General features: G+C 42.4%; 3 protein-coding genes across 3 annotated transcripts; 2 read left to right on the plus strand and 1 right to left on the minus strand.

Moving 5' to 3' along the window:
- Positions 1–19303: 19303 nt before the first annotated feature.
- lgi2a (leucine-rich repeat LGI family, member 2a) lies at positions 19304–66447 on the plus strand. The gene is given in 9 exon segments (XM_055638146.1): positions 19304–19717; positions 20578–20649; positions 30312–30387; positions 30437–30440; positions 30481–30544; positions 30705–30776; positions 47264–47433; positions 58278–58442; positions 64434–66447. Coding segments are annotated over 9 exon segments (1623 nt in total). The 5' UTR covers positions 19304–19535; the 3' UTR covers positions 65252–66447.
- A 26029-nt stretch (positions 66448–92476) lies between these two features.
- On the plus strand, positions 92477–220505 carry LOC129698838 (coiled-coil domain-containing protein 149-like). The gene is made up of 12 exons (XM_055638158.1): positions 92477–93761; positions 139088–139249; positions 154631–154669; positions 155848–155955; positions 167181–167297; positions 170367–170539; positions 179192–179264; positions 180505–180589; positions 190677–190821; positions 201104–201180; positions 211632–211733; positions 216562–220505. The coding sequence occupies exons 1-12, from the start codon at positions 93714–93716 to the stop codon at positions 217113–217115; spliced, it is 1683 nt and encodes a 560-aa protein (XP_055494133.1). The 5' UTR covers positions 92477–93713; the 3' UTR covers positions 217116–220505.
- Positions 220506–276873: 56368 nt separating this feature from the next.
- Positions 276874–279077, minus strand: LOC129698845 (extracellular superoxide dismutase [Cu-Zn]-like). Its single transcript, XM_055638171.1, has one exon. It carries the CDS (start codon positions 278855–278857, stop codon positions 278117–278119), a length of 741 nt encoding a protein of 246 aa, XP_055494146.1. The 5' UTR covers positions 278858–279077; the 3' UTR covers positions 276874–278116.
- Positions 279078–288358: the final 9281 nt, after the last annotated feature.

The raw sequence follows: 288358 nt of genomic DNA on the forward strand, positions 1-288358 counted from the left end.
TGGGATGTCAGGACAGTCTTATGAAGAAAGACTGGATAGACTTGGTTTATACTCTCTAGAATTTAGGAGATTGAGAGGGGATCTTATAGAAACTTATAAAATTCTTAAGGGGTTGGACAGGCAAGATGCAGGAAGATTGCTCCCGATGTTGGGGAAGTCCAGGACACGGGGTCACAGCTTAAGGATAAGGGGGAAATCCTTTAAAACCGAGATGAGAATTACTTTTTTCACACAGAGAGTGGTGAATCTCTGGAATTCTCTGCCACAGAGGGTAGTCGAGGCCAGTTCATTGGCTATATTTAAGAGGGAGTTAGATGTGGCCCTTGTGGCTAAGGGGATCAGAGGGTATGGAGAGAAGGCAGGTACAGGATACCGAGTTGGATGATCAGCCATGATCATATTGAATGGCGGTGCAGGCTCGAAGGGCCGAATGGCCTACTCCTGCACCTAATTTCTATGTTTCTATGTTTCTATTAATTAAATTGGTTGGTCAGGCTGTTAAACAGCTTCTAGCACAACAGTCCACTTTTGCAATTTTTTGTGGGGGACCAAATTTGGCATTGGTGCTAAATGCAGCCAGGTTTAGGGAATGGAATGGCACACTTTATTGTTTCATGTGACAAGGCACAGTGAAATTCTTTGCTTGCATACCCAAGGTATGCAAATAATTGCCACATAAACGGCACTACCAAAGTTAAAGTATCCCGCTCCGGCTTCTCTTTTGTCCCCCCTTCCCCCTCCACCCCCCCCCCCTTTCCCCCTCCCTCCTACAATGCTGTGTCCTCCATCTCTCTTCCCCCCCCCACCCTCTCATTGACCACCACACCGCGGGTCGACCCATAAGGCTCCACCGACCCGCGAGGCTCCACCTTGGCCGCCGAGGGTCCATTGCCGCCAAGGCTCCACCGACTCATGAGGCCCCACCGACCCACGAGGCTCCACTGACCCAGGCAGGGCATCAAGCAAATGGGTGGAATACAATTTCCAAGCAATTGTTTTAAAATTTTAAATGCTAGATAGGTATCTCTTATTTATTTAACATATGTAATATATAGCTGAAATAACTTTTCATATTGGATCTGATGTTGTGTAGCAAAGAACTGACAGTGTTAGCAATTATTTTCTATTATTTAATGAATAATTGGAATTAATTACTTGGTTTCATTAATTTATGAATAGAATTTTTTAAATAGCAAGATGTTATTAACTAGTTGATTTAAAAACAATGCGGCTTGAAATTGTGTTAAAAAAGCTCTTACATAATAAATATGATCCGTAGACTTATTTCTAACAAGATTTTCTCATTCAGTCTAAAATATGTTTATCCATTATTTGCCCCTTTTCATTCTACCAGTAGGACAAGATTTGTAGACTACTTAATTACAAACGCTATCTAAACTCTATAAGAAATCTGTTCAGTAAACCAATTTTAATATCAATTAATTCATATCATGCAAAGATGAGGTTCTTTGATTAAGGAATTCATGTGTTTTCCATGTTCAATGATGGAAAAAGCATTATTTCCTAGACAGATTGGCTGTCTCAACTTAGGCCAATCTTATGTTTCAACGGTACTCCAGATTCAATGAATTATTGTTACAGTTTAGTCAGTGCAGCAATTTATACACTGCAAAACCCTACAAATATCGAATAGTTGAATGTCAGTTTATTATTCTTGATATTGGTTGAGGCAGTATTGTTAGTTGCTCCTTTTCAATATTGCTGTAGAGTCAGTATTTGTTACATCCAGATATAATTATAAACCATGGAACATAAAACAGTATAGCACAGCAACATGCCCTATGCCCCACAATGTTGGTGCCAAACATAGTAGCATCACAGAGTCATACTACGGTACCCGGACATGGCGTCGAAGGACGTGATGCCGAAGCGAAGAAATAGAAGCCAATAACTGAAATGGAAACGATGCCGAAAAGCCAACTAACCGAACGGACGCAATGCCGAAAAGCCACATAACCGAAAGGGCGAGATGCCTAAAAGCCAACTAACCGAACGGAAATGAACCGAAAAGCCAACTCACCGAAAGGGCGGATCGCCAAAAAGCTAAATAACCGAAAGGGCAGGACGTCTAAAAGCCAACTCATCGAGCAGACGCATAGCCGAAAAGCCAAATAATGGACATGATGTCGCCGGGGGGGGCGGGACTTGTCAGCGATTGGTCCAGACCCCTGCAACCATTACATCACTGGCTGGGAGAGACGGGAGGGTGGGGGTCATTGTTAATTTACCTTCACTGCTTTTGGACTCTCCTGAATATAAAATAAACTCCCATGTGATTGGAACTTTCGGTTGATTTAACAAAATAATAATCCAAATTGGTTCCATAGATATTTACACCAACTGTAACAATTATATTTTGACCACCACAATACAGTTACTTACCCTACCGTGCATCTCAAAGGCCAGTGATCCTTTTGGGCGTGAAGCAAGAAACTAGCCAAAAAAAAAGGACTTTTTCAAAAAGAATATCTTAGCTCCCTTAGCCGGTTCAGTGAGATGAGTAAGTATGAATCGCCATGAGTTAGTATCAGCGTGCACGCCCGAAAGACGGGAAGTGTCCGCGCTGCCCTGCCTCGGGTCAGAATTCTTCCAACTTCTCATGGATCCCCAGCTGAGGCGGAGTGTGGCCGTACAGCACTGATCCCGGGAAGAGAGTGCGGGATGAGCTCCCTCAGCCGCTTCCACCTTGGTGCTCAGGTTCAGAGTGCCCAGTGTCACCCTCCAGCCCCGGGCGGTGTTGTCTGGGAAGGTACTGCAGATGCTGGTTCACACTGACAAATAGACACAAAATGCTGGAGTAACTCAGCGGGACAGACATCATCTTTGGATAGAAGGAATGGGTGACGTTTCAGGTCGAGACTCTTCAGAGTGAACTGAACTCTCGTCGGTCAATGAGTTTTGAGGCATTTGTTTGAACTTGAGCAGATAGGACATGTCTGTAAACTTCAGAATTCATCATGCTACTATCATCAGCAGTTGTATCATCAATGAAGATAAGTGAGCCAGTACCTTCAGCAGCCATACATGCCCACGCCATACCACCCCCGCCACTGCGTTTCACAGATGAGATGATATGCTTTTGATCTTGGGCAATTCCTTCTCTCCTCCATACTTTGCTCTTGCCATCATTCTGATATGTTAATCTTCATCTCATCTGTCCACAAGACCTTCATCCAGAACTGTGGCTCCACTTTTAAGTACTTCTTGGCAAACTGTAACCTGGGAATCCTATTTTTGTGGCTAACCAGTGGTTTGCATCTTGCAGTGTAGTCTCTGTATTTCTGTTCAGGAAGTCTTCTGTGGACAGTGGTCATTGACAAATCCACACCTGACTCCTGAAGAATGTTTCTGATCAGATGATTTTTCTTTATTATAGAGAGAATTCTTCTGTCATCAGCTGTGGAGGTCTTCCTTGGCCTGCCAGTCCCTTTGCGATTAGTAAGCTCACCAGTGCTCTCTTTCTTCTTAATGACATTACAAACAGTTGATTTTGGTAAGCCTAAGGTTTGGCTGATTTCTCTAACAGTTTTATTCTTGTTTCTCAGTCTCATAATGGCTTTTTTAACTTTCATTGGCACAACTTTGGTCCTCATGTTGATAAACAGCAATAAAAGTTTCCAAAGGTGATGGAAAGACTGGAGGAAAGATTTCTACTTCTTCTTCTATATAGTATTTTTTGGCAGTTGGCAAACAACCTTTTTGGTGCATTACCGCCACCAACTGGCATGGAGCGTGGATCAAACAACACCATTACATATGGAGGAAAGACTAGATGCTGAGAGCTCTCTTATACCTGCATTAAGGAGGCAATTAAACACACCTGAGCAATTACAAACACCTGTGTAACCATGTGTCCCAAACATTATGGTGTCCTGAAATGGGGGGGACTATGTATAAACACAGCTGTAATTTCTACATGGTGAAACGAAAATGTATAAAAATGGCCGTAATTAAAATCTGACAATGTGCACTTTAACCACATGTGATTTTTTAAAATTACAAATCTCAAATTGTGGAGTACAGAGGCAAATAAATAAATGATGGGTCTTTGTCCCAAACATTGTGGAGGGCACTGTAGTCTCTGGATATTAAAGCAAAGTGAGATGATGCCTTGTGTATATAATTTCTCCATGGAGGTTTCTGGAGGGCTAATCTCCACTGATCTCCACCGCAGCTTTATAAAACAATGTTTAAACCATACCAGCAGGACTGGTCACACACTATTGGAAGGATGCAGTTACACTGGAGAGGCTGCAAAGGAAACTCACCAGGATTTTGCTGGATTGGAGCATTTCAGTTGTGAGGGGAGACTGGATAGTTTGGATATGACTTCGATCTGTTTTACATGGAGCTGAAGGGGTGACCTGAAGTATATAGGATTGAAATGAGGATAGGGTAGATAGTAATACTTATTTTCCTACAAAGGGTTATATAGAGTGATAGAGCACCAAACCGGTACTTTAGTCCAACATGACCATGCTGACTGACACCTATTTATATTAATGTCATAGGCATACACCATGGAAACAGACCTTTCATCCCAACTAACCCATGCTGAGCAAAATGTGTGGGCCTGAGTTATAAGGAGAGGTTGAGCAGGCTAGGACATTATTCCTTGGAGTGCTTGAGGATGAGGGGTGATCTTATAAAGGTGTATAAGACCATGAGGGGAATAAAAAGGGTATTTGCAGAATGTTTTACTCAGAGTAGGGGCATCAAGAAGTAAAGTTCATGTTTCAGAGCCCCCACACACCCACAATTCGGACTGTTTAAACTGCTTAACTCTGGGAGGAGGGTAGGCCATTCGGCCCTTCAAGAAGTAAAGTTCATGTTTAAGGCGAGGGGAAAGGGTGGTGAATCGGTGGGAATTCATTGCCACAGAAGGCTGTGGAGGCCAAGTGAATTTATATTTTTAAGGCAGAGGTGGACAACTTCTTGATTAGTGTGGGTGTCAGGGGTTATGTGGAAAAGGCAAGAGAATTGGGTTTGGAGGTAAAGATAGAGCTCTTAGTTAGATGGAGCTCTTAAAGTTAGCGGAGTCAGGGGATATGGGGAGAAGGCAGGAGTGGGGTACTGATTGTGGATGATCAGCCATGATCACCTTGAACCGAATGGGCTACTCCTTCACCCATTGTCTATTGTCTATTGTCTATTAGCAGCCACGATTGAATGGCGGAGTAGACTTGGTGGGCCAAATGGCCTAATTCTGTTCCTATCACTTATGAACATGAATCCCAAGGGATGACTTTTTCCACACAAGGAGTGATGGGTATATGCAATGAGTTGCCAGAGTTGGTAGCTGAGGTAGGTTCTATAACAACATTTAAAAATACATTTTGACAGGCATATCGATAGACACCTCACATTTTTCTGCATTAAACTCAATTAACCATACCTCAGCCCACTGCCCAACTAATCAAGATCCTGCTGTTATTTCTGATAATCATCTTAGACTATCTACAAAACTACCCACTTTTGTGGCATTTGCAAACTGTCTAAACATGCCTTGTATATTCTCATCCGAACTGTTGATATAAAGCACAAACCGCAATGATACACCACTAGTCACTGGCTTCCAGTCCAAAAGTACATCTCTCCACCATCACCCTTTGCTTTCTTCCACGAAGCTAATTTTCTATACAGTCGGAAAACTCATCCTGAATTCAATGTGATCTAACCTACTTCCGGAGCAGCCTACTATTCGGAACCTTATCAAATCCACATGTTATACTCCTATCCCCTCCATCTTTCCTATCCATGTATCTGTACCTGCCTCGACCACTTCCTCTGGCAATTCAATCTATATAAGGGCTGCAGGTATGGTGTGCAGCGGTAGAGTTGCTGCCTTGCAGCACCAGAGACCTGGGTTCAATCATGATTCTGTCTGTACAGAGTTTGCACGTTCCCCCTGTAACCGAGTGGATTTTCTCCAGTGTCCTGAATCCTCTTGCATTCCAAAGACATGCAGGTTTCTAGGTTACTGGGCCTCTGCAAAATTGTCCCTAGTGTGTAGTGGTTGGGTGAACGATGATTGGCGTAGACTCAGTAGGCCGAATGGCCTGTTTTCACGCAATGTCTTTAACCTAAACTAAATTACACTGCCATCGTCTTGTGTGGAAAAACTTGTCATTTGCCACTCAGATCGCCTTTACAATTTCCCCTTCTCACATTAAACCTACAGGTATGCCCTCATGTTTTAGATTCCATCTATGCCCCTCGTAATTATCTAAACATCCATAGGGCCATCCCTGAACCCCCTATGCTCCGGTGCGAATAATCCCAGCCTTCCTAGTCTCCCTCTGTAAACTGCAGCCCCCCATGCCAGGCAACAGTCTGGTGAAGGTTACACAAAAAAGCTGGAGAAACTCAGCGGGTGCAGCAGCATCTATGGAGCGAAGGAAATAGGCAACGTTTCGGGCCGAAACCCTTCTTCAGACTGATCGGGGGTGGGGGTGGGTGGGGACAAGAAAGGGAAAAGGAGGAGTTGCCAGAAGGCTGGGGGATGGGAGGAGACAGCAGGGGGGCTGAGGAAGGGGAGGAGACAGCAAGGACTAACAAAATTGGGAGAATTCGATGTTCATGCCCCCGGGGTGCAGACTCCCCAAACGGAATATGAGGTGCTGTTCCTCCAATTTCCGGTGCTGCTCGCTGTGGCCATGGAGGAGACCCAGGACAGAGAGGTCGGAGGCGGAGTGGGAGGGGGAGTTGAAGTGCTGAGCCACCGGGAGGTCAGCTTGGTTATTGCGGACCGAGCGGAGGTGTTCGGCGAAACGATCGCCCAACCTCCGCTTGGTCTCACCGATATAGATCTGCTGACATCTAGAGCAGCGGACGCAATAGATGAGGTTGGAAGAGATGCAGGTAAACCTCTGTCGCACCTGGAACGATTGCTTGGGTCCTTGAACGGAGTCGAGGGGGGAGGTAAAGGGACAAGTGTTGCATCTCTTGCGGTTGCAAGGGAAAGTGCCCGGGGAGGGGGTGGACCGAGAGGGAAGGGAAGAATTGACAAGGGAGTTATGGAGGGAGCGGTCTTTGCGGAAGGCAGATATGGGGGGAGATGGGAAGATGTGGCGAGTAGTGGGGTCACGTTGGAGGTGGCGAAACTGACGGAGGATTACTTTTTGTATGTGACGGCTGGTGGGGTGAAAGGTGAGGACTAGGGGGACTCGGCCCTTGTTGCGAGTGCGGGGATGGGGAGAGAGAGCAGTGTTGCGGGGTATGGAAAAGACCCTGGTGCGAGCCTCATTTATGGTGGAGGAGGGGAACCCCCGTTCCCTGAATAGTGAGGACATTTCAGATGTCCTGGTGTGGAACGCCTCATCCGTGGAGCAGATGCGGCGTAGACGGAGGAATTGGGAGTAGGGGATGGAGTCCTTACAGGAAGCAGGGTGGGAAGAAGTGTAGTCCAGATAGCTATGGGAGTCAGTGGGTTTATAGTGTATGTCGGTTAGAAGTATATCACCTGCAATGGAGATAGTGAGGTCAAGGAATGGTAGGGAAGTGTCGGAAATGGTCCAGGTGTATTTGAGTGCCGGATGGAAGTTAGTGGTGAAGTGGATGAAGTCAGTCAGTTGTGTGCGGGTGCAGGAGGTGGCACCAAAGCAGTCGTCGATGTAGCGGAGGTAGAGGTCGGGGATGGGGCCCTGGTATGTATTGAACAAGGATTGCTCGACGTAACCTACAAATAGGCAGGCATAGCTGGGGCCCATGCGTGTGCCCATAGCTACGCCTTGTATTTGGAGGAAGTATTTGAGTGCCGGATCCGCAATAACCAAGCTGACCTCCCGGTGGCTCAGCACTTCAACTCCCCCTCCCACTCCGCCTCCGACCTCTCTGTCCTGGGTCTCCTCCATGGCCACAGCGAGCAGCACCGGAAATTGGAGGAACAGCACCTCATATTCCGTTTGGGGAGTCTGCACCCCGGGGGCATGAACATCGAATTCTCCCAATTTTGTTAGTCCTTGCTGTCTCCTCCCCTTCCTCAGCCCCCCTGCTGTCTCCTCCCATCCCCCAGCCTTCTGGCTACTCCTCCTTTTCCCTTTCTTGTCCCCACCCACCCCCGCCCCCGATCAGTCTGAAGAAGGGTTTCGGCCCGAAACGTTGCCTATTTCCTTCGCTCCATAGATGCTGCTGCACCCGCTGAGTTTCTCCAGCTTTTTTGTGTAACCTTCGATTCTCCAGCATCTGCAGTTCCCTCTTAAACAGTCTGGTGAATCTCTTCTGCATTGGATAAGGGAGAGCCAGTGGATGTGGCGGGTGTCTGGACTTTCAGAAAGCCTTTGACAAGATTCCACACAATAGATTAATGTGCAAAATTAGAGCACATGGTATTGGGGGTAATATATTGACATGGATAGAGAACTGGTTGGCAGACAGGATGGAAAGAGTAGGAATTAACGGGTCCTATTCAGAGTGGCAGGCAGTGACTAGTGGGGTGCTACAAGGCTCAGTGCTGGGTCCCAGTTATTTACAATATATATTAACGATTTAGACGTTAAATGTGACATCTCCAATTTTGCGAATGACACAAAGCTGGGTGGCAGTGTGAGCTGCGGAGGATGCTATGAGGCTGCACGATGACTTGGATAGGTTGGGTGAGTGGGCAGATGCATGGCAGATGCAGTATAATGTGGATAAATGTGAGGTTATCCACTTTGGTGGCAAGAACAAGAAGGCAGATTATTATTGAATGGTGTCAGATTAGGAAAAGGGGAGGTGCAACGAGACCTGGGTGTCCTTGTACATCAGTCATTAAAAGTAGCATGCAGGTACAGCAGGCAGTGAAGAAAGCAAATGGTATGTTGGCCTTCACAGCGAGAGGATTTGAGTATAGGAGCAAGGAAGTCCTACTGCATTTGTACAGGGCCCTGGTGAGACCACACTTGGATTAATGTGTGCAGTTTTGGTAATTTGAGGAAGGACATTCTTGCTATTGAGGGAGTGCAGTGTAGGTTCACCAGGTTAATTCCCAGGATGGTGGGACTGACATATGATGAAAGAATGGGTCAACTGGGTTTGTATTCACTGGAGTTTAGAAGGATGAGAGGGATCTTATAAAAACATATAAAATTCTTAAGGGATTGGACAGGCTAGATGCAGGAAAAATGTTCCCAATGTTTGGGGGAGTTCAGAAGTAAGGGGCACAGTTTAAGAATAAGGGGCAGGCCATTTAGGACTGAGAGGAGGAAAATCTTTTTTGCCCAGAGAGTTGTGAATCTGTGGAATTCCCTGCCACAAAAAGGCAGTGGAGGCCAATTCACTGGATATGAACATTGACTTCTCTAACTTCAGATAGCCCTTGCTTTCTCTCTCCATCCCCTCCCCCTTTCCAGTTCTCCCACCAGAATTACTCTCTCTGACTACATTCTATCTCTGTCCCGCCCACTCCCCTGACATCAGTCTGAAGAAGGGTCTCAATCTGAAACGTCACCCATTCCTTCTCTCCAATGATGCTGCCTGTCCTGCTGAGTTACTCCAGCATTTTATGTCTAGCCAGAAGAACTCCCTTGCTTCCAGCTCAACCCTCTATCCACTGTGAGTAAGCTAGTTCTGAATCCAAACAACCAAGCTGCCATGGATCCCATGCATCTTATTGCATTCGTACATTCTGCTGCAACAATTTTCCCTTAATTTTGTATACTTCCCTTGTCATTTGTAATTTCAGTATTTTTGACTCTTTAGACTTTTTGTAATTGAAAAGCCTAGTTCATAATCATGTGGTTCTCTTTTATGCATATTGTTGACTTGACATACGTAGCTAACTCGTTTTAATTGGAAATGAGTGACCAATTCCGTGCGTCATCATGAGAAAAATGAAGGTTAATTGATGCCTTATATTTTAGTCCTGTGGGCTAATTCACCTTCCTCAAGAGACAGTATAAGTTAAATAAATTAGGCATAAACCATTATTTTACAAATTCTTCATGGCCTATTGAAGTAAAAATAACCAATGGATTAAATGGTGCTAAAATGTGGAGGGTGATTTCAATAGCAGACAGCCTCAAGATTCCAATTTTGATATCGAGGAGATGAATATTGAATAGCTTATCGTACTGAGTTTGTGTTTGATTTGGAGTTTAGTTTATTGTCACGTGTACCGAGGTACGTGAAAAGCTTTTGTTGCGTGCTATCCAGTCATCTGAAGGGCAATAGATGATTACAATTGAATCATCCACAATGTACAGATAAATAATAAAGGGAATTTCGTGAATAATTTGGGCGGCACGGTGGCACAGCGATACAGTTATGGCCTTACAGCAAATGCAGTTCTGGAAACCTGGGTACTATCCCGACTAAGGGTGCTGTCTGTACGGAATTTGAACATTCTCCCCGTGACCTGCGTGGGTTTATCTGAGATCTTCGGTTTCCTTCCACACTCCAAAGATGTACTAGTTTGTAGGTTAATTGGTTTGGTAAATGGAAAAATTGTCCCTAGTCGATGAAGGATAGTGTTAATTTGTGGGGATCGCTGGTCAGCGCGGTGCCAATGGGCTGAAGGGACTGTTTCCACGCTGTGTCTCTAAACTAAACTAAACTAAACTAAACATTTAGTGTAAGATAAAGCCAGTAATATCCGATCAAAGACAGTCCAAGTGTCTCCAATGGGGTAGATAGTAGTTCAGGACTGCTCTATACTTGTTGGTAGGATGTTAAGGGAGGGGTAGGACTGGCAGCTCGATGTTCTGGGGTACAGGAGCTTCAGGAGAGAGGGGTGAAGGAAAAACAGGAGGATTGTTGCATTGATTGTTAAGGAGGATGTGTTCAGAGGTGACATTATGGACAGTTCGTCTAGTGAGGCTATGGTTGGAGCTGATGAACAAGAAAGTGATGATCACCTTGTTGGGGGTATACTACAAACCACTAAATAGTTAACGGTAATTAGAAGAACAAATGTGTCGGTAGATTGCAAACAGCTACAGGTCAAATAATGTTGGAGTAGGGGATTTTAACTTTCCCAATATAGACTGAGAAAACCATAGCGTGAAGGGTTCAGATGTGGTGCAATTCTTCAAAAGTGTTCAGGAGAGATTTCTCAAGCAGTATGTGGAGGCCCCCACACGTGAGAGGGTAATGCTGGATCTAGTATTGGGAAATTGGGAAGGGCAAGTTAATGAAGTGTGTGTGGAGGAGCCTTTTTGGACCAGTGACCACAGTTCGATTAGGTTTAAGATAGTTATGGTAGGGACGGCGAGGGTCCACGTGTTAAAATGATCAACTGGGGTAAGGCCAACTTTGAGGCAATGAGAGAAAGTCTTGTTCAAGTTGACTGGAGCAGGTTATTAGAGGGGAAAGGAACATGGGCTAAGTGGGATGTTTTTAAAAGTTTGCTGACGAAAGCTCAGCATATGTACGTCCCCGTTAGAGTGAAGGGCAAAGCAGGCAAATGTAAGCAAACTTGGCTGACGAGGGAAATTGAAACATTAGTCAAAAATAAGAAGGATGCATGGAACAGGTATAGGGAGCTGGGATCAAGTGCATCCCTGGAGGAGTTTCGGGAACTAAGGAGTAAACTTAAAAAGGAAATCAGAAGGGCAAAAAGGGGCCAGGAGATAGCTCTGGTGGGTAGCATTAAGGACAATCCCAAAAGATTTTATGAATACATAAGGGGGAAAAATGTAACTGGAGAGAGAGTGGGACCAAAGGACAAAGCGGGCACTGTGTGGAGCCACAGGAGATGGGCAAGGTCCTAAATGAGTATTTCTCCTCTGTATTTACCGAGGAGAGTGTCAGTAGGATGGAGAAAATTGGAGCAGATACTGGAAGTGTCTTGAGAGCAGTCAGGGTTACTGTCGAAGAAGTACTGAAGGTACTGTTGTGTTTGAAGGTGGACAAATCTCCAGGGCCTGATCTGATATATCCGAGGGCATTGCGGGGAAACTAGAGAAGCAATTGCGAGAGCCCTGGTTGAAATATATGAGTCGTCCTTAAACACAGGAGAGGTTCCGGAAGTCTGGAGGGTGGCAAATGTTGTGCCTCTTTTCAAGAAGGGCCACAGGGAAAATGCTGGGAACTATAGGCAGGTGAGCTTAACATCTGTAGTTGGTAAGTCACAGGAGAGTATTCTGAGGGTTAAGACATACAGGCATTTGGATGGGCAAGGGCTGATTAGGGATAGTCAGCATGGTTTTGTACATGGGAGGTTGTGCCTCCCAAATCTGACAGATTTTTTGAAGACGTGACCAAAAAGGTGTATGTTATGTACATGGGCAGTGATGTTATGTACATGGACTTCAATAAGGCGTTCGACAAGGTTACGCATGGTAGGCTGCTCTGGAAGGTTAGATTGCATGGAATCCAAGGAGAGATAGTTGAATGGATAGCAAATTGCCTCCATGGAAGGAAGCAGAGGGCAATGGTGGAAGGTTGCTTCTCAGACTGGATGCCTGTGACAAGTAACTCAGGGTTTGGTGCTGGACCCATTACTTTGTCATCTACATCAATAATTTGAATGAGAACATGCAGGGCAATATTAGCAAGTTTGTTGATGATACAAAAGTGAATGGTTTTGCAGATAGTGAAGATGGTTGTGAACGATTGCAGCAGGATCTGGATCGATTGGCCAGGTGGATGGAGGAATGGTTGATGGAATTTAATACAGAGAAGTTTGAGGTGTTGCATTTTGGGACATCAAACAAGGGCAAGACCTACACAGTAAATGGTAGGCCTCTGGGCATTGTTGTAGAACAGAGAGATGTATAAGTACAGGTGCATGGTTCCTTGAAGGTTGAGTCGCAGTTGGATAAGGTAGTCAAAAAGGCTTTTGGCACTTTGGCCTTCATCAGCCAGAGTATTGAGTATAGACTTTGGGAGGTCATGTTGCAGTTGTATAAGGATATTATGTTCAATTCTGGGCATCATGTTACGGGAAAGATATTGTCAGGCTTGAAAGGGTTCAGAAAAGATTTACGAGGATATTACCAGGACTAGAGAGTGTGAGCTGTGGGGAGAGGTTGAGTAGGCTGGGTCTCTATTCCATGGAGCGCAGGAGGATGAGGGGAGATATTATAGAGGTATACAAACTCATGAGAGGAATATATCGGGTAGACGCACAGAGTCTTTTGCCCAGAGTAGGGTAATCGAGGACCAGAGGACATAGGTTCAGAGATCCCCATTGTGACACGAGTCACGGCAACCCTCCCCCAACTGCGCAGGCACGGCCGGCAAGTGGGAGCACGACTGAGAAGTTTTTAAAGTTTAAAATGGCAATAACTTGTAAAATATAAGATCAATGTGAACGCATCTCACTCTCCCTCTTCAGTCCCCTATTCCCCTCCTCCATTATCCTCCATCTCCCCACCTTCCACCAACCCTCCTCTCCTTCCTCCCCTCACCACCTCCCACCTCTCCTGCCCTCCCTCCCCCCCACCTCTTCCCCCTCACCTCCCCATTACTCCATCATCCCTCTTCCTGCCTCTATCTTCCTCCATGCCCCCCATCCCCCAGAACCCTCCCTCTTCTTTCCCCCCTCCTCCTCCCCTCCCCACTCCCTCCCTCCCTCTTCACCCTCCCTCTTCTTTCCCGTCTCCTCCTCCCCTCCCCACTCCCTCCCCTCTCCCTCCCTTGCTCTCCTTTCCCCTATTCTCAGTCACTCCCTCCCTCCCTCCATAACAACCCTCCCCTCCCTACCCCCCCTCCTCTCCCTCTACCTCCCTTCATTTAAATCAATGTCATTGAAAATCGCAATTCTTTTTAAATGAAATTCGGGATCCCATTGTGACATCATTGTGACGTTGAATGCAGCTGATGGGCAGGGCAAGTGGAAAAGTGTTCTTTTGTAAAGTTTAAAATGTCAATAACTTGTAAAATACAACATCAATCTGAACAAATTTCCCTCAGTGACATCACTTTACTCAACAAGACTCACCAGAAAGGCCAAAAAAATCATAGCAGATCACTTTCACCCGGCACATTACCTCTTTAATCTCCTCCCATCAGGAAGGAGATATAGAAGCATTAAAAGTAAAACATCTCGCTTCAGAGACAGCACCTACCTCCAAGCCATCAGATATTTGAATTTGCACTAATCACTTTGCACTTTCTTTTGCACTTGCACTTACGCTTAATATGACGCTGCTGGGTACTGTCCTTCCTGTATATATTGTCCTTCGTACGGTATTGTCTGTATTATTTATTGTGGTGTATGTGGTGGTTATATTCTACTGTATTGTATCGGCCTGAGAGCGAACCAAGACACATTCCTATCAACTTGTTGACATGGCAATAAATTTCTTGAATCTTGAATCATGAATCTTGAAAATTGCTGCTGCACATCACAAGACATCGGTGAGTAAGATGGGCCAAAAAATTGTAGCGCTATCATGTACCATTTTTGTGCAGTTTCGGAAACAAATATAGGTACAAATATACCGTATTTCCCGGCAATGAAGATGCACCTGCGTCGAAGAAGCACCCCCATTTTGAATCGCAAAATTTTGAAAAATAAAAAACAGTATACTCCGGTGCGGTAATTCAAAAATACAGCGTTCGGAATAAAATAACATTTAATTGTGCATGGAACAAAGATTACAAAAATGGAAAGCATTCTAATCGTCAAATCTGAAAAATTCACTACTGTCATCAGAATCTACAAAGCATTATACCGGTAATTCATCAGGGTCATCACTGCTGTTTGACAATTTACAGTCAAACAACTTAAACAGAATTTACACAGCTTCTACCAAGACCAGGTGTTTGAAGTGTTTGCAATGGTGTAAAATCCCCATGCGAATGCATGTCGCTTCTGATTGCATTGCCATTTTGTACTGAAACGCTTCCTATAGGCCAGGCCAAGGACAAACTCAGGAACCGCAATTGATCCGTGACGAACCGGCCCACGGGATGATTTCCCCGATGTCAGAGTATAAAATGCAGGTAAAATGAGTTTGAAGCTTCGTCTCCAAGTCGCAGGTTTTTTTGGGCCTGATATTAGGGTAAAAAATGAGGGGAAAACAGCAGTTTGAGAGAATTAAGTTAGTTGTTCTTCGCACTCCCTCCCCCTCCTGTTCAAGTCGCAGAGTAGTTTTTTTGGGAGAGAGAGAGGAGAGAGGGTAGAGAAAGAGAGCGACTTCATTGCTGGGAAAGAGGGAGTAGGGGAGGGGAAGGGAAGGGAGAGGGAGAGGGAGAGTTTAGGGAGATAGAGGGGAGGGTAATAGGAGAGAGGGAGAGGGAGAGAGGGAGAGGGAGAGGGAGAGGGAGAGGGAGAGGGAGGGGGAGAGGGAGAGGGAGAGGGAGAGGGAGAGGGAGAGGGAGAGGGAGAGAGGAGAGAGAGGAGAGAGAGAGAGAGAGGAGAGAGTTAGTTAGTTCTCCCTCATCCCACTTCTTCCCACCCTGCTTCCTGAATTAAGATTATAAAATTAATTAAGTTGAAACTGTTCCAATTCATCCGTCTATGCCGCATCTCAGATTCAGATTCAATTTTAATTGTCATTGTCAGTGTACAGTACAGAGACAACGAAATGCAAGGATGCTCCACGGATGAGACGTTCCACACCAGGACATCTGAAATGTCCTCTTTATTCAGGGAACGGGGGTTCCCCTCCTCCACCATGGATGAGGCTCGCACCAGGGTCTCTTCCATACCCTGCAACACTGCTCTCTCTCCCCATCCCCCCACTCGCAACAAGGGCAGAGTCCCCCTAGTCCTCACCTTTCACCCCACCAGCCGTCACATACAAAAAGTAATCCTCCGTCAGTTTCGCCACCTCCAACGTGACCCCACTACTCGCCACATCTTCCCATCTCCCCCCATATCTGCCTTCCGCAAAAAGACCGCTCCCTCCATAACTCCCTTGTCAATTCTTCCCTTCCCTCTCGTACCACCCCCTCCCCGGGCACTTTCCCTTGCAACCGCAAGAGATGCAACACTTGTCCCTTTACCTCCCCCCTCGACTCCGTTCAAGGACCCAAGCAGTCGTTCCAGGTGCGACAGAGGTTTACCTGCATCTCCTCCAACCTCATCTATTGCATCCGCTGCTCTAGACGTCAGCAGATCTATATCGGTGAGACCAAGCGGAGGTTGGGCGATCGTTTCGCCGAACACCTCCGCTTAGTCCGCAATAACCAAGCTGACCCCCCGGTGGCTCAGCACTTCAACTCCCCCTCCCACTCCGTCTCCGACCTCTCTGTCCTGGGTCTCCTCCATGGCCACAGCGAGCAGCACCGGAAATTGGAGGAACAGCACCTCATATTCCGCTTGGGGAGTCTGCATCCTGGGGGCATGAACATCGAATTCTCCCAATTTTGTTAGTCCTTGCTATCTCCTCCCCTTCCTCAGTCCCCCTGCTGTCTCCTCCCATCCCCCAGCCTTCGGGCTCCTCCTCCTTTTTCCTTTCTTGTCCCCACCCCCGATCAGTCTGAAGAAGGGTTTCGGCCCGAAACGTTGCCTATTTCCTTCGCTCCATAGATGCTGCTGCACCCGCTGAGTTTCTCCAGCTTTTTTGTGTACCTCCAATTAATATTATCTTTATTTAGTTGACTGATGTTCATTCTTACCCATTACATTTGGATACACAGATTTGATGCATAGTGCAAGATCAGCACCAACATAAACACACGTCAGGTCATTTTATTCAATCAACAATCAGTGTGCAATACATTTTTCCACTAGTTTTTTGTTATTTGCAGCAGTTTTGCATTCATTGTGCATCATTAAACTGAAGCCGAGCTACACTTGAACTGAAGCTACTATTTTAGTGATACCTTTTTTTACTTTAGTCCATGGATATGCATAGCACTGTGGCTGAAAACTAATTTAAAATTCTTATGATTTGTAACATTTATTTTCAGAGTGTTTGAAATAATGCAATATTGTGCAAGCTGTTGTAGTTGTGTTGTTTTTCAAGTGGATACATATTTGCAAAATAATGTAAATTATTAAATGAATGTTCAAATTTACTGAAGAGCAAACAAATATTAGAGCTGAAAAAATCTTGAAAATCAAATATCTCCGATAAATCTTTGGTAATAAATTAACATCTTGATTACTTTATCTGCTGAAGAACAAATGAAATAGGAGCATGGCCCTTCGAGTCTGCATCATCATTCATTAAGATCACGGCTGATCTGATACTGCAGCACCATTTCGCAGCAACCTTTAATTCCCATAGTGTCCAAAAATCTATCATTCAGTCAGCCAGCATGGAAACAGATTCTTCAGCCCATGGATTCACGCTGATTGCCATTGTCACTCATTGAGAATAATACTACACTATTCCCATTTTAATCTCCCCACATAGGCATCCACTCCCTTCATATTCTGCCGCCGCACACCTGCACATGAGGGGCAAGTCACCATAGCCATTAATTGGGGGGGGAAGAGAGAATCATGTGGTTGCAGGGAGGACATGCAAACACAAACACACAGCTGTCAGATCGGTGGAGCTGTGAGGTAGTAGTTCTGCCAGTGGTGTTATTGTGCCGCTATTGATCTATGGTTTAAATAAGCACAGGCTCTCAGTCTCCACAGTCCTCGGGGAATGGAAAATTTTAAAGGTTGTAGGAAAGAACTGCTGGTTTAAATCGAAGGTAGACACAAAATGCTGGAGTAATTCAGCAGAGCAGGCAGCATCTTTGGAGAGAAGGAATGGGTGACGTTTCGGGTCGAGACCCTTCTTCAGACTGATGTCAGTGGAGTGGGCGGGACAGAGATAGAATGTAGTCAGAGATAGTAAGACTGGTGGGAGAACTGGGAAGGGGGAAGGTATGGAGAGAGAAAGCAAGGGCTATCTGAAGTTAGAAAAGTCAATGTTCATACTGCTGGGGTGTAAGCTACCAAAGCAAAATATAAGGTGCTGTTCCGCCAATTTGCACTGGGTCTCACTCTGAAAATGGAGGAATGGGAGGGGGAGTTGAAGTGCTGAGCCACTGGGAGATCAGGTAGGTTAAGATGGACTGAGCGGAGATGTTCAGCGAAATGTTCGCCGAGTCTACGCTTGGTCCCGTCGATGTATTGAAGTTGACACCTGGAACAGCGGATAAGTAGATGAGGTTGGAGGAGGTGTATCCACTGTTCCAGGTGTCAACTCCCCCTCCCATTCCCAATCTGACTTTTCCGTCCTGGGTCTCCTCCATTGTCAGAGTGAGGCCCAGCGCAAATTGGAGAAACAGCGCCTCACATTTCACTTGGGTAGCTTACACCCCAGTGGTGTGAACATTGACTTCTCTAACTTCAGATGGCACTTGCTTTCCCTCTCTCTACATCCCCTCCCCCTTCCCAGTTCTCCCACCAGTCTTCAGAGATAAAATGTAGTTGGAGAAAGTAATGTCCCTGCCAACTTAGGAAACCTGAACGGAAACCTCTGGAGACTGCGCCCCACCCAAGGTTTCCGCGCAGTTCCCGGAGGTTGCAGGTGGTTGCCGGAGGTTGCAGGTAGTGGAAGCAGGTAGAGAGACTGAAAAAAAAAACCCTCCGGGAACCGCACGGAAACCTTGGGTGGGGCGCAAAGTCTCCAGATGTTTCGTTCAGGTTTCCAAAGTGGGACAGGGGCATTACTTTCTCCGACTACATTCTATCTCTGACCCGCCCCTTTCCCCTCCTCAGACATCAGTTTGAAGAAAGGTCTCGAAACGTAACCCATTCCTTCTCTCCAGAGATGCTGCCTGACCCGCTGAGTTACTCCAGCATTTTGTGTCTACTTTCGATTTAAACCAGCATCTGCAGTTCTTTTCTGCAAGCTTTGGAATTCTCCATCCCCAGAGGACAGTGGAGACTCAGAGATTGTGTTTATTTAAACTATAGATCAATAGCGGCACTATAACACAGCAGTGCCTGCACTCACTTGCAGGAGAATATCACATCACCGCATGCGTTAAAGATTCACCATCTCGTCGGCTAAATGGAGCCAATTTATCATTTTCTCGTCGATTAGGGATTTCCGATTCAATTTGGTGCAACTGCCAATCACTGTTATCATGTTGAAGTGGGGTCGGGGGAGGAGGTGGTCACCTCAAATTTGCTAAAAGGAACCTGTTTTAACAGAGCGAGGAAAAACAAATTCAGATTCCCGAATGCTCACCCTCTAAGTTAATTTTGAAATTTGAGGATTTTTCTGTGTTGCAAATTCCTCATTTGACGAGGATATAACTATTATTTTAATATATATTTTCTGAAATTAAAATAAACCTGACGGGCACCCCAGTCACATCTCCTTTTCATAGTTACAAGGTCCAGATAAGTTTTTAAACATGTAGTTATAAATTAATGATGTAGTAATAAACCCTGGAGTACAACGGGTCACAAAATCAATACACAGTCAGTCAGTCACTCCCCCAGGGCATGAGGTAAAGCAGCGGGCAAGGGCAACGAGACCCGTCCTGTCACAAGTGGATATTTTTAAACTCTCGGGAGCCCGCACATTCAATAAATAATTCATTGGACCCTGGGCTGCAATTACTGGCTGATGTCAGCGCTTTCGCCCAAACAGCGCACGGTGCAGAAAGAGGAAGGCGCACGGCGGTGTATGGTGAGATCTTCCTTTTTAAATGGCCGAGTGTGAGATCGCGTCAAAGGCCAAAAAATGTGTACTCTGGACAGGAGCGTTGTCTTGCTTTCCATGGTAATTGGGATTAGCTTGTTATCCGGTAAAGTGATCGGAAAAGCACCGAAATGTCCTTCTCGATGCAGCTGCACCAAAGATACAATCATGTGCATCGGAACTTCATCTGTCCCAAGGATTACTGCCAGCGATGTAACGTCCCTGTAAGTAACCAGAACCGACCACTCTATATACTTTGTTTATTATTACTGGGAAAGAAATGACAGTCCTTATTATCTCAGCTGTCGGACAATCCTGTTTCAAACGAAACCCGAATGCAGACATGGGAAATAAAGTTTAAATTGAAAGGCAGGCGACAGAGATTGTTTATATTATTGTGTAACTATATTCTACTGCAGTGTGTAACATGGAAACAATACTGGTGCATTCAAGACGCTACAGAGAAGAATGCTGAGCGGATCATTTCAGTTCCACAGTACCTTGCAGTCAGCGTACAGCATCGACCAGCAGTGCAGAATAATCCACCACGGCGTTTTGCGCTTTAAAGGGGTTTTATTTTTTCGCAACGCGATAACGTTATGAAATTAGGCAGCAGAACGTTTTCTCTTAATTTTCGCTCTTCTAAACCACCCCCCCCCCCCCAAAAAAACCCAGCAGCACAAGGCGCGGGGGGAACTGCTGCCGCCTCCCCCCCCCCCTCTATTTGTTTAATTGGCATCTAATTTTTAAAAAAATATTGTTTTATTTCAATTAACACATTTGTGGTTTTAAGCCAGAAAATAGAACATTCATATTTATTCCAAGATTACAAAATATTAAAATTACAAATTAAGTTGGGATGTATTGAGAGAGCGTAAATATTTTAGCAAGAGATAGTTGAGCACAACTGGGTGAAGTATACGAGGGCTTTCGCTGAACAAAAGTAGTCGTATTGTTCGCGGCTTTGAATAAAATAAAGCACATGGTGTATAAAATGAATACTGAAGAGAATCGATGTCAACTTTGCGGTCAAATCGCGGGCGATCTACATTACCAACGGTTTGTTTTAAACTTCTATCTGTAGGAGTTTGGTGAATGGAAGTTACCGCGAAATAACGGAAGGGATGTTTTCAAGCTTACCGTTTTTGCAACTTCTGTGAGTATGTGTGTGTTTCTCGTTGGACTGGATGGATAAACGCCGACACACTCTCCTTGGGCAAACCAACACGAACCTCTGGCAAAATTGTTAAACCGACTAACATAATGTGCCGAATTATCAAAACAATGTGCAACTCCTAAAAGCTGTGAATATGAGATACGCATTAGTCACAAAATATGTATAAAATGCCGTTTCAAAAAATTAGAATTGACTTTAGTCAGAATATCATTATCGCGATGAACAGATTTGAGATCCATTCCAGGGCGGTTATCATTTTGTAGTTATGTAGAAACAAAGAACAGCAATGAAAAACACAAAGTGCCGGAGTAACAGCGGGTCGGGCAGCATCCCAGGAGAACATGGATAAGTGACGCTTCGAGTCGGAATCCGCTGAGTTACTCCAGCGTTTTGTGTCACAGTTACTGCTGCACCCGCTGAGTTTCTCCAGCATTTTTGTGTACCTTATACAAAGATGGCTTAGTGAAATGAAGGATGGCGGGAACCCACAGATAAATGCGTTCGAATGAAATCCCACTGACGAATCACGATTCAATAAATATTTTAATAGTTAATATTATTCGTACTCGGAAACGTCCCAAGAATTCTTAAACCATTCTTGGCTGAATGGATCATTGACCTCGCTACCGCTGTAAGATCCATAGGATTTGGATGCATTGAGGTAATTCCCATTATCTTTGAGGTCGGAGGCCGCTGCCAACCAGTTGTCCAAAGCTTTAGTGGATACAGGGCATCAGCCATCTGAATGCAGAAGTGATAACGGTGTCCATCAAGGAAAATTCCTTTTATGCATACATATTTGGCTAATAAAATGTATTCAATTCAATTCAATTCAACTTGCCACAGCAAATCTTAATTGATAATTTATAAACTAAAACGCAAAATGTATACATTTATCATTGATAATAATGTATTGAGGATGAAGAGATGGTTGCTCATAACATCAGAGCTCATCCATGAAAGAGAACAAAGTTAAAATAATGCAATTAGCAGAAGATACTAAAGATGACCATCTTCTTTGTCTAAGTACATTGAAGAAGATGGCTCTGAATTCAGGACTAAACATGTAGAGGAAAAAGTACGCTATTGAACTAGGGAAGAAAATAAAGAAATGGAGAGTTAAATCCAGCAAATTAACCTTTCATCTCCACAATATGCTTGTTGATAGGTTGTAGCCATTAGCGAACCTCAATAATCCAATTTTGACACTATTAACACAACAATATACACAATTGCTTGTACACAATTTGTATATTAGTATTAACATTACACCCCCCCACCCCACTACCCATGATTAAATGTTAGTTTTAAAAGGAACTAGACTAAGTGGGTCTCACACGGGTGGACTGGACCCCCTATGCATCCCATTCCCCAATGCAATATTCCACCATGGTGTGGGAGAGGGGGTGGGTGGGTGGTGTGAGGGAGAGGGGTGGTGTGGGGGTGGTGGGGGGGGGGGGGGGGGGTGGTGGGGGGGGGGGGTGTGGGGGGGGGGTAGGGTGGGGGGGGGAAGGGGGACGAAAGGGAAGGGTAAAGGAGGGGTGTGAATGTGTGGGGGTAGGGGGGTATGTCGGTTGGAGGGAGAGGGGGGGGGAAGGGGTGTGTGTGTGGGGGGGGGGGGTGAGTGGTGCGTGGGAGGAGGGACTCCACTCAGTGGCCATTTGCCGCAGCACCACACAGAACCTCCCAGCTCCACACATCGGCTTCCTCGACTCCACACAGTGGCTTCCCCAACTCCACTCTTGCAGTCTCAATCTGCACGGCTTGTGGACTCAGCCCCGCCACCGGGGACTTATTCTCCAGTGGGTGTTACCTTCATGGTGACTGACAGGCGAGAAGACAATCTGACAGGCGAAAAGACCAATCTGCTGATCTCATGATTTGTTAAACCTTCTTAACTTTTGTAATCTTCCACCAATTGGAACAAAACTTGGAACAGAGGAGAACAATGAGTAAGGTGGCGAAAATATCCTAGCGATATAGGGTACGGTTTTTGCGCAAATTAAAAAAAAAAGCAAACCGGAAGAGGACAAGGTGAGAGTTTTAGTAATAGTGTAGATAGAAGATAGAAGATATATATAGAGAAGATAGATAGATAGAAGATTATAAGTAGGACATGTGCAGGGAGCATTGGCTGTAAAAATATTGAATTTTCCCACGGTTGCATTATTTTCATTTTAATTAAGTCATTGCTCAGCATAATTTTGAAGTGCAGATATGCAGCAATACATATTTCATCAGTAGGGATGTACAAGAAGACTGAGATCAATAACGAGGAATATTAAGAGACATTTATTATATTCATCCTAATATCCCAGATGTTTTGTGATTCAACAGTCTCATCCTGTGACTGCACCATTGATCAGGGTGAACAATTAAATGAGAACATAGGTTCATATGATTGGTACAGGTTATTAAAACCCATTAATATATTCCATTGATCAACTTAAAGCGTGGCTCATCTATACCTTGGCTCCATATACCTCCCTTTGCTCTATATCCTATGATACTCATATCCAGCAAAATCATCTATAAATCTTAAACATAGAATATCGGTGCAGGAGGCCTGCACCACCATTCATTGTGATCATGGCTGATCATCCACAATCAGTAACCTGTGCCTGCCTTTTCCCCATATCCCCTGATTCCGCTAGCCCCTAGAACTCTATCTAACTCTCTGTTAAATTCATCCAGTGAATTGGCCTCTGCTGCCTTCTGTGGCAGAGAATTCCACAATTTCACCTGTCTCTGGGTGAAAACGTTTTTTCTCATCTCAGTTTAAAATGACCTCCCCTTTATTCTTAGACTGTGGCCCCTGGTTCTGGACTCCCCCATCATTGGAAACATGTTTCCTGTATCTAGCTTGTCCAGTCCTTTTATCTATAGAATTAAAAGTCTCATCTTCACCACTTCCTGTTTGCACTGGGCTTTGATTTTAGAAACATCGCTACCACATATGGCTGTGATTTTTTGGCCATCTTACTCCACTGCTGGATTCCTCCTCCGCTGCCCAGGCCCCGAGGATTTTTCCCATCAATGAAAAATAAAAGACTTATTAGTGTTTAAAAAATCTTGAGATTCCCTCTCCTGTCAATCACTGCCATGAAGGCCACACCCCTTCTGGTGGGAGGGGGAGGGACTATAAACCCGAGAAGTGTGGGCCTGGCTCAATCTGTCTGCAAGATGGCAAGGGAGAGGTCACGACTCTCTGTCTGTGCTGGGAAACTGCAGAACACTGCGAGTATGCAATGTACTTGAATAAATGATTTGTTAGCCCTTAATGAAAATGAAATGAGTTGTTTGGCCTGCCTTGTGCTTGAAAATGCAATGGCAATGGAAATGAAGTTAAAATGCAATCAGCTGTTTGTCTTGAGCCTGCCATGTGCTTGAAAGTGCAATGGCAATGGAAATGAAGTGAAAATGCAGTCAGCTCTTTGGCTTGAGCCTGCCCTGTGCTTGAATCTGCAATGACAGTGGGAGTGAAATGAAAATGCAATGAGCTATTTGGCCTGCCCTGTGCTTGAAAATCTGCAATGCAATTGGAAATGAAATGAAATGAGTTGTTTGGCCTGCCTGAAACCACAAATTTCAGCCCACAAAGCCCCTATTAGCTGAGAAACCAATCCCTTTTGCCCAAAATGCCCATATTAGCCCGGGAGGAGCATTTGGGCCCAAAAGGTCCATGCCCGGCCAGGAAAAGTCCACAAAAAGTGCCTTTCACTGAGATTTCACTCAGAAGAACCCCTTTGGCCCATCAGAAAGTATTTCCCCTGCAAGTATTAAACCTCATTCCAGTATTTTATCCCTCCCTTCATTTGCTCCCTGTGAGATCCAGGCCATGACAGACTTTCCTCCTTCATTGCTGTGAGCTGCAAAAAAAGAGAAATATGTCTAAAATTGATTCTCCACCCTCTTTCCCTTCTCTTTCACAGAGTCTCTCACCTGTTTTGGGCAGCATTTCTGCCAGTTTCTGAGCTGCCAGCCCACCAGGCATGAGTGACTGAGCTGCCTGCCCACCAGGCCTGAGTGACTGAGCTGCCAGCCCAAGAATCCATTTGTCCCACAATGACCATACTAACCCTCTGGAAACAAGTCCCTTCGACCCACAACACCCATACTAGCGCTCCAGAAACCCCCCCCCACTGGCCAGCAATATTGGAATTGGTGGAGAGGTGAAATATTGCATTGGGGGACCAGCCCTCCCGTGTGAAACTGGGACCCAACGGGTCCCACTTAGTCTAGTAAATTTATACGTTTCTATAAGAAAAAGCTAAGTAGTTTAAATCTAAGCTTCAAACATCTTAGCGTGGTGGAATGCAAAACCATGTTTATAGAACTCATTGTCATAATGTAATCCTTGAGCCATGCTAATGGTGAATTTACATTGCGATGGTATGTTGTTCCCTGACTTCTCACCAAAAATTTTCTTTTCCCACCCCCCCAACCATTGTTTCTGGTTGGGAATGTAACACAATTATAAATACATGTATCCTCTGAACTAATAGATCCCGTGCAAATGATTAAAAAAAATCCATTCAATACAACGGTTGAAATAAGTCACTCACGTTGCAGTCTTTTTATTACTTTTTGTGTCTTTGTACGTGTTTTTAACAATGCAAGTCATAACTGATTTACCCGTCAAAAACCCATGCTGACCGTCTTGAGCTAAATGTGAGCCAAGAATTTGTCAATGACTATATATCTTGAATGCAACAATAAATTGCTGCACTTGGAATAGCAACAACAAATTTAAGTATATCATAGTGACTTCCCTTCCTTCTTAATAGATGTTGCCAATTGTATTAAATTGTAAATACATGTTCTCTGTTTCCTCTCTTTACTGTAATACTTGGTTCGGTTTCCTCCCAAACTCCAAAGAGTACAGGTTTGTAGGTTAATTGGTTTCAGTAACATTTGAAATGTTGGCAAGTGTGTAGGATAGTGCTGGTGTAGGAGTGATTGCAGGTCGACAGGAACTCGGTGGGCCGGGGGTCCTGTTTCCACGCTGTATCTCTAAACTCCAAAAGACCAAAGTCTACTTAATGTTTCTTCTATTTACTTCTTCTATCTACTTCTATGTTTCTAATGAGAATTTGTTATAAAATTAATGTTGAGTGTATTTGACTGAAATACACCACAATATCAGATATGTAATTCATATTTGCCTAATGCTTTTATATTACTGCCAAAAATTAAAACACTGCCATTTCCAATATCAAACATCTGCTTCCATCTTTCTCCGATCAGGTAAACCAAAGTCTGATGTATTCCATGCCAGCAACTTGCATCATCCTCTGAAGTTCACTTACTATTGCATTTCATATTAAATATCATGTGACTACTTTCAGGCGAGACCAAGCGCAGGCTTGGCGATCGTTTTGCCGAACACCTCCGCTCAGTCCACATTAACCTATCTGATCTCCCAGTTGCTCAGCAATTTAACTCCCTCGCCCATTCCCAATCTGACCTTTCTGACCTGGGCCTCCTCCATTGACAGAGTGAGGCCCAGTGCAAATTGGTGGAACAGCACCTCATACATGTATTTCGCTTGGGTAGCATACACCCCAGCGGTATGAACATTGACTTCTCTAACTTCAAATAGCCATTGCTTTGCCTCTCTCTCCATCCCATCCCCCTTCCCAGTTCTCCCACCAGTCTGACCATCTCCAGCTACATTCTATCTCTGTTCCGCCCACTCCCCTGACATCAGTCTGAAGAAGGGTCTCGACCCGGAACATCACCCATTCTCTCCAGAGATGCTGCCTGTCCCACTGAGTTACTCCAGCATTTTGTGTCCACTGTCAGAGGAGTTACTGATTTAGAGAGAGTTTTGTGCTATATGTCTCTGGAGTTATGTACTGCTGTCAGAAGGCCCAGAGTTATTCCATATATATTCTTCAAAGTTAAGGGCAACTTCTATTCCATTAATCCACTTTTGATTCATAAAAACAGGCCTCATTATTGAAGCATTAAATTGTTTCACCATCAGAATGATAAGGGCAGTAAAACATTTTGATTTTACTTCTAATGATAGAACACAATACCTGGTAGGAACAGTGTTCAAGAAGGAACTGCAGATGCTGGAAGATCGAAGGTACACAAAAATGCTGGAGAAACTCAGCGGGTGCAGCAGCATCTATGGAGCGAAGGAGTTCCATCAGTCTGAAGAAGGGTTTCGGCCCGAAACGTCGCCTATTTCCTTCGCTCCATAGATGCTGCTGCACCCGCTGAGTTTCTCCAGCATTGTTGTGTACCTGGTAGGAACATCTTTTTTTAAAGAAAAGTTTTTTTAAGGCAGAGATAGATAGATTCTTGATTAGTACAGGTGTCGGAGGTTATGAGGAGAAGGCAGGAGAATGTGGTTTGGAGGGAGATTTAGATCAGCCATGATTGAATGGTGGAGGAGACTTGATGGACCGAATGGCCTAATTCCACTCCCATCACATGACCTTATTTTCTGTTCATAGAAGAATAGAAACATAGAAAGTAGGTGCAGGAGTAGGAGTAGGCCATTCGGCCCTTCGAGCCAGCACCTCCATTCGATATGATCATGGCTGATCATCCAACTCCGTATCCTGTACCTGCCTTCTCTCCATACCCCCTGATCCCTTTAGCCACAAGAGCCACATCTAACTCTCTCTTAAATATAGCCAATGAACTGGCCTCAATTACCTTCTGTGGCAGAGAATTCCAGAAATTCACCACTCTCTGTGTGAAAAATGTTTTCCTCATCTCGGTACTTGGTTCAGTGTTAACTTCAATTGCAAAAATAGTGTCACTTATTTAAATTCTTTTTTTTTTTTTTGCAGGGAACCAAATGCAATTGATGCTATCCTAATCTTATAGCACTAAAAATGCAGAACTGTCAGAGGGGTAGTTTTCATCATTATTTACTGATGGATATTGTAGCAATGATCTTTTTACAGAGTACTAGAACATGAATTATATATCTATATCAATTAAAAAAAACACAGAACTATATATCTTTCAATGCTCAACTAAATGTTTATCGCCACCTCAACAAATACCATTTCATTTTTTTTTGCAGTTTCCAGAAATGACTTCAGGCACCAGCACACACAATGGAGTCGGGTTTTGGCTGTAATTCTTAAATGCAATCAATATTAGTAAAAGCTCAGAGTTCACCAATCTTTGCTGCTGGCAGAACAGTGTTTCAATCTTTCTGAAATGCTTTGTGTGTTCTGTCAAATTCAAGTATGCTATTGGCACAGTGTATTATTGTAGCATGTTGCTGATCCACATCAAACATCAAATGGGACATGATGGATTTTTAATTCAAACTTCTATCTTTATTAGAGAATAAAACAGAATAAATAGGAGTAAAATAAAAGTATCACTTACAGTATAAACAATATACAAATCATAAAAATGAAAATGCAACAAAGAATTTTGGAAAACAAACAATTGACATAAAGTGTGAGTTTCTAAATTTATGTGAATTGTTAAGTAATTTTTTATAAGAATTAGGAACAACAGTAGGCCACATGCCCCTCAACACTGTGTAGGAAGGAACTGCAGATGCTGGTTTATACTGAAGATAGACACAAAGTGCTGGAGTAACTCAGAGGGTCAGGCAGTATCTCTGGAGAAAAAAGACGGGTGATGTTTCAGGTCTGAAGAAGGGTTGCAGCCTGAAACATCACCCATCCTATTTCTCCAGAGGTGTTGCTTGACCCGCTGAGTTACTCCAGCACTTTGTGCCCCACAACACTGTTCTGGCATTAATGATCTGATCATTAGGCTCTACACCGCCCAGTCACCACCTTCCTTGATTTTGGCACAAATCTACCTATCTCAGCCTTATGTAAGTGTAGGGGTTCCTGCATTCATATTTCTTTGAGGTGGATTCACAACCCGTTAATGCAACCAACAGTAAACCCTTTTCACATAAATGCCATAGCTCTTCATCATTGGACTTCAATTGGATTTTATGTTGGTGACTTTCTTCAAGCTATTCCCAAAATGATTTGCTTTGCATTAATCATAGTCCCATGTAATATTAAAACTTTCTGAACCCAAATCATCTTTCTTCTGTTGGAAGGTACACAAAATTGCTGGAGAAACTCAGCGGGTGCAGCAGCATCTATGGAGCGAAGGAAATAGGCGAAGTTTCGGGCCGAAACCCTTCTTCAGACTGATAGGGGATGGGGGAGAACGAAGGAAAAGGGGAGGAGGAGGAGCCCGAGGGCGGGCGGATGGGAGGGTGGGAGGAGACAGCTAGAGGGTTAAGGAAGGGGAGGAGACAGCAAGGGCTAGCAAAAATGGGAGAATTCAATGTTAATGCCATCCGGACGCAAGGTCCCTCATAATTGGGGAGCGTCTGTAGTTCAATTATAACATGCATTTCAGGACGTACACAACGTCATGTGTGTGTGTGTGTGTGTGTGTGTGTGTGTGTGTGTGTGTGTGTGTGTGTGTGTGTGTGTGTGTGTGTGTGTGTGTGTGTGTGTGTGTGTGTGTGTGTGTGTGTGTGTGTGTGTGTGTGTGTGTGTGTGTGTGTGTGTGTGTGTGTGTGTGTGTGTTGCCTGTGTGTGTGTGTGTGTCTTCCTTTGAAACGATGCAAAAAAGCGCAGATCTTTACAAATTTCGGTAGTGAATTAACATGAGTGCAGAAATCCACTCCTTGGTCAATTATTTTCCCACATTTTTAACAAAATTGTTCACAAAACTCAATTTTTAAAATATAAACGCCGCTCACCAGCTGCTGACGTCACAATGCCCACATGCCCATCAATCCAGGCCCACCTGCGTCCTGGCCCCGCCCCCCCACGGCTGTGGATTAAAGGTGCAGAAAAATCGATAAAGTTCTGCAGAACAAAGATTCTACAGCTGCATTCCGCTATAGCTTTGTTTAACAGATCTCAGGGCAGCGTCTCCTCATGCACTGAACTTCTCCTCATAAGTTCTGCTGAACTTTCTCCTCACAGCTGGCGCAGCTCACAAAGCCCCACCCGCCTGCGCGCCCCTTCCATGCCCTGCGCGCTCATTCCAGCTGTGGGTTTCATAGAGTCAGAAGCCAGTGCTTCTTTACTGTGAACACTCGCTCCTGGGCAAACACGCCTTGCGTTAGCAGCTTTAAAGGGCTGTTGTCAGCTGGCAGTTATCAACGGCTGCGGGCGTCATGAGGCCGAGTTACGTCAACACCCTCCTGCCCTCACTCCTCCCCTCCACCTCCCCCCTACTCCCTTCCCTCCCCCGCATCCCCTCCCCACCCTCCCTTCTCCCCCATTCCCCCTTCCCTTACCCCCTCTCAGCCCTCCTCTCTCCCTTTCTCCCTCTCTCTCCTCCCATCTTTCTCACCCCTCCTCCCCCACCCTCACCCACCCTCCCTCTCCTCCTCCCCTCCACCCACTCTCCCTCTGTCTCTTGCCCTTCTGTCTCTGCCCCTTTCTCTCTGTCTCCCCATACTCTCTCTGCTCTCACTCTCTCCCCCCCCCCCCCCCCCCCCCCCCCCCCCTCTAGACACACGTGCGAGTTGGGGGCTATGCGTAAGTGGATAGGGCGTTATATAAATTAAATCTGTCAGCTTTTCTTGTTTGGATGCTGTTGCATTGAAAATTATTCATAATACAAATGTAACAGCATAATTTCCATAATAGCACTGCTGGTTTTTATTTCAGGCTGCTGAATTCAGATTCAGTTACATCAATAAACAGTGATGCCTTTGCTGAGCTGCCACATCTTGAGTATTTGTAAGTTCCTCTCGTTTTGCATTTTCTATTCTCTTCATCAATTTACAAATGAGATTGGTCAACCATTTGAACTAACTAAATGTCTTCATGTCTCCAGATTCATTGAAAATTGAGTCGATATCAAGGCATGCTTTTCGAGGACTCAAAAATTTGATCCATCTGTGAGTCTTAGTGTTGTTGTCCTTGTCAAGTTATTGTCAAATCACCACAGTTCTTGAATTCTTATGTCTATAGAAACACGTCACACATAAAATCTAGTCATTTCTCAGAAGGTATTTAAACTAATGAAGTAATGCTTTAAAATGAATTATTTCTTTTCAGTTCTTTGGCCAACAATGGAATCAGATCCTTACCAAGGGATGTCTTCATTGACTTGGATTCCTTGATTGAACTGTAAGCTTCTCACACTTTTTTTAGCAATACTTTAATTATTCAGTATAATGAACTGGAACATGTTTCATATGCTATTCCACAAAAGTGTACAACATTTAGTTATAAATTAATCATTTATTTCCAAATGTTATACAACAAACTTACAGAAAATCAATTTGTATACTTTGCAAGAATACATTTGGGCACAGAAAAAATGTGCTTAGATCACTGTACTGATATGAATGTGCTTCTTATGATCTTTGCTTACACGTATGCCTTGCAAAATAGTTGTATCAAATATTATAACATAAAGATTGATCTTTTAATTCTCTTTACTTAGATCTAAATCAGAACAACAAATTTGTAAAAAAGACAAACCAGTAGAGTGCTGGGATATTTGCTGCTGAAACATGCATTTACAGCTTTATGATTTCATAACACGATAAAGTAACTGTACTTCGCTAGACTGCATTTGCAAGAAACATAAAACAAAATTTCAATGTCAAAGACTTAAGTAAGGTTTCTTTATCAATTGTTTTTGTTGAAAAAGAAGGGAAGAAATGGCACAGTTGTGCTTTTCCAAAAATAGTGTCAAGGACAGGGTGAAATGTTGACTACATTTGTGAAAATGAATGATGTGTTATATTAACTGCAGTATGTTCTCATTGATGTCTGTTGCTGACAAAAGTTTAATAGGAAAAACTGGTGTGTACATCAGAGGTTAATGACATTAGTAAAGTCCAAACATTATAACTTTAGTTATTTCTATTTATACCACCTATCACTCGAACTGGAGGCACACCTTAGTTTCTTCTGCATTGATTTATACCTCACAAATTAATTTGACAGCCTAAAGATCACAAATGGTATCAGAGATCACACGTATAGGTGATGTAAACCTACTTGGGCTTAGTAAGTTAAACTCGGATAGTCAGGTAATGAAGTAGACATTAATTTGTCATAAACCTTTCCAGTATTCACCACAAATAATGTTCAATATTATGTATCCATTTGCCAAGTTCACATCCCTCTTCTCAAACATGATTCCATTTAAATAGATTCCACAGTGTCCCTATTTGATACAGACTATCTAAACTTAATTGATTAAATGCTATACAGAGTTAGAATATGCAGCTGATATTTAAAAATAAATCTCAGACTTGACCACATACAGAAATGATTAATAGAAATCATTCTTTCATTTGAGGTTGCATTTCATATTTTTGGAAATAAATAATGTGGAATCAAATCTGATAAATTCAGAAGAGGAAAAGAGTTTATTTAGTTCTAAACGTAAAAGAGTTCCTTAAATACAAATTTGATGCATTTGATCCGGTAGAAAAGTGAAAGGGCAAATTTCTTCTATGTTTGAGCTCCTCCAATTCAGGGGATCTTCTGCTGGGCTACACTTCAGCCTATACCTTACCGTCACCAGCACCTTCCACCCCAGAAACCCATATTCTCAGCCTCTCAATTACTTTCAAGAATTAGTGCGTGTGAGATCACCATTGGAGTAATCCGTCATGTGTGTAATGTTCCACTTTTCACGTTTGTGATTAGTATTTCCTCACATTGAATGAGTCATTAGTGCTGGATTTACAGCTTACATATCAATTGCTGGGTTCATTGGCACACACTGTTGTTGATGTGGAAGTCATTTAGCGATTAGGAGCATCCAATGAACTGAAGAATGCCTCAACTTCCTAGGATATGTCCTACTTGACTGTTAACCTTGCAGAAACCACAATTTGTTCCGATTTTCCAAACATCTAAGATGGCGCCTACCTGCGGCATGTTGCCAGCGGCACAACTTCAAATCGAATGGAGGGGAATCCCCGACTTCGCGGTGGCACGCAGGTACAGTAAGTACTGTACCTGTAAACACCGGGGAGGCCTTCATGGAGTCCGGAATCGAGCCCGTTGGGCAGGGTCTCCCAGCAACAACGGAGCTAGAGGCCGACTAAGGGAATTCATGATCTCAGGGGAATCCCTGACCTCGCGGAGACTCCCAAGTACTGTACCTTTAAACACCGAGGAGGGCTTCATGGAGTATGGAAACGTGGCCGTCGGGCAGAACTACAAGTAGGACTGAAGTGGAGGGGACTTCGGCCCCCTCTCCCTACTATCCTACTGGCCAATGTACAGTCACTAGAAAACAAAGTGGAGGACTTAAGGGCAAGGCTGCTTTACCAAAGGGAGCTGAGGGAATGCTCTGTGTACTGTTTCACAGAGACATGGTTCACCCCCAGCTCCCCAGACTCAGCGGTCCAGCCTGAAGGGTTCTCCATCCACACGCAGGCATCTGGGAAAGGGAGAGGAGGAGGCGTCTGCCTCATGGTCAACTCTGCGTGGTGCTCAGACGTGGCAACCCTTTCCAACTCCTGCTCTCCACACCTCGAACATCTGGCGGTGAAGTGCCGTTCCTTCTACCTACCGAGGGAATTCTCCTCCATCATCCTGACCGCGGTCTACATCACACCTCAGGCAGACGTCCGTCTGGCACTGGAGGAGCTGCACGCCTTGGTCAACAAACATCAGACAGTTTACCCAGAGGCATTTACCACCGTAGCCGGGGACTTCAACAAAGCCAACCTTAAAAAATCGCTCCCTAACTTCCACCAACATGTCTCCTGCAGCACTAGAGGACCAAACACCCTCGACTATTGCTACACCACCATCAAGGATGCCTATCACTCTATCCCTCGCCCTCACTTTGGTAAATCCGACCATACTGCTTCTTCCTGCCTACAGGCAGCAATTGAAGAGCGCACCCCCAGATGTGAGGACTGTACAGAGCTGGTCGGGGGAGTTGGGGGGGGGCAGAGGAACTGCTCCAAGACTGATTGGAGTCTGTAGACTGGGCAATGTTCAGGGACTTACAATACACAATACAATACCGTTTATTGTCATTTGAACCTCAAATGAAGTTCAAACGAAATTTGGTTTCTGCAGCCATACAACAAAAAGAAAAGAACCAAGACACACACCGACACAATTTACACAGACATCCATCACAGTGAATCTCCTCCTCAAAATGATGGAAGGTAAATTCTTGTCTCTCCTCTGCTCTCCATTCTTCTCCCGATGTCAAAGCCCCCGGCGGGCGATGGTAAGTCCCGCGGCCATCAAGGTCGCGCCGGGCAATGCAAGGCCGCGCTCCGGGTCTTGATGTTGGAACCTGTGGCGAGCGTTAGCAAAGTCCCGCGGCCATTAAATCCGCGCCGGGCGATGTAAGGCCCCACTCCAGGTCATTTTCAACCCCACAATTCGGGCGGGAGAAGTTGCCGTTGCGGGAACTCCGAAAAGCGGTCTCCCCACCAGGGACCCGCGAGCTCCCAATGTTACCGTCCACAGGGCCTGCGGCTGGAGCCTCCGAAGCTCTGAAGTCGGGCCGCAGCCGCGCACCACCGCAGCTCTCCGCGCTCTGAAGCCGGCCAGCTCCACGATCGTAGGTCCGCAGGCTCCGCGACTGGAGTCCCAGATCGTTCCGGTTGGAGGCCGCTCCACGGTGCTAGGCCCCAATGACAATGGAGACCCGACAGGGAAAAAGTTGGGTCCCCTGTACAGGGAAGAGATTTAAAAGTTTCCACCACCCCCCACGCATACACAGTTAAAAACAATTTTTTTTTAATTACATTTTTTTTTAAAAAACCCACTACAAACTACACTCAACAGGACAAAAAAAATTAAAAAAGGCAGACGGACGGCAGAGGCCGCTGCAACGTCCATCGCGCCACCCACATATGCAACGGACCTGAATGAATACGCTACAGTCACAACAGACTTCATAAAGAAAGATGTGGAGGACTGCATCCTAACAAAAACCTTCCGAGTGTTTCCTAACCAGAAGACTTGGATGAACCATGAGATCCGCATTCTTCTGAAGACCAGATCCCGGACATTCAGGTCTGGAGATACAGAGGTCTACAAGAAGTCCAGATACGACCTTGGTAAGGCCATCAAAAAGGCCAAAAGTGATCTGCTCCAAGCTGGAGGATGAGGCGGATGTTCGGCAACTGTGGCAGGGCTTGAATGCAATCACCTCCTACAAAGCGAAATCATGAGGCTGCTCAAATGTCAGCGAAGCATCACGCCCTGACGAGCTCAATGCGTTTTACGCACACGTTGATAGGGAGAACACTGATGTGCTTTCCCGAGCCCCCATTCGCCGTGATGGTATTTCGGTCAGTCACAGAGGCCGACGTCAGAAGATCCTTCAGAGGGGTGAACCATCGGAAAGCACCTGGACTTGATGATATACCCGGGTGCGGCCAACTGGCTGGAGTTTTTACGGACATTTTCAACCTCTCAATTCTGAGGTGTAAAGTTCCCACCTGCTTTAAAAGGGCATCAATAATACCAGTGCCCAAGAAGAGTAAGGTGACGTGCCTCAATGACTATCGACCAGTGGCACAAACGTCTGTGGTGATGAAGTACTTTGAGAAGTTGATCATGGCGCAAATCAACTCACACCTCAACAAAAACCTGGACCCACTGCAGTTCGCTTACCGCCACAACAGATCTACGGTGGATGCGACCTCACTGGCTCTCCACTCCGCACTGGACTACTTGGACAACAAAAACTCATATTTCAGGCTGTTATTCATTGACTACCGCTCAGCATTTAATACCATCATCCCGTCCAAGCCGGTTACCAAGCTCTCAGAACTGGGTCTCTGTGCATCCCTCTGCAATTGGATCCTCGATTTCCTCATCCACAGACCACAGTCTGTCCGTATTGGTGGAAATGTGTCATCCTTGATAACAATCAGCACGGGAGCATGCTCAGCCCCCTGCTGTAGTCACTCTATACTCATGACTGCGTAGGCGGACATAGTGCGAACTCCATCATCAAGTTCACCGACGACACCACTGTTGTGGGACGAATCACTGAGGGTGATGAGCCAGAGTATAGAAGTGAGATCAACCGATTGACCAAAAGGTGCCAGCACAATAACCTGGCCCTCAACACCAGCAAAATCAAGGATCTGATTGTGGACTTTGGAAGGAGTAGGATGGGAACCCACAATCCCATTTATATCAACGGGTTGATGGTGGAAAGTGTCAAGAACTTCAAATTCCTGGGCTTGTATATTTCCGAAGATCTCTCCAGGTCCCAGCACACTGATGCAATCATAAAGAAAGCACATCAGCGCCTCCACTTCCTGAGAAGATTACGGAGAGTCGGTCTGTCAAGGAGGACTCTCTCGAATGTCTACAGGTGCACAGTAGAGAGCATGCTGACCGGTTGCATCGTGGCTTGGTTCGGCAACCTGAGCGTCCAGGAGCGGAAAAGGCTGCAAAAATGTTGTAAACACTGCCCAGTCCATCATCGGCACTGACCTCCCTACCATCGAGGGGATCTATCGCAGTCGCTGCCACAAAAAGTCTGCCAGCATCACCAAGGACCCACACCATCCTGGCCACACACTCATCTCTCCGCTGCCATCAGGTAGAAGGTACAGGAGCCTGAAATCTGCAACATCCAGGTTCAGGAACAGGTTCTTCCCCACAGCCATCAGGCTATTAAACACAACTTCAAACAAACTCTGAACTATAACAGCTTATTGCATTTTATCTGTTTATTTATGTGTGTATATATATATTCCATAGTATATGGACACACTGATCTGATCTGTATCTATGCCTACAATATTCTGTTGTGCTGCAGCAAGCAAGAATTTCATTGCCCTATCAGGGACACATGACAATAAACTCTCTTGACTTGACTTGACTTGACTTGAGTTTTAAGAAAGGGTGGCATAGTGGCGCAGCGGTAGAGTTGTTGCCTAACAACGCCAGAGAACCGGGTTCGATCCTGATTATGGGTACTGTCTGTACGTCCTCCCCGTGATCTGCATGGGTTTTCTCCGGGATCTCTGGTTTCCTCCCATTCTCCAAAGACATACAGGTTTATAGGTTAATAGGCTTTGGTAAAATTGTAAATTGTGCCTAGTGCATGTGTGGGATAGTGTTGGTGTGCCGGGATCGCTGTGGTTGCAATTTACCTAGTGCATGTGTAGGGTAGTGTTGGTGTGCCGGGATCGCTGTGGTTGCAATTTACCTAGTGCATGTGTAGGGTAGTGTTGGTGTGCCGGGATCGCTGTGGTTGCAATTTACCTAGTGCATGTGTAGGGTAGTGTTGGTGTGCCGGGATCGCTGTGGTTGCAATTTACCTAGTGCATGTGTGGGGTAGTGTTGGTGTGCCGGGATCGCTGTGGTTGCAATTTACCTAGTGCATGTGTAGGGTAGTGTTGGTGTGCCGGGATCGCTGTGGTTGCAATTTACCTAGTGCATGTGTAGGGTAGTGTTGGTGTGCCGGGATCGCTGTGGTTGCAATTTACCTAGTGCATGTGTAGGGTAGTGTTGGTGTGCGGGGATCACTGTGGTTGCAGTTTACCTAGTGCATGTGTAGGGTAGTGTTGGTGTGCCGGGAGTGTTGGTGTGCCGGGATCGCTGTGGTTGCAATTTACCTAGTGCATGTGTAGGGTAGTGTTGGTGTGCGGGGATCGCTGTGGTTGCAATTTACCTAGTGCATGTGTGGGATAGTGTGGGTGTGCCGGGATCGCTGTGGTTGCAATGGGCCACAGGCGCTGCATTTTAAAAACTAAAACAAAAAAACCCTAAATTGTGGTATCTGTAATATTATCAATTATAATAGATCACATAGTTAAGGCAGGTTGTTAACCATATAAGCACCTTTTAGTTGAGCCTTCAACTCTCAAGCTCAAATGGAATAGTTGAATCCATTGCAACTATAAATCAAGGAGTCAGAAGGTTTAATTGTCTCGTGCACCAGAACAGAACAATAACATTCTTACTTGCTGCAACTTTACTGACCTATTTACACAATAAAACAAGAAATAAATATAGAATAATCAAATAGACAATAAATTATCAGTAATACGTCTGGTATCCTAAAAAGCATCCATACTATTTAAACCTGTTGTCATTCCTCAGCTGGCTGGATGGGGATGAAAATGACAACATTGTTGTGGCAGCAGGGTGGTTCATTCACTCTATAACACATCTTGTAAAGCGTTCAACAAGGTTCTGCATGGTAGGCTGCTCTGGAAAGTTAGATCGCAGGGGATCCAGGGAGAGATAGCCGAATGGATAGCAAATTGGCTCCATGGAAAGAAGCAGAGGGTGATGGTGGAAGATTCCTTCTCAGATTGGAGGCCTGTGACGAGTGGTATGCCTCAGTGTTTGGTGATGGGCCCGTTACTGTTTGTCATCTACATCAATGATTTGAATGAGAACATACAGGGCAAAATTAGCAAGTTTGTTGATACAAAAGTTAGTGGTTTTGCAGATAGTGAGGATGGTTATGAACGATTGCAGCAGGATCTAGATCGATTGGCCAGGTGGGCGGAGGAATGATTGATGGAATTTAATACAAAGAAGTGTGAGGTGTTGCATTTTGGGATGTCGAACAAGGGCAGGACCTACACATTAAATGGTAGGCCTCTGGATAGTGTTGTAGAGCAGAGGAATCTAGGAGTACATGTGGATGGTTCCTTGAAGGTCGAGTCGCAGGTAGATAAGGTGGTCAAAAAGGCTTTTGGCACTTTGGTTTTCATCAGTCATGAGTATAGAAGTTGGGAGGTCATGTTGCAGTTGTATAAGACGTTGGTGAGACCCCTGTGTGGACAGGACGTCGAAGGACGAGAAGCCGAAGCCAAGAAGCCGAAGCCAAGATGCCGAACGTACATCACGCCGAAAAGCCAAGATATCGAACTGACACAACGTCTAAAGGATACGAAGTCAAACAGACATGACACCGAAAGGATACGAAGCCGAACGGACAAGATGCCGAACAGAAATGACGTCGAAAAGCCATGACATCGAACAGACAATACGTCTCCGGGGACGGGATTGGTCCAACATCTTGTCAGTCATCGACAAAGGTCAGCGATTGGTCCAGACCCCCGCGTCCATCACATCACTGGCCGGGGGGAGATGGGAGGGTGGGGGTGGAGCTTGAGCTTGCGTTTGTAAAATGGTGGCAGTGACTCCAAGCTGCTGCAATTGCCACAGAGGTAGTGGTGTGGTGGACGTGGGAGTCTGGACCAATCACTGACCTTTGTCGATGACTGACAAGGTGTCAAACCAATCCCGTTCCCAGAAACGTACAAGGTACAACAATTTAAAAACGTGACAAGGAACAACAATTCTTGCAGCAAATATAGATTATTTAAAGTGTTTCATACCTATTTATCATTTCGGCTTCATGTCCGTTCGACGTCATTTCCTATCGGTGTCGTGTCCATTCGCCGTCCTGTCCATTCGCGGTCATGTCCATTCACCGTCTTGGCTTTTTGACGTGATGTCCGTTCGGCATCTTGGTGTGGGCGAATTGGGCCAAAGGGCCTGTTTCCACACTGTATCACTCTATGACTCTTTGACACTAGTTGGTAGATTACACATGGAATTTTACAGTCCTAGGAAGCCTGAACATACAACAACTTTAATAACAGTAAAAAGAAGACTTGTTATCCATAATAATGCAATAGATTACTACAAGCCCACCCAGTGATTCACCCAGGATACTAAATTTAACGAAAATCAAATTAAATAGAATTCAGAACTGGTAGCTATTATCAGAATAAAATCACCTCATTTTGTTGAATGGTATAATTCAAGGGGCTGTACATACAGTTCCGTTTCATCAAATATTTTTTCTGTTCACCTTAACACCACCAATAGTTAAACTAATGGAACATATACTGTATTCAGTTGTTAATGAATACCAGTTTGCATTTCTATAAGTAGCTTTCCTGTTTTTAAAAATTATTTGAAACCGTTCTGAGAGAATTTGCATAAAGTCATATTTTATGGGCCAGGAGCTGGAAGATAGGATTAGGCTGGAGTAGCATGAAAAGATGGCTAAATGGCCTCATTCAGTGTTATAATTTTCTGCAGTGCAATAATTCTGAATCCACATTTGGGTTCCACATGGGGCGTTCTGGCGGTCAGGATTGAACCAGGGACTCTGGGGCTTTGAGACAGCAACTCTACAAGCTGCGCCACACCTTGTAACAGGACAGATTATGGGATTGCAAATATTGTGTTTCTCCAATAGACATGACTGGATCGTGTTTTATCGAGTTGGAGCATACGTACGGCAGCTTTCCCTTCACAGGAAACTTTTGACCTCTATTTCAACTGATAGGGTAACGATTTGAGCAACTTATAATCAAATAGGAGGCATTGCGAACAAATAGGAAGGCACATCTCTCCCGGGAACTGGACCATTTACAGTCTCACACTTCCAGCCTTCCTGAAGAGAGTTGTTTCAAGGGAGGTTGTAACCTTTACTTCAAAGTAGAGCCCAAGATGTGTATTTTATTGCACCTCTCCATTGGATTTTGGTAGATTTTTTTGTAATGTTCTCTCTTGTCAGAAGCATATAACATTAAGTGCAAAAGGGAATAGCTTTAAAGTGAGGGAGGCGACATTTAAAGGAGATGTGCAGGGCCAATTTCTTTACACAGAGGCTGGTAGGTGCTTGGAATGCGCTGCTAGGGTGACGGTGGAGGCAGTTTTGATAGAGGCATTTAAAAGGCTTAGTCGATCAGGCATATGGATATTCAGGGAATGAGGAGACATCGATCACATGCAGGCAGAGGAGATTAGTTTAATTTGGCACCATGTTCGGCACAGATAAAGTGCGCTGAAGGACCTGTTCCTTCAATTGTTCTAGTAGGAATCTGGTCATTGGATTGTGCTGTTGTTTTAAAGTTTCCATATTGAGAGTTCACATTGCCACCCACGCTTCATGCCTCGAGGAGATGGGCGAGGTGCTGGTTTGTTTCTGGATCATTTGGATGGGGCGGAAAATATTGAAGTTGTCAGCGGGGCCAAATCTTTGATACAAGACCCATGAAAGAAGAGCATGTGAAATATTTTGTTTCTATCACAATATCAAGCCATAAGTTAATCACTCCAAAGGATGTTTATCTGCTGTGAGCTGACAAAGCTTCTCTTGCACTAGTGGAAGTAATTGTATCCTCCGCTCTATTGCCGCAGTTTGTCTCCTTGAGCTGTTTTTCTGAACCTTGAAGAGTTCTTGGCTGTTAGAACAGATCACCTGATAGATATCTGAAAATGATCCAACATAAAGCTGGGAGGTGGACTCACTTTTTTATGCCTTAATCAATGAACTACAAAGAAGCAAAGTTTTAATTTGTCTGATAAGGAGCTGGGTGTTTCCACCTGGGTGGGTTGTAGAATGTACTGAAAGGTGAGGAGTTGAGGATTACGGGGAATTGACACAGAGGGCAATTTGAGATCTGGGTCCATGAGGATTGTCACATTTGCCAATCCTCCAGACATTTGAGACTCCACACTCCTCCCCTGAGCTTTTAGGAGTCACACCTGCATCTAATCTGCTCCCCTAATCTATCACTTGGTATAAATACCTAAGATCATCCAATTGGGTGCCGACTAATCAGTTCTGCATTCTAGGTCTATCTTTCGGTTCCATTCGGGTTCAGATTTGGGGTTTTCTTCAGTACCTTTCGGTGAGCCTGCATTCGAGTCCTTTCCATTTCTGAGCCTTCTGACAAAGACATTGAATGGAAGGGAAGGTGCTCCTATTTTCTGGTATTCTTGGAGTAGGCTCCTGGCACCTGCTTCACCTGGTGGGGTCGATAGTGGGGAGACGGGACCTGTGTGACAGACTTGGCTACACCCACAACTCTCTGCAATTCTGCAACTCTCTTGGACAGAGCTGTTCCCAAATAAGCTGTGATGTAACCCAACAGTATGCTTTCTACAGTGCATTTGTAGATGTTTGTAAGAGTCGTTGGAGATATGCCAAATTTCCTCAGCAGACATAGAGGTGTTGGCGTGCCTTCTTGGTTGTGACCAAAAGCATTACATTTACTTTAGCACTTCAAAAAGCTAAGTGAGTTTTAAGTAAGGAAGCCATGATTAGCCGGAATATGGATCTGATATAGTGTTGGCATGATTGTTCACATTCGGCATTTATTTTGTCTGCTCACTTGATTTTCATTGCATGTGAACTGATAAGCAATTACATTAAACACGCCGTGGTCTGTGACATGGATGCCAAGTACATTTACTTTTTTTTCTTTCGAAATGACATGTAGGCAGTTTCACACTTGGTTATAAATTATGAATAGTCTGTGAAATTTCCCATTTAAATTGTTCAGCAAATGCTCAATCTGAACAATGAACAAGATTGTGAAAAGACTTGGGATTTCTATTCTTTCACTTTTTTTCACAAACGACCAATTTATTACAAAGATGTGAGGTATTAAAAACAGGCATACACTTACTGGGTTCTCTAACTTTATTCAGTGCAGTAAGTTCCAAATGGGATTCTATGTAAAAGGGAGATTATTTTGCATGGAAAAAATAATGGTCCACATTTTGTGTGATATTGATGGCAAACCTTTCAGCAGGGTTATAATTGGCAGCAGCCTTGAGATTTCCATGCAGATCCCAAAGCTGCTGTCAACAATTCAAAACTGGTCAGCAGTTACCTTCAATTCTTAGAGCTCAGCAAGAGAGTGAAATGCTGCAACCTGCATGGGGGTTTCAATGCTGCAGCAAGTCAGAGGAGGTGCAGAGAGCAGCCATGTGGATTGGAATAAAGGAGAATTGTGAGAGAACCAGGTGAGTATTTGTTAATTTTGAAAGTGTGTTTTAAAGTGTTCAATTGTGTTTTTAAATATATTGAAGTATGTTCAACTAAAATTTAAAAATAATTTTAATAGCTTTCGATTACTTTTATGTCTGAAACTTTTGACAATATTAGTTCCATTCAATTCTGGGGGAATTACTTAACTTGCTGCAAGAACATTTCCTCCATTTTGTGCTGGGTTCAGGTCATTCCACTTGATTTTTATTTGGTGCTAAGCCTCGCAATGGGGATATTACTAACTTCTCCTCCAAGATCGCAGGGGTGAGTGCTTTAATCATGTATTAGTATCATTGCCAGATGTACCAACCTTCCTCTCATCACAAATCCATTCTATTACTTTCAAAGGAATCTACCATAGTGATAGATTTTCTATTCCAATGTATGCATAATAGTGTATAGCAAGGGAATTATATGGACTTTGGGTTTATCCCAAGAGTATTTTCTTATTTTAACAGTGAAACTAATTTTCAAAAGGTCGCACCACTATTTCATTTTTACGATATTCAATTTAATTTTCATTTGAAAGTTGTGATTAAACTTAATACAAGGCATGTGTTGTTGGGATGGCATTGTGCTGAAAATGGAACTTGAGGACATTGTCAAATAGATAGATGGATAGATGAATAGATGGATAGATGAATAGATACTTACTTTATTAATTACTTTATTAATCCCCTCAGGGAAATTCAGATGTCCAGTAGCCAACACAGTCAGAACATAAAGCAGACAATACATAAAATACGGACAATACATAAAAGCAATAAATACTTACAAAGAACCCAATAAATAACAATTAAAAGTGCAAAGCATCCCCAATGGCTGCAGCGGTGAAGGATCTCCTGAACCGCTCTGTTCTACAGCTCAGGGAGAGGAGCCGGTTGTTGTTCCGTGTGCTCCTCTGATTCTCCAGAGTTTCATGGAGGGGGTGCCCGGAGTTGTCGAGGATGACCTGTACCTTGCTCCTCGTACACCTCTCAAGCACAGCCACCACAGAGTCCACTCTCCCCCCCAGCACTGAGCTAGCTCATTTCACCAGCTTGTCCAGCTTCTTGCTGTTTTTATCAGTGATGTTGTTACCACAGCAGACAACAGCGTAGAAGATGACACTTGCAACAACAGTATGGTAAAACAAGTACAGCATTTCATTGCACACATTGAACGATCTGAGCCTTCTGAGGAAAAAGAGATTGCTCTGTCCTTTTTTGTAGAGGACATCGGTGTTGACAGACCAGTCCAGTTTGTTATCAAGGTGCACTCCCAGATATTTATATGTCTGCACCACCTCAATGTCCACCCCTGCAGTGTTAACTGGCTGAAGGGGGAGCTTGGACCTGTCAAAGTTAACAACCATCTCTTTTGTCTTGATTGAATTCAGGATGAGAGTTCTCTTTACTCCAGACACAGAAAGCACTGGTCAAGTCCCTGTATTCCTCCTCATGTCCGTTCCTTACACATGCCACAATCGCTGTGCCATCAGAATATTTCTGAATGTGGCATGTGTCAGACTTGTATTTAAAGTCTGCAGTATACAGGGTGAAGAGGAACAGGGCCAAACCCGTTCTCTGTGGGGCTCCAACATTGCACACCACTGTCCCGGAAACACAGTCCCCCAACTTAACAAAATGTGGTTGTCCCGTCAGGTAGGTGTGTATCCAGGAGGTAAAGGTGGAGTCCACCCCCATCTTCTCAAGCTTGTCTTTCAAAATCAGGGGTTGGATGGTGTTGAGCGCACTTGAAAAGTCGAAGAACGTAATCCTCACGTAGCCACCTGGTTCGTCCAAAAAGGAGTAAGTTCGGTGCAGCATGTAGAGGACTGTGTCATCCACATCAATGTTCTCCTGGTACGCAAACTGTAGTGGGTCGAGTGCGTGCTGGACTTGTGGTCTCAGGAGATGAATGAGTAGCCGCTCCATTGTCTTCATGATATGAGAAGTGAGGGCCACCGGTCTGTAGTCGTTGATCTCGGTCGGCCGACCTGCTTTGGGAACCCGGCACAAGACATAATGATTTCCACAGACTGGGTACCCTCCCTGAATGGAGACTCCGGTTGAAAATGGTCTGGAGAGGCTCCGCCAGCTGAGCCGCGAGGTCTTTCAGTAGCCTGGGACATAGACCATCAGGGCCAGCTGCTTTACCAGGACGCAGCCTCCTCAGCTCAGCTCTCACCTCGTCCGCTGTGAAGAACAGTTGGGGGGATGCTGGCATAGGAGGTGCTGCAGCTGTGGTGTTAGGGGGGGGGTGGGGGGGGGCTGCCTCGTGGAGGTGATGGTGGGGGAGAGGCTGCACCTGCACCTGCACCTGCAGAGGTGGGAGGGGACACCAGATCAAACCTGTTATAAAACGGGTTAAACTCATTGGCCTTGTCCATGTCTCCTGACGGCTGGCTTCTCTTCTCCTTGAAGCCAGTGATGGTCTTCATTCCTCTCCACACATCTTTGATGCTGTTGTACTGCAGTTTCCTCTCCAGCTGCCTTTTATAGTCCCCTTTTGCCTGCTTCAAGCTCCTTTTCAGGTTATGCTGCACCCTCTTGATCTTTTAACCGGTCACCAACCTTGATAGCCCCTTTTGCTTGTTTAGGGGGCTCTTGATGTTGCTTGTAATCCAAAGTTTGTGGTTGGGAAAGCAACAAACAGTTCTTACTGGCACAACAACATCCCTGCAGAAGTTGATGTAGTCCGTTGTGCATCCAGCCATCCTGTCGATGTCCATACTGCTGTTGAATTCCTGTGGCTCCATCAGTACATCCCAGTCTGTGCATTGAAAGCGGGCCCTCAGAGATTCACTGGCGTCTGGTGTCCACTTTCTAAAAGACCGGGTGGTTGTAGGCTGTCTCAGTACACAAGGTTTGTAAGAAGGCCTTAGGTAAACCAGGTTGTGATCTGATTTGCCAAGCGGTGGAAAGGCTAAAACACTGTCGGCTTCCTTGACATTGACATAGCACAAGTCCAGAGTCTTATTGTGCCTGGTGGGACAGTCAACATACTGAGAGAAGCCTGACAAGTGGGGCTGATGTTCATATGATTGAGGACACCTGATAGGGCAATGGGTATGTCCGGGTGTCGGGTCTGTAATTTGTGACGATCCTGATTTAGCAATGATTAAGATTAATACCTGGGGAATCTTTGCACCTTGTACACTGCTATTGATGTCAGTTCCATCCTGGGAGCATCCTATCTTGAAATAATTCTGCACTTAATTTTTAACAAATGTTGCTGCAAAAGTCTGTATTTTGAGATGTTGGGTGGTGTAAAATTCATGAAAACACAATTGATGGTTTAACATCTCACTTTAACATCTCAGATATATTCCTATTATTATTATTCACTTTTTAATTTTAGGAATCAAAAATGTGAAAGAATTCCAAGGAGCAAATTAAAAAAAAGTATTATTAAATCTCTGGTCTAGCAAGGCTAAGATCTTTCAGCTAAATGGTGGCCCTACGTTTTTTTTTGCAGGGTTGACAGACATCACATTTTATTATTCATTTTGAAGGGATGATAGGGATGAAGTTGTTGGAAAGGGTAACTTCAATTGCCCAAGACCTTGCTTCATCCAGGATTTGCTGCAGGCAAAGCGCAGAAAGATTTGGATAGGAGAACATAGCTTTAACGTGAGAGGGATAGAGTTTAAAGGGAATGTGTGGGAGTCTGGAACACGCTGCCAGGGGTGCTGGTGGAGGTAGATATGATAGTGGTATTTGAGGTTTTTACTATGTAAATGAAAAAGGAATACTGTATAATCATCCTATGGAACTGTCAATGATGCATTCTGCACCAGCCAATCGTTGTGATTAGTTCAATGGGTAGATTATCGAGAAGGGATTTTTCCTGATTTCTTTGGATAAATTGTACAGAATCTATCTTAAGGTTGTGGTATCACATGATACAATGGGCTATGGGATGTCGATTATGGGCACCTGAATCCTTGTTTGCCTCAATGCTGTAAAGACTAGGGGTGCATACAGTTTAGTTTAGTTGAGAGATACAGTGCGGCAAGTTATTGCTGAGAATTCCCAGCTGAGTGCCAGCCACGGTGTTGCAATCTCTAATGAGGTGGGTATATGGAACCAGCTGCCAGAGGAGGTAGTTGAGGCTGGGACTATCCCATTGTTTAAGAAACCATTAGACAGGCACATGGATATGAAGTTTTGCAGGGATATGGACTAAGCACAGGCAAGTGGGACTAGTGTAGCTGGGACATTATTAGCTGATGTGGGTGAGTTGGGCCAAAGGGCCTGTTTCCACACTGTATGACTATCTTGTGGAGCTGAAAATCCTTGGGCCTACCAGCACACTCCCAATCCAACACAACAGAAATATGGGGAAAGACCCAGAATGTATTCATGATGGTAACCTCATAACTCTGATGGAATTGCATAGCATGTTGCAATGCCTTCACTGACCTAGTGTTTGCAGTGGTCTTAGAATTTGACTTTGGACTTTATGAGCGCCACTCACTTCCCTCCACTCTGTAAAAATGTTGACTGTTTTGGACTGTCTGCCCCATCATGATATGGGGACTTCTAAAGAAACAGAGCCAGGAAAAGTGTCAAGACTCCTCTACCTTTCAAACAGATCGTGGCTGATTCACTATCCGGCCAGATTTCTATTTGATCCCTTTAACTCTTGATTCGCTTGGTGCCCTATGTTCTGTTACATGGGTCTTGAATGTGTGAGATTTTAGTAAATACATTTCTCCTCATTTCTGTGCTAACTGGCAAACCACATCCAAAGCAAGCCCCTGTGCCCTAAGATGAAGGTGTCTCCACAGACAATGAAATGCAGTGACTTTATGCTGCAAGTATTTATTCAGTATTTTCTTTTAACTGGCCAGGGATTTGCGTGGAAACATGTTCCAATGTGACTGCAAAACAAAATGGATGATGTCTTGGTTGAGGATCATAAATGCCACTGTGACTGATGTCTTCTGCGCAGGCCCATCAGATCATGCAGGAAAGAGGCTAACTGACTTGGCAACCTCTGCCTTTGACTGCATGTCAACAGGTATGTTAGTTTAGATATTGTATTGTATTGTAATTGTCTTATAATGTACAGTTGTCGGTTATATCGGTAATAGATCATAGGAAATCTTTATATGTTTAAGAACCATACACAGCCTCTAACACGCAATTCATAAAAAGCACTGTTCTATTCTTAATTATCCACTGATCATCTCTCAGCGTGTCAGCCTATTTAGCATGTAAGCACAAATTAAATAATCAATGTAGAGAATAAGAAAGTGGATTATTGTATGGATGTGTTTTTTATTAACTGATGCTAACTATTGGACATAAGGACTGCTGGTCAATTGCTTTTGGGGTAAAATGTACCTTTACAGTGGCTTGCAAAAGTATTCATACCCCTTGAACTTTTCCACATTTTGTCACGTTACAACCACAAACGTAAATGTATTTTATTGGGATTTTATGTGATAGACCAACACAAAGTGGCGCATAATTGTGAAGTGGAAGGAAAATGATACATGTTTTTCAAATTTTTTTACAGATAAAAAAACTGAAAAGTGTGGCGTGCAAAAGTATTCAGCCCCCTTTACTCTGATACCCCTAAATAAAATCCAGTGCAACCAATTGCCTTCAGAAATCACCTAATTAGTAAATTGAGTCCACTTGTGTGTAATCTAATCTCAGTATAACTACAGCTGTTCTGTGAAGGTCTCAGAGGTTTGTTAGAGAACATTAGTGAACAAACAGCATCATGAAGCCCAAGGAACACACCAGACAGGTCAGGTGTGGAGAAGTTTAAAGTAGGGTTAGGTTATAAAAAAATATCCCAAGCTTTGAACATCTCACGGAGCACTGTTCAATGACATCATCTGAAAATGGAAAGAGTATTGCACAACTGCAAACCTACCAAAACTTGGCCGTCCACCTAAACTGACAGGCCGGGCAAGGAGAGCATTGATCAGAGAAGCAGGCAAGAGGCCCATGGTAACTCTGGAGGAGCTCAGGTGGGAGAATCTGTCCACAGGACAACTATTAGTCGTGTACTCCACAAATCAGGCCTTTATGGAAGAGTGACAAGAAGAAAGCCATTGTTGGAAAAAAAAGCCATACGAAGTCCCGTTTGCAGTTTGCCACAAGCCATGTGGGGGACACAGCAAACATGTGGAGGAAGGTGCTCTGGTCAGATGAGACCAAAATTGAGGTTTTTGGCCTAAATGCAAAACGCTATGTGTGGCGGAAAACTAACACTGCACATCACCCTGAACACACCATCCCCACTGTGAAACATGGTGGTGGCAGCATCATGCTGTGGGGATGCTTTTCTTCAGCAGGGACAGGGAAGCTGGTCAGAGTTGATGGGAAGATGGATGGAGCCAAATACAGGGCAATCTTGGAAGAAAACCTGTTAGAGTCTGCAAAAGACTTGAGACTGGGGCGGAGGTTCACCTTCCAGCAGGGCAACGACCCTAAACATACAGCCAGAGCTACAATGGAATGGTTTAGATCAAGGCATATTCATGTGTTAGAATGGCCCAGTCAAAGTCCAGACCTAAATCCAATTGAGAATCTCTGGCAAGACTTGAAAATTGCTGTTCACAGACGCTCTCCATCCAATCTGACTGAGCTTGTGCTATTTTGCAAAGAAGAATGGGCAAAAGTTTCAGTCTCTAGATGTGCAAAGCTGGTAGAGACATACCCCAAAAGACTTGCAATTGTACTTACAGCGAAAGGTGGTTCTACAAAGTATTGACTCGGGGGGGCTGAATACTTTTGCACGCCGCACTTTTCAGTTTTTTATTTGTAAAAAAATTTGAAAACCATGTATCATTTTCCTTCCACTTAACAATTATGCACCACTTTGTGTTGGTCTATCACATAAAATCCCAATAAAATACATTTACGTTTGTGGTTGTAACATGACAAAATGTGGAAAAGTTCAAGGGGTATGAATACTTTTGCAAGCCCCTGTTGCTTCAATCTCTCATTGAACTGGATCTGCAATTGGTATTTGGCAAATGGACCCAGTATTTATTGATTAAGAAAAGCTTAAAAGAGCCCAAATTTCCACTACTGCTCACTATCTAGTAACCCCTACTTGGAAATACATGTTATTAACTCTTTTCCAAAGCCACTAGTGGACATCATGATGCGGTTGTACAAGTCGCTGATGATATCACATTTTGAGTACTGTGTGCAGGCTTGTTTGCTCAACTATAGGAGGGATGTTAAGTTGGAAAGGTGCAGAAGATATTTACACACAAAATTACATGGGCTGCTAACTTGAATTCTAGGTAGAGGTTGGATAGGCTAGAACTTCTCTTTTTGGTGTGGAGGAGGCTAAGCAGTGACCTTATTGAGGTGTACAAGATCATGAGGGGCATGAATAAAATGAATGCTCAGTGTTTTTACCAGGGTGGATGTCTCTCGACGGCATAGGTTTAAGGTGAGAGGGCAGATATTTAGAATGGAGCTCGGGACCTTTTTCACTCATAAGATAGTCAGTATCTGAAATTAACTGCCAGAGGAAGCTATAAAAGCAGATACAATTATGACATTAAAAAGACATTTGGACAGATCTATGGAAACGAAGGGCTTAGAGAGCCAAGGGCAAAATCTGGCAAATGGCACCAGCCCCAATAAGCCAGCTTGGTTGGCATGGACAATATGGGCAGAAGGGCCTGTTGTTGAGCAGTACAGCTTTAAGACTCTATGACCCTAAAGCCAACCTACAGCATAACTAAAATATCTGTACAAAAAGGACCAAAATTCCAAATGAAAACAGTCCCAGTGATTGTAAGAAATTAATTGATGAGAAAGAAACAGACTTTAGACTTTAAGGGCGGCAGAGGGACCCAGTGGTAGAGTTGCTACCTTACAGTCCCACGAGACCCAGGTTCGATTCTGAGTGTGGGTGCTGTATGTACGGAGTATGTACGTTCTCCCTGCTACTGCGTGCGTTTTCTCTGGTTTCCTTCCGCACGCCAGATGTACAGGTTTGTGGGTTAAAGGGCTTCTGTAAATTGCCCTGAGTGTGTGGGATAATGCCAGTGTATGGGGTGGTCACTGGTTAGTGCGAACTAAAGTCTAAATGGAAAGGCTGGAAATTCTATTCGTTAACTTCTGAAAGAGAAAGGCATCTTGCCCTCAATATTAATTTGGAGACGGCTTCCAACTCAAGAGGTATTTTATGGACATTGAGAGCAAGGCTGTTGTTCTGGCACCACGCAATCGTATGATCGATCTGCCTCCCCCCCCCCCCCCCCCCCCCCCCCCCCCACTGACTCGTCATCACCTGTAATTCGTCCAACAACGCTCGTATTGTTGCCAAATTTAATGATGGAGTTGGAACTGTGTCCAGCTACATATTCATGGGGATCGCTAAATCAAGAAATGTATCGACATCTGTTTTGAATACACTCAACGACCGAGTTTCCACTGCCCTCCAAAAATTCACCACCGACTGCTGGAAGAAATTTCTCCTCAGCTCAGTCCGCGGCGTTCTACCCTTTATTTTGAACGTTATCCCGCTTGGAGCCCTTAAGGCAGTTTGTCGTTGTCTACAACCTCGCTCTGGCAGCTCCTGCAACGGTGCTGGTGCCAAACTGTAATGGCCCTGCTGTTCTTTTGGATCGATCAGCGACGTGGAGAGGGGTGACGTGCTGCATGAGCAACAGCCTGTCCTACATATCACATTGCCCAAGCCTGCATCCGGCCACAAAACTAGGATGCATTACCCATGGTCAGTCATGACCGAAGGGGGCCTACTACTATCCCAGCTTCTAAGCGAGGAGAATAAAAACCCTCCATGAATCCAGTGTGTACAGCCCTATAAGAGTGTTTTGGGATTCAATGCAAACTCCTTTTCTCATTGTTCTGGATTCTAAACTCATCCTTCTAAACTCTAGAGAATAAAGATGGAGTTGATGCAATCTCTCTTGCTCAGGCAAACCCACCATCTCTGGAGCTGGTTTTGTGAACCTTTGCTACATTTCCCTTTGGCAAGTACATTCCATTTCAGATAAGAAGTCCGAAACTGGAGCCGGTGCTCCAGGTGTTGTCTTGCAAAGTCTCACATCTTTATTCCTTACTCAAATCTCAAATGAAGCGGAGTAGACTTGTTGGGCCGAATGGCCTAATTCGACTCACTCCTTATAAAGGCATGTTCATTTCACACAGCTTGCTGTTATTACATATTAGATTTCTTTGAATTATGATGCCTCGTTAAGCAGCACCATTTCCCAATTGGCCACCATTTAACACAAACTCTGCACTTCTGCCTGAAGCCCCAAAGTTGGTGACCTTATATGTTTCTGAATTGCACTCCATTTACAATGATCTCAGCCATTCATTTAGTTTGTCCATTTCCCTCTTTGCACTATGCCAGATTTGTATCATCAGCTAATTTAGAAATATAACGTTTCATCCCCTCAACAAATAATTGATAGAGATTGTGAATAGGTGGAGGCCAAGTACCCATCCCTGCAGCACCCCCCTGGTTATGTCCTGTCACAATGAAAAGGAAGATAGACACAAGAAGGTGGAGTAACTCAGCGGGTCAGATAGCATCTCTAGAGAAAAGGAATAGGCAACATTTCAGGTCAAGACCCTTTTTTCAGACAGAGTCAGGTGAAAGGGAAATGAGAGATATAGATGGTGATATAGAGATATAAAACAAATGAATGAAAGATATGCAAAAAAAGTAACAATGATAAAGGAAACAGGCCATTTTTAGCTGTGGGCTAGGTGAGAACAGTTACAATGCAACTCGCCAGGACGGCATTGAAACTAGTATAACGACTTGGGGGGTTGGACGGATAGAGAGTGGATGCAGGGGTTACTTGAAGTTAGAGAAATCAATATTCATACCGCTGGGTTATAAGTTGGCAAGCAAAATATAAGTTGCTTTTCCTCCAGTTTGCGTTTGGCCTCACTCTGACAATGGAGGAGACCCTGGAAGGAAAGGTCAGTGTGGGAAGAGGAATTAAAGTGTTTAACAACCAGGAGATCAGGTAGGCCCAGGCAGACAGAGCGAATGTGTTCAGCGAAACAATCGCCCAGTCTGTTTATTCTCACTCTGATCTCTGTCTATTAATCAGTTCTTAATCTTTGCCAGTACATTATCTCCACTTCTATATGCTCTAACTTTGTTGATCGGTCTCCTGTGTGGAATTTAATCAAAGTTTCAACACCACATTCATTAGATTTTCCATACCAATTCAAACAATCACATTCGGAAAGAATACCAATACATTAGCCACACATAACTTCTCTTTCATGAATCAACGTTGATTCTGTGACCACTCTTATTCTTTTTGAGGTATTCTGCTATGACATCCCTCAATTTAGATTCTACCATTTTCCTAATGACTTGTATGTCTCCTCCTTCCTTAAATAGATAGGCTCTATATGCTAACCTCCAATCTATAAGAACCAACCCAGAGTCTGCAGAATTTTGAAATATGATAACCAATCCATCTTTTAACTCTAGCTATCTATCAAAAATGGGATATTGATCACTGTCGGAGATTTGATCATCCTCACCATCCCCTTGCTGTTTATTTTTAACTTAATACTAATATTCTTCAGTTCCTTGCTTCCCTAGGTTTTATGACAGGCTTTTCTGTCTTCTTCGATGTAGACAGACATAAATAATTTGTTCAATTTCTTTGGCCTTTCCTTTTCCTCCAGTCTACATTCTCCCAATAATGGATTCACATTAAGCCCTCACTAGTCGCCCCCTTTGCACATAGCAATGGAATCTTTTACAGCCTTTTTAATTAAGTTCCACCCAGGAGGTTGATCAACAAAGTTAGAGGGCATAGAACTGGAGATAACACGCTGGCATAGATTGAGACCACGTTAAAAGACAGAGAGCAAAGTGTGCGAATAAACGTGCCCTTTTCAAGCTGGCATGACAATACCAGTGACATGGGGATGCGTACTTGGACTCCATCATTCACAATCTACATCAATTATTTGTTTTATTCTATCTGCTCTTGGTCAGTGTGATAGCTGGAATAACTTAGAGGGACAGCCAGCATCTCTGGATGGAAGAAATGGGTGACGTTTTGGGTCAAGACCCTTCTTGAGGCTCGGTGCTGGGACCCCAGCTATTTACAATATATATTAATGATTTAGACGAGGGAATTGAATGCAACATCTCCCAAGTTTGCGGATAACACGAAGCTGGGGGGCAGTGTTAGCTGTGAGGAGGATGCTAGGAGACTGCAAGGTGACTTGAATAGGTTGGGTGAGTGGGCAAATGCATGGCAGATGCAGTATAATGTGGATAAATGTGAGGTTATCCACGTTGGTGGCAAAAACAGGAAAGTAGACTTTTATCTGAATGGTGGCCGATTAGGAAAAGGGGAGATGCAACAAGACCTGGGTGTCATGGTACACCAGTCATTGAAAGTAGGCATGCAGGTGCAGCAGGCAGTGAAGAAATCGAATGGTATGTTAGCATTCATAGCTAAAGGATTTGAGTATAGGAGCAGGGAGGTTCTACTGCAGTTGTACAGGGTCTTGGTGAGACCACACCTGGAGTATTGCGTACAGTTTTGGTCTCCTAATCTGAGGAAAGACATTCTTGCCATAGAGGGAGTACAGTGAAAGTTCACCAAACTGTTCCTGGGATGGCAGGACTTTCATATGAAGAAAGACTAGATAGACTCGACTTGTACTCGCTAGAATTTAGAAGATTGAGGGGGGATCTTATAGAAACTTACAAAATTCTTAAGGGGTTGGACAGGCTAGATGCAGGAAGATTGTTCCCGATGTTGGGGAAGTCCAGAACAAGGGGTCACAGTTTAAGGATAAGGGGGAAATCTTTTAGGACCGAGATGAGAAAAATATTTTTCACACAGAGAATGGTGAATCTCTGGAATTCTCTGCCACAGAAGGTAGTTGACGCCATCTCATTGGCTATATTTAAGAGGGAGTTAGATGTGGCCCTTGTGGCTAAGGGGATCATGTGGTATGGAGAGAAGGCAGGTACAGGATACTGAGTTGGATGATCAGCCATGATCATATTGAATGTCGGTGCAGGCTCGAAGGGCCGAATGGCCTACTCCTGCACCTATTTTCTATGTTTTTATGTTTCTGTTCCTTCAGTATCGATCTTCAGTGTAAATCAGCATCTGCAGTTCCTTTCTACTCTCTGTATTTTGGTTTGGCTTTTTCTAAAATGCTCTTTAACCTCAGAACCAATGTAATTTACCACTGCAAATTGCCAATAACCAGCCTTAGAAGCCTTGTCCTTTGATTTAATACTATCTCGCTCGTGTAAGCCATGGAAGGATCACCTTGCTTGTTGCGTTTTCGTACCTTGTAAAATAATATAACCATAACCATATAACCATATAACAATTACAGCACGGAAACAGGCCATCTCGACCCTTCTAGTCCGTGCCGAACACATAATTTCCCCTAGTCCCATGTACCTGCGCTCAGACCATAACCCTCCATTCCCTTCCCATCCATATAACTATCCAATTTATTTTTAAATGATAAAAACGAACCTGCCTCCACCACCTTCACTGGAAGCTCATTCCACACAGCTACCACTCTCTGAGTAAAGAAGTTCCCCCTCATGTTACCCCTAAACTTCAGTCCCTTAATTCTCATGTCATGTCCCCTTGTTTGAATCTTCCCTACTCTCAGTGGGAAAAGCTTTTCCACGTCAACTCTGTCTATCCCTCTCATCATTTAAAAAACCTCTATCAAGTCCCCCCTTAACCTTCTGCGCTCCAAAGAATAAAGCCCTAACTTATTCAACCTTTCTCTGTAACTTAGTTGCTGAAACCCAGGCAACATTCTAGTAAATCTCCTCTGTACTCTCTCTATTTTGTTGACATCCTTCCTATAATCAGGCGACCAAAATTGTACACCATACTCCAGAATTGGCCTCACCAATGCCTTGTACAATTTTAACATTACATCCCAACTTCTATACTCAATGCTCTGATTTATAAAGGCCAGCACACCAAAAGCTTTCTTTACCACCCTATCTACATGAGATTCCACTTTCAGGGAACTGTGCACAGTTATTCCCAGATCCCTCTGTTCACCTACATTCTTCAATTCCCTACCATTTGTGTATTATTGTGTATTATTTCTTGACACGCTGATCATTCTCACTGACTTATCTTAATTACACAATCAACTGCCGGCAATTTCCCCCTTCTTTCAAAGGTCTTTTGTTGTCACATGTACCAATTAAGGTACAGTGATCAGCGATTTACCACACAGCCATACAAAAAAAAGCACCAAGACACAACTGCATAAGTGAACATAACCATCCACCACAGTGGATTCCCCACATTCCTCACCTTGATGGAAGGCAAAAATGTCCAACCTTCTTCCTCTTTATTCTCCCGCGGTCGGGGCCGTAGAACCATCCGTCGGGGCGATCAAAGTTCTCGCGTCGGGCCGATCGAAACTCCCGCGGCTTTGAGTTCCCAAAGTCGGTCTCTGGCCAGAGGCTACGGGCTACGTGATGTTAAAGTCCGCAAGCACCCACGGTTGGAGCTCCGAGGTCGATCCCTGGCAAAGGGATCGCGAGCTCCGTGATGGTAAGTCCCGTCGACTCTCCGAGGTGGAGCTCTCGAAATCGGTCTCCAGCAAAGCTTGCCAACTCCTGATGTTAGGCCGCAGTAAGATACGATACGGAAAAACATCGCATCTCCATCGAGGTAACAGATTAGAAAAAGTTTCCCCAACCCCCACCCCCCACATGAAACTAAAGCTAAAGAACCCTAAAAACATACATTTAACACATACTATTAAAACACAAAGAAGGAAAGGACAGACAGACTGTTGGTGAGGCAGCCATTGCTGAACATCATTGTAAACCCCTTGTTGGCGTCATTGGCGTCTCCCTACCCTCGGTACAAGAACTGTTCCAGAGCCGCTGTCTGAAAAAAGCTCGGAGAATTGCTAAGGACAAACTGCACCCCCTCCACATACACCTGGATCTCCTACCTTCAGGCAAGAGATATCGAAGCATCAAAGCCCGGACTACAAGACTGCTAAACAGCTTCCTACCACAGGCTGTGAGGCTGCTAAACAGTCACTCTGTACTCACAGTCACTTGATTCTGCGGCTGGCACGGATACTTTAATAACTGGCACTGGCCACTTTAATAACTGGCACTGGCCACTCAAATCAGCTGCCCCGGACATTTTTATGATTGGTTTATTGTATTTTAACGTTGTGTTTTACCTGCTTTTAACTATTTATACTGTTCCATCAGGGACGGGATTGTTTTTAGTGTTATTATGTGTGAAATGTTTTAAATTTCATGTGCGATGCTCCGCTATTCCCTGGGAAACGTCTTTTCATTTTGCACTGTACAACTGTTGCTTGCAAGATGACAATAAAGGTTGATTGATTGATTGACTTGAAAGACGACAAGTACTGGACACCCATACCTGGGACCCTGGAGCATTCCTTCAATATTCTAGTGAGTTACTTTTGAGCACTCCTTTTGTGTCTGTCACAGTGCTCCTGCATGAGGTTTCTCATGGTTATTCTAAGATAGATTTAAGGATGATATTGGTCTTCCTAGAAGCAGCACACCAAAATGTCAGTCTACCAAAATGAAAAGGACTGAAATGTGGGGCCTTTACAGTATAAATGCTCCTAGCGAAACTGGTACGTATCCTCATGCAGTTCAGCTGCATGTGAGAGAATGAATATCCTTTCTGGTTTATAAAAGATTCTGACTGCAGAATAGTTGCAATTGATGGCACTCTGTATGAGTTTGAGTACTTTCCCCTTCTTGGAATGATCATCGTGGGGAAATTTACCTGACTCTCAGTTCTGACAAACTATCCATCTGTCCTACGCACTTATTTTAATGGGCAGCTGGGCCTTTGATATGTATTGGTTAGCAAACTGCAAGCAGGCAAAGAAGAAATGATTGATGGCAGTGAGTAACCTTTAGACACTTTACATGCGCCCAATAGGTCCTCAATCTGGAGATGTTCCCCCACCGTCCGCCGTGACTCCCTTAGTGTATGGAGCTCTGCGGGATAATCAATAAATGGGGAAATTAAGAAAATATTAAGATTTATTAAGTAGTATGAAGTGAACTGCAAAATATTTTCAATGTGGTTCATTGTTTTTAACATCAGTGTGGATACTGTAAATTAGTTTAGTTTAGAGATACAGCGCAGAAATAGGCCCTTCGGCCCACCGAGTCTGTGCCGACCAGTGATCCCTGCACACTAGCATTAGCCTACAGACCAGGGACAATTTACAATCTTAACCGAAGCCAATTAACCTACAAACATGTTTGTCGTTGTAGCGTGGGAGGAAACCGGAGCACCTGGAGAAAATGAGAATCCCGGGTCTCTAGCTTTGTAAGGCAGCAACTCTACTGCTGTGCCACAGTGCCATCCCTGTAAATGCTCCTTTCATGTCACTCCCAGCAAGATATATTACAAAATGCAAATTTCATATTTCGTTCAGCAATGTTTGGCTTTAATATTGAAAGAATCTTCTGTGTAATTCTAACTGTGTAAGAGATAATAAATAAAGGGCATATATTATTGCTGCACTTCACTATAAGGCTGAGTAAAGCTATCAATATCAGACACCCGTAACGTCCCCCATTCCTTCTTTCCAGAGATGCTGCCTGCCCCACTGAGTTACTCCAGCTTTTTGTGTCTATCTTTGGTTTAAACCAGTATCTACAGTTCCTTCCTACACAGAATGTTCCAACCTGCTCTTTAAAATCGCTCTGACATTGTTTTATAGTGTTTGCTCTGAAATGCACCATAGATTCTTTGTTTTACCAAAAATGTTGTCCACAGTTGGCTAAAGGTTAGGCAACTGGTTGAATTACCTTTGTTATCTGAAATACAATGTTTTTATTTGCAGAGTTTGTATTGCACCAGATTTTACCATACGAGTCTGTATCTGTGAACACATTCTCTTTTAAGGATGATGTTTACGTAGCAATTGCACAACCAAATGTGGGAAACTGCAGCGTGCTCGAATGGGACCATATCGAGATGAATTTTCGAAGTTTTTACAATATTACTGGTATGTACAAATCTAACTAACATTTGCTGTTTTTTTAAAATGAATTTCTCATTTTCCTAACATTCCTCTGATAGTTGACCATGCAAACTGCGAATGTCAGGCAAGGGCGGAAACCATGATTCATCAGCTCAGAATTGATTCGCACTGAGCTGGCTTAAGAATCAATGGCTGATAAGTTTGAATGCTGTTGTCCCAGGTGGGAAGGGCAAATTCTCTAGCGCTGATTTCCAGTCACTCCAGTTAGAAAGTCTACATTCATAAGACTTCACAAGGAGAAAAAAATTTGCCCTTCATGGAGAGGTGTCTCATAATTGCTGTATAGAGCTACTGAGGGGGAATGGTCACTTAGGTGAAAGAAAGAGGTCCAATGCACAGTAGCCTACAGCAAATTTCTGCCATGCGCAAAGGCTGGGCAAAAAATAATATCAAAGGTATTTCCTTTCTATCTGCTTAGATACTCGTTCAGGATCATAAATTTGTGCGTGTTTATAAAAATAAAAATCAGTGATATGACAGTGCTCATTGGTGCAACAAATCTATTGATGGTTGGCTGCCTATTGTACTGGTCAAGGATGTGATTCGAACTCTGATACACTTGACTTTATCATGATTTATCACCATTACGTTATTTCTCTGGTTTTACTGTCATAACATGAAGTGGGAACGTTTAAGAATAGCTCAATTTAGTTTTTCCAGATGCTTAAATTTTGATATGTAAAGCAGTTAAACAATTAGACTAGTTTTAATAATTAAGCACATATGAAAAGGATGAGACACAACTCCATATTAGCGGTGACATCCCCACAGAAGGAATAGAGTTCAGCTTGAGTTGAAATTTGCAATAATTTCATTTGATATTTTCATTGGGCTGCATGATTAATATTTTATCTGTGTATCAACTTTAACACAGGATGACTGCAGAATAGACCAGGTACTGTGGTGGTATGTTGTATACTGCATGTACACCATGAAGATCAAGAGTGCTTTCCACTGGTCAACCCAGTCACCAAGCTAATGTCCCCAACAATCAGCCCACCACTCATGTCATCTGGTGTCCCCTATACCCTCTCAAGTCTGGTGCAATGCCGCCCTACCATCTCCAAATCCCTCGTGCCACCTTACAATCTCCTTCCTTCTTCCACTAATTGATTTATCCACAACATGTATGCCCTCTGCTCTCCCATTTTCTCAACCCACTTCCATTCATGTTCTTTGCTCCTGACTCCTGATCTTTCCCTCACTTTTCTCTCGCCCTTGGGCGCAGACCAAACTTCCCAATGGTCATCTAGTTTCGCAATCGATGTGTTGACTGAAAAGAAACAGATTCGAAAAATGCTAAAATAAAAAGTCCTGCCATAAAATTGGACAGGGCCTTGAGGTAATTTGTGCAGTTCTGGCCATTGCTACACTGTTATTTATTTTGTCTCTACTCTGAAATTAGATGAGATTTCAGATAAACAAAATCTTAAATAGAAAGAGAAGTTCCATTTGGCAAACCAAAAGCTGTCTGATTATGTTGGTTATTAAATTAAAAGAATTCTGCATCTCAATAGCAAGAAATTGATAGAAATCATTGAACGCGATCAGTGAGGTTTCTACATGAACAACTTCACCAAATGAATAAAACTAATTTCCACAGAAGGGAATGCCAAAGGACTGATTAGTAGAAACCTTAGTTTTGCCATAATCAAGTCCGAGGTAACAGGAAGCCAGCAGGATGATTTTGTGATTCAATGTGTCAATGCCCTCAGATGCGAGGATTGCCAATGACTCCTGTGGTCTCTGATGACTTCCTCCATTGTCAATGTAATTAATGTTGTCCTACCACATGAGTGTGCACGGAAGACAATTATACAGTATTTGTGCATGTGGTATTTGCATATCCTTCCTGTGAATCAACACATCTGTGCCATGTGGGAAGAGACAAGAGGATGTGGGGAAACCCAGGCATTAACAAGAAGGGTATGCAAATACCACGCATTCAGACCTGCAAATCGGGGTCGGATTTGGTCACCAAAGCTGTGCGGCAGCAGCTCCACCAGGTGCAGTGCTGTGCACCACTATAATGCGATCTCCCTGCAGAGGGGAAACTAATTGCCTCATCTATTTAGGGCAGCAAAGTGGTAGAGTTGCTGCATTACAGTGCCAGAGACCCGGGTTCCAATTACTTTGGGTACTGTCTGTACGGAGTTTGTACATTCTCCCTGTGACAGCATGGTTTTTCTCCGGGTGCTCTGGTCTCCTCACACATTCTAAAGACTTGCAGGTTTGCAGGTTAATTGGCTTCTGTAAATGAATGTGTAGGATAGAACTAGTTTGCGGCTGTTCAATGGGTCGGTGCGGACCAGGTGTGCCAAAGGGCCGGTTTCCACGCTGTATCTCAAAAAAACTATTGTATGGGAGCTGGAAATCTGAAATAAAAGCCAAACATGCTGAAAGATGAACTCTGCAATTTTGTTTGCAACAGCAGAGTCAATGCTTCCAGTCAATGACCATTCATCAAAGCCTTCTTGTATTAGGAAGTCTCCTGCACCTTTCTTTTCCCTACTTTAGCACCTTATTGTAACAGTGGCACAATGTATTCTGTCTGAAATACTTCACATCATTTCAAAAATATGAGTTTCACGGACATAGTAGGAATGCTACTGCTGCAATGGTGCACATATAACATTAATGACAAGGTATTTTCCCAACAAATGCACAAAACCACCCTGCCTCCACAAATCACCAGGTATAAACAGTGGCTCAATATTGATATACATTGATCCACCTTTTAGCTTTGCTTCAGATAACATTGGAAAACGTTTGGGCATAAACTGCAATAATATCCATTGGTGCAGCTGAGTGAATTGTACAAAAGAGATATTGCACAGTTAGAGGAGAGGCCATGCCTTCAAATACAAGAGCTTAGATGAAGCAAAACAATTGGACATTAAAAGACAAAACAATGCAATCAACATTTGTAAGTTTTACTGTAAAATATATCATAGCTTTGATGCTTAGTATTTATGTAAATCATACCAGAATATGAGACGCTCCACATTCTAGCAATAAACCCATGCTTTAGTAAAGAACCCAGAAATAGTGTGCACCACTAATAGTGAGAAATAAGGAGAATGGCTTTCACATTGAATATACCTTCCATAGCTTAATTATTTGAGTAACAAGCACTATTTAATGTCCAGAAATATGCGGTTGTAATTATCCAAAACTGTAAACACCCACCAGCATGACTGTCTAAAACTGACAACTCTCTTCCTGCAAAGGGATAGTTTCTTCTGTCTTTGCCAATGCCATCAATAAGGAATCAATGCCGAATGTGAACATCAAACCTTTCTGTAGTTAAATGTGTCATCGGCTATATCTGCGTTTTTGTCAATTATGTCAAACAGTCCTTATTGCAAACATGGCATCATTCCCCAACTCTTTCTCCACTACATCGATGACTGCATCGGAGCTGCCTCCTGCATCAGTGCAGAACTCATTGATTTCATTAACTTTAACACTAACCTCCACCCTGCCCTCAAATTCACATGGACTATCTCTGATACCTCCTTCTCCTTTCTTGATATCTGTCTCCATCACCGGGCAGAGGCTATCAAGTGATGCCTGCTGCAAACCTAACAACTCCCAGTTATTTGGACTACACTTCCTCCCACCCTACTTCTTGCAAAGATGCTATGCCCTATTCTCAATTTCTCCATCCTCACCACGTCTGCTCCGAAGACAAGGCTTTCCTTTCTAGGGCATCCAAGATGTCTTAGAACATGGAACATAGAATGGTATAGCATGGGACCACAATGTTTGTGCAGACCATGATGCCAAGTTAAACTGATCTCATCTGCATGTACATAACCCATATCCCCCTATTCCCTGCACTTCCATGTGCCTATCTAAAAACTTCTTAACGCCATTATCGTATCTGCCTCCATCACCACTTCTTGTATTGTGTTCCAGGCTCCCACTACTCTCTGTGTAAAATTCTTGCCGCACACTCCTTCATTAAACTTTCTCTCCCTCACCTTATAGCTATACCCTCTAATGTTGGACATTTCCAATCATTCGTGGATCTAGTACATCTTAATCATCTGGATCAGCCGAACATAAGCCTTACTAAAATCATTGTGTACACATCCATTGCCCTACGTTCATCAAGGCACAATCTACCACTTACAAAGCCATGCTGGCTACCCTTAATTATCCCATTCTCTTCCAAATGAGAGTAAATCCTATCTCAAAGAATTATCTTCTCATTGGCCTATTGTTCCCTGGATTCTCTCTACTTCCCTTCTTAAACAAAGGAACAACATCGACCACTCCCTGGTCCTTCAGGACCTTGCCTGTGGCTAGAGAAGAAATAAAGATCCTCATCAAGGCTTCCTTTGTAACCCTCAATAACCTGGGATAGACCTCATCAAGTTCCTGGGACTTAATCACCTTATTCCTCTTCAAAAACCTCAGTCTTACCTCATTCTCGATCTCAAAATGCCCTAGCTTATTTATAATCTCCTCACTTCTCCTTGGTGAATACATATGCAAAGTACTCATTTAGTACCTTACCTACATCTTCTGGCTCCTACTGCAGATTCCCTCCTTTATCCTTGAGAGGTCCAAACCCCTCCCTTGCCACCCTCTTATTTTTAACATGCGTTTTCTTTAGTAAAAGTGGTCTCCCCCTGTTCTCATAGATGGTTGGACCTGTGTCACCTCTGTGTCCTGCAGTTCTGCTCTTGCTCCCCCTTCCCGCAGACAGAACAAGGATAGAATTCCCCAGGTCTTCACGTTTTACCCCACTTGCCTCCGCATCCAACACATTCTCTTCCCACATTTCTGTCACCTCCAACGTGATCCCACCTCGAGTCACATCATCACATCCCCACCCCTTTCAGCCTTCTGCAAGGACCGCTCCCTCCATAATTCCTTGGTTCTATAGTTCAATGTCAGATGTGTAAAGCGCAATTACATGTGTTTCAAGTCGCCAGATTTGGCACACTTTCCAAAATCCGTTCCGTGTGCTAGGTCTTACGGAGCGGTGCCTGATCCAGGCAAGTCCCTGGATCGTTCAGCGTACAAACGTTCCTGACCTGGAGTGGTCTCCCGCAGCAAACCTTCAGGGTGCGGGAGGTAAGACCCCAGTTCACTTGCCTGCTGCCCTTGCTCCTCTTGACCATTGTTGCCGGCTCCCTCGCCCTCTTCCTCTGTACCCAGTCTTCAGGGGATGAGCAGGGGCCGGGATCTGCTGCTTCCCCTCTACAGGCCACAACCCACTGGGTCTTTCTGCATCTTGCCACATGGGCCACCGGGTCTTTCAGGTGGTTCCCAGTTTGCGGCGGGTGAACCATCCCTACTGTCAGGAATGACCGTGACTTACCGGGATCCTCCTGGTTCATTTATCCTGCTCTACCTAAACCATCCCTCCCCAGGTACTTTCCCATGCAACCGCATGAGATGTAACATCTGTCCCTACACCTCCTCCCTTGCCTTCATCCAAGGACCCTAGCAGTCCTTCGAGGTGTGACTGAGGTTCACGTGCACCTCCTCTAATCCACTCTACTGTATCCGATGTTCTCAATGTGTCCTCTGTGTAGACTTTGTAATCAACTGAATAAAAAGTTAACCATTATTTTTGCTTTATGTTCCTTTGGTTTGGAAAATGTTTCATCTCATTAGCTGTTCGGCCTGTTTGTTGACATCCTTGTTTCTGGGTGTTTAGTGGCTGGCTGGAAGGCAAGTTTGGAAAGAGATAATTGCCATACTCCTGTTAAAAACTTTTGTGGCTGGCTTTCTTTAGGAATAATTGGTGAGCCTTGGCTCTCCACAACACCCAGACAAATACATTACAGTTTTAAATCTGATTCCCGATGTTTGAAGGTTGGTCGAGTCGTTTGATTCCAGGAGCATTCATCATAGTTGAGGTGTTCTGATTTGTGAGTTCCCTGCTTTACCTCGCTGCATATTATATGAAATAACAACAGTATGCTCTATTTGCAGGTCAGTCCATAATTGGATGTACGGCAATAACAATTGAAGAACAGGTCTTTGTTGTGATTGCACAACTCTTCGGTGATTCTGCCATTTACAAATATGATGCGAACTGGACCAAATTTGTAAAATTTCAAGGGATTGATGCTTCTAAAATTTCAAAGCCGAATGACATTGAGGCATTCCAGATTGACAACGAGTGGTTCTTCATTATAGTAGATAGTTCCAAAGCTGGGTTATCAACAATATATAAGTGGAATGGCAAAGCTTTCTATTCCTACCAGACTCTGCACAAATGGTTTAGAGATACAGACTCCGAGTTTGTTAGTGTAGATGGGAAATCTTGTTTAATACTAACAAGTCGGTCACAAAGCCCAGTGATCTTCGAATGGAACAGGAATACAAAGCAGTTTGTGCAGCAAAGTGCTATGCAAGCTATGGAGGATGTTATTGCTGTGAAAAGTTTTAGAATTAAAGACGACCTATTCATTTGTCTGACAAGGTTTATTGGTGACTCTTTAATAATGAAGTGGGATACAAAGCAGTTTGTTGAAGTGCAGGATCTTCCCTCACGGGGCTCGATGCTTCTCCAGCCATTTTCATTCAAGGACCGACACTATTTGGTTGTAGGAAGTGACTACACTTTCTCTCAGATTTACCTGTGGGACAGTCAAAAGAAAGGCTATGCAAAATTTGAAGAAATCTACGTCCAGGCGCCCCGATCTTTTACTCCAGTATCTACAGATCGAATGGATTTTTTATTTGCTGCAAGTTTCAAAGGAAGTACTCAAATCTTTAAGCATGCAATTATTGATTTGAGCCTTTAACTTGATGAAAACAAAATGCTAAATCAAAATCCGGATCAGTTAGCTTGCAAACGGATCCTTGGTGTCTTGGAAGCTGGAACAAACTGCTTCAAAGTATTTAACTACAATCGGACGAAAAATAGCCCTATAAAATCATAGTGGGCAGGGAGTCTTTCTTTCTGTCTTTAAAAGGTGAAGGCCTTGACTTTTAACAACAATGCAACGGTATTATTTCTCTGTCCTCGTGTAAATTGCCATATTCAAAATCAAGAAACTACTCTAACAAAATCATTTTTATAAACTGTCTTCATTTACTGAGGCACAGTAGTAAGAAAATAAGTATTTATGAAATGTGTTCTAGTTCATTATTAATATATATTATGCTATACATAATAAAATCCTGACTTGTAATGTTCATTAAGCAATAAATAAAGATGCCCAAGTTTTATTTAATCATATAATATGCAACAGAATTAATGCTGTGCCTTCATTAATAATGCGTATATATTGGTACCATTTTCACGGACATAACTTCAATAGTTATGTTTTGTGGCTACCTATATTCGTAACTTGCACTGCTGAAATGAATGTGTGATACATTATACTTATACTGCAGAGCAGTAGAATGGTAGCTTTAATGGTAGAATTAATAGCTTGGGAGAGATCTTGCTCAGCCAGGCATTGTTTTAGGGAAAATATGTTTTAGCATTAGACATCTGTTGTTGCTCCAAGAATGTAGCAAAGGAGTTTAGTGTTGTTGTCAGGAACTTCCTATGTACCAACAAATGGAATATATATAACCGTGGCCATTGCAAGTGATGCATTATAGAAAGCTCTAAAAATAATAATAATAACATTGCTGACTGTTAGTGTCATCTTGAGCAAGGCATGCAATTTCACCAGTCGTTGAATTGGTAATCTTGATAATCAGTTCACCACTTTAGTCATCATTTTTAGAGAAATTACAGATCATTTCCCCAGATATTCATTTGCACTGCTCTATAACAAAACAATTTTATGCAGTTGTAGCTGGAATAGAGCAATTTTGCATACATTTTGACACATTCTTTGCCTTAGTCTTGAAAATCAACTCCTGATTTCATTTTGAGTGAGTGGGATTTTCATCTTTTGTATTTATTTCTGGCAAAAACTCTTAATGAAATACATGTCATCTGTGGTGAGATTTCCAAACTCACTGCTTTGGGGGGGAAAAAGACAGTACTTATTAACTTTGGGAATGATGTTATTTACTCCATTTCTCCTCATAGCTTACTCTTAAAGAATCACTCAAAGAGCCACGACTCAAACTGCATTCTTCACCTTCTGACATCTGTAATTTTCTGTGACCTCCATGCAGTTTCACTCAGGCAATTGCCTTGACTACTTTGCCCATTATGGTCATGATCATTCTCATTACTGGAGCATCAGAACCATCACAGGCTGCTGCTCTTGATCTCTGTCACATCTCACAGTTTGCTGCTCACTACTGCGATGGAATCATCAACCAAACTTTATCCTCAAGGAAGAGAGACTCCACCTAGTTTCACTCCAGCCCACAAGAGCAGGCAGAATAGGCACTGCCATTGCCCTGCACTGCAGGATTTCCAAGAGTGCAAGCATTCACAGACCACGGCTCGTCCTTCCAGAGATCTCCTTGTCAAACTCCTGCACAAGAGTTTGGCTGCAGCCCTGGAAGGTCAGCTTAGTGCCCTTGCACGAGTAATAGGCCCCCTTCAGACACTGCGCTTAGCTAATTTAACCAGGTCCCTCTGATGCTTTCACGTAATTCCAGCATATATTTTTTCAGTAGCACATTTCCTTTAACTGCAAGAATTATGGCATTTCCCTATAAGATCTAGCGTCAATGATCGCACCTGCTGGACTGGATTCAGACAGCTGTGAGAACTTGCAAGTCAAGAATCCAGTCAAAAGTGTTTGATTGTCATATGCCTCCAATGGAACAATTAACTTTGTACTTGCAGTCCTGTAAACACAATACAAATAGAGAACAAGTAATAAACAAAACCCCCCATAAATTCATGACCTTGATATGAGAATAGGAAACAACATGCTGAAAGTTACAATTCCAATGCCGCATGATAAAGGGAAAATGATGTACATAATGAAACCTCACAATTCAGGTTTTTGCATTTTATTTGACGCATTACAAATAGAGTGAGCCACAATGCTGTTTTAATGCCATCAAAAGGTAATAATCAAACCAAGGCCAGTTCATTCTGCAGAAGAACTGCGGTATGCTGAAAATAATCATGCTATCAGAGCATAGAATTTGTTTGACGTAACTGAAACTGCATTAAAGAAAATAAAGAGACATTTTTTATATAGATAGGAAGAGAACGAGAGCAAGAAGAAATTATTCAAAAAGAACTACTAAAAATAAAAATCCCTGTTGGGCAAGAAAATAAATGGGTTCTGCAAACAACTCATGTCAATGGCCAATCTACACATTTATAGTATCTTAATGTTTATGAATGCGGGTTTGCATTAACATGCATCTGCTATCTGTCATTTAAATATATTAAACCAGGAGTTAATAGCTCTGTTATTGCTGTGTGTGCTGTAACAAAAATGTACATATCAAGCTTCCAACATTCTCAGCTTCCAATAGCTCCAAGTACAAACAGCATGACACAAACATATGTTGGATTTTAGATTGGAAGTGAGACTGTCAGTGACATCTCGTACTTTGGGAATTACACCTTACACTTTATTTTATGAGCAATATAAAAATGTTGACCATGCTAACTGATACATAAGATAACTATTGTATATTCATGCATATCATTCTTTTTTTTATTGCAGTCTTAGCTAGGAGTGAACTAACAATTGATCAATAGTTAAAGGTACTGTTGACCTTGTCATTAAATGGCACTGACATAGAAATATAGACATAGAAAATAGGTGCTGGAGTAGGCCATTCGGCCCTTCGAGCCAGCACCGCCATTCAATATGATCATGGCTGATCATCCAAAATCAGTACCCCTTTCCGGCTTTTTCCCCATATCCTTTGATTCCCTTGGCCCTAAGAGCTAAATCTATCTCTCTCTTGAAAACATCCAGTGAATTGGTCTCCACTGCCTTCTGTGGCAGAGAATTCCACTGTGGCTGAGAATTCCCTATCCCTCAAGTTGCCAGCAGATATCTTTGACCAATTCAAAGAGTTACCTTATGCACCAGCAGAAAGGCTTGATGAAAGTGCATGCTTGATACTGTATATATGACACTTTTAAAGGTATCTGACAAGGCACCTTGTGAATGATTCTGGAAAACTCAAAATTTTAGAATTAATAAACAGTATCCTCCACATGCCCACTGCCTTTTTAAATAGACTACAACAGGTCATAAGGGCATAATTTCACATTTTGCCTGCGAAGCAAAAGTTAGAGATGTTATAAACAGTGATGATGATATGGTCATTTATGAAATGAGCAGGAACCAGTCAGATGAAATTGGCTCAGAAGAAGGAAGTGATGTAATTGTTGACTGGAGGTTTGTGACTGGATGATTGTTAAAGTGAGTTTCTTCATGTCTCAGTTCTTGCTATTGGATGTTGGATGTTATTCCAACATTATTTCGATTTTAAAATAAAAAGATGTTGCACAGTAGAAAGTGAAAATGGTCCAGTGAATTTATTAATTGTGAAGTTCAATTTCAAGGGGGGGGGGGTGAATTGAAGTGAAGAACCAGGGCCTTGGAGAGTGGGATTGCAGCATGGGAGCAAGACTGGTGGCTGGGAAGGGATCTTGGAAACAGGCCTTGTGGATGAGAAGGGAGCTTGGAAACAGGCCTGGTGGATAGGAAGGGAGCGCGGGAACAGCACTGGCAAGTGGGGAAGGGTGCACAGGAACTGGGGCCCCAGTTTTAATGGAAAATGTACAAAATTTGGTAACACAAGTACGAATCTGGTTTTTCCAGATGATTTAGTTAAGTTGTTAATGATTCTATTGCTGAAAGGATATGTGTTAATTCATTACAACTATTTGATGTATGTCATTTTGACCTTCCACCATTAAATGACTTTTACATAATGAAACGTGTATAGCATAATCTAAATCACCTGATCTTACAGAATGTTTATCTAACAACTGCTCACAGATCGGGTAAGTGCAAAAGTAATTCTGTTAAGTTCAATAAGCAAAACACATCAACAATAGTTGATCATAACAACCTCATAACAATTGCTGTGGGATAGAAATAGAAATTTGCTGATTGAAACATTCCATTCAAATAGTCTGAGCATTTCGATGTCCAAGTATTTTAATCTCGAATCAAATGCTGAGATAAAAATGTGCCCTAGGTATGCAAATAAAATTAAATGAAACCATTTTTCCACGTTGCCAATCATGAGTAGAATCTTGTGATCAGGCTTGAATGAGGCTGGATTTATTGTGCAACTCAGAACAGGGACTATTCAGGATTGAACCTGTTGGAAGTGTCTCAGGATAGCTTATTCTTATTGTATGGATTGTAAACATTGGGACTCTATGGGAGGACCTGATGGATTCAGCTCCAGGTTCACACACGGCGGTATCTATCAGAATCTTACTGCAGCTCTATCATTTTTACAAATTCCCCATGAAAGATGCTGGATGCTCCACAGTGGGCGGTAGAGATCACATACAAACTTCTGAATAGCATTGGAACAAAGGGGCATTACAGTTTAAAATAATTAATCTGTCTCACGAGTAAATGTGCTGCACAAATGTCACCTAGTCCAAACCCATTACATTGTTTACTTTCTATTAATCTTTAATAGCCCTACTTAACAAACAATTTTATATTTAATTAACCGCTTTCGTACCAGGTTGTATGAATAAAACTATTCTCCCCATTTGCCCTCTTTGTGTTATCATAATTTTGTACTAATTCGTTATAATTTCACATAATAGTGGAAAGGATTAATCACTATTTTCTTCATCATAATATTCAAACATTAATTAGGTAATCCATTTACCTTTCAGATAATTCATTTTACATCCTGTAATAAAGCTGTTCAAAATACCACAACAACTACTGAAAGTTAGCACAATACTTATGCGATCTTTTCTATTAGATATAAAACCAAGTCAAGTCACTTTTATTTCTATAGCACATTTAAAAAACACTTTGGTCTCGTTGACCAAAGTGCTTTACATTGGTGGGGGTACTAACATTATACAACAGTGGTTCATTGATTAAGTACATACATAAATACATACATATAGCCCTCCCTCAGAGGACGTCAAGAAAGGCTTGAGAGTAAAGATGAGTTTTAAGTCTCGACTTAAAAGAGTCGATGGAGGGGGCAGATCTGATGGGAAGAGGGAAGCTGTTCCACAGTCTAGGAGCTGCAACCGAAAAGGCACGGTCGCCCCTGAGCTTATGCCTAACCCCAAGTCGGCCGATCTGAGGAACCTGGAGGTGATGTGGTGGGTAAGCAGACTTTTGATGTAGGTGGGGACAAGCCCGTTAAGGGCTTTGTAAACATAAAGAAGGATCTTGAAATTTATTCTGAACCGCACAGGGAGCCAGTGGAGAGAGGCCAGAATCGGGGTGATGTGGTCCATTTTTCGGGTGCCCGTCAGGAGACTCGCTGCGGCATTTTGGACCAGTTGCAGGCGGGACAGGGAAGATTGGCTGATGCCAGTGTAAAGGGAGTTGCAGTAATCTTGGCGGGAGGAGATAAATGTATGGATGATCTTTTCGAGGTCGTCAAACTGGAGGAATTGTTTTATTTTTGCTATCGTCCGAAGCTGGAAGAAGCTAGCTTTTCAATGCTGAGTCAAATATCACGCCGAGTTTTTTGACGTGAGGTTTTAGTAGTGGGGTAAGGCTTCCAAGGCTGCCTGCTATCATTTTGATTGAGTCCGAGTGGCCGAGAAGGATGACCTCAGACTTACTATCGTTTAGTTGGAGGAAGTTCTGGGCCATCCAACACTTTATATCCTCGAGGCAGTGGATAAGGTTAAGTAGATTTGATTGGTTGTTGGGCTTCAGGGGGAGATAGAGTTGTATATCGTCTGCATAGCAATGGAAGGAAATGCCGTGCCTTTGAATGACTTGGCCTAAGGGGAGCATATACAGGGAGATGAGAATGGGGCCAAGGATGGAACCTTGTGGAACCCCACAGCAGCGACTAGCTGGGGAGGAGAAAGAGTTGCTTCTGTTAGTAGAGAAACTCCTACCTTTGAGGTAGGAGATGAACGAGCTCAGGGCAGTGCCATCAATACCAACCCCGTACCGGAGACGGTCAATTAGGATGGTGTGGTTGACAGTGTCAAATGCTGCACTGAGGTCGTGAAGGAGCAGGATTGTGCAGTCGCCGGAGTCAACGGTGAGCAGTAGGTCATTATGTACCTTCAACAAGACAGACTGTGCTGTGGTGGGCCCTGAAACCTGATTGGAAAGTTTCCAAGATAGTATTTTGGTGAAGGTAAGGCATGTTGACTTAAAATTACGTTTTCAGGGACTTTTGAAATAGATCTGTAGTTGCTAGGCAAGGCGGGGTTGAGGTTAGTTTTTTCAGGAGGAGCTGGACTACCGCATGCTTGAAGCAGGTAGGAACAGTGCCAGTGGCCAGAGAACTGTTGAAGAAGGCAAGGATGCTGGGACCGGCTATTGTAATGACATCCTTCAGAAGGGCAGAGGGGACAACGTCGAGGGAGCAGGAAGTAGGTTTCATGGTGGTGACCAGTTTTACAAGGGAGGGTAGAGTAAGGGGTTGGAAACAGTCTAATTTTGAAGAACAGACCAATGAGACATCCAGGTCGCGGATGGGAGGTGAAATATTCGATCTAATGTTCTTAACTTTGCTGGTGAAAAATGTAGTAAATTCCTCACACTTAGCAGGGGACCCAGTTAAGCTGGTGCTGGGGGCAGGACATATCATAGAGGTGATGGTACTAAAAAGGACATTGGAGTTATGAGCATTTTTGGAAATAAGGGCAGAAAAGGATTTTGTTCTTGCAGATTTTACTGCTTCCTGGTATTTATGAAGATTGTTTCTCAGAAGTTCAAAGGAAATTTGAAGGTTATCAGATTTGTACGTTCTGATTTTCTGCACTCTCTTCTTAGGGCTCTGGTGGTGTCATTGAGCCACGGTTTGCCTTTAGGCTTAGGCTTTTTAGGATGGAAAAGCAAGTAGTATTGAATAGAGAAATTAGGTCATCGTTGCTGAGATGGAGGGGAGACGCCTCAATAGTGCAGATGTCGGGGGCGGCTATGAGAGCCTCAGAGAACTTACTGACAGTTGAAGAGTTTGTGTAGTGGGAGTAGCGAGCAGGGAGATCAGATTTTGAGGGAGAAAAAGCAGAAATGCATCGAATATAACTGCGTCAAAGTGCAACCAGGCTGCAAGTCATCCAAGTTAGCTTTAACCCGTGCTTTCTCTCACTATATCATTGCTCTGACGGACATACTGGGTGAGTAGAGAGACACACACTGCTATCCTTCTGGTCTACAGACCTTGCTGTTGGGGGGTAAAAATAACGTTAATGTTCAATTTACCTAATCTTTTTGTTAGAAGTTTACCAACGTTTTGATGAGAGATAAATTAAGGGAATAAAACAATCTTACTGGACACAAAAAGCTGGAGTAACTCAGCCAAGCCGGCAGCATCTCTGGAGAGAAGGGTCGAAACGTTTTTTCAGTCTGAAGAAGGGACTCGACCAGAAACGTCACCCATTCCTTCTCTCCAGAAATGCTGCATGTCCCGCTGAGTTACTCCAGCATTTTGTGTCTATCTTCGGTGTAAACCAGCATCTGCAGTTCCTCCCGACACAAAACAGCCTTTGCCTTTCAATGATTGATGCCAGACCTTGAACAAATGCAGTTCAAATGGACTTTTGAATGCAATTTTGGAAGGATTGTTTCTTGAAACAAACTGCTCTAAAAGTTTGAAGGAAGGAATTGCAGATACTAGTTTAAACCAAAGATAGACACAAAATGATGGACTAACTCAGCTGGTCAGGCAGCATCTCTTTAGAAAAGAAATAGGTGATGTTTCTGGTCAAGATCGTTCTTCAGGCTGGGTCTTTTTATAGTGAAAAAAAAACTTTATGACATAATTTTTATCATGTGATGATTTTTCCACATGTCGGTAGTCGTTGTTGGCTCAAGGGTAACTCGGGAGAGGAACTTGGTAACTCAGGAGAGGAACTTGGTACATCTCGCAGAAATGAGAAGTAAATGGCAAACTTAGACATACATGTGGGAACTCGTTTAAACTCGTGAACATAAACTTGGAATCTCGTACAAAACCACGAGTTTGATTTTTTCTTTCACTCGGGTTCACTAGTGGGTGGAATCGCACCGTGAGACAGGGCCATCAGATTGAAGGACTCAACCAGGTTCATAAATTCACTCACAAGAGGCTTTGTGGGACAGTAGACATGAATGTTAAAGTCACCAAGAACCAGGTCCCAGTCAAATTTGGGCAACAAGCTAGCGATAAGATCAGCAAATTGTGAGATAAAGTCCTTTTGCATTTTTGGTGGGCGATACACAACAATTAAAAGTGGACAGATTAGACCAACTATGATTTGCAGTTGTTCAAAACTGGAGAAATGATCAGTATTCAGGAGGCGGCAGTTGAAATTCTTCTTAAACACAATGGCTAGACCCCCACCACGACCGGAGGGCCTAGGCGAGCTGAAAAAGTTACAGGTGTCAGAACAGAGCTCCACGAGTGGAGCAAGCTCCCCAGGATTAAGCTAGGTTTCTGTGATAAGTAGGAAGTTCAATCCACGTGCGGTGAAGAAGTCATTGAGGATGAAAGCCGCTTTTTGTTCAGCACGGATTTCCCATTGATCAGGGCCACTTTGGGCTCGCCGCCGAGGAACCGCAGGTAGAGTTCCATCCTCACAGTGCTGGGCGATAAGCTGTGAAACCAATGTTTTCAATTTACCATTTCCGCCTCCTGGCTTGGCTCGTAACCATAATTTTTACCGAAGATTGTCCGGGGGCTCTGTCAGAGATGGACCTCGCTCGGCTCTGTCTGGCGCTTTGTTTCAGTCCGGGGCTCGGGTGAAGACTTCAACGGCCGAGGCTTTGATATCCAAGTGTGTTTGCCGTTCGTAAGCCAGCTTTGACTACAGGCCATATGAACAGGAGAGATTACCTTGTTTGTGGATTTGTCCAGACGGGAGACGACGGGCAGCCAGACAAAACGGCAGCCATCTTGGTTTTTGGAGGTTGGAAATAGAAACCAATGTTTCAATTTACCATTTTATGGCCTTAACCATAATTTTTAAAGATTTGGTCAGATGGTGCTTTCTTGTTTGTTGGAGCGGGAAGATATTCCCCAAGAAATTTATTTAGGTCCAAGAAGAACCTTCCTTAGTGTAAAAATGTCCCTATTACCATTGATTTTTAATAGCAAAATATCAAAGATGTGTAATATCAGACTTCAAAGCATAAGGCTTTAGTGATCTAAAATAATCAACCCAAGGCCTGGTGGAACTTGCTGAAAACGTTTCAGAGGTGCAAATATTTGTTGTTGAGTTTTTTAGATCTTTAGATTAAAAGATGAATATTTGAGTTCTAAAATTACGACTAAACATTAAACTTTCATCTGACTCGCTTTTCTAATTAGGATTCAATGTTAACATTTGATTGGTCAATGTTGTTAGATATTGTACATAAAAATGAAATTTAGGAAATATTTTGCTCCATTATTGTGATAAAGAGTAAATTGTTACACTTAATTTGCACATGTGAAGTGCTTTGAGAGGCAGGTTATGGTATACATTTAATCTCAGCCTACCAAGCAATCGTAATCCATTGCAGTTTGCCTCCCGCCATAACTGATGCCATATCCCTGACCCTACACTTATCCCTGAAACTTAGCAAATGAGATCAGGACGTAGCCAAAAGCCAACATCAATTGAATAGCATTATGCATTAAGGAATCATCAGTAAGGAAGGTTGTTTCTTGGACTGGAGGTCTGTGACAAGTGGTGTGCCTCAGGGTTTGGTGCCGGACCCGTTACTGTTTGTCGTCTACATCAATGATTTGGATTAGAACACACAAGGCAAGATTAGCAAGTTTGCTCATGATACAAAAGTCAGTGGTTTTACAGATAGTGAAGACGGTTGTGAAAGATTGCAGTAGGATCTGGATCGATTGGCCAGGTGGGCGGTGGAATGGCTGATGGAATTTAATAGAGAAGAGAGAGGTGTTGCATTTTGGGATGTTGAACAAGGGCAGGATCTACACGGTAAACAGCAGGCCTCTGGGTAGTGTTGTAGAGCAGAGGGATCTAGGAGTACAGGTGCATGGTTCCGTGAAGGTCGAGTCGCAGGTAGATAAGGTGGATAAGGCGGTCAAAAAGGCTTTTGGCACTTTGGCCTTCATCAGTCAGAGTATTGAGTATAGAAGTTGGAAGGTCATGTTGCAGTTGTATAAGACGTTGGTGAGACCGCATTTAGATTATTGTGTTCAGTTCTGGGCACCATGTTATAGGAAAGTTATTGTCAAGCTTGACAGTTTACTGTCAATGTGTCACTGTTTGACACTGTCATAGGCGTTTGTTACATATGCTGTCACAACGCACCGTAGTCTCTAAACAACCCTTCAGTAATTTTCCTTACCCTCCATTTCAGAATAATAGTTTTTTAAGCCAATAACTCGACACTAGCACTGGCAATAAATAAATAAATAAAAGCACAGTTTTCCAGCCCCTTATCTCATTGGCCACGCTCGCCTGCAAATCGGTGTCAATCTGGTGGACCATCTTCCTCTAGTCGTGTGGGTGGGGGATTGGGAGGGACCTCATGAGTGGAACAGCTAAGGGGCTCTCTTCATCTAAATCAGGCCCTGCCCATAGCCTACTGTCTCCGCCTCTTCCTTTCTTCCTCCCGCCCCCCCCCCCACCCCTACATCAGTCTAAAGAAGGATCTCGACCCAAAGCGTTACCTATTTCTTCGCTCCATAAATGCTGCTTCACCCGCTGAGTATCTCCAGCATTTTTGTCTACCTCCGATTTCTCCAGCATCTGCAGTTCTTTTTTAAACAACTGAACTCATTAAAGGTTTCTTTACCTTCATTGGCAATCTCCACCCTGCTCCCACTTTCACTTGGCCATCTCTGGCACTTCCCTCTCCTTTTTTGACATCTCCATTGTCATTTCAGGAGTCAGGTTACCAACTAATATCCATTACATTTCGATGGCTTGAGTACACTTCCTGTAAAGGCTCCATTTTATTCCAATCTCCCTGCATCTGTTCAGATTGCCTGACTGCTTTGTGTTCAGTTCGTAAGTGTGGCCAGGAGCTTCCTGTCGCCTGTCACTTCAATTCTCCATCTTGCTCCCACTCCGGCCTCTCTGAGCTCTGACACTGTTCCAACGGCCCAACTTCATCGTGCAGAACTTCTGATCTTTTGGCTCTCAGAACCACACAGTAATTTCCATTGTTGATCAGGTATAAATATTCTGTGCAATACCTCACCTCATCTTCCAATTATAGCCAAGCTGCTTTCTGCAAGTAGGGGAAATGGTATGAGCTGACTTAATTTTATCCCTGGTAGCAATTTTTTCCCAGCCATCTTCAAAAAGTAGGATTTGATTATTAATGAAGTATTTAATGAGTGTGGCTATCACGACTGTGTGTGGCTAAAATGCGAATTATAGATAAGTAAAAATTTGCAATTAAGATGTTCATGCACTGGGAAAAAGATTTTTGAGGACGTCTGATGCAATGATCGCTAGGAAGAATATTTTGAGTGGTGTAGCTGTGATTAGAACATTACTCAGTTGAAAGGTCTTCAAACTAAAACATTAACTCTATTTCTCTTTCCACAGATGCTGGCTAACTGAATATTTCCAAATATTTTCTTGTTGTTACTGCACATTTTAAAAAGTTCCTTATTTTAGGAATTATAGTTAAATCTTTACTGCGGTCGCATAGTTTAGGATTTGTTCCCGGCATTGCTCACCACCATTGCCTCTCCCCATCTCCTTCTGAACCCTCTAGGGGTTGTGCTCGACAGGACAAAAGCGATGCTCCTCCTCCTCTCCCTGTCCTCAGTAAGGCCTCAGCTGCAGCACTGGGGTTTTTTGGTTTCGATTCACTTTTTTAGTCTTCTTCTCAAGATCTTATACAATTTTATACATTCAATGTACCTCCTGTGAGTGTTTCTGGCTGTAATCTAGCTTCCCAATGCTACACTCCCAGATTAAATAACAGGTTACATTCATGAATACAAGAAAGACTTGCATTGTATAATAATTATTTTAGCCAGCAGCCTCTGTGATTTGGCATGCTGGCTGCCCTCTCCCCACTCATGCACAACACTGTCCCATATCCCAACCTTCCCTTACCCCACTCTGGGCTCCATATTTCATGTAAAAATGTTCCATACCTTGACTTTAACTGGTCAGCCTTATGGGTAACAAGAAGATTATTATTTAATCATAGACTGTTTCCACATATTTGGAGAGATTTCCACAGACACAAGTCAGGGAGATCTTCTCTATAATTTCTAATTGCATTGCCAAAGTAACACATTCATTGCCATTGTAGTCTTGCACATATTAGATGACTGGTTAAGCCATCTGCCAAAAACAGAAAAAAAAAGAAATGTCAGATGACATACAATTATCAATCATTTATTGCATCTTTCAACAAATGTAATGTTGATGAGGAGAATGATGAGGAGAATTATTTTTAGTCAGAGGGTGGTGAATCTGTGGAATTCTTTGCCACAGAAGGCTGTGGAGGTCGTCAGTGGATATTTTTAAGCAGAGATAGACAAATTCTTCATTAGTACGGGTGTCATGGGTTATGGGAGAAGGCAGGGGAATGGGGTTAGGAGGGAGAGATAGATCAGCCATGATTGAAAGGCGGAGTAGACTTGATGGGCCAAATGGCCTAATTCTACTCCTATTACTTGTGACATGAAGTAGAAGCAAAAATAGGCCAAATAACTTCTTGAGCCTGTTCTACAAGTTAATAAGGTCATCCCTGATCTGAACTTAACGTTTTACTTCTCTCTTTGTTCCTCAACCTTTGACTCGCTTGTGGTCCAAATATGTCTGTCTCAGTGTCAACCTATATTCAGTGATTCAATGTCCTCATCTTCACAACCTCTAAAAGAAAGACTGTCTTCCTTAGGAGATAGATGGTCCTTAAGTTATTTTACAGTTTAATTATTCACAACAATAAGTGGGACAGAATTAAAAACAGGTTGAGCAGAATCTGTGGAAAGAAAAACAAAGTTATTGTTTGAGAAAAATAATCCTTCCTCTAAGTAAAAATGTGAGAATATTATGTGTTTTAAATTGCAGAGAAGTGGTGGTGTGGAGAGAGGAAGGGGGATGTCTGCAACCAGGTGGCGACTCAGGCTGACCTGGTTACACAAATTCATTGCAGCCATTGTTGGCCAGTGTTTTAAGGCAGGGTGGAGCACATAACTCACGGCAAAAGTCAACTAAGCAAAAAGCAAGGTTAATGTTTGGGAAGGTGCACATACTTTTTCATGTCACAAGTTCACAAGTTATAGGAGTAGAATTAGGCCATTTGGTCTGTTGAGTTTACTCCGCTGTTCAATCATGGCGGTCATGGTGGCGCAGTGGTAGAGTTGCTGCCTTACAGCGAATGCAGCACCAGAGACCCAGTTCGATCCCAACTATGGGTGCTGTCTGTATGAAGTTTGTACGTTCGCCCCGTGCCTGCGTGGGTTTTCTCCGAGATCTTCGGTTTACTCACACCCTCCAAAGACGTACAGGTTTGTAGGTTAATTGGCTTGGTAAATGTAAAAGTTGTCCCTAGTGGGTGTAGAATAGTGTTAATGTACGGGGATCGCTGGTCGGCAAGGAGACTGAATGCTGAAGAGATGAAGTCTGCAATTTATCTCTAAACTAAACTAAAATCTCTGCCTCCTAATCCCGTTTTCCTGCCTTCTCCCCATAACCCTTGACACCCGTTCTAATCAAGAATTTGTCTTTCTCTGCTTTAAAACTATCCACTGACTTGGCCTCCACAGCCCTCTGTGCAATGGATTGCACAGATTAACTACCCTCTGACTAAAGAAGTTCCTTCTCAACTCTTTCTAAAAGAACGCCCTTTAATTCTGAGGCTATGACCTCTGGTCCTAGTCTCTTCCACCAGTGCAAACATCATTTCCACATCCACTCTATCTATGCCTTTCATTATTCTGTAAGTTTCAATGAGGTCCCCCTTCAACCTTCTAAACTCCAGCATGTAGAGGCCCAGTGCTGTCAAACGTTCATCATATGCTAACCCACTCATCCCTGGAATCATTCTTGTAAACCTCCTCTGGATCCTCTCCAGAGCCAGCACATCATTCCTGAGATATGGGGCCCACATTTGCTCACAGGCCTTTTCCATGTCCTTCCATGTTCTTCTCTTTTCAATACCAACCGATCAAATTTGCTGCTTTGAAAATATTGCAGTCTAAGAGACAAGTGAAGGCGGCACAGTGGTGCAGCAGTAGTGTTGCTGCCTTACAGCGCCTGAGACCCAGGTTCGATCCTGACTTTGGCTGCTGTCTGCATGCAGTTTGTACATTCCCCCTGGGACTGCGTAGGTTTTCTCTGGGTGCTCTGGTTTCCTCCCACACTCCAAAGACGTGCGAAACTGTAGGTTAATTGGATTCTGTAAATTGCCCCTAGTATTTAGGGAGTGGATGTAAAAGTGGGGTAACGTAGACCTAGTATAAACGGGTGATCGATGGACGCTGTGGACACGATGGGCTGAAGGGCCTGTTTCCATGCTCTATCTATAAAGGAAAGTCCGATGGTCCTCAGAGAATGGGTATGTGTAGCACTATTAATGGGCCAGCTGCAAGATTGTTACCTTTGGCCCATCAAGCAAACTTTCACCATCACCCTTCACCCTCTGCTGGAGATCATCCATTCACTTGCTACCCAATTGTAATCAACTTTGCCCACATCCCCCACATCACTAAACCGCCTCCTAATTACTTATAGCAAATCTTCAGCTGTAATCTGGAGCTCGTTCCTCAAATAAAATCAGCTTTTGGTCTGGTTGAAACCAGAATGTTTCAGAAAATGAATCTTGTCATAAAATTTTGCAGCAGCTCTAGGAAAACTATCCCCTTTACAATTCTCCCCAACATCCTTCCTGCAGCATCCTGTTACGATAAATACTATTAATTTTGGAATTATTCTGCAAATGAGGGTTGGCCTTTGATAGGGGTGTCTAAAATAAGAGAGGTTGCGTTTATCTGGAGAGGCAACTTTTACATAATCTTCCAGAGGGGGCTGTAAAGAATAGGCAACATGGCATTCCTCACTAAACCCGCAGTGGTTGGAGGTTGGCAACTAAATTGTGGAGTCACATTCCCTCCCACATGTTTGCAGGAACTAAAGGTTTAAATAGATGAGGGAAAGTGAAAATAGTTACACAATCATTTACAACCTGCTTTGTAATCAATATTCTGTTGTTTTTTCTTCGGTTCTCAGTGCTGTCTTTCTTTGTCCGTTGGGATTTTGTGAGATATTCAAGAGATGTTAAAAGTTAATTTATAGCCAATTTCAACATTGACAGGAATGTAGCAGAGACCAAGAAACAATTATGAAGTAGAAGGAAGGCCAGAAAGAGAGCCAAAGCCAATAGAAAGTGTTGTGTCAGGTGACACATTCACCATTGCATCTGAAAGACAAAACTCCAGAACTAAGCTGACCAGAAATCAGAGTGAGTCACAAGAAAACTGAATTGTAAGAATACAGAGCATATTGAAGTGTAATTGTCCTTAAATTCTGCTTTAAGGGCTTATACATGTAGTATTTGTTTTATTGTTAAACTTCTTCCAAGCCATGAGGACAGGGTAATTTACTGTAATGGCCAAGTGACTTCACCTATTGATTCACATTATCCTGCGGTCCCCACAGGCAGTGGGAGAAATAGCTGAAAACCAAATACTAAAATGGCAAAATAGCTTTTCTCTATACTGGCCAGTGAGCAACTCCTCCATAGTCATCTACGAAAATCAACAATGGATGACATGATTGATTACAATGGGTGTGAGATTTTCTCAGCTTGATGGAGGAAGAGCGGCATGGTGATGCAGCAGTAGAGTTGCTGCCTTACAGTGCCAGAGACCCGGGTTCAATCCTGACTACAGGTGCTGTCTGTACAGAGTTTGTACGTTCTCCCCATGACGTACATGGGCTTTCTCTGAGATCTTGGGTTTCCTCCCACACTCCAAAGACGTACAGGTTTGTAGATTAATTGGCTTGGTATAATTGTAAACTGTCCCTGGTGTTTGTAGGATAATGCTAGTGTACTGGGATTGCTGGTTGGCGTGGACTAGGTGGGCTGAAGGGCCTGTTTCCACGCTGTATCTCTAAACTAAACTAATAGCGAGTGTAAATTCCAGATTAAGGGGAGAACAAAATTTTGATTGACCTGGTGGTTTGTGAGTTAGGAAGGGGTACAAAGACATAAATGTTCGTTTGTGCAGGTACATCAGGCAAAAAGCTGATGAACTTAGGTGTTAGTCCAACTTTTGACATCCTACTGTGACTGAAATTTCTGAATGGAGTGTTGCATGAAACCAGTGCCATGTTTACAGGAAATGCATATTGCACTAAAATGCAAATGGATGAAATGCATAAATGCATTATTGTATATTGCTCTTGATTCTCTCTAGAGGTTGTGCCTGTTTATTGGTGGCTGCATGCTCAATACTACAGCATTCGTAGATGATTTATCGTAATTGAATAAATCAAATTGCAAACTTTTATTGTAGAATACTGAGGAAGTGTTAGTGATATTTTCTCACTCCAGTTCTACAATTAGGTGCATATTTCAAAAAAAAAAACATAAATCAGTGGCCGCTTTAATAATAAGAATGTATTTAACCATGTTGTGTTATTGTATCTCATTTTTATAAAGCTTAGAATACATGGAATAATTAAAGGTTGCAGCTATGGAGCATGTAGATTCCATAGAAACATTGGAAATAGGAGCTGGAGTAGGTTAGAGCCATAGATTTGTAGAACAAGGGTTCCCAACCTGAGATAAATTTATCCCCAGGGGGTAAATTTCACCTACCCAGGTGGTAAATTTGTTGATTTTGGATTTGTACATTTTTTCTCATTGACTGACTATGTTTGGTTCTGGTATGCCGGTATCTGTTCATCATTAGTTGTTCATTAGTGAAATAACATTGTTATGTGCTATTAAAGTTACCAGGGGTAAACGGGACGAAAAAGGTTGCAAACCCATGTCATAGAGTAATACAGTATGGAAACAGGCACTTTGGCCCAAATTGCTCACACCGGCCATCATGTCCCAGCTACACTGTTCCAACCTGCCTGTTCTTGGTCCATATACCTCCAAACCTGTCCTATCCATGTACCTATCTAACTATTTCTTAAACGTTGGGATAGTCCCAGCCTCAACTGCCTCTTCTGGCAGCTTGTTTCATTCACCCACCACACTTTTTGTGAAAAAGTTACCACTCAGATTTCTATTAAATCTTTTCCCCTTCATCTTGACCTACAAGTCAAGTCAAGTAAGTTTATAGTCATGTGTCCCAGATAGGACAATGAAATTCAAAATGGAAACCTTTGTTACTGCCAAACAATTGATTTCCAAAGGCTACTTCATGGCTTGCATCGATTTAAAAGGTGCTTACTATTCGGTGCCTATACGGAAGGATCACAGACGTTATTTAAAATTTAACTGGATGGGACAGTGTGGCAGTATAGAGCACTACCTAATGGATTAACATCCGCCCCCAGACTATTTACCAAACTTTTGAAACCAGCCCTAGCGTTTTTTCGGAAACAAAAACATATGGTCATGGCTTACCTAGATGACATATTAATTGTGGGGAAAACTTTGGAATTAGCCAAAATAGCTATATCAGCCACCAAACAATTGTTTGAGAAACTGGGGTTTATCATCCATCCAGTTAAAGCTAAGCTAACGCCTTCCACCACTATGGATTACTTGGGGTTCACTATTGACTCAATTCCCATGTCGGTGACTTTACATAAGGACAAGGCAACAGACTTAACTGAGGCCTGCAACAACCTCATTGACATTAGTGAACCATCTATTCGACTGGTAGCAAGGGTAATTGGCAAAATTGGGGCTACTTTTCCAGCCACACCGTTTGGACCTTTGCATTACCAAAATTTACAAAGGGCAAAGTACAAGCACTAAAAATCAATACTGGTCATTTCGATAGGCCAATGAAGCTACCAATGAAAGCAATTATGGAATTACAATGGTGGAGGGAAAACATTCAGCGCTATCATTGTCAGCAACCCTTCAGTGGTGCTATAAACTTATGCCAGTGCTCATGGTTGGGGTGCTAATAATTCCATCTCTAGTTGTGGAGGTAGATGGGATGTACAAGAGGCATCATTACTTCAGACACATGGCATAAACTACTTGGAAATGTTAGGTGCGTTCTATGGTCTAAAATCATACCGTTCAGAAATGCATCACCTGCATGTTAGACTACAGATTGATAACACCACCGTGGTGGCACATATTAACTATATGGGTGGAATCAAATCAATATCATGTGATAATCTGGCTAACACAATTTGGCAATGGTGTATTCAGAAAAATATTTGGATATCAGCTAGTTACCTACCAGGTAACCTCAATTCAGTGGCAGACACCAGGTCATGAAAATTCAATGACAACATCGAATGGATGTTGGACCGCAAAGTGTTTGCTGATATTGTAGCACGATATGGAACACCAGATATCGATCTATTTGCATCTCGGCTTAATCACCAGTTGCCAAACTATGTTTCTTTGGAACCAGACCCTGGGGCAGCAGCGATGGATGCTTTCTCGCTGCATTGGGGAAATTGTTTTTCTATGCACTCCCTCCTTTCTGCCTCATCAGTCGGGTATTACGCAAAATACAACACGACTCAGCGTCTGGTATTTTGGTAGTGCCCGATTGGCCTACTCAACCATGGTTCCCCGTGATTCTCAATATGGTTTTAGAACCATGCATCTCCGTTCCGAAACGACCAGATTTGTTGGTTCATCCCGTAATGGGGGAACGCCATCCATGCCATAATAGGACAAATTTGTTGATTTGTAGAATCTAAAGAAACCACTTCTGGACCTGGGGCTGACGGACCGAACAATGAACATAATCACAGCGGCTCACAGGCAGTCCACCAAAAAACAATATCTGGTCTGGAATTCCTCACTTACTGTACGGCGGACATTACTTCTGTTCTGGAATTCCTGGCTAGCCTCCACTATGATGAGGGGCTCAGTTATAGTGCCATAAACTGCGCCAGAAGTGCCCTTTCAGCGTATCTGTGGCAAGGATCAGAGCGTCATTCTGTCGGGACTCACCCCCTGGTAACTAAACTTATGAGGGGAATTTTTAATATTAATCCCCCTAGGACAAGGTATTCCCAAATATGCGATGTGAGTGTAGTCCTTGCGCTACTGAGGAATTGGTCACCAGCAACAGCTCCATCCCTGCAAACACTAACACATAAAATAGTCATGCTGATGGCATTGGTCTCAGCACAAAGAGTTCAGTCATTACATAAATTAAGGCTGGATAGTATGACCACTTCAACGAGTAAAATAACTTTTTACATCCACGAATTAGTTAAACAGAACAGATAGGGATCGTCAGGCCTCAAAATAGAATTCAGAGCTTACCCAATAGATGATCGTCAATGCATTATGAGGCATTTATTATTATACATAGAGAACACTAAACAGCTCAGAGGCAATGAGATGGCATTACTGATCAGCCACAAACAGCCCCATAATAGGGTATCTGTACAAACAATTTCCAGATGGCTGAAACAGGTTTTAACGGCTGCTGGGGTGGATACTAACATATTCAAATCTCATTCCACCAGGGCTGCAGCTACATCGGCAGCTATGGAATTGGACGTACCTATGGACCAAATCCTGGGGACAGCAGGATGGTCAAAAGAGAAAACTTTTCAACTATATTACAATAAACCAGTGGTTAAACCTGTGACATTTGCAGAATCCATTTTAAGTTGTGTATCATGATTTACCCCATAAGATAGGGGCTATAATTTTGTTTGTTAATAAATCCATCATGGTTTTCGCAATGTCTGATTCATGTTTGAATACGTTAACACAATTCCTCCCTTAGTCAATTAAGGCAGACGTGAGGCATGGACTCGTTCCACGGCATGAAATCACAGAGCTTTAAAATCTTCACGTAGTCACTCACGTGACTCCGAAGTAAAATAGTAAGATTAAACGAGAACTTACCAGTTTGAAGTTTGATCTTTATTTTATGAGGAGTAACGTTGAGGGATTACATGCCCTCCGCTCCCACCCTCGATCATAAAGTTCAACTGGTATCCTATTTCTCTAATCTTACTATGATCAGTTCATTTACTGTTATCTATGATTTCACACCACTGCTTTGAAGATTTTGCATGCATCCTGGCGGGTTCTTCACGTAATCCCTCAACGTTACTCCTCATATAATAAAGATCAAACTTCAAACTGGTAAGTTCTCGTTTAATCTTACTATTTACATGCATACAGTCATAGTGTTTTTCCTGTGGGAGGAGTGTCCGGGAAGGGAGGAGAGGGGGGGTTGATTGGCAGTCACCGAGGTACATTGTTGAGTAGTGTGACAGCCGCAGGGAAGAAGCTGTTCCTGGACCTGCTGGTCCGGCAACGGAGAGACCTGTAGCGCCTTCCGGATGGTAGGAGGGTGACAGTCCATGGTTGGGGTGAGAGCAGTCCTTGGCGATGCTGAGCGCCCTTCGCAGACAACGTTTGCTTTGGACAGACTCAATGGAAGGGAGCGAGGAACCAGTGATGCGTTGGGCAATTTTCACCACCCTCTGCAATGCCTTCCGGTCGGAGACAGAGCAGTTGCCATACCATACTGTGATGCAGTTGGTAAGGATGCTCTCGATGGTGCAGCGGTAGAAGTTCACCAGGATCTGAGGAGACAGATGAACCTTCTTCAGTCTCCTCAGGAAGAAGAGACGCTGGTGAGCCTTCTTTACCAGAGTTGAGGTATTGTGGGTCCAAGAGAGGTTATCGGAGATGTTGACCCCCAGGAACCTGAAGCTGGAAACACGTTCCACCTCCGTCCCGTTGATGTGGATGGGGGTGTGCGTGCCGCCCCTAGTCTTCCTGAAGTCTACAATCAGCACCTTGGTCTTCTTGGAGTTAAGGGCCAGGTTGTTGTCAGCGCACAATGTTGCTAGGAGCTGGACCTCCTCCCTATAGTCCGACTCATCGTTGTTGCTGATGAGGCCAATCACCATTGTATCACCTGCATACTTGATGATGGTGTTAGTACCATGTACAGGTGTGCAGTCATAGGTGAAGAGGGAGTAGAGGAGGGGGCTCAGCACACAGCCCTGTGGAACGCCCAGCACACAGCCCTGTGGCCCTGTTTAGGATGAGGGTTGAAGAGGTGTGCTTGTCTAACCAAACAGACTGGGGTCTGTTGGTTAGAAAGTCCAGTATCCAGTTGCAGAGGGAGGGGTCGATGCCCAGGTTACCGAGTTTGGTGATCAGTTTAGAGGGTATAATGGTGTTGAATGCTGAGCTGTAATCGATGAACAGCATTCTTACGTAAGTGTCTTTGTTGTCGAGGTGGGAGAGGGCGGAGTGAAGTGCCGTTGAGATGGCACCCTCCGTACCCCTGTTCTTGCGGTAGGCAAGCTGATAAGGATCCAATGTGGGGGGTAGGCAGCTTTTGAGGTGTGCCAGTACCAGCCTCTCGAAGCACTTTGTGATGATGGGAGTAAGTGCAACTGGGCGGAAGTCGTTGAGGCTTGCCGCAGTGGAGTGTTTTGGTGGTGGTTTTAAGGCAAGTGGGGACAACTGCTTGGGCAAGTGACAGGTTGAAGATGTCAGGCAGAAAGAATTAGGGGGCATCCGGAAATACACGGGTATAACACTAAGGACACAGTGAATAAAATTTCTCTATACGCAGATGACGTATTAATTTACATTACAAAACCAGAAATTAGTATCCCAAACTTATAAACCAATTCGGTGCACTTTCAGGATACAGAATAAATTGGAATAAAAGTGAAATTATGCCAATAAGGGAAAATAACAAACAGATAATACAACAATTTCCATTTAAAGTAGTAAATGAAAATTTTAAATATCTAGGTATTTATGTAACTAAGATATATACATCATTATTTAAAGCAAATTTCCCCCCATTATTGAATAAATTACATAAGAATATCCAATACTGGAAAACACTACCTATTTCAATGGTTGGCAAAATTAATGCCATAAAAATGATTTTTTTACCGCAAATATTATACCTTTTTCAGACGATTCCGATATACCTGGCAAAAAACTTCTTTAAAAAATTGGACTCTATTGTTAATGATTTTATCTGGGATTATAAGAATCATAGGATAAACAAAAGACACCTGTGTAAATCAAAAAGTAATGGAGGCTTGGTTTTACCTAACTTTTTGTTTTATTTCTGGGCAGTTAATATTAAAAATATGAATTTCTGGTTGGAAGAAATAGACCAGCAACCAGACTGGTTAAAAATGGAAAAGGAAGATTGTATACCTTTTGATATTGGTTCGATATTATTTGCTACGTCTAAATTAAACAAAAAAATTTATAGGGAAAACCCTATAATATTTAGTGCTATAAGAATTTGGAAACAATTAAAAAAGACATTAAAATTAGATAACTTATCACTTTTTCTTCCAATTGTGAATAATCCGTTGTTTAAGCCTTCATGTTTAGACGGGGGTTTTACACAATGGAAGAATTATGGAATTAAAAATATGGGACAACTTTACAAGGAAGGCACCTTTCTGACATTTCAGGAGTTGCAACAGACTTATGGACTTCGAGGAAATGATTATTTCAGATATCTTCAACTTAGAGATTATGTAAAATCGAATTCTCAAAATTTTCGAATTAGAAACTCAGAAATTCTTGATGAATGTTGGAACAAACATCCTAATACAGAAAAATTAATATCTTATATATATAATATCTTATTAGACAGTGACATTCCTTCGACGGACTTACACAGACAATCATGGGAAAAATAATTAAATCAAGTAATAACGAAAGACACTTGGGAAGAAAGTTTACAACACATACATCAGTGTTCACTAAACGCCAGACATTCTCTAATACAATTTAAAGTAATACATAGGTTACATTACTCAAAAACAAAATTACATAAAATTTTTCAACATATCTCACCTATATGTGATAAATGTCAACATTTAGAAGCTACGTTATCGCATATGTTTGCAAACTGTACAAAAATTAAAAAATTCTGGGTAAATATTTTTAGTATAATATCCAAAGTAACCAACACACAATTGGAACCAAATCCAAAATTAATAATACTCGGATTATTAGAATTAAATCAAACATTTAGAATAACACAAAGAAACTTTATTGATTATAGTTTAATAACAGGAAAAAAATTAATCCTAAAATTTTGGAAAGGCCCTACGGCCCCCACAATCAAAATGTGGATTATAGAAATGACGGAGACCTTAAACGTGGAAAGAATCAGATTTTCCCTGTTGGACAAACAGGAATTATTCGTTGGAACATGGTCTCCTTTTATTGATTACTTAAAGGGTCAGAATAGTTCAGCACAGGAACCTGACTAGCACTCGGACTAAAGATTGGATGAAATGCTACACTCTGAAATGTACGAACATATCTCGAACGATGTTTTTTAGTTTTAACAAATTTTTCCATTCTTCTTTAACTACCTCTTTCCCCCCTTTTTTTTTTTTTTTTTTTTATTTTGTTTTGTTTTTATTTTTTCTTTTCTTTCTTTTCTTCCTCTACTTCATCTATCTCTTTAGTTCTATCTAGTTTTAAAAAAATGAAGAAAAAGGTAAAAAGTATTGGAGACAATGTAATAATAACTGACAATATTATCAATTTAAAAATGTAAGACATTAACGATGTAATAGATTATGTACCTATCTCCAATAAAAAATATTTTAAGAAAAAAAAAAAAAAAAAAAAAAAAAAAAAAAAAAAAAAAAAAAAAAAAGAAGATGTCAGTCCAGACGTCTGTCAGCTGCGCAGCACAGGCCCTGAGGACGCACCCGGGGATGCCATCAGGGCCAGCAGCCTTACGTGCATTAGTCCTACTCAGTGCCACATACGCGTCATAGGGGGTGAGTGTGAGGGGTTGGTGATCAGCAGGGAGCACAGCCTTGATGGCTGTCTACAAGCTTGGCACTCCTGTATTTGGGTAATTTCTACCATTCTTCTCTGCAGATCTCTCAAGCTCTGTCAGGTTGGATGGGGAGCATTGATGCACAGCTATATTCAGGTCCCTCCAGAGATGTTCGATCGGGTTCAAGTCCGGGTTCTGGCTGGGCCACTCAACGACATTCACAGACTTGTCATGAAGCCACTCCTGCGTTGTCTTGGCTGTGTGCTTAGGGTCGTGGTCCTGTTGGAAGGTGAACCTCCACCCCAGTCTAAGGTTCAGAACACTCTGGAGAAGGTTTTCATCAAGGACCTCGCTGTACTCTGCTCTGTTGACCTTTCCCTCGATCCTGACTCGTCTCCCAGTTCTTGTCGCTGAAAAACATCCCCACAGCATGATGCTGCCACCACCATGCTTCACCGTAGGTATGGTATTGGCCAGATGATGAGCGGTGCCTGGTTTCCTCCAGATGTGACGCTTGGCATTCAGGCCAAATAGTTTAATCTTGGTTTCATCATACCAAAGAATCTTGTTTCTCATGCCTTTTGGCAAACTCCGAGCTATGGTGTCATATGCCTTTTACTGAGGAGTGGCTTCTGTCTGGCCACTCTACCATAAAGGTTTGAATGGTGGAGTGCTGCAGATATAGTTGTCCTTCTGGAAGGTTCTCCCATCTCCACTGAGGAACTCTGGAGCTCTATCAGAGTGACCATCAGGTTCTTGGTCACCTCCCTGATCAAGGCCCTTCTTCCCCGAATGCTCAGTTTGGTCAGGCGGCCAGCTCTATGAAGAGTCCTGGTGGTTCCAAAGTTCTTCCATTTAAGAATGACGGAGGCCACTGTGCTCTTCGGGACCTGCAATGCTGCAGAAATTGTTTTATACTCTTCCCCAGATCTGTGTCTCGACACAATCCTCTTTCAGAGGTCTATGGACAATTCCCTTGTCTTCATGGCTTGGTTTTTGCTCTGACGTGCACTGTCAACTGTGGGACCTTATATAGGCAGGTGTGTGCCTTTCCAAATCATGTGAAATCAATTTAATTTACCACTGGTGGAGTCCAATCAAGTTGTAGAAACATCTCAAGGATAATCAATGGAAACAGGATGAACCTAAGCTAAATTTTGAGTGTCATAGCAAACGGTCTGGATACTTATGTAAATGTGATAGTTCAGTATTTCTTTTAATTACTTTGCAAAAATTTCTAAACACCTGTTTTCGTTTTTCATTCTGGGGTATTATGTGTAGATTGACAATAAAAAAAATGATTTTAAAATAAGGCTGTAACGTAACAATGTGAAAAAAGTGAAGTGGTCTCAATAATTTCTGAATGCATCGTATTGTTTTTCCGCTGGCTGGTTAGCACGCAACATTGACTTGGCCACTCAAGAATTGACCATTTTTTAGCTTTGAAAAACTCCTTTGTTGCTTTAGCAGTATGTTTGGGATCATTGTCTTGCTGTAGAATGAACCGCCGAACAATGAGTTTTGAAGGTTACACAGAAAAGCTGGAGAAACTCAGCGGGTGCAGCAGCATCTATGGAGCGAAGGAAATAGGCAACGTTTCGGGCCGAAACCCTTCTTCCTTCGCTCCATAGATGCTGCTGCACCCGCTGAGTTTCTCCAGCTTTTCTGTGTAACCTTCGATTCTCCAGCATCTGCAGTTCCCTCTTAAACAATGAGTTTTGAAGCATTTGTTTGAAATTGAGCAGATGGGATGTGTCGATACACTTCAGAATTCATCATGCTACGACCATCAGCAGTTGTATCATCAATGACGATAAGTGAGCCAGTACCTTCAGCAGCCATACATGTCCAGGCCATAACACCCCCACCACCGTGTTTCACAGATGAGGTGGTATGCTTTGGATCTTGGGCTGTTCCTTCTCTCCTCCATACTTTGCTCCTGCCATCACTCTGATATGTTAATCTTTGTCTCATCTATTCACGAGTACTTTTTCCAGAACTGTGGTTGCTCCTTTAATTACCTCTTGGCAAACTGCAACCTGGCCATCCTAATTTTACGGCTAATCAGTGGTTTGCATCTTGCAGTGTAGCCTCTGTATTTCTGTTCATGAAGTCTTCTGCGGACAGTGGTCATTGACAAATCCACAACTGACTCCTAAAGAGTGTTTCAGATCTGTCGGACAGGTGTATGGAGGTTTTTCTTTATTATAGAGAGAATTCTTCTGTATTCAACTGTGGAGGTCTTCCTTGGCCTGCCAGTCCCTTTGCGATTAGTAAGCTCACCAGAATTTTGATTATGGTAAGCCTAAGGTTTGGCTGATGTCTCTGTTTTATTCTTGGTTCTCAGTCTCATAATGGCTTCTTAGACTTTAATTGGCACAATTTTGATTGTTGATAAGCAGCAATAAAATATGTATAAACACTGCTGTAATTTCTACATGGTGAAACCAAAATGTATAAAAATGGCCTTTATTAAAATCTGACAATGTACACCTTAACGGCATGTGATTTTTTTCCTATTACAAATCTCAAATTGTGGAAATAAATAAATGATGAGTCTTTGTCCCAAACATTATGGAGGTCACTGTGATTGGCCTACCCCTTATCCTGCTCCCTATTTTAAGATTATTTTTCTAAAGAAAACCCTCTCTTGACATCTTCCCGTCAATGCCACTCACATAACATTTCCTCTTACTCATCCAATCTCCAATGATTCCCTAATCTGTTTTAGAAGTACATTCCTTCAGCCCAGGCATCAATGCGATGAATATCTGTCTCTTTAAAAAAAGACTCAATATGTTGGAGTAACTTCTTCAGACTGCCTCTTTGAGTTCAATCAGGGTGAATGGGTTAAACAGAATTGATGTGGCATCTTTAGACTTTAGAGATACAACGCAGAAACAGGCCCTTCGGCGCACCAAATCCGTGCTGACCAGCGAACACCATGTACACTAGCACTATCCTACACACTAGGGAAAATTTACAATTTTTTTGTCGAAGCCAATTAACCTACAAACCTATACATCTTTGGAGTGTGGAAAGAAACCGTAGCACCCAGAGAAAACCCACGCAGGTCATGCGGAGAACATACAAACTCCATACAGACAGCACCCATAGCTGAGAACAACCCGGGTCTTTGGCACTGTAAGACATCAACTCTACTGCAGCGCCACCGTGCCACCCAAAACATACTACGGGAAGTATGTTTCTAAAACGTACTTTGGGATGTATTCATCACCAGCTATGCTGCCATTTTATTGTCCCCTTAACTAATGAGGAGGTTAAGAATCAGTCACGGCGGTGGCTCTGCAGTAGCATAAGGGCCAAGCTGAGTATAGATGGCCGGTCTCCTACGATGGGGAGGGATATACATAGAGACCTTGGGTCTCTGTTCTGTATATCTCTATGCATATCCCTCCCCATCGTAGTTGTCCTACTAATTGCACTGTTGTCCTGCTTAGTTTCACTGTTCGTATCCCCTCGTTAACACTTTTTCCACAGCCAACAATGGACCATTGTGGTCTCCACCTTTCTTGATCATTGGTGCATTTGTTCTTTTAATATCTTTCATTCATTGGTTCTTTGTACCTTTTCATACCTGTAGTTTCCCTCTCCCCTTAAGTCTGAAGAAGAGTATAGACGTCAAACGTCACCTATTCATTTTCTCCAGAGATGCTGCTGTCTGACCCGCTGTGTTACTTCAGCATTTTGTGTCTATCTTCAGTGTAAATCAGCATCTGCAGTTCCATCCTAACACGATCACTCTTATGTTCCTCATTACTTTTAATCATATTAGTTATGAACTCAAGAAAATAAACTCTTATTAGATCTGGACAAACACAATTTTCACTTCATAAAACCACGTTGACTCTGCCCAAGTATATTTAGATTTTCTAATTACCCAGTGAACGACCTCTTTGATGACAATTTCCAGCGTTTTGCCAATATCAACATTTGCAACATACCAGGCACCAAAAACTGGATTCACATACAACCACCAAAATCCACACTTTCACGGATGGAAGGCAGAAAAGATGCAATTTTGGAATTAACTCTTTATTTCCCATCACTGCTCCTCTCCCTCCACATCAGGGTTCTGCAATGTGAATAAACAGAATGGGTAGCAGAGCAGTGATGTTACAGGTATTGGTTATCTCACCACCTTGCAATCCGACTCCCATTACCCCGGCCCGACCTGGAAGTGAGGTGGCGCTGCTGCTGGCAGGAAGCGCCTGCCCAGAGCCGACTGATCTTTGTCGTCACGCATATTTACTCTCTTCGGTAGCTTCTACCGACTGCGTTCATTAAAACCCCTCACATATATTGCTATAAATTGATAATAAGATGACCTCCAAGAGGAGCGAAGGCGAATGGCAGGGGCTAGTGAATGAGGTGAGCCTGCATTACATGAATCGAGGCTGGGGTCCGGAAGGGAAGTGTGTGTCATTCAGCCATCTGGTAGGAATGATCTTGGAGAAATAATGGAATGACAAGGATAGCTCGAGTATTTCCTCGGCCGAAAGACTGCTGTTTTTTTTTTAAATTGTATTTGTTGCTTTGGTTTCAATGCACGGGATCCGGGTTTAAAGGCACGGTAGCTGGCGGGCAGGGGCTCTCTCCCTGCCGCTGTCAGTCTGCAGCGGGAGCAGGCAGGCAGGCAGGCATCAGGGTTACAGCCTGAATGCGGGGCCGGTGTGTGACCATCCCTTCCTGTGGGATAACCTCACAGTCTGGGATCACCCCCATTGTTTGGCACAATTCCAGAGTTGGGAGCCAGTGTGTGGAGGTGCACCAGAGTGTGGGTTCACCCCCACATTGGGGCCAGTGTTTAGGACAATCCTCAGACATGATCCAGTGTGCGGAGTGACTCCACAGTGTGTGACTAGTGTGTACAACTGCGCGTGATTCTGTGTGCAACCATTTCGCAGTGACTGGCCATGTATGTGTAGAACAGGGAGCTAATGGAACTATCTCAGTATTGGGCAGTGCATGGAATGACCCCAGAAGGCAGGTGCAGTACATAAGAGTTCCAGTGTAGGGCAGTACATGTGGATCTATTCATCAGAAGGCTAGATAATGAATTACCCCAACATTTAGAACATATGAAATAGGAGCATGAGTAGGCCATTCACCCTTTATCCTGCTACATCTTCAATTAGTTCATGACTGATCTTCAAACTCAACACTATTTTCCTTCACATCTTTATATATAGCTTGATTCATCAAATACAGTCCATGAAAATGAATCATAGAACAGTACAGCACAGGAACAAGCCTTTCGGCCCACAATATTTACACCATACATAGTACTAAGTTAAACTATTCTCCTTTGCCTCCACATTATCCATATTATTTCATTCCTTGCATATCCCCGTGCCTGCCCAAAAAAGTCTCTTAAATGTCACTATTATATCTGCCTCCACCACCAACCCTGGCATTACGTTTCAGGCACCCACCACTCTCTGTGTTAAAAAAAAAACCTTCCCCGCACATTTCCTTTAAACTTTGACCCTTGCACCTTAAAGCTATGCCCTTTAGCATTTCCACCCTGGGAAAAGGGTTCTGACTGTCTACACCTATCTATGCATCTCAATTTTATAAACTTCTAATTATGTCTCCCCTCTGATGCTCCGGAGAAAACATCCAATGTTTGTCCAACCTCCCCTTACAGCTAATACCTTCTAATCAGGAAGTATTCTGATAAGCCTCTTCTGCATCCCCTCCAAAGTCTCCATGTTCTTCTTGTAATGGGGGCAACCAGAACTGCACACAACAGTCCAAATATCACATGACCAAAGTCCTATAAAGCAGCAACATTTCAACCCTGGTCAATTCGTCCCTTCCCACCCGAACCACCCCCTCTCCGGGCACTTTCCCTTGTAACCGCAACAAATGCTACATTTGTCACTGTACCTCCCTCCTTGACTCCATTCAAGGACCCAAGCAGTCTTTCCAGGTGCGGCAGAAGTTCACCAGCACCTCCTCCAACCTCAACTATTGCATCCACTGCTCTAGATGTCAGCTGCTCTACATCGGTGAAACCAAGCATAGACTTGGCTATCGCTTAGCCAAACACCTCAACTCGGTTTGCAATAACCAACCTGAACTCCCGGTGGCTCACCACTTCAACTCCCCCTCCCATTCCAAATCCGACCTTTCTGTCCTGGGCCTCCTCAATGGCTAGAGTGAGGACCACCGTAAATTGGAGGAGCAGAACCTCATATTTTCCTTGGGCAGTTTACATCCCAGCAGTATGAACATTGACTTCTCTAATTTCAGGTAGTCCCTACTTTCTCCTTCCCTTCTCAGCTCTCCCTCAGTCCACTGGCTCCACCTCTTACTTTCTTCTTTCCACCCCCCCCACCCTCACATCAGTCTGAAGAAGGGTTTCAACCCAAAACGTGCCTATTTCCTTTGCTCCAGAGATGCTGCCTCACCCGCTGAGTTTCTCCAGCATTTTTAGCTACCTTCGATTTTTCAACATCTGCAGTTCCTTCTTAAACAACATGTCTTCCTGGCTCTAATACTCAATGGCCTGACCTATGAACCTCTGTGTTGAATAAAATTAATGATTGCGACGCCACAGACTCCAGGGTAAAGAATTCCAAAGATTAACCAGCCTCTCAATTAGCAAATTGATCCTCTTGGTTTAAAATGATTTATTATTTATTTTGAGTAACCCCTAGTTTCGGACGAATCAGCCAAGGCAAACAACCTCCCTCCCAAACAATTCTGTAGAGTCTGCTGAGGGTTCTGCATGTCTCTGAGGTCAGATCTCATTTCTTAGCTATAAAGAAGCCTTGTCTACTTCATGCGTAGGCAAGAACTGCAGGTGTTGGTTTAAATCGAAGGTAGACACAAAACTGGAGTAACTCAGCAGTACAGGCAGCGTCTCTGGAGAGGGAAGGGTGACGTTTCGGGTTGAGACGTCTCTGAAGAAGGGTCTCGACCCGAAACGTCACCCATTTCTTCTCTCCAGAGATACTGCCTGTCCCGCTGAGTTACTCCAGCATTTTGTATCTACCTTGCCTACTTCACATGATTATATCAATAATGTAATCAACTAGTTTTTAAATACCAACCTCAACTACCTCCTCTGGCAACTCATTCTACACCCACCACCCTCTGGTTTCAGGGCTGTGCTTGAAACTGCCCGATAATGCCGGTAGTTTATGGAAATATTATATGGTCTAGACAAGGGGGGGAGTACAGAGCAGTGCACGGAATCATCCTGGATGTTAGGGCAGTGCACGGAACTGTCCCCTGGTGTTGAGCAGTCCGGGGCACGTTGGAAGTATTTGTAATTATCTTGGTAATATGTGTGGAGCTAAGCACCAGTGCGAGGCCGTCGCTGCCTGGAGCTACCTCTGGGCGCAGTGCCAGTGCCTTGCGGAACAGTGCCAGAGCATCTCCGGGCGGCCGGAGGCTGGGGATCCGGCTCCGCATCTCCACGTCAGCCTTAGTGGCTCAGCCGGGCCGGGCCGGGACTGGAGTGGAGCGGGTCCCCAGCCAGTCAGGCGGCTGGGCTCAGCGCTGTGTCACGTCGCATTGCATGGAGACCCGTCGCCGGCCACACGTTCACAGCTTGAACGTGAAATCAAAACTGGGTACTTTTTTAATTCCAACCAAAATAACCAATGGGTTATTTTGCCAACGCCTGCCCTTCACAATCTCCGAAAGTCTAGCAGTTTCCTTTGGTACTGGATTGTCGGGAAGCACAATAAAATGGCTTTTAAAAGTTGCATGTTGGAAATACTCCGCAGGCCGTTCAGCCCATTGCATCCATTCCAGCTCCCAGCAGAGCAATCCCATCAGCGTTTCCCCTTTCCCTTAATTCCAAGTCCTCCTGCTTATGTGCTGCCTTTCTATTGCCTTTATTTTTTGTTTTGCCACTTACTTACCCTAAAAGGTTATTCCCAATGCCGAGACACAAAATGCTGAAGTAACTAAGTGGGACAGGCACCACCTCTGGAGAGAATGAATGGGTGACGTTTCGGGTCGAGATCCCTTCTTCAAAAGGGTTCCGCAACGTCACCCATTCCTTCTCTCCAGAGATGCTGCCCGTCACGCTGAGTTATTCCAGTATTTTGTGTCTCTCCTCGGTTTAAACCAGTATCTGCAGTTCCTTCCTACACATATATAAGGACTAGTAGCCACTGGCATGGTTTTGGTGTATGGGAGAAAATGGGAACACCCAGCAGAAACCTACCAAGCTACAGAGAGAAACCCAAGTTCAGGGTTGAACCTGGGTCTGCGGGGAATGAAGCAACATAACCAACCATCTGGCCACCGTGCAGCCCCAGCTGTGGATCATTGCTCCCCAAAGACCTGCAGAACATCACTGGTGTGTAAAACGTAATGTTTCAGATCAACATCCCTTTATCATGCCTGCTCTGATGAAGGACATGAGTCTAAACAGTGAGGCGGCATTGTCCTGATCTTCAGCCAGTATGTCCTGGAGAAACGTTGGCTAACTGCTGTACGCGGGCCATCCTATTGCTTTCAGCTGCTCCTGTGCATTGCAAAGCAGTAGTCCTGAAATGCAGGAGGTTACAACATGCTGGAATAACTCAGCTGGTCAGACAGCATCTCTCAAGAACATGGATAGGTGATGTTTCAAGTCGGACCCTATGAGAAGGGTCACCTATCCATGTTCACAAGAAATGCTGCCTGACCGGCTGTGTTACTCCAGCACTTTTTGTAAGCCGGCATCTGCTGGGATCCATCTCTGAACCCAAGGGGTGGGAGGGCAGAGTTCAAACAGGCAGAGGGGAGGGGTTGGGTGTATTCAGCAGCTAGCTTTCTTGTGTTAGGAATGGGTGATGAATATTGCACAGCCCCTTCAGTAGTGATTTTTTGATTTTATGAATAAATTGAGTTACATCGTAATTAATTTCTATAATTTAAAAGTGTTATAGGCAAAATTACTCTTTTCCTCTTTGTTTAAATCCTTTCGGACAGTTTTTGAATGCCTCTGCCCACAGGAGCGAGCTGGTAAAAGCCTTCACAATTCCCTCATGGTTGGCCACCTGGGTCTGCTTGCAGGATAACTATGGCAGCCTGGCCTCCAGCTCAGAACTTCCTGCAAACATTACGTGTAACTCCCCACAGGAACCGTGTTGGGTCAAGCACGAACAGCGGGTTGAATCGAGGAAGATCCGGCCCATTAGCTCTCTTTTACTGACCACAGGCATTGCCTGATCTGTCTCTCCAGTGCTTTGTGTTTTGTTTCTGATCACCAGATTCTAAGCATTTTTACAATCAATTTTTTTGGACAACAGCTTCAGTGGAAACACTTGCACCAATTACCAATCTCTAGTTTATTATTGTCACGTGTACCAAGGTGCAGTGACAAGCTTTTGTTTGCGTGTAAACTAGTCAGGGAAAAGACTAAAGATAGTCACAAATGTCAGAGTGGGACAGGAAGCATTTCTGCATAGAAGAAATAGGTGACGTTTCGGGTCGAGACCCTTCTTCAGACAGAGAGTCAGGTGTAAAATGCCCAAGCAAAATATACTATACGTGAATACAATCAAGTCGTTCACAGTGCACAGATAAAGGAAAAAGGGTAGAACATTTAGTGGGGGGAAAAAGCTTTGAGAAGATGAAAATTAGCTGGCTTCTTGATCTGCTATAGTTCTTCTGATGCACGTACTCTCACAGTGCACTGATATGAATGATTAACTGCAGTGATCATGAAGGAACTGCAATATATTCCCAAGTTAGAATGGTGCGCATCTATAAGTGAATCTGCAGGTGTTGGTATGGGCGTGAGTCTATTGCCACTCCTTATGGTGGTGCAGTTGGCGGAATGGGTGACTCCATGTCACGTACTGCAGACATGATGATTTTGTGGAGGGAATGAATGTTGCAGTGATGAATGGGGGCAATCTGACGGGTTACATTGTCATGGATGGTGTCAAGCTTCTTGACAGTTTTGGAGCTATGCTAATTAAGGCAAATGGAGAGCATTCCATCATACTCTTCACTTGGACCTTCGAAGGTCTTTCAGGTCTCAGGAAATGAATAACTCGCTGTAGGACCCCCCCCCAGCCGTTGACCCACTCTTGCAGCCAAATTATTTATGTGGTTAGTCCAGTTGAATGTTTGTTCATTGGTGATCTTCCGAATAATTCGATAATAATGGGGTATTTGGCACAGTAAATGCCATCAACAGTCGAGGGCTGATGGATTAAATTTCCCTTGTTGGAGATGATCACTGCCTGACACTTGTTTTGCACACACGTTACTTGCCTGAATGCTGTCCAGGCCTTGCTGAATACGGACAAAAATTAAATAATTTTCTGAAGAGTTGCTAATTAACTTGAATATTATGCAAACATTGGCGAATATAAACATTTCTGAATGCAAGATGGAAGGAAGGTGATTGATGAAGCAGCTGCAATGGAGGGACAGGAACACTGTACTGAAAAACTCATTCAGGCCATTCCAAGGGCTGGAATGACTTACCTTAAGCAAACATCATCCTGAAGGACTACTCCAATCATTATAATGCTTTCCTCTATATGCTGAATGACCTCGGTAGTATCAGGAGTCCTTGGTGTCTCAGTCTTCCAAATGCTGCCAATATCAAAGGCAGTCTCCTCTGCATTTTGGCTCTATGATCCAATGTTCTGAGCTAAGTGGCCCTGCAAAAACCAACTGGGCATTAGACAGCAGGTTATTGGAGAGTCCGTGCCGTTTGATAGCATCATATTTCATTAGTTTGCTGATGATTAGGAGAAGAGTAATTTGGGATTGTACTTCTGGGATTTGTAGTTAGGACATAATGGGATTGTTTTAGGTATATACCAATGTTATAACTACTTGAGCTAATAAAGGAGAGATATTGGAGAACTCAGGGGTCAGGCCGCATCTGTGGAGGGAAAGTATATTTCAGGTCGAGACCCTGCATTTGGACTGAAAGAGTATAATGGAAGTAGCCAGTATAAAGAGATGGGGGAGAGGAGTGGCAGAAGCCAGCATGCAATATGGTGGCTTGGGTGGATTGGGTGAGGAGGCCTTGCTACCATAGGAGGTGTAACTTTGGAGGGAATTTGCAGTGGAGCAATAAAATGGAGATGCAAGGAACTACAGAGGCTAGAAACTTGATTGAAACACAATGTGAGAGAGTAACTCAGTGGGTCAAGCAGCATCTTTGGAAGGAATGGACAGGCAACATTTTGGGTCGGAACCCTACAGTCCAGCTTAAGACTTTTTCAGACTTCAGTTTGGGCCCAACCAAGATTTAAAATATCTCCACTCCATCGCTCCTCACAACAGTCCTCCCTCTGTACACACCATTCTGCTCTCTTCAGTACGCACCCGTACCTTCTCGATTCACTGAGTCACTCCTGTAGCTCTTGGCCCCACTCTCCCATATGTCAAAACATTGCTAGCTTGGCATCTTATTTTTAGCTATGGTTGGCACTGTTCCTGGCATATTCTTCTGATCTCCACAATGTTGATTTGCGGGAATGGGTTAATGGGAGAGTGAGGGCTCTGCCAGGTTTTGTGATGACAGATTGTGGTGAACACATTTTGGCTTCTTCTGAGAGTCCCTGAGCCACTAGATCTTTTGCTGATTACACATTGCTGAAAAAGATACAGCCATTTATAAATGATTTTGTTGCATGAACCTACAGTTTTAGAATCTGGTGTCTTAATAATCACGTTTCATTCATAATCAACATTGTCAAGAGTGTTTCATTGTCATAGGTACCAAAAACAAAACTATTAAATTTGTACTTGCAGCAATATAGCAGGTTCGTAAACATAGTACTCATAGATACCATAGTAAACAAAAAGTTCAATAAATTAAAATCTCCAATATTAGGCATTTGGTGTGCTTTCTTGGCCATTGCTTCGATATGGCTGATCCAGGACAAATTGCTGATGATATTTAATCCTAGGAACTCTACTTCAGCGCCGTCTGTGTATGTGTGTCGCTTCGTTTCCTGAAGTTGTTCACAATTTCCTTTGTCTTGCTGACATAGAGGGAAAGGTTGTTGTCTTGATACCAAGTTACAATGTTCTTAATCCCCTTCCTGTACTCAGTCTCGTCGTTGTTTGATATCCAGCCCACTACAGTGGTATTCGTTGTTTGCAAATTTGTAAATTGATTTGGATTTGCATTTGGCTGCACAGTCATCGGTGTTTAAGGAGTGAAAAAGGGGGCTGAGATCGGATTCTTGCGGGCCACCAGTGTTGAGGATTATCATAGAAGATGATTTGTCAACTATCCACACTGATTGTGGTCTGTTGGTCAGGAAGTCATGGATCCAGTTGCAAAGGTCAGTGCTGAGTCCAAGTTTCACAAGTTTAGAGATGAGCTTGGATGGAATAATGGTATTGAAAGCAGAGCTGTAATCTATGACTAGAGTCTGATGTAGATGTCTCTTTTATCCAGGTATTCCAGAGATGAGTGCAGGGCCAGAGAGATGGCATCAGGCGTGCACTGTAGTCGAACTGCAGCGGGTCAAGGTTGCTTGGTAGACTAGATTTAATGCCATAACCATAACCAGCCTAGCAAGGCACTTAATGATGGTGGAGGCCAAGGCCACTGGACGGTAGTAATTAGGCAGGAGATCTTGCTTTTCTTCAGCACTGGTATGATAGTGGTCTTCTTGAAACATTGGGTACCTCAAAACGGAGCAAGGAGAGGCTAAAGATGTCCGTGAACTCTCCCGCTAGTTGGTCTGCTCAGTTCCTGAGGACACGGCCAGGGACTCCGTCCGGACAAGTTGCTCTCTGTAGGTTCTTCTTCAGGAAGGCCGATCTAACCTCTGCTTCAGTGACCCTGGGAAGAGGCACACTTGAGTCTGATGGGGTGGATGTCATCGCCCCATTGGCCTTCTGCTCAAAGCAAGCATAGAATGAATTAAGTAACATGGTCAGGACCCACACAGTGAATGGTAGAGCACTGGGGAGTGTTGTAGTGCAGAGGGACCCAGGAGTGCAGGTACATAGTTCCTTGAAGGTGGCATCACAGATAGATAGGGTGATCAAAAAAAAGGCTTTTGGCACATTGGCCATGATCAGACAGAGTATAGAAGTTGGTAGATCATGTTGCACCTATATAAAATGTTGGTGAAGCTGGGTTTAGAGTATTGTATTCAGTTCTGGGCACCATGTTACAGGAAAGATGTTCTCAAGTTGGAAAGAGTGCTGAGAAGATTTACGAGGATGTTGCCAGGACTCGAGGATCTGAGCCAAAAGATCAGGAGGCTGGGACTCTATTCCTTGAAGTGCAGGAGGATGAGAGGTGATATAAAAGAGGTGTAAAAAAAAAAAGAGAGGAATAGATCGAGTAGGCACACATGGTCTGTTGTTCAAAGTAGGGAAATCGAGAAGCAGAGGACATAGGTTTAAGGTGAAGGGGGGAAGATTTAATAGGAATCTAAGGGGTAACTTTTTCACACAAGGGGTGGTGAGTATATGGAAGGAACTGCCAGAGGAGGTAGTTGATGCAGGGACTATTGCAACATTTAAGAAACAAGTACATGGATAGGACAGGTACATGGATAAGACTGATTTGCAGGAATATGTGCCAAACACAGGCAGGTGGTAAATGGGATATTTTGATCAGTGTGGACAAGTTGGACTGAAGGGCCTGTTTCCATTCTGTATGTCTCTATGACGCTAACTTTATCAGATAGAGCCGCATTATCACCAGTGATGCTGTCTTGCCGTTTTGCAGCCAGTTATAGTGTACAGACCTTGCCAGGGTTTACTGGTCTTCGAATGATTATACTGGATCTCAAGATTGTCCCGATATTGTCTCTTGGCATTTTTGATGGCTTTGTGAAGATCATAGTGAGCTTTCTTGTACCTCTTTGACTTGTAGGCAGCAGACCTGGCCTTCAGCTGGGAATGTACTTCACGGTTCATCAATAGTTTCCTGTTGGGGAACACTCAGATTGTCTTCTTTTGACACGCACTCCTTTACACACTTGCTGATGAAGTCAGTCACGGCAATGGCGTGCTCTTTTAAGTTGGCCACAGTATCCCCGAATATGGAGCAATTCACTGACTAAAAGCAGTCACATAGGATGTCATCTTTGTCCACAGAGCACCATAGAACAGCTTTCTGTACCAGACCATCCTGCTTCAGATTTTATTTGTAGTCAGGAAGTACAATCACAGCTAGATGATCAGATTTCCTGAAATGTGGCTAAAGAATGGAGCGGTAGGCTTTTTTTTATGGACCGAGGGTGTTCTGGCCCCTGGTGGGATAAGAAACATGCTGAGAGTACTTTGGTAGTACACCCCTGCTGTTGGCTTGATTGAAGTCTCCAACTACAATGACCTGGGTGTTTTGTCTCAAGTGCTATTGATAACAGAGTACAGTTCATTCAGAGCAAGCATGACATCCATATGGGGCGGGATGTAGATTGTTATCCGGATAGCTGAGGTGAATTCCCTCAGCAAGTAGTAGGGATGGCACATCACAGTCAGATATTCCAGGTCCGAGGAGCGTGTGCTTGCCAGGACAGCCACGTTTGAGCATCACGAGGCATTGATTAGAAAACGGACCTCACAGCCTCTAACCTTTACACTTTATACACGTTAAGAAGTGTGTTCAATTGATAAAGAAGTCTGGAACTGCCCCCAGTATGAATAAAACATTCTGCATAGATGTTTTAGATGTTCAACAATTTATAATTTCTTGATATAGTTTTAAGAACATCTTCTTCCCCATGACATGGTGGGAGAGTCGAGGACTAGAGGTCATAGCCTCAGAATTAAAGGACTTTCTATTGGGAAGATGAAGAGACATTTATTTAGTCAGATGGTGGTGAATCTGTGGAATTCTTTGCCACAGAAGGCTGTGGAGGCAAAGTCAGTGGATATATTTAAGGCAGACATAGATAGATTCTTGATTACATAGAAATAGAGAAAATAGTTGCAGGAGTAGGCCATTCGGCCCTTCGAGCCAGCACCGCCATTCAATATGATCATAGCTGATCATCCAAAATCAGTACCCCGTTTCTGCTTTCTCCCCATATCCCTTGATTCCGTTCGCCCTAAGAGCTAAATCTAACTCTCTCCTGAAAACATCCAGTGAATTAGCCGCCACTGCCTTCTGTGGCAGAGAATTCCACAGATACACAACTCTTTGGGTGAAAAGGTTTTTCCTCGTCTCAATCCTAAATGGCTTACCCCTTATTCTTAAACTGAGTGTGGTTCTGGACTCCCCCAACATCGGGAAATTTTTTCCTGCATCTAGCCTGTCCAATCCCTTAAGAATGTATATGTTTCTATAAGATATCCTGTCATCCTTCTAAATTCCAGTGACGATAAGACCAGTCGATCCATTATTTCATCATATGTCAGTCCCGCCATCCCGGGAATTAACCTGGTGAACCTGATTAGTACTAATGTCAGAGGTTATGGGGAGAAGTCATGAGAATGGGATTAGGAGAGAGATATAGATCAGCCATGATTGAATGGTGGAGTAGACTTGATAGGCCGGATGATGGGCCTAAATCTACTATTGTCACTTGGGATCTTATGATCCCCTCTGTCACATCTCCTTCCTGGAAGTGCTGCAACATACTCTCACTCTTAACTTCACCTCCTTTGGTTTATTGTACTTCAGGTTTTTTTTGCACAACTTCAGATTGCACAACAACCTTTGCACCATGCTGCTGATTTTCATTGTTTGCATTTATTGTTGCATCTATCATTGGTGTATTCTGTTTACTCCATGAGCTTCATGTAAACAAGATATTTGATTTACCCTTCTGCACATGACAATAAACTCATTTGAATCTGAATCAGAGATTAACACAACTGAGATGTACATATTCCTTTTAAAATATGTTTTGTGTTAATCAATGAATTGGGTAAATAAGTATATTTCAAAAGATCCAAGTCTGGTTTAATGCTATTTTTAAATTGGTGTTATACTTTGGCAATTTAAGATACATGATTTATTTTCTCCTTCTGAGTCATTCCTCAAGCATTGAACAAGGGTGTGGTGAGATATGTAATTTCATTGTGTTGTTTGTTATGATCGCATATGGCATTTTTCCAATCGTTTCCTATTTCGTTGTGGTAGGTTATTGAAATTGTAGGAATGATTCTGTCCATGATGTACTTCATCATGTGGTGTTCATTTGAGATATCTAATTGCTGTTGGTCGCCCTGGCCTGCAGCTCCAAATGAGTATGTTCACCTAGAGTTATCCTTTTAGATTTTAAATTACATGAGGTAGGTTATGGAACATAAGAACATAGAAACAGGGCTCTCGCTTAACTTTTTATCCCTGTTGCCAGACAGGCAACCTAGGCAGCTTTTTAAGTTGCCAAATGACAGTTTAGGTGATCATTTAAGACGGCTTGCATGACACGTGCGATAATGTGCTGGGACGAAGTGCGTAGTAACCAGTCAGAATTATGGTCAATGAAGCATTCACATATTATTTTTGCATCAAATAAAGTCACAAACAAAACATATTCAACAATCAAGACATGATATATACCACAATGACATGCAGCAAAATTACAATACAGTATCTCATCTCCTTTTACACGTTGCAATGAATGCAATTTCTATTATTTCTTTCCACTTCCAAACAAAACTGGATTATTCAGCGTATGATCAACCTCAGTGAGACCAAGTGCAGGCTTGGCAATCGCTTTGCACAGCAACTACACTTAGTACGCAATAACATAGAACATAGAAAATAGGTGCAGGAGTAGGCCATTCGGCCCTTCGAGCCTGCAGCGCCATTCAATATGATCATGGCTGATCATCCAACTCCCTATCCTGTACCTGCCTTCTCTCCATACCCCCTGATTCCTTTAGCCACAAGGGCCACATCTAACTCCCTCTTAAATATAGCCAATGAACTGGCCTCAACTACCTTCTGTGGCAGAGAATTCCACAGATTCACCACTCTCTGTGTGAAAAATGTTTTTCTCATCTCGGTCCTAAAAGAATTCCCCCTTATCCTTAAACTGTGACCCCTTGTTCTGGACTTCCCCAACATCGGGAACAATCTTCCTGCATCTAGCCTGTCCAACCCCTTAAAAATTTTGTAAGTTTCTATAAGATCCCCTCAATCTTCTAAATTCTAGCGAGTACAAGCCGAGTCTATCCAGTCTTTCTTCATATGAAAGTCCTGCCATCCCAGGTATCAGTCTGGTGAACCTTCTCTGAACTCCCTCTATGGCAAGAATGTCTTTCCTCTGATTGGAGTCAAGGGGGGAGGTAAAGGGACAAGTGTAGCATTTCTTGCGGTTCCTCCAAACTCATCTATTGCATCCGCTGCTCTAGGTGTCAGCTGCTCTACATCGGTGAGACCAAGCATTGTCTTGGTGATCGCTTTGCCCAATACCTCCGCTCGGCTCGCAATAACCAACCTGATCTCCCAGTGGCTCAGCACTTCAACTCCACCTCCCATTCCGAATCCGACTTTTCTGTCCTGGGCCTCCTCCATGGCCAAAGTGAGGCCCACCGTAAATTGGAGGAGCAGCACCTCATATTTTGCTTGGGCAGTTTACACCCCAGCGGTATGAAAATTGACCTCCAATTTCAGGTAGTCCCTGCTTTCTCCTCCGCTTCCCAGCTCTCCCTCAGCCCACTGTCTCCGCCTCTTCCTTTCTTCTTCCCACCCCCTGCACCCTCACATCAGTTTGAAGAAGGGTCTGGACCCAAAACGTATTTCCTTCGCTCCATAGATGCTGCCTCACCGTTGAGTTTCTCTGGCATTTTTGTCTCCCCATTCACACAAGTTCTGTTATCCCACTTTCCTCACCCACTCCCTACACATTAGGGGCAATTTTACAGAGACAATTAACCTACAAAGCCAATGATTTTGGGATTTGGGAGGAAACCCACACGCTTGCATAGAGAATGTGCAATTCAACACAGACTGCCCGAGGACAGGATCGAACACAGATCCCTGGTGTGTGAGGCAGCAAGTCCACCAGCTGTGCCTCTATATTTTATTTTCCAACACACAAAAAAAAAGAAACTATCCATTTTCAGTCTTAAATCTCTTAAGTGGCTTCCAGTGGCGCCATGCTGGACTAGTAATTGCAACTTTTAGCTCCGCTGCTGTAAAATCGCTATTTTTCGCGTTAAAATCGGGTCTGGAGGTCGGGACCAATTCAAAAACTCACCGGAGCCCCGGGATGTTGCGCTGATGACGTCATCAGTAAGCGCTGCGATTTAAAATGGAGGATAAAGGATTTTAAATGAAAAAAACGTCTTCAGCTCTCAGAGAACAATCTCAAAACTGCTGAAAACAAAGAAACTGAAGAACAGACCTCTGAAGTGGATTCTGGAATGGATGCAAGGGCCAAGACTGAGATGGCTACTAAGGAGAAAAATGAAATGGGGGAGATAAAGAACTCGGTAAGAGAACTGAGAAAGGATATTGAGGCTGGAAACTCAAAAATGATTGAAAATATTAATGTTAAATTGATGGAAAATATGTCGAACATTAACGCTGGTAATCAAAAAGTTATTGACTGCATTGGCATTATACAAAAACGAATTGAGGATGTGCATGAAGAGCTAATGGGGAGAATTAATAAAGGGGAAGAAGAAACTAAGAAGAAGTTTGAGGCTGTGCATGTAATTGTTTCTTCACATGTAACTGAAATGAAAAACATGGAAACAATTGTTGATCAAATGGCTGAAGATATGCAGAACTAGACAGCCTCAAGAGTCAATAAATGTCTTGATCTTGAAGCTCGTTCACGACGCCAAAATGTACGAATACTGGGAGTAACAGAAGGGGCAGAGGGGAACAACGCCCGTGAGTTCACTGCCAACTTAATCAAACATTTACTCAATTTACCTGTGGAACCGGAAATTGAAGTGGCACATCGAATACCTAGATTTAAGCCAAGATCACAAGCAGATCCAGCCCACCCACAACAGATCATAGTCAAATTTCAGGACATTTCAGCACTTGAAGAGCTGATGAAAAAAATCAAATACGGAGTGAAGATGACCTTTGGAAACGACTCTATCAAACTCCTCCGGGATTATCCCTATGAGATCGTGCAAAAGAGAAGAAAGTTCTCACAGACAAGACAGATTCTCCATGGAGTTAAAGATGTCAGATGTGGCGTTTTTTATCCGGCCAGGATGCGCATTACTTTCAAGGGAAAAGAGAAAACTTTCACTAATTCGGACGCATCTTATAAATATGCCCAAAGAGATTGTGCCAAAAACAGAAGATTAATCACGGCAGCGGGACGATATGGACAGTTTCTTTCCTTTTATTACTTCACAGAGAACACCTGAAGATAAGGGAAGAAACACCATTCTCTAAAAGTTTAAAATGGAAGAGCATTTCCACGTGCGCTGGTCTAGACACCTTATCTCCTTTGGACGCTTTGGAATTCAACTCAAGGACATTCTTTGTTCAAAATGAAGGAAAGACTGATAAGCAACGCAGAGATGAACAGCAGAGCCGAATGTGGAAAACACCACAAGGACAAATGGCGGTTTAAGATCTTAAAACAGCTTTACAAAATATAGAGAATTAATAATAATTAACAATACTAATATAGAAATATAAATGGAAACTAACCTGAACTATATAATGGGCAAAATGTAATAATCTGCTAATAAGACTGACTAGCTCGTATATAGAGATAACAAATTTTAGAATTAAAGTAGATAATACTGAAAGGTTAAGTGTTATGTAGTTCGTGTGGAGAAGGGAGGAGACTCAGGCACCTGGCATAATTCCAGGAGCCTGTTTCTGGTTAACCCTTACAGCTAACAGCTTACTATTATCAAAGGTATAACTAATTATAAATAATTAGTAGATGAAAGTGTTAGATAAATAAATTTCACAGTAGCTGAACACAGATCTGATAAGTCTGAATTAAGTATATATATATATATATATAGTGTAATTGGGTGAAATATAATTGATTTTGAAATGGCACCGCCTTCCTAGGTTTAGAGTAATAAAAGGAGCGGAGCTAATTGTACAACATCAACTTCGGAAGTCGAATAGATGTCGAATCCCACAGACGCGTGGGACACGCACTACAGTGTCGAATACTTCAGACACTGTAATTTTACTTGTTCAATTTTTTTTTTTATCACAATATGTCACTATTATGTGTTTTTTTTTCAAGGAAAATCGCAAAAGGGATCTACCAAGGAAGTTAATAATATAAACGCCCCCCAAATATCCAGTCCTGAGGTATGGATGCACCGTAATAAATAAGGGTATTAAAATCAGAGAAAATGCAAGCTGATAAACAAAAGAAAATGGGAGGAATCACACTGTATAGCTGGAATATAAGGGGTATTAATGAACCAATTAAAAGGGGCAAAATACTAGCTCAGTTGAAATCATATAACACGGACATTATTTTTCTACAAGAAACGCACCTTAAACATCAAGATCAGATGAGATTGAGGGCGAATTGGATAGGCCAAACATTTCACTCCTCATATACTTCGAAATCCAGAGGCACCGCAATTATTATTCGCAAAGGAATACCATTCAAATCAAAGAACATTATATCAGATAAGGAAGGGAGATATCTTTTAGTTACAGGAGAGATCCATGCTACGCCAATCACTTTGGTAAACATTTATGCGCCCAATTTTGATAATCCTCAATTTTTTAATAAAATCCTGAATACAATCGCAGAATTTAACTACCAAAATGTTATAATTGGAGGAGACTTCAACTGTGTTTTAGATCCGTACTTAGATAAATCAATGCAAAAACAAAGAGGTAATATGAAATCTAAAACTAGTGAACTCTTAAATACATATATAAAAAATACAAATATAGCAGACGTCTGGAGGATCGCGAATCCGACTGGAAGGGAATACTCGTTTTATTCAATGGTACACAAAACATACTCACGTATAGACTACTTCCTAGTGGATACAAAACTAATCCCTTATACTATGAACCCTAAATATCACACCAATACGATTTCAGATCACTCCCCGCTAACTTTCGTTTTAAAATTAGAAGGAATGTCTACGAACAAATCGTTCTGGAGGTTTAACTCGCAAATTCTGAAAGACCCACAAGGGAGTATATATCTAAAAAAAACAGATGGACCTATTTTTTGAGACAAACGATACACCAGATATATCGCCCACTTTATTATGGGAATCCTTCAAAGCATTTATTAGAGGAGTCATTATCTCGTATCAAGCTTTTCAAAACAAAAAGAATAAGAATGAACAAAGACAATTAGAAGAACAAATCAGACAACTAGATATAGATAATGCTAAAGACCCAACTATGGATAAACATAATAAAATTTTAATATTGAAATTTAAGCTAAATAAATTATTATCAGAGAAGATTATAAGATTATTCCAAATTACAAAACAAGAACATTTCAAATTTGGGGATAAACCCCATAAGCTTTGCCACGCCAACTGAAAAAAAACGGGAAAAAGATCATGCAATTTTAAAGATTAAATCAGATAGAGGGGAATTATTAACACTACCTAATGATATCAATAAAAGATTTGCTCAATTTTACAAGAATTTATACACATCGAAAACACTAATAGACAATAATAAAGTTTCAGAATTTTTGGACAATTGTAACCTTCCAAAACTAGAATTGAAGGAACAAGAGGAACTGGGAGCACAAATTACATCTAAGGAAATAGAAGACACAATAAACACACTTAAGAATGGAAAAACACCAGGACCAGACGGATTCAGTAATGAATTTTATAAATGTTTTTATGACATAGTTACACCACGTCTACAGAAAATGTATACACACGCTTTTAAAGAACAAATCTTACCTGAAACACTAGCAGAATCAACGATCACATTAATACTTAAAAAAGATAAAGATATAGAAGAACCCGGCTCATATAGAGCTATTGCTTTGTTAAATACGGATCAAAAAATATTAGCGAAAACACTAGCTAGAAGACTAAGTCAATATGTTAGTAAATTAATAAATGAGGATCAAACGGGATTTATACCTAAGAGACATTCATTTAATAGACGTCTGCTTAACATAATGCACTCTCACAAACCTCAAGAACAAGAGTTATCTATCATTTCATTGGACGCAGAAAAAGCGTTTGATCAAGTAGAATGGGATTATATGATTAAAGTATTGCAAAAATTTCAAATGGGAGAGAACTTCATCGCATGGATAAAATTATTATATAACAAACCCACGGCTAGAATATTAACTAATAATATACTATCTACGAAATTCCAATTAACAAGGGGCAATAGACAAGGATGTTCATTATCACCGCTGTTATTTGCTCTGGTAATTGAACCTTTAGCTGAAAAAATTAGAACACACCCGGATATTTACGGTTATAATACAAAATATTCAAATAACAAAATATCCTTATACGCAGACGATGTATTACTGTATATCACAAAACCCCAAATCAGTATACCAAACATATTAAATCTAATTGAGGACTTTGGATCTTTCTCAGGATACAGAATAAACTGGAACAAAAGTGAAATTATGTCGATAAAACCGAAAGACTCAACACATCTCTTGAAATTCCCCTTTAAAATAGCCACAGAAAAATTTAAATATTTAGGAATTGAAATCACTAGAAATTATCACGCTATGTTTAATGCCAATTATAGCCCCTTACTTAAGAAACTAAATAATCTAATCAAATTCTGGGAAACGCTCCCGATGTCTTTAATAGGTCGAATAAATGCTATAAAAATGATCTTTTTACCACAAATCCTATATTTATTTCAATCAATTCCAATATATCTTCCAAAAAAGTTTTTCAAAAAACTACTCAGACATTACAAATTTTATATGGGATTACAAATCCCACAGAATACAAAGAGCACACCTTAGTAAACCAAAAGAGATGGGTGGTCTAGCGCTCCCTAACTTTATGTACTATAATTGGGCAGTAAATATTAAAAATATGATTCACCTGCTGGACAACTCTGCCCTGCAGGTGAACTGGATTGTAATGGAGAGAGAGGACTGCTCTCCGTGTAATACAGGAGCGACTCTCCTCTCACCAATGAATCTGAATAACAAAAATTATAATAAAAATCCAATGATACATAGCACAATTAGAACTTGGAAACAAATAAAACAGAATCTAAAATTAAGAAATCTATCTCTTTTAATGCCAATAGTCAATAACCTGTCATTTAAACCTTCAATTATAGATAAATCATTTACACAATGGGAAAGAATGGGAATCAAAACGCTCGGAGACTTGTATGAATTAGGAAAATTATTATCATTTCAACAATTACAACTGAAATATAATTTGAAAAATAATCAATATTTTAAATATCTTCAAATCCGTGACTATCTGAAAAAATACACAAAAGACTCATAACATGCCCCCAGACTTATTGGATGAAGCCATGAAGACAAAGGCTGAATCAGCAAATCTAATATCATACTTATACAACATTATTTTAAATATAGAAATACCTACAACCGATGGTATTAGAAGAGACTGGGAACAAGAACTAGCTATAAAAATTTCAAAAGAGCTGGGATAAACACTTACTATATGTGCATAAATGCTCGATCAACGTACGACATACTCTAATTCAATATATAACATTACATAGACTATATTATTCAAAAACTAAAATAAATAAACTTTTCCCCAATGTCTCACCCATTTGTGATAAATGTCAGTCACAAGAAGCTACCATAGCGCACTCTTTTGTTTTCTGTATAAAAATTCAAAAATTCTGGAACTAAATATTTGAAATCTTCACAAAATTATTTAAAATAAAACTTGTACCAAAAGCAGAATGGATCATTTTTGGAATATCGGAAGGTAACCCCGAATTAAATGTGTTTCAAAAGAACTTACTTAATTACGGGCTAATAATGGGAAAAAAGCTTATACTCAAATTTTGGAAAAATGCTCCAATACCAACAATAAAAATGTGGATTTCAAACATGTTCGAAACACTACACTTGGAAGAGATGAGACTCCTCCTAGCAGGCAAAGCAGACCACTTCCAAAAGACGTGGTCTGCATTTACGGAACTATTACAAGCATAAGGTGCAATAGTAATTTAAAATATAAATGGTACCAGGATCTGGTAACGGGGGGTATAAAATAATTTTTTTTTAAAAAAAACACGGTTGGTATATCCTTTTTTGCAGAGTTTTGTGTTATAATAGAGCGATTGTTTTTCCTTTTTTTTCTTTTTTCTTTCTAGGGTCTTATTTCCTTTCTTTACTTCCTTCTCTAACTTCTTCCCTAAGGGACTTTCTTCTCCCAACACTTTCCTGCACCTTCACGATTCTTGCTCACTTTCCTTACTTCTTTTATTTCTACCTTTTTTAAAGCTCGAAAAACGAAGTGGTACAACAAAATGTAATAAGATATATGTGATGTGTATTACTGTAATTTACTGTACTTCTAATAAAATAATAAAATAAAAAAAAATAAAAAATCTAAATAGATAAATAAATGTCTAAGTGATGCTATGTCCCTTTACAGGTACTGTTTGTTTTAATTCAGTTCAAGACTATGGGGCAGTACATTGGCCATAAAGTTGCTGCCTAAAGTTGATAGAGACCCGGAATTGATCCTGAATATGGGTGCTGTCTGTATGGTGTTTGCTCCTTTTCCCTTTGATCGCATGGGTTTTCTCCGTGTGCTCTTGTTTCCTTCCACATTCCAAAGGTGTGCAGGAACCTTTTTCAGACAACCCAAAACTGAATATTTTCCTTTTGTCCAGAGATTCTGTCTGACCTGTTGAGTCACTCCAGCTACTTGTGTCTATCTTCAGTTTAAACCAGCATCTGCAGTTCTTTCCTACACACACAATACTATATGATAGAACTTTATTAATCCCAGGAGGGAAATTGTGTGTGTGTGTGTGTGTGTGTGTGTGTGTGTGTGTGTGTGTGTGTGTGTGTGTGTGTGTGTAGTTATATATTCATATATAAATATACACTGTTTTGTTTTCAGATTCAGATTCAATTTTCAATTTTAATTGTCATTGTCAGTGTACAGTACAGAGACAACGAAATGCATTTCTTCTCCCAACTTTCTTCTCCCAACACTTTCTCGTCTATAACATTGTTTACAGAGTACTATGGTTACACATTCTGTTGTGCTGCTGCAAGTAAGGATTGCAATGAGTCATGAGAGAATAAAACACTCTTGACTCTTGACTTACGTCGCTAATGTGTGGGATAGAACTAGTGTACGGATGATCAGTGGTCGGCCTGGTCTCGGTGGGCCGAAGGGCCTGTTTCCACGTTGCCTCTTTAAATTAAACTAAAACACTAAAACCAGAGGAAATCTAAAGAAGGGTCTCTACCCGAAACATCACCCAATTTCTTCTATCCAGAGATGTTGACTGCTCCATGGAGTTCCGCCGCACAATTAAAGCATGGAATGGTCTTCACCCTATCATAGTTACCCAACCAGACGCAACTAAATTTAAGGTAGCTCTTTTTTTCCCCCAAGAACCCTTTTTTGTTTAAGTCCAAGTCAAGAGTCAAGAGAGTTTTATTGTCATGTGTCTCAGATAGGACAATGAAATTCTTGCTTGCTGCAGCACAACAGAATATTGTAAACACAATACAGAACAGGAGATAAAAGTTCACTGTGTCTATATACCATAGACCATAAATAAACAGATAAAACGTAATAAGCTGTTATTTTTCAGAGTTTGGTGGTGGTGTTTAAATTCTATTTAAATTCCATTTCAAATATTTTTGGAGGACCAGGAAACCAAGAAGCAAGAGTTACTCCAGTTCGAACGAGTGATTCTGCATTGGTTTTCAGCGGTTGCGGCGAGTGGACAGCAATGGCGGCCAAATTTCCCACCATGCAAAGGGAGGGAGAAAATGGCCGACACCAACCAGTTGCAGTGGCAGTGGGCATGTGCAGGGCGGCACATGCGCACAACCACCGCCGATGATGTGCTGGCCAAAGATCCTCGCCATAGGATCTTTGGTGCAGGCTGTGGTTGTGCGCATGTGTAAGGCGGCAGGTCGTGAGAGAGAGTCTGCTCAGATGTCCCGGGTGCTTGCCAAGCCGGGCAAAATGGCATGGCTTTTAGGTTGCCCGGTGGGACTGTGGGTTGCCATTGGCAACTGGGCAACCGCTAATTTCGAGCACTGAGTACAACAGAGCAACAGGCCTTCAGCCCACCATATCGGTGAAGAAAATGATGTCAAGCTGATGCTAAACACAATGCTAAACAAATCTCATCTGCTTGCACTGGATCTAAGTGCCTCATAATCAGCGCTGTGTATCTCCCCCTTTGCTCTGGCTATTGCCCTTGAGTTTCAACTGATCGTATCTATGAATGGTTTTACTGATCTGTTTGGGTAGCATGCAAACGGAAGCTTTACACTGCACCTCGATACATGTGACAACAATAACCTGAACCTATACCTTTACCTAATATCCATGTTTCTATCTAAAAACCTTTTAAACATGAGGCCCCCACCACTCTCTGTATATAAAAAAAATCTTGCACATCTCCTTTCAACTTTACAGATGATGATGGGACACATCTACTAGCCTTGGAGGGCATCTACCACACACGGTGCCTTAGGAAGGCCGTGAGCATCCACAAAGACTCCTCACACCCTTGTTATAGTCTGTTCGAACTCCTACCTTCCGGCAGACGTTACAAGGCCTTTTACGCCCGCACCTCCAGACTCAGGAACAGCTTCATCCCCAGAGCTATCGCTGCTCTGAACCGGCCCTGCTGAGTGCCCCTCCTCCACCCCCATGAACTGTATTCACACACATCGACCCGGCACAGACATATTTGCACTTTAGACTGTTTTACTGTTCTTTTCTTTTAAAATAAATCATGTTTCTCGGGGTATCTAAATTTTATTAGTAGTTTAAGTTATGACTATCGGATGGAAGCTGCATACCAAATTTCATTGCATCTATGTGCAATGACAATAAAATATATTATTATTATTATTATTATTATTATCAAGGGTTTGGAGGAAGTATAAACAGTCCAGTATGTTGTCTAGGTACATATGTAGATGAGATTTTAAAGTATTTTTTTAAACAGAAGCACGTCCATGGAAGCATTATTTATGTATTTGCTCAATAATAACCTGATATATATTTTGCAAGGTTCTATTTAAAAATACTGTATATTTAGAGTAGTTTACTGAGATAGAATTCACAAGCATACAAAACTCTATGATCTCTCGGAAAAATGTTTTTAAATGTAAATTTATTCTTGAAGGCTGAAGTGTTTTACTGTGGTTGCTGGGCTGTGAAATGTCATGAAATTGTGTTATCACGACTTTGGTCGCAAGGTTGCAGAGTTTGTCAGTAACCTTTTGCAAATTTGTTGTCAAAAAATGGCCAGATTATTATAGAGTGTCAACAACATTACAAATGGCAGTGAAGCTGAGTGCTGACACATGCCAGAAACAGTATTTCAATGTCAAACACTATTTGTCAGTGACAAAGCTGTACAACGTTCCAATGGTACCCAGCATCATATCAATCTAGGAATGAAAAAAGGCTGCTGAATTTGTAATTTTGTGGCTTCCTGTAAAAAGAGCTGTTGTGATTGTGCGTTAATCCAAGAACATCAATGATTAAAAAGGCAGGTGTTGAACTAAGCTAAGAGTTTCAATTATCAAAGTGTCCGTGACATGTTTGTACACCCTGATCTCCTCCAACAAGACCATCTATCTATAACTAAAGCTCTGAACTTGTTATCTTCTGGTTTACGCAGTCATTCTATTTGTGCAAAAAATGGTACGTGAAAGCTCCATGATTTTTCGCCAGCTTGCTCACCGTTCTCTTGAGTTGCGATTGCACAAGTTTCGTTCCGATCGGTGTTCTAATGTAAAAGTTAGCCAGATCGATCTCCTCTCCTGCCGTTCAGCGCCGCATGGATTAGTCTTTTCTCCTGTCAAACCACGGGACAGTCCGCCCCTTCCTGCGCCATTGCGTCTTTACTGGAGCTGAGGGAGGCACTGGATGGCCGGCGGACGTCTCCAACCAGCCACAATTTTCGGAGGGAGATTGGGTTGGAGACCCGACCCGAAGCAGCCCAGCGTCGGAGACCCAGCCCAGCCCGTAGTTGAAGATGTCGCCGGTGTCGGCAAACGGAAAGCTGATCCCAGCGGAGGAGAAGGTCCAGCAACCAGCGCCCGCTTTGGGTCCCCATCGCAACGTCAGCTCCAGCCACTTCCCCTCTGGTCCCCCTCGCTGGCTCCTGCCCCCCCCCCTCCTCCGTGATACCACCCTCTCCCCCCAACCCCCATCTTTTCTCCGACCTCTCTCCCCCTCCCCCCACAACCCACGCTGCCCACACACCCCCCCCCCCCCCCCCCCCCCCCATGCCCACACACACACCGCCTGCCCATACCCCCCCCGGCCACCCACAGCCCACCTTCCCCACACACCCCCCCAACCTACCCTCCCCCCCCCCCCCCCCCCACACTCCCCTCCCCCATGGAGAATGTCCTGCAGGTTGGGACGGGACTGATTCAGGCGGGGACTGGTGGGGTGGAGCGTCCTGCAGTGTGGGAGGAGGGCGGCTTCGGGGGGGGGGGGGCATCCTACAGCGGTGGTCCATGGCAGCGCTCCACCCCCCCTCCCCCACAGGCCCCCCGATAGCTCCCGCCTGAAGCCATCCACCTCCCCCGGCTGCAAAACGCAACAAGAGACGCAATGCATACACACATCCACTCCCATCCTACACACCCCTGCCACACCCTCCCCCTCTTCCCCCCACAACATGCTCTCCTCCCCTCCTATGCCACCCTGTCTACACACACACCCACTCCCCTCCTCCACTCCCATCCCACACCGGAAGAGGAGGGGGAGGGAGTGCTGGGGTATGAGGGGAAATGAGCCGCACCTGCGCAGTTAGGGGCTATGGGTGAGTGGTGGAATATTGAGTTGGGGGATGGGTTGCATTGGGGGACCAGTTCTCCTGTGTGACTAGAACCTAACAGGTCCCACTTAATCTAGTACATCATAGAATCATAGCACATAAGAACCATTGTATTAGCACCAAATCTACAGGAGAGCAACTCATAGTTCCACTCCTCTTCTCCATAGCTTCACAAATTTGTCTTCACCAGGTTTTTATCCAACTCCCTCGAAATCCACACCGGTATCTGCCTCCACCACATCGCCAGGAGGTGCATGTAATCCCATGCTGCCTTTTTTCCCCTCACATCTTTCTTAATACTCTTGCCCTTTATTTATTACCTGTGATCTCTAATCCTCATTCCTTCCATCAACAGAAACAACCTCCCCAACAGGGCACGGTTACCCCACACACAAAACCTCAAGGTATTTAACTACGCCACATGAATTAAAACTAGCAAAACTAATTAAGAATGAAAGACATTAGGGAAAAAAAGAATGGAGGAATCACATTTTGTAGTTGGAACATTAGGGGTGCGATCGAACCAATTAAAAGGGGTAAGATTATGGCTCAATTAAAATCTTTAAAGGTGGATATTGCGTTTTTACAAGAAACGCATGTGACATTACAAACACAGATGAGACTAAAAGCAAACTGGATAGGCCAAACTTATTATTCGTCATTTACTTCTAAAGCTAGAGGCACGGCTATTATTATTCAGAAAGGTATACCATTTATATCAAAGAACACTATATCTGATAAAGAAGGAAGGTACACTATAGTGGCAGGAGAAATCTATTCTACACCACTGACTCTGATAAATATTTATGCGCCAAATTTTGATAACCCCCAATTTTTTAAGAAAATCACGGATATAATAGATGAGTATAATTACCAAAATGTAATATTAGGGGGGGATTTTAATTATGTTATAGATACATATTTAGACAAATCAATAAATTTTTAAACATATATATAAAAAACACTAATATAACAGGCGTATGGAGAATAGTCAACCCTACGGGAAGGGAATATTCATTTTACTCAGCGGTACATAAAACTTATTCAAAAATTGATTATTTCTTCGTGGACATAAAATTAATTCCTTATACGATTAACCCTAAATATCACAATAGTATTATTTCTGATCACTCACCATTGATCTTTACTTTAAAACTAGAGGGAACGCCAGGTATAAAATCATTTTGGAGATTTAATAAACAGTTAATTAATAATCCACAAGGTTATGAGTATTTAAAACAACAAATTAAATTCTTTTTTGTTACAAATGAGACACCAGGCATTTCACCATCTTTATTATGGGAAACTTTTAAGGCATTTATACGTGGAGTTATAATCTCATATGAAAGTTACCAAAATAAAAAGAACTCCATAGAACAAGAGACCTTAGAAAAGGAAATTAAAATATTAGAATTAGATAACGCCAAAGACCCAACTATAGATAAACATAATAAGATCACATTATTGAAATTTAAACTTAATCCAATATTATCGGCACAAGTAATAAGATTATTTCAGATCACAAAACTGGCACATTTTGAATTTGGTGATAAACCACATAAACTTCTGGCTAGACAATTGAAGAAACAGGAAAAGGAAAAGACGATTACTAAAATCAAATCAGAGAATGGGGAACTATAATGTTACCCCAGGATATTAATAAAAGGTTTGCCCAATTTTATCAAAACTTATATACGTCTAAAATTAAAATAGAAGCCAATAAAATTGCAGATTTTTTAGATAATTGTAATCTGCCAAAATTTGATATTTTGGAACCAAGAGGAATTAGGAGCACAGATCACAAGGGAAGAAATGTGAAACAATAAAAGAGCTGAAAAATGGGGAAACGCCAGGACCAGGTGGTTTTAATAATGAATTCTATAAAGGTTTTCAGGAGTTAATGGTACCACGGTTACTTAAATTATATGTGTATGCCTTTACCGAAAATAAATTACCAAAAACATTAGCCGAATCCACAATTACGTTAATACCTAAAAAAGATAAGGACTTAGAAGAACCGGGCTCATATAGAGCCATATCACTCCTAAATACAGATCAGAAAATTTTAGCAAGAACTTTAGCAAGAAGATTGAGTAAATGTATTCATAAATTGACAAATCCGGTCCAAACGGGGTTTATACCTAAAAGCCAATCATCTAACAATTTGAGACGCATTTTTAATATAATGTATTCGTACAAAACGGAAAAGGAAGACTTATCAGTTATATCTCTGGATGCAGAGAAAGCATTTGATCAGGTAGAGTGGCAGTATTTATACAAAGTACTCCAAAAATTTAATATGGGAGGGAATTTTAACAGATGGGTTAAATGGCTATATGATAAACCAATGGCAAGAATACTAACTAATAATATATTATCTTCAAAATTTCAATTATCGAGGGGCAATAGGCAGGGCTGTGTTTTATCACCCCTGCTATTTGCACTTATGATAGAGCTGAAAGGATAAGAAGGCATCCGGATATTCAGGGATATAATACTAAGGATACTAGTAATAAAATATCACTATATGCAGATTATATACTTTTATATATTACTCCCAAACGAACATCCCGAATCTATTAAATCTAATAGAGGAATTTGGCTCTTTCTCCGGTTATAGAATAAATTGGAATAAAAGTGAAAGTATGTCATTAAAACCCCAGAAAGCGAATCACCTATTAAAATTTCCATTTAAAATTGCAACGGAAAAATTTAAGTATCTGGGTATTCAAGTTACCAGAATATATAAATCATTATTTAACGTTAATTTTATACCATTATTAAATAAATTTGATTCCCTGATTAAATTTTGGAGAACGCTCCCACTATCACTAATCGGCAGAATAAACGCTATACCACAAATAATATATTTATTCCAATCTATACCGATATATATACCAAAACACTTAAAAAAAAAAATTAGACTCGAATATTTTTAATTTTATTTGGGATTATAAAGCACATAGAATTAAAAGAAATCACTTGTGCAAACCCAAAGAAGTGGGGGGGGGGGTTAGCACTACCTAATTTTCTATACTATTATTGGGCAGTACATATTAAGAATATAATTTATTGGTTGGACAGTTCTGCTCAACAGTTGGAATGGATAAGAATGGAGAAAGAGGATTGCGCCCCCTACGATCTAGGAGCGATCATCTTTTCTCCAATAAAGCTGAATAATATGTTATATAAGAAGAATCCAATTATACAAAATACAATACGAATCTGGAAACAAATAAAATTAACTTTAAATTAAGAAACTTATCAGTGCTAACACCAATAGTGAATAACCCAGTATTTACACCATCTTGGATGGATAAAACATATAAACCATGGGGAAGAGTGGGAATTAAAAAGGTAGGTGATTTGTATGAATTGGGAAATTTATTTTCATTTCAACAACTAAAATCAAAATTTAAATTGAATAACAATCAATATTTTAAATACCTACAGGTATGTGACTTTATGAAGAAATATATACCAAGATTCCAAAGTATAATTTTAGACCCACTGGAAGAAGTAATGAATATCAATGCGGAGTCAACAAAATTAATATCATACTTGTATAACAGTATTTTAAATATAGAATTACCATCAACAGAGGCAATTAGAGAAGACTGGGAAAAATAATTAATGATATAAATCTCAAAAGAAACATGGGAAAAATATTTGATACATATACATAAATGTATACATAATTATATTATTCTAAAACTAGGTTGAATAAATTTCATCCAAATATTTCTCCCATTTGTGATAAATGTCTTTCTCAAAATGCCAATATTACGCACTCATTCGTCTCTTGTACAAAACTTTATAAATTTTGGTGTGACATATTTGATATATTCTATTTTAGACAAAAATGGAACCTAATACTGAAATGATTATATTTGGAGTAAGTAGAGATGGGAACAAATTAAATACACACTAAAAACACTCCATGCAATTATGGGTTAATAACAGCAAAAAAACATACTTAAATTTTGGAAAAATGCTAATATACCAACATTTAAAATGTGGATTAGTAATATGCTGGACACAGCACATTTGGAAGAAATGAGACTCCTTCTAATAGACAAACAGGACAAATTCTTAAGTTGGTCCCCATTTATTGATTTCTTGGATCCATGTGGTGACATAGTATCACGAAAACTGAAAGTTTCAGGTATGGGTGAAAGATGATTTAGAATATTAAAAAATCATCTCCTTGTGGCGACTGAATAATCTCCCTCCTGCTTTCCTTCTTCACTTCTTTTTTTTTCCACTTTTTCTTTATCTGTTTTTCACTCACGCTCACTAGTCTATTCTTCACTTTTCACAACCTCTTTTTCTTCTCTCTTTTAAAAAAAATGGAATTTGTACAGAGAATGTAATATGTTAACATAATTTTTGTACAAATGCATTGTACTCACTTCTAATAAATAAAATTAAAAAAAAAAACAGAAACAGCCTCCCAGTATCAGTCCTATCCAGACCTCTCATCATTTTATATATTTTCTGTCAAGAAATTGGTCTCACCTTCTCTAATCTATCCTTGTAACTGTAGACCTTTATTTTAGGAACTATTCTCATAGATCTTTTCTGAACCGTCTCTCACGCATTCACAAACTTCTTACAATGGCACAATCAGAATTGAACACAATGCTTCAGTTGAGAGCAGAGTAATATTTTATTGTGGTGCAGCATAACGTCCATGCTTTCCTTACTCTGTTTATAGTGGCCAGTATTGCCTTTGCCCTTTCAACAGGTTTCTCAACTTGCCCAATCACTCTGAATGACTTGTTCATCCTTATCACCAGATCTTGTTTCTGCACTTCTTGAGAATAGTATCCTTCATTCGATATTGTCACTCCACTCTTCCTACCAAAATGTATCATCTCCTATATCTCTGCAATAAACATTATCTGACCATTCTACCTACTTGCTTTATCCTGCTGGAGTTTATCACTATCTTCTCCATAGTTCATAATATTGCCTAGTTGTATGTCGTCTACAAATTTAGAAATTGTGGTTTTCACTGTCATATCTAGGTCATTAATCAAAATTAAAGGAATGGCCTCAACATTAATTACATTTGACCACCATTATTCATCTTTCTCCAGTCTGAAAAACAACCATTCACCATCGCCTTGTATTGCCTCTTACCTGAGCAACGTTGTATCCATCTTATCTCTCTGTTGCTTTTAAGCCACATGCTTCAGATTTGCTGCTCAGCCTGTTATGTGGTACTTTATCAAAAGTACACTGACCGCACCACTTCATTAACCTGGTCAACTCAATCTGTTACCTTATCAAAAAGTTACATGAAGTTGGTTGAGTACGATTTGCCCTTAATAAATTCCATGCTGGCTTGACTTAATTAATTAATTTCCTCTTAATTAATTCCTCCAGGTGACTATAAATCCTGAATTGGGTTTCTAAAGTGTTCCCATTACTGATGTTAAACTAACTGGCCTATAGTTGCTGGACTTATCCTTAAGGGCCTGTCCCACTATACGAGTTTACCCAAGAGCTCTCCCGAGTTTAAAAAAAAATCAAACTCGTGGTAAGTACATAGAATGTACGCAGTGGGTATGTCGGAGCTCGGGACGTCTCTTAGCAGCTCGTAATGCTAACGGCAGGTACTCGGGAAACGTGTAAGCTTGTGACGTTTTTTTCAATATGTTGAAAAATGTCCACGAGAGCCCCGAGTACCTACGGGAGGCTATTACCGTAATTGTCCGAGTTCGAATCGGGGGAAACTCGGGAAAACTCTTGAATTACCTCGTACAGTGGGACAGGCCCTTTACTTCCCCTTTTGAATAAGGAAGTTATGGTTGCTACTATCTGGCACCATTCCCAAAGTTAAAGAGCCTTGAAATATTATGGTCAGTGCCCCTGCAGTTCCAATCAACACATCCCTCTTCTCCATGCAAGAAGACATTTTATTATTTATTTACCCATACAATTCTTGGAACTCTCGTTTATTTTGGCAGCTAATCTTTTCTCAAATCCTCTATTTGTCTCCCTTATTTTAGTTTTAACTTTGACGTGGATTCTCGTTGATACTTATAGTCGAACACTTGTCACAAGCAAACATTTTTTTCTTAACCTTCCTCGGTTTCTCTTTGGTCATCCAGAGAGCTTTTTTTGTTTCTTTCTTTTGCAACATGGAATTGTGCTCAATGTATTTGAACTATCTCTTTAGCCCAACTGTCATGCAACAGTTTTGCCTGCTGTCCTTTGGTCACAATATGCCTGGACCAGATCCATTCTTATCCCATTGAAGCTGACCTCCCTCTAATTAGTATTAATTATACTTGAATTGATTTTGTATCAGAAAAGTCCATGAGCAGAGGTAGGTTTAATGTTATGCTTATTGCATTACAGTTACAGTTTTAACGCGTTAGGAAAACACTTAAATTTGAGAGACAAGAAATTGCAGACATTGAAATCATGAACAAAACACAAAGTGCTGATGGAACTTAATGGGTCAGGCTGCATCTGTGTAGGGACTGAACGAGTGATATTTTGGGCTGTAGCCTTCAGTCTGAAGAAAGGTTCCTGCCTGAAATGTTGTCTATTCATTCCCTCCGCAATTACTGTCTGACCCGTTGTGTTCCTCCAGCACTTCATGTTTTGCACAATGAAGCTCAAGTGTTTCCCATGGTGCAAGGGAATATGGGAGGAAGATGTATAATCAGGCCGCTAGATATAAATTGAATGTCAGTGGAGGCCTGGGTGTATTCACTAATAATTAATTGGATTCTTTGAGGGACAGGATTAATACCAAATGGAGGGACATATTTCCGGTGTGAAAAATGATTTAAAACGTGCTTGGACATGAATGGTTTTATTGAGTTTTGCAGAGCCACACATGGATACAACTGACAATAGGCAAAGGGAGCATTAATGTATCATTATATATTAATTTGCAGCAACTCCTTATTGGGTCATTGTTCTTAGTTTTCATTTATCCTCCAATAACATGTGCATGTGTTCAGTTACTCTGGTGCCATACATGTATCCAGGCATGTAGCTCAATTTAAAAACCTTTTGGTTTTTTTTCAAGCTTAGGCTTCTTGTACTTTATGTGTAAATGCTTTTGTCTAAATAATGTCTAGGGCAGCACGGGTGCTGTCTGTTTGTACGTTCTCCCCGTGAATGCGTGGGTATTCTCCGAGATCTTTGGTCTCCTCCCACACTCCAAAGACGTACAGGTTAATTGGCTTGGTATAAATGTAAGTTGTCCCTAGTGTGTGTAAGGTGTGGGGACCGCTGGTCGGCGCGGACTCAGTGGGCCGAACGGCGTGTTTCCACGCTATATCTCTAAAACTAAACTAAAACTAAAACTAAATGCCTAAAGACATTAGTACACCCTAAAAGGTGGTAGCATTTTTTTGGCATGCAAGCTACCCAGAAGTGTATTCCATTTTAAAGACCATCTTGTCCACGCAGGGTCCTACAACTGGAGATTTTGATGCGGGTTTCCCTACAACAGTGATGTTATCACATATATCACTGACTCGGAAGTCATGTTGGTCTTGCAAGGTTGCCTCACATTAGGAGTTCCTTGTCAAATTTCTCGATTTATTTGTTTTGAACTGGATTTGATCGGAGATACGATTACTTTAGGTAATTTGGGAAAAAAGTGCAGTATTTTAAGATACAATTTCTAGGTAATATTTACCGACACTGCTGTAGTAAATGTCGATGGGTTATTGAGTGATCATTGAAGAGGTAAGATGGGTTTGCCATTTTCTGAAGATCAAAAGTATCAGCACATTTTACTACCCAGAGGTATTTAAATTTTGTTTATCCTTATTATTTGCTGCATGAATTATAGTGCAACATTGAAAAAGTCCAAACATACAGTGCCTTCCATAACGTTTGGGACAAAGACCCATCATTTATTTATTTGCCTCTGTACGCCACAATTTGAGATTTGTAATAGAAAAAAATCACATAGAAACATAGATGTAGAAAATAGGTGCAGGAGTAGGCCATACGGTCCTTCGAGCCTGCACCTCCATTCAATATGATCATGGCTGATCATCCAACTCAGTATCCTGTACCTGCCTTCTCTCCATACCCCCTGATCCCTTTAGCCGCAAGGTTCACATCTAACTCCATCTTAAATATAGCCAATGAACTGGCCTCAACTACCTTCTGTGGCAGAGAATTTACCACTCTCTGCGTAAAAAATGATTTTCTCATCTCGGTCCTAAAAGACCACAAGTCGAGCACGCACTCGACCCACTATAGTTTGCATACCAGGAGAACATTGGTGTGGATGACGCAGTCCTCTACATGCTGTACCGGATCTACTCCTTTTTGGACAAACCGGTGGCTATGTGAGGATTACGTTCTTCGACTTCTCAAGTGCGTTCAACACCATCCAACCCCTGATTCTGTATAACAAGCTTAAGAAGATGGGGGTGGATTCCACATTTATCTCCTGGATATACGACTACCTGACGGGTCGACCACAGTTTGTCAAGCTGGGGGCAGTGTCTCTGGCACAGTGGTGTGCAATGTTGGTGCCCCACAGGGAACGGTTCTGGCCCCGTTCCTCTTCACCCTGTATACAGCAGACTTTAACTATAAGTCTGACACATGCCACGTACAGAAATATTCAGATGATACAGCAATTGTGGCATGTGTAAGGAACAAGCAGGAGGACGAATACAGGAACTTGACCAGTTCCTTTTGTGCCTGGAGTGAAGAGAACTGTCTCATCCTGAACACAACTAAGACTAAAGAGATGGTGGTTAACTTTGGCAGGTCCAAGCTCCCTCTTCAGCCGGTCAACGCTGCTGGGGCTGACATTGAGGTGGTGCGGACATATAAATACCTTGGAGTGCACCTTGATAACAAACTGGACTGGTCTGTCAACTCTGACTCCCTCTACAAAAAAGGCCAGAGCAGACTCTTTATCCTCAGAAGGCTCAAATCCATCAATGTGTGTAATGATATGCTGCACATGTTTTACAACACTGTGGTTGCAAGTGTTATTTTCTACGCTGTTGTCTGCTGGGGCAACAACATTAGTGAAAAAAACAACAAGAAGCTGGTCAAACTGGTTAAACGAGCTAGCTCAGTGCTGGAGGGGAGAGTAGACTCTGGGATGGATGTGCTTGAGAGGCGTATGAGGCACAAGGTGCAGGTCATCCTGAAAAACCCCGGGCATCCCCTCCATGTAATTCTGGAGAGTCAAAAGAGCACTCGGAACAACAACCGGCTCCTCTCCCTGCCCTGTAGAACGGAGCGGTTCAGGAGATCCTTCACCCCTGCAGCCATTAGATTTTATAATTCGGACCGCTAGGCTGTAGGGGGATGCATTTTTGCAATTTTTAATTTTTAATTGTTAATTATTGGTCTTTTTAAGTATTTATTGCTCTCAGGTAGTGTCCACAGTGTATTCTATGTATTTTCTGTCTGCGTTCATTTTGAATCTGTGGGTTTGTTGGTTGGGGGCTTCTGGACATCTGAATTTCCCTGAGGGGATCAATAAAGTATTTATTATTATTATTATTATTATTATTATTATTATTATTATTATTAAAAGACGCCCTTATCCTTAAACTATGACCCCTTGTTCTGGACTTCCCCAACATTGGGAATAATCTTCCTGCATCTAGCCTGTCCAACCCCCTAAGAATTTTGTAAGTTTCTATAAGATCCCCTCTCAATCTTCTAAATTCTAGCGAGCACAAGCTGCGTCTATCCAGTCTTTCTTCATATGAAAGTCCTGCCATCCCAGGGATCAGTCTGGTGAACCTTCTCTGTACTCCCTCTATGGCAAGATGATACGTGGTTAAAGTGTACAGATTTTATTAAAGGCTATTTTTATACATTTTGGTTTCACCATGTAGAAAGTACAGCTGTGTTTATGCATAGTCCCCCAATTTCAGGGCACCATAATGTTTTGGACAAATGGCTTCACAGGCATGTTTAATTGCCTCCTTAATGCAGGTACAAGAGAGCCTCTCAGCACCTTGTCTTTCTTCCAGTCTTTCCATCACCTTTGGAAACTTTTATTGCTGTTTATAAACATGAGGACCAAAGTTGTGCCAATGAAAGTCAAAGAAGCCATTATGAGTGAGGACCAAGAATAAAACTGTTAGAGACATCAGCCAAATCTTCGGCTTACCAAAATCAACAGTTTGGGACAATGAGCTTACTAATTGCAAAGGGACTGGCAGGCCAAGGAAGACCTCCACAGCTGATGACAGAAGAATTCTCTCTATAATAAAGAAAAGCCCCAACACCTGTCCGACAGATCAGAAACACTCTTCAGGAGTCAGGTGTGGAATTGTCAATGACCACTGTCTGCAGAAGACGTCATGAACAGAAATACAGAGGCTACATTGCAAGATGCAAAACACTGGTTAGCTGCAAAAATAGGATGGCCAGGTTACAGTCTGCCTAGAAGTACTTAAAAGAGCAACCACAGTTCAGGAAAAGGTCTTGACAAATGAGACAAAGTTTAACTTATTTAAGAGTGATGGCACGAGCAAAGTATGGAGGAGAGAAGGAACTGCCCAAGATCCAAAGCATACCACCTCATCTGTGAAACGCGGTGGTGGGGGTGTTATGGCCTGGGCATGTATGGCTGCTAAAGGTACTGGCTCACCTATCTTCATTGATGATACAACTGCAGATGGTAGTAGCATAATGAATTCTGAAGTGTATAGACACATCCTATCTGCTCAAGTTCAAACAAATGCCTCAAAACATTGGCCGGCGGTTCATTCTGCAGCAAGACAATGATCCCAAATCAAAATGTATAAAAATAGCCTTTAATAAAATCTGACAAAGTGCACTTTAACCACGTGTGATTTTTTTTTTCTATTATAAATCTCAAATTGTGGAGTACAGAGGCAAATAAATAAATGATGGGTCTTTGTCCCAAACATTATGGAGGGCACTGTATGTTCCATATTTATTAACAGAAATACTTCTCCAGCTATTTTTTGGTAAATGCTGCTAGAATATGTGTTTTGGGAAGATAAATATCTCCAAGTATACAAAATGTTCTGTTGCAGAAATGTTGTTAAAAACATTTTAAGCCTGATAGTTGTAGGTCTATCATTTTGCAGTATCGATATTTACTGTGTAATCTCTCAAATACGTAATTATTTTGAAAAAATTCTATCCATCGAGTTTTTCAAGTTTATTGCATTTAGATGTGATGGAGCATCTTGTTTCTATGATAAACTGGGGTTGTTTGAACAAATGCTTTCTGTAATCTATGAGTCTGAAGGTCTGTGGGCTCAGCATTTGCGCTGGGTGCCCCATTTACTTTCTTTGTCAATCTCCCTCCGGTGTGCAGTTAACAAGTGCACAGATCTATATACATGACTGCTAAATGTATATAGATCTAAATGTTTGGACCTCTTCTCCTTCCCGCATTTTGGCATTTACCCTAATCTGTCGTTTTCTAGTCCAAAATAGCTAGTTGTCATTGGCATAATCTACTGATAATCCTTTGTGATGTTGTACTTGCCTCGACACTGCCTACATTGCCTCACACAGTTATGCCATTTCCAGAGCAGTTTATGAATATGGTGAATAATTGCAAACACATTACAAGGTCTTGCATTACCCTGTCCAGTAATTTAATCATCTCCAAAATCCAATCTTCATATGTGTGACCTACTCTTTTACAGATTCATTCTGACGGGTCTATGATAAGGTGAATATTTTCATGGTAGGTCACTTTGGATTTAGTTATGGATTCCAGTTATTTCCTAGGAACTGATGATTAGCTGATTAGCTAGCACTGCAAACGTGCAGTTTTCCAATCTAAAGTAATGGGCTTTGAATCAAGAGAAATTTGGAAGATTATAATTATCTATAACTTTCTCATACTTCCTCTAAAACCATGTGAGGAATTCATCTTCTCCAGGGGATGTCATTCTAGTTATTTTATCTTGATAAAATTTGCAAATCTTTACGTGATTCATACTATTTTTATTTGCTATTTCATTGTTATCCTTAGTGAATTTCTTTACATAATCCTTTTTTGTATCTTTTGCCATTTGTTTTTTACCTCTCTTTGTATCTCCCTTTACCGTGGAAGACAATTAAATTCCATGCATAGCAGAACCATTGAATTGTACAGCATAGGAATGGTCAGCCCACCTCGTCTATGCCGACCATGAAGTCAGTCCATGATCATCCCATTTGCTTGCACTATATCCGTATTCCTCAATGCCTTTCCTATCTCAATACTTGTCTAAATACTTTTTAAATGTTATAGTTGTATCTTCCGTTCTGGCAGCTCATTCCACATATTCACCATCATCTGTGAAAAATGTGCCCCTTGGATCTCCTTTAAATTTTTCCCCTCTAATCTTAAACCAGTGCCCTCTAGTTCTGGACTCCCCTTCCCTGGGAAAAACGATTCTGTCCATCTCGCATAATTTTATAAACCTCTACAAGGTCACCCCTCACCCTCAAATCTTTCTTTATATTGAATGCCCTCCATTCCAGGCAACATCCTGCTAAATCTCTTGGCTGGCATCATGTAGCAATATCTTTGCAACTTTCCATTACTTTCCTCTTTCTGTACTTAAAAAGCTTCCTCCAACATGCAACAATATTATTCTCCTCAACATCTCTGTGTTATGGGTTATTCAGAAGCTATAGAATTATGGAGATAGGAAGCATTAAGACAAACAAGAACCAGTCTTCAATATACAAAACCTGTTGTAATTGCAAACAGCAAGGAGTTGGAACTTACAAGGACAACTTTGTAAACAAAACAATACTGTCTAAAGAGCCCAGATTGCCGGCTCACAACAGGAAACTGCTCAATTTGTAAAATGACATGTGTATGAGACATTATCATGTGCATCCGCCAAATGTAATAACAATGGCATATGTTAACCTGCACCCTCAGTTAAGTTAAGGGCCTGTCCCACCAGCATGCGCCTGCATGCGGCAAGCACGACCTAACGTGGTCGCTTGAGCCGTACGGCTTCGCGGGGCCGGTCCCACTTCGATCGCCGGAGCCGTATGGAGTTGTGCGGAGCTGGTCCCGACATCGCGCGGGGCTCCGAAAAACTGACTGTCCAAAAATTCCACGCGGCAACGGCCTGCCGGCCCGCAGCCGCATTGAGGCCGTACGCAGCATCTTGACGGCGTACGCCTTCGCTCGAACTTCACGTCAACTCGTACGGGATCACTCGACCTCTGCGCGGCCCCCGCTTCCGGTTTGGTCGCGCTCGCCGCATGCAGTCGCATGCTGGTGTGACAGGCCCTGTACAGGGAGCACTCGACCTCCACGCGGCCCCCGCTTCCGGTTTGGTCGTGCTTGCCGCATGCAGTCGCATGCTCGTGGGACAGGCCCTTTATTCTGTGTAAGAAGGAACTGCAGATGCTGGTTTATACCAAAGATAGACATAAAATGCTGGAGTAACTCAGCAGGTTAGGCAGCATCTCTGGAGAAAAGGAATTGGTGACAGCTCCTAGACCAGATTTATTTTGTCACTTGGCACATCAAACATGGTGGTAGGCATCTTTGCTCTATCAATAATTGGGAAATTTGTGTCCCCAGAGATTCAGCTCTCACAACACTTTTCTGTGTTCTCGGTGCTCAAAAGCTTTTAGTTCAGTGAATTACTTTGTTCCAGCAAAGGTGCTTGGATACATGGAGATATCTCTCAGTTATTCGCGCGCTACCACAGTCAGAATATAACAATGGAATCATTGGTCAAACGTAAAATATTGAAATAAACAGCGTCATTGTGGCTATTGAAATTGACTCGAATCACCTGCTATTATCTTTGATCTTAAGCGTATAAAAATGTGGTGTACTTTGAGTTTGAGAGATGCTGCTGAGTGGGCCTCCATGAAAGTGTCTGGTTGTCGTGATGAATGAAGAATTTCCACGTCTACTAGTTGCTCCAGTCTCTCAAGTAACTTAGTCAAAGTCACAAATTCACTATTATTTGAAATCCTTCCTGTAGTGTGGCAACCAGAACTGTTAAAAATACTCCAAGTGCAATCTAACCAATGTTTTCCGCAATTGCAACATGATGTCCCAAGTCTTTTACTCAATGCTCAGTCTTTGAAGGCAACTATACCAAATGTCTTCTTCACTACCCCATCTGCCTGTGTCATCATGTCAGTGAGTAATAGACTTACACCCCGAGGTCCCTGTGTACATAACACATCACTGCCATTTATTGTATATGTTCTTCCAAAATTTGACTTCCCAAAGTACATTGCTTCATATTTGTCTGGATTTAACTCCTACTGTCACTGCTCTACTCAACTTTCCGGCTATTCCGTGGTCTGCTATATGCTTTGACAACTTATTTGGCAATCTACGCTTCCACCATTATCAATAGACAATAGGTGCGGGACTAGGTCATTCGGCCCTTTGAGCCAGCACCTCCATTCAATGTGATCATGGCTGATCATCCACAATCCCGTTCCTGCCTTCTCTCCATATCCCTTAACTCTGCTCTCCCTAAGAGCTCTACCTAACTCTAACAAAATCCACGTAACTTGCACATTTATGATCAAACCACTTACATTCTCATCCAAGTCATATGTTACAAACAATGAAGGTCCCATTACAAATCCTTGTGGCACATCACTTGTTAGAGACTTACCACCAGCAAAACACCCATCCACTTTGGCCTCTTATCAACAAGCCAACGAAGGAATTTTTATTGGACGAATCTTTGCCTATTTCCTTCGCTCCATAGATGCTGCTGCACCTGCTGAGTTTCTCCAGCACTTTTGTCTACCTTCAATTTTCCAGCAGCTGCAGTTCCTTCATAAACACAAGCAAATATTGGATTCAGTTTCCAATACAACTTGGATATTGTATGCCTTAACCTTATGGATCGGTCTACTATGCGATATCTTGTTAAAAGCTCAGTGAAGTCCTTGTAAACCACATCTACCTTTACTGCCCTCATTAAGTTTCTTATCGATCAAAAAAAAATATATATATTTAAATAATTAGTATTTCTTAAGAAACAGCAGTGAAGATGTTAATGGGCTGCATCCTAGTGTCTTACAAGGAGTAGCTACAAAAATATGTATCATTGGTATTGAATTTCAGACACCCTCCATAATTTTGAATAGTTGCCATCATTTTAAAGGGATCAAACTCGAATATGCTAAATGATGAAATGAGAGAGTGAAAAAATGGTGAACTATAGAGCAGGTAGCCTGACATAAGTAGAGGGAATGCTGCAATCAAATTTTATGAGTAAAACAACCTAACATGTGAAAAATCATGGTTGAAGAGTGAATGCAGACTGATTTTTTTTTTTAATCTGAAGTTGTAACTTCAGAATAGATAAGGGGGAAATAATAGAAGTAGAAGAATTTGGATTAATAAAATGCATTTATTGTTATGGCTCTTGGGTCCTCTGTGCAATGGCGTGGATTAAGGATTAATTAACATGCTAAATTATTTTTCATTGGCACGTTTTAACCTATGAGGTAGAAAGAGGATCAATGCTTGGGCATCAGTGCTTGCAATCTAAGTCAATGACATAGACAAGGTGAATTGATTGTAAAGCATGCAAAGCTAGGTAGAAGAGAAAGAATGGAGGTTGGAAAGGAATGTGGAAACCTGCAAGACTGGTGGGTGGAGTACAAAATGATTAAAGCTTTGATAAGATTACACTTTGGGTATAATGTGCAGTTCTCAGTTCTAATGTCCTTACTTAAAGAAGAGTACATTGGCTTTAGAGGGTGTCTAGTGAAGCTTCATGAGACTTTTGTGGGATTAAGAGAATTATCCTTTGAGGCTGTCTAGACAAGATCTATATTCTCTACAAAGTAAAAGAACAGCGGGTGATAGAGCACTGCACTGGATTCTTGTGATTTGTCAGGGAAGAGGTTGAGGAGTCCACAGCAGAGGTTCCCAAACTTTTCTTTATGGCACAAGCCTTCCAGATTTACCAGCTTCCAAGTATCTGATGAGATGACATTTTATATTTTAACTTCTTAATTTATCATCTGCCTGTCACCACAGAGAATCCTCTTCCTACAAACCTTACCCTGCCAAACCCCCATTTCTCAATCCACTACCATTACACAAACGTTCATGTTAACCCTATAGAAACATCAAGTGTTTCCAGAGAGTACTCCAGTATAGTTTGGCAATCCTGTCACATAATTTCAGAGGAAGAATTGAGATATAAAGTACAGAAATGAAGAAATTCCTCATCCCGAGGGGTCGTAGATGTTTGGCTGTTGAGTATATTTCAAGGCCACGATCAATTATTTTTTAAATACTAAGGACTTCAGGAGATGTGGGGGAAAGTGAGGAAGAGTGGAAGATGGAAGTCAGAGGATGAATATTCTGAAGCGTGACTTTAGAGAGCTCGGAAAAGTGCTGATAAGCAGGACCTCCAGGGTGGTTATCTCCGGTTTGCTTTCAGTTCCTCGTGCTGGCGAGAGCAGGAACAGGGAGATATGGGACCTGAATGTGTGGCTGAGGAACTGGTGCAGGAGGCAGGGATTTAGGTTCTTAGACCACTGGGATCTGTTTTGGAGTAAGGGGGAACTGTACAAAAGGGACGGATTGCACCTTAACAGGTGGGGGACCGGCATTCTGGCAGGCAGGTTTGCCACTGCGACACAAGTGGTTTTAAACTAAATAAGGGAGGGGGGGGGGGGTGACAAATGGGATAGTCGAGGATGGAGTTGAAGGGAAAGGGAGTAAAGGGATAGTTAATGACCCCAGAGTTAACGGGAAAGAAAGCTCACAAAGGGATAGTAGAGTATGGCCAAGTGTAATAGGGATCGACGTGAAAGGTGAGATGCGTAAGGAATTAAAAGTATTGTATTTGGATGTGCGAAGTATAAGAAGTAAAGTAGATGAGCTTGAGGCTCAGATAGAGGTTGGTAGATACGACATTGTGGGGATTACCGAGACGTGGCTGCAGGAGGATCGGATCTGGGAACTTAATATTCAGGGTTATACATCCTATAGAAAAGACAGACTGGTGGGCAGAGGAGGGGGGGGGGGGGTAGCTCTGCTGGTGAGGGATGGAATTTAGTCCCTTGAGAGGAAAGACATAGGGACTGACGAGGTAGTGTCACTGTGGATTGAGTTGAGGAATTACAAAGGCAAGAAGACACTAATTGGTATTATCTACAGATCCCCAAATAGTAGCTCAGATGTAGGGTGTAAGTTGCAGCAGGAGTTAAAACTGGCATGGAACAAAAGTAATGCCATTGTGGTGATGGGGTTTTCAATATGCAGGTAGACTGGGAAAATCAGGTTGGTTCAGGACCTCAAGAAAGAGAGTTTGTAGAGTGCCTCCGAGATGGATTCTTAGAGCAGCTTGTAATGGAGCCGACCAGAGAAAAGGCAATTTTGGATTTAGTGTTGTCCAATGAACCAGATATGATAAGAGAACTTGAGGTAAAGGAACCGCTTGGAGGTAGTGATCATAATATGATTAGTTTTAATCTGCAATTTGGGAACGAGAAGGTTAAATCGTAAGTGTCAGTGATGCAGTTGAACAAAATGTGGCTATGAAGGCATGAGAGAGGAGCTGGTCAAGGTAGTCTGGAAAGGGATCCGAGCAGGAATGACAGTGGAACAGCAATGGCAGGAATTTCTGGGCATAATCTGGAAGACGCAGGATCATTTCATTCCAAAAAGGAAGAAGGATTCAAAGGGGAATAGGAGGCAACCGTGACTGACAAGAGAAGTTAGGGATAGAATAAAACTAAAAGAAAAGATGTATAACACAGCAAAGAGTAGCCGGAAGCCAGAGAATTGGGAAACTTTCATAGGACAACAGAAGGAAACAAAACGGGCAATATGGGCTGAAGAGATGAAATACGATGGGAACTGGCCAGGAATGTAAAGAAGGACTGTAAAAGCTTCTTTAGATATGTTAAGGGAAAAAGAATAGCAAAGTCAAATGTGGGTCCCTTGAAGGCAGACGTGTGTGAAATTTATTATGGGGGAAAAAGGAAATGGCAGAAGAGTTGAATAGGTACTTCGCTAAGGAAGACACAAACAATCTCCCAGAAGTACGGGAGGACAGAGGATCTAAGGGGGTAGAGGAAATGAAAAATGTTTTCATTAGGCGAGAAATAGTATTGGGTAGGCTAATGGGACGGATAAATCCCCTGGGCCTGATGGTCTGCATCCCAGGGTCCTCAGGGAGGTGGCTCTAGAAATAGCGGACGCATTGGTGATCATTTTCCAATGTTCAATAGATTCAGGATCTGTTCCTGTGGATTGGAGGAAAGCTAATGTTATCCCACTTCTCAAGAAAGGAGCGAGAGAAAAAACGGGGAATTACAGACCAGTTAGCCTGACTTCGGTGGTGGTAAAGATGCTGGAGTCAATTATTAAAGAGGTAACAATGGGGCATTGGATAGCAGTAAAAAGATTAGTCCAAGTCAGCATGGATTTATGAAAGGGAAATCATGCTTGACTAATCTTCTGGAATTTTTCGAGGATGTGACACATAGAATGGATGAAGGGGGGCCAGTGGATGTAGTGTATCAAGACTTTCAGAAAGCCTTTGATAAGGTCCTGTACGAGAGACTGGTCTCATTTCTAATGTTCTTATTGATCAAGTAGTTGACAGTTGAATCACAATAATGTCAACAGTGTACTGGAGCTGTTCAGTATGCCTGCACGCATCACCATATAGTATAATATCTAATCAGCCAAGCTTGGTGAGTATAGATTTTTTTTGCTGTCTTGGCCCTCTATCTAAATTAACTTTATAGCCGTGTAGAAATGGTAATGAGACTCTGTTACAGTGGTTGGTCAAGTAAATTGATGTTCATTAAATAGAATGTTTTACTGTGTTTGAATAAAGAATTATGGACACGCAGGAGTGATTGCAACGCAGGAATCCCATCAAAACTTCTGATATTTCCTTGAAGCAGGAGTTTGAAGCTTGAATGGGTTTTAGCCTTCATTTTGAACCCCATGATTTTTCATTGTTATTCCGTTGTACGAGCAGACAACAGATGGAATGAGTCTGCTGGCTTCTACATCCATGGTGATTTCACAGTCGGGAATTAATTACTCCAGGCTTCTCACGGAATGATCAAGAATTAATGAACACAATTTATTACAGTAGTTGTATTGTGTGAATTGAAAAAGTGAGCGAACGTCATTTACCAACTTTCAGTCTTGCTAATCTACAATTGAAAAATATCAACCCTCTGACTTTTGACACAGGATTCAGTGAAATCTCCTTCCCATTTTTCTCCTATTTTTGAAAATAAAGAGTAGTCTGAATGAACTCTATCTATACCAGCTGGAGATTTTAAACTAGTATGAGTTATAGAGTCATGGAGTGTGGATACATGCCCTTCGGCACAACTAGCCCACTCTGACCAACATGCCATATCTACACGAGTCCCACCTGCCCCCGCTTGGCCCATAACCCTCAACACCTATCTTATTCATCTTCCTATCCAATTGTCTATTTCATGTTGTGATAGAACCTGCCTCAACTACCTCCTCCAGTAGCTCGTTCCATACACCCACCGCCCTTTGTGTAATAAAGTTATCCCTCAGGTTCCTGTTAAATCTTTCACCCCTCACTTTAAACCTGTATCCCTTGGTTCTCGATTACCCAACTCCGGCAAAAGACTGTGCATTTCCCCGAACTATTCTGGTTATATAGTCCATGAGATATTGTGGATGAAAAATCAACGCACATCCACTGTATCTGCAGCCTGACAGGGTCTGAAATTGACATGAATTAGGCTGAATTTCAACCGTGTGTGTGAGATTTTGTGCGCGTTGTAAGGATCACAGTGCCAGATCTGATGATTGTAAGGCCAAGTTCGTGGGTGGGTTCGTGGGGGACTGATCAAAGGAAGTCCTTTCTTCTTCCCCTGTGGAGGTGAGGTGGGATGTACATGGTCCAGTGGTAGCCAGGCCTGCCTGGGTACTTGGAAAGTAAAATTAAAACAATTGTGACCACTCACCATTCCCTGCTTTTTTCAAGGTGGTGGAGGGAACAGGTGTTTGAGTATTTACAGAGATCCTGAGCTGCCCGTTTCTCTTCCTTACCATCAGTATGTTACCAACATTAGAAGGGCAGGCATTCCCAGTGATTGGCATAGGAATTTAAAAATCATCCCTTGAAATGGCTCCCTCTTGACGTGGAGAAAATTCGATTTGTTTAATGGAAACATTAGTGGGTACATCCCAGCATTTAGCTTGGGTGTGCATTAACCGCCTATCATCTGTCTCTAGATGTTTTGTGCGTATGTGCTGAAGGCTTCGTTGATATTAGGTGCATTTGATTTTCTGTGACGTGGCACCGGTTTCAGGAATAAAAATGAGGGCAAGTGTTGCAGCATTTGAGGAAAATGTACTAGGATATTATTTCAAAAGGGCAGCACAGTGGCATATCAGGTAGAGCTGCTGATTCACAGCCACAGACCCGGGCTCGATGCTGACCACTCGTGTTGTTTGTGTAGAATTTGAATGTTTGTCGGTAACCGTGTCGGTCTCCTCCGGGTGCTCAAGTTTCATCCCATATCCCAAATATGTGCGGGTTTATAGGTTAATTGACCTCTTGTAAAAATGCCCCTGGTGTGTCGGGAATGGATGAGATGGTGGGATAATGGTGAACGGATGGATGAAGATTAGTGTGGACTCGACGGGCCGAAGGGCCTATGTTCATGTTGTATCTCTAAACTAAACAAAATATTTTAGTAGATAAAATAAGCTGCCTGTGGTATTATAATGCTCCTATTTATGCAAAAACTTCCTTAGCATATTTTAATAAACTGTTTTTGAAGCGTTCGAGAGAGAATTACTGCTTCTTTTGTAAATCTGAAATTTGATGATTTTTTTCTGTCCTTGACTTGGCCTAACTTCAAAAATGTTCTTCTGCTTCAGTATTTGATATGCAAAAGGAAGCTGGAGAGTAAGAAGGAAGCTCTATTGATTCTCTCCAAGGAACTTGATACATGTCAACAGGAACGGGATCAGTACAAACTAATGGCTAACCAGCTAAGGGAACGCCATCAATCACTGAAGAAAAAGTACAGGGAACTCATGGTAAGCTCCTATTTAAATATGCAAAATCTTCCTTACCAAACAGCATATTTTATTAAACTGCTTTTTGAAGTGTTTTCTCTTTTTTTGCCCAGAAGTTATGTCACTGAAAAATGTAAGCTGGCAAATAGTACAAAGAGGCAGAGAAGTTTAAGCACCTTTTCCCATAAACCTAATAAGCCTGTTTTGTACTGGAAATAATACGGAGCTTTTTATGCTTATATTTAATGCCTGTAAAATATATTATCTTATTGTTTGAATTAATCACATTTGTTACCAAACCACATCATTCGCATCATCCACAGATAAATTCTCTCATGCTTTATTCTCCATGCATGCTTGATAGCTAATGTTTGATAGCTAAAAAATATTGATTCCCGCTTCATCATAATAATCCTTCTCTTTAAAGCATAAACATTATTATAATTTCCATTTAAGATTGCCTTGGTTAAAAAGCACAGAATTAACAATAATTCACATTCTCCTTATTGTGTTCAGTAAAAAAAAAACTGAATAAAGATGAATTGAGGAATATCCATTCAATCCTCTTTAACAGTCAGTGGATTCTATTACAGACTCAAATCAACTCACTTAATCTTCTGAGATCAGTTCTCTGCTTCTAGAGGGTAAAATAAAAAGCTAACTGCTGTAGAATATCTAATCTTGTGCCCTACACTATATCCTAGACTGATTGTTTTTCTTGATGCATTTTTAATATCACAGCAGTCTTCAAATTATATTCCATGTAGTATTTTTGTTAACTGATCTAACATGGAAGGTATTTTTCATCACTGAGGGGAAGATAATGTGTAATCTTGTTTTACTGAGGGCTTAATGTTTTGGGTTTATGCAGAACAGCTTTACCATCATTAGATTTGACTTGTAAATCTCTGGTGGAGGTTGTTGAAAAACCAGGATGAAGCTAGATGGTTTTGGATAATTAACAATCCAAATAAAGCCCATTGTAGTCCATAGTTTCACCTGGAAATAACACACTGCAACATAAATGTGGCCTGCCATCATTAACATTTGGAAATATAGTTTTACTTTTAAAGATACAGCGTGCTACCAGGCCCTTCAACCCATCAAGTGCAGGCCAACCAATGATCACTGGTACACTAGTGCTATCCAACACACTAGGGACAATTTACAGAGGCCAATTAACCTACAGATCTGCACGACTTTGGGTTGTGGGAGGAAACCGGAGCACCCAGAGAAAAACCACGTGTTCACAGGGAGACGTGCAAACTCATCTGTAGGTTGACTGTAGTTGCCAGCAGTTGTCTGTCTTTTCACCATTTTATTTTTATTTTTAGTTAGTTAAAGTGTTTTGTTTGGAGGTCTAGACTTTTTTGTGTGGGAGGTGGGGGGGGGGGGGGGGGGGGGGGGAACTGCCTTTCAGGGTCCCTACCTGGTCGGACAGGCAGCTTTTCTCCGGGCTGCAGCTTCGACCCGTCCTCGCGGCCTACCAGCGGGCCTGGAGCAGCGTTTCCTGTTGCGGACCGCCCAAAACCTCGTCTTCGGTGGCGGCACAGTGCTGGAGCACTATCGTGGAGCGGGCGATGCCTTGCCTGGGTCGCCGCGCTGGAGCTCCGGTGAGCTGAGACCGCCGGATAAAACATCGCGGAGCTGCGGGACTGTGGAGCGGCCAGCTGCGGGCGGCGGCGCCGAGCTTTACACCGGAAGCCTGAGATCTCGCGACGAGATCGCCAGTTGTGGAGCTCCATCCAGCGCAGCCTTGTCGGTTTTGGAAGCTGCAGCCTCCAGTACGGAGGCGGCCGTTCCAGGGTTCCCATGCCGCTGTGAGGACTCTCCCGACGCCGGAGCACCACCACCCGGCGAGAACGGCAAGGAACATCAGGCCTCCGTATAGGCAACTGTGGAGGCCTCAATAGGCCCGACTATGGGTGAACTGGGGTTGGGGACTGGACTTTGTGCCTTCCCTCATGGTGGGAGCCATTGTGGGGGGATGTTCTTTGTGTTTAAGACTCTCATTGGTGTTATGTCTATTCTTTCTTTGTGTGCTGCAAAATGGCAAAAAGCATTTCACTTCATTACACCTCGGTGTATGTGAATGTGACCAATAAAATACCTTTGATACCTTTGATACCTTTGGTAAGTGCTTTCTTATTGAACCGCTCTATTGTGCCGCTCTCAAAGGTTAAGTCTAGTTCATCACGGGTTCCTATCTTGAACATTTACAATTTTTTAATGCATTCTTGCCTATTTCATCATCTTTACTTAGAAATTCCAGTGGACCAGTCTGTTTATATTTGACCAAATCACAATTGATAACTTATTGGAGCTGATGATAAAAATGTCACACAATTGGAAATTGACTTTAGCTGAAGTGAAATGCCATAAAAAACCTCTCCTGGTTGTTCCCTATTTTGTCACATCATTCTGGAAATTCATCCAGGTACCATCTAAAGTGATTCATCCTTGCGTGTCTAATGCCAATTCAGTGTCAGCTTCTTCCACTCCCTCATCTTCGTTCCCCCCTTCCCCTGAACCCAGGCTGGTTTTATCATGGAAAAGCAGCTCTATCTGGAGAGCTATTTTGTTGCTTTCAGCCTTGACTTTAATTACAGTGTCAATTATAATTGCATTCAATAATTACTGGAACCCATGTGTTCACTCGGTCTGAGCTTATTGATCAAGTGTGGTAGATTGCTGAATACTAAGTACGCAGCTTTTGTATTCTAATAATCTTTTCGTTGAGGCAACTTACCATTAGCAAAATTGTCAATGTAATTACCTATTCTATTTATCCCTGTTTTGGTTCTACATTGGAAGATGGAAAGCTCTTCTGACCGTCACATCAAGGTTTCCTTTGGCTTCTTATACTCAAGAGGACACCGTTCTAAGGCCAAGATACAGTCACAAAGCATAATATTTTTGTGTACAATAGAATGAAATATTTTTGAAAATGCATGGATCATTGGTTGCTTGATTTGATGTTTAGTTTAGTTTGGAGATACAGCGCAGAAACAGGTCCTTCGGTCCATTGAGTCTGCGTTGACCCACGATCACCATACACTAGCACTACCCTACATACACTAGGGACAATTTATAATGATACCAAGACAATTCATCTACAAACCTGTCTTTAGAGTGTGGGAGGAAACCAGAGATCCCGGGGAAAATCCACACGGTCACAGGGTGAACGTACAAATTCCGTACAGACAGGTCAGGATCAAATAGGTCAGGACCAAACCTGGGTCTCTGGTGCTGTAAGGCAACAACTGTACTACTGCGCCACTACTGCGACACATTGAAGGGCACATGTCAACCTGGGCGAGCCAAGGCGTACAAGGTATCCATCTTTTAGTTTTCATGCTATTGATGTTCTCTGACATCCCAATTTTCTCTCCAAACAAAACTCCCACCACATTCCCTTATCTTATTTTCCACATTCAACCCCAGCATCACAGAATGGCTACAGCATGGATGGAGCCCACACTACCCATCATTTCCATGTTGGCCCTATTTAAAAACAACATCCCTCTTTTGTAACTTGTCACACAGTTGGGCAACAGTTTAAAAAAAAATACTTATCCACATCCTGTTACGCGCTACGATTAAATCTGGCCATGTTTTTTGGTCCATGACCACTTGCTGCGTTAAAAGAGAAGTTATTCCTCATAATACATACAGTTCTTTTACCATCACCTAGACCCATCAATACCTTCAGTTTCTCTATCGATGTTAATAACTTTCAGTTTTTAATTTCTTCTCCCACCTCCTCTATTCCAATGAGAACAATCTCAGGTTCTCTGATTTGTCATTTAACTATATTGGTTAATATATTCTGCACCCTCTTGAATGTGTGGAATTCAGTGGCCAAACAAATGTTTTTTTAAATTACATCATGAGTTCTGTGCTCTTGCTTCTGATGCTTCCATTTATAAAACTCAGGATTTCTTCTAATGTAAAACACTCCTTTGGTACATGAGCCATACCATCCACTCCCCAGAGTAGATTTCCTTTCTGCTCTAAGTTGAACCCCAGTTCCTCTCTTCCAATTCTCCTATTGTTCACGTGCCTATACGTTTATGCTTGAATTCCCCTTTATGTTTGCTGCTGGTCTTCCTTATACCCTCAAGATCACTATTATCTGTTTTGTACCCTCTCTAATTCCCCTGTACATTTGCTCTTCAAAATCCTTCCTACAGAACAATTCCAGATATCTCTGGTGTATGCCTTCCACACTCTCATGTAACTCTCATCTTAAAACGCTATATAATTTCTATTTCCGTAACTGTTTATAGAGTCATACAGCATGGAAACAGGACTTTCGGCCCACGCCAACCAGTGGGCACCTATCCATGTTAATCGCATCCTCTAGCACTTGGCCTGTAGCCTTCTAGCCCTGGGCGATTTCAATGTTTGTCAAATGTTTTTTAAATGCGACCAGCAACTCCACTTCCAAAGCCACTTTGTCTCGGACATGGCAGTGCACTTTTTAGCAGGTAAAAAGTCACCACTGAGTGTCATAAAGATTTTATGTGGTGGTGGTGGAGTTGGGGTGAAGGGGGAAACCCCAGAATCGGATCCCCCGTCAACCTCTTACCCCTGGCTGCCCTTAAATATCCGTCCTCAAAATGTCTTAGTCACTTGTGGTAAAGCGGAAAACTTTCATGCAAAGCTCTACCCTATGTATACCATATTATAATTTCCGTCCATGCCTGAATCAAACCATTTTTACTATCCTCTGCTCTAGGGAAAACAGGCCCAGGCTCTCCAGTATCTCCCCATAACTGAAGCTTGAGCTGGCATTTGGAATTCCCAATTAGCACATCACATTTAAAAAAATTGCGTTTATTCCTGATTGCTACACTTGCCCTTAAGAATTAAAGCACAGTGATTGATATTTTATTCTCCATTATATTTAGCTTATTTTTACTTGGTTATATAGTAGTATAGTATACAGTCCAAACCCCATCTATTACACAGTGGCATCTTTCTTTGATGGCACTGAAACAAATATTTTTCTGCTGCTGGTTCACTTCATGAATATTACTGGTAATTATGTTGCACCAATTTAGTGGTAAGACAGGCCTTAATGAAGAAGTGGAGACAGCAGATACACAGGTAGTGTATAAGAAGGAACTGCAGATGTTGGAAAATCGAAGGTAGACAAAAGTACTGGAGAAGCTCAGCGGGTGCAGCAGCATCTATGGAGCGAAGGAAATGGGCAGCGTTTCGGGCCGAAACCCTTCTTCAGACAGTACATGGGTAGGATAGATTTAGAGGGATATGGCCAAACGCAGGCAGGTGGACGAGTGTCGTTGGTCAGCAGGGGCAAGTTGTGCCAAAGAGCCTGTTTCCATGTTGTATGACTCAGTGACTAACTGGTAACACTGAAGAAGTCAGACTGTTACTGTTGAAAGGAAGGGAGGGAATATTTCAGATTAATGCCTCTGTATCCACTGATACTGCTTGACCTGCTGAGTGTTTTTTGATTTGATTTTACATATCCAGAATCTGCAGTTTATGAATCTAGGCCTCTGTAGAAAGAAGAAAGTATTTCAATTTAGACCCCTGTCAAAAGTTAAAAAGTATCTCAGAAAGTATTTTTAATACCCTCACCCATCCACATATTGCCTCTTTAAAAAAAAAAGTTGGAATTAGAAAGCCACTCGAAACTTTACTGGTGAGAATGATCTATGTGTAAGACATTTGGATTCAGCTTGCATCGTGTAATAGAAATGCTTTATCTAGTAAAACTTGAGGCCCTCAATTATGAGATGCCGATGCAGTGCATATAATGCGCACAAATGAGTCATATGAATTCTGGTCATGCTTCACACTGCATGCAAATATTAACTTGAGTCCTGCTCATGTCATGGAAAGCTGCTTTATTCTCTTTTGAGACTGACTACACATCATACATTTTTAAAATCGGACATAATCAGAGTGTTGGTAATCCACACTATTTATGCACTGACATTTAATATAATTGTGCTGCATTCGATATTAGATCAGGAAAATTGCTTCAATTGCCAGGTAGAGTAAATGATTGGTATTTTTCTATTTTTAATAGTAACATTATTAAAATGGACTATTTTTTGATGATGAGAAGAAAAGCCACTGCATTGTTTATTTTATTATCTTGTTTACTTTGTTCCTCGGGGATCAAAAGGAAAATGACTTTCCACAATTGTTTTCCTAATTCTTTTCTACTTTTTAATTCCTTCCACATCCCTTCCATGATTTGATTAGTTCTCAGGCTATTTTAAACTGTGTTTAATGGGGCTAGTGAGTGCCTGGAGGAAATGGTGATGTGATTTGAAACGGGTAATTTTTAGCTTTAGGGCTTGGGATTGACTGGCATCTACTTTGATGTTCCTGGGATCTGTGGGAATCTTGGAATGGGAGGGTGTTTGGAGAGATGGGATGAAATGCAAGAACACTCCCAAGATGTGGGGGGAATCCGTGGTGTAACGTGGGATAGTGATTAGTGAACCCACATGTGCACAGAATGTGAGTTGTCAGAAAGATACTGAAAATACCCAAAAGATAATGAAGATGACTAAAAGAAACGGAATGTCACCTGTGAAAATACAAGTAAGAGTGGACTAAGAGCATTTAAGATCCCTAATGTTCAGCAGATGTATTGAGTGGAGGGAACATGGGGCAGGAAATGGGAGAAGAGAGCTTCTGTGAGAGGAGATAGGCGTCCAAGCCACATCAGAGCTGCTAGGTACAGTATTTATCTCTGTAGCACAAGGTGGGTCAGTGGGAAAATCGAGTGGCAAGTAAACAGGAAGCCAAAACGCCTGCTCGAGTTTGGGGTTGACCTCCTCCAAGATATTTGTTTGGTCTTTCAGGAGCAGGATTCAAGTTTCTGATCGTGCGTTCACATTGGCCACATACACTCCACTGCCATCTTCATCTGACTTCTCTTGGCAGCATCAATGGACAACCTTCCCTCTGGCCTCTAGTGATTTTCTTGTTCAGCCTCTGGCTTGATAATGGTCATAATGACACATATATTTCTGAAGGATGTACATCCTATCCTACTCGCTTCAGCCCTGGTGATGCCAATATCTGAGCTGCTGCTTTACAGGGTCTGGTGCCCAATGCCCTCAGTCCCTGCTGCCCCTCCTCAACACTTACTGTATAATACTTGTTGCTGTGTGCGATTGGATGTACGTACAATATTAAGTGAGTCTCTACCAAGAACTACAAGACACCAGGAAGAAAGTAATAACAAAAAGTTCATGGTGCTTATATGCCTCCCTTCTTGAGGGACAGCAGCATATTGAGAGAGGATTTACCTGATCATACTGCCTAGATCCCTTGTACTGTTTCAGTTCAGAGGAAAGGGTTCTATCTGAAATTTGACTGTCCATTTCCCTCCACAGATGCTGCCTAACCTTCTGAGTTTCTCCAGCTGGTTGTTTGAATCTGATTCAAGCATTACTTACATAAATACACAAGTAATTGTATGATATTATTTTCTGCCATAAAAATGATATATTAAGTTAATAGCATGCTCATTTAATATAGTGGCTCTTATTGTACCTTAACTAAAGATATTTCTTTAAGAATTTAATTTACTTTAGTTTGGAGATACAGTGTGAAACAGGCCCTTCGGCCCACTGATTTCATGCCGACCAGCAATCACCCGTATACTACTTCTATCCTACACACCAGGGCCAATTTTTTTTAACGGAAGCCAATTGACCTACTAAACTGCATGTCTTTGAAATGTGAGAGGAAACCGGAGCTCCCGGAGAAAACCCACGTGGTCACAGGGAGAACGTGCAAACTCCGTACAAACTTCACCCTTTGTCAGGATCAAACCCAGGTTTCTGGAGCTGTAAGATAGCAACTCTACCACTGTGCTGCACCTAATTTATTTTACAATAATTATTCATGTTCACAGAGTCAGTACAATTGTGTTGGTGGCAGTGCAAAACAGAAAGTACACAGTTAAAGACTAAAATATAAGATCAGACTGAAAATGCCCCATTTCTTGATGTGTACTCTGTACTCTGTTATTTAAGTACTATGCCAAGTGCATCAGAACTGAGAATGTACTATAACCATAAAATCTAAAGTGTGTTTGTGGTATTGGAGAAGTTAAGCAATCAGCAAGATTGGTTTCAAGTAAAATTGCTTTAATTAGGTTGAATTGTTTATTTCACATTGTGGGTACATTTCTGCAAGATTGGGAATGTGCCCAAAACCTGCTGCACAATCCTCTTTTGCTTCCTTTGCGACCTACTTCCCTCATTAAACTTATTTTTGTGCATTTTGTGAGAGTGTTTTTAATGATTAACAGTAACTGGTGCAACTTAACATCTCACTTGAGAATCAGCATCCATGGTAGAAGTAAATAACTAAATAAGCATACTCCCCCCCAACTCCGTTTTCTTTTCTCTTAACATTTTACAGAATCTAACCAACTTCCCTCAGATTAGATTCCCTATTTTGTCTTGAGAGCCCAGATTGTTACAGCAAATAGACTAAATCTCTTTTATGCTATATTTTATCTACTCGATCACTTACAACTTTTTATTAAAGTAAAAAGGGCCTGTCACACTTACGCAACTTTTTTGGCGACTGCCGGCACCTGTCATAGGTCGCTACAGGTCGCTGAAAAATGTCAACGTGTTGAAAATCCAGCAGCGACCAGAACAAGGTACGACTCTTTGGGCAACTACTCACAACCATACAGACATGTCGCCAGGGTGTCGCCTGAATGGTCGTGAGCAGTCTCCTCAGTCGCGCAAAGTGTCGCAGCATCTTTCTGGTCACCGGTGAATTTTCAACATGTTGAACATTTTCGCCGACCTGCAAAGACCTATGACGGGTGCCGGCAGTCACGAGAAAGTTGCGTAAGTGGGACAGGCCCTAAAGGGTGAATTTGCATGGTAGTATCTTAGTTTGCTTTGTAATAATTAGGTGGGGTGGGGGAGAGAGGATCGAATAATAAGACCAAAGTCATGGCATTGTAGAGCAGCATGATGTTATGTTAAACAAAACCTGAAGGTTCACATCTGATCCATGCTTTTTTGAAGCAGTATCTGAAATGGAAAGCATGAACTAACAATGCTCCTATTGAGCAACTCGCATGATCAGCTACTTACTTCTGCACATTGGGAGGGAAGAGTTTGAACGGCATGTCCTTCACAAGACACAGGAGCAGAATTAGGTCATTGGGCCCATCGAGTCTACTCCACACTTGATCATGGCTGATCTATTTTTCCCGTCCACCTCATCCTCCTGCATTCTCCCTGTAACCTTTGATGCCCTTCCTAATCCAGAACCTATCAATCTCCGCTTTAAAAACATCCAATGACTCGGCCCCCACAGCCACATGTGGTAATGAATCCCATAGATTCACTGCCCTCTGGCTAAAGAAATTCCTCCTTATCTCCATTCCAAAGAAATGCCTATTTATTGTGAGGCTGTGCCCTCTGGTCCTCTAGATTCTCCCACTACTGGAAACATCCTTTCCATATTCACTCTATCTAGGCCTTGAAACGAGATCCCCCTCATCCCTCTAAACTCCAATGAGTACAAATCCATTATACGTTAACCCAATCATCCCTGGGATCATTCTCGTAAACCTCCTCTGGACCTTCTCCAACGCCAACACATACGTCCTCAGAAATGGGGCCCAAAACCACTCACAATATTCCAAATTTGGCCTGACCAGCACATGATAAAGCCTCAGCACTACATCCTTTCTTTTATATTCTAGTCCTCTAGAAATGAATGCGAACGTTGCACTTGCCTTCTTTACTACCAAACCAACCTGCAAAAATTAACCTTTTGGGAATCCTGTACCAGCACTCGCAAGTCTCTTTGCACTTCCAATTTTTGAATCATCTCCCCATTTAGAAAATAGCCTATGCCTTTATTCCTGCATGACTGTACACTTTGCTAAGCTGTATTCAATTTACACCTTCTTTGTTCATGCCCCCAACCTGTCCAAGTCCTTCTGCAGACACCTGCTTCCACAACACTACCTGCTCCTCCACCTATCTTCATATCATTCACAAACGTAGCCACAAAGCCATCAATTCCAGCCCTTGCATTTGAATAGACTGTCAAATGCTCACTGAGTTGTTTACTCACAATTGAAAAAACCTGGACGCACTGCAGTTCGCTTACCGCCACAACAGATCAACGGTGGATGCGATCTCGCTGGCCCTCCACTCCGCACTGGACCACTTGAACAACAAAAACTCGTATGTCAGGCTGTTATTCATCGATTACAGCTCGGCATTCAACACAATTATCCCCTCCAAACTGGTTACCAAACTCGCAGAACTGGGTCTCTGCGCATCCCTCTGCAACTGGATCCTCGACTTCCTCATCCACAGACCACAGTCTGTTCGTATTGGTGGAAATGTGTCAGCCTCGATAACAATCAGCACGGGAGCACCTCAAGGCTGCGTGCTCAGCCCCCTGCTGTACTCGCTCTATACCCATGACTGCGTAGCCAACCACAGTGCGAACTCCATCATCAAGTTCGCTGACGACACCACGGTTGTGGGACGTATCACTGATGGGGATGAGTCAGAGTACAGAAGAGAGATTGAGCAACTGTCCATATGGTGCCAGCGCAATAACCTGGCCCTCAACACCAGCAAAACCAAGGAACTGATTGTGGGCTTTGGAAGGAGTAGGAGGGGGACCCACAGCCCCATTTATATCAATGGGTCGATGGTTGAAAGGGTCAAGGACTTCAAATTCCTGGACGTGCACATCTCTGAAGATCTTTCCTGCTCCGAGAACACTAACGCAATTATCAAAAAAGCTCATCAGCGCCTCTACTTCCTGAGAAGATTACGGAGAGTCGGTTTGTCAAGGAAGACTCTCTCTAACTTCTACAGGTGCACAGTAGAGAGCATGCTGACCGGTTGCATCGTGGCTTGGTTCGGCAATTTGAGCGCCCTGGAGAGGAAAAGACTACAAAAAGTAGTAAACACTGCCCAGTCCATCATCGGCTCTGACTTTCCTTCCATCGAGGGGATTTATCGCAGTCGCTGCCTCAAAAAGGCTGGCAGTATCATCAAAGACCCACACCATCCTGGCCACACACTCATCTCCCTGCTACCTTCAGGTAGAAGGTACAGGAGCCTGAAGACTGCAACAACCAGGTTCAGGAATAGCTACTTCCCCACAGCCATCAGGCTATTAAACCTGGCTCGGACAAAACTCTGATTATTAATAACCACTTTCTGCTATTTGCACTTTATCAGTTTATTTATTCATGTGTGTATATATTTATATCATGATATATGGACACATTTATCTGTTTTGTAGTAAATGCCTACTATTTTCTGTGTGCTTAAGCAAAGCAAGAATTTCATTGTCCTATACAGGAACACATGACAATAAACTCACTTGAACTTGAACAGCATCTGGAGTGAATTAACTAAGGACTGGCAATATCTATGGATAAACCACCATAGCACAAACCTTAGGAATTAAGAAGACTTTTTGAATCAAATAAATGAAGTGACAGAAAATGGAAACCAGAAGAAACTATGAACATGAAAGGACTAAAACGAGAAAACAATTAATATAACACAAAGGAGCAAATGAAAATCTGCTGCAAAGTAGGTATAGGGATGCAACAAGACTGGTAAAAAAAAACCTATGATGGAAAGGATAAGAATGGAAAGACAATAGTGAACATTTGACGAAGCATGGTAAAACAAATAGGTGAGATAAGATTCAGTAAACCAACTAATGTTGGCATTGAAGATAGACACAGAAAGCTGAAGTAACTCAGCGGGACAGGCAGCATCTCGGGAGAGAAGGAATGGGTGATGTTTTGGGTCAAGACCCTTCTTCAGATTGGTTAGGGATAAGGGAAACGAAAGATATAGATTGTGATGTGGAGAGATAAAGAACAATGAATGAAAGATATGCAAAAAAATTAACAATGATAAAGGAAACAGGCTATTGTAAGCTGTTTGTTGGGTGAAAATGAGACGCTAGTGCGATTTCGGTGGGGGAGGGATAGAGAGTGAAGGAATGCCAGGGCTACCTGAAGTGAGAGAAATCAATATTCATACCTCTGGCTTGTCCAATGCCAAAGCGAAATATGAGATGATGTTCCTCCAATTTGCATTTAGCCTCACTCTGACAATGGAGGAGACCGAGGACAGAAAGGTCTGTGTAGGAATGGGAAGGAGAATTAAAGTGTCTGGCAACCGGGAGATCAGGTAGGTTCAGGCGGGCTGAGCGAAGGTATTCCATGAAACGATCGCCCAGTCTGCGTTTGGTCTCGCCGATGTATAAGAGTCCACATCTTGAACAACGGACACAGTAGATGAGTTTGGAGGAGGTGCAAGTGAACCTCTGCCTAACCTGAAAGGACTGTCAGGGTCCCTGGACAGAGTCGAGGGAGGAGGTAAAGGGACAGGTGTTGCATCTTCTGCGATTGCAGGGGATGGTACCTGGGGAGGGGGTTGTTTGGGTTGGAAGGGATGAATTAACCAGGGCATTGCGGAGGGAACGGTCTCTGAGGAAGACGGAAAGGGGTCATGGGAAAATGTGGCTAATGGTGTGATCCCATTGGAGGTGGCGGAAATTTTGGAGGATTTTGTGTTGCATGTGACGGCTGATGGGATAGAACTAGGGGGCTAGAGGGACCCTGTCTCTTGGTACGACCTGGGGGATGGGGAGCAAGGGCGGAGCTGCCGAGGAAATTCGGAGTACCGAGGAAACACGAGTGAGGGGCTCATCCCTAAACAATGAGGACATCTGGACCCGAAACATCACCTATTTCTTCCCTCCAGATATGCTGCCTGTCCCGCAGTTACTCCAGCTTTTTGTGTTTATCTTCAGTTTAAAACAGCATCTGCAGTTCCTTCTTACTCATGTTGGTATTGCATGTGCATTAAAACATAATAGGGCCAAATTCAGAAGTGTCTAAGAAAAAGAGCAGTGTGATCACATATAATGTGATTGTTTTACTGGTATTGAGGGCAGTGCAGCAAACCAACTTCACACCACTAATTGCTAATTTCAAAATCTGGTCAGTGATATCAGGGTTATAGACTGCAAGCATCAGATCTAAATTGAGATGAGTTTATTGTCATACACACGAGGGTGCAATGAAATTCCTTCTTCTCATGAAGCTCGCTCAGTAAACAATATATCTACCGTATTGATAAATATAATAATCAATACAAATGCAGATAGAAAGATTGTGCAAGATTGTAGTGTTGGTCAAAGCAGTGACAAAAATTATCAAAGTACAAAGTAGAATAACTGACAGGTGGAGATAATCATATAACCATATAATAACCATATAACCATATAACAATTACAGCACGGAAACAGGCCATCTCGACCCTTCTAGTCCGTGCTGAACACATAATCTCCCCTAGTCCCATATACCTGCGCTCAGACCATAACCCTCCATTCCCTTCCCATCCATATAACTATCCAATTTATTTTTAAATGATAAAAACGAACCTGCCTCCACCACCTTCACTGGAAGCTCATTCCACACAGCTACCACTCTCTGAGTAAAGAAGTTCCCCCTCATGTTACCCCAAAACTTCAGTCCCTTAATTCTCAAGTCATGTCCCCTTGTTTGAATCTTCCCTACTCTCAGTGGGAAAAGCTTTTCCACGTCAACTCTGTCTATCCCTCTCATCATTTTAAAAACCTCTATCAAGTCCCCCCTTAACCTTCTGCGCTCCAAAGAATAAAGCCCTAACTTGTTCAACCTTTCTCTGTAACTTAGTTGCTGAAACCCAGGCAACATTCTAGTAAATCTCCTCTGTACTTTCTCTATTTTGTATAAGAGTAGAAGTATGTGGCAGCACCTCTAGGAATGGATTGAATGAGATGATTTGTTCAGGAGTCTGATAGCAGCGGGAAAGAAGCTGTTTTAAAGTCTGGACGTCCAAGCTTTCAAGCTCCTCTATCTTTTCCCAGAAGGTAGAAAAGAGAAATGGAAATGGCCTGGCAGTCAGGCATCCTTCATGATACTGCGAGCTGGCCTAATGCAGCCCACTGTAAAGATGGTTTCAATGGAAGTGCATGGGTACTCCAGGTACTCCAGTTTCCACCCTCATGCTAATGATGCGAAAGTTGGTTAATTGGCCACTGTACATTATCCACTGTATTTAGATCAGCGGTAGAACCCGAGGGGAGTTAATGGGAGTATGGGAAGATTTAAAAATGGCTTTCATATAGAATTTGTGAAAATGGGTGATTGATAGTCGGTTTGGACTTGGTGAGCCAAGTTGGGCCTGTTTCCATGCTACATCTCTCCCTGCATCTATAAGCTTGCTCTCTTTCACCTCTTTCTCAAGGTTCCCTTTCTCAGCTACTTGCCTTTGGAGTTCCAGGAGCACTTATGTCAAGAATACATATTTACTTAGGCCCCCTTCGGTCATGGCTGACCATGGGTGCCTCCAGGGTGTTATTCCCAGTATGGAGGACGCCTGTGCTTGACTTTGTTTAAGGTGGGGAGACTGGTGCACAGACAGCCACCTCACGGTCCTTGACAGATCTGGGTCCGGATCCAGTGGCATGGAGTCCAAGACGACCGGAGACCCTTTTCTGCTGCAACCTTTATCCGCCTTCCCAGCCGTTGTGACGCTCCACTAAGGTCAGCCATCATCCTCCGCCTGTTCCACCGTTGAGGTCTTGATTGGATTGCTCTTTTTCAGAGACCTCCTTCTCTACCTTATCGCCATGGGTGGCCCTACCAGGTGCATAGCTCCAGACGGCATCGATCTCAGGTCCACACAAGCTTCTCCACCACGACAAGGTGACAATCCACAGAGAGCCTATGTCATCCCATTACAAACAAATACATAGGTTATACCAATCATAATGTCTTATTGCCTGTTATGCGCAACAAATTATTTGCCACTGCATGAAATATTTATCTGAACAGATTTTTTTGTGTGACTTAGTATTTATGGATTTTCCATCTTTATACTTCATTAATTTTGTACTTGGAAGAATGGATATAATTTTGCTTCCAGATTTCCATTTATAAATGACATGCAAATAATGTTCGCTGAAAAATCTGATGCAAAAGACTCTTGTAGTTCATTGCAATTCCTCTTCTTGGGGAATTTCTTTGACACCATTGTTACATGTTTTGTGATACAACTGAGATTAAAAAGCCCAAAGCTAAAGCACTGCGTATCGTACACCTTCTTAACCTACAACTCATTTACTTGGAATCTATTGACAATCATCCAGCATTATTTGATCTGCTTTCACAGATGGAATAAACTCATGCAACAAAGAACATTGAAAAATACAAATGAAAATGATGTTAATAGCAATTGAATATTGTAGCTGAAGGGTTTGACAGATGCTGCTTTTATAATGACATGTGAAAGGAGTTGATTGTTTCAATTTTTTTAAACTCCATAGGATGGTGATCCTACACTTCCTCCAGAAAAACGGAATCAGGTAAGATGAAAGATAATAGAACTACTTTTGACAAAATCCAGTTTATTGTGGCTGTAATTCCATTGCATAATTAGATGCAGCACCAATTTCACAAAAGTGAACTAGACACAGCATGCATCAAATGGGAATAAGCCTTACCTAGCATTTGAAATAAATGCTAGCTGTGATCAAATTTGCTACCAATTGAGTTCCTAGGATTAAACATGAGCACGGCTTGTAATTGAATGCTAATGAAAAAGGACCTCTAGCTGGAAAATTACAAGCCGGGATTGCACATCGTCTGAATTTAAATTGGAAATAAATAGACCCACGAAACATTCAAAAATATATATTTTCATTTTCTAAGATAAATTAATTTTAAAAACAGGAACCTCCTCTTTCAGCATAAGTAGTAAATTGGGAAACATGTTTTATAGATGAGATCTTTCACTTTGATTTAAAATCTATAAAAGCATGGAGAGTATTTGGTGTTGATACGTATTTGGTGATGATACTGGCTGTTTTGTTGATGCTGACTTCTGATGACTCATTTTGCCAATATTAGTACACACTTTGGACTCTGAACACTCATTTATCTTTATAAAGTCCCTTTTGTCATGATCCATAATCATAATCGTAGTTTATTAGCCAAGCATGTTTTGCAACATACGAGGAATTTGATTTGCCATACAGTCAAACCAAAAAAGCAACAAGATACACAACCACATAAAAATGTAACATAAACATCCACCACAGCGGCTCCTCCACATTCACCAATGTGATGGAAGGCAATAAGTTTTCTCTTCTTTCCTCCTTTCCTCCCGCGGTCGAGGGAGTCGAACCATCCGCACCCATCCGATCCCACGTCGGAAGTTCCCGCATCGAAAGAACATGCTATTTCATTCTGACTTTAGCTGCGTCTGTTAGCATTAATTTTATAATTAGAGCTTTTCCAGAAAAGGCAACTCAGTACATTCTTAATTGTTAACTTTCAGTTATAAGTATTTCACATTATGTTTTGTGCTATTTGTTAGTTATTCCACTATAAATCTTGAATTAAATAAATCACATTGCCATTGATTTTTGTCTGTGTGGGATGAGAAAAAACACCTTCGAAGCTGAAGATAAAAAAGATTTTGTCACAAGTGAGCAATTATAGCTAGGAACTAAATGAACTCAAACTGCATTTTGTTCCCCAGGCAAACTTGGCACAGCTACTGAGTAGTTCTCGAGAGCGGAATAAACAACTCGCAGAGGAAATCAAGGAAATCCAGCAGAGACTGGCTGAAGCACAGGGTGATAACAAGGTATAGTTTATGAGGATGGCTGGTGACAGTCAAAATAAAATCATGTCTCATCTGCCTGAAACCAGTCAGGGAAAGGGAAAAAAGCCCTTAATCCACAATAATAATAGTGACAATCAAAGCTGCATTTTTTTTTTAAGTTGCACGAGAGAAGTTTGTGTGATCGAAAAAAGATGAGAAATAAATTACTATGGCTCTGCAAGTGATTAAAATGTTCCAGTTGACTAGTTTATGTTATTAGAAGCAGTATGCATCTCAGTCCAATAAACATGCTCATTTACTTGTTGGGAACTGTCAGAAATTCACTCTCGGTTGCTGGAATGTTCAAGTGCTTCAACTGCACTGTTGTCAGTATCTCCCTTCAGCTTTGCTGAACCTTACAGCCCATTTGCTTAATTTGGATAACTGATTGAATGCTGCCAACAATTCTGTTGGAACTTGCCTTCTGATGATTGTGTAAAGAACTTGCAAGTTTCCCTCTTTAAAGAAGAAACGACTGGAAAAATTAAAAAATATATATGAGTTACCAAAAGAAACGAACAATTATGCATTCAGTCTGTGTCATGAGTGGGTAGTCCTCTTCACTGGCAGCAGATGTGAGAAATTTGGATGCACCCTTCATCTGATACCAGAAAATTGTAGCCTGTTCATCTTCACATTTCTAATGTCCATGAGCATTAAGCTCCTTGTAAGAAAATTATCCCAATCGATGTAAGCTTTCCAAACATGGTATAACTTAATATTACAGTGAATTCATTGAATGGAAACCCATTACACCTATATCTGTAAACTCTTTGGAGGTCAAGGGAATTTTCACTGGGAAAATGTGCCCTTCTTAGTTAACGGGTCATTGACTGCTCTCTGTTCATTCTCCCAGTTTGTCACATTACAAATTTGTATTTATTAACTTTGGGTTAATAGACCCATCATTGCCTTTTTAAAGCAGGAACTACATGTATTTGCAATTGAATGAAATCCTAACAATGCTATGCATTTCTGCCATATCTTTCTTTGCTGGACTTCACCAGTCGGCTGAATGGAATTGGTGGTCTTCGTCTTCTACCTTGTCAAGTAATCTGCCCAATGTTAATCCCCAAATCTTTAAGGATTCTGGATATAGTAAATTCATTTAATAATGTAACCAATAACTTTCTTGTTGCTTTTACCCTTCAAGGGCTCTTTTAGTGCCTTGCTGCTGTAAGACCTTTGTAATATCTTGTCTAATATTTTTAGCTGTGCTCATCTCAATTGTCCTCTTTCATATTTTAATATCTTTTTTAACATGATTTAGTAAATTATTTTCTTCCTTCTTGAGTTTGTTCTTCCCTCAGGACTCAGTTTGTGTTTTTATAAATATTCGCTTTTAAATTTAATTAATTATTTCTGAGAATCACTGCTTAATATGCATACTTTTTTCTTAACAATAAACACCTTGCAGATATAATATTCTTGAAGTCTTTAATATTCCCACACCGAAGTATCTTTCAGTACCATTCTCCAATTTTAGTTCTCTCTTCAAACATAAAAAAATGTATGCATTTTAAAAAAAATGTAGGGACCATTCTTGAACCTGTTCTGCCATTCATCTTGGCTATGTCTGATCAGTATAGTAGCTTTATCTAGAAACATTTACCCTCTTGTCTTGTTTTCTTCTTCCTTCTAATAAGCTTTACAAATTTTTGTGTGGTTCCTTAATTAGTCAACTCTGACAAAAACGTGTAAAGATTTAAAAAAAAAAATTAAATTGACCTAATTTCATCAATTTTTGAAGAGATCCAGGTTTTCATTATTCATGGGCAACACAGTGGTGGTGCAGCTGATAGAGTCGCTTCTTCACAGCACCAGAGACCTGGTTTCAATTCTGACCTCGGGTACTGTCCGTGTGGAGTTTGCCTGTTATCCCTGTGACCACATGGGTTTCCTCCTAGTTCTCCGAATTACTCCCTCATCCCAATGATCTGCAGTTTTGCAGCCTAATTGGCTTTTGAAAATTGCCTCAAATGTGCAGGGAGTGGGTGAGGAAGTGGGACAACTTAGAACTTGTGTGGATGGGTGATCGATGGGCAGTGTGGACTCAGTGATCCAAAGGGCTAGTTTCCATGCTGCATTTCTAAGCTAAACTGAACTTTATGTGAAGATGTGCTTTCCAACAGCTCTCTTGAATACTCTAGCTTTGCTTTTATGGCTCTGCCCTCTTGTTCTTGCCAGAGTGAGTCCCACCACAAAATGGAGGAGCAGCTCGTATTTTGCTTGGGTAGTTTACACCCCAGCGGTATGAACATTGACTTCTCCAATTTCAGCTAGTCCATGCTTTCTCCCTCCTTCCCCTCCCCTTCCCAGCTCTCACACAGCCCACTGTCTCCGCCTCTTCCTTTCTTCTTCCCGCTCCCCCCCCACCCCCACATCAGTCTGAAGAAGGGTCTCGGCCGAAAACGTCACCTATTCGTTCGATCCATAGATGCTGCCTCACCCGCTGAGTTTCTCCAGCATTTTTGTCTACCTTCGATTTTTCCAGTATCTGCAGTTCTTTCTTAACAAAAAATTTATATATCCTGATCCTCATTAGTGGTAACTTCCTGATCATTTATGATATTATTCTTCAGAAGTTTGATATTTTTTCCTTTGGATGTCTTTCTGATCACTTGTTAGATTGAGAGCATGTGTACAAATTTGCACACCCTTTAACATTACATGGAAACATAGAAAATAGGTGCAGGAGTAGGCTATTCGGCCCTTTGAGCCTGCACCGCCATTCAATATGATCATGGCTGATCCATCCAACTCAGTATCCTGTACCTGCCTTCTCTTCATACCCCCTGATCCCTTTAGCCACAAGGGCCACATTTAGCTCCCTCTTAAATATAGCCAATGAACTGGCCTCAACTACCTTCTTTAGCAGAGAGATCCAGAGATTCACCACTCTCTGTGTGAAAAATGTTTTTCTCATCTCATTAATAACAAACAAAATCACAGCTCAGTTTGGGATTACAAAGTGTTGTTACATTTCCATCCTGTGCATTGGATGCGACCATACTCAACCTGCCCATCCCCAGACTTCAGCTCCTGTGCAATTCCTGCAGCAGCAGTAGTCTGCTGAAGCTTCCCATGGTAAATGGCACTTCCAGGTCTGTTATCCAGCTGTTATCAGGCTACTCCAGCTGTTATCATGCAACTGAACCATCTTATCTCAACCAGAGAGCAGTCCTGAACTACCATCTACCTCACCGGGGACCCTTTGACTATCTTTGATCGGACTTTACTGGCTTTACCTTGCAATAAACGTTATTCCTTTACACAGCGAATGGCTCGATTGTAATCATGTATTGTCTTTCCGCTGGCTGGTTAGCACGCAACAAAAGCTTTTCAATGTACCTCGGTACATGTGACAATAAACTAAACTGAAACTGAACTGAGGTCTAATGGCCATCAATACCCTGTGATGCAACTGACCCTTCGGTGGTCCACAAGTGATGGTTATATGCAGGGTGGTCCACAAGTGATGACTGACCAAGCCTCAGACAGTGGATCCTGAGACCTCCCCCCGAATCAACCCGATAGATAACCTTTGGCCTTTGTAACTACATCTGAACCTCTCATAATCAGACGTTTTAAAAAGGGTGAATATTATTGATAATTATAATTTTAAGTTCTTTAAAAATGACAAGAAATAATAGATTTATTAACTGACGTATATCTTGATAAATAAAGCCCCACTTGAATTTTGGGTTGAGCTTCAAAACTGAAGCTGAGTCAAGGCTAAGTTGGGTAAAACTTCAGCATGCCCATCTTTAAATTTAATTGTGATAATTTGAATTATTCAGGAGGCACATTAATTTTTGAGGTGCAAACATACTCTTTACACTTCTCGAAGCATACCTTTTGAATATTTTACTTTGATAACTTTAAGTTCCTCATTACACTGTGGTTCATGTTTCAATCCTAGAACGTGATTAGCTTAATTTATTTGCCCTGGTGCAGGAGCAATGAGATTGGGACCTGTGTATGCAGAGCAGGAGCTCTTAGAATGCCTGAGAGGAACCTAAGAGACACTAGTATTGGATGTGTGTCGAATGATCCAGCCCACTGCAGTCAAGGCCTAACTTTCCAGAATGAGCAATGTTGTGGGACCTTGACAATAAATGAATGAAAACCATTCATTAAAACAAAAGGAACCAAACCACTTAGCTTCACTGACCTTCTTCATTCAGGTCAGCAACCCCGTTCAAACAAATGGGGCCATGCTACATAAAGATAAAGCTGAGGATCCAAATGTGAAGTGAGCTCGGTCCCTCAGATCAGCATGACTGAATTCCATCCCAAACGAAGAACAGGGTTTCGTAGTTGAGTGGAAAGGCAGATGCCTTGACATCTGACCTCCAGTATATTCCTGACTCCCTTGCTGCTTTGCATTGGTGTGGAAATCATTAATACTGGCACAAGAAGAGGAGCTTGGGTGCAGTTCGCTCCGAAATGCTAGCAATAGTTAAGTAAGTTTCAACTGTTTACCTTGTGCCAATTGGTGCCAACTGCCCCTACACACGATTAATGCTGAAGGGCACATTGGAAGGAAACATTTGTCACTATTAAAAAATCTATTCACCTAAGAAAGGAAGTTCAGCAATAAGCATTTCCTGTCATTAAAATTGTTAATTGGAGGGGCTGGCTGGAATAGCATGGTTGAATTGAAGACAGGTATTGAGAGAGAACATCATCTTTCTTTCTCTTTTACCAGCCTCTGTTACATGAGAAATTACTCCAGTTTTCTATTATTAATGCAAAGAAACCCATGACCTAGAACACATGTCCTTGGTAAAGAAAATCATTTATTTCCAAGTGCCACCTGCATGAAAGGCAAAGACAGTGATGCAGTAGTGGGAAATGATGTGGTTATTATTAACACGGGTGGGATGGGTATGCGGTTGGTGGGATCATGATGCATGACATATAGAGGATAGTTTTGTTAATCATTTTCAGTTTGGGCTTTTTCTGAAGACGATGTAAACATGATTTGCATTCAAATTCTCATTAGACGAAGAGTCGTGTTGTGTTCCTCTTTTTAGTTAAGTTTATAGATACAGCGCTGAAAAGGGCCCTTTGGCCCACCAAGTCTGTGCCGACCAGCAATCCCTGCTCACTAACCCTGTCCTACACACACTAGGGACAATTTAGAATTATACCAAGCCAATTAGCCCTCAAACGTCTTTGGAGTGTGGGAGGAAACCGAAGATCACAACCGCAGGTCTCGGGGCGAATGTACAGACAAACACCCACAGTCGGGATCGAACCCGGTCTCTTGCTCTGTAAGGCAGCAACTCTGCCACTGCGCTATCTTGCTGCCCAATATACTCTTATAGTTCTCATATCTGTGTTATGTTGCTCAGAACATGGTACACTTATCATCCAGGAAATGTTAACTGGAAAGTATTCAAAAATGTCTCTAGACTTGTCCAAGCAACTGCAGTGCAGATTGACTAATGAAGATGACTTGCTTGCTGATGCATCAGGCTGTTAAATGGGTCACATTTTAATGGGCAGCATTCAATAGTGGAATACCCCAACATATCATCAACGATGCTATTTGCCCAACAGCTGTTCCTAAAGGACAGTCCAGAAATGAGCAGGTTGGGGATTTGCACCATCACAGTATGAAAATAGTTTAGTTTAGAGATTCAGCGTGGAAACATGCCCTTCGGTCCACCGAGTCCAAGCTAATCAATGATCCTTTACACTAGGGACATTTTACAGAAGCCAATTAACCTACAAACCTGAACACTTTGGACAGTGGGAGGAAACCGGTGCACTTGAGTATGGGTGTCGGGGGTTATGTGGAGAAGATAGGAGAATGAGGTTAGCAGGGAGAGATTCATGTTTGAATGGCAGAGTAACTTGATGGGCCGAATGGCCTCATTCTGCTCCTTTAATTTATGAACTTGGAGAAAGCCCACATGGTCACAAGGTACAAACTCCGTACAGACAGCACCCGTAGTCAGGATCGAACCTGTAAGGCAGCAACTCTTGCCACTAAGCCGCTGTGCTGTGCAGCTCCAAGCAAATCTGACAGACAACTGGATGAAATTTTGAATGATTTTGGATACCAGTTCAGTTTCGTATATTGTTAACAAATGCTCCTGGTTAAACCAGTAGTACGTGCATTGTCATGTGGACACATTTGTTATGGTCATGCACTGTTGGGAAGTTAGCCAGAAATGGCTCATTCTGGTTAAGGTCATTATCATATAACCAGAGCTGCCAACTCTCACGCGTTGAAAGTGAGACTCGTGCATTTCGCCCAATTCTCACACTCTCACGCTGATCACAGAATTTCTCACGCTCTGTCGTGAGAAATTCTGTGATCAACGAGAATTTCAAAACTAATATCAACTGCTTGTGTGCGCGTCTGTTGACAAGACAGCAGCATTCTTATTCTCTGTTATTCTCACTTGACCGAATCGTCACACACCTCCAAAGCATGTCCCCATGCAAATTTACATTGAAAGACACGGACCAGGGCAGTGATGAGTGTCTCCCAGCGCAGCAAGTGAGGCCATGTCCTGCTCCCGGCAGCAGTCGGAATTTAAGGATTTGTGGGGTCTGCAGCCCCCCTAAGAATTAAGGGGCTGCAGCCCCCCCCACTTTTTTGGCTAAACATGTTTCAATATCTCCGGCTTTGGACGAGGCGCTGCTGTGCTCTGAGCAACCGGGTCGTGGGAGTTGGAGAGCTGGGGCGGAGGTAGGGATTGAAGCAGAAGCAGCGGCAGGAGCAGATGGGGACAGGGCTGGCGAGTGTTTGTGGGGCTGGTCAGTCGCTCGCTGCAGCTCCGGCCATGGAGCAGCCTCAGTCCAAGTGTCCCAGGCCATCGGAGGCGTCAGAATCGTTGCGCCGCGGCCGTGAGAGTCTCTGCGCCAAATTCGCCCTGGTGACCAGCGTTGACCAGGCTCCAGCTCTGTGCATCCTGGAGGACAACCAATGGCTGTTGGAAGTAGGTACCAAGCACTGGGTAGAAGCAGTGAAAATTAGTGGCCCTCAAATGGGGGTGGTTGGAGAAAGCATCCTGCTTGCCTGCTAGATTTTCACTTACTGTAACTGCAGGAAAAATTCCCGATGTTGCGGGAGTTCAGAACCAGGGGTTACAGTTTAAGAATAAGGGGTATGCCATTTAGGACTGAGATGAGGACAAACTTTCTTCACCCAGAGAGTTGTGAATCTGTGGAATTCTCTGCCAGAAGGCAGTGGAGGCCAATTCACTGGATGTTTTCAAGAGAGAGTTACATTTAGCTTTTGGGGCTTGTGAAATCTAGGGATATGGGGAAAAAACAGGAAAGAGGTACTGATTTTAGATGAACAGCCATGTCATATTGAATGGCAGTACTGGCTCGAAGGGCCGAACGGCCTATTCCTGCACCTATTTTCTATGTTTCTATGCAAGAGTATATGGCAATAAAACTCGACCACTTGATTTTGAAGCATTCATGCATGGTGGATGTATAATGTACTCATAGATGATACAGTGTAAACAAGCCCTTTGTCCCAACTTGCCCACACCCGCCAACATGTCCCAGCTACGCCACCTGCTTTTGGTCCATATCCCTCCAAACCTGTCCTATCCATGTATCAGTCTAACTGTTTCTTAAATGTTGCGATAGTCTCTGCCTCAACTACCTCTTCTGGCAGCTTGTTCCATACACCCACCATCCTTTGAGTGGAAAAAGTTACCTCTTAAAAAGTTACCTCTTAAAAATACTTCAAACAAAAAACATTGAAATCATACTTCTACAATGCACTAAAACATGATTTTAATACATCAAATTTCAAAACGTCCCTACCCAAATTTCAATACGTGTGGGAGGGGGCCACACCCTTCCCCCACTCGGTCGCTCCACTCCCTCACCGGGTACCCACAAGGCCAGTGATCAGTGATCGCTCACTTGGATTTCAATCACTTCAATGTAAAAGTCTAGATCCCAATGCTCAGCGCTTCATGTTTCGGAGTTGGCTAATGTTATTGATTTGTAATTAGCCTGATTTGTAATTAGTTGACAAAACATTAATTTATTAATCTGGAATATCCAGGGGGATGGGATAAGTGTAATATTAAAATGACATGCAAGGTGTCTGGCTGTCTGTCACAACATACCCATTATTTAATTCAGTGAAATAATGGGAAGGTGGCACTATTGTCATTTGCCACTGAACTATTATGTTTGTTTACCTCACTGACTATTTCTAACCCCCCCCCCTCCCAAATTCCTTTGACAGATTGAATAGAAATGTCCCCAATCTCGTTGTTTTATTAATTGAACACATAGATGAACATCCTCAAGGAGTGTAATCAGATAAAAACTGATTTAGATGCGATGTTTAAGAGCTTGTTCAAAGAAAGGACATATTTTAAAGGAGTGACAGAGGTTCTTGCAGGGGAATGTGTGAGGAGGTTATTATTTGTCTTTAGTTTTAGCTTGAACCAGGACATCTGAAGATTCAAAGTTTAATATAGTGATTGTGCTGATACTGACTCCAACCAACCACGTAATGAATATCATCCATTCTGGAGGTTTTATTTTTCTGATGCCATTTAAACTTCACTTGGATTTCAATCACTTCAATGTAAATGTAATTGGGAATTGGAACACAAATTTGTCCTCGGTAAACATTAACTGTAAAATAATAACGTATGCATGTTGGTAGGTGCAATCAAAACAAAGATCTTTTTATCTGTGTTATGTTATGAATGCCACAGAAAATATGATGGACTCTCAAGATCACATTAAATAGAATATTATTGCTTAAATATATAGTTATTGGACTTTGCATTTTGGAAAAGTCCCAGCTGAGAGGAAGACTTATGCAGTTGAGTGAGTATAATTTTATGGATGAGAAATTGTGTTCAGCCAATTGATGACTTACTCGACAAAGTAACTAGTAAGTTAGACAACAAGGAAGCCAATGGATGTAGCAAATTTTGTTATACAAAATTAGGTCCGTGAAGTGCCCCATAAAAGATTATCGCATTAGATAAGCACCTGTGGACTTGAACGTAATAGGTTAAGTCCAGGGGTTCAGATATGAGGCTTTATGTGTGAGCCAGATATATTGTCAGTGCAGAGGGCTAGGAGCAAGGCCAAGTGTGCATCCAGAGTCAAGGTCTGGAACAGTACTGGGTGTGCAGTCAAAGCTGGGACAATGGTAGTGTTCAGCACTGGGAACTTAAGCAGGTAAGCAGCTATGATCAGGGTAGAATAGGGGGGCAGGTGTAAAGCTGGACTCTGGGTCAGGAATGAGAGAAGGTATGCAACTGGAGTCAGGATCAGTAGTACCAGGTGTGCAGTGAGACCCAGGTTGGTCAACATGGGCCAAGTGCTTGATTATAATCTGATTTCCATACATGAATACACTAAGATCATTCATGTGCTGCACCTGTTGATCTACTGGCACTACTGTGGAATGGCTCTACTGTGGAATGTAATTAGGAATGTAATTTAGCCTAACCTTATTCATAGCTAATCCAATTTAAAGCATAAATGCTGCATTCAAGTGTAAGTTAAAAGACTCGCTACAGTATGCACTAGATTCACAATTTCAAGCTGAAAAATGCAAAAATTCTGTACCAATGGGAGGGGGATAATACTTGAGAGTGGTGATGTCGTCAAATGCCAATTACATTGAGCAGCCATTGGGTCTGAGCAGAAGCATGTTTTCTAAGAAGCTGATCATTTTTATGATCTGCTGACTTCATGGTCCGTGCTTCCGGAATATTGCCCTTCATGAGGTCAAGAAGCTGAGCTGAGCCTGGATGCATAATATTTTCTGTGATCTCAACCTCTCCCCTCTCTAATGTAGGCCTCAGATCTTCCTTAGCATACCTTTGCTGTTTCGGTTGTGGCGAACAAGTGAAAGCAATTATTGTTGACGATGTCTGTATCTATGGCCTCAACATCTTCACTGTCTGAGTAACCCGCTAAGTAATTAAGACAATGACTATGGTTACTAAACCTAGATTCAGTCAGCCTTTTTTCAGTCTTTAGACTTTAGAGATACAGCGTGGAAACAGGCCCTTCGGCCCATTGAGTCAATGCCAAACATAATTCGCCCCATACACTAGACTATCTTAAATTTCAGAAAACCAATTAACCTACAATCCTGCACATCTTTGGAATGTGGGAGGAAACCAGAGCACCTAGAAAAAAACTCACGCGGTCACAGGGAGAACGTACAAACCTGTCATCGGGATTAAACCCAGGTCTCTGGCGCTTTAAGACAGCGGCCCTACCACTGCTTCACTGCGCCACCTCTGGGTGCAGGGTAGTCATCAGATCTGCCGATGACCATCCATCTCCATGATGCTGCTCTATTTTTCCTTTTTTCACTGATGCGATTCCTGAACCTTGGGATGACTGCAGGATTTCCAAATCATTGTAACACCTGAGCAAAGTAACTTCATTTAAATATTGTCATGAAATGCCTAATTTCATGGATCAAGTTGTATCATGGCTGAAGTGAAAATGGGTGGACTTGCATTGGGTTTGATTTAGCAATTTTATTCACTTAACCCCATATCTTTCCTGCTTATCGGAGAGTGGAGCTGATTAAAATTACCCACTCTCCATTATGCGGCATAGTTTATATTCCACTGTACTCCATATAAATTGTATGTAGTAAAGAAGAAAATTGGATTCTATGCTATCATGCTTGAAGTATTCAAGAGCGAGTTAGATTTAGCTCTTAAGGCTGATGGAATCAAGGGATATGGGGAGAAAGCAGGAACGGGATACTGATTTTGGATGATCAGCCATGATCATATTGAATGGTGATGCTGGCTTGAAGGGGTAAATGACCTACTTCTGCACCTATTGTCTATGTTTCTATGCTAACGTACTGGGAAAGTATTGACAAAATGCTAAATCTCAAAATCAGTTTTTTAAGAATATTAGTTTAGACAGTTTGTAAATCAATGTGCAGTTGAAGGACTATTGATCTGTCCAAGTATTGATATCAAAGGTCATAAAATGGCCAGCAAACATCTTTCTGAAAACCTGTGTTGCTCAGACTAATATACTCATTGTTTGACAGTGAAGACCATTAGCTTGTTTTAAATGAACAATTGACTGAAATGCAGACTACATGCTCCAAAACATTGCAAAGAGCTACGCATTGAATATTGAGTTGCACCCATTCACTGATTTTTAAGCAGAGTTTGTGATGATGATTATGTATTTTCTCTTTCCTTGAGCTCCTAAGAATGACGATTGCAAAACAACGATTAGGTGATGAAGATGTTGGCTCTCGCCATTTCCCTGCACATGAACGTGAGGATCTTGTTCAGCAGTTGGAAAAAACACAGCAACAGGTAATTATTATAATAATTATTCCTGAAGAAATACCTTCTCCTGACCAATCGAAAGGGATTGTAGAATAAATTAAAAGGAATGTGGAGAATATGAAGAAAGTTGACACGATGGGTCGGAGCATTGCTTGCAATGAAGGTTGGGGAGAGGGGAGCAACACAGTTGGGAAGTGGGTGGGGCAGATGGCATGTTGAGGCCCAAGGTGAGAAAATTACCACATAAGATTACAGGGACTGGGAAGGAAAAAGAAACAGGGAGCAAGCATTTACAGAGAAAATGGACAAAAACATCAGAGTGGGCACCATAAAAAGTTTATTTGGGAAGAATGCTGCTTTTGCTAAAATTAAAAAATGTTGAATGTGATTCAGGATTCAAGATTCAAGAGAGTTTATTGTCATGTGTTCCAGATAGGACAATGAAATTCTTGCTTTGCTTCAGCACAACAGAATATAGAAGACATGAATGCAGAACAGACCAGTGTGTCCATATACCGCTATATAAATATATACACACTTGAAAAAATAAAACAGATAAAATGCAAATAAACAGATAATGGGCTATTAATGTCCAGAGTTTTGTTTATGTTGAGTTTAATAACCTGATGGCTGTGGGGAAGAAGCTGTTTCTGAACCTGGACATTGCAGTCTTCAGGCTCCTGTACCTTCTACCTGAAGGTAGCGGGGAGATTAGTGTGTGGCCAGGATGGTGTGGGTCCTTGATGATGCTGCCAGCTTTTTTCAGGCAGCGACTACGATAGACCGTAAATCTCCGAGTTCGAATCAGGGCAAACTCGGGAGAGCTCTTGGAATGAAATCGTACCGTGGGACAGGGCTTTTAGGAATGATGATAAAGTACACACACCAAAACACTATACCTCCAGCAGCGGAAGTCCGCAGGAACTGGAGGACAGAGATGTGTGGTGCGTCCGCCACCGTTCCCGTTGGAAACCATCACTAATGCATCCCTAATGTTTTCAACGATGATGAATGATGAACAAGTGTGACACAATAGACAGATAGAGTGGTTAAGAATGTATATGGCACACTGGCCTTCATTGTTCAGGATATTGGGTATAAGAGTCAGAATGTAGTATAGGATTTATAGGACTTTGTTTAGGCCACATTTGGAATTTTGCATGCAGTTCCAGCTGCCTCATTACAGGAAGGAAGCATAAAGGGAAGACAAAAACACTCCAGCATTTTAATGTAAATTATCACTTAATACAACACAGGAGGCCATTCATCCCATCATGTCCATGCTGGCTCCCAGCAAAGCAATCCCATCAGTCCCTTGCCCTCTCTTTTAGTTTGTTGTAATCCTGCAATTTATTCCATCACACATGCCCATTCCCTTTGATAGATGAAAGCCTAACATAATGGCCAATAACAATGCACCTGGCAATAACCCATATTGTCACAGGAAGTCTATCTCTACTCAGATGGTACTTGAAATTAGGATCAAACCTGGATCCCAGGAACAGGGAGTCAGCACTGCTGTATTAAAATATATATAGGTCTTGTCCTGCCCCTCCTACCTTCCTATTTTCTCCTGCCTCACCACAATCAATGTGAAGAGGAATCCCGACATGAAACCATGTTCTTCATGAGGTGCTGTCTGACCGGCTGCTTTATCACAGCACATTGATATATATATACACATATATATATATATCAATGTGCTGCGGTAACGCAGCCGGCGAGTGATAGGTGGATACAGGTGTGGTGAATTTCGATTGGCAGATGGTTAGACGTAGGCCAGAGATGGAAAGCCAAAAGATGTGAGATAAGCATAGATGAGTTGCAAGTTATGAAGCCCGAGGAAAGAATATAGGTGGAGGAAGAAGGGGATAAATGGGTGAGTCCAAGTGGGGCACAGGGAAGGGGGGGGAGGAAGGAAGGAAAGTAAAGGAAAAGAAAGGTTATTTGTAGGTTTGTTATCTAAAATTGGTGAAATCAATGTTTATACCATTCACACTGCTAAATACTGTGCCACAGTCTCACCCCCATGACTGAGCCACCCACATCCTTGAGCTGTTCTTTAAAAAGACCAGGATCCCAATAAAGTTTCCCAGTTGCACAACGGTATGACAACATGCAAACATATACAAACTCAGTGGCCTACAATGGCATTTGATTGGAAGATATTGTGAAATAAAGACATGAAATTATTAAGTTCAATTTTTAAAATGAATGCATTTATTACATAACGTCTGCAATCTATATTACTAAAAGTCTGATCTTGACCGCTTTTGGCCCACTGGGCTGCGATTTCCGATAGAACCACCTACGCCCGTCATTTTTGGCCACCTTGCTCAGAGCCGCCTTCCGGGACCAGAGGAGTTTTCCCATCTATGAAAAATCAGAGAGATATTAATGTTTTTAAAAAATTCCCCATTCTCTCTGCTGCACCCGCTGGCGGGAGGGGGGAGGGACTATAAAACCCGGAAGTGTAGTCCCTCACTCAGTCTCTGCCAGACCCAGAAAGCGAGAGGGTCACGGCTCTCTGAGCTGCGAATAACACTGAACGCACGTCTACTCTACAGTAAGTCCCCTCGATGCGGCTGTAAAGTGGCTACTGCACAATTGTTTGCCTCGCCTTTTTTTAAAGTTTGTGTTCGCAAAATGAATTTTGAATTTTTGGTTGCAGCCCAATTGTTTGCCTCGCCTTTTAAAAAAGTTTGTGTTCACAAAATGAATATTGGTTGTCGGGCGGCTGCAGCCACATTGTTTGCCTTGGCTTGGCTTTTAAAATCGTTGCAACAGTTGGCTGCCAGCCCAAGAATCCATTCAGCCCACAATGTCTATACTAACCTTCTGGAAACCAGTACCTTCGGCCCGCAACACCCATACTAGCGCAACAGAAAGCCCCCCCCCCCACGGGCGAGCAATATTGGAATTGGTGGAGAGGTGGAATATTGCGTTGGTGACCAGCCCTCCCCTGTGTTGCTGGGACCCAACGGGTCCCACTTAATCTAGTTTAAAATAGATTTAACAAAACTTTTTGCTGTGGTTTGGGTAATTGGTTTAATATCAAATATCCCAAAATTCACGAGTAATTTTATTTTGTTGCAGATTGAACAGTTGGATCATGATTATCAAGCAGCAGTGGATGAACTTCAGGATGTTACGGTTGAACGCTCTTTTTACCAGGAGAAATCCGGCCGTTTAAATCAAGAGATTAACCATATTCTTGGAGGACATGAAAACCGAATAATTGATGTTGATGCATTGTGCATGGAGAACAGGTGACCCTGAGTCATTTTCTTTCGTCTCCTACTTTTGGCAGCTTTAGCAAATGAATAGTTCTTTGTACCATATCAATCGTCATTGTCAGAGAAGAGAAATATATAATTTATTATAAATGCCTGAGGTGACTAGTATTTTCCCTATACATGACTTCCTGACATTGCTTCGTCCCCTGAGATTTTGACTGATATTAGCACACAGTTGCACAACGTCCACTCACTGTGGACACTTTATTTATTTGTTCATATTTCACCTGTTAGATTGAACTCAGTGGGCTGGGTGTAAAACTTGAATATGTAAATTACCTTGGGGAAGTTTAATCATGTCATAGAGTGATACAAAACGGAAACCGGCCCTTTGGCCCAACTTCTACTCAGACCAAGGTGGTCCATCTAAGCTCGCCCATTTGTCTGCATTTCACCCATATCCCGCTAAACCTTTCCAATCCATGTATCTGTCAAAATGTCTCATAAATGTTGTTATTGTTACTGCCTCAACTCCTTCCTCAGCTTGTTCCATTTACCCATCCCGCTCTGTGTGGAATAATTTACCCCTCAACATAGAAACATAGGAAACAGGTGCAGGAGTAGGCCATTCGGCCCTTCCAGCCTGCACCGCCATTCAATATGATAATGGCTGATCATCCAACTCAGTATCCTGTACCTGCCTTCTCTCCATACCCCTGACCCTTTTAGCCACAAGGGCCACATCTAAGTCCCTCTTAAATATAGCCAATGAACTGGCCTCAACTACCTTCTGTGTGATTTCTTTGTACCATATCAATATTTCTTTGTACCATACCATATTTCTTTGTGATTTTTTTATGATACTGCCTGTAAGGGAAATTCATTTTGTTGTCCCAAATTGGGACAATGACAATAAATTTGAATACAATACAATACTGTGGCAGTCACCATTAAATCTTTTCCCTCTCACCTTAAGCCTATGCCCTCTCATTCTCGATTCTCCTACCCTGTGATAAAGATTGCACATTCAACCTATCTATTCCTCTCCCAAATTTATACACCTCTATAAAATCACTTCTCAACCTTCTGCACTCCAACTTAAGGTTGGTTGAGAAGGTTCAACTGTTGGGTATAAATGCAGGAGTAGCAAATTGATTCAACAGTGGCTGAATGGGAGAAGCCAGAGGGTAATGGTGGATGGCTGTTTATCGGGTTGGAGGCAGGTGACTAGTGGGGTGCCTCAGGGATCGGTGTTGGGTCCTTTGTTGTTTGTCATGTACATCAATGATCTGGATGAAGGTGTGGTAAATTAGATTAGTAATTATGCAGATGATACCAAGATAGGGGGTGTTGTGGATAATGAAGAGGATTTCCAAAGTCTACAGAGTGATTTAGGCCATTTGGAAGAATGGGCTGAAAGATGGCAGATGGAGTTTAATGCTGATAAATGTGAGGTGCTACACCTTAGCAGGACAAATCAAAATAGGACATACATGGTAAATGGTAGGGAATTGAAGAATACAGTTGAACAGAGGGATCTGGGAATAACCGTGCATAGTTCCTTGAAGATGGAATCTCATATAGATAGGGTGGTAAAGAAAGCTTTTGGTATGCTAGCCTTTATAAATCAGAGCATTGAGTATAGAAGCTGGGATGTAATGTTAAAACTGTACAAGGCATTGGTGAGACCAAATCTGGAGTATGGTGTACAAATTTGGTCGCCCAATTATAGGAAGGATGTCACCAAAATAGAGTACAGAGGAGATTTACTAGAATGTTGCCTGGGTTTCAACAACTAAGTTACAGAGAAAGGTTGAATAAGTTAGGTCTTTATTCTCTGGAGTGCAGAAGGTTAAGGGGGGACGTGATAGAGGTCTTTAAAATGATGAGAGGGATAGACAGAGTTGATGTGGATCAGCTTTTCCCTTTGAGAATAGGGAAGATTCAAACAAGAGGACATGACTTCAGAATTAAGGGACAGAAGTTTAGGGGTAACATGAGGGGGAACTTCTTTACTCAGAGAGTGGTAGCGGTGTGGAATGAGCTTCCAGTGGAAGTGGTGGAGGCAGGTTCGTTGGTATCATTTAAAAATAAATTGGATAGGCATATGGATGAAAATGGAATGGAGGGTTATGGTATGAGTGCAGGCAGGTGGGACTAAGGGAAAAAAGTTGTTCGGCACGGACTTGCAGGGCCGAGATGGCCTGTTTCCGTGCTGTATTTGTTATATGGTTATATGGTTAATGAATAAAGTCCTAGACTGCCCGTTCTAGCTTTACTGAGAATTAATCCGATTAGCACAGATCATTGATTAATTCTTGTCGCTCAATCAAGCCATCTCCATTTAGAGGCATTTTCAAATATTATCTCCCCAAGACAAAAGTAGCATAGTTTTCTGAAAATTATCAGAACCCATTCTGCGCTGCAATCGTTTCCGTCAATAAGGTATCAAGACAGGACCAGTTACTGTGTAAAATACTCAGTGGGAAACAAAGAAACATTAATTAATTTGGAGTTTAGAGCAAGGGTTCGCAACCTGGGGTAAAGTTTTCATACCCAGGGGGTAAATTTGTTGATTCTGGATTTGTACATCTTTTTTCTCATTGACAGACTGTGTTTGGTTCTGGTATACCAGTATCTGTTCATCATTAGTTGTTCATAAATAAGTGAAATAACATTGTTATGTGCTATTAAAGTTGCCAGCAGTAAACGGGACGAAAAAGGTTGGGAATCCCTGTTTTAGAGATACAGCGCAGAAATAAGCCCTTTGGCCATCAAGTCTGCATCGACCAGCGATCATCCCATACACTAGCACAAACCTCCACACTAGGGACAATTTACAATTTTTACCGAAACCAATTAACCTCCTCAGTCTGAAGAAGGGTTTCGGCCCGAAACGTCACCCATTTCCTTCGCTCCATAGATGCTACTGCACCCACTGAGTTTCTCCAGCATTTTTGTGAACCTCCAAACCTGGATGTCTTTGGAATGTGGGAGGAAACTAGAGCACGAGAAGAAAACCCACACGATCAAAGGGAGAGAATACAAACTCCGCAGAGACGACACCCATAGTCAGGATCGAACCCGGGTCTCTGGCACTGTCAGGCAACAACTCTACCACTGCGCCACCCTGCCATACATTTATGAGAAAGATTATAGTGGGACTAAGGGGAAAAAAATTTGTTCGGCATGGACTTGTAGGGCCGAGATGGCCTGTTTCCGTGCTGTAATTGTTATATGGTTATATGGTTATAGGTGTTCCTCACTCACAAAGTATATTCTTTGTTCCAAATTTTCACATTGAAGATCCTTCTAAATATACTGCAGAAACATTAGACCGACCGTCTAATCTTCAGCTGCGACAGTGCAATGAAACATCTGAAATTTATGTCCAACCACCTAGTGATTTACATTTATCCCTGGTGTTCTGATTTTGGCTCAAAATTCAAGCAAGGTGAACGAGCAAATAAACAAAATGTAAATTCCATCAGGAGCAAATTGCTACCTGCATGTCTCTGACATATTCTGTCAGCAGCAGTTAACAATGAAATTTAAATCTGCATAACTTTAAATAAAGGTAATTTTACGTTTATGTCCCATTAGGCTAAATATTGTACAATTTCAAAATATGGGTGAGGATATAACCCTGCTGGTTCATTATAACCGTAATTACATTTGGATTATCAATGGAAATTTTATTTTGGCAATGGCACCAAAAGAAGTTGTGCCAGTTAATTACCATATTATCATTACTTGATCACAGGCACTTTCTACCAATGTTTATTGACCATTTTAGCACAAATTTATGTTTTAAACTAGACCAAGTGCAGACCTGTTCCCCCAACGCGTGGCTGTGGGGGGGGGGGGGGGGGGGGGGGGAGGAGGGGGGGGGGGGGGCATGCAGCATCACACACTGACTACCCCTCCCGCACTCACGCTAATAGAGGAAAGGAGGGGGGGCAGAGAGAGAGGGGGGGGAGAGAGAGGGGGGAGAGGAGAGAGGGAGTGCTGAGAGGGGGGTGAGATGAGGGGCGGGGGAGAGGTGGGGAGCAGGGAGGGGGTAGGGGTGTGTGGAGGGACGGTGGGGGGAGAGGAGGGGGGGGAGGATGGGGGGGGAAAGGAAGGGGGGAGGAGGGGGGGGGAGGGGGAGGGAGGAGGGAGAGGGGAGGGGGGGAGAGGAGAGGGAGGGAGGGAAGGGAGAGGGAGGGAAGAGGAGAGGGGGGAGGGGAGAGGAGAGGGAGGAGAGGAGGAGAGGGAGGGGGGGAGAGGGAGAGGGGGGGGGGAGGGAGGGAGAGGGAGGGGGGGGAAGAGAGAGAGAGGGAGGGGGGGAGAGAGAGTGCCTTTTTACTTCAAACCAAACCCAAACTGGAAATGACAATAAAGATATACAATATAAACAACCATTTGCAGGCAGTGCTTTTATACCTCTAGCCATATTTTTTATTTTCAAACCAAATTAAAGGTACTCACAGTGCTGTAGACATTTGTCAGTGTCATTCAAAGCTCTGATTGAGGCACACCACTTGCAGAGTCTGATTGAGGCACACCACTTCCTGGTTTTATATTCCCTCCCTCTCCCTCCAGCGGGGGGCAGCAGAGAGAATGGGGAATTTTTTTAAATCATTAATATCTCTGTCATATTTCATCAACGGGAAAAATCCTCGGCACACATGCGGCGGAGGGGGGCTCTGAGCGAGGTGGCCAAAAATGACGGCTGTAGGTGGCGGCGTACTCTCGGAAACCGCAGCACAGATCGCCAAAACCGGTCAAGAACAGAGTTTTAGTAATATAGATGGTTATCTATAATCTCAGATTCTCTTTTTACTGCAGAGATAAATGGAAATGATTGAGTAGTTGGACTTAATCTCCCTTTGTGCACACCCACACAACAAAAGATTAGAGGGTCCAGTGTTTCTGCAACACATCAAAAAGAATTCTTAAAGAGGAATGTGGAATTCAGAATATATTTGAAACTTTCCCCAAGAACCTCATAGTACCAATTACTGAAAGAAGGTGGCAGTCACTGATTGTCAATATATTTCTCTGATGTCCCAGACCTTCTATTTCATGTAAGGCTTTGCATTTACACCTCAAAGGACTAGTGTCCTATTTTTAAACTTAATTTTCAAATCCTGAATTATTTTCTTTCTGCTCAAAAGGTCACATCTCACAATAAAACCCTTTTTGTTTAACTTCCTTTTGACAGGCTCATTCCCACTTGAATACTTCAGCCAGTGAGCGATGTATTGTAAGAGAATAAATGTCATATTTAAATAACAAATGCGTGAATTTCCTGAGATGGGTGCAGTTTACACCCATTTGATTTTAACAGAACTAGTTCTAGCATGAATCAAACAATGCTAGTTTCACCTTGTTTTGATTCAGTTATAACATCACTATGGTAATTGCAGAGCCTGAAGCTCCATTGTGGGTTAAGTGTAGTCCATTCAGCCCCAAAAAGGTAAGGTTTTGGAGTTCTATTGTTTTTTTCCATATTTAGAAGATCTTGCTCAAGTTCCCTTTCTACCCACATCTCTCGCTGTGACATACCTTGCTTGTGGTCCAGGAGATCTGCTTCTTCTTGAAGAATAATCTTGTTCATAGCTTTGTCCGAAATAGATGGACAGTTCAAGTCCATTGGTCTGTCCATGTGGTAAACATTATCCATGGATATGTCTCTGAGTTAAATCTTCCCTATAGATGTGTCTTGGGGTAGATCTTATTCACAGATGTCTACCTCTAATCTATCTATCTATCTATCTATCTATCTATCTATCTATCTATCTATCTATCTATCTATCTATCTATCTATCTATCTATCTATCTTCTATTATTATATAAAACTGTGTGCCTGCCGGCGTCCGTCCGTTCGTCCAGCTGCCGGCTGCCTTTCTTCCTTTGATTCCTTGCTACGCCAAAACCAGACGCAGAATCGCCGAGATCTTTTCCATTTCGGTAGAGATTTCACTTTTCTTTCTAAGTATACACTCCTGATTACATTTTGTCGTGTTTATGTACACATTTTTAATCAAATCCTTCTCCCCCCCCAATATTTAAAAATAAACTGGCTTCTCACCCATAGAAGCAGCCCCGAACGTTCCATCCTGTGATGTCACAATGCCCAATGTTCACATATGTCCAATCGGAATGGATTCATTTACATATGCCTTTGCAGGAGCCCCAGCCCATGGTGAACGTTCCATCGTGTGATGTCACAATGCCCAATGCTCAAAGAAATTGTTGCCATAGAGGGAGTACAGAGAAGGTTCACCAGACTGATTCCTGGGATGTCAGGACTTTCATATGAATGAAGACTGGATAGACTCGGCTTATACTCGCTAGATTTTAGAAGATTAAGGGGGTATCTTATAGAAACTTACAAAATTCTTAAGGGGTTGGACAAGCTAGATGCAGGAAGTTTGTTCCAGATGTTGGGGAAGTCCAGAACAAGGGGTCACAGTTTAAGGATAAGGGGTAAATCTTTTATGACCGAGATGAGAAAAACATTTTTCGCACAGAGAGTGGTGAATCTCTGGAATTCTCTGCCACAGAAGGTAGTTGAGGCCAGTTCATTGGCTATATTTAAGAGGGAGTTAGATGTGGCCCTTGTGGCTAAAGGGATCAGGGGGTATGGAGAGAAGGCAAGTACAGGATACTGAGTTGGATGATCAACCATGATCATATTGAATGGTGGTGCAGGCTCAAAGGGTCGAATGGCCTACTCCTGCACTTAATTTCTATGTTTCTATGTTTCCCTCTCCTCACCCCACTCCCTCTCCCACCCATCCTTCTCTCCCCCACCCCCTTCCCTCTCTACCCCACCCCCTTCCCTTTCTCCACCCGCCCCCTTCCCCTACACCTCTGTCCCTCTTCCACCACTCCCCCTACCCCTCCCTCTCCACTCTTCCACTTCTCTCCCTCACCCCACCCCTCTCCCTCCCACCCCCCCTCTCTCCCTCTCCCCCTCCCTCCACACTCTTCCCCCTCCCTCCACATTCTTCCCCCTCCCTCCCCTACCCCTCCCTCCTCCTCTCCCTCCCCAACCCCCCCCCCCCACCTCTCTCCCCTCCCCATCTCTCTCTCCTCCCCCTCTCCCTCTTCACTCCTCTCCCTCTCCTCCCCCTCCCATCCCTCTCTCTCCCACACCTTTCCCTCTCCCCCACCCATCTACCCCATCTCCCTCCTCCCCTCCCTCTGCCCGTCCCCCACACCTCCCTCCCCCTCCCCATCCCTCTCTCCTCCCCCTCCCCCACCCCTCTCTGCTCTCCCTCCCCTCACCCCTCTCTGCTCTCACTGTCCTCCCCCCACCCCCCGCAAACGCCGTTGGGGAAACAGACCCAACGGGTCTGCACTTGGTCTAGTACATAACTAAAACTCTGATCTTGTGCTATTCCAGTTTATGGGGTTTTTCTATTTGCGCAAAAATGGTATGCGATAACGTTACAATTTTTCACCCGCTCACTGTTCTCCTGTACTGCGAGTGCAACAAGTTTTGTTCCGATCGGTAGTAGATTGTAAAAGATAGCAAGGTTTAAAAATCGTAAAAACCGCACATGCACAGATCGATCTCCTTTCCTGCCAGTGAGGATTGGTCTCTTCTCCTGTCACTCCCTCGGACGGTCCGCCCCTCCCTGCCCCATCGCGTCTTTACTGGAGCTGAGGGACGCTGCGGGTGGCTGGCGAAGTCTCCAACTGGACACAATTTTCAGTTTTCCTCTGGGGCACGCAAGAAGGGAGGGGAGCAGCAACCTCAAGATCCTGGGGAGAAGAGGGGATGGAGGGAGAGGAGGGGAGTAGAGAGGGGAGTTATGGAGGGAGGGAATGACTGAGGATAGGGGAAAGGAGAGGTGAGGGAGGGATTGCGGGAGGGTAGGAGAGGGAAAAGGAGGAGGGGGGAGTAGAGGAGGGGGGGAGTGGGGAAGGTAGGGAGTGGGGAATAGAGGGAGAGGAGGGCAGTGTGGGAGGTGAGGATGGATAGGTGTTGGTGGGGGATAGAGGGATAGGAGGGGGGTAGGGAGGGGAGAGGAGTTATGGAGGGAGGGAATGACTGATGGTCGGGGAAAAGAGTGGGAGAGAGAAGTGAGGAAGGGATTGGGGAGGGGAGAGGAAAGAAGAGGGAGGGCGAAGAGGAGGGGGAGAGAGTGCTAGGGATGAGGGTAAATGAGCTGTGCCTGTGCAGTTGGGGGCTATGGGTGAGTGGTGGAATATTGCGTTGGGGGACCAAGCCTCCTGTGTGACAGGGACCCAACGGGTCCCACTTAGTCTAGTAGACCTTATTTCCAGGTCTGTCCCTATGATAACTCTCGTCTCTGAGAAAATTCTTGCTTTCAATTCTACCACGTGATGGACCTAGTCTGTACTTCAGGCTCAAGCATGTAGGATGTATTGATGATAAAGCAATTGAAAGTTAAATCCTCCGTTCATGCTGAATGAAACATAGAATATCAGTGCAAGCGATTGAAATATTTGAAAAAAACAAATAAGATTGGTATCACTTAATTCTGATGAGAGATGAATTCACATGTGATTGATGAATTTCAAAAGCAAGATTACGTTGGCAGCATAAACCTCAGTAAAATGTCCTCCTGACAGCATTCTTCAAGCTTGGTTAGGAAACTAACTAGTCTGCTTTGACCAAAAGGAGCAAAGAAACAACGTGTTCTTATTTGTTTTGTCTGTGTCCAGGTACCTGCATGAACATTTGAAGCAGATCCAGGAAGAAGTTAATATCCTTAAGAATAACATTTCTAAATACAAGGTACTGTTGGGGATTACTTATTAAGATATTAGTTAAATCTCTTACTATCACATTTGGAGAAAGTAACAACCAATAAGATTCATCAGCTCAAGTTTGTATCTGTTTTGTTTTATTGTTCTTTCATCATGGTATTAACTTTGTCCCTAGTTATTAAGGTTCATGAGCATTGAATGCTTACCTTTCCCACAAAGATCATTACCTCTACACTAATCCTAATGAAAATGCCCTCATGTCACCTTGTACACATGTGTAATATCATGGTGTATGTTCGTCTAGAATAAGGGACAAAATTATAATCATTAAAAAATGCATATTTGTGGCACTCAAATCAAGTATCTTGTCATCACTCCAGATTCTCATCTCAAATCTTGCGGTATAATTTACATTGGTGGGTCTTCATGGCTTTAAGACCTGATTTATAAAAATGTGTCCAAAATTCCACATGTTACTCTCACCACTCAGTATTTTGTATAAAGTTGTCATAATTGTTTTTCAGTAGTATTATCAGTCCCATTTATAGCTATGGATAATTTTCTATTGCCTTATTTACCTGCAGTCAGTTTTTCCAGCATGTGTTTGTATATCCGAAGGTAAACTAATGTTTTCCACAAATTGAGGAATACTACTTCATTCAACTTTCATGTTCCGTTTTGTAAATCCAAAATGTTCGATGTTTCAGATCGATAACCTTTTGTCGGAGATTTTTTGGTGGAAAGGTCATCGTGCTGAAGCATCAGATCTGTTTTGCTCTCCACAAATGATGCATTAGCCCTGCTGAATATTTACAGCAAATTCTGACTATTACAAATCAACTTCTTCCTTGGCTGACTTGTCGAATATATTTTTCTCATTTTCTAGTATGATTTCAGATTTCCAATATCTGTCTTTTTATTGCCTTTAGAAATTGACCTGTCCTTGGTTACCCAATAATATAAAAGTACATTTGTGGTGTCATTGGGTAACCCGGCAGCTGTGCTAACAGTGAGTTAGCATGCCTCATTGAGAATGCTTTTTTTTCGATTTATTCATTATTCAAATCTATTTTGCAGATTGCTATGTCTTTCTAACTCTGAATGTAATTTGAGTTTATAATGGTGATTAAGAGTCAGAATGAACTCTTGATTAACTAACATCTCACCTGTATTATTCATTTAATGGTGTCATCTGTGTATTGTGATTGGATGCAACTATTAAAAGAAATGATTTCTTCACAGCATTTCCTAATTTCTCTTTCACGTAGAATGCTCTTGAACGTAAAAAGAACCCAAAGTCCAGTGGAAGGAGCAGCAGTAGTGCCCTTACCGGCGTTCTTTCTGCCAAGCAAGGTGAGGCATGTCCATTGTGGTGAAATTAGTTCAGGGGAAATTTGAACCATTGTCAATCATTACTTAAGATAAAGGAGAGCAGCTTAGAAACAAGCATGCAATAATACTCGCCCAATCCTACTGGTTTTGACCCGACTTCCTGAGAAACACTATCCTTGCAGCTACTAACATCTACTTTGAGGCTGTTGCAAAGGGACTTCCTGGATCCACTCCCACAACACAAAGTTGTTTCTTTTCCCACAAAACCATGAATTGAATGAATCAGCAGGAGCAGAGAAACATGAAGAAACAAGGAACTGCAAATGTTGGTTAATTCACAAAAAAACACAAATGGCTGGAGTAAATCAGCAGATCAGGCAGTATCCTGAGAACATGGCTAGGTGACAAGATTTTTTGGATCCAGCTTTGCAATGTGCAACTCTTCAACCCTGTCTCACACCTTCTGCTTTTATCTTTAACCTTCGTGCCAACCATAGATGAAAATCTATGCTCGTGTCAACCTATTACCTGCCACGCATTGACCTGCATCTACTCTCTTCTAGCTTTCTTGTTCTCCCTCACAATCAGGCTGAAGAAGAGTCTCAGCCCGAAACGTCACCTCACTTATCCATTTCCCCAGAAATGATCAGTCTGAAGAAGGGTTTTGGCCCGAAACGATGCCTATTTCCTTCGCTCCATAGATGCTGCTGCACCCGCTGAGTTTCTCCAGAATTTTTGTGTACATCCCCAGAGATGCTATCTGACTTGCTGCATTACTCCAGCCCATTGTGTCCCAGCAGGAGCAGAGGTCCAGTTAGCTTTCACACTCAATTACATTGAATCTGAAAAGGTAGATTCAATAGAACCGAGCATCCATCACTCAGTGGAAGTAACTATTTATGTTAAAACATGCATCTTTGTTATATGTTGCTACAAAAGTAAATATAGTCCCATTTTGTATTCTCTTTCATAATGGGTTGAATAGTTATGATGTGATCCCCTGTTGCTATTTGATCATTGCTTGTGAATGTTGAATATCATACTCGGGTTGTTGTTACAGCCAAATGTTACTCTGTCCTCATCCAGGCATTTACAAAGTGCAGATCCAAGCTGTGTTGTATGATAATGATCAGGAGCCAGGGCGTGGATGATGTCTCCCCCCAATCCTGATAACTAACTCGGAGCTCAGAGAATTAATTCTGGAGTTTTCATTTCAATGAGCCGAGAGCAGGGATCAAATTTCGACTTGTCAGATTATATTGTTCAGCATTTCACTGGATAAATGTGCTGAACCATTGATAAAGCTTAACTCCATATGTTATTCACTCTGCTGGCCATAAATGTCATCATCTTTGAAATTTTGATGACAGCTCTATTTTTGAGATTAGATCTGAGCTTCCTCAATGAACTCACATTCACCATCCGTTAGCAACCTGTTTAGAAATTACAAGATGAACAGTTGCCCATCTGTTCCAACGGCACTTTGACAATGAAATTATCTTTCAAACCCCCATCCACAGCTCATATCCATTCAGAATTTCCTGTCCCCCTCTCCGCTCCTCTGCCACTCCACTACACATCAGCTGGAATTTGCAACAAATATACCAACAGTATAGAAGTTGTGAAGTGAGTATAGCAGTTGGGAAGTCATGCTGCAGTTATATAAGACGTTGGTGAGGCCACAATTGGAGCCATGTGTTCAGTTTTAGTCAACATGTCATAGGAAAGATGCTATCAAGCTGGAAAGGGTTCAGAGAATAGACACAAAATGACGGAGTAACTCAATAGACAATAGACGCAGGAGTAAGCCATTCAGCCCTTTGAGCCAGCACCGCCATTCACTGTAATCATGGCTGATCATCCACATGCAATACCCTGTTCCTGCCTTCTCACCATATCCCCTGACTTCGCTATCTTTAAGAGCTCTATCTAACTCTCTCTTGAAAGCATCCAGGGAATTGGCCCCCACTGCCATCTAAGACAGAGAATTCCACAGATTCACAACTCTCTGGGTGAAAAGGTTTTTCCTCATCTATGTTCTAAATGGCCTACCCCTTATTCTTAAACTGTGGCCCCTGGTTCTGGACTCTCCCAACATCGGGAACATGTTTCCAGCCTCTAGCGCGTCCAATCCCTTAATAATCTTATATGTTTCAATAAGATATCCTCTCAACCTTCTAAATTTCAGTGTATACAAGCCCAGCCGCTCCATTCTATCCGCATATGACAGTCCCGCCATCCCGGGAATTAACCTCGTCAACCTCCGCTGCACATCCTCAATAGCTAGAATGTCCTTCCTCAAATTTGGAGACCAAAACGGCACACAATACTCCAGGTGTGGTCTCACTCGGGACCTGTACAACTACAGAAGGACCTATTTGCTCCTATACTCAACTCGTCTTGTTATGAAGGCCAACATGCCATTCGCATTCTTCACTGCCTGCTGTACCTGCATGCTTACTTTCAGTGAATGATGTACAAGGACCCCCAGATCTCTTTGTACTTCCCCTTTTCCCAATTTGACTTAATTCAGATAATAATCTGACTTCCTGTTTTTGCCACCAAAGTGGATAACCTCACATTTATCCACATTAAACTGCATCTGCCATGCATCTGCCCACTTACCCAACCTGTCCAAGTCACCCTGCATCCTCATAGCATCCTCCTCACAGTTCACACTGCCACCCAGCTTTGTGTCACCTGCAAATTTGCTAATGTTACTTTGAATCCCTTCATCTAAATCATCAATGTATATTGTAAGTAGCTGCGGCCCCAGCACCAAGTCTTGCGGTATCCCACTAGACACTGCCTGCCATTTTGAAAGGGACCCGTTAATCCCTACTCTTTGTTTCCTATCTGTCAACCAATTTTCTATCCATGTCAGTACACTACCCCCAATATCATGTGCTCTAATTTTGCCCACTAATCTCTTATGTGGAACCTTATCAAATGCTTTCTGAAAGTCCAGGTACACTACATCCACTGGCGCTCCCTTGTCCATTTTCCTAGTTAGATCCTCAAAATATTCCAGAAGATTAGTCAAGTATGATTTCCCCTTCGTAAATCCATGCTGACTCGGAGTGATCCTGTTACTGCTATCCAAATGTGCCACTATTTCATCTTTTATAATTGACTCCAGCATCTTCCCCACCACCGATGTCAGGCTAACTGGTCTATAATTCCCTGTTTTCTCTCTCCTGCCTTTCTTAAACAGTGGGATAACATTAGCTACACTCCAATTCACAGGAACTGATCCTGAGTCTATAGAACATTGGAAAATGATCACCAATGCATCCACGATTTCTAGAGTCACTTCGTTAAGTACCCTGGGATGCAACCCATCAGGCCATGAGGATTTATCAGCCGTCAGTCCCATCAGTCTATCCAACACCATTTCCTGCCTAATGTGGATTTCCTTCAGTTCCTCCATCACCCCAGATCCTCTGCCCACTAGTACATCAGGGAAATTGTTGTGTCTTCCTTAGTGAAGACGGATCCAAAGTATCTGTTCAACTCATCTGCTATTTAAGAGCTGCTGTCTGTCAGCGGGACAGGCAGCTTCCTTGGAGAGAAGGAATGGGCGACGTTTTGGATCCAGACACTTCTTCAGACCTTGACTCGAAATGTCACTGACATTTTGTGTCTATCTTCGGTTTAAACAAGAATCTGCAGTTTCTTCCTACACAAGGGTTCAGAGAAGATTTATGAGGATGTTGCCAGGACTCGAGGGCCTGGGCTACAGGAGGCCCATAGCTGTGGGCAGCTAGGACTTTATTCCTTGGAATGTAGGAAAATTAGCGGTGATCTTATAGAGATGTACAAAATCGTGAGAGGATCAGATTGGATAAGTGCACAGTCTTTTGCCCAGCGTAGGGGAAATGAGAACCAGAGGACATAGGTATAAGGTGAGAGGGGGAAAGATTTAATAAGAACCTGAGGAGTAACTTTTTTATACTAACGGTGGTAGATGTATGGAACGAGCTGACAGAGGAGGTAGGTGAGGAAGGTAATATTGTAATATTTAAGAAAAATATTTAGACATGCATCGATTGGATAGGTTTAGAGGGATATGGGGTGAACGCAGGCAGGTGGGACTAGTGTAGATGGGGCATGTTGGCCGGTGTGGACAAGTTGGGCCGAAGGGCCTGTTTCCATGCTGCATCACTCTACGACTCCATGAGGTGCGATGTTGGAACTCAACACCTAAAAGGACTTACAGTGATACAAGAAAAATTCCACAGCTACAGGGGAGCGTTGCTGCTGAATGAACGGATGCTGCATGAACGGGAGGGTTTAGGATAGTCCTCTGAAGGCATTAATGAAATCCAGAGGTGCTGCCAAAGACCTGTGCCTGTTCTTTGTGTAAGTAGTCCCGAGGGATCCCCTGGGAATGACAAAAGGCACCCTGACATGTGGGTTGTTGGGGGGTGGGGGCATTGGGATGGTGCAGATATGGGAAGGGATGTCACTGCGTGACATGACTGCAATGTATAAATGTCGGCACACTCACTCTGCCTGTAGGCTGATGGTAAATTGGCGGTCTCGGTTGAGTGTGGAGTTTGATGAATCCATATTCAACCAATATCAGGCATCGATGGGGCCAACAAACAATGGAGCCACAAGAGGCTGCAGATGCCAGAATTTTGAGCAGAAAACAGTGCATCAGGCAGCATCTGGAGGGGGTGATCGTCAAATGATGTTTCGGGTCAGGGCCTTTCTCAGACTGATTAAAACTTCAGACTGATAAGTCTGAAGAAGGGTCCTGACTCGAACCACAATCTCTCCACATGCTGGCTGATTTGCTGAGTCCCTTCAGCACTTTGATTTGCGGGCAAACAATCAAACTGCAATTTTGGTCCATTACGTGAGGGCAATGAATGCCGTTTGATAGTTGCCCCCTTCAGTGCCCCCTGGTGATCTGGATTAGTAAAACATGGATGTCCTATGAGGTTGATATTCCTCACGCAGATGGAATTTGTTTTGTTGCACTACTGTTGTTGCCATTTAGGGTAATTATGTTCCAGAACCAAATGTTCTTGGAAAATGAAAATCCAGTCAATAAATGGGAAGACAAAATTCCCAAAGGGACTAAGACATCTAATAAATGAGAGGAAATAGGTCCAGAGTGGGTTCATTTGAATTTCAAAAGTAAACGTCGTTGTTTTTATTCTTGTGAATACATGTTTCTATCCTGCATTTGAAATATTATGTAATTTTCTGCATCGGCCTGGTAAAGAGGTTGTGCATCTCAGCAATTGGATCCAGGTGGGATGAGAGTTTAATTGGCTTTGGAAGTGTTGATTGGTACAGTCCCGTCTTCCCAATAACGAGTAGCTGTTCTTCGTGATTCGTGTGAATGCCATTATCATGATAATAATTGCATGAAAATTAGATTTTTTGCTGTTTCATGCAAGCAGCCAATAGTAACAAGTTGGGCTTAAGAGACATCCTTAAAAATGTCAGCTGAGTTACTCCAGCATTTTTTGTCTACAATTTAAACCAGCATCTGCAGTTCTTTCCTACGCGGAGTTAGTCCAGCATTTTGTGTCTGTCTTCAGTAAAGATTATTTTGTGTCTGTGGACAGTGTTTAGTGACCATAAAACAACTGAAATAAGTCAAGACATTGAAATTCTTGCTTGCTGCAGCACAACAGAATTTTGTAGGCGTAAATACAGATCAGGTCAGTGTGTCCATATACGTGTACCATAGACCATATATGGAAACACATAAATAAACAGATAAAGTGCAATAGGCTGTTATAGTTCAGAGTTTGTTTGAAGTTGTGTTTAATAGGCTGATGGCTGTGGGGAAGAAGCTGTTCCTGAACCTGGATGTTGCAGATTTCAGGCTCCTGTGCCTTCTACCTGATGGCAGCGGAGAGATGAGTGTGTGGCCAGGATGGTGCGGGTCCTTGATGATGTTGGCAGGATCGACGCGCTGGAGCTCCGGTGAGCTGTGACCGCCGAGATCAACACATCCGGGCTGCGGATAGGAGCGGGCGGCGCCGACTCAAACATCGGGAGCCTGGGAGCTCCAACCCGGCTTGTCGGCTTCAGAAGCCGAGGTCCCCAGCTAGGAAGCGGCCGTTCCAGGTGGCCCAGCCGCTGTGAGGACTCTCCCGACGCCGGGGAAACACCACCCGGCCAGAACGGCCAGGAACATCGGGGTCCGTAGAGGCAATAGCGGTGGCCTCAATAGGCCTGACTTTGGGTGAACTGTCAAGAGTCAAGAGTCAAGAGAGTCAAGAGTCAAGAGTCAATTTAATTGTCATTTGGACCCCTAGAGGTCCAAACGAAATGCCGTTTCTGCAGCCATACATTACACACAAATAGACCCCAGACACAACATAATTACATTTTACATAAACATCCATCACATAGCTGTGATGGAAGGCCAAAAAAAACTTATCTCTCCACTGCACTCTCCCCCCCCTCGATGTCAGAGTCAAAGTCAAAGCCCCCGGCTGGCGATGGCGATTGTCCCGCGGCCATTAAAGCCACGCCGGGTGGTGCGAGGTCGCACACCGGGTCTTGGTGTTGGAGCCCCCGGTGTGCGCTCGCAAAGTTCCGCGGGCATTCCAGCCGCGCGGGGCAGTGGTGTCAGGCCCGGCTCCAGGAGCTCTTCAACCCCGCAACACGTGCGGGAGAATTCGCCGTTGCAGGAGCCCCGAAAAGCGGTCTCCCTCCAGGGAGCCGCGGGCTCCCCGGCGCCGCCGTCCGCAGTCCTGCCGTTGGAGCCTCCGACTCAGCAGCGGCATCGGCAGCAGCAGCAGCAGCGGCAGCGGCAGCGCTCCTCCACCGCTCCACCCGCTCCGGTCTCGGCCAGCTCCGCGACGGCGACGGTGAGTAGCACCAGAGTCCCCGGCTTCTTCCTGTTGGAGGCCGCTCCTCGTTGCGGCCTCAACGACAACGGAAACCCGACGAGAAAAAGGTCGGGTCTCCAGTGCAGGGAGAGATTTAAAAAGTTTCCCACCCCACCCCCATCCCCCCACACACACACCCCAACAAAAAATAACAAAAACTACATTAAAACACAGACAGAAAATAATAAAACGCGGACAGACTGCAGAGGCCGCTGCTGGCCAGAACTGGGGATGGGGACTGGACATTGTGCCTTCCCTCACAGTGGTATCCACTGTAGGGGGGATGATTTTTTTGCGTGTAAGTAAACATGTTAGTCTGTGTTCAAGATGGCTGTCGGAAGGAAGAGTGGACGCTGGCGCGGTTTAGCTGCCGCTGCTCTCTCTTCACATTGTGTTTTTTGATTGTTTGTCTTTGGAGCGATTTCTGTCTTTAATTTGTGTATTGGTGATGTCATTATTCTTTTTACTCTGACTATATGTTTTTTTCTCTTCTGTTAATTTCTGTAAGGTGTCCTTGAGACTTTGAAAGGCGCCCGAAAATAAAATGTATTATTATTATTATTAAGTAAGGATTTCATTGTTCTAACTGGGACATGAGAGAATAAAACACTCTTGACTCTTGACTTACGTCGCTAATGTGTGGGATAGAACTAGTGTACGGGTGATCGGTGATTGGCGTGGGCCGAAGGGCCTGTTTCCACGCTGTATAGTCGAAGCAGGTCTTCAACATGACACTTCTTTCAAACTCTCCTAAACTCTTCTAAACTCACCAATTAGGTCGCCGCAGTGGGACAGCCCTTTAACTCCAGCTCCAGGGAGTGATTCTGCTTTGGTTTTCAGCGGTCGCGGCAAGTCAGCAGCCGGACAGCAATGGCAGCCAGATCTCCCACAATGCAAAAGGAGGGAAAAAGTGCCCGGTGCCGACCAGTTGCCGGGCAGTGCGCAAACGCAGGGCGGCACATGCGCACAACCACAGCCGATGATGCCCTGGCCGTTGTTGTGCGCATGTGCAGGGGGAGGATGTGCAGGCCGTAGCAGTGCGCTCAGAGTTGAACGATAGGTGTCCCGGGTGTTTGCCAAGCCGGGCTAAATGGCACGGCTTTTAGGTTGCCCGGCGGGACTTTAGGTCGCCATTGGCACCTGGGCAACCGTTAATTTCGAGCCCTGACATACCTATTCTCCGCAATCTTCTCAGGAAGTACAGGCGCTGATGTGCTTTCTTTATAATTGCATCAGTGTGCTGGGAACAGGAGAGATCTTCAGAAATATGCAGTTTGTAATTAAAAGAATGTTTGAAGGTCTTACAATGTATAATAGGATAGAATGACCATTGAACCGTTTTTTGAAAAAAATGCTGGTATCTGTATTGAATAAAGTTGTCATATTGTGATTCTTCTAAAAGTGTGTCATATACATGATAAGCCATTAGAAAACTAAGTATTGCAACATAAAAGTTTACTCTGATTGCTATTTGTTGATTTTTGCTTGAAAGTTATAGCCTGCTTCTCTTCCACTAATACAGGTTCATTAGAATTATCTGTACTTTTTTTTCAATTACCCAACAGCTGAAAAGCCCCTGTCCTGACACTTGCTCTTTAGGAATGCTTATTATAATAGAAGGTTTTTTTATGAAAGGCCATTGGAATCCAAGCAAATATCTAATTGCATTATTTGCCACCGCATAGGAAGGAAGGAAAATTGGAAATTTTAGTGCATGTGGTGATGGAGAAATCTGTGCATTCAAAGGATTTGAGGCACAGCAATAGTTCTGTAATGTTTTTACATTAACAGGTCCTTTAGCCTACAATGTTTGTGCTGGACATGATGCCAAGATAAACTAATCTCATCTGCCTGCCCATTCTCCATATAACACTCTCCTTGCATTAAAGCCTCTTAAACAACACAAATGTATCTGCGTCTGCCACTGCTCCTGGCACCACCTGGGGGAGTCTAGCCCTAGAGGTCATAGTCTCAGAATTAAATGATGTTCCTTTGGGAAGGAGATGAGGGGGAATGTCTTTAGTCAGATGGTGGTGAACCTGTGGAATTCTTTGCTACAGAAAGCTGTGGAGACCATCAATGGATATTTTTAAGGGAGAGATGGATAAACTCTTTATTCGTACGGGTGTCAGGGGTTATGGGGAGAAGGCAGATGAATGGGGTTAGGAAGGAGAGATAGATCAGCCATGATTAAATGGTGGAATAGAATTGAAGGGCCAAATTGCCTAATTCTGCTCCTGTCACTTATGACCTTATGATGTCCTAGGCAACTACCACATGCTGTGTAAAAAAACTTGACTGTATGTCTCCTCGACATTTTGTCCTCGCCTGTAAGCTGTGTCCTCCAGTCTGTGATATTTCCATCCTGGGAAAAAGGTTCCGACTCTCTACCCTATCTATACTTCGGAGAATTTTATATTGTACAGTACTGTTGCTGAAGACGATTTTCCTGCTAGTCTATTCTGGTTGGCAAGCCTGCATTAGAAATATGAGCTATTTGATGGAAATTAAAATCAATATGGCATGTAGGTTCTTAAAGGCTGTTTTGAAAAAATTTTTACAAAAAGAATCACAATATTTTGATGAGTGACCTGATGCTAATTTATGCCAAGGACTAATTTGTGACGTTTGATTCTGAGGTGTTGCAAAATGGCTATTCTTGAATAGGTCTGTGGTAACACCAGTAACACTACTGAAATACATTAGAAATGTAATGGAGTTACACTTAGCGGGTCACTAGTCTCATGTTGCTAGTGGGGAATTAACTAAAATACGGTTCAACAAACTAATTATGTTTGCAGGTTTGTATTCAACACATGCCCCTAGCTTCTCTCTGAGAGTATTTTAGTTTAGTTTAGATATACAACATGGAAACAGACCCTTCGGCTCATAGAGCACACACCAACCAGCGATCCCCGTACGCCAACGACCATCTTTTGCACTAGTTCTATCCTACACACTAAGGACAGTTTACAGAAGCCAATTACTCTACAAATCTGTACATCTTTGGAATGTGGGAGGAAACCAGAGCACCTGGAGAAACCCCACACGGTCACAGGGAGAATGTACAAACTCTGTACAGACAGCACATAGTTAGGATCAAACCCACTGTGAGGCAACAACTATTAAATCTGTAAGGCTGCACCATTGTGCTGCCTTCGAAAATAATTTCACTTATTTGATGGCTGTTATTTTTCTTGTATGGATCATCAGTATTGATGTTATTTTATCCATTTTTGTTGCAGTCCAAGAGCTTTTGTCAGAAGATCATGGCTGCAGTCTGCCAGCTACTCCACAGTCCATCTCAGACCTGAAATCACTGGCAACTGCATTACTTGAAACAATTCACGACAAGAATATGGTTCTTCAGCACCAACGTCAGACAAACAGGCAAGTGTTCATTCCGCTCAATAACCGTGGGGCTCTTGTGCTGCAGTTTTTAATCTGTACATGTGAAGATGATAAAGATAAGTAAATAACTACAGTTATTATATAATTCCTGGAAACAAGGAGATTGAATTAAAAAATAATTGCCTTGGTAGCTGATGTAATACTTTGAACTCAAAACCAATTCCTGTGTATACAAGCCCAGTCGATCCATTCTTTCAACATATGACAGTCCAGACATCCCGGGAATATAGTGTACCCCCCGCTTTATTGGGAAGGGGGCTTATAAACCATCCAATTTTGTATAACGTTAAACTTTTCTGCTCCATTAAGTCCAATGCTATCAGTGGAAATGTGTTCTTACAGTAAGTTTCTTTTTCAACAGTAATATCCTTGTGATGTGCAGTCTATGGCCAAGATAATTTGGGTTGTATTGTATGCAGAAGAGAAAGGGTTGTGGTTTTAATTAACTAGAATTGGACGATACATTGTTTGATAAAATATTGTTGTACAAGTATCAATCGAAGAGATTGCCTTGCCAGTTTCCAAAGCAAATATTTTGTGTTCCTCGCTGTGAACTGGCAGCCTGCATTGTCTTTCATAAACTTGTTTTTTTTTAATCTAAAATCTGTAAGAGCTATTTCTTATTCCATATCGTAAATTCTTGATAGTAGTTGTGAATACTGTAAGGGTGAATATCCATTACACAGACTGCTACACATGGCTTGTACTGTATCATATATTAACCTGCATCTTTGGAAACGCCAGGAACTGCAAATGCTGCATAGAACACAAAGTGCTGGAGTAACTCAGTGATCAGGCAGCATCTCTGGAGGACATGGATAGGCAACGTTTTAGGTCAGGACTATTCTTCCCGATCCAAAACGTTGCCTAGCCATGTCCTTCAGAGATGTTGCCTGACCCACTGGGTTATACCAGCACATTGTGTTCTTAGCTGCTACTTTAACTGATGAGGAACCGCACGCTGACATTTATTTAAGGTTCCAGTTGGAAGAAGATGGAAAGCCTTTGTGTAAAACCTACTTGTTAGATGGCATCTCATGATTTGTGAAACTGAAGTGTCCGCTGAAAGAATGAATTAGGTTGTCAGTCTTTGCTTGAACTGCTGAGGAAGGGAATTATACATCAAACACATTTGAACATTTGGAGCTTCTTAGTTCAAACATTCTTTGGAAGTATATGATATAAGGAACACTGTGGTTCTTTTATGTCATCATTCCTTTAAAGACCAGTAAAATAATAATATTAACACATAAATTATTTAGCTTTTTCTGCCATAATTCCATTACACAGTTGCCAATGTATGCACACGAACATACAGAAAATATCTTAATTAGAGTCATAGAGTGATACAGTGTGGTAACAGGCCCTTCAGACCAACTCGTCCACACCAGCCAACAATGTCCCATCTACCCTAGTCCCACTTGCCTGCGCTTGGTCCATAACCCTCTAACCATGTCCTATTCATGGACCTGTCCAATTGTTCCTTAAATGATGGGATAGTCCCAGCCTCAACTACCTCCTCTGACAGCTTGTTCCATACACCCACCACCCTCTGTGTGGAAAAGGTTACCCCTTGGATTCCTATTAAATCTTTTCCCCTTCACCTTGAACCTATGTCCTCTGGTCCTCGATTCCCCTACTCTGGGCAATCTATTCCACTCATGATCTGGAAAACCTTTATAAGATCTCCCCTCCTATGCTCCATGGAATAGAGACCCAGCCTAAACCTCTCCCTATAGCTCACAGCCTCTAGTCCTGGCAACATCCTCGTAAATCTTTTCAGAACCTTTTCAAGCTTGACAATATCTTTCTTATAATATGGTGCCCAGAACTGAACACAATATTCTAAATGCTGTCTCCCCAACGTCTTATACAACAGCAACATGACCTCCCAACTTTTATACTCAATACTCTGACTGATGAAGGCCAAAGTGCCAAAAGCCTTTTTGACCACCTGCGACTCGACCTTCATGGAACCATGCACTTGTACTGCTAGATCCCTCTGCTCTACAACACTACCCAGAGGCCTACCATTTACTGTGTAGGTCCTGCCCTTGTTCGACGCCACAAAATGCAACACCTCACACTTCTCTGTATTAAATTCTATCAACCATTCCTCCACCCACCTGGCCAATCAATCCAGATCCTGCTGCAATCGTTCACAACCGTCTTCACTATCTGCAAAACCACTAACTTTTGTATCATCAGCAAACTTGCTAATCTAGCCCTGCATATAACCATATAATATAACCATATAACAATTACAGCACGGAAACAAGCCATCTTGACCCTTCTAGTCCGTGCCGAACAATGATTTGCATGTTCTCATCCAAATCATTGATGTAGATGACAAACAGTAACGGGCCCAGCACCGAACCCTGTGGCACACCACTAGTCACAGGCCTCCATTCTGAGAAGCAACCTTCCACCATCACCATCACCTTCTGCTTCCTTCCATGGAGCCAATTTGCTATCCATTCAGCTATCTCACCTTGGATCCCATGAGATCTAGCCTTCCAGAGCAGCCTACCATGTGGCACCTTGTCGAAAGCCTTACTAAAGTCCATGTGCACAATATCTACAGCTCTGCCTTCATTACCTTTTTGGTCACGTCTTCAAAAAAATCAATCAGATTTGTGAGACACAACCTCCCATGTACAAAACCATGCTGACTGTCCCTAATCAGCCCTTGCCCATCCAAATGCCTGTATATCCTATCCCTCAGAATACGCTCCAGTAACGTACCAACTACAGATGTTGAGCTCACCGACCTATAGTTCCCAGCATTTTCCCTGCAGCCCTTCTTGAAAAGAGGCACAACATTTGCCACCCTCCAATCCTCTGGCACCTCTCCTGTATTTAAGGACGACTCATAAATTTCAAGGTTCCCGCAATTTCCTCTCTAGTTTCCCACAGTGCCCTAGGATATATCTAATCAGGCCCCGGAGATTTGTCTACGTTCAAACACGACAGTACCATCAGTACTTCCTCGACGGTAACCCTGACTGCTCTAATGACAAAACGTGTATGGAAACACGATTTAATTCAGATTGCAGATTTTTTTAAGCTTGTAAATAAGTCAAATAGCAAAAATTCCTGTTGCAGATACATGGTGAGTGCAATAATTACTAACATCAAAAAAGCTGTTTTGCTTTAAATGAATCTATATGTAATAATACCTGATGTTAATCACTCTTTATGTAACACATATTGCCTTGTAGGATCCAATATTCCTTGTGATGCAAATGCTCTGTAATTACAAAATCACGTTTCAAATGACAATGAACTAACAACGATATCCATATGCACTTCTGGAATATGTATCTTTTATATGTTGCATGAAGTCAAGATGTGCTTTTCATGCCAATTAACCAATTACAACTCAGCAAACTCTGGATGAAAGGAAAACTGTATTTTATGATATTACTATCCAATCTGAACGATTTAAGAACATAACATTGTTGACCCGCGAGACCAAACACAGACTAGGCAATCGGTTTGCAGAGCACCTGCACTCTGTCCACAATGAACATCTTGAGTCTCATGCCATTTCAACTCCGCTTCCCATTCCCACAATGACCTGTCTGTCCTCAACCTCCTCCATTGGAGGCCATATGCAAACTAGAAGAACAATGCTTTATACGTCACCTGGGTAGTCTAGGAGAGACCGACTTCTCAGAGACTGAAGTCTCAGACCGATTTCAGAACATCCTCAAGAGGGCAGGTGAACAGCCGGAAGTAGTTGTGCAAGAAGCCACAAATGACATGGGTACGATGTGGAAGGAGGTTCTGCAACATGAGTATAGAGAATAGGTAGGAGGCTGAAAAGCAGGATTTCTAGGGTGGCTATCTCTGGGGTGCTTCCAGTACCTCGAGCTAGTGAGGGTAGGAACAGGGAGATGGGGGATCTGAAAGTGTGGCTGAGGAGTTGGTGCAGGGGGCAGGGATTTAGATTTCTAGACCACTGGGATCTCTTCTGGGGCAGAGGTGACCTGTACAAAAGGGACGGGTTGCACCTTAATTGGAGGGGGACGGACATTCTGGCAGGCAGGTTTGCTAGTGCTACACATGTGGGTTTTAAACTAAACAGTGGGGGGTGGGGGGGGGGGGGGGGGGGGGGTGGAGTCAACTACGTGGAAGCGTATGCGTGCAGTTAACGGAAAAGAGATTGTAGGAAAGGACACGTTTGTCAAGTCAAGTTTATTCGTCACGTACACATACAAGAGTTTGTTTATTCATGTGTGTATATATTTATATCATGGTATATGGACACATTTATCTGTTTTGTAGTAAATGCCTACTATTTTCTGTGTGCTTAAGCAAAGCAAGAATTTCATTGTCCTATACAGGGACACATGACAATAAACTCACTTGAACACTTGAACTTGAACTTGAGATGTGCAGTGAAATGAAAAGTGGCAATGCTCGTGGACTTTGTGCAAAAAACAAACAAACAAAATTCAAACAGAATGGAACAGAATCACATATTCTTTTACATAATATATATTGTGGGAGGAAGGAAAAAGGAAAAAAAAAGCAATTTTTAAAAAACAGTAGAATGGTACAGTAAAGTTAGTCCCTGGTGAGATAGGAGTTTACAGTCCTAATGGCCTCTGGGAAGAAACTCCTTCTCAACCTCTCCGTTCTCACAGCATGGCAACGGAGGCGTTTGCCTGACCTTAGCAGCTGGAACAGTCCGTTGCAGGGGTGGAAGGGGTCTCCCATGATCTTATTGGCACTGGAGTTGCACCTTTTGATGTATAGTTCCTGCAGAGGGGTGAGTGAAGTTCCCATAGTGCGTTCGGCCAAACGCACTACTCTGCAGAGCCTTCTTGTCCTGGGCAGAGCAGTTCCCAAACCAAATCGTGATATTACTGACAAGATGCTTTCCACAGCCGCTGAGTAGAAGCACTGGAGGATCCTCAGAGACACTCTGAATTTCCTCAATTGCCTGAGGTGGTAAAGGCGCTGTCGTGCTTTACTCACAAGTGCTGCAGCGTGTGATGTCCATGTCATATCCTCAGAGATGTGGACCCCCAGGTAATTAAAACAGCTCACCCTATCCACAGTATCCCCATTTATCCTCTGTCCCCATTTATTGTTAAACTAACAGGTCAGGGGGATGGGAACCAATGCAAGGAGACAGAGGGCCATAAAAGGACAGAAGCAAAAGTTAGAAGGGAGATAAGAAAAACACACCTGAGAACTTTGTGCCTTAATGCGAGGAGTATTCGTAATAAGGTGGACGAATCGAATGCGCAGTTAGTAGATAAGGAATATGATATAATTGGAATCACGGAGACATGGCTCCAGGGTGACCAAGGCTGGGAGCTAAACATGCAGGGGTATTCAATATACAGGAAGGATAGACAGAAATGAAGAGGAGGTGGGGTGGCATTGTTGGTTAAGAGGAGATTAATGAAATAACAAGGAGAGACATTAGCTTGGATGCTGTAGAATCGGTATGGGTAGAACTGCGAAATAGCCAAGGGCAGAAAACGCTGGTTGTAGTTGTATACAGACCAGCAAACAGCAGTAGGGAGGTTGGAGATAGCATCAAGCAGGAAATTAGGGATGCGTGTAGCAAAGATACAGCAGTTATCATGGGTAACTTTAATCTACATATAGATTGGATCAACTAAATTGGTAACAGCGCTGAGGAGGAGGATTTCCTGGAATGTATACGGAATGGTTTTTTAAACCAATATGTAGAGGATCCGACTGGAGGACAGGCCATCCAAGACTGGGTATTGTGTAGTGATGAAGGATTAGTTAGCGATTTTGTTGTGCAAAGCCCTTTGGGCAACAGTGACCATAATATGGTGGAATTAATGCATTAGGATGGAGAGTGGCACAGTTAATTCAGAGACAAGGGTTCTGAACTTAAAGAAAAGAGACTTTGAAGTTATGAGATGGGAATTCGCTAGGATAGACTGGCAAATTATACTTAAAGGGTTGACGGTGATGATGCAATGGCAAAGATTTAAAGACCGCATGGATGAACTCCAAAAATTGTTCTTCACTGTCTGGCGAAAAAATTAAACAGGGAAGGCGGCTCAACCGTTGCTAACGAGGGAAATCAAGGATAGTGTTAAATCCAATGAAGAGGCATATAAATTGGTCAGAGGAAGCAGCAAACCATAGGACTGGGAGAAATTTAGAACAACAAAGGAGTTAATTAAGGGGGGGGAAACTCTATATATAAAATATATAAAAACCAACTCTAAAAACTTCTTTAGACATGTAAAAAGGAAAAGATTAGTGAAGACAAATGTAGGCCCCTTACAATCAGAGACAGGTGAATTTATAATGGGAAACAAGGAAATGGCAGTTAAATGAGTAGTTTGGTTCTGTGTTCACTAAGGAAGACACAAACAATCTCCCAGAAATAGACGGGGACCAAGGATCTAGTGGGTGGGAGAAACTGAAGGGAATCCACATTAGTCAGGAAATGGCGTTAAGTAAACTGTTGGAACTGAAGGCAGGTGTATCCCCAGGGCCTGATGATCTGCATCCCAGAGTACTCAAGGAGGTGGCCCTAGAAATTGTGGATGCATTGGTGATCATTTTCCAATGTTCTCTCGAGTCTGGATCAGTTCATGTGGACTGGACGGTAGCCAATGTAACCCCACTTTTAAAGAAAGGAGAGAGAGACTAAAGGGGGAATTAGCCTTACATCGGTAGTGGGGAAGATGCTTGAGTCGATTGTTAAGATGTTATAGCAGCGCATGTGGAAAGCAGTGGCAGGATCGGTCAAAGTCAGCATAGATATATGATGGGGAAATCATGCTTCACTAATCTTCTGGAAATTTTTGAGGATGTAACAAGTAGAATGGATAAGGGAAAGCCAGTGGATGTGGTGTATGTGGACTTTCAAAAAGCCTTTGACAAGGTCCCACACACAAGATTGGTGTGCAAAATTAGACCACATGATATTGGGGGTAGGATATTGACATGAATAGAGAATGGTTGGTAGATTGGAAGCAAAGAGCAGGAATTAATGGGTCATTTTCAGAATGGCAGGCAGTAACAAGTGGGGTGCCACAAGACTCGGTGCTGGGGCCCCAGTTATTTACCATATATATTAACGATTTAGACGAGGGAATGTGACATCTCCAAGTTTGCGGATGACACAAAGCTGGGTGGCTGTGTGAGCTGTGATGAGGATGTAATGAGGCTGCAGGATGACTTGGATAGTTGGATGGTGAGCAGATGCATGGCAGATGCAGTATAATGTGGATAAATGTGAGGTTATCCACTTTGGTGGCAAGAACAGGAAGGCAGATTATTATCCGAATGGTGTCAGATTAGGAAAACGGGAAGTGCAATGAGACCTGGGTGTGCTTATACATCAGTCACTGAAAGTAGTCATGCAGGTACAGCAGGCAGTGAAGAAAGTTAATGGCATGTTGGCCTTCATTGCGAGAGGATTTGAATTTAGGAGCAAGGAGGTCCTACTGCAGTTGTACGGGGCCCTGGTGAGACCGCATCTGGAGTATTGTGTGCAATTTTGGTCTCCTAATTTGAGGAAAGAATTATTGCTATTGAGGGAGTGCAGCGTAGGTTCACCAGGTTGATTCCTGGGATGGCGGGACTGACATATGATGAAAGAATGGGTCGACTGGGCTGGTAATCACTGGAATTTAGGATGAGGGGAGATCTCATAGAAACATATAATATCCTTAAAGGATTGAACAGGCAAGATGCAGGAAAAATGTTCCTAATGTTGGGGGAGTCCAGAACCAGGGGTCACAGTTTAAGAATAAGGGGTAGGCCATTTAGGACTGAGATAAGGAAAAACGTTTTCACCCAGACAGTTGTGAATCTGTGGAATTCTCTGCCATAGAAGGCAGTGGAGGCCAATTCACTGGATGTTTTCAAGAGGGAGTTAATTTAGCTCTTAGGGCTAAAGAAATCTAGGGACATGGGGAAAAAGCAGGAACGGGGTACTGATTTTAGATGATCAGACATGATCATATTGAATGCAGTGCTGGCTCAAAGGGCCGAATGGCCTACTACTGCACCTAATTTTCTATGTTTCTTTGTGAACATTGAACTTCCGAATTTCAGGTAGCCTTGACTTTTCTCTTTCCCCTTCCAATCCACCTCTGATACTGCCATATTTGTTCCCTTTCCCATACCCATCCCTCTCCTCCAGCGTGCCCATCTGCCATATTTGACGGTACACAAAATTGCTGGTGAAACTCATGGAGCGAAGGAAATAGGCGACGTTTCGGGCCAAAACCCTTCTTCAGACTGATGGGGAGTGGGGGGGAGAAGGAAGGAAAAAGGGAGGAGGAGGAGCCCGAGGGCGGGGGGATGGGAGGAGACAGCTCGAGGGTTAAGGAAGGGGAGGAGACAGCAAGGGCTAGCAAAATTGGGAGAATTCAACGTTCATGCCAACCGGACGCAAGCAACCCAGGCGGAATATGAGATGCTGTTCCTCCAATTTCCGGTGTTGCTCACTCTGGCAATGGAGGAGACCCATATTTGACTCCCTCTCCATTTTAGTTCATTCATCTACTCCCACATACTTTACCCACAATACTGTATCTCCCTTTTCGCCATCCATCTTTGATTCTTCCTTAATGGTTCCTATTATCACTGATTTCTGATGAGGTTACAATACTTGTAGACCTTGTGCCCCCACTCACCACCTGCCTGTCTCTGACTCCACCCTCATTGTCCTTTCCCCCCACCTGGCTCCATCTGCCTTGTTTGCCAACTATCACCAACTTGCGTCTGTCTCGTAATTCCACTCCCTCTCCCCGCCTGACTCCTTCTGCCCATCATACCTTGCCCCTCCTCAGTCCACCTATCATGTACCAGCCCGTGTATCACTCCTCCACCGCTCCTTTTTTACCAACTAACTTCACTCTCAACTCTCAGTCTGATGCAATGTCTCAACTTGATTTATCGATAATTCCTCCCTTCCGCTCTCCTCACCTTCCCACTGATTCTGCTCAATCCCCTGAATTCCTCTAACAGTTACGTTTTTTTCTCCAGATTCCAGCATCTGCAGTCCCCTGTGCCTCTGTGTTGCAAATTCAATACCCATCTTTCGTTCATCCCTTGGAAAAATATTCAACAGTTTCTGAAACATATTTAATGATAAACATCATCAGCGATTCCTGTAAACATAGAAAATAATATTGGTAAACCAAAATCCATACCAGCGGTAGACAGATCCTTGAGGACAGAAGTATTTGATGTCTGGAGCCGATACTGTTACCTTGCCACTGATTGCAATACCCAGAACATAGTTTATGATATATCATTGTTGATTGTCATGGCCGCAAACCAACTCATTTAAATTATAGTTTGCTGTGCTGGTCTTGTGAACTTGCTCTTCTATGGTACGTAAGTTGATTGCCTGTGAGGAAGGTATGATGAATGTTCTCACTGCAGTCTGAACTCATCCATGACAGTAAGAACTAATATTCATTTATTAATAAATAAATAATAAAGCCCTGTGTTTACAGAATTGTGCATTTTCTTAAGGCAAGATAAACGTGTAAATTTATTCTGAAATATGGGGATTGGGTAGGAACCCTTGAGGGAAAGGTTCAGATATGATCTTATTATATTTGAGGGTGGCAGTGTGGCGTAGCGGTAGAATTGCTGCCTTACAGCACCAGAGACTCGGGTTTGATCCTGACGATGGGCGCTGTCTGTACGTAGTTTGTCCGTTCTTTCACCCTGTGACCTGCATGGGTTTTCACTGGGAGATCCAGTTTCCTCCCACACGCCAAACGCGTACAGGTTTGTAGGCTAATTGGCTTGGTGAAATTGTAAATTGTTTCAAGTATGTGTGGCGTTGTGTTAGTGTGCTAGGATCGCTGGTCAGCGCAGTCTTGGTGGGTTGAAGGGTCTGTGCCTCTAAACTAAACTAAACTAAACATAGAAGAGTACAACACAAGAACAGGCCCTTTGGCCCACAATGTCTACGCTGAAAATGATGCCAAGTCTATCACTTATCTACCTGCACATAACCCAAATCCCTCCATTCCCTGCATATCCACATGGCCTATCCGAAGATCTTAAGTGCCACTAATGCATCTGCTTTAACCACGACCTTGGCAACACCTTCCATATCTTTCAGGCACTCACCACCTTCTGCGTTAAAAAAAAGCTATTGAATGATGGAACAGACTCATGATTTTGGAAGGCAAATTCCAACTTTTATTTCTTGCGTTCTTGTGTTTCTGCTGTAAAGTCAGCATTGTTCACCATGTCTTTGCAATTATTCTCATCTCTGCAGGATTCTAGGCAATCGCGTGGCTGAGTTGGAAAAAAAGCTGAGAACATTGGAAGTTTCTGGTTTGTGGAGTCTTCCAGGTAAGTGCTGGCCATCAGAACCTTACCTGTTCTTCTTCGCGGTTACTTTATTGCAATCATTTCTAGTTTCTTTTAGCATTTATAGACACTGTCTTCGAACAGTTCAGAGGTAAAACTATTTAAAAATATTCTGATCCACTAAAAGCAATTTAGATGCTGCTATGCTAGAGAACCTGACATCTAGGTTAAACATCAGTAGATATTACAGCTGCTCAATTACATTATGTTATTGAAACTGACATTGGAAAATTGCTATGTATGATTTTATCTGCTTATGACAGATAATTATTATTAAATATTTTTATTATAGAAATCTTTTATACTAATAAAATGAAAATGTTTCTGGATTTTTGTTTTTGTCCATTCTGTGTGTTTATGCTTTTGGAAGTATCTGTATTTTACTGTTTGATTCCATACTGTCATCTGCCACCATTATTTTTAAGATCAGGTTTTCTATCTGTAGTACTTTGGAAAGTAAATGATGCATTGCGTTGCACAATACAGGTTGAACACCTGATTGAACACTGATTTTCCGGCACCCTCGGTTCTAGAGCCTGACTGGATTATCCGCTTTTCTGAACCAACAGACGTCACTTGATAATGAAATGACAATACACCCCTGGCCCACTAATGACATCTCTCCTGTGTCTCCACAGCACCATGGAGTGCCAGAAACGTAAATAAAACAAATATAAAATGGAAACTGAATGTGAATGGAATGACCTTGTGACCCATCCCCAGCTCCCACCATCCCCCCCCCGGCCGTTTAGAGCCCATTCTTGACTCGCAAGGTGCACCAGCGACACCCTCTCACCTGCTGCTGTTTATCCACTCCCCACATGACCACCTGCTTCTTCTGTCACTCTGTCCAGCCGACCTCTTCCCCGCCCACCCAACTCAACTCTCACCCCCATTTACTTTTAGAATGTTAATGATCATGTTAGACTATGGGCACAGCACTTACAATGAATGATCCAAGTATCATATACTGGCATTCCAAGCCCTAATCCTGGTGTTGGGTGCCCTTTGCATTGTAATCGAGCAAAACACTGTTGCCTTGGTGTTGTGCTCAAGATTCCAACATCTGCATTTCCTGTGTCTCGTTTGTTAGTAAGAATTCTTCTGGAACATCAATTTTCTCACTGTTCAAGGAAATTAGTATGACGAGCAGCATACAGTCCAGTATCAATGCCCTGAAAATATTTGTTTCTGGGTACATGTATAAGCAAGGTTTTGGAGGGATACGGGCCAAATGCAGGCAAGTGGGACTAGCTTAGATGAGGAATCCTGGTTGCCATGGACGAGTTGGGCTGATGGACCTGTGTCCATGCTGTATTACTCATTGACTCTAAACTCAATTCAGCATCTCTGGGCCACTCCCAGTATTTCTTCAGTGCATCACTGGGCAAAGGAAGAAGGTGATGAGATTTGGATCAACATGTTTCCAGCTAAAACTGGAAACTCTTGAAGATCCTCTGTGAAAAGGGGACTTAAATGAGACCTAATCTTTTCCTCACTTTCTTGGGTTGGTAATTTGTGCAAGTTTTTAATGCAGTTATTGAGCAGATGATTTGCCGAGTCATTTACAAACTGGTGTTCCCAGCATCATTCAAGCGTTTAATATCATGGACCGCTATTCCCATTTCTACTATTGCTATCATCCAGATTGCCTATGGAGATAACATCAACGTGGATGGAGAATGCTTTCGTCTGAGATAATTTGCATGATTTACAGGTGGTCAAGATTAGACTTTTAATTATATTGAAGGCAAGGCAATTTTAATTGGGCAAGACAACTTTAATTGGGCAAGGCAACTTTAATTGGGCAAGGCAACTTTAATTGGGCAAGGCAACTTTAATTGGGCAAGGCAACTTTAATTGGGCAAGGCCACTTTAATTGGGCAAGGCAAAGGCAACTTTAATTGGGCAAGGCAACTTTAAAGGGCAACTTTAATTGGGCAAGGCAACTTTAATTGGGCAAGGCAACTTTAATTGGGCAAGGCCACTTTAATTGGGCAAGGCCACTTTAATTGGGCAAGGCCACTTTAATTGGGCAAGGCCACTTTAATTGGGCAAGGCCACTTTAATTGGGCAAGGCCACTTTAATTGGGCATGGCCACTTTAATTAGGCAAGGCAACTTCAATTAAAGGCCACTGTAATTAGGCAACACAGCTTTAGCATTTCCAAACCAAAGGCAACACAGCTTTAGCATTTCAAAACCAAAGGCAACACAGCTTTAGCATTTCCAAACTATATTTTCAAACCACATTAAGGGCCCTGGCAGGTCAGTAAAACCACTCACAGATTAGTAGACATGTGTTCAGTGTTATTCACAGCTCAAACTGAGAGACATGATCCTCTTGCTCCCCCATCTTTCAGAGACTGACTGAGGCACTCAACACTGCTGGGTTTTATAGTCCCTCTGGAAGGGGCGTGGCCTTCAGGAGGGAGAATCTCAAAAAATTTTAAACACTAATAACTCTTTTATTTTTCATCGATGGGAAAAATCCTCTTGTCCTGCGCAGCGGAAGGGGACTCTGAGTAAGATGGCCAAAAATCACAGCCATAAGTGGCAGCGTTTTTTCCAAAATCAATATACAGAACAACAGGAAGTGGTCAAGATCGGACTTAGTAATATCTATCTATATTACTAAATCTCTGATCTTGACCGCTTTTGGCTGACTGTGCTGCGATTTCCGAGAGAATGCCGTCACCTACGGCCGTCATTTTTGCCCACCTCGCTCAGAGCCCCCCTCCGCCGTATGAGTGTGGAGGATTTTTTCCGTCGGTGAAAAATTAGAGAGATATTAATGTTTTTACAAAATTCCCCATTCTCTCTGCTGCCCCCGCTGTCGGCAGGGGTAGGGACTATAAAACCAGGAAGTGTCGTGCCTCACTCAGTCTCTGCCAGACCCAGGAAGCGAGAGGGTCACGGCTCTCTGAGCTGCGAATAACACCGAACACACGTCTACTCCACGTGAGTCCCCTCGATGCGGCTGTAAAGTGGCTGCAGCCCTTTTTAAAAAGTTTGTGTTCACAAAATGAATTTTGGTTGTCGGGTGTCTGCAGCCCAATTGTTTGCCTCGCCTTTTTTAACAAGTTTGTGTTCACAAAATGAATTTTAGTTGTCAGGTGGCTGCAGCCCAATTGTTTGCCTTGGCTTGGCTATTAAAATCGCTGCAACAGTTGGATGCCAGCCCAAGCATCCTTACGGCCCACAATGTCTATACCAGTCTTCTGCAAACCAGTACCTTCAGCCCGCAACACCCATACTAGGGCAACAGACATTTTCCCCTCGACTGGATAAACATTTTCCCGTCGCATTCCAACCTGCATTTCAGAAGTTTTTAATGTTTTAATCGTTTATTTAAAAATATTAATTGCTTTTCAGTGGGAGACTCTTGCAGCACTTTCCATTGATGATATCACAGTGCCATCTCACAGACATCCAATCACAATGTGATGCCATTTGTATATGAGATCCAATGGGACAGGGATGGGAGATTGCAATCTTCATGTGGTCCGCCCCGTTTCCACGAATGCAATCAACCTGGCGTGCATAATCAAATAAGATCAAATAGAACAAGTTGTCACCCCCTCCCTCTCTACCCCCTCCCTCTCTACCACTCTATCTACCACCCCTACCTCTCTCCCTCTCTACCCCACTCCCTCTCTATGCCCCCCCTCCCTCTCTATGCCCCCCCTCCCACTCTATGCCCTCTCTCTCTACCACCTCTCCCTCTCTACCACCCTCCCTCTCTACCCCCCTCCACCTCTAGGGAGTCTCCCTCTCTATCCCTCCCTCTCCCTCTCTACAACCCTCCCTCTCTCTCCCTCTCTACCACCCCCCTCCCTCTCTATCCCTCTCCCTCTCTACCCCCCCCCCCCTCCCTCCACCCTCCATCTCTACCCCCCTCACCCTCTCCCTCTCTACCTCCTCCCCCTCCCTCTCTACCCCCCTTCCTCTCCCTCTCTAGCCGCGCCTGCTCAATTGAGGGCTATGCGTGTGTGGATAGGAAGGGGGATGGGGGAAAAGGAGCGAATGAATAATAATATAATATCGAGGGGAGGGGGTTAGTGTCTGCGTGTGCGTGGGGGGGGGGTGGTTAGTGTGTGTGTGTGACACCGCAGGCCGCTGCCCCCCTCCCTCCACCTGCAACCGCGTGTTGAGGGGACGGGACACAACGGGTCCAACTTGGTCTAGTATACTATTAAAAGTCTCATCTTGAATGTATGTATACATGTGTGTGTATGCGTGTGTGTGTCTGTGTTTTTCTACTATCGTCAAAAATGCTATGTTGACAATTTTACAGATTACTACTCACATTGAAACCGGTCGACGTAATAAACAGATTCTCTTCACATTTCATACTATATTTCAAAAGTTATTTATCATTGAAATTTAAAAAATACGGCTTTTCAAACAACTCACAGATTCTTCAAGCAGCTTCGAATGACGTCACAATGCCCCCCGGAAAGGGAGGGGCGCGCCGCCCTCTCCAGCTCCCCAATGGTTTTAACTTCATAAACCACTGATTCTTCGCAGGAGGGTGGGGTGGCCTTCACGCTGGAATGTTCTGGAAACCCCCCACCCCCCCCTCCCCTCCTTTGCCTGCCCGCCTGGCCCAGTGGCACTGAAGATGCCGCCTCGCTCGGGTCAGCCCGCGGCCTAGCTCGGGTCGTTGTGCCCACGCCGGCTTGCTTCCTTGTTTGGGTCAGCGCCCGCGGCCTCTGCCTCCCTCCCTCCCTCCCTCCCTCCCTCCCACAGCATCATACGCCCTCCTCACTACACATCCCTCCCTCCCTCCCACACACAGTGTGGTGCTCCCTCCCTCCTTCCCACACACTTCCCATCGCAGACCAAATATGATTTGAAAGTAATACGCCCAACTCTGAACATGGTAAAGGAATTCAATTCCACTTACAGACCAGTTTCTAAAGTTATTCAAGGTCATTTTCCAACTTCACATTCCTGACAACAGCTCAGAAACCATAGATACTTCAATGCACATAGTTCTGAAATTTGCTCTGAACAAGAGAAGGACCCAAATTGCAAATCCATAGTTATCCCTTCCACGTCTTTCTTCATATGAACGTCCTGCCATCCCAGGAATCAGTCTGGTGAACCTTCTCTGTACTCCCTCTACGGCAAGAATGTCTTTCCTCAGATTAGGAGACCAAAACTGTACGCAATACTCCAGGTGTGGTCTCACCAAGACCCTGTACAACTGCAGTAGAACCTCCCTGCTCCTATACTCAAATCCTTTTGCTATGAATGCTAACATGCCATTCGCTTTCTTCACTGCCTGCTGCACCTGCATGTCTACTTTTAATGACTGGTGTACCATGACACCCTGGTCTCGTTGTATCTCCCCCTTTCCTAATCGGCCACCATTCAGATAATAGTCTACTTTCCTGTTTTTGCCACCAAAGTGGATAACCTCACATTTATCCACATTATACTGCATCTGCCATGCATTTGCCCACTCACCCAGCCTATCCAAGTCACCCTGCAGCCTCCTAGCATCCCCCTCACAGCTAACACTGCCCCCCAGCTTCGTGTCATCCGCAAACTTGGAGATGTTGCATTCAATTCCCTCGTCCAAATCATTAATATATATTGTTAATAGCTGGGGTCCCAGCACTGAGCCTTGCAGTACCCCACTAGTCTCTGCCTGCCATTGTGAAAAGGACCCGTTTACTCCTACTCTTTGCTTCTTGTCTGCCAGTCCAGTTCTCTATCCACATCAATACTGAGCCCCCAATACCATGTGCTTTAAGTTTGTAAACTAATCTCTTATGTGGGACCTTGTCAAAAGCCTTTTGAAAGTCCAGATATAACACATCCACTGGTTCTCCCTTATCCACTTTACTAGTTACATCCTCGAAAAATTCTATAAGATTCGTCAGACCTGATTTACCTTTCATAAATCCATGCTGACTTTGTCCAATGATTTCACCACTTTCCAAATGTGCTGCTATCCCATCTTTAATAACTGATTCTAGCAGTTTCCTCACTATCGATGTTAGACTAACTGGTCTGTAATTCCCCGTTTTCTCTCTCCCTCCCTTTTTAAAAAGTGGGGTTACATTAACTACCCTCCAATCCTCAGGAACTACTCCAGAATCTAAAGAGTTTTGAAAAATTATCACTAATGCATCCACTATTTCTGGGGCTACTTCCTTAAGTACTCTGGGATGCAGCCTATCTGGCCCTGGGGATTTATCGGCCTTTTTAATCCATTCAATGTACCTAATACCACTTCCCGGCTAACCTGGATTTCACTCTGTTCCTCCATCTCATTTGACCCCCGGTCCCCCGCTATTGTCGGCAGATTATTTATGTCTACCTTAGTGAAGACAGAACCAAAGTAGTTATTCAATTGGTCTGCCATGTCCTTGTTCCCCATGATCAATTCACCTGTTTCTGACTGCAAGGGACCTACATTTGTTTTAACTAATCTTTTCCTCTTCACATATCTATAAAAACCTTTGCAGTCAGTATTTATGTTCCCTGCCAGTTTTCTTTCATAATCTATTTTCCCTTCTCTATATAGGATAGAGATCCTGTATGTATTTTAGCTACTTTCTCAATCTGCCCTTGCACTTTCAAGTCATTTGAGTGCACATGTACACTTGGATCACTTTTCCTCTGAACTCCATTTAGAATTTGAGAGGTGGCACATTGGTGCAGCGGTAGAATTGCTGCCTTACAGCGCCACGGACCCTGGTTCAATCCTGGCTATGGGTTCTGTCTGTACGGAGTTTTTATGTTCTCCTCGTGACTTGCGTGGGTCTTCTCTGGGAGCTCCGGTTTCCTCCCACATTCCAAAGATGTACAGGTTTGCCGGTTAATTGTCTTTGGGGGTGAAATTGTAAATTGTCTCTTGTGTGTAGGATTGTGCTAGTGTATGGGGATTGCTGGTTGGCTTGGACTCGGTGGGCCAATCGACCTGTTTCCACGTTGTATCTCTAAAGACTAGCAGACTCGCTCCTTTCTACTCCATTGTTAATTTGCGTCCTACTGTGGTGCAGTAATGTTGCCTCAAATGGAAAATGTTTCATTGAATTGCCTCATTACATTGTTACTGAGAGTTGACGGATAATATTTGAGGTCATGGCAGGAATAGTGAGTCTTGCATCGTTAACATTACACATCGTACTGTGTGGTTGTTTAAATAAATCATTTGAATGTTTCTAAGCCTGTGATGTTATGGCACTGTGAGCAAATGATTGTTAGAATGCTGGTGAAGTCAGTTAAGAATTAGTGGAAATTGTGTGAAACAAATCTCTTAAATGTCAAACGTATTAATTAATTTTCATTAATGCAGTTTTTCTTCCTCTTTCCTTAAATTAATGGCCATTTTTTTCTTTCCTTGCTACCCTACAGGTCTGAGCTACAATATCTCTGTGGGATTAGGGAGTAGGTTTTGCATGTGCTATTCTAATTGAAACATGGCATGTATTAACGTTAATTGTTGAATTCCATTATTGACATTAAAAATGTGCCTTAAAACTGAACCTCAAAATGCAGCACTGCACACAGTATTAAAATGATCGGTTTCATTACACCATCTCAGTCATGCATTTATAAATGAACATTTTGCTGTATGAATTAATCCAGATTATACCAAGTAGATTTACATGTTATGAATAAATTAAATATTAGATGTCAATACTTTATTTTCCCCACTCTAAACGTTAAATTGTACAATGAAGATTGCAAGCAGTCCTCATTGAGTTAGTCATCAATAGAAAATCTTGAAGGCACACTCCAGATATTCTCATGCCTGACTACCTATCTAGCTGACTAATACACAACACTTTCAAAACCATGTGAGGAGGAGGAGGAGAATGAAATGAGTAATAGATAAGAAGGATAATTTGCAGTTGTTGGAATCTTGGAGTGCACCTTCTTTCCTCCCCCTCCCCCTCCCCTACTTTGCATGATATTCCTTTGCTAATTTCATTAGTTGGAAAACTGCAATATACAACTAAATAAAATTCCCAATTGGGAAAACAGTGATAAAATAATAATATCATAAAATTATCTCAGTAATAATGCTATTTACCTTAATTAGCCAAACTTTCAGGATTAGAATACACTTTATGATGCTTGTATTATTGTTTAATCCAGGTGTTTCAATGATCTGGAAACCAACAAATGCTTATAGTGTACTTTGGATATGAGTTTAATCTGTGATTCCAAACCTCTGGCATACTTTTACAGCCAGATACATTCTGAGTGCTGATAAATGAAACTCACTTGAATATTCAATTTGCGGTTGTTATTTACCTGTCGGACCCCGTGCTATAAACAACAATTTAATAAAATTGAAGGTAGACAAAAATGCTGCAGAAACTCAGCGGGTGAGACAGCATCAATGGAGCGAAGGAATAGGCGACGACGTTTCGGGTCGAGACCCTTCTTCAGACTTTTGTTGGGGGGTGGGGGGGGGGGGTGGGGCTGGAAAAAGAAAGGAAGAGGCAGAGACAGTAGGCTTGTGGGAGAGCTGGGGAGGGGAAGGAGGGAGAAAGCAAGCAGTACCTGAAATTGGAGGTCAATGTTCATACCGCCAAGCGAAATATGAGGTGCTGTTCCTCCAATTTGCGGTGGGCCTCACTCTGGTAATGGAGGAGGCCCAGGACAGAATGGTTGGATTCGGAATGGGAGGGGGAATTGAAGTGCTGAGCCACCGGGGGATCAGGTTGGTTATTGCGAATAGAGCTGAGGTGTTGGGCGAAGCGATCATCAAGCCTGCGCTCACCGATGTAGAGCAGTTGACACCTGGAACAGCAGATGCAGTAGATGAGGATGGAGGAGGTGCAGGTGAACCTCTGCCTCGCCTGGAAAGACTGCTTAGGTCCTTGGATGGAGTCGAGAGGTGAGGTAAAGCGACAAGTGTCGCATTTCCTGCGGTTGCAAGGGAGAGTACCAGCAGAGGGGTGGTTTGGGTGGGAAGGGACAAATTGACCAGGGAGTTACGGAGGGAACGGTCTCTGTGAAAAGCAGAAAGGGGGAGGAGATTTGAAGATGTGGCCAGTGGTGGGATCACGTTGGAGGTGGCAAAAATGTCGGAGGATTATATGTTGTATGCGACGGCTGGTAGGGTGGAAGGTGAGGAAAAAGGGTCTTTGTCCTTGTTATTAGTAGGGGATGGGGAGTGAGAGCGGAACAGAGGGATATAGAGAGACCCTGGTGAGAGCCTCATCTATAATAGAAGAGGGGAACCCCCGTTCCCTAATGAATGAGGACATCTCCGATGCCCTGGTCTGGAACACCTCATCCTGGGTGCAGATGCGGCGTAGATAGATGGAGGAATTGGGAGTAGGGGATGGAGTCCTTACAGGAAACAGGGTGGAGAGAAGTGTAGTCCATATAGCCATGAGAGAGTGGGTTTGCAGTAGATGTCGGTCAGTAGTCTGTTACCTGCGATGGAGATGATGAGGTCTAGAAATGGTAAGGAGATGTTGGAAATGGTCCAGGTGAATTTGAGTGCCGGATGGAAGTTAGTGGTGAAATGGATGAAGTCAGTGAGTTCTGCATGGGTGCAGGAGGTAGCACCAATGCAGTTGTCAATGTAGCAGAGGTAGAGTTCGGGGATAAGGCCACGGTACGCCTCGAACAGGGATTGTTCGACGTACCCTACAAAGAGGCAGGGATAACTGGGGGCCATACGCGTGCACATAGCTACACCTTGGATTTGGAGGAAATGGGAGGAGTCAAAGAAAAAGTTGTTGAGGGTAAGGACCAGCTCTGCTAAGCAGAGGAGAGTATTAGTAGACGGGGATATGGAAACATAGAAACATAGAAAATAGGTGCAGGAGTAGGCCATACGGCCCTTCGAGCCTGCACCGCCATTCAATGTGATCAATACGATATGAACCAACCTGATCTCCCGGTGGCTCAGTACTTCAACTCCCCCTCCCATTCCGAATCCGACCTTTCTGCCCTGGGCCTCCTCCATTGCCCGAGTGAGGCCCATCGCAAATTGGAGGAACAGTACCTCATATTTTGCTTGGGTAGTTTACACCCCAGCGGTATGAACATTGACTTCTCCAATTTCAGATAGTCCTTGCTTTCTCTCTCCTTTCCCTCCACTTCCCAGCTCTCCCACAAGCCTACTGTCTCCACCTCTTTCCCCCATTCCCCCCCCCCCCCCCCCCCCCCCCCTTTCACACTGATGTGTGAAGAAGGGTCTCGACACGAAACATCACCTATTCCTTCACTCCATAGATGCTGCCTCACCCCGCTGGGTTTCTCCAACATTTTTGTCTATCTTTGATTTTTCCAGCATCTGCAATTCTTTCTTAAACATTTAATAAAATTGATTTCAGTTACATTATTTGATTGGCCAGATATGAAATTGCTGTAATTTGTGGTAAGAATTTAATTATCAGTAGATAAACTGCAACATTTTAAGCGTTTCACAATTTTTGCTGACAACAGGAGGGAGAGAGACTATAACATTGACTGATGCTTCTATGCCTGAAGATGTAGAACAAAAATCACAGATGTTTGAGATCACTGAATCACACATGCAGCAGAATGGTAAGTTAATTAAATGGTAGAAATAAAAACATAGCATTTCGTTATTTCATGTGTAACTTTTTTTAATGTTTTTGTAGGTGCCAAACTCATAAGTTTTCGCTTATTTAAATACATCAAGTACAATTATACCAGCATATTTCATTCATAACTATTGATTATTCTTTGGATTGCAATACAGAGTAGCGAGAATGTGGTATAATCATAAAGTTATAAGGAATAGTAGAATTAGGCCGTTCAGCCCATCAATTCTACTCTGCCATTCAATCATGCGTGATCTATCTTTCCCTCCCAACCCCATTCTCCTGCATTCTCCAACATTACCCCTGACACCTGTACTAATCAAGAATTTATCTATCTCTGCCTTAAAAAATATCCACTGACAGCCTCCACAGCCTTCTGTGGCAAAGAATTCCACTGATTCACCATCTAAATAATGGGAGGAGCATTGATGTTAGTCGAGGCATTAAGCCCTGATGCATTTAATAGGAGGCTTAACATATACATTGAGCATTGAGTATAGAAGTTGGGATGTAATGTTAAAATTGTACAAGGCATTGGTGAGGCCAATTCTGGAGTATGGTGTACAATTTTTGGTCGCCTAATTATAGGAAGGATGTCAACAAAATAGAGAGAGTACAGAGGAGATTTACTAGAATGTTGCCTGGGTTTCAGCAACTAAGTTACAGAGAAAGGTTGAACAAGTTAGGGCTTTATTCTTTGGAGCGCAGAAGGTTAAGGGGGGACGATAGAGGTTTTTAAAATGATGAGAGGGATAGACAGAGTTGACGTGGAAAAGCTTTTCCCACTGAGAGTAGGGAAGATTCAAACAAGGGGACATGACATGAGAATTAAGGGACTGAAGTTTAGGGGTAACATGAGGGGGAACTTCTTTACTCAGAGAGTGGTAGCTGTGTGGAATGAGCTTCCAGTGAAGGTGGTGGAGGCAGGTTCGTTTTTATCATTTAAAAATAAATTGGATAGTTATATGGATGGGAAGGGAATGGAGGGTTATGGTCTGAGCGCAGGTATATGGGACTAGGGGAGATTATGTGTTCGGCACGGACTAGAAGGGTCGAGATGGCCTGTTTCCGTGCTGTAATTGTTATATGGTTATACATAAGGGGAAAGGAATAGAGAAATGAGGTAAGTTGGGAGTGGGAGGAAGTTCCTGCATTTTAAAAATGAGCCACAGGGCGAGCTTAAACACGATGGATTATAGGCATTCATTTTCCAGTCATATCAAAAAACAATTTGCAGGATAAAACTACTGCATACTGCTTTAAATAGTTATGTACTAAGCAAAATTTTATTTTATAATTGCATTGTCATGGCAATAATATTATTAAGGATATGAAAACAAAAATAACTACATAAATCTATTTCCGGTAAACCCCTCGTCTATATCGATATTTGTGATCATAAACCACAGTGCTCACAATGTTTTCCAGTTGTTGCATAGCTGCTTGCCATCTATAACCAATAATGACAACCCAATACTTCCCCAAATTAACTTGCCAGTCCCAAGGATTGTTACCTTTTCTAACAAATTTCTATCTGGAGTATTAATAAATACTTTTTGAAAATCAATTATAAAGAGTATCAACCAGATTGGCCTTGTGCACTTGCTTGCTCAAGCAAATCAATTGGGTTTACAACATTGGACCATGTTTTCCTCAAATGATGTTGACCATTTCATATTAAACCCCTATTCTCTGGGTGATCGTAAATTCCATCCCTCATAGCAGATGTCAAAGTGATAAATCTATTACTTGACAGGTTTTATCCGTTCCTTTATATTTGGACCACACGAGCCTTTCCCTGCCAGATTGAAAATGACCCCAATCTAAAAGAGCTATTGAACTAACAAGCCTTAGCCCAACATGATAAATCTGACATTTTCCCCAGGACCCTTGGATGAACTATATCTTGCAGCATATTTAACCTAAAATTCTTTAATCCCGATTTAGATCAGTTCCACTCTTACTTTTACTGAATCAATTTCAGCAAAATTGTTGTCACCTTAGCATTACCTTCAGTAATAAAAACATTGCAATTTACCCATTCAGCAACTTAGCCACATCCTGATACTGGTATCTAACCTGCCATGCTAAATCTCTCAAAGGGCCAACATTTTAAAATCATTTTCTGGGTTTGAACACAACTGAGAAAGTGTTATCATCGCTGCCCAAAATCCTTTCTCCAGAACCTTTTTCAGCATCTTTACTTCTGGCTTAATTATCTCCCCTGTCCATCTTCATTGGAGTTACTTCATGCAATTTATTTTCTTATGATGTCTCACATTATTTAGCTCTTCAGAATTCTTGCATTTTTCACAATCTTGCAAACTAAACTAAACTCATTTTTATATGAGATGTATTAACATACACATAAATAAACATTCCACTGTTTCTGTTTTGACATATAACAATTATTCTCTTATTCATAATACAATCTGGTACACTAATATATTTTAGCTATCCACAAGATCATGTATCATCCTAGAGTCGTTGTTAAAGACTAAATCCAAAAAAATATTCTCCCTATCATTGTCCGTATCATCTTGTATTGAGAACCAGTGTTAATGACCACATCAATAAAGGTCATCTACTGAGTGGTTGGATAATTGAGAATCTCTCTGACAATAGCTCCACGCACATTTCCTGCCTTTCAATACGCACCATCCTTTTGATCTTTGGTCAAGTTATTAAAGGCACCAACTTTGAATCAACTTTCCGATTCAGATTGTTCATGCTTACTTGACTGATCCAATTCAGAATCCCCTACATATCTGACTGAAGAGAATCTGTTAGATCCAGCCATTGTTTGTGGGATACATAAGCACCCATTGCTGTGTCCACATGTAAATCTAAAACTTGCATTGTAGACTTTTAAGAAGTTCCTTCATGCCTCATGTGGTTTTTCCCTAATTACATTGCCTTGTTCTGTGAAATTAGAACACAAAGATTTTACTATTTCCATCAATAACACCATTCCTAAAGGGACTGCATGCAATGTTAGCTATTTTATACCTTCCTCTTAATTCAGCTCAAATGCCTCTAAATTGCCGTTTCCAAATTCAGAGGCAAACATGATGAAACATATTGCATTGGTTCATTTCCTCTCATTACACTTAAAAACCATGGTCCCCTGCATTCAGAGTTTCTAGCCTTATATTTAAGGGGCTGTCCCACTTTGGCGACCTAATTGGCGAGTTTGCCCTCGATTCATACTCGCAGCAAGGTCGACACGAGGTCGTAGGAGGTCTTCGTAACTCTCCTTCATGCTCGAGAGTGGTCTCTGCGTACTTGAGGCCTCAGCTAGGTTCCGGCGGTTTTTTCAATATGTTAAAAAATGCCTGCGAGTAAAAAAAGGGTCGCCATGGAAAGAATCGATACTTTTTTTACTCGTAGGTTTAGTCATAGTAGGTCAGCATGTTAGTCGTAGGTAATCCAGGGTAGTCGAAGGTAGTCGTAGATGGTCTTCATCATAGTCGAAGGGAGGTTGAAGGGACGTCAAAGTAGATCAAATGAGGTCGTCTTCACTCTCCGCTATTCGGTGTGCAATTTTCCCGAAGTTAGTCGTAGCTAGTTGTAGCTAGTCTTCAACATAGTCGAAGGAGGTCTTCAACATGTCATTTTTTCAAACTCTTCTAAACTCGCCAATTAGGTCGCCCAAGTGGGACAGCCCCTTAAAGATAACCATTCTACATTATTTGTCTATGCACTTAAGCAAGAAGGTTTTAAGTAATTTGAAAAGGTGTTTAGTCTTGGAAACGTTTTCTTAATTTGTTTTCAAAAAGTGTATTAAATTGTAATATTAAAATATGATAATTTGGGTACTTTTTCATTTATTTATTTGCTTTTTGGAACATATTGGGAAATAAATCAATAAATTGAATCAGGACTAAACTGGAAACCAGCAGGGCTGGTGGCATTTGTGGGGAGAGAAAAATTAAAGTTTCAGATCTAAGATCGATAATCAAAACTCAATAGCATTCCAAATGAACGGTTATGGACCTGAAATATTGATTTTGCTTTATAAATGTAACACAAACTATTTATGATAATCTGACTATCTATGTATCTTTGCAGACTCTGTTACTGAATGAATATATGATGTAAAATAGCATTATGCAAACTTATTATTGACTAATTTGGCACAATTAGAATTGGTTTTTTTTTAACTATGATAAGTAATGAATTAAAAACAAATATATATAAAGCTAAAGGTGTGTAGTATAGACAACTGGGGCAGTAGGGAGCAGGAGCCTAAATGACATGGGACCAATCAATTGCCCCTGTGATGAACTTTGAAAATTAGAATCAGACCCAGCACCACAACAGGTTAGAATCAGGCAATAAATGATTTAAACTCAGAGGAAATAAGCTTGAAATGCAGTAGCCAGTGTTAATCTGGGGGACACTCTAAAAATTGGGTGCTGAGATGGAATTGGACCACAATTGGAAAAAGAGCTGGTCAAAAGACATGAACAAGGAAGGTGATGAGTCATAAGTGGGAGTTACAGTACGTCATCCCTAAAAGTGAGTGGGACCGACTAAGGTCCTAATGGAGACTCCCAACCAGGTTGACAGAGAGAGGGTTACAGAAAAGGCAATGCCTGTTAGGTACATTAAACAGTATTCTTAACAGCTAGAATTTGTTCATTTTTACTTATCATTCGGCTTACAATAAATATATTGTGGATACATAATATTTTAATTTCCAAAGCAGATGTTTATCGTTGGTCCATTTCTCTTTGTGCTCCCATAGTTTCAATTTTCATGTTACACATTGTTCTTTTGATACAAAGTAATTTGTCAATATACAGATCAAATAAAAGATCAAGAGACTCTGCCTCAGTCTTCAACACGGGAGATGACATCTATAGGATTTGAAGAAATGCAAGTGGAACAAACTAATAATTGTGGAAGTCCAGTGGTTTTGCCTTTTGAAACAGATGCCCAAATAGATATTTATTCTTCAATATCCCAACCTCACTCTGGAAATGAAGTAACACAAATGACTGAAAAGTTGGATACTACCGAGTTAAGCGATGCCCGTGACAAAATAAGTGCTTCTGAAAGGCAGATTATGGCAAAATCTCAGATTCACAATGCTGTTTCATCTGTATTCAATTTCCCAGTAGCCAGTCCAGAATCAGCCAATCAAACTGATTCTGAGTGTGACCAGTGGATTGAAAATAACACAATTAATGAACCATCGCATGCTGTTGAAAGCGACATAACATGTGTGTCATTAAACATGACTCCCATAAGAAATTCAGATTCGCAACTGCGCAACCTGCTGAGCACAGATCCACAGACAACATTTGAGCTTGGTGAAGAAAATACTGAAGAAAATCATGAAGCATATGTGGCATAATTTACATTTGGTTTATTTCTCGAGTTTAAAGACTATGATAAAACTTTTAAACGGTTCGAGACCAACAAGAAAGAATAATTCCCTTGAAATCAGTACACCAACTCTTTTCATGCTGAATGTGGTGTGAGAGTTTCTACATTGTATGCTGTGGTCTGAATTACGTTAAGTCAAGAGGCAACAGTGTTTATTTCCCATACACAACAAATATAAACCGGAACAATTAAACTATTACTAGTTATAACTTTACAGATATGTTAAACGCATCAATGACAACTGTAAATAGAAAACAAATTATCAGTTATTCTAAGTAAACTAGCCCACAACAGTGCAAAACCTAAAGTACATGTTACCTCTTCCCATTACTGTAAAAGCAGAGTTAGAATCATTGTCGAAAAACAACGATAATTAAAACCTGTTGGAAAAAAAAAAAATTAGCATTGAGTATAAGACGTTGGTGAGACCGCATTTAGAATATTGTGTTCCGTTCTGGGCACCATGTTATAGGAAATATATTGTCAAGCTTGAAAGGGTTCAGAAAAGATTTACGAGGATATTGCCAGGAATAGAGGGGGTGAGCTATAGGAAGAGGTTGAGTAGACTGGATCTCTATTCCATGGAGCGCAGGATGATGAGAGAAGAGATCTTATAGAGGTGTACAAAATCATGAGAGGAATAGATTGGGTAGATGCATAGAGTCTTTTGCCCAGAATCGGGGAATCGAGGACCAGAGGACATAGGTTCAAGGTGAAGGGGGAAAAGATTTAATAGGAATACAAGGGTAACTTTTTCACACAAAGGGTGGTGGGTGTATGGAACAAGCAGCCAGGGGAGGTAGTTGATGCTGGGACTATCCCATTGTTTAAGAAACAATTAGACAGGTACATGGATAGGACAGGTTTGGAGGGATATGGACCAAGCGCAGGCAAGTGTTGGCCGGTGTGGGCGAGTTGGGCTGAACGGCCTGTTTCCACACTATGACTATGGGTGTTCATCAAAACAATTTCCTGAATTCTTACTCAAGTGTTTCAATTTATGGCACATTTTTTTCTTCTTCTTTCAATATAACAGAGGAGTCATGTTTACCTTATTCTATACTGAAAGCCTAAAGCAACCTGCAGATAAAGTTACCCAGTTTTCTAGTAGTCATCGAGTCATACAGCACAGAAAGAGGCCCTACGGCCCAACTCGTCCATGTCCACCAAAATGCTCCTTCTGAATAAGTCACATTTGCCTGTATTTGGCTCGTATTCCTCTAAACCTTTCCTCTAAACCATGGCTTTTAAAAGTTGTTATAGTACCTAACTCTGGCAACTCGTTCCAGATACTCACCACACATTCATGTGAACAAAGTTGCCCCTCAGATTCCGATTAAATCTATCCCCTCTTTGCCTTAACCCAATGCCCCCTAGTTCTTGATTCCCCTACTGTGGGGAAAAAGACTGTGTATTCAACCTGTCTACACCTTTATACACCTATATAAGGTCACCCTATCACCTCTTATGCTCCAAGGAATAAAGTCCTAACCTGCCCAACCACCTCAAGATGGAGTGTGCTATTTATTCTATTCCATTGCACAGTTTTTCCTGGGTACAAGATTGTTCACAGCCTCTTGCTCCAAAGACACAATTTTCAAATGGCTACAGTATGCGTTGTACATTCCTTCCAGATGTGGTTCTATTGACTTCAGTAGAAGCAGAGTCCAACAAGCAAACACTACTTTGTTGTAGACTTAGCTGAACAACCCAGATCCGAATTTCTGCTCCTTACAACTATTTTATTCTGAGTGACTGGCACTGTCAAGAAATCTAAGTGGCACTTTGCCATAACAATTACGGCTATTAAGAGGAATTGTAATTTGATAAATTGGTTAATGGATTGTGAATGGGACCTTTCCTTGAACCATTTCCCATAAAGCACCAAATTTGCTTTTTCTGTACACAGATTCTGTCTAACCTGTTGTGCATTTTCAACCACTTCTGTTTCTGATTTGCATTAAATTATATTTTAATTTTTACTATGAATAACTTCTACTTATTGGAAGGCAGCAGCTCACAACTCCCATATGTAAAAGTTGTATTATTCATGAGTTAAAAACATGAGTTTTGCACTATACATAGGTTGTCTCATTTTAAAAGAAACAGGCATCAATCAGCAGGAGAAAAAGGTGGTGTTATTGTCGCATATTGCATTAATAAGTCCAAGCATATTTCATCTTGAGAATTTGTCCATTATGTTAATATGAATTATGTATTTGTTTTATTAATTATTTTTACTAATTAACATGGATGTCTTTCCAAAGGATATGATCCATAGATGCTATATGCGAGGATTTATAGCAAGCATATGAATAGTGGGAATATGTCATTAACTTACTCATTTATAGGGGCAAGCGAGGGCAAGGTGGAGAAGTAGAGGTAGCTATCAATTGCCTTAATGCAGAGAATCAGCAAACAAGCCCATCACTCTATTTGGATCAGTAATTTTAGGTAATGTTACTGATGGTATTCTGTTTTCATGGGACTCCAAGAATTATTGAGGTTCAATATTTGTAAGTGCTTTTAAAAATAATAATTGTGAGAGTAACTGGACAACCACTCTAAGGACAGCTCCAGTCAGGTAAAGGTACAGCAATTGCATTTCAAAGATTACTTTCAATCCCATTGACTGAATTATCAAATGTAATTACAATTTACTTTGGCTCCAAGTCATTCAATTTCCACCTTGCAGCTAAATTAAGAGCAGCACTCCACGAGATTGTGGTTTGGCTGAAAAGAACTATAACTTTTGATTGAATCTGAGAGGAATATTGGTCTGAGTAAATGAATAAGCTTCCATGTTATTTTATGTGTTGTTTATAACTTTATTGGTGACAGGAATTATCTTGTGTCAGAATATTTATTATTTTCTTCAATTTGTGGTGTATTTGATGGCCTACAAAACAAGAAAAGACTGCTATTATTTTACTTGGAACTTGATTGAATGAAGTTGTATTATTGGCTACATGTCTTCATCAACTCGTATAGAAAAAAAATGTTTTCAATCAACTCAAATTGAACAGCTGAATTCGCTTCCTAATATTTCTATCTCAAAATAAGGACCATCTCTGTGGGGAAAATATATTTGCAAAATAGATTATTATCACTTAGAGTTCTTAAGTTTAGTTACTGAAAATTGTGATGAACAGCTTATCACATTGTGAATTGCCTAAAACCCTTTCTATTGTCATGTAATATTGGAACAAAATATTTTTATATTTTAATCTTTAATTATTTAAGTTAAAATAATAAATATTATAAATATGCCAAATGTCACTGGTATCATGCCTTTCCATAAATGATCTGCTCAATTTAGAACCCATTTAGAGGTACAATAAATCCTTGTTATAACAGACCATAGTGGGGGAATGGTGTCCATTTATGCCGATTGTCCGCTATAACCGAGTAAAGTATTATTGTTGTATATGTAGTAGAACCAAACAACTGCAGTTGCTGGTTAATACACAAAAGGATACAAACTGCTGGAGTAACTCAGCAAGTCAGACAGCATCTCTGGAGAACATGGATAGGCAACTTTACGGGTCGAGACCCTTCTTCAAACTCTCGGTCCAGAATCCAGGCCTGCTAGCGGCTGGGGGAGAGGTGAGTATCAGCAGAGTCAATGGTCACACCCCACAGGTGACCTGATTGCAGGTAAGGGTTGGCGATAGCGGCAGCTGGCACGGCTTGGAAGCAGCCGAGGAAGCTGTGTGGGCCGGCAGTGGCAGCAGGAGGTCTGGGCAGGAAGCCTGGGCTGTGAACGAGACAGGGCGGTGTAGGCAGTGAGGTGGGCTGCGCGAGCTGGGGGCGGAGTCGGCAGCCATCAGTAGGTCAGTCCACTATAACTGGAATCCATTATATAGAAGTCCATTAAAATGAGGGTTTACTGTTATTTTGTTATTTTATCAATGCTATTTTGTTTTCTATTGCTTTTATTATTTTTATATTTCGTTGTTCTTGCATTGCTTCTTCACAGCTTTTTAATGACCAAGTCCAACATAATGACTGTATGCACGAGACAGTTTGGAATTTTAGAATGGTAAATTCTTTGGTGTGCATCATTTCTCAGCTTATTTTATTTGAGGGCTGTAATGATTATCGGAATTATCATTTAGCTAAGGGTTCATAATAGTAACAAGTGGTACCTAGAGAGAATTAAATCATTTCTTTATTCTTTAAGTAGTAGATTACTTTCAGTTGAAGGAATGAGAAGGATTGCACTCATCCAAAAAATGTTTATTGACCAACACTCAATTGGATGAAATACATTTTAACCCTGTGTTATTGGTGGCATTCTGTTTTCATTGCACTCCATGATTTATTGAGTTTCAATATTTGTAAGTGCTTTTAAAAATAATAATTTTTGAATTTCTAAAAAGCCAACTTTACCATGATTTTCCATAATCAAACCCTTTTCCCCCCTTAAATCTACATGCAAGGGAATTCTGGTTGTATTGTGGGCAGAAGAGAAAGGGTTGTTTTAAAGATGGATCTTGCATTGTTTAATAAAGTATCATTTTATAAGTATCAAAAGAAGAGATTGCCTTGTCAATTTCCAAAGTAAATCTCTAAAGTGGGCTTCAATTGTGTACTGACAGCCTGTGAATGAATGTTGTCCTCGGTAAACTGTATAAATTCTGTGTTTATATATATTTTTTCAACATAAATTTCGTAAGAGCAAACTGGATTCTGTATCTTAGATTTTTGGGAGTAATTGGAGAATGCAGAAAGATGGAATTTCTGTGATCCGAACTGTCGTAATGTTGTATATCCCTGTCTTTTAATGTTTTAATATATGAGAGCACATCATACTAATCCCGGCAGGTGGGACTAGTGTAGCTGGGACATGTTGGCCGGTGTGGGCAAGTTGGGCCGAAGGTCCTGTTTCCACACTGTATAACTCTATGACTATGACATTACTTGCAGATGTACACGGGATTGGACATATGAATTTCCTGTGCATTTTTTCCCACTTCCTTTGTCATTACATTTGACATATGGCCCTCCAATGGGTCTGTTACATTAATGATTCATATTTTTTAATTTGCCGTTTCTTGTCTTGCCCCATGTTGATTTCAGCTGCTACATAACTATATTTTATGTTTTGTTAAAAGGGGAAATTATCTGTTTCTCCTCCAGGTGGTGTTTTATTGTGAGATATGAATCCAAAGCTACTGGAAGCTCCAGATTATAATTATTTTTCATGCCTAGCCATTCGATTGTCATTATTCTATTAAGTTTAATTGGATTTCTGCCAGTTTTATAATGTCAATGAGTTAAATACTGAACTGTCAGGTGAATTGCATCTGTATATCTTCCAGTCCATGCCGCTGATTTTTATTCTACTGACCACCACTTATTATTTAATCAATATCACTAAAGCAGTATGCTGGTCTTGCATTGACTTTTGCATGCAAATTTCCTGGGAAATATTGTTATGTAAATGCATTCTTCTTTTGTTCTGCTTTTTCTCTGCTCTGTTTCCTGTCCAAAGCCCTGGTGTGGCCAATTTGCATGTGATGTCACACTGACTTCTGCTATCAGATGGAATGCAGTGCCCGTATTAATAACATCTACATTTTTGCACAATGTAAAATAACATGGGAGCCTTCAAAATGTCAGAAGAGGAAAAATATTTATATTGAAAACGCGTACAAGTTGATATGTTGATATGTTTAACAGAACTAGCAATGGAATTTTTGAGATGAAAATAAAGCATTCTTGGAGTTAGATCTTGCCAGTGCATACTTATACTTCCAATGAAGCTTAGATAGTGGTTTAACATGTAGTCTATGTTCAAATTCAAAGCCCTGAATGTAAATAGTATTTTGGAATGTTGCAGATTCCAAGCTCAGGAATAGTTTCTCCATTTCCATTTTTTTGTTGGAAGATTTACAACAAAAATGTGTAAAATATGACATTTGTTACTATATGTATTCTGGGAAGGTATATATTTGTTTTTTTTAAATGCTGGAAATTCTTTTATTCAGAAAAATCAATGGCTTAGTCATTTCTGAATGTTGGCAGTGTTGAATGTTATCTTTCACCTGCTAAAAGCTTTATATTTCTTTTGTGGCTTCCAGCTCTGCAAAACCAATAATTTATATGTATTTCAACTTGTATGTCGTAATGTTACACAACTCTTTTGTCTATTTCTACATAAATTAGAAATTGTCATTTCTTCCTAGGCTACATTTGGTTGATTTTTGGATAGATTAATCTCAAAGAGCAGAAATGCAAGAAGTGAAGATTTTAGTCAGCTGGGCTTGAATGGAAAAATGTGCATATAACTGCTTCCAAGTTTTCTTTTTTAATTGATGCAATCTGTGATGCAATCTAACTCGCAATTTTAGTAATTTAATTAAAACCAAAAACCATTATAGTAATGACGTTTTAAGAAATTAATTAAGGATTTAATTTCCTTCGAAAAGAACGTTGATGTTGCGATCTTTATCCCTTTCACCACACTCACATGGTTCCTCGAGCTAAGCCAGATTGATACCTTTGGCCCTCTTATGATTACAATCACATTTTGTCATTATGGTAGAACATAATGGGAGCAATTTTCCTCAGTACTTGACCTGCCCACCTACTCATATGGAATTTAAGCAGGATATTAGGCCGGTACCTTCACAGACGAAAATTCCAAGTCACCCAATTTTCTAGTTGTCATAGAGTCATATTCCATGGAAACAGGCCAACTTGCCCATGCCACCAAGATGTTCCATCCCAACTGCCCGCACTTGGTCCATACCCCTCTAAACCCTTACCATCCATGTACCTTTCCAAATGTCACCAGTCACTAAACTCAGGCCATTCTGTACATCTGCATACAGATCCGGAGTAACGGACGACCTGTCTCGGGTGTATACAGCTGGTTCCGTGCACCAATCCGTAAGTTCAATCAAAAAGGAATCTCACAAAATTCCACTTTTTCACCACCTTGTTGCAACTAATGTGAGTGATGCAGCCTGCAGGAATGGGAATTTGGACAGGGAACAGAAAATGTCAAAAGAACAGTACTTGTGTAAACATAAGATAAAGTTTACCAGATGAAAGGCACAGTCAGATGACAAGATTGAGGATGGGGTGGTGATGGGAAGATCTTGACACTTGAGGAAACCTTCCTGAATATAAAAAAGTTTCCCTTCGCATCATCTTACTACTCTGTTCCCCACCCCCATGTAATAATGGAGTTAGATGTAGCAATTTCTTTATGCAGTAATTATCTCGATATAATTCCTTTTCTTGCTCAAATTACATTGGTCCCAATGCATTTGAAATGCAGCTGCGACAAAGTGCTATTGCCATCAAATATTAGGTGTTAATCTAAAGAATTTCAAAAGTAAATTTTGTGGATAGCATAGCATCCAGTCACTTCCAGTAGAATACGCTATAAAGCAAGGAGGTGAAAGACATCAACTAACCTTTTAATCTGGTGACTGTTTTTGTTGATCATCTCCAGGGTTGATTTTTAATCTGCTTCCATCAGGTGGAATGATGCATGGAAGAGGAAGATAAAATCAAAGATCTAATTTATTGTTTAATTTGCCTAGTCACATCTTGGCCAATTTAATTTCAATGATTTCAAAGCTGCCCAAGTTCCTTATTTTCTTACAACATAAAAGGATATTTCAGCCCAGCCCTTTCCCAATTAATTTTCACAACTTGTTTTCCCACACATTCCCGTCTACTCTTCCTAGTGGGTGCCAACTTCAAGCAGGTAGGGACCCGACTGAAATGTTGTCAGGATGTTCAAAACGACTTTTCAGCAACTGAAATACTTTTTGTTTTTAAATGTGACTTCCATTGCATCATTGGAAGTGCAACAGGTAGATTGCACTCACTTTGCAGGTAATCATGATCATGGCGGAACTGACTTGTTGGACAAAATCAGTGGCTCCAATATGCATGTTCCCAGCCTTTTGCACCAAACATAGAGGGCCTATCCTACAGGCCTAGAGCTAAGTATTCAGCAGATAACATTTAGGTATCCAAATGCTGCATCCCGGACATCAGAGCCTGTGATCAGTCAGCATAGTCTGATAGCCGGCCGACACACAATGCTGGAGTAACTCAGAGGGTCGGGCAGCATCTCTGGAGAAAAGTAATAGGTGACGTTTTGGGTCAGAATCTTTTTGACCCGAAACGTCACCTATTCCTTTTCTCCAGAGGTACTACCCGACCCGCTGAGTTACTCCAGCATTTTGGGTCAATCTTCAGTATAAATCAGCATCTGCTGGTCTTTTCTACTCATTTAGTCTGCAGGTCAGTTGTCTCTCATTATTGATCGCCATTCATTTGACTCCAAAGACTTTGCTCAGATGTTGAAATAGGAAGTTGCTCATTTCCTCCTTACGGGAGTATATGATCCAGCATCCACAGCTGTAAAATGTAAGCCTGATGGGCTGATATCCTGAAATCTAGGGAGAACGACTTTGCGCATCAGAAATGTGGAAAAACGTGCTGAAGGAAAGACGGCTTTAGCAGTTCTTCATGTCATGTTCTCCATCAAGTCGAAGTGAACTTGGAAGAATTGAGGTGAGATAACTGATTTGATTCACATTGTCCAAAGTTTCATTGAAACATAGATTTTGGAATGTTTGGCATGATTTGGTGAGACCTCGGGCAGTAAGGGGCAAAGGCTCCACCACTAATGGCCCATGGTGGAAGGTAAAGGTGGGAGCAGAGCTTTCCTTTCAGTCACAGATATTCGGAAATCCTTGAGGTTCAATAAAATGAACTGTTAATTTTTTGAAGATGTTAATCACAATTCATAATTAGAAGCATTGTTACAAAACTTACCTTGGCTCCTAAATCTGAAAATCATGAATTCTGCCTCAGGTCAGACCCAGGTAATATTTCCTCAGTATTGGGATGCTGGGATTTTTGGAGAAACAGCCAAGATAAAATATTTAACAATGAAATAAGTCCATTGCTTTTTGTTTAAATCCATCCAGGAGAATGGGTTGGGGCTTCACGTGAACAGGCTGCATCCTTGATACTGCAGAATTCAAACTGCACTACACAGCATCGTGTCACTATATCATAACTGTGAAGGGTTAGACTGAAGAAGGGTTCCAACCCAAAACGTCACTCATCCTTTTTCTCCAGAGGTGCTGCCTGACCCGCTGAGTTACTATAGCTCTTTGTCTCTATCTTTAGTATAAATCAGCATCTGCAGTTCCTTGTTTCTACATTTCCCGTTGCATCTGGGGGAGGGGCAGCGAGGTCAGAGGCTATGCGGGTGAAGGATCCATCTATGACAGAAGGGGGGAAACCACATTCGCTAAGGACATCTCGGGATCATCTTGAGAGCAAACGCTCTCTTGGGAGCAAATGCAGCAGAGACGGAGGAATTGAGAATAATGGGGGTCTTTTCAAGAGGTATGGTGGGAGGAAGTGTCGACAAGATAACTGGGAGCCGGTGGGTTTGCAGTAGACGTCAATCAATAGTTTGTACCCTGTGATGAAGACAGAGATCAAGAAAAGGGAGAGAGGTCAGAGATAGTCCAGGTGAATTTGGGAGCAGTGTTGAAGTTAGTAGTGAAGTTAATTAAATCAACAAGTTCTCTACAGGAGGCAGCCCCGATGGAGTTGTCAATGTAGTGGAGAAAGTTGGAGAACGGTGCCAGTGTACATCTGGAACAAGGAATGTTCGACGTAACTGAAAGAATAGCCAAAGTTCCTTTGTTTAAGAAGACCAATAGAGACAAACTAAGGAATTATACACTGGTCAGCCTTACAACAGTGAGAGAGAAATTATTGGAGAAGATTTTGAGGACAGGATTTGCTTGCATTTGGAAAATTGTGCAATTATTAGGGATAATTAGCATGGTTGTGCAGGGGAGTCCCGTCTCACAAATTTGATTTCGTTTTTTAGAAGTTAAGAATTAGGCAGTGGATGTTGTCTACATGGACTTTGATAATGCATTTGACAAGGTCGCTCAGGGTAGGATGAGTTGGTAAATTGATCCAAAATTTCTTGACCATGGAGACAAAAGGTAGAGGGGTGTTTTAGTAACTGGAGGCCAATGACCAGTGGTGTTCTGTGAGGATCGGTGGTGGAATCTCTGTCATTTGCAGGTTTAGGTTCAGAATTATTATTGTCACGTGTACTGAAGTACCGTGCAAGGCTTTGTTTTGCACGCTAGCCAAGGAAAACACCAAGTGTAAACCTCCACTGCTTTGTGGCTATTAACTTATTCAGGAAAGGTGAAGACTAGATCTGGCGGAATACGCGGAGGAGACCACCATTTTGCGGTCCAACACGTAGGAAGGTAGACACAGCAAAGCATTGTGGAGCACAATTTTCACGCACAACACTGTTGATCATCCACTGCATCCTGATCTATCGCCAGCCGTCTTGACTACATCTTGTCACTGGATCCAGATAGGCTGCGACAAGAGAGTGAGGCTGATGATTTGCGCAACTCTCCCTCACTTTAATCCAAGTCAAGCACAAGTCATGACTTCAGGACCCATACCGCCCAACTGCGCGAAGCAAGATCACCACAGGAGTGCGTGCAGCTGAGAAGAAGCGCACCACAGAAGGTCAGAGGAAACGCACCGTGCACATGGCTCAAGCCACTTCAACTTCTTCTACAGCACCACCCAACTGTGTGCCATATGTGGGTGAGCCTTCCGGGCCTGGATCTGTCCCACCAGTCACCTCTGGACCCACAAACAAAAACACTGAAGTCATGGTTTTCTTTGATTAGGAAGGACGAACAACATCCAAACGTATCAGATATAACATACATAGATACAATCAGTTCAAATTCATGTACAATAGACAGAGCAAAGGAGAAGATACACAGTGCAGAATATAGTTCTTAGGATTGTAATGCATTGTAACACATCTGTTTTATATAGACAAAGTCCAATGTACTCAGTGGGATAGAGGTGAATCAAACGGAATCCTTTGCTTATGAGAAGACAGTTCGGAAGCCTGATAATGGAAGGGAAGAAGCTGTTCCTGAGGTTGGTAGTGCATGCTTTCATGCTAGAACAGGCTGCAGTGTGAGGATGGGAAATATCGCTGGCACCAATGGGTCCCTCCTCAATGAACTCAATGCATTCTACACCAGCTTTGAACAGAAGATTCAGATTCAAACTTTATTGTCATCGTGCAGTGTACAGTACAGAGACAACGAAATGCAGTTAGCATCTCCCTAGAAGAGCGACATCGAATATGAGCAATAAATAAATATATTTACGTGCATACAGTCATAGTAGTGAAATTATTTTTTTCCTGGTGGAAGGAGTGTCGGGGGGGGGGGGGGGGGGGGGGGGGATTGGCAATGGTACTGTGTTGGTACTGTGTTGGGTAGTGTAACAGCTGCAGGGAAGAAGCTGTTCCTGGACCTGCTGGTGTTGGAGGAATGACACAAGTCCCACCAGCCTCTGGTGCACCTGTACCGAACTGAGGCAGATGTAAGATCGGCTTTCCTGAGAGTAAATCCGCAGAAAGCAAATGATCCAGTTGGATTCCCTGGATGCATCCTCAGGATCTGTGCAGATCAGCTGGCAGAGGTATTCACAGTCATCTTTAACCTCTCATTACTCCATTTTGAGGTCCTCACCTTCTTCAAAAAGACCACCATCATCCTGGTACCGAACTAAGGAAGGTAGTGTGCCTTAATGATTACCATCCAGTAGTTCTGAAATCTAGCATTATGAAGTGCTTTGAGAGACTGGTAATGGTGCACATTAACCCCAGCCCCCACAGACTCGATGCAAGAGAAAAAGTATTCAGATAATAGCAGGAGCCCTGTGAGCACAGAGAGATCTGAAAATACCCTGAAAGTGGCAACACAAGTCGGAAGAATGGCCAAGAAGGTGGACAGCATGTTTACCTTCATCAGATAGGTCAATAAGTACAAAAGTAGGAAGTCGTGATGTGGTTCTAAAAAAACTTTAGTCGGCCGCATTGGGAGTATTGTGTGCAGTTCTGTTCACTGAATTGCAAGACATATGGAGATAAAAGGAACTGCAGATGATGGTTTATACAGAAGAACACAAAATGCCACAGTATCTCAACAGGTCAAGCAGCATTTCTATAGAACATGAATGAGGCAGAACCCTTCCTCAGACTGATTGGAGGAATTAGTCTGAAGAAGGGTTCTGACCCCAAAAAACCTACCCATATTCTCTAGAGAGTTGCCGGACCCACTGAGTTACTGCACTTTGTGTCCTTTTGCAAGAAATGTGTGAAGGCTTTGGAGAGAGTTCAGAAAAGTTTCACCAAGATATTGCCTAGACTGGAAAATATTAACTATGAGAAGAGGGAGGACAAATCTGGATTTTTTTCTGGAGTGTTGGAGGCTGGGAGGCAAATTGATAGAATATAAAATTATGAGAGACAAAGGTATAGATAATTAGTCTTTTTCCCAGAGCAGAAATGTCAGATACCAGAGGGAATAACTTTAAGGTAGGAGGAGGAAAACTTGAATGAGATTTGGGAAACATTTTTATTTACACAGAGAGTATGCACAGAGTTACGTTGTGAGTTTAACAGAGGGCAGCACCGTGGTGCAGCTGGTAAGAGCCATTGGCTCATTGCTCCACCGACCCAGGTTCTGTGTGGAGTTTGCACATTCTCCCTGTGACTGTGTGGTTTTCCTCTGAGTGTTTGTGACGTGCAGGTTTGTAGGTTAATTGGCCTCTGTAAATTGTGTCTAGTGTGTAGGATGAGAAAGTTGGATGACACGGAACTAATCTGAACGGGTGATCAATGTTCAGCATAGTCTCAGTGAGGGGAAGGGCCTGTTCCCATGCTGTATCTCTAAATTCATTTGAACAAAGGTGACTATGGAGCCATATGAGAGGAGCTGGCCAAAGTTGACTGGAAAGATACACTAGCAGGGAGGACAGTGGAACAACAATGGCAGGTATTTCTGGGAATAATACAGAAGGTGCAGGATCAGTTCATTCTAAAGAGGAAGAAAGATTCCAGGGGGAATAAGAGGCAACCGTGGTTGACAAAGGAAGTCAAGGACAGTATAAAAATAAAAGAGAAGAAGTACAACATAGCAAAGATGATCTGGAAGCCAGAGGATTGGGAGACTTTTAAAGAGCAGCAGAAGATAACTAAAAAGGCAATACGGGGAGAAAAGATGAGGTACAAAGGTAAGCTAGCCAAGAATATAAAGGAGGATAGTAAAAGCTTCCTTAGGTATGTGAAGAGCAAAAAATTAGTTAAGACCAAAGTTGGATCCTTGAAGACTGAAACAGGTGAATTTATTATCAGGAACAAGGAAATGGCAGATGAGTTGAACAAGTACTTTGGACCCGTCTTCACAAAGGAAGGCACAAACAATTTCCCTGATGTACTAGTGGCCAGAGAATCCAGGGTGACGGAGGAACTGATGGAAATTCACATTACGCAGGAAATGGTGTTGGGTAGACTGATGTGACTGAAGGCTGATAAATCCCCAGGTTTCTGAGGGTCTGCAACCCAGGGTACTTAAGGAAGTGGCTTGAGAAATCGTGGACGGTAATAATTTTCCAATGTTCTTTTGATTCAGTATCCGTTCCTGTAGGGCAGCTAATGTTATCCCACTTTTTAAGAAATGCGGGAGAGAAAACTGAATTATAGGCCAGTTGGCCTGACATTGGTGGTGGGGATGATGCTGGAGGTAATTATAAAAGATGAAATAGCGGCACATTGGGATAGCAGTAACAGGATCGGTCCGAGTCACAATGGATTTATGAAGAGGAAATCATGCTTGACTAATCTTCTGGAATGTTTTGAGGATGTAACTAGGAAAATGGACTAGGGAGAGCCAGGGGATGTAGTGTACCTGGACTTTCAGAAAGCATTTGATAAGGTCCCATATAGGAAATTAGTGGGAGAGTGGGCAGATGCATGGCAGATGACGTTTAATGTGGATTAATGTGAGGTTATCCACTTTGGTATCAAAAACAGGAAGGCAGATTACTATCTAAATGCCGTTGTTGGGAAAAGGGGAAGTACAACGGGATCTGGGGGTCCTTGTTCATCAGTCTATGACAGTAAGCATGCAGGTACAGCAGCAAGTGAAGAAAGCGAATGGCAGGTTGGCCTTTATAACAAGGGGAGCCAAGTATAGGAGCAAAGAGGTCCTTCTGCAGTTGTACAGGGCCCTAGTGAGACCACACCTGGAGTATTGTGTGCAGTTTTGGTCCCCTAATTTGAGGAAGGACATTCTTGCTATTGAGGGAGTACAGCGTAGGTTTACAAGGTTCATTCCCAGGATGGCGGGACTGTCATATGCTGAGAGAATGGAGCGGCTGGGCTTGTACACTCTGGAGTTCAGAAGGATGAGACGGAATCTTATAGAAACATATAAGATTGTTAAGGGTTTGGACACGCTAGAGGCAGGAAACATGTTCCCGATGTTGGGGGAGTCCTGTATCAGGGGCCACAGTTTAAGAATAAGGGGTAAGCCATTTAGAACGGAGACGAGGAAACACTTCTTCTCACAGAGAGTGGTGAGTCTGTGGAATTCTTTGCCTCAGAGGGCGGTGGAGGCGGGTTCTCTGGATACTTTCAAGAGAGCTAGATAGTGCTCTTAAAGATAGCGGAGTCAGGGGATATGGGAAGAAGGCAGGTACGGGGTACTGATTGTGGATGATCAGCCATGATCACATTGAATGGCGGCGCTGGCTCAAAGAGCCGAATGCCCTACTCCTGCACCTATTGTCTGTTGTCACATACACCAACTGGTGCAGTGAAATTTGAGTTACCAACAACGTCAGTACGGAAGAACACTCTCAGAGGCTTGGAGTTTCCGAATCGGCCGCTTCCTAACGAGACCGCGGCTTCCGAAGTCCACGGGCGGAGCTGGGCGGAGCTTCAACACTGGCGATCCTCGGCGAAAGATCCCAAGCCTCTGGGATGTTAAAGTCAGCGCCGTCCGCGGCTGGAAGCTCCGCAGACCACAGCTCCACGATGTTAAAGTCGGCAGGCCCAACATTCCGGAGCTCCAAAACGGCGATCCCAGTAAGGCATCGCCCGCTCTGCAATGGTAATTCAGTGCTGCGCCGTTGCTGAAGCTCTGGCCAGTCTCCGGCAGGAAAAGCCAGGCCAATCCAGATGGTAGGGCCAGAGGGAGGCGAAGATGCGGCTCGGAGAAAAGACACATCCTCAACCAGGTAGTGACTGAGAAGATGGTTTCCCCCAAACATAAAAAAGACTAAAACACCTCCAAAACTAAACTTTTAGACAGACTAAAAATAACAAAAAAGGATGAAAGAACAGACAGCTGATGGCGAGGCTGCCACACTGAATGGCGCCACCACTTGGATTACAGGCAGGGAATAAAGGATGTGGACCAGGTGTAGGTTGATGGGAATAGTTTAGATTGGCATCGTGGTCAGCGCAGATATGTTGGGCTAAAGGGCCTGTTCCTGCACTGTTCAATGAGCTGCTATCCTCTTTATTCATCCTACCCCGATATGTGTATCCTACCAACCCGAAACGCCACGTATTCCTTTTCTCCAGAGATGCCGTCTGACCTGCTGAGTTACTCCATGATTTTGTATCTAAAGTCATGGAGTGTTTGGGAGAACAAATGTTTTCAAGAGAGAGTTAGATTTAGCTCTGAGGGCCAATGGAATCAAGGGATATGGGGGAAAAAAAAGGAACGGGGTACTGATTTTGGATGATCAGCCATGATCACATTGAATGGCGGTCCTGTGGCCTACTCCTGCACCTATTTTCTATGTTTCTAAATCTGTATTGCATGAAAATCTTTTAGATGTATGCTATTGCAAACTGCAATATGAATCTTGAAAGTAATAGTACAGATGACTGCTCCAAAAACACTAGCAATGATGTTGAAATAACCTACACCTAATTAGAGACCAACAGTGCAACACAAGAACAGCAAGTGTCTTGCCACATCTTGGGTGTTATTATGCACTTTGATGATAACTTTAGATAACTAGTGTAATTTTTTTTCTTCGCTCATTGTATTGTTTCTTCCTCCAAATCCATATAATCCACTCTTGAGCAAATATAGCGTACACAGTTACAATTTTCATTATATATAAGTGTGGTCTAAACCATCACCAACATGGAGTTTTCACCCAAATAATAAGAAGTTTACTTGCTAACATGAAGCTTCCTCAAATAAGTTTATTGCTTTCAGCCACTAAAGTGGTTTGTGTTTGTTTTTCAATTATTTAAAATATATTTGGACAAGTTATCTAAGATTATAAGAAGACTATACTGATATATTTTTGAGGTGCCTTTGGTAAATGTAATATATTAATAATTACTTAAATGGGTGAGGGTGAGCATTGGTCCCAATCTTATATTGTCATAGCATTTTATCAATATTGAATGTTGATTCAATATTGATAAAAACTTTAATTTGTGTGCAACATTATCGTACTGAACAAAATTGTGTTTTATGAACTTGTAATTTTTCATTTGCAAAAGCCCAAACAATGGACATTCCAGATGCAGTTGTATCTTTCAAATCTTGAATACATTACTATCCTGAAATTCATTGCCATTTTTGTAAATAGTTTCATTACTGTAAATGGCTTCAAGAATACTCAACAAAAAATGAACACATTTTACATTTTTCCAGTGCTTCTTATTGAACAAATTCAAAATGTAACCTTTAAAGTGTAATTCCTAATACAAAATCTAATAATAAAGTGATTAATTTATAATGCTGCTTTCACTTAGTTAAAAATCTTTTTGGGTTATACAGAAAAAAATCACTGGAAAAGAAAAGTAGACAAAATATAAAACAGGCAGTCATTTCACTATCATCTCGGAATGAATTTCATCCCCAAATAATTGCAGTAATAATTTGCCGATTCAACAGAGATCTACATGAAATATGGAAATTTGAGAATTTTCTAGCTCTAAAATTATAGAATATAATTCGCAGCCCATAGGATGCACCAAGAGTCAAACTGATAATTAGACTGAGAAAATGTACTTGGACACAACATGTAATTGATTCTGTGCAGCACATTTTAATCAATCAAAAGAGTTTTATTCACTAAGTGATGCAGTGGTTACAGATATTGGCTCTTTTGCTTTTTGGACCAGTGATCCAAATCCAGCTTGGATTGATAGGATGAAGGTTTAATCTGTTTTTGCCTGCATGGATCCAATGTCAGTTTATCTATTCCAAATTAACATAAATTCACTACATTAACGTGCCTAGCATCGAACTGATGGTAACATTAAAAATACAATTGTTAGATTGGCCTACAAATTGCAATGGAAAAGTGACTAATATTTCTCCCATTATAATTACAATATATCTTAAAGTTATATAAAATTAGCTTTACGGTGATCCAGTGGTAAGTGGTTTTAGAGTTATTGGTACTGCTAACATCTCTAAATATTTGAAAAATGTTGTTTTCCATTACGCATTTTGTTCACTTTGTGCAAAGGCTCTAACGTTAGAAAAATCAATTTTGCTCTCAGAAGCTGTGCTTGGTTATTCATGAATTACTATAAACTTGTTTGAAAAGAATATCGTAAAAGGAATCTTCCTGGAACATCAATAATCAGAACCATTTGTGTACTTCCCATCCACCCTGTTGCATCAATGATTCACAATTGATGACCATCTGTTATCAGTTTATGAATAATTTGAGAAATGCAACTTCTATGCAATTGTCCCCAACGTGCAATTAAATATCAGTTGGGATTAACTCAAATTGAAATTGAAACGCAAAACAGTCATTCTGCAGAATGGTCAACTGTTGCACTAATGCACATTTTAGAGTCATAGAATCATGGAATCATGCCCATCAGCCCAACTTGATCATGTCAACAAATGACCATCTAAGTTAGCCCAATTAACCTACGTTTGACCCATCTATATATTACTAAAAGTCTGTTCTTGACCGGTTTTGGCCATCTGTGCTGCGATTTCCGAGAGAACGCTGCCACCTACGGCCATCATTTTTGGCCACCTTGCTCAGAGCCCCCCTCCGCCGTATGTATGCCGAGGATTTTTCCCGTCGATGAAAAATGACAGAGATATTAATGATTTTACAAAATTCCCCATTCTCTCTGTTGCCCCTGCTGGCGGCAGGGGGGAGGGACTATAAAACCAGGAAGTGGTGTGCCTCAATCAGTGTCTGCAAGCTGGAGGAAGGCAGAGGGTCACGTTTTTCTGAGCTGTGAATAACACTGAACACATGTCTACTCAAATGTAAGTGTCCTTAGTTGTTCTAAAACGCTTGCAGAATGTGTCTATTGGTTCTAAAATGTTTGCAAAAATGTGTTTATTGGTTCTAAAATGTTTGCAAAAAGTGTCTCTTTTGGTTCTACAATGCTTGCAGAATGTGTCTTTTTTAGTTCTAAAATGTTTTTTTGGTCCCCCCCCCTCCTCTCTCCCCTCCCCCTCCCCACCTCACCCCCTTCTCCCCCCCCCCCCCCCCCTCCCTCCCCTCTCCCTCCATCCCCCCCCCCCCCCCCCCCCCCCTCCCCTCCTCCCCCCCTCTCTCCTCTCCCCCCTCCCCCCCTCTCTCTCTCCTCCCCCTCTTTCTCCATCCCCTCTCCATCCTCCCCTCCCCCTCCCCTCCATACACCCCTACCCCTTTCCCTCCACCCCCCCCCTCCCTCCAGCACACTCTCCCCCCCTTCCCCCCCCCCCCCCCCCCCTCTCTCCCCCTCCCTCCCCCCCCCCCCCCCCCCCCCCCCTCCCCCCCCCCTCCCCCCCCCCCCTCCCCCCCCCTCTTCCCTCCCCCCCCCCCCCCCCCCGGCACTTTAAACCCCCCCCCCCCCCCCCCCCCCCTTTCTCCCCCCCCCTTCCCCCTCTCTTTCCCCCCCCCCCCCCCCCCTCTTTCCCCCCCCCCCCCCCCTCTTCCCCCCCCCCCCCCCACCTCTTCCCCCCAATGTAAGACTATGAGTATGACCTTTACCACTGGAACACTATGCTGCCCTGCAACACGATTGTAAGGCAACTAAACGAACAAGCAAGGAAAATAACTGCTCTGAATGATGCTATCAAATTTATTTCAACTATTACTTGGATCAATGGATTGTTGATGGAATTGATATTCCCAAAGGCAATTTTTGAAAAGAATCTTGATCACATTTCTGAATACATTGCATCTTTTAGATTTACCAAGCATCTTAAAACTGATATTGGTAATTTTATATCAATCACTATAGCAATGTTCCTTCAATCTAACATTGGAGGAAGATTCTAATTCAATAACATCTGAGTCAGCCATTACTCAGTTTGGAACAGCACCACATATTTCACTTGGGCAGTTACTATCCAGTGGTCTGAGGTCTGAAGAATGGTCTAGACCCGAAATGTCATCCATTCCTTCTCTCCAGAGATGCTGCCTGACCCGCTGAGTTACTCCAGCATTTTGTGTCTATCCAACAGTATGAATATTGATTTCTCTAACTTCTAGTAACCCTCGCTTTCCCTCTCCATCCATCCCCCACCCTAATTATCCTACTAGTTTCACTGTCCGCCTCATTAATTTTACTGATTATATGCTTCCTTGTCATTTTCCCTTCAGCTAACAATGAACCATTCTACATTTCCTTGAACATCGTCTGCTTTGATCCGTCGTTTTCACACCTTATCCTTATATATCTCTAATAATAATAATAATACATTTTATTTGCGGGCGCCTTTCAAAGTCTCGAGGACACCTTACAGAAAATTAACAAGAGAGAAAAAACATATAGTCGGAGTAAAATAAATAATAAGGACATCACCAATACTCAAGTTAAAGACAGAATTCGCTCCAAAGACAAAAAAATCAAAAACACAATGTGAAGAGAGAGCAGCAGCGGCAGCTAAAGCGCACCAGCGTCCACTCTCCCTTCCGACAGCCACCTTGGACACAAACTAACATATTCACATTACACACAAAAAATCATCCCCCCACAATGGATACCACTCTAGTCTCCATCTCCCCTGACTCTCAGTCTGAAAAAGAATCTCGACCCAAAACTTCACCAATTCCTTCTCTCCAGAGATGCTGCGTGTCCCGCTGAGACACTCCAGCAATTTGTGTCTATGGTAACATTTATGTCTCAATCAAAAGGCTTTGGTTTAAGTCACACTCTGGAAACTTGACACACACATCGATGGCAATGCTTTGATACAGTACCGGGGATGATAACAGAAGCATCCTCGTGGCGATCCCTGGAAGCGATGACGCGATGCACTCTGTGACGCGTTGGGCGACAATTCTGTCAACATGTTGGACGACGACAGAAGCCAACATCGTCTGACACACGAGTAAACGATACAGTACTGAGAGAAGGCTACATTGTTGGAAATTAGTTTTTACATATTAAAGGAAAGTCCCATCTGACTTTGCGTGATCTGAAAAGATCCTATAAAACGGTTTTATAGAAGAACAAGTTGGCTGATATTTAGCTCTAAAACAAATCAATTATCGAGTCATTATTACTTAACTACATGTGTGGATATTACCAACAACCTATCCTTACTGTTAATAGTTAGACTTCAAAACAACTTCATACAAAGTAATGTCCTTTAGAAATATCCAAAGTTTGTGAAAGTGTATTTCATTTTGCTTTCCTTTTCTCTGACAAAGCAAACAAATTCTGTGAGTATTGATCATTTGGGGCATGCAAAGCAAAAAAAGTCTGTCAATTAGATTGTGTCGTGATATTTATCTCACTGCTTTGTGTTTGAAAATCACAGGATAATTAACATATCTGGGTCATTTCTAGAGGAACAGACTGCCAGTTGTTGAGGTGTCTCAAGTTTGTGTGCTTGCCTTCCCTTACCATTCAGTGCCCCATTTGTGGACAAATTACACCAGGTTGTCCCAGAAGTGTCTATTATTGCCTACTCCCAGGACAACTGGGGCATCCCAGTAGCTTATTTCATCTCATTAACGTAATCCCCATGCTTATCTTTTATCATCTCGGCCCCATCCCACCCACCAATTTCTCCCCACCTCCAACTTCCTCAACGGACCTGGCTACAATTCTCTACCCGATCACCAAACTCCCCATCAACAATGCAATTACTTCAGTTACAACCCACCATCCACCACCCCCCCCCATTTCCCCCCCCCCCCCCCCCCCCCCTTTCATGTGGACCCAACATAATTTACATGAATTTAAATGCTGAAAATAACACAATGTATAATCTGCAATTACATTCTAATGCCATCAACATGTAACTATCCTGATTGACACCAAAGTAAATCCTGAGGAATAGGTTTTTTTTTAATGTATATTATTTAATCACAATTGATGGTGACTGCATTATTTATCTGAGGTGAGTTGTATTACAAGTCATTAGAGCATTGATAAATGCAGCAATTCCTGCTTTTACATTATGTTTTTCATTAGCTTCCCATTTGAACGTGTAGTTTATGTTGCCGTGCAATAACATGAGGGCATTAAAGACAATGAGCAAACATCACAAAAATCAAATTGCACCCCAATATACACCATAGGTAACTCTAACAAACCAATGTCACATTTCATTAATTGGAGAGTAACCATTTTAAATTCTATTTATCCTCATCTTTAGTGTATGAGCTTGCCTCCTGTAGACTGATGCTATTAACATTACAAAATGATCGGGTCTGAGATGCAGAACAACAATCCAGATAATAAATATTTTCCCCTTCACCTTAAACCTATGTCCTCTGGTCCTCAATTCACCTATTTTGGGCAAGAGACTATATGCATCTACCCGACCTATTCCTCTCATCCCCCCCCCCCCTCATTCTCCTGCGCTCCAAGGAATAGAGTCCAGCCTACTCCTCTGCCTATACATAGAAACATAGAAAATAGGTGCAGGAGCAGGCCATTCGGCCCTTCGAGCCTGCACCGCCATTCAATATGATCATGGCTGATCATCCAACTCAGTATCCTGTACCTGCCTTCTCCTCCATACCCCCTCATCCCTTTAGCCACAAGGGCCACATCTAACTCCCTCTTAAATATAGCCAATGAACTGGCCTCAACTACCTTCTGCGGCAGAGAATTCCAGAGATTCACCACTCTCTGTGTGAAAAAAGTTTTCCTGATCTCGGTCCTAAAAGATTTCCCCCTTATCCTTAAACTGTGGCCCCTTGTTCTGGACTTCCCCAACATCGGGAACAATCTTCCTGCATCTAGCCTGTCCAACCCCTTAAGAATTTTGTAAGTTTCTATAAGATCCCCCCTCAATCTTCTAAATTCTAGCGAGTACAAACCGAGTCTATCCAGTCTTTCTTCATATGAAAGTCCTGACATCCCAGGAATCAGTCTGGTGAACCTTCTCTGTACTCCCTCTATGGCAAGAATGTCTTTCCTCAGATTAGGAGACCAAAACTGTACGCAATACTCCAGGTGTGGTCTCACCAAGACCCTGTACAACTGCAGTAGAACCTCCCTGCTCCTATAGTCAAATCCTTTTGCTATGAATGCTAACATACCATTCGCCTTCTTCACTGCCTGCTGCACCTGCATGCCTACTTTTAATGACTGGTGTACCATGACACCCAGGTCTCGTTGCATCTCCCCCTTTCCTAATCGGCCACCATTCAGATAATAATCTACTTTTCTGTTTTTGCCACCAAAGTGGATAACCTCACATTTACCCACATTATACTGCATCTGCATTGCATTTGCCCACTCACCCAGCCTATCCAAGTCACCTTGCAGTCACCTTGCAGTCTAGCATCCTCCTCACAGCTAACACTGCCCCCCAGCTTTGTGTCATCCGCAAACTTGGAGATGTTGCATTCAATTCCCTCGTCCAAATCATTAATATATATCGTAAATAGCTGGGGTCCCAGAACTGAGCCTTGCGGTACCCCACTAGTCACTGCCTGCCATTGTGAAAAGGACCCGTTTACTCCTACTCTTTGCTTCCTGTCTGCCAACCAGTTCTCTATCCACATCAATACTGAACCCCCAATACCATGTGCTTTAAGTTTGTATACTAATCTCTTATGTGGGACCTTGTCGAAAGCCTTCTGAAAGTCCAGATATAACACATCCACTGGTTCTCCCCTATCCACGCTACTAGTTACATCCTCGAAAAATTCTATAAGATTCGTCAGACGTGATTTACCTTTCATAAATCCATGCTGACTTTGTCCAATGATTTCACCACTTTCCAAATGTGCTGCTATCCAATCTTTAATAACTGATTCTAGCAGTTTCCCCACTACCGATGTTAGACTAACTTGTCTGTAATTCCCCGTTTTCTCTCTCCCTCCCTTTTTAAAAAATGGTGTTACATTAGCTACCCTCAAATCCTCAGGAACTACTCCAGAATCTAAAGAGTTTTGAAAAATTATCACTAATGCATCCACTATTTCTGGGGCTACTTCCTTAAATACTCTGGGATGCAGCCTATCTGGCCCTGGGGATTTATCGGCCTTTAGCTCAGACCGTCTTGGCAACATCCTTGTAAATCTTCTCTGTATCCTTTCCAGCTTGACAACATCTTTCCTATAAAACAGTGCTCAGAACTGAACACAATACTCTAAATGTGGCATTACCAACGTCTTATACATCTGCAACATGACCTCACAACTTCTATACTCAACACTATGGCCTGTGAAGGCCAATCTGCCAAAATACTTTTTGACCACCTGATCTACCCATGATTCCACCTGCAGGGAACTATGCGCCTGTACTCCTAGATCCCTCTGCTCCACAACACTCCCCAGAACCATACCATTCACTGGGTATATCCTGTCCATGTGAGACTTCCCGAAATGCAACACCTCACATTTTTATGCTTTAATTTCCATCAGCCCACGTGGTCAATCGATCAAGATCCTGCCGCAATTTTTCACAACCATCTTGACTACCTGCGAATCCGCCCACTTTTGTATCATCTGTAAACTTGCTAATCTTGCTGTATATGTTCTCATCCAAATCATTGATGTAGATGCCAAACAATAACAGGCCCAGCACCGAACCTTGAGACACGCCACCAGTTACAGGCCTCCAATCCATGAAGCGACCTTCCACCATCACCTTCTGCTTCCTTCCTGAAACCAATTTTCTATCCATTCAGCTAACTCTCCTTGTATCCCATGCGATCTAACCTTCCAGAGCAGCCTACCATGAGGAACCTCATCAAATGCTTGACTGAATTCTATATGTACAACATCTACAACTCTGCCCTCATTGACCTTTTGGGTCACATCTTCAAAAAACTCAATCAGATTTGTGAGACACGACCTCCCATATACAAAAACATGCTGACTGTCCCTAATCAACCCATGTCCATCTAAATGCCTGTATATCCTATCCCTCAGAATACCCTCTAGTAACTTTCCAACTACAAATACTCACAGGCCTATAGTTCCTAGCATTTTCCCTGCAGCCCTTCTTGAATAAGCACAACATTTTCCACCAATGAATACCTATTTTTCTGATCCACACTTATAGCTAACAAATTACCAGAAACTTTAGGAAATAAGGACTAGTAAAGAAATAGCATGCAAGCTGAAAGGGCAAAACAATATAAATGTACAGTTCTGATGTTCTGAAACTCTGGAGGGATTCTTCAAGTCTCCCATGGATATTTGAACAAGAGACCCGAGCTTCAAGGCCTGCATACTTGGATAAAGCTATAAGTAATTACTGGATTTTATCATAGAAAAATTCTCATGAAAAGTTATCAGAATCATAGAAGTGTCAGAACCAAAACGGAGCTCATTTTGTCTGTTGTTTCATTACAAGAAATCCCCACAATATATTACATATCTAGTTCTCTCCTCCAGTGCCCTGTCTTTCTATGTTTGAATTTTTCTCTTAAACTTTAGTCAGTTTTGCCGCGACTGCTCTCCAAGGCAAAAGATTCCACTTTATAATAAAGTAATTTCCTCCACTCACATTCACCTCATGATTATTTTTGTCTTATAATTAACAATTTATTATATTTTAATTATCCAATTTTTTTTTTGGCTGACCATGGGTGTCTCAGATTCAGATTCAGACTCAAACTTTATTGTCATCGTGCAGTGTACAATACAGTACAGAGACAACGAAATGCAGTTAGCATCTCCCTAGAAGAGCGACAGAATATGAGCAATAAATATATTTACGTACATACAGTCATAGTAGTGTAATTTTTCCTGGTGGAAGGAGTGTCCGGGGGGGGGGGGGGGGGGGGGGGTTGGCAATCACCAAGGTACAGAGTACAGCGGTAGACGTTCACCTGAATCTGAGGAGACAGATGGACCTTCTTTAGTCTCCACAGGAAGAATCCGGTGGGCGGCGCGACTCTCGTCAGCAGCGGCCTCTGCAGCCTGTCCGCGTTTTATTATTTTCTGTCTATGTTTTTATGTAGTTTTTGTTATTTTTTGTTGGGGTGTGTGTGTGGGGGGGTGGGGGTGGGGTGGGAGGGGGGGGGAACTTTTAAATCTCTCCCTGCACGGGAGACCCGACCTTTTCTCGTCGGGTTTCCGTTATCGTTGGGGCTGCAATGAGGAGCGGCCTCCAACAGGAAGAGACCGGGGACTCTGGTGCCGACGACTCACCGTCGCCGTCGCGGGGCTGGCCGAGTCCGGAGCGGGTGGAGCGGTGGAGGAGCGCTGCTGCTGCTGCTGCTGCGGCCCGACCAGAGAGTCGGAGGCTTCAACTGCAGGTCTGTGGACGGCGGCACTGGGAGCCCGCGGGTCCCTGGAGGGAGACCGCTTTTCAGGGCTCTCGCAACGGCGACTTCCCCCACCCGAGTTGCGGGGTTGAAGAGCTCCTGGAGCGGGGCCTACATCACTGCCCCGCGCGGCTTGGAATGGCCGCGGGACTCTGCGAGTGCACGCCGGGGGCTCTAACATCAAGAACCCGGTGTGCGACCTCGCACCACCCGGCGTGGCTTTAATGGCCGCGGGACAATTGCCATCGCCAGCCGGGGGCTTTGACTTTGACTCTGACATCGGGGGGGGGGGGGGGAGGCAGGGGAGAGATAAGTTTATTTGGCCTTCCATCACAGCAATGTGATGGATGTTTATGTTAATTATGTTGTGTCTTGGGTCTATTTGTTTGTAATGTATGGCTGCAGAAACGGCATTTCGTTTGGACCTCAAGGGGTCCAAATGACAATTAAATGTATCTTGTATCTTGAAGAGACGCTGGTGAGCCTTCCTGATCAGAGTTGAGGTATTGTGGGTCCAAGAGAGGTCACCGGAGATGTTGAGCCCCAGAAACCTGAAGCTGGAAACACGTTCCACCTCCGTCCCGTTAATGTGGATGGGGGTGTGCGTGCCGCCCCTAGACTTCCTGAAGTCTACAATGAGCTCCTTGGTCTTCTTGGAGTTAAGGGCCAGGTTGTTGTCAGCGCACCATGCTGCTAGGAGCTGGACCTCCTCCCTATAGGCCGACTCATCGTTGTTGCTGATGAGGCCAATCACCATTGTATCATCTGCATACTTGATGATGGTGTTAGTACCATGTACAGGTGTGCAGTCGTAGGTGAAGAGGGAGTAGAGGAGGGGGCTCAGCACACAGCCCTGTGGAACGCCGGTGTTCAGGGTGAGGGTTGAAGAGGTGTGCTTGTCTAACCTCACAGACTGGGGTCTGTTGGTTAGAAAGTCCAGTATCCAGTTGCAGAGGGAGGGGTCGATGCCCAGGTTACCGAGTTTGGTGATCAGTTTTGAGGGTATAATGGTGTTGAATGCTGAACTAGAATCGATGAACAGAATTCTTATGTAAGTGTCTCTGTTGTCGAGGTGGGAGAGGGCATCCTCCGTTCTCCTGTTCTTGCAGTAGGTGAACTGATAGGGATCCAGTGTGGGAGGTAGGCAGTCTTTGAGGTGTGCCAGGACCTCTCCAGGGTGTTATTCCCTATATGAAGGACACCTGTGCGTGACTTTGTTTAACGTGAGGAGACTGGTGCACAGGCAACCATCCCACGGTCCTTGACAGATCTGGGTCAGGATCCAGTGGCATGGAGTCCAAGATGACCAGAGACCCTTTTCTGCTGCAGACTTCATCAGCCTTCCCAGCCGTTGTGCCGCTCCACTAAGGTCAGCCATCATCCTCCGCCTGTTCCACCGTTGAGGTCTTGTCCAATAACACCTAATAAAATGTAGGAAATGGCCAGTCTGTCCCTCATGTAGCAATGTTACAAAATTTTGAGATTTAAAAAATCAAGTCTGTAATTTATCCCATCAGATAAAGCATAAAAATAAGTTTAATTTGACACCTAATTCACTTTCATATCTCAAGTATTTAAAAAGTTATGGCCATATTCATACTCGGAAATTAGCATCTTGTTCCCTATTGATTTTATATGGACATAACAAAAAAGCTGTGATCATGGACAGTCAAAAGGCCATAACCTTCTTAAAAATTAAGAGAACTGAATGAAATTTTCAGTTATCGTAGGTTGAACCATTCTGAAACAAACATAAAATAATCTAACTTGGATGACCTGAAATTAAAGCATATAATTAGTTAGTTACCCAAATGTAGCAAATTTCAAACTTCAATTACTAGATCTAAACATCTATCCATTTCTTAATAAATGATTAACGTTTTTAAATAGCCCAAGTGTCCAAATAATATTCATAAATAATTCACAATAAAACATGATTTTAAAATCTCATTTACATTAATTTATAGGCCAAATGGAAGGAATTTAGTGTTCAATTGCTGTAAATTAAAGTCCATTTTAAATCAGCTTTCTAGTGGGTTCCTGTGAACGCGCTGGTTTAGAACGTTCACATTGCAGTGGATTTGTGCCCTCAAATGCCCAGAAAAATACTGCGGGATATAAAGAGCCCAAAATTAGCTACTCGCTATAGAAAACTTTATTTACAGGGTTCTTAAGAAGCCCCTTTTAATGTAAAAATAAGGTACATACCTTTAATTGTTTGCTTTATAAAACCCTGGGGCTGCGAGAGGTCGCGGGTTTAGAGAGTGATTTTTAAACTATTATAACTATTATACAAGGCCATAAAAACTAATAATACCTTTTGCGACGGGGTCTTTCAGCGATTTTTCGTTAATGATTTACTAGGCTGAACATTTTCGATTGCAACAGCCTAGTAAAAATCGCGTTTTAAACCCGCCTCCTCTAAACAGCGTCAAAATCGCGCACACGGGGTGGGGCAGATTCTCAGCCACGATTCAGGTAGGTTTTGTAACATACCTACCTCATGTCACCATTAAATAAGATCATGGCTGATCTTTTACCTCAGCACCAGTCCCTCTGATTCCCATCACATGTACAAGATGTTTATTGGTAGCTTTATCTTAAGTCACTTTAACTTGATAATATCCAATTAACCAATTATATAGCTAGATAAAGCTTTCATCAATTATCACAGCTCCCTTTCCTTAAAGTGGTTGGACTAAACCTGTTACTTCATTGTGTACAAAATGGTTCCTTCGCATCAATTCAGGACTGATTCACTTATTTCTCCATGGCCAATCAGCATAGTACAATGGATCATTGCAACTCATTTTATCAACATTTCTCAAACCCTGGGACATTCAGGAAGAAATATTTTAGTCTATTCCCCCATGCAAATGATTGTTACTGTTTTACTGGCACTGAACTTCCCATTGAATTTGGAGTGCATTATGTAGCATGTGGAGAACTTTTAGAAATAATATATCAAGAGATAGCTAATTATACGATTTGAAATGGCCTAATGTAACTGCTGAGCCCATATCTTTCTATTTCTCTCCATGCACCTGCCTAAATGTCTTTTAAACAACATAATCTCCACAGCTTCCATTGGCAGTTTGTTCCATATTCACACCACCCTCTGTGTGAAGAAATTGCCCCTCAGGTCTCTTTTAAATAATTTCCCTCTCATCTTATGCCCTCTAGTTCTGCACTCCTCAAGTCTGGGAAAAAGATTGTGAACGTTCTATACCTCATGATATTGTACACTTCTATAAGGTCACACCCAACCCAGCCTGTCTCAATGGCTTTCGTCCAGTGGCTCTCACACCCATACTAATGAAGTGTTTTGAGCGGCTGGTTATGCAGCACATTAAAAATTGTGCCCCTGCCGACCTAGACCCACTGCAGTTCGCTTATAGAGCCAACCGGGCCACAGAGGATGCAGTCTCTACAACACTCAACCTCGCACTGCCACATCTCGACCGGAAGAATACCTATGCCAGGATCCACTTTATAGACTTCAGCTCCGCTTTTAATACAATCATTCCACAGCAGCTGGTGGAGAAGCTGAAGCTGTTAAAGGTGGATACTGGCACTTGCAACTGGGTCCTTAACTTTTTATCACAACGGCAGCAGACAGTCAGGGTGGGCAGTCGGACGTCAAGAACCATCGCCGTGAGTACTGGCTCACCCCAAGGCTGTGTCCTAAGCCCCCTGCTGTTTAGTCTGCGTACACATGACTGTACTGCTAGACTCAGTAACAACTATATCAACAAGTTCGCTGATGACACAACAGTGGTGGGTCTCATCAGCGACAATAATGAGTCGGCGTACAGGATGGAGGTGGAGCTGCTCACAGGAATAGCAGATCCCACAACCTCACTCTCAATGTGGAAAAAACTAAGGAGATGGTGGTCGACTTCAGGAGGGCGGGAAAACAACACCACACACCGCTGTACATTAATGGAGCTGCTGTGGAGAGGGTCAGCAGTGTGAAGTTCCTAGGATTCCACTTGTCGGATGACCTGACCTCTATGACCAACACCACAGCAGTGGTCAAAAGAGCCCAACAGCAACTCCACCCTCTCCGGAGACTAAGGAAAGCAGGTCTCCCCACTGCTCATCTGAGAACCTTCTACAGGGGCACCATCGAAAGCATAATAACCTATGGCATCTCTACATGCAACCTCCGGCAACCACCTGCAACCTCCGGGAACCGTACGGAAACCTTGGGTGGGGCGCAAAGTCTCTAGAGGTTTCAGTTCAGGGTTAAGTGGAACAGGGGCATAAGGAAGATGAGAGCCCGTAGTATCAAAGGGCAGATACTAGCATGGATAGCAGGTTGGCTGGAGGATGTTTCTACTAGTGGGAGAGTCTAGGACTAGATGCCTTAGGCTCAGACTTAAATATGTATATTAATGATTTAGATGAGGGGATTGAAAGTTTTGTGGCCAAATTTGCTGATAATACAAAAGTAGGTGGAAGGGCAGGCTCTGCAGAGAAAGCAGGAACTCTGCAGAAGGACTTAGACAGGTTGGAAGAGTGGGCAGAGAAGTGGCCAATGGAATATAATGTAGCGGTGTGGAATCATGCATTTTGATAGTAGGAAAAAAGGTGTAGACTATTTTCTAAATGGGGAGAGAATCCAGAAATCGGAGGTTCAAAGGGACTTGGGAATGCTGGTGCAGGATTCCCAAAAAGTTAACATGCGTCGAATCGGTAGTAAAGAAGGTAAAAGCAATGCTAGCATTTATTTCAAGAGGGCCAGAATACAAAAACAGGGGTGTAATGCTGAGGCTCTCTCAGGCGCTGGTCAGGCTGCATTTGGAGTATTGTGAGCAATTTTGGACACCATATCTGAGGAAGGATGTGCTGGCTCTGGAGAGGGTCCAGAGGAGGTTTACAAGAATGATCCCAGGAATGAATGGGTTAACATGATGAGCGTTTGACAGCACTGGGCCTCTACTCGCTGGAGTTTAAAAGAATGAGGGGGGGAACCCTCATTGAAATGTACCAAATAGTGAAAGGCTTAGATAGAGTTAATGTGGAGATGATGTTTACACTTGTGGGAGAGTCTAGGACTAGAGATCATCGCCTCAGAATTAAAGGACTTTCCTTTAGGAAGGAGATGAGAAATAATTAATTATGCCAGAGGGTGGTGAATCTATGGAATTATTTGCCACTGAAGGCTGTGGAGGCCAAGTTAATGGATATTGTACAACACAACTGGTCGTTACAAAAGATACCTGAGGAACAAATGGTAAAAGAGACTGGAGGGGTAATTTCTTCATGCAGAGGGTGATGTGTGTATGGAATTAAGTGCCAGTGGAAGCAGTAGAAACGGGGCATTGCTGAGACTGCATTTGGAGAATTGTGTTCAGTTTTGTTCACCCTTCAAAAGGAAGTATATCATTAAGCTGGAAAGAGTGCAGAGATGATTTATGAGGATGTTCCCAGAACTTGAGGGGCTGAGGGAGATTGGACAGGCTAGGGCTTTATTCCCTGGAACACAAGAGACTGAGGGGTGATGTTAAAGATGTATATTTTATCATGAGGGCAATAGACAGGCTGAATGCAGTCTTTTACCCAGAGTAAGGGAATCAAGAACTAGAGGACATCATCATCGGCGGTCACTCGAAACGAGTATGACTGTCCTCTCATGGAGGATGCCTGTGCGTGACTTTGTTTAACGTGGGGAGACTGGTGCATAGACAACCACCACACGGTACTTGACAGATCTGGGTCCGGATCCAGTGGCACGGATTCCAAGACGACCGGGGACCCTTTTCTGCTGCAGCCTCCATCCGCCTTCTCAGCCATTGTGACGCTCCACTAAAGTCAGCCATCATCCTCCGCCTGTTCCACCATTGAGGTCTTGGTTGGATTGCTCTTTGTCAAAGACCTCCACCTCGACCTTACCACCATGGGTGCCCCTACCAGGAGCATAGCTCCAGACGCCATTGATCTCATGAGCACACAAGCCTCTCCACCACGGCAAGGTGACAATCCACGGAGAAGACCAGAGAACATAGGTTTAAGGTGAGAGATTTAATATGAACTTCTTCACTCAGAGGGCAGTGGAAACATGTAATGGGCTGCCAGAGGAGATAGGTACTGTAACAATATTTAAAATACACTTGGCCATGTATACAGATAGGAAAGATTAAACCAGTGTTGGTGTCGCCTACAAATCTGCCCACTGTGTTAACTAAATTGTTATCCACATCATTAATATTGATTAGTAGGAAGGAATTGCAGATGCTGTCTTAGACCGAAGATAGACACAGAATGCTGGAGTAACTCAGCAGGTCAGGCAACATCTCTAGAGAAAAGGAATAGGTGCCATTTTGGGTCATAAACTCACATTGTCCTCTCTGGGACATGTTTGTGTGCATTTTTGTAAAATGGCAATAAATGCATATGCTCTGCATAGTTGCAAACTACAAATATCTTGATTTAGTAATGATCCTAACGAGTAAATTTCTATTAAAATCATTTGTTACATTTTGTGTCAATTCTTTTATAATAAACATTCAATAATATATTGTTTTCAGCACTTTTCCAATTCAAACATTGGACCAAATAAATTTCCATTGACTATAATTAAATATGCCCACAAATTATCCTCTTATTCAATGGTGCTTATTATTTACTTAAGTGTCAGAATACATATCAATGATTTGCTTTGGATTAATTTCTCACAGCTTACAGTTAATAAAATGAATTAAGTTTAAGTTTAAATAATTGATGTTGAAACCTTCTGAATGCAAATGATGACTGTGTTCCATTATTCCCACCCCTTCATCTCAACAGTATCGGACTCGCCATTCAGCAATCAAACTGAACAGATAGAGTTCCATAATTTACAGATTAAAATAAGAATGGCAAGTAGAAACACAGAAACTCTTGTTTTTTAAAGTACCCTTCTGTAAGAGCATGCAATGCTGTAAGAGCTTGCAATCTGCGCCATTAGCCAATAAATGGATGATAAAATGTACAGCATGTTAAAAAAAACCATTCACAGTCCACAATGGCTCTGGAGGAGGCTTCTTGATTCTTATTTGAACCATATTGCTGCACTGTAAAAAACATGTTCACATTAAATTAGTTGCAGTTACTGAGAAGCCCCTTGTGCTAACTAGTCTGTAATCTTGTTCACAAGTCAATTCTAACGCAACCTGGATTTTGGATTCTTGAATATCAGGTAAATGCATCAAGATGATTTTTTGATAATTAAAATCATCGTCAGATTCAGTGTCTAAAGATGGTTGGGCTGAAGGCATGGCTCTGAGGAACATATGCAACAAAGAATTGAAGGTCTTCAACCACATTTAACTCTCTTCCTTCATGTAAAATATGACTCCAGCCATTGAGGATTTTTCCCTTTGATTCAATTGATCTCAGCTATATCTGGGCTCGTGGCTGCTGGACTGAGTCATAAGCTGATCATCAAAAACATTCCAGAGGCTGAAATCTGAAATAAACCAGAAAATGCTGGAGACACTCAGGAAATCAGGCAGCATCTGTCAAAGGGAAGCACTTACAATTTCAGAACAAAGATCCTTCATCAGAAATTTGAAAGCGGAAAACAAGCTGGTTTTCAAAAATAGAGAAGATAGGGAAGACATTGGCTGATGGAGTTAGACCAAATTACTTGTGGGGGCGGGGGGTGGGCTGGGGTGTGGGTGTGGGGTGTGTTTGGTGTGTGTGTGTGTGTGTTTGGTTTGGTGTGTTTGTTTGGTTGTGTGTGTGTTTTGGTGTGTGTGGGTGTGTGTGTGTGTGTGTGTGTGTGTGTGTGTGTGTGTGTGTGTGTGTGTGGTGCGCGGGGGGAGTGGTTGTGTGGGGGCGCGGGGGTGCGGGGCGGGGGAGTGTGTGGGGGGGGTGTGTATGGGGGTGGGGGTGTGGGCAGGGGGAGGGAGGGGGTGTGGGGCTCAGGGATGCGTGGGGCGGGGGAGTTGTGGGGGGGTGTGTATGGTGGTGGGGGCAGGGGGGGGGAGGGGTGGGGGGGGGGGAAGTTGTGGGGGAGGGGTGTGTGGGCGGGGGGGTGAGCTCGGGGAAAAGGTGGGGTAAGAGCCATGGGGAGAGGGGGGCATCATGGGGGAAGGGGGAGGAGCCAACGAGGGGGAACAGAGGAGTAGTAGCTGGGATTGGAGGTGCGATGAGGACTCGCATCGGGTGCTGGTCGTTGGTCGTTCTCCTTCGCCGCGATCAGGGTCTCCGCTTTCTGTTTGGCGACATCGACGACATTTCCGTCTCCAGGCTGGGTCTCCGACTTTGGGCTGGGTCGGGTCTCTGATGCTGGGCTGCTGTTGGGGCGGGGCGGCTGCTTGGGGCGGGGCTGGGCTGCTTCATCCATCCTCAGTTCCAGTAAAGACGCAATGGCTCAGGAAGGGGCGGACCATCCCGGGGAGTGACAGGAGAAGAGACTAATCTGCGTGGCGCTGACTGGCAGGAGAAGAGATCCATCTGCGCACACGCGGTTTTTAAGATTTTTAAACCTCGCTAACTTTCACGACATTCAACCGATCGGAACAAAACTTGGGGCACTCGCAGCATAGGGGAACGGTGAGTGAATTGGCAAAAAATCGTAGTGCTATCGCGAACCGTTTTTGTGCAAATAGAAAGACCACCAAAATGAAAGATAACAAGATCAGAGTTTTAGAGAGAGAGAGACAGACAGACAGACAGACGGACGGACGGACGTGTCTTTTGTTCTACCCAATCTAGGGCTCATTCTGTGTTCTTGCACCACTGAGAAATTCTTACAACTGATGGTCAATTGATTTATCACCTGATGGAGGACAGTGCATAGTGCCCAACAGATGTTGCCTTGCCAACATCTGACCTGAAGTCATGAGACTTCACAAGGTCTATATTTGATGCAAAAGACAGACAGAGCCCAACTGGCCACCTTATTGCCACCAATTGTAACACATGTCTATTATTTTCATCTATTTCGCCTTGACTGGCAGTGGGCAGAGGTGTCTTGGTGCACATCCATTTGTAAAGCAGTTCATCGTCCCTTTCAGTGGTCCAACTGCGTCCAAGTAGTAATCGTCCATCACAATAACAGGAGTTTTGCTGATTGAAACAGTCAAAGAACAGAGTGGATAACAAACAGCAGCCATGTAAAACAGCAGGTATCCTGCTGGAAATATAATGAATAGACATGGGTTACTTACAAACTGCAATGCCCATCACATTTTGCAACATTTCCAATATGTTACATATGATTTCCATTAATAGGTGGCCAGCATATTGTTGAATTATTATTTTGCATCAGCTGTATAAAAACAACATTCACTTTTTATAAATGTAAATATCATTCTTATTGTGAATGGCGCATGTTATCCATATAACATGACCCCATCCTTATTTTCAGGGGTTAGTCAATTCTTACCCCAATGGATTAAATGCGTTTTTTAAAGCAAGATGTATCTTGTAGAGGGAGAGAATACTTGGTCTGGGCATGAGGTTTTAGGTTCATTCAGCAATAAATGCACCCCAGAGAACATATGGTAAAAATACTTTAACCAGGTCATAACACTTTATTCACATTTTAAATAGTAATTAATTGCCTGAATGCTGATGCCATGCTCCCTTCACAAAGTAGTCAATGGTGGAAATGTTGATCATTGCACATTTTAACATTTAAAAATCTGAAAATGTGTTGTTTTTTTTTTTACACAGTTGATGCATAATAATTCAACAAACATCTACTTTATAGTGAGTTTGCTGCTGGTCACTTGCACAAACAATTTGTTAGGAGCTGTTGGTTCTGGAGGATGTAGCAATTATTGTTGCATATAAATGAAATTGTCACACATTTCTCTCATCCTAATACACATTACACATTAAACAAATAATGGCTTTTATGCATTTGAGTTTTGGCTATCATGAAACAGAGTTATTAAGGGAACATTACTGTGTCAGGAGTTTTATAGGCAGGTGAAGTGATGCATGAAAACTGCTATTATTCAGTGGGGAGATTCTCAATTGATTGAGAGTTTTGAATTGCAATGATATGAACACTTAATGCTCCTTCCAGAGGCACAGAGATCAGGCTCACATTCTGGTAGTTCCCACTGTGTCGTCGCAGTCAATATTAAACAAATAGTGTTGACAGAGCTTGGGGATTAGGTTACACTACAAACATGTTGTTCAATTCATCTCAAGAGGCATTTTCCTTAGGCAAGCACACATTTTTTACAAATTGAACATTAACCTTATGAGTAAGTAAGTGACGGGAAGAATGCAGGTTTGTGTATGAAACAAATGCTTATTTATAAAATGCCTTTAACTGAAACTTACCTTCGGTACTTCACAGAAACATTAGTAATTACAATTTGAAATTAAGCCACATAAAGAAAATGTACGGTAGATGACCAGAAATGTAATGAAAGCAGCATCTCTAAAAAAAAAGCACTAAGATGAGAATAGAATTTATAATTAAGGACGTTCCGTTCCTTTCCAATATTTAATGAAAGAAAATCTCTGATGATTCTGTCCTCACATTGCAAGCAAGTAATCTGGCGATTCAGAAATAATGGAGAATTTAAGAGAAATGGTTGCAAGGAACTGGGTGTTTTCCCTATTCATGGAAATTGACATTATCCTTTCCTTTGATGTTCTATAATCAGACAGCCAGGAAGTCAATGCATGGAAACAGAACCCCATCCCACTAATGAGCACGACTCCTATTTAAATTTCATTTCATTCTTCCTACTGTGATACTACTTCACACCTCCAGCTTCCTGTGCCAAAATAACTTATCTGAACTTTTTTTTCACGTTTACAGAGTATATGTTTACATATTCTGTTGTGCTGCTGCAAATACGAATTTCATTGTTCTATCTGGGGCACATGACATTAAAAACTTGACTCTTGACTTCACTCTACCTACTCCCATGTCTATGACTGCAGCGCACAGATAAATAACTAGGAAGTGTCAAGAGAAAATGTTTGATTACAATGGGAACAAAATCCTCTGCCTATCACTAAATATCCCAATAATAGTAAACAATCAAGCATCAACAGAGACATTGACATATAAAGCCATCTCAATTCCAAGAGAAAATGTACAAAGCAAATGGAAGACTAATATGTCCCTAGACTTGATGGCCTGCAACACAAGGTCTTAATTGAAGTGGCTACAGAGAAAGTGGAAGCATTGGTTTTAATCTGCCAAAGTTTTCTAAATTCGAGTGAGATTCCAGAGACCTCACGTGTAATTTCACTGTTGAAGGGAGCAGATATCTGGAGCCTATATAGCCTAACATCTGTCATTAGAAAGATGTTGGAATAAATTACAATTAAAACACCAAGTACTTGTGCTAGAACTCCACATTAAGTGCTCAACTAAGAAAACCAAGCACAAATCTGAAGTATTATCTAACTAAATATACCAACTTTAAATAAATGACTCCATACGCACAAAACAGCTACCTACATATTAATTAGCTCTTAAAAAAAATAATAATCCTGTAGAAGCAATTATATAATTGGGGTTATCAAGTGGGCACCTCCCTTCATTGAGTTTTGCCCACGACACCTCAGGAAGGCTCAACAGTTGGATCTGGCACCCCTCCGCCTCAATCCCTGCTCTCACCACCTATGATACCAGTATCTACAAAATGAAGGAAGCTGCACCCAATTAGCTCACACCTGCATCCTATCTTCCACTAATCCTAGCCCATCATTAAGCTTGTAACATCCCAAATATCGTACGTCCTCCGGCCTAAGTCGACCTTCGAAAAGAACTTAGCCCAGCCGGAAGGGAGAAGAAGTCCTGGATGTGGGGAATGGGGTAGCGGATCCGTGATGGTGGCATCGTTCAGGCGGCAGTAGTCGCCACAAGGCCTCCGGCCCCCGGTACCATGTGCAGCAGGGAAGCCCATGGGCTATCCGAGCGCCGGACAATTCCCATAGCCATCATGTTGCGGAACTCCACTTTGGCGATCTGGAGCTTGTCAGGAGGCAGCCTGCGGGCACGGGCGTGGAGCGGTGGTCCCGAAGTAAGAATGTGGTGCACCACAGCATGTTTCGGGCTGGCTGAGTGGAATTGTGGAGTCAAAATTTCAATAAAGTCTGGCAAAATGTGGCCGTAAATGTTGTCCACTGCAGGCACCGTGGCATGGCAGATGCAGTAGGGCGCAAGGAGATCGCTTCCAATGTGAAAGCACGGACGAGGCTTTGCCCCCTCATGTCTACTAAAAGTGATTGTGCCCGCAGGAAATCGGCGCCCACCAATGGCTGGGACACGTCTGCAACGGTGAAAGGCCAGGTGAAGTGGCAAGAGACAAAGATAAGTGCGGAATGGTGCAGATGCTGAAAGTTCGTACAGTGCTGCCATTCGCGGCTGATAACAGGGGCCCCCGCTTCCCAGAACGAGTGTCCACCACCGATGGGGGCAAAACACTGCCCACCCCCAAGTCCACCAGGAATCGTCATCCTGTGCGCCCGTCCCATGCATATGCTGTGTATCTGGCCGACCGCCGAGGCGATTACTGGCGGCCGGCTCCGGCATTTCCTGGAAACCACCAGGGCGAGCGGCATTGGCGTGCTGCAGAAGCCCAGCATTGGTGGTAGAAGCACCACTTCTTCCTACGGCTTCTTCTGGAGCAAAAGCAACAGTGGACACGGCCCTAGGTCACTGTGTCTTCCAAGGCGCTGTTGACACCTGATTGAGCGAACCTCCACCCTGCTGCCTGGCCAGCCGCGCTCGTCTGCGCGTTCCGCTAGTTGCAGGGGGTCATCGAAACGCGCCCCTGAAAGGAGCAAGCGGATGTCGTCGGACAACTGCTCTAGGAAGGTATACTCAAAAAGCAGGCAGGGCCGGTAGCCAACCATGAACGTGAGCATTTCACTCACGAGGGCCGATGACTTGCAGTCGCTGAGCCCACCCATGTGAAGGATCCTCGCCGCTCACTCCAGGTGGCTGAGCCCAAAAGTGCAGAGAAGCAGCGCCTTGAGGCCTCCGTATTTGTTGGCCGCTGGCGGCTCGTGCATGTAAGGCACCAACTGACCGGCCGTTTCCTGGTCGAGCGCGCCGACGACATAGAAGTAGCGGGTGTCATCGGCTGTGATTCTGAGGATGTGGAATTGAGCCTCAGCCTGCTGGACCCACACCTGGGGCTGCGAGTTCCAGAAGACCACGCTTTGTTGGGCCTGGTTGGCGGCAACGGTGAGTTGAGCACTGGCGGCATCCATTATTACCTATTTTGGACCGTCGGGGTCACCAATAAAGCGGGACACAATTGTCAAGCAAAGCCACTGAGGCGGGACATGAGTGTCAAGCAAATAATTCATTAATCGTAATGCACTATACAGCTCCAGAAACCACTGTAGTGGTCATTTGGCCTGTTTTGCATGTCATTGATGATGACATGTGCCTTTAAATTTTACTGCCCATTATATTGTGGGTGGGATTTATGACATGTTTTTGGGCGTGTTTGGAGCTGAGATGCTCATGCAGAAGCTTAGTTTTTAGTGTAGTTTGGAGCGAGTAGGGAGAAGGTTAGCCCTTTGACCATGCGAGATATTAGGGAGACCATGCAAAGTGTAACGGAGACACGAGGAGTTTTCAATGTGCGAAGCAATAAGCCAGGAGTTCGATGAAGATTGTAGTAATGAGTCGGAAGAAATTTGGATGTATCTTACTGTTTTCTATCAACAATAAAGCATTTATTCATCAAAAGACTGTTTTGAAGCCATATCTGTGAAGAAGCTCTGAAGGTCTCTGTGTGAGAGCTCGCATGTGTATCGAAGACACCCCCTTAACCATGCTCATCCATTTAGCGGCTAGGGAGTTAATTTCTCGAAAGATATGAAAATCTGCCGCTACATTAAGTCGAAGGAGACCTCCATCACAGGGGTGAAGCCAGTCCCAGAGATTGGGACAGGGGTGAAGCCAGGCTAAGATCTCGGGGATGCTTAGCCAGGAAGAACTGAAGAAAATAGATCTCGGCCAGATGAGGCCTTGAGGCCTATCGACAGCATCGAGACTTATGTGAAGACATATCACAAGATTTGTGAGTGTAAATTGATTATATTTCTTTCAATTTGAAGCTACAAGCTTTAATTTTAAATGGCAAATGTAACAGAGACTCAGGATGTGTTTTTCCAGTCTGTAAGGAGATTCCAGCCAGACCAACCACGGATTGTGTTCATTCTTGTGACAAGCGCATTCCATTTGAATTATCGTCATCTTTTAGTCCATGGATGTTGGAGAGATGTTCTCTACATTATCAGTATGTTATGGTTCTGAAAAAAATGTTGACAAAACAAAGCCAGAGCTATTAGCGGAACACTCTGTTCGATTAATTGAAAGACTTGGCGATCTGCCAAGACCTCTTTAAAATAATGGAAGCAAAAGATGAAGAAAGTGCCACGCCTGAGGAACCACGAGGTGGTGGAGAAAGACCAGCCAGACAACTTACAGAAACCTAGAAAAAGGAAAACTCGGTATGGGAACAGGATAACGAATCCATAGATAGCTACAGAGAACTCGTGTATCGAGAAGATACAGATATTTCACAAGCTGCCTACTTGAAAGAAACCGAGAAAGAAAGAAACAACTTATGGAATCAGGTTACCAGATTAATTGAGAAACAGAAGAAGCTAATGGAATCAGAACAGAACGTGATCAAGGTGAAATCTAATACGAGCCAACTATGAAACCTCTACCACGAGGTCGGCAAGAAACAAGATGTACTGCTGTGTTCAGAGCCGTCTTGGGAGAACCACAACTCACGGCTTAGGAAGTGCGAAGCAACAGGAGCCAGAATATATCTTCATGAGGATCAAGACATGAATCTGGTTCTTCTGCCAGTTTGGATTCGAGGGCTACACAAAAAATCTGGAGAAACTCAGGCAGCATCTATGGAGCGAAGGAAATGCAACGTTTCGGGCCGAAACCCTTCTTCAGACTGATCGGGGGCGGGGGTGGGCGGGGACAAGAAAGGGAACCCGAAGGCTGAAGAAAATAGATCTAACGGCCATGATGAGGCCTTGAGGTGCTATCAACAGCATCGAGACTTATCTGAAGACATATCACAGGATTTGTGAGTGTAAATTGATTATATTTATTTCAATTTGAAGCTACAAGCTTTAATTTTAAACGGCAAAAGGGAAATGTAACAGAGACTCAGGATGTGTTTTTCCAGTCTGTAAGGAGATTCCAGCCAGACCAACCACGGATTGTGTTCATTCTTGTGACAAGCGCATTCCATTTGATTTATCGTCATCTTTTAGTCCATGGATGTTGGAGAGATGTTCTCTACATTATCAGTATGTTATGGTTCTGAAAAAAATGTTGACAAAACAAAGCCAGAGCTACTAGCGGAACACTCTGTTCGATTAATTGAAAGACTTGGCGATCTGCCAAGACCTCTTTAAAATAATGGAAGCAAAAGATGAAGAAAGTGCCACGCCTGAGGGACCACGAGGTGGTGGAGAAAGACCAGCCAGACAACTTAAAGAAACCTAGAAAAAGGAAAACTCGGTATGGGAACAGGATAACGAATCCATAGCGAGCTACAGAGAACTCGTGTATCGAGAAGATACAGATATTTCGGAAGGGCATTTGAAGTTGGTGATGGTGCTGGAGATGGTGACCTGGTGCTCGTCAGTGGGGTCATGGTCCAGGTAAGTAGGAGGGGTGTCCGATAGTTTGGCAAGCTGCCTACTTGAAAAAAATCCGAGAAAGAAAGAAAAAACTTATGGAATCAGGTTACCAGATTAATTGAGAAACAGAAGAAGCTAATGGAATCAGAACAGAACGTGATCAAGGTGAAATCTAATACGAGCCAACTATGAAACCTCTACCACGAGGTCGGCAAGAAACAAGATGTACTGTTGTGTTCAGAGCCGTCTTGGGAAGAACGCAGAAGACAACACCCAGTGGGATGAAGACAAGAAGAAGATATTCAATGGTTTCATGAAAAAGGCAGAGAAGTGGTTATCTGAAATTATGTCACAACTCACAAGCTTAGTAGCTGGAAGTGCGAAGCAACAAGGTGCCAGAATGGAAGATTAAATTACACGACGAGATAATATCTCCAATATATCTTCACGAGGATCAAGACATAAATCTGGTTCTTCTGCCAGTTCGGTTTTGAGGGCTTCTGCTCAATTGGGAGTTAAAGCTGAGCTAGGTGCTCTCTCAATAGATGCCATGAAGAAGAAACATGAGATTGAGGAAGAACAAGAACAGATGACGCAACAGCTGATGCGACAGCAACAGGAGACGACGCGACAAAATGAAAAGCTGAGAAGACGTAAGGAACAACTGGAAATAGACACAAAGATGGCGGTGGCCAAAGCAAAGGAGAAGATACTGAAAAGTGAGGGGTCAAGATGCAGCTCTAGATCATCAAAGACGATGAGCTCAGGACCAAGAAGAAAACCTGCTCGAAGTGAATCAGCAGTTGGATCAATTCCAAATCGAGGTCTATAGAATTTCTAGGCTTTGAAAACCCATTGGACCAGAATAAAATGGGTAAAACTTGAAAAGTGGGATAACATTAGCTATCCTCCAATCCACAGGAACTGATCCTGAATCTATTGAACATTGCAAAATGATCACCAATGTGTCCACTATTTCTAGAGCCACCTCCCTGAGGACCCTGGGATGCAGACCATCAGGTCCAGGGGATTTATCATCCTTCAGTCCCATTAGCCTACCCAATACTATTTCTCGCCGAATGAAAATTTCTTTCAGTTCCTCTACCCCCTTCAATCCTCTGTCCTCCAGTACATCTGGGAGATTGTTTGTGTCTTCCTTAGTGAAGACAGATCCGAAGTACCTATTCAATTCTTCTGCCATTTCCTTGTTGCCCATAATAATTTCACCTGTGTCTGCCTTCAAGGGACCCACATTTGACTTTGCTACTCTTTTTCTCTTAACATATCTAAAGAAGCTTTTACTGTCCTTCTTTATATTCCTGGCCAGCTTCCCCTCATACTTCATCTTTTCAGCCCGTATTGCCCGTTTTGTTTCCTTCTGTTGTCCTATGAAAGTTTCCCAATCCTCTGGCTTCCGGCTACTCTTTGCTGTGTTATACATCTTTTCTTTCAGTTTTATTCTATCCCTAACTTCTCTTGTCAGCCACAGTTGCCTCCTACTCCCCTTAGAATCTTTCTTCCTTTTTGGAATGAAATGATCCTGCGTCTTCTGGATTATGCCCAAAATTCCTGCCATTGCTGTTCCACCGTCATTCCTGCTAGGATCCCTTTCCAGTCTACTTTGGCCAGCTCCCCTCGTTTATGAATTCTATGTGTTTTATAATCCCAGATAAATTTTGTAATCAGAGAATCAAGACTTGAAAAAAATTTTAGGAAGGTATATCGGTATTGATTGAAATAGATACAGAATTTGTGGGAGGAAGGTCATCTTTATAGCATTTATTCTGTCTATTAGAGACAACGGGAGTGTTTTCCAAAATTGAATAAGAGCATTTAATTTAGTAACTAAAGGCGAGAAGTTTGCATTGAATAGAGAGGTATATTTTCAGGTTACCTGAACACCCAGGTATTTGAATTTGTCCGTAGCAATTCTGAAAGGGAATTTTAGAAGGTGTGTCGACTTTTCAGGTTTTATTGCCATGATTTCACTTTTGTTCCAGTTTATTCAAAATCCTGAAAAGGAACTGAATTCCTCTATAAGATTTAATATATTTGGAATACTAACTTGAGAGTTGGTGATATATAATACTACATCTGCATATAATGAGATTTTATTATTGGAGTATTTAAATTATAGCCGTGAATTTTCGGATGTACTCTTATTCTTTCCACAAGGGGTTCAATCGCAAGGGCAAATAACAGGGGTGATAATGCACATCCTTGTCTATTGCCCCTGGATAACTGAAATTTAGGAAAGAGTATATGGTTAATCAGTATTCTGGCTGTCTGCTTATCGTATAACAATTTTATCCATGAAGTAGAATTTTCTCCCATCTGATATTTTTGCAGTACTGTGAAAAGATACTTACATTCTACTTGGCCAAATGCTTTTTCTGCATCTAATCAAATAATTGATGTCTTTTTCTTTATTCTGTGCGAGTACATTATGTTAAAAAGGCATCTCAAATTATTAAACGAATGTCTCTTGGGTATATACCCTGTTTAACGTATTTACTTAATCTTCTTGCCAAAGTTTTCACTAATATTTTCTGATCTGTATTTAACAGGGCGATTGCTCCGTGTGATCCCGGGTCTTCTAGATCTTTAACTTTTTTGGGTATAAGTGTGATAGTTGATTCAGCTAGTGTTTGTGGTAAGGTCTGTTCTTTAAATGCATATGTATAAAGATTGTACAAACGTGGGGAAATTACCTCGTAAAATCTTTTATAAAATTTGTTACTGAACCCGTCTGGTCCTGGTGTTTTACCGTTCTTCAGTGAAATGATTGCCTCTTCTATTTCTTTCATTGAAATCTGTGCTCCTAATTCCTCTTGTTCCAATGGATTAAGTGTTGGAAGTTTACAGTTATCAAGAAAGTTTGTAAGTTTTCTGCTTTCTATTGATGTATTGGAAGTGTATAAATTTTGATAAAATTGGGCAATTCTTTCATTAATGTCTTTTGGAAGCGTTAACAATTCACCTTTATCTGATTTGATTTTTAGGATAGTATGGTCCTTTTCACCTTTTCTCAACTGGCATGCCAAAAGTTTGTGTGGTTTGTCGCCGAATTCGAAATGTTCCTGTTTTGTAATTTGAAATAATCTAATAACTCTTGCTTTGATCTGGCAGTTTCTGGAAGCTTGCCCCCACAAATAGATATTAACCATATTTTTGATATATACCGATACAATGAACATTAACTAGAGGTTGTAAATCTAGAAGCTATTCAGTGTTAGCTTTAAAGAGGAACGGATTATTATTGGGTTATAACATTTGGTTTTAGGTTAAAATAAATGATTTAGTACAATTGTTAATTTTTTTATGTGTTAATGATATAATTAGTTATATAATTTGTTAGTAGATTATTACTTTCCGATTGGTTTAATTTGTTTTCTATGCTGCATGATTCAAGCATCTTGAACCTTTCCTTAGTAAACACGAGGGCCTTGAACATTCTATCCGCTTACGTTCCATTCTATCCATAATAAGGGTGTCTAGACATTAGCACATGCGAGTTTGTCGGCCATCTTATTTGCAACTTTTATATATCTTTTTATGTAAAGAAACATATTCTCTCAATCTACCCATTATAAATATATATAAAAGGTATACATTAAACACGTAGCTTAACCCACAAAATCAGCAAGCATTCAGTAGTCCTGCTGATCAAGCAGAGCCGTAGCATTCTACTTATCCTTTAGAGTGCTTTTTTAAAGTGCTGGGCGAATTTGAATGTGGCTTCTGGGTCAATAAAGAAACGCTCCGAGTCTTCATATGTGACCCTCAGTTTGGCGGGAAACATTATTCCATATCTCAGGTTTGGAACGCCTTTAAGAATCAGACGGATCTTCTTAAAAAGGGCACGTCTCTTCGCCACCTCTGCTGCGTAATCTCTGAAGAATCTTACACTTTCTCCTTCAAACATCAGTTTTTTTTCCCGATTGACACTTTCTTCACGATGTCTTCAAGAACTTCTATGTCGTTAAATTTCTGGATAATCTGTCTTGGTGGAGCTCCAATCCCCGAGTGTGCTCTCTGAACTCGATGTGCTACATCAATTTTAGGTCTGATTGAATACCTGTTGAAGTAAGTTGGCAGTGAAAACCCGAGGGTCTTTTCCAGTTTCCTTCCCTTCTTTCACTCCAACAATTCTTAAGTTTTGGCGTCTGGACTGGGCTTCGAGATCTAGGCACTTGTTGGTCATTCTGGCCAGTTGCCCAGAAACTCGGTCGAGGTCTTCTTTCATTCTTTGCATCGTATCAGACATGTCCGTAGTTGTACCTTCCAGATCTTTAATAGTTTTATTTTATTCTTTTGAAGTAAGGAGAACGGGCTCCAGCTTTTTGCTGAGATCTTCGACCCGTTTGATTTCTTCATGTAAATGGGTATTTACTTCTTCAATACGATCATGTAGAATACCGATTTTTTTCACAAATATCCTTGTTCCCGACCTCCACATTTGTTTCTAACTTTCCCAGCCGAGTAGTGAAATTTCCCAGCTGAATAGTCAACTGATTAGTCAGAATCTCACCAAAGTCCTTTGCCACAGTTTGTCTTAAAGATTGTACTTCTTCTTTTATATTTTCCTCCTTAGTGGCAATAAATCCTTCTCCTTCCGATTCCTCCTCAGATTCTTCAGGGGTTTTTTTTCCTCAGACTCTTGAACGGCCAGCAGTCCGGTTCTTGGTCTTGTCTGAGGTACACCCGGTAAATTCCATTTATTCATTTAAAAATACCGGTATCCCGTCATTGAGCGATTTCTGATTTCGTCACTTACCCGACGTCAGGTATCTTCCAGTGAGTATTTTTAAATCGGTCCCGTTCTTCCCTTCAGGCTTTTCAAGTGTTTTTTAGTGTATTTCAAGAGCGGAGCTGAAGCGGTCGCCTGCTTCCTACTCCATGGCGCCACTGGAAGTCCACTTTTTAATGTTTATTAGTAATTGCCTCGTTACATGCTCGGAACAATTAGGGGCCGGTATGTAGTGGCCATTTGGCCTGTTTTGCATGTCATTGATGACGGCATATGCCTTTAAATTTTAGACTGCCCGTTATATGGTGGGTGGGATTTATGACGTGATTTTGGTTGCGTTTGGAGCTGAGATGCTTGCGCAGAAGTTTTGTTTTTAGTGTTGTTTGGAGCGAGTAGGGAGAAGGTTAACCCTTCGATCATGCGAGATATAAAGGAGACCATGCAAAGTGTAACAGAGACACGAGGAGTTTTCAATGTTTGAAGTAATGAGCCAGGAGTTCGATGAAGATTGCAGTAATGAGTCGGAAGAAATTTGGATGTATTTTCTATCAGCAATAAAGCATTTATTCATCAAAAGACTGTGTTTTGAAGCCATATCTGTGAAGAAGCTCTGAAGGTCTCTGTGAGAGAGCTCGCATGTGTATCGAAGACACCCCCTTAACCATGCTCATCCATTTAGTGGCTAGGGAGTTAATTTCTCGAAAGATATGAAAATCTGCCGCTACAACCACAACGAGGGGCACAGGCTTTCCCGACCCTATATATATATATATATATCCCCAGTGGAGCCCCGTGACCCACACCAACTGCCAAACCAAGTCACGCGACCCAATCCCTAGAGCCGAGGGTTCGCACCAAGCGTGGCTAACCACCAGGGACCGCCACAACCCTTGCATAAGACTGGGATTCACTTACACAGACTACATTTACAAATAAATACACATACTGCATGTCATACATTTCCTTTCTGCCCCCAACTGACACTATTTATTCTCCACTAAATCCACCTACTGCCTTGCTCTGCTGCCTCTGACATTTGCTTTACAGCCTCATGCAAACTCTGTCTGCGAATTCCTAGCTCTCCAAATGGCGACGTGGTTGATCTCGCTACGAAACCTCTAAAACCCACCTCTACCATGTGTACACTTGCTCTCCATCCTCACTGCTCAACTTCTGCTGCCAACTCTACATATCTAAGTCTTTTCCCTTTCATAAGCCTCATCCACTAAGTTCTCCCAAGGCACTGTCAGTTCTATAAAATACACTATCTGCCGACTAACTGACCATAACATTATATCAGGCCTCAAACTAGTAGTAATTATTTCCTGCAGAACAACAAGCTTTCCTTCTACATCTACCAGCATCTCCCAATCATTGGCTCCCCATAACTGGCCTGACTGATACCTATCTGCTAACTTCCCTCCACCTCATCACGACACTCCCAGTCCTGATGCCTACCTGTACTCTCCTCCTCTCAATTGCTGCAGCTATGCAATTCAATACTTGGTTATGCCGACCCTGAGAAAGACTAGTCCTACATCATGATAAAATATGCCTCAATGTTGCTACTTCTGAACACAAAGGACACGCCGGGTCCCCACTTTCCCATTGCTTGAGGTTCTGCGGAGATGGCAGCACACCATAAATAGCCCTTATAACTAAATGTATATGACCTGCCTCCATAGGTCTCTCCAGCTAAACCTCCTCTTTTCTACACCTGCTCAGTTCATCCACTGTCCCTGTTTAACCTGAACTACTGCCCTTACACATCTCACTGCTTCCTCCAGACGACATACTTGCTCTACAACCAATTAGTCCTCTCTGTTGGACCTGCCTTACTCCACACTGGTTTCTCTGTGCTGGGCCCTAAGCCTCATTTCCCTTGCTGCACCCTATCAACAATGTCTGTATGCCTCAGTGCTGTTTGTGCTTCTTGTACTGCCTGCTTTGAGTTCCACTTTCTCCCTCTACTTACACTTGGCACCAGGTTACTAACTAAGGTATCCTTACTCACTGATAATTGTAACTCTAACCTCACCCGAGTACACTTAAACTCCTCTGTTAGGCTAGACTATGGTAAATGGAGAATACCTTTCCCATTTAAGCCACATTATTGAGACACCGTGGAACTCCTAACCATTTCCTAATATATGAATGAACCAATTCCACCTTAGAAATTGGATACTCTACAAATGACAGAAGAAGGTTCAGAAGAAGAAGAATCTTACAGCCAAGGGTCTCTGCTTGAAATGGCAACAAAAGGAGACAAGAAGGAGAAAGAGTTAAAGCAAATGCTTTTAGATATGACTGCTACAATCAACATTACACTGGAGAAGATGCAAAGTATGGAGTCTCATATGGAGAGTAACAAGCTGAGTATGGAGACTAGCATGGAGGGAATTTCTCAAAAAATTGATGATACTTGCAGTGAGTTAAAAGAACTGAAAAAGCAGTATAAGGAATTTGATAAGAGATTAAAATCAGAGTGTGTCAGAATTGAAAATGATTACAACAAGAAATTTAAAGGTGTAAAGGATGATATCAGAAAGGTGGATGAGATAATGGAAGAGATGGAGAATGAGATAAAAGTGATTGTCTCGGAAGTAAAGAGTTTGAAACAATCACAGAAAACTGAAGAGGAAAAACTTGGAAGAATGACTGATAAATGTCTGGACCTGGAAGCAAGAACTCGAAGATATAACCTGAGGATTCTCGGAGTAAAGGAACGACAAAAGGGACATGAATCTCAAGCATGTACTTTCGTTACTGATTTACTCAAAGATGTCTTTGAACTGTCGGAAGAACCAAGAATAGACGTCGCTCACCGAGTTGGGTATGTGGCAAGAGGAACAAATTATTCAAGACAGATAATTGTGAAATTCCATGACATCTCTTCAGTGGAATTTGTATTGAAAAAGATCACTCATGGGAAGAAGCTGACATACCGTGGGGATAATGTGCGAATATTTTGCGATTACTCTCCCGAGGTAGTCCAGAAAATGAGATTGTTTACACCGGCAAGACACACTTTGAGGGATGTCCCGGGAGTAAGATATGGAATTTACTTTCCCGGAAAAATGAAGGTATCTTATAACGGCGTTGAACGCTCATTTGCAGATCCCGGAAAAGCTTTAAAGTATGCAGAGGATATCGTTAAGAAAACATCGGGGCAAGCTGCCGACAAGGACGAAGATTAAACTTTTTACAGAGTTTTGAACTGATTAAAATGGCCAAGCTACCCAGACAATTATAAAGCTTATCTCGCTGGAATGTGTTATTCAGAGAGCTTGGTTATATTCAACCTTGGAAGAAAAGCTCAAAGTTTAACCCTTTGGCACCTGCTTGTACGGTAGTTAACCCTTTGGTACCGGCTTGTATGATGTATGGTAGTTATAGAATGGGATATTATGTATGAATCCTGGGTGGATATATATGGGAAAGTTTAGATTAGATTAAGATTGGATAAATTGGAAGGACATATATATTATATAATTGTGTATATGTTGTGTTCTATATTTGTTTTTTTTTACTCCTTATGTCTCTTCCTGATAATTTATTATTTTTATTTTTTCTCTCGGCTTTCACTGGCGCTGGTTTGATAAACTCGTATAAGAAAAGACAAAATATGAAATGGTATGTAACCTTTTATGAGGATTCACCAAGGGGGAGGAGCTCAATGTATAACAACATCACGGAGGTCAATACATTTTTTGCCATCATTGATGGCTATTCGTCCTTAAGGTATCTTCCCTTAGATACCTTAATAGCACCTTTTTGTTTTAAAGCACAATCAAGATTTTTATCTGATTATTTTTTTTGAAAGTAATTGTATATCACATTCTTTCTTTCTTTTTCTAAGGCACTTTACAAGAAGGAGATGCAATATAAATCTAATAACCCGGGATGACCACCCAACTCCTAAAATTCTGAGGTATTTGGTTACACCATATGATTCAGGAATATTACCTTGATTTACAATGCAAGACGATAGACAAATAAAGAATGGAGGAATTACATTTTGTAGTTGGAATATAAAGGGTGCCAACGAACCAATTAAGAGGGGTAAAATTTTTGCCCAACTAAAATCGTTGAAAAGCGACATAATGTTTTTGCAGGAGACACACATGAAACAACAAACACAAATGAGATTAAAGGCGAATTGGATAGGACAAACATACTACTCCTCATTTACTTCTAAATCTAGGGGTACGGAATTAGAAAATATTAGAAAAGGTATTCCTTTCAAATTAAAGAATACTATATCAGATAAAGAGGAAAGTTATATTATAGTTTCGGGAGAAATTTATGCAACCCCACTAACTTTGATAAATATTTATGCTCCGCATTTTGATAACCACCAATTTTTGGATAAAATTATTGACATAATATCATATAACCATATAAACATATAACAATTACAGCACGGAAACAGGCCATCTCGGCCCTACAAGTCCATGCCGAACAATTTTTTTTCCCCTTAGTCCCACCTGCCTGCACTCGTACCATAACCCTCCATTCCCTTCTCATCCATATGCCTATCCAATTTATTTTTAAATGATACTCATGAACCTGCCTCCACCACTTCCACTGGGAGCTCATTCCACACCGCCACCACACTCTGCGTAAAGAAGTTCCCCCTCATATTACCCCTAAACTTCTGTCCCTTAATTCTGAAGTCATGTCCTCTTGTTTGAATCTTCCCTATTCTCAAAGGGAAAAGCTTGTCCACATCAACTCTGTCTATCCCTCTCATCATTTTAAAGACCTCTATCAGGTCCCCCCTTAACCTTCTGCGCTCCAGAGAATAAAGACCTAACTTATTCAACCTATCTCTGTAACTTAGTTGTTGAAACCCAGGCAACATTCTAGTAAATCAGAGTTTAATTACCAAAATGTGATAATAGAGGGGGACTTTAACTATGTTTTAGATTCATATCTAGATAAATCAGCAAAACAAAAGAAGAGTAATTTAAAATCTAAGACTAGCAAACTTCTAAATACATATATAAAAAATACTAATATAATAGATGTAGGGAGATCTGCTAATCCAGTTGGAAGGGAATACTCGTTTTACTCTTCGGTACATAAAACTTAATCAAGAATTGATTATTTTTTAGTGGATATGAAATTAATGCCATATACAAACAACCCAACATACCACATTAGTAGTATCTCAGATCACCCTCTGTTGACATTTTCAGTAAAATTTGAGGGAATGCCGGGTAAAAAAGTTTTTTTGGAGGTTTAATACACATATTTTAAATGGCTTGCAAGGCTATCAATATTTAAAACAACAAATGAAACTTTTTTTCGATACAAATGATATACCAGGTACTTTTCCTTCTTTATTATGGGAAACTTTTAAGGCATTTATGAGAGAAATTATAATTTCATATCAAAGTTTTCAAAATAAAAAGAGTAAGACAGAACAAATGTTGTTAGAACAAGAAATGAGACAGTTAGAGTTGGATAATGCCAAAGATTCCACGACAGATAAACGCAATAAGATAATATTACTGAAATTTAAACTAGATCGAATTTTATCGGCAAGAGTAATAAGACTATTCTAAATTACAAAGCAGGAACATTTTGAGTTTGGTGACAGACCACATAAGCTTTTAGCTCACCAATTGAAAAAAACAAGAAAAGGAAAATACTATAACCAAAATTAAATCAGAGAAAGGTGAATTACTAATACTACCTAAAGATATTAATAATAGATTTGCTCAATTTTACCAAAACTTATATACATCTAAAATTAAAATAGAAGATAATAAAATAAAAACAATTCTAGATAACTGTAATCTTCCAATACTGGACCTTTTGGAACAAGAGGAACTAGGAGCTCAAATTACAATCAAAGAAATAGGTGAAACAATAAAATCGCTGAAAAATGGTAAGACACCGGGACCAGATGGTTTTAATAATGAATTTTATAAAACATTTCATGAGATAACGTCCCCTTACTTATTTAATTTATACTCCCATGCTTTTAAAGAAAACAAACTACCTGAAACACTAACAGAATCAACTATTACGCTTATTCCAAAAAAAGATAAAGATTTAGAAGATCTGGGCTCATACAGAGCTATATCACTTTTAAATACAGATCAGAAAATTTTAGCAAAGATTTTAGCAAGAAGATTAAGCAAATATATTAGTAACTTGATAAACCCTGATCAAACGGGGTTTATACCCAAAAGATACTCATTTAATAATCTGAGACGCCTGTTTAATATAATGTACTCGCATAAAGTAGAGGAAGAAGATATATCAATTATTTATTTGGATGCAGAGAAAGCATTTGATGAGGTAGAGTGGCAATACTTATATAAAGTACTACAAAAATTTAATATGGGAGAGAATTTTATAACATGGGTAAAATTATTATATGATAAACCGATGGCAAGAATTTTAATTAATAACATGTTATCTCAAAAATTTAAATTATCAAGGGGTAATAGGCAGGGATGTGCATTATCACCCCTGCTATTTGCCCTTATGATAGAACCCCTGGCTGAAAGTATAAGAATTCATCCGAATATTCAGGGCTATAATACCAGGGACTCAAAGAATAAAATCTCATTATATGCAGACAATATACTTTTATATATTACAAAGTCACAAACAAGCATACCAAATGTATTAAACTTAAGAGGAATTTGGGTCTTTTTCTGGATATAGAATAAACTGGAATAAAAGTGAAATCATGACATTAAAACCTCAAGAACCTACACACTTATTGAAATTCCCCTTTTTTAGTATGTTTTGAAGTATGTGCTTAGTGTTCCTTTGTGTGTCTTGTGTGGGAGGTGGTGTGGGGGGGTAAGGGGGAAACCGCTTCGGTCGCCTCCTCCACGGAGAGGTGACTTTTTCCAGGTCGCCTCCCCCGTGGCCTAACAACAAGGATCGGCGCGGCCTTTCCTGGAGACAGGCCCCGGGCTTCAGCAGCGGACGCAGCGTGGACTCTCGTTGTGGAGCGGGTGAGCCCTCGCTGGGGCTCGCTAGAGGGGAGCGCTCCATTTCGCTGGCCCGGGGCAGCCGGCAGCCTGAAGTCGCAGCCTGAAGCTCCAGCTGGTGTGGCGTCTACATCCCTCGTGGGGGACCCGGGGGAAGAAGAAGCCATCACTGCCGGCCCGCGGCCAACTTCTACCGCGGGTCCGGCATGGACTTACCATCACCCCTGGAAGGGAGCTTCGACCGCCGCCCTGCAATCTACGGTGCTTCTGGCTGCGGCGGAGACTTTAAATCTCGACCGCCGGCCTGCGGCCTACAACAACTTAAAGCCGCGGTCTCCGGTGAGGAAGAGCCGATCCTGGACTGACACTGGACTCTGGTCCTGTCCACAGGGGGGGAAATGGAGGAGGACAGGCCAAACTATTTTTTGTGCCTTGCACCACAGTGATGAATGATGTGGTGGATGTTTGTGTTACATTCTTATTGTGGTTGTGTGTTCTTTATTATTGTACCGCTGCTGACAACCCAAAATTCCACTGACCCTGGTTGTGTGGTAATAAATTCTATCTATCTAAAATCGCAACAGAAAAATTTAAATAGTTGGATATTCAGATTACTAGAAAATATAAAGCATTATTCAACGCTAATTTCATACCTTTAATAAATAAACTTAATACGCTGATTAAATTTTGGAAAACACTTCCCTTATCTTTACTAGGTAGAATAAATGCAATAAAAATGATCTTCCTACCACAATTACTATACCTATTTCAGTCTATACCGGTATATATATATTTTTTTTAATTAGACTCTAGTATTACTAATTATATTTGGGACTATAGATCACATAGAATCACAAAAAAACACTTATGTAAACCAAAAGAGGCCGGGGGACTTTCACTTCCGAATTTTATGTATTATTACTGGGCAGTGCATATTAAGAATATGATTTATTGGTTGGATAGTTCTACCCAACAGACAGAATGGATAAAAATGGAGAAGGAGGATTGCCATCCTTGTAATATAGGAACGATCCTCTTCTCTCCAAAAAACTGAATAACACAATATATAAGAAGAACCCAATTATATATGGTACAATAAGAATTTGGAAACAAATAAAATTATCTTTAAAATTAACAAATCTATCACTGTTAATGCCAATAGCGAATAACCCTTTATTTAAACCATCTCTTATTGATAAGACATATAACCAATGGGAAAGTCTCGGAATTAGAAGGATCGGGGATATGTACGAAATGGGAAACCTACTATCATTCCAACAATTACAATTAAAATTTAAATTGAAAAACAACCAATATTTTAAATATCTTCAGATTTGCAATTTCATGAAAAAATATATACAAGGATATCAAAAAATAACCTCTGAAGTATTGGAAGAAGCAATGAATATTGAAGCGGACTCGAAAATTAATATCATATTTATATAATAGTATTCTAAGTATAGACCTACCATCGACAGAGGTACTTAGAGAAGAGTGGGAACGGGAACTAATGATAAAAATCACGAAGGTTACATGGGAAAAATACTTGATATATATTCACAAATGTTCAATTAATGTAAGACATAATCCAATTCAATTTAAAATTATACATAGATTATATTATTCAAAAACAAGATTGAACAAATGTTATCCAAATATATCCGCCACTTGTGATAAATGTCTAGCCCAAAAAACTATAACACTCCTTAGTTTCCTGCATAAAACTTTATAGATTTTGGAATGATATTTTTGAAATATTTACAAAATTATTCAGGACAAGAATGGAACCCAATACTGAAATGATTATATTTGGCATAATGGAAGATGGGAATAAATTGAACACATCTCAAAATCTATTCCTTAACTATGGTTTAATAATAGCAAAAAAATTAATCCTTAAATTTTGGAAGGGTACATAAATACCAACGCTTAAAATGTGGATTGCAAGTATGTTGGACACCGCTCATCTTGAGGAAATGCGATTCCTCCTAATGGATAAATCAGACCAATTCAAAACGAGTTGGTCTCCATTCGTCGTTTTTTTGGAATCATATGGTGCAACACAATTGTAAAATAACTGTTTCAGGACTGGACGAGGGTTGGTCAAGATTATAAATAATGATCTCCTTTTCTTTTTTATTTTATTTTCTTTTCTTTATTTTCTCTATTTTCTCTTTCTCAATTTTCTTCATTTACTCATTTTCTTTCTTCACACACTATATATTTCACATCTTTCTATCCTTTATTATCTAACTTCTTTGTCTTATTCTAATCTTTTTTCAATGTAACAAAAAAAAAAAGAAGTTGTACATAAAATGTATTATGAAAATATATATTAGGCACTTTGGTGCCATATGATTGTACTTCTAATAAAATTAAAATTAAAGAAAAAAAAAAAAAAAAAAAAAAGAAATTGGCATCTCATATACTGTCAATGGCCACATCAACCTAGTGAATAGCCCAAACTGCAAACACCACAACTTCAACTTGCCTGGAACCCCTGACTTCGCTATCCTTTCTAACCCGTCAGTAACATCCTTTCTAAGTTGCTGAACCTGTCCAGTGTCATCCAACTTCCTGTTATATCACCTACCCAAATTTTAACTGGCTACTCCATTACAGACGGGATTTCTTCTTCATCTATATAAAACCTTTCCTCTTGCCAAATAAATACTCCGTGACTTACTAGGTTTAAACTTCAATAGCCCATTTAAGATTATCATTTAACTTCACTAACAACCTTCTTGCACAAGCTGCTGTTGTGGTCACCAAGGTCATATCATCCATATAGGCCCTGATTGGAGGGAGATGTAGTCCATCCTGCCGTCTCCCGCCGATGACCCACCGTGATGCTCTAATCACTAGCTCCATCGCCATTGTAAATACTCACAGGGAAATAGTACACCCTGCTATAATGCCTAACTCTCGTTCTCTGCCATGCTGTCGTAAAGGCCGCTGTCATAAAACATATTCGGACATTTGGAAATATGCCTTCACTAAATTTACTATTGATCCTGGAGCTCTAAAGAAATCAAAAGCACTCTAAATAAGACTACGTGGCACAGATCCAAATACATTAACCAGGTCCAAAAACACTACATGCAAATCTCTTCTCTCGAGCTTGGCTGTCTGAATCTGGTGCCATAATGTGTTCTAAGCAACCTGCAAAACCTGTGATTCCTGCTTTCTGCACTGTGGTATCTATTAGCCTGTTCCTTTCTAAATAACTTGCCAGCCTCTGTGCCACTATGCTAAAGAAAATCTTGCCTTCTACATTTAGGAGACACACTGTATGGGCCTAACCGACTTAACTCTGAAGGCTTTCTCCTTGGGAATGGATAGTCCCCTCTGCACTACGCCAAACCCTTGATTGGTATGATCTGCTTCTCTCAAACTATACGCAAGAGCCTCCACAAGAATCTACGCACATCAGGTGCACTTTTAAAAACCCGGTAAGGGACTCCATTCAGCCCTGGGGCTGAAGAAGCTTTTGCACACCTCATTACAACTTCCACTTCCTTCCACCTTGGTGGCAAAACATCTAACATACTCTATCTTTCCTATGGGTGGTATATCTGGAGGGCAACCCATTCCCCTTTTTATTTCTGGATCCGAGTATGTCTTTTTTTAAATATTGCTCTCTCTTCCTTTGAAGCTTTGAGCTTTCCACTTATTTCCTGACAAAACAGTATTGTAACAAATTTAAATGTATCCCTATAAAATACTGACCCGACTTCTTCTTTCTCTCCCTCCTAAGGTGTTCTGCTCTCCTTAATATTGCTAACCGATTTCTTAACTCATTGCTAAGGAGGTCATACCAGAGATTTAAAAATCACAAGATGAACAATCAGAGAATAAACTCAACATAGTTTGGGTTGAAAGGGAAGTTATGTTTGACAAATATGTTGTTCTTTGACGGTTACAAAAGGATGAATGAAAGGGAACCAGCAGATAAAGTGTATTTGGATTTCAAGGCATATAATAAGATGTCCCATAAAAGTTACAGTACAATTTATGGATACACAGGTTGATGGCACTATATTTGCATAGATTTCGAACCAGCAAAAAAAAAAAGGAGATTGTTATAAATAGATAATTTTCTAATTGGCAGTCAATAACCTGGAGAATGCCTCAGGGATCAATGCTGGGCCTCAACTATTTACAGTCAATATTAATACTTTGGCTGAAGGGACCAAGCAGGCTGTTGCCAGATTTGCTGGTAATATACAGTTAGGTGAGCTAAGCAAGCTATGGGAAGAACATAAAGGGCTTGCAAAGGATTATAGAAAGGATAAGTGAGCAGTACAAATGTAAATACTATGTGGAAATATGTGAGGTTGTCAACTAGGAGGAAAAAACAAAATACAAATTACAATTCAAATGGAAAGAGACCACAACATATCATGGTGCATACATGAATAATCATGAAAAACATATGTAGTTGCAGTTAACAAATCCAATGGAATATTGGCCTTTATGGAAACGGGTAAGTAGGAAAGTTTTAGGCAACCAAGGATGTGAATGAGACTGCATGCATGTAAACGGCATCTCCATATTATGGAAGGGAATGCTTGCATTGGAGGCAGTGTATAGAAGGTTCACCGGATGATTTCCTAGGATGAAGGCAATGTCAGATAAAGAAAATTTGATCAAGTTGGGCCTATTCACATGAAAGTGTAAAATAATGAGAGGTGATTTGATTGTAACATAAGAGATTCTGAGGGGGGTTGACAGACTGGGTGCTGAATGTTTCCTCCGTGGGGATATCTAGAACCATTCTTTTGTCTCATACTTCTGTTTAATGCCTGGCCTTCATTCCAACTATCTGTCTATCAAAACCTCCCTCGCTTGTGTTCACCTATTCCCTGCCCAGCTTTGTCCTGCCTCTCCCCTCTCCCAGTTTCCTTTCTGCCACTCCTACAATCAATCTGAAGAAGGGTCCTGACCCCAAAGTGTCACCTATCCACGTTCTCCAGCGATGCTGCCTGACTTTGCTGAGTTACCCTGTCATTTTGTGCCTTTTCCAGAATACATCGGAGTGGTTGTCATAAAACTTACCAAGCAGTGTCCAGTGCGGAGAAATGTAACACACAGGCAATAGCATTGTGCAGTCAAACATAGAGCATGTAGTTAGCTCTGTCTTCTACACAAGCATCTGTGGCACAAGCACCGATATCTCTTAGCAAAGCTGATATTAGTGTCTTGCATCCACTGGCCTGTCTATATTTTTTCATGGACTTTGTCGGGATGCAAATTAGGTTTCAGTCACATCGCAGACCACCTGGAATCTCGTGTCAGATTAACAAGTGCGAGCTGCAATTTCAAGACACTTTCAGAATTACATAGATTTTCTTCACTTTGCATAATTGACCACCTGCTTCCCCATCAGATCCTTAACGCATTCATTTAGCTGCGGAAGACCAATGCAACAAATATGCAGAAGATGCTGGAGACACAAGATGCTGGAGTAACTCAGTGGGTCATTGAAGAAGGGTTCCAAACCGTTTATTACTGCAGAGATGCTGCATGATCTGCTGAGTTACTCCAGCCTGTTGCCTATCTTCGGTATAAACCAGCATCTGCAGTTCCTTTCCTCACAACGAATTTGCAGACTGTGGTTACTCCTTCCAGAAATGTTTATACTAATAAAAATTAGTGACCTGTATATAACATTGTGAGCCTCTGTGGATTGTGGAGCAGTATGTCTCTAGACAACATAATTATCGCATCAGAAGGTTTAATCTCCCTGCCAGCACTGGATATAACACATCTCCTTGATTAGACAACCTTTGATATGTCCACCTGATTTAAATAATGTGTGTGTGTTTGTGTGAGAGAGTGTGAGTGTGAGCATGTGCATGTGTGCGTGTGTAGGGAATTAAGAGTTTGAGGTTATTTTTCAGAACCCTGATTTTTTTTATTCTGCCAATGTACCGCTGGTTCCGAGAAACTAAAAGGTCTCCAAAATATTGATAAACAATAATATGTGTACGCTAAAATTGCAAATAATTTGAAAATAATACAACTGCAAGAGGTAATATTTGTACAACTTAAGTAAATTGATATTGCATTTTTTTGTAGAACAGTTGCTAAGCAAATAATTATATTCGCGTTTCAAATGAATTAGTGGTGTTATTAAAGAAAGACACCGCAGCTAGTAGAAACTTACCCATATTTGAAAATCATGTCATTTTGATTTTTATTGCTTTGATCATTATTGATTACGAGAGTTAATGTTTCATAACTGCACAAAGCTGACTTTAACATCTGAATTAAGAGTTAACGCTGCTTTAGGAATTCTTCAGACGGTGACTGCATGGCCGCAGCTTATGAAATGTTTAACCGCATGGCAAGATGAATACCGAATATTTCACTAGCAATGGTTTTCAAGATCAGTCATTAGATTAGATTAATGTTTAGAGTTAAATGTTCGACACAGACATTGTGAAAAGAAGGGCCTGTTCCCGTGCTAAAATGTTTTATGTTCAGCCATTATGTCTGATAAAACTCCCAGTCATGTTAAATAGCTACAGAGTTAAATGCCCATGTTCCACGATTCCGTTAATTGCCAGAGAAATACATTACACAACCAAAATAATGATTGTGTTAGCAATTATACATTTACAGATTTACTTTGCTATTGTAGGGTGTATCTCGTTGGTTGAGGTACACAAGGAACATTATCCATAAAACCAATGTTAATTACTCAGTGAGTTAAAATTCAACATGTTCACAAGCTAAGAATAACTTGTCAGAGAAGTCTCTCATGCGATCTCGTAACTTAAATGAAAAGGCAAAGAATCGCTTAAGATAGAAACAAAAACTTTATTTGTTTACATTTCCATTTTCATGGTTAAGGCTAGATTACTAGAACAATCATCGTGGTTTAAGAAAGAATTGTGAAGCCTACATCTGGTATAAGTTTGTTAATGACTCTTGCAGCTGTGTTTTAGAAATAAACTTTCAGATTCATGTGAGACAATGACGCCTCCTGACAAAAAATGTAACTATTCAGCTGAATGTGTAGGGAGGAACTGCGGATGCTGGGTTAAACCGAAGATAGACACAAAAAGGTGGAGTCAGCGGGTCACACACACCATCTCTGGAGAAATGAATAGGTGCGTTTCGGGTCGAGACCCTTCTTTAGACTAGAGTCACGGGAAAGGGAAACGAGATATATAGACAGTGATATAGAGAGATAGAGAACAAATGAATAACATATATACAAAAAAGTAACCATGACAAAGGAAACGGGACATTGTCGAGTCTCATTGTCTGTACTCGTTCTTAGCTAATACACAGCTAACGACGATATGTTTCATATATCACCGTCACATTCTGGCATATATTTCATTCATTTGTTCTATATCTCTCTACATCACCGTCTATATCTCTCGTTTCCCTTTCCCCTGATTCTCAGTCTGAAGAAGCGTCTCGACCCGAAACGTCACCTATTCCTATTCTCCAGAGATGCTGTCTGACCCGCTGAGTTACTCCATCATTTTGTGTCTATATTCGGCTGAATATCGTGAGACCCTATCTTGAATATGGACACTCGCGTCAGTGAGAACGCTGTACATTTTCAACCAGTCATCTAATTACAATGGATTTCGGCTCATCGGCTGTTATCTATTGCGGGATTATTTCTGGATTAGGATTTTTTTTATATCCGAGAATAGTCTAACAGAAAATATCAATGAGACACAAGACTATCCAGTAACGCCTGATGCAATAAACGCAAGATATCAGGCGTTTCACTTGTTGCTGTTAGCCGTCTAAATCTAAGTAAATTTAACACAGGTGGCTTAAAACCACGTGGGAAATTCAAACAGCAAGAGTTAATATTCGGGTACTTCCGAAGACTGCAAAGAAAGAATTAGGTTCTTGTAACAAACCCATCTTTGCAATTGTTTGCCTAATCGTTACTTTTTCAAACATTATGCGTGCATGAAGGGTGCACAGGCGCTATGTACTAAACTATTTGTCGCAGTGAAGGAAGGATGAACAGTAAGAAAGGATAACAGGTTGAATTGCCGAACTGGTCGCCTGGCGTCGGAGACCCGCTGCCTCACATGTGGGGCTGCATTTCTTTCCAAAGGTCGCCGTTGCTGCGCAGGATGGTCCCACACGCCAGCCTCCTGCCCGAATTCCCCGTCTTCAGACTATCCTGGTTGCTGCCGAGCCCCAGGTCATCCGCCTTCTCGTGAAGCACCACGGCACGGCCGAGGATGGAGTCAAGTCCGAACAGGTTGGCTCTGAGGTTGGGCAAATACTTCACGATCTTCCCGTCCAAGACTTCGAAATTGTTGAAGTCGCCGGGGTGCTGGGGATGGTTGACATTTTGGGGATTGTAATGCGGTCCGCTGTAGGGGCAGCTGCCGTTCACCACCCCGTACTGGTGGACATGCATGGCACGGAGGGACTTTGTAGCAGACAGCGGGAACCCCCTCAGGTTGACATAGGCTTGGAGTTTGCCTTGCGGGTAGCTCTGGGAGAACAGCACGAAACCGCTGACCGAGGGCAGGTCGGTGGCGAGGTCCGAGCTGGGCTTCATTTGACATATGGCGAAGACCTGGTTTGGGGACAATGAAGGTTTCAGCAGCTCGATATAAACGTCCTTAGTTTGGTTTCGGATCTTATACAGCTGTTTGTTCAGATTCCCGTAAAAGCCGCCCATCTGAACCATGAGCGAACTGGCTAGGAGCAGCAGGTTGCTCATAGAACCATAAAGGCCGTTCAGATCTGTGACCAACGCTCCCCGCATTTCCCCAGCATCGATATTGGAGTTGGTGTAAATCAGAGCGCCCATGTGTGCAGCTGATCTCGAGTGATAACTCGAAGCAACTGATTGTGTTAGGAAGAGTTCCGGACATAAGAGTCGTGTTTGTTCCTGAAATTGGACACCCAGAGAGGAGGGGAAATTGGAGACTTGTGCCAACTCCTATCCAATGCCACCAGCGCCAACCCCGCGCACCCTTTGCAGCGATTTGGTGACTGGAGTCAGAATCGACCCCCCAGGTGGTCGTGGTGAACACTTCATGTAAGTTTCTCTTGAACTGGCACCGGTTTGCCAGTCGAGTGCTCAAATCGGTCGTCCGCCGGCAATCAATACAGCGGCCAGGTTGAGCGGCCAGGAGCAGCGGCTTGAGATAAATGGAAATTAAAAATCACCAAAAGGCAAACTCAATGCCGCCTTTTGCCCCCCCGCCCCCGCCGTCTAGTTTCAGTCAAAAATCATTGAGTCAAGCACGAGCAACTAATCTTTATTTTGACAAAACACAATTAGAGTTCCCACTACTGTACCTAACCACCGCGGGTTCGAGCCTCGTTTCTGCCTGACAAAGCCCTCCAAGCCTTGCTCAAACAGAGACACTCCAGAAGGTCACGCAGTCCCAAACGATCGACACAGGACCTCGTAGGAGCGGACATTTATAAGTCCCAAAACCTTGAGGGGCCGAACCACATGGGGTGGTCTCTTTACAGTCCAAGAACAGATATCAATTAACTCAGTACATGATAGACTTTTCCCCAACTCAATAATACAGTGACTAATACATTGTATTCAAACGGTGCTTCTCAAAGGAAATGAAAATCGCAACATGTGCCTTGATATGCAAGAAAGCCAGGCAAGGTTCAATACTTAATCCAATCAACATCTAGCAAAGTGAAGCTTTGCAACATTATTTACAATGTGTACAAGACTAAGTGGGTCCCGTTGGGTCCCAGCATCACATGGGAGGGCTGATCCCCCGACGTAATATTCCACCTCTCCACCAATTCCAATGTTGGCGGCCAATGGGGGGGGGGGGGGGGGGAGGGGATTTCTGCAGCGCTAGTATGGGTGTTGTGGGCTGAAGGGACTGCTTTCCAGAGGGCTAGTACGGACATTGTGGCCCGAATGGATGCTTGGGCTTGCGGCTCAGTCACTCAAGGCTGTTGCGCTGGCAGCTCACTTACTCACGGCTGGTGGGCTCGCAGTAGACTCGCGGCTATTCCTTGAAATTCCATTTCAAGCAGGGTGCAAGGCCACCAAATTCAAGTGCAGTTTCATACCATTTCAAACAGGGTGCAAGGCAACAAAAGACAGCGAGTGGTGACCTCTCCCTCCCTCATCTTGCAGAGACTGAGCCACGCCCACTGTTCTGGGTTTTATAGTCCCTCCCCCTCCCACCAGAAGGGGCGTGGCCTTCATGGCGTGATTAACAGGAGAGAGAATCTCAACATTTTTTAAACACTAATAACTGTTTTATTTTTAATCCATGGGAAAAATCCGCGACACCTGATGAGCGGAGGGGGACTCTGAGTATAACCAAAAATCACAGCTGTACGTGGTAGCATTTTTAATTAAATCAATATAAAGCGCAAACAGGAAGTGGTCAAGATTAGACTTCTAATTATATAGAAGGCAAGGCAACTTTAATTAGGCAAGGCAACTTTAATTAGGCAAGCTAGCTTTAATTAGGCAACACAGCTTTAATTAAGCAAAGCAACTTTAATTAGGCAAGGCAACTTTAATTAGGCAAGGCAACTTTAATTAGGCAAGGCAACTTTAATTAGGCAAGGCAACTTTAATTAGGCAAGGCAACTTTAATTAGGCAAGGCAACTTTAATTAGGCAAGGCAACTTTAATTAGGCAAGGCAACTTTAATTAGGCAAGGCAACTTTAATTAGGCAAGGCAACTTTAGTTAGGCAAGGCAACTTTAGTTAGGCAAGGCAACTTTAATTAGGCAAGGCAGTTTTAGCACTTTCAAACCACAGACCAAAGGCAAGGCAGCTTTAGCACTTTCAAACCAAAGGCAAGGCAGCTTTAGCACTTTCAAACCAAAGGAAAGGCAGCTTTAGCACTTTCAAACCAAAGGCAACGCAGCTTTAGCACTTTCAAACCAAAACACACTTTTGCATTTTCAAACTACAATTTCAAACCACATTAAGGGCACTGACAGGTCGGTAAAACCACTCACAGTTTAGTACACATGTGTTCAGTGTTATTCACAGTTCAGACTGAGAATTGCATCCTTAAAAAATTCTATAAGATTCGTCAAGCATGATTTCCCTTTCATAAATCCATGTTGACTTGGACTAATCCTTTTACTGCTATACAAATGCCCCATTATTACCTCTTTAATAATTGACTCCAGCATCTTTCCCACCACCGAAGTCAGGCTAACTGGTCTGTAATTCCCCGTATCTCTCTCGCTCCTTTCTTGAAAAGTAGGATAACATTAGCTATCCTCCAATCCACAGGAACTGGTCCTGAATTTATTGAACATTGAAAAATCATCACAAATGCATCCACTATTTCTAGAGCCACCTCCCTGAGGACCCTGGGATGCAGACCATCAGGTCCAGGTGATTTATCATCCTTCAGCCCCACTAGTCTACTGTAAGTTATTGGGGCAAATCCTCCAAAATTATGGAAGAACTCGGATAAGGACATGGACATTTTAAAAAGACAGACTTGCTGGCTGCAAAGGGAAAAAAACCAATCCACAAAGAAAGAATCAGTTTCAAGTTTCAAACCTGTCTGGCCTGTGGACTTGGGCATCATACAACTTTGCGAATGGTGTGGGCAGGAAAGGCTGAGACGGAGATAACGAGATTATCTTGGAAACACAAAGGAAGGTACTGAGCCTCAGCAGACGGTGGTAAACAGGCCAGCAGCAAGCACAATCACCATCGTGGATAACCCATCCATCGGGACAATGGGAGCCCATCCAGGCGATGGGATAACGATCAGGCTGAGGGATCATGACATCAGCAAACCCCTTATCATCGGAAGCCTATTGTTCATGTCAGTTCGAAACTGGGAATCATCAAAAGAACCCTTTTATCCAGAGGACCACCTGGGGGTTTCAAAGGAAACTCAGGTATAAAAAGCCGGAGTCAAGCCAGAACTCGCTCTCTTTCTGCTCTGATGGACGACTCGTGACCCTGCATCAATGTAGCTGTAAGTATCCCAGTGACCTGGTGAAGTTCCCGAAATAAGATAGAGGTTGAGAGAAGAAGGGGAAAGGGGGAGTGTACTTGCAAGTAAAATTGTGTAAAGTAATTTTTACGACGTACCCGATAGTTTTCCTTCCATAGTCTTAGTTTAAAGCATAAGTTTAGCCACGTATTATGCAGTGTTGGTGAGATTCAATTTCTCATTGTTTAATAAAGCTTGTAAATTTTAGACTTGGTTTGAGTCCGTCTTGGTTTCTGTTTTCTCTCATCAGCACACTCTGGTCAAGTCAACCTTTTATCATATCCCACCATAATTCCAAGGTCTAGAATCCCTTTTGTTGTATTCTCTCTCTTGGAAACCGCTCGAGTGGAGTGGTGGCCGTTTGATCCTCCAACAAGGGAGAGAATAACTCGGGCAGTTGGGCCCGAAGTGGAGCAAAGGGAAACAAAACCCCTACACTACGTAATACTATTTCTCGCCTAATTAAAACCCCCCTAGATCCTCTGTCCTCCAGTACATCTGGGCGATTGTTTGTTTCTTCCTTAGTGAAGACAGATCCGAAGTATCTATTCAACTCTTCTGCCATTTCCTTGTTGCCCATAATAATTTCACCTGTGTCTGCCTTCAAGGGACCCACATTTGACTTTGCTACTCTTTTTCTCTTAACATATCGAAAGAAGCTTTTACTGTCCTTCTTTATATTCCTGGCCAGCTTCCCCTCGTACTTCATCTTTTCAGCCAGTATTGCCCGTTTTGTTTCCTTCTGTTGTCCTATGAAAGTTTCCCAATCCTCTGGCTTCCGGCGACTCTTTGCTGTGTTATGCATCTTTTCTTTTAGTTTTATTCTATCCCTAACTTCTCTTGTCCGCCATGGTTGCCTACTACTTCCTTTGAATCTTTCTTCTTTTTTGGAATGAAATGATCCTGCGTCTTCCAGATTATGCCTAGAAATTCCTGCCATTGCTGTTCCACCGTCATTCCTGCCAGGATCCCTTTCCAGTCTACCTTGGCCAGCTCCCCTCTCATGCCTTCATAGTCCACTTTGTTCAACTGCATCACTGCCACTTCCGATTTAATGTTCTCCTTCTCAAATTTCAGATTAAAACTAATCATATTATGATCACTACCTCCAAGCGGTTCCTTTACCTCGAGTTCTCTTATCATATCTGGTTAATTGGACAACACTAAATCCAGAATTGCCTTTTCTCTGGTCGACTCCATTATAAGCTGCTCTAAGAATCCATCTCCGAGGCATTCTACAAACTCTCTTTCTTGGGGTACTGAACCAACCTGATTTTCCCAGTCTACCTGCATATTGAAATCCCCCATCACCACAATGGCATTACCTTTGTTACATGCTAGTTTTAACTCCTGCTGCAACTTACACCCTACATCTGGGCTACTATTTGGGGGTCTGTTGATAACACCAATTAGTGTCTTCTTGCCTTTACAATTGCTCAACTCAATCCACAGTGACTCTACCTTGTCAGTCCCTATGTCTTCCCTCGCAAGGGACTGAATTCCATCCCTCACCAGCAGAGCTACCCCCCCCCCCCCTCCCCTCCTCTGCCCACCTGCCTGTCCTTTCTATAGGATGTATAACCCTGAATATTAAGTTCCCAGGCCCGATCCTCCTGCAGCCACGTCTCAGTAATCCCCACAATATCAAATCTACCAACCTCTAACTGAACCTCAAGCTCATCTACTTTACTTCTTATACTTCGCACATTCATATACAATACTTTTAATTCCTTACGCATCTCAACTTTCACATCGATCCCTATTACACTTAGGCATACTCTCCTATCCCTTTGTGAGCTTCTTTTCCCGTTAATTCGGGGGTCATTATCCATCCATTTACTCCCTTTCCCTTTAACTCCGTCCTCGACTATCCCATTTGGCACCACACCCCCGTTATTCAGTTTAAAACCGCCTGTGTAGCAGTGGCAAACCTGCCTGCCAGAATGCTGGTCCCCCACCTATTAAGATACAATCCGTCCCTTTTGTACAGTTCCCCCTTACTCCAAAACAGATCCCAGTGATGTAAGAATCTAAATCCCTGCCCCCCTGCACCAGTTCCTCAGCCCCACATTCAGGTCCCGTATCTCCCTGTTCCTGCTCTCGCCAGCACGAGGAATTGGAAGCAAACCGGAGATAACAACCCTGGAGGTCCAGCTTTTCAGCACTCTAAAGTCACTCTGCACTATATTCATCCCTTTCTTTCCGACATCGTTTGTGCTGACATGCACCACCACTTCCGGCTGTTCACCTTCACCCTTGAGGATTTTCTGCACTCTCTCCGTGACATCCTGGATCCTCGAATCTCGTCTGTTGCTGCAGAAACCCCTGTCCATACCTCTCACAATGGAGTCTCCAACTACAATGGCGTTGCCTGACGTTGGCCTCTTTAGTTTTGGCTCAACAGCCCTTTTTGCTTCACAAGCCAGTCCGCCGCTCAGTATGATAATGTCGTCTCTCCCGACAGCTTCTAAGTGGGTGAACCTGTTCACAAGAGGTACAATACCCGGGAATGTTTACATTCCATGTTTCCCTCCCTTTCTCACCGTCACCCATCTTCTCTCTTCCAGTACCTTAGGTGTAAAAATCTTACTGTAGGACTTGTCGAGGAACGACTCAGTTTCTTGGACAAACTTGCTTCTCCAGTGCTTCAACACGGTCCTTCAGGAGCTGCACCTGGATGCACTTCTCACATTTGTAGCAGCCAGAGGCACCAGCAGTGTCCTTGACCTCCCACATATTGCAAGCATCACACTGAATCAGCTTGCTTGACATCTCCTTCTTTCGTCTCTCCCTCTCCAGCATTTTGCGAAGCCTCCTCTCCTCAGCCTCCTCGCCAAAGTCTCTCGAGCCAAAGACTCCCACTTTTCTCACAGGGCACTTCCCTCACAAGGCCGCTCCCTCACTGCTGCTCCCTAAGAACCGCCTTGCACATATTGACTGATAAATTCCCCAATTTACCAATTTACAAACCAAATTCCTCAGTTTTCAACTGTTTTCCCCCTCTGACACATCTAACTCTACTCAATTTTAGTGGCCTGGCCTCTCCAATTTGGCCAGAATTAACATTCCTTCCTTTTATCATATATGATAAACCATCATTTATGGTAACCAAGTAGTCAGATAATCAGATAACCAGATATACATATGTGTGTATATTACATTCTCCATCTATCAACAATCACACAACAATGATGTTTCTTGCCAGAATCTCGTCAAGCTTCCCGAGTTTTCGTGGGCATAGGTCCACAATTTCCGTCTGATGAGTCTTCACCTCCCGAGTTTTCATGGGCGCGAATTCTCTCCATCTGAGTTGTTGCCCATTCTTTCATCCTTTTCCATAGTCGAACCTATAACCTATAATTCCAGAAAAACCATTCTTGCACCAATGCTTTCCAATACATTCACTGTAATTCTGCAATACTATCCCCTTTCCATTCCACTATAACTATCTCTATTATATCCTGCTCTATCACTGTATTCCTATAACCATTTTGTTCTATAATATACTCTTTACTATCCAAGGATCAACTCTAATCAGCTTTCTCGGTTTTCACACAAAGTTATTATATTTATATCTGATGATGGTTTCTCCTATACATTTCAGCTGGGTTCAGTCCAGATTTCCCAACAGGCGTGACTCTTATTTAAAGCAAACCATGAAGAATATTTCAATTTAACCAAATTCAGTCTCAGTCATTAATTTTCTATTTTAAGTTTCAGTGTCCATCTCACTGAAATACATGAGGCCAATGAACTGGCCTCAACTACCCTCTGTGGCAGAGAGTTCCAGAGATTCACCACTCTCTGACAGCATATGGAATTTATCATATCTGGATGAGGGAATTGAAGGCAATATCTCCAAGTTTGAGGATGACACTAAGCTGGGGGGCAGTGTTAGCTGTGAGGAGGATGCTAGGAGACTGCAGGGTGACTTGGATAGGCTGGGTGAGTGGGCAAATGTTTGGCAGATGCAGTATAATGTGGATAAATGTGAGGTTATCCATTTTGGTGGCAAAAACAGGAAAGCAGACTATTATCTAAATGGTGGCCGATTGGGAAAGGGGGAGATGCAGCGAGACCTAGGTGTCATGGTACACCAGTCATTGAAGGTAGGCATGCAGGTGCAGCAGGCAGTAAAGAAAGCGAATGGTATGTTAGCTTTCATTGCAAAAGGATTTGAGTATAGGAGCAGAGAGGTTCTACTGCAGTTGTACAGGGTCTTGGTGAGACCACACCTGGAGTATTGCGTACAGTTTTGGTCTCCAAATCTGAGGAAGGACATTATTGCCATAGAGGGAGTGCAGAGACGGTTCACCAGACTGATTCCTGGGATGTCAGGACTGTCTTATGAAGAAAGACTGGATAGACTTGGTTTATACACTCTAGAATTTAGAAGATTGAGAGGGGATCTTATAGAAACTTACAAAATTCTTAAGGGGTTGGACAGGCTAGATGCAGGAAGATTGTTCCCGATGTTGAGGAAGTCCAGGACAAGGGGTCACAGCTTAAGGATAAAGGGAAATCCTTTAAAGCGAATATGAGAAGAACTTTTTTTCACGCAGAGAGTGGTGAATCTCTGGAACTCTCTGCCACAGAGGGTAGTTGAGGCCAGTTCATTGGCTATATTTAAGAGGGAGTTAGATGTGGCCCTTGTGGCTAAGGGGATCAGGGGGTATGGAGAGAAGGCAGGTACGGGATACTGAGTTGGATGATCAGCCATGATCATATTGAATGGCAGTGCAGGCTCGAAGGGCCGAATGGCCTACTCCTGCACCTAATTTCTATGTTTCTATGTTTCACCCTTCTCATTCCACAGCTTTGTGATCGATATCACAATTCCATTCCAATTCCTGTGGAATTCGCAGCTGTTCAAAATTACTCAATCAATTTCCATATGCTGTCAATTTTTTCATAAATCAAATCGTATTCAGGGACAATTTCTTTCCACCTTGATAATACTTTCTAACCAACAGACCACAGTCTGTTAGGTTAGACAAGCACACCTCTTCAACCCTCACCCTGAACACCGGCGTTCCACAGGGCTGTGTGCTGAGCCCACTCCTCTACTCCCTCTTCACCTATGACTGCACACCTGTACATGGTACTAACACCATCATCAAGTATGCAGATGATACAACGGTGATTGGCCTCATCAGCAACAACGATGAGTCGGCCTACAGGGAGGAGGTCCAGCACTTAGCAGCATGGTGCGCTGACAACAACCTGGCCCTTAACTCCAAGAAGACCAAGGAGCTCATTGTAGACTTCAGGAAGTCCAGGAGCGGCACGCACACCCCCATCCACATTAACGGGATGGAAGTGGAACGTGTTTCTAGCTTCAGGTTCCTGGGTGTTAACATCTCCGATGACTTCTCTTGGACCCACAATACCTCAACTCTGATCAAGAAGGCTCACCAGCGTCTCTTCTTCCTGAGAAGACTGAAGAAGGTCCATCTGTCTCCTCAGATCCTGGTGAACTTCTACCGCTGCACCATCGAGAGCATCCTTACCAACTGTATCACAGTATGGTATGGCAACTGCTCTGTCTCCGACCGGAAGGCATTGCAGAGGTTGGTGAAAATTGCCCAACGCATCACCGGTTCCTCGCTCCCCTCCATTGAGTCTGTCCAAAGCAAGCGTTGTCTGCGGAGGGCGCTCAGCATCGCCAAGGACTGCTCTCACCCCAACCATGGACTGTTTACCCTCCTATCATCCGGGAGGCGCTACAGGTCTCTCCGTTGCCGGACCAGCAGGTCCAGGAACAGCTTCTTCCCGGCGGCTGTCACTCTACTCAACAACGTACCTCGGTGACTGCCAATCACCCCCCCCCCCCCCGGACACTCCTCCCACAGGAAAAACACTATGTCTGTATATATGCTAATGTAAATATTTATTCAAATCATATGCTATGTCGCTCTTCCAGGGAGATGCTAAATGCATTTCGTTGTCTCTGTACTGTACACTGACAATGACAATTAAAGTTGAATCTGAATCTGAATCTGAGAAGCCACTTTAATATCAAGGGTTAAACAATTTAGATCCACCAGTCAAATACATCGACTGATATTTATACCCCTATTTACGCTTCTCCTTCTAATTCAATAGACTTCTCCTCCAGTACTTCTTCCTTAGTTTGTTGGCTCGGCTCTCAGTCCATAGGGATTCTCTCTTTTACTAGTTTCTTAACCATTCTGTAATTTCCTTATCTGGTCTCTTAAAGGGAAGTCGTGCTGCTCACAGTTCCTCTTTTGACCATTTCCAATTGCAACTCTCAATAATTTCCATGTTACCAGATCTTCCCAAGTTCCATGTATGTATGTATGTTTCATTTAAACATGGACAGT

This window comes from Leucoraja erinacea, chromosome 1 (assembly GCF_028641065.1).
Source record: "Leucoraja erinacea ecotype New England chromosome 1, Leri_hhj_1, whole genome shotgun sequence".
Lineage (NCBI taxonomy): Eukaryota > Metazoa > Chordata > Chondrichthyes > Rajiformes > Rajidae > Leucoraja > Leucoraja erinaceus.

What these genes read in the sequence shown, in the direction of transcription:
- LOC129698838 (XM_055638158.1), top strand. Translation starts at nt 93,714, where the DNA reads ATGACCTCCAAGAGGAGCGAAGGCGAATGGCAGGGGCTAGTGAATGAG. An exon ending in CTCCAGAAAAACGGAATCAG is followed by an intron (nt 154,670 to 155,847) that starts GTAAGATGAAAG and finishes TTTGTTCCCCAG; the next exon opens with GCAAACTTGGCACAGCTACT. An exon ending in CACCAACGTCAGACAAACAG is followed by an intron (nt 190,822 to 201,103) that starts GCAAGTGTTCAT and finishes TCATCTCTGCAG; the next exon opens with GATTCTAGGCAATCGCGTGG.
- LOC129698845 (XM_055638171.1), bottom strand. Translation starts at nt 278,857, where the DNA reads ATGGGCGCTCTGATTTACACCAACTCCAATATCGATGCTGGGGAAATG.